The sequence below is a fragment of the Phyllostomus discolor genome, chromosome 1 (genome assembly GCF_004126475.2).
Source record: "Phyllostomus discolor isolate MPI-MPIP mPhyDis1 chromosome 1, mPhyDis1.pri.v3, whole genome shotgun sequence".
Lineage (NCBI taxonomy): Eukaryota > Metazoa > Chordata > Mammalia > Chiroptera > Phyllostomidae > Phyllostomus > Phyllostomus discolor.
Window position 1 is genome coordinate 12,244,432 of NC_040903.2, and position 232,709 is coordinate 12,477,140.

Below are 232,709 nucleotides of genomic sequence, written 5' to 3' on the forward strand. Positions count from 1 at the left end.
TTCCAGTCGCAAAGCATAGCAGCTGCAAACAGCCATGGAAAGAGAAGCAGTGAGTCATGAGTGCCTGCTTCTCGGTAAGCCAAGCCAGATGCCACGGTTTTAGGTCAGCGGCAGGTGAACTGCAAATAAGGTAAATTATCACCGGGTAGCCGAGCCTTTATTGAGGTTAGGGTTTTTCATTCTGTGGTGGAAAACATGCACCTGTTTTCCATCAGAAGTGAACAAAGACATATCAACCCTTTGTCTGGGTCGTAAAAAATCACCCAATCGTATACGATCTGTCCACTGGTCGCCCCTGTCTGAAGGACGGATTGTGATTGTTACAGACATGAGCTAACAATGGTGTGGTGCATAGCTCATGGCCTTGGGGCTCCGTTTGCCTGGACTGAAACCCTGGCTCAGCCACTTACTGGCTGTGCAGCCTTGACCTCTTAGTACCTCAGGGTAGGAGAAGAATATACTAAACATAATAATAAGATTTACTCAGAGTTGCTGGAAAGACTAAATAACATATGCAAAAGTTCCTGGCCCATGTTAAATGTCCAGTAAGTGGTAATACCAGCTTTCTAGTTGTTAAGTGACAAAATCTAACAGAATCTATTCAGAGGAAAGTGCTCTTATAAGGTTTTCTCATGTTTCACCCCTCTCTTAACCGTACCTCTAACTATTGTTCCTTTAGCACAGGGGAGCTTCCTTTGGGATCTTGGCTGGAAGGGGTATGGACTGGTGTGGTCAGTTTTACCACTGAGATCATCCTACTGGTTTTTAAAAATAATTTCACTTCCAGAGGGAGATCTCAAGTCCTTGCCTTTCTATTTCTGGAAAAGTCCTCAGCCCAAGACTCGGTGAATGCTGTCCATCTTCCTATTGGCAGGGAGCTGGTCAGGCGTGCACAGGTGTCATGCCAATACAGGGGGCACGCAATGCATGGAGGAACCCCTTTACATGTAGTGCCATCCCCCAGCCTGTGAACGGAGGAGAGCGCCCAACACTCGCCAGATGTAGCGGTCAGCAGGCGTTACCACGGCGCTTACTATAGAAACTTCATTCTGGCCTTCAGTATCTAAAGGAACAACTTCAGCTCATCAAAACAATGTAAGATATTCCACAGTAACAGGAAAAAACTATTCTGGTATTTGTTTTGATCTGGTCACTTCAAAGAAAAAAAAAGGAAGAAAGAGAGAAGGAGGAAAAAAGGAAAATGAGGAAGAGGAAAAGATTTCAATTTTTTTGTTTTATAAAATTTTATTTTATACATATTTATAGATCAATGCTAAAAATGTATTACTGATTAAAGTGCATGGACCCATGCAGTCTGAGCTGTGGATAGAGGGATGTATAGACAGAGACACAGCCACCCACTTAGAATGGGGTGAAATCAGAGGAAGCATTTCTAGTTTGGAGGGGGCCGCACTGGCAAAGCTTTGAATGGTTTTTGAACATGTGCAATCCATCCTGTTACACCGTGTTTTGTTACTTCCTGTTCTATTTTTCCCCTGAAGTCTATTTCATCGTATTCCCTAAAGAAAAAGTAGCTTATGAAGCCATGAACTAAAAGAAAATTACCAAGAGGGTGAGCAATTTTTTATTTGGAAACCAGAGATGGGGTTCAACATGTTACATAGAAAACCCCAATTAACCCTCATGGAAGAGAAAGTTGCTATTATCCTCATTTTATGGTACAAATAAAATAAGGCAGCTAAGAATAGACACTTTTCACTTCACAGAGCTGCCTCACTGTACAGCATTTTTATCTCTAAATTTCTCCATGTCGACTCACATTTCTTAGCACTTATTTTCCATTCCCTTGATGGGTTTTCCTCTGAGACCTTCTTAAAGGCTTCAGGTGTATCCAGTAATTTAATATCTGTTTGCGTGTCTGTCTGTCTCTGGAATGCATGGGTGTACACATACCCCCCATACACACACCTGTTTGAGTATAGGCCTAAAATTCCTCACTCATTCAACAAACACATATGGAGCACCTACTATTCTCCAGCCCCTAACCCAGGCACGAGGAATACATGAAGCTGGAATTTTGCAAGGTAACAGATATTAAAGAAGTATTTCAAACAAAAAATAATTGTATTACACTTGTAACAAATGCTACAATAGAACATAGAACAGAGAGTATGAAATGAGAGCTCCTAACATGGGGCCCTTGCCCTAATATCGAGCAGAAGAGAACTAAAATATCATTTTAATTAGGAGTATATCACCCTGCTCCCTCTGTGGGCAGATCCACCAGAAGAGAGCTGGTTCCCCCACCCCTGGCTTTCTGACTGCCTGAAGCCACCGGACACTCTCCCTCTACGACACCAGGTCCCCCGCACCAGACCTAAGGCCACAGCAGTCGCAATGCTCTTGAGGGTCCAGGAAGTGCCTGGATTCAGATTGTCACGATGTGCCCTCCTGTGCTAGCCCTTCAGCATCTGTGTGCTGTGGCTTCTGTTTTTAACCTGGACAGGTGATGCTGGATTCGAGATGGTCTTCGGTACCTCTTTCTTTCATTTGATTATCTACTTGTTAAATGGGTGCTGTAAAAACTGAGGCGGGAGGGTTTTATTGTTCCTTGTGATTCTGTCTCTTAGCTCTAATTGATTCGTTTTCTCAATCACAAAATATATTTTAGACACCAATTAACGTGCCAGGTTTTGTTACCTACTGGATACTTGGCTGGGAATAAAACAAGCCTGACGCATGTCTCATGGAACTTACTACACCGATTCTTTGTTGCTATACGTGTCCTCAAATATTTACCAAGATTTTTAAAAATTGCATAGCATTGTGAAAGATGCAGAGGAAAAACCCAGCATGGCAGCCCTTGCAGAGCTCATGTCCTGGTGAGCGGGACGAGACCCCGGCACTCAAACAGCACAGGGGAGTACGGTGTCCAAAAGGGACATGGGTGAGGAGTAGCATCCAGGGAAGGCTTCTTGGAGGAGATGAGGGTCCAAAGCGCCTTAAAGGAAAAGTTAAATCGGATGAGTGATTAGAAGCGATGAGGCCATCCCAGGTGAGAATGACAGAGGACCCAATGCAAGAGGACAGCAGAGAGAGAGAATCATCTAGATCACAAAGGATCTCAGTGATCAGGGAAGGTGGAGAGTTAAATTATGAAGAGTTGCCCTACCAGATAATGCAAAGCTCTTCTTTTCTTGCTAAGTGAAGAGTTGTTGGATCCCTTCCTAACCAGTTTTATGCTGCAAAGGCTATTTTTTAAAATCTACATGGATTTGAAAGGCGAAGAGATACAGAGGCAGGGAGACAGATGCGGACATTATTGACCTGATTTAGAGGCAATGATGTCTGTACAAGTGCGTCCCCAATGGGACTGAAGGGAATGGACCAGACAGGCATGTATCTATACATAAGCCTCTGCTACAATCTGAGCAGAACAGGTGAGAGAATGAAGGAAGGAAATACAGGGGAGGGACTGTGGCAGATGAGGGAGTGAAAGCCAGAAGTGGAGAGCAGAGGAGTCTTGGTTAAGTTGGGGTTTGGTGAATTCTATTCAGTGGTGGAGCTTTGGCAGGGAGTTGCCCCGGGGGTCTTTTAAAACTGTGGGCCTGGTGCTCGGATTAAGGAGTCTAGCGCGGAGGTCAAGGCATCATTGGAAGAGAAGCGATTGAAAACAGCTGAGCTCTCTGGCTGGAGCAGATGCAGAGACAAACTAAAGAATGTTAGCAATGGCTAATTACCTGCTAGAAATAAGAAAATAAAATAACTAGGCTTCAGATGATAAAACGTTTATTCCATTGACATCAGACATTTGCTAGGGTTATAAAATATCTGGGGAAATATAAATGCTAACCTGAATAAAAACCTCTGTATTCAGTCATCCATATTCTAATTTTGTGGTTCCAGAGAGGATGACACTGTCGGCTTGGAGGAGACCAGCTCCCGTAATGACCTGACAAATTCCCATGATGCCTAGGAAAGCGGAAAGCTCCCCATAAAGATAATGAGGAGATGCAAGCCCATTTATTTTCAATAGCTCCATAAATCATATGAAAATCAGAAAGATTCAATTAAGAACAGAAATAGCCCCCAGACGATTCAATAAAGATAGTTCTTTCTTTTTTTTTTCCTTTTGTAGATTTTGTCACTGTTCATTTGAGGCCCCCTAGGTTAAAAGCTTTAGTGACAGGCAATTAGATGAGCTTTTATTTCCGAGCCTCTTGCAGACGATTTGTGAACTTGTCATTGAGTATGTCCCAGACAGACCAACGTAGCATTTGCCAATGAACTCTCATTGCTCCTCTTCCCAGCCACAAAACAGCCCACAAAACTATTTAAGTTGCAAATGGAAATTATTTTTTAAAAAATACCATGCAATGGAAGTATAATTGGAAAGATGTAATCCATGTGATAGCTTCTGAATGTAGATACCAGTTCTGTCTGGAATTCAAAACGTTTGAAAAATCAAAACATGTTCTAAGTGTTAACATGCAGCCTTAGTCTGGCCGCATCGAGTGAAGCTTATTTCAATCCCTAATGCGCCTGCTTACCAGGAAGTTAGCCCCAGCGGGAATATTAGCCAGGGTGTTGCTCATCCCTTATCTTTAAAATTCTCTCTCACGAGGCAATGTGGGAACAAATAATAGCTTATTGTTATTGCTCACCACCCACTCGGTCTGACTAGCTCTTACGTAGTTCCAGTGTCATCTTCCCTCTGAGTCTTCACGTATCCAGTCAATACACATCAGTTCTGGGTGCGTGGATATGAGCAAGACAGAAGAGGTCATCCTGGATCTTACGAAGCTTTACATCTGTGAGTGTGTGAGTGTGTGTGTTGGTGCACGTGTAGGGGGCAGAGGTGAGGAGGCATTGGGAAGAAGAAAATAAACAAATGATGGGCCAAGACAATTTCAGATATTGGTTAAATGCTACTCATTCGGGACAAGAAAAAACAAGTCACTATTCAGAGATGACTTCTGAGCTAAGATCTGCAAGAAAACAAGGAGCCATTCATGGGACTATTTGTAGGAAGAGAATTTCATTCAGAAAATTGAAGGTGAGAGGAAGGCAGACACATTTCCAAACAGGAGGGTGGTGAGTGTGCACACAGTTGTAGTAACTCATAGCGACTAGGATGGTACAGTAATTGCATACGTACCAACTATTATGACGTGGGACTGATAAGGGAAGGGGAGAAGATGAGGGAAAGGCATGGGACAGAGCATGCTGGACCTTACAGGTCTTAGATGTGCAATGGGAAGCCACGGAAAGACTTTAGCCTGTAAAATGACATCGTTTGATTTATGTTTTTGAAAGATCGCTTTTACTGCTGTGTGGGGAATATATTACGGAGAGGTGAAAATGAAAGTGGGGAGACCAGGGAAAATGATTGCTGAATAGGACCAGAGGAGACTCGCTGGGAGCTTGAATTTGAGGGACAAGGACTGGGGACAGAGGAGACTTGAGGGGTTTAGACTCCAGAGGGGTTTGGCTAGACCAGGGGATGGGCTGCATGTGGGAGAGCAAGGAAAGGGCCCATTCGTGGATGACACCTAGGTTTCTGGCTTCACCCACGGAGACTACAAAGGGAGGACGAGTTGTTCGGGGGGAGCTAGAGCTGAGAACCGAGAGATCTGCCCCTCCCCAGCTCTTTCCTCTGCACCAAGAGCAGCTTCTTTCCCGTCTGAAACACACCCCCCCCCATTGCCGGATAGACCACAGTTTTTGTAACCTACACGTTTAATGGATTTTGAGTCGCAGAAAAATAAGGATCTTGCTTTATTAATATCTCAGATACTACTAAAGCGTCTGGTACATAGTTGGTGCTGAAGAGGTACTTATGCAATAATGCACGAACTGAACTAAAATGTTTCAAGTCCAATGACTTGTCTTTTTGGAAAAGTAGTTTCCAAACTACACATTTTGCAAAACTGAGTACAGCACATCCCTCCACCTTGATTTATGAACTGTTGTATTCACATTGGAAAACACACGTCACATAAGATGAAAAGAGCTATGATTGCCGTTTGGATGCGTCATAATTAAAAAAAAACCTATGTATGTAAAACAGATTATATTTTATGTAGGCCAGAGAGCAAATAAGTTGTTTATGAACTGAAAATCTTTGGAGTCCCTCCAGTGCTTAGCTTAGTCCCTCTGAATTTAGTGGAGGCTCCATAGATTTTTACTTAATAAATGGAATTGAGTGTGACAGAGCATTTTACCTACGTGCCTTCATTGGTCCATAAAATATATATGAGAAGAGTACTTTGGCATTAACTATTAAAATCTTGGGAGGACTTAAATTTAATATCTTAGGAGAGAGAGCCATTGATATTTAAAGGTCCTAGTAACAAATCAGTCACTTTTTATATAACAATTGACCACTAGGGGTTGAACCTTTAGGGACTGTACAGCCTTTGCCATTTCAGTACAACATTCCCTCCATATAACTCACTGTTTCTGTTGTTTGTTGCTTCACTGTAGCTCATGCTCACAGGGAAATAAAATGTTTGAACCACAAAAACCCAGATCGTTCAGCCCACGGGTGTAAAAAGCAATGTGATACTGAAATAAAACATCAGGTTAGGTCTTGATTAATGGGAAGAGAAGTTTTGATGTACCATGCAGTCTCGAGTGTTCTGTATGATTCCCGCCTCCACAACCACCACCAAACCCACGGAAATAATTCTCTGATCGCATTAAAGAATCCACTGGCAAACATGCTGATCTTCCTTCAGTGTCAGCATCACAGCAGCTAACATACCAGAAGCTGTAGAAACACAAGGTTTAAGAGGGGGGAACAGGGCTGATGCAAACTCTGTGGTTTCTAGCTAGAAAGGGGAGCCAAGGCAGGCTGTGAATTGCACGTTTCCTGTCTATCGGGACCTAATCGATCTGTCACAGAGCAGGGCGGGATACAGAGAAGGATAATAATACAAAGAACGACAACAGTAATAAACAACAGCACTATTCATGAGACCTTTTAGCAAAACACGATCTCTGTGGCACGCCCAGCACCAAAAGCTTTACATTTGCCCTAATTCCTGCAGTCCTCCCATAAGGTAGGCTTACTAGCCTCACTGTTAGCTGAAGAAACTACAACTCAAAAATGGTTGAGAAACTTACTCAACACTGTTCTAGTAGGAAGCAGGCCTGAACCCAAACCCAAGTACATCTGGACCCAGAGCCCCACCCTGCTGCAACGCTGGCGGCCAGGAGCCCCCAGGAAACACTGTGGAGCCCACCCAGGCAACTGCCCCTCCTGCTCCAGGCGGGTGATCCTGGCCTGGCCCATTTTGGTGACCCTGTACTTTCCCCGAGACGGCTTGCTGCAGACAACCTCACTGAACCTCGAACTTCGTCCTGCACAATATTCCCAGCATTTAGCAGCTGCCCCCACAGTACGTGGGGTGTGAATTTGGTCATGGCTGAGAGTGTAGGTTTATTAATGTTTCTTCTTTTGTAGATTACAAAGTTACAACTCGTCTAAAGCTAGAACTAGCACATGGCTTGGGAGAAAGCACTTTGCTATTTCTCAGAAATATCTGCAGTATCAAAGGTGATTAGGAACGTCTGAGAAGCCTCCTGCTAGTTAAGGTTCACCCATAATAAAAAGGAAAAAAGGTCATAAGTAATAAGGGAAAGAAATAATTGAATCCGGATTTGCTTGATGATGTTGAAATGCATATGTATTCGTTTATAATTATAAAACCATCTTCATTGTTGAAATACAGTAAATAAGCCTTGTCATTTCAAGTCTGGGGAAAAATACCCTGAACCAGCGAATGATGGGGACACAGGTGACACCTGAAGACACGGACAAGAATCAGACAGAAACACTCCCTAGCTGCACCTGGCAAAGGTGCTGCCAGTCCCTAGAGAGAAAGAATTGATTTAACCCAAGAAGTGTAGCACACTGAGAAGAAGAATGTAATAGAATACTCATTGTTTTATTAACTTATTGAGTATACACAGCTTCTTTCTAATGTACCAAGCGCACCACCATTGGGGTATCACTGAGAAACACACCTGGTGAGCTAGCCCATCTGACCATGGCAGTCAGGGCTCCACTCCCAGAGGGGCCACGGTAAGCGGGACCCCTCAAGAAGGTGTTAGCAGAACAGCATCCATTGCTACCCGAGGGTGCCGCACTTTACAACAGGTGAAATTATTCTCCCTCCCCCGCCCCCCTAAACTGTAAATACCTGAAGCATTTAGCATCTGTGTATATATGTTCATACCAACACAGTTTCTGTGGGATTGCATTCTGGGAAGGGTTCTTTTGAAAATCATGCTAGGCTCCTTACGTCAGCTAGAGATTCAGTCTCTGCCACGCACCTTGGTGAGAACTTCGACTGGTTCCTTCGAACACGTGGCTATTCTTACCTTCATGGAAGCAAGGAACAGTGTTTGAGACAGAGGGAAAATTATTTTAGGGGACGTGGGGAATTTGAGAAAAAGCGTTGAAGAAGTCCTAGATAAATCTAATAGGGCCCATAAATAGGGACCCAGACCATTGTAGACTCAGTGAGGAGGCTCTAAACGTTGGAGAGGGTGTTGAGAGAGGGGGAATTTTCAAAGGTGAATAAGCTTCATTTCTTGTCTTCTCCATTCGGGGCCTCCTGCTCTCATTCCACCCAAGTTTGCCAGCCCCTCCCCACCCCCGACATCCCTGCCCTGCCCCAGGCATGTCACCTGCCTTTGCAACAGGTCACTGCACAGCTTGCCCCTCAGCCTGTTGGGGCATTTCACACATGCCCCTTCCCTGTGGGTTTTCTCTGTACCTCCCCACCTCCAAAAACTCCCTCAGCCTTTTCTTATTTTTCTCTTTATCTGTCATCTAACATATATTTTTATACATTTTATTTTCTCATAAGCAGACTTTCATCTGCTTTGCTTGCCCCCCACGAAAGCCCCAGGGCCCGGAGAAGTGGCTGATCAGCACAGACTCCAAGTTTTTGTGGACGGAAAGCTTGAACGAATGCACAGATAACAGCCTGGCTACGGACAGAAGCTGTTTCAGGATTCGACCTATCGTCTCGCCCTTCGGACACTGCGGCTTCACTTTTTTATGTTCGCCAGAGCAAAAGTAAACACCCTGATCACTTATTACTAAAACAAAATGAGGTGTCACTTTCATGAGAATCTCAGTGCTAGAACTAGACACACCAGGCAAAGATAAGGGGGTGTCTGTGTGCAGGTATGACAGATTCAATAAACTAGCAAGGGGGTTGTGTGTGCGGGGGGGCAGGGAGAGAGAGAGAGGGACAGGGAGAGAGGGAGAGAGGGGGAGAGAGAGAGATTTTTGTTTCACTCATGTATGCATTCATTGGTTGCTTCTTGTGTGTGCCCCGACTGGGGATCAAACCCACAACCCTGGCATATAGGGACTCCAACGAACTGAGCTACACAGCCAGGACAAGGATAGGGTCTTCAAATCACGGGCAGGATGGCCTTTAGATGCCAGAAGCCACCTGGCACTGCTGCTGGCTGCTCCCGAGGCATCGGCTGACATCGCAGACAGGCACGAGAGCAGAGAATGAGGATTCCTGTTGTGCTGGTCTGCACCCGGCAGCTTCTGCACCTGGAACCTCCCCTGCCGGGATGCTGGTTTCCTCCTTCGCAGAATGTTTAGGCACAGTTTCCATGCCCAGAAAGGATTGCGATCCAGTGTTTTAGTGAAACAATGCATCCTTATTCTCTACTTTGCCCACACCACCTCACTCGGTGTCTCCTGAGCCTGAGAATCCGCAGAATGTCCCCAGGAGCTAGTGAGCAGCCATGAGTACGAAGCACAGCGAAACAGAGAAACTGCCAGGGAAAAATGTCAGACTTTTCAAACTTCTACTCTGAGTGGGCCCAGTGCCCAGGCAAGTGGGCTAAACCATTTATAACTTTCTTTTGATGTGAAAAACATTCTCATTTCCAAACAATAAGGTCACGAAATACATTTTGAAATGAAATTGGCACTTTATAATTTGGCACTTGCCTATAATACTGGAGATTTAAAATTTCCAACACAAGGCTAATCGCAGATTTGTACTGGCACAGGTGTGTTCTGACAGGTATACAAGGCAATTTATGGACAGTTTACGTTGGTTCTATTGGAACCAGGGCAGCAGACGGAGGTGACAGCCTGTGTGTGCCAGTTCCTAGTAAGAGCCCTGGCAAGAGGAGCTACCGTTTAAGGAGGCCAAAGGCCAGAGACTATGGGTGTTGTCTGAAAACCCAAGACACCATCATGGCGGATTTGGGAACTGCATTTTATAAAGATTGCATATGGTTGCCCCTTTTGGTCACTTGGGTGTATTTTTCTTCTCTATGCTTTCCATCTTTTTTGGGGGTCCTAGCTGGGGGTCTCCTATGACTGTTGTACCTCTCCTCCACATTTCTGAAGGGACTGTGTGCTAAGTGACTCTGAGGGTGCCTATGAGGTTTTCCCAGGTGTGTTGTTTGCACTAAAGAGACGAGGTTTTCTCATCAGTCCTCAAATCTCCAGCCATAAGAAACACGTCAGATACTGCCCTTGCCACCCAGTACTGGAGCTGGAGGCGCCCCACTCGGAGAACCGGTCAGAGGCAGAACAACTGAAGCAGACTCAACTTCAGAACAACTGAAGTGTAACTTCGAGCTGATCTTCCTCACTCTTCCTCACCCTTTCCTCCACATCGGATGTTTACCTCATCATAATCGTAAGGCTCCACAAGGCCCTTCTCAACTGGATTTTCCCCTCCCCTCCTCCGCCTCTGGCCCCTGCATCTGTAAATTCTGCGCACCCTTGGCTATGTATATATGCACCCTCATAACTTTATAGAGGTTGTTGTATGCAAACATATGGTCTTACTTTATTATTTCTTATGAATTGCATTGACCTATAAATCCGGTTCTATTTCTGTATTATTTTGCACTCAACGACACACTTTCAAGGTGTCCAGAGTTAGCTGCAGGTAGCACTCTGATGACTGCTTCTGAATGCTGCATAATAGGCCTTTGTGTGCATCTGCCTCACCTCGCCCATTCTTTCCCCAGTGCGAGTCCCTCCAGCTCCTCATTACCACAGACGGTGATGCCGTGAACATCCTAGGCTTGTCGAAGAGGAGGGTTATAACCCAGAGCAGGGTTATGGGGTTTTGGGGGTGCACACGTATATTACTTCATGAGGTATTGCCAGATTTCTCTCCCCAGTGTTTCTGCCCGTTTGCACTTTTTCCAGCAGCGTCTGAGGCTTCCAAGTTCATTACCATTACCAATGTCTGCTATTATCCTAATTTCTAATGCTTTCCAAGCTGAGCAGTATAAAGAATTATCTCATTACTTTTTAGACTTACATTTCTCTGATTATTATTGAGGGTAAGAAACTCTCATATGGATAAGACATTTTGGTGTCCCTGTTGGTGAATTGCAAATTCCCATCTGTTGATTATTTTCTATTGTTTTATTCTAATTGCAGATTAACACATATTTCTCTTATGTTCTAGATAATAAGCCTTTGGTTTTTAATGTTGCAAATATGGTTCCCAGTTTGCCAGTTGTTTTTTAACCTCCATGTCCTTCACTGGCAACAATCTCTAATTTTGTGTAGTCAAAATCTAACTCACTTTCTAAAGTGAGATTTCTGTTTCATTTTCTACATTTAGGAATTTACATCATGGAAAGATATCCACGACATATTATTAAGGAAAAGAAGCAAGTTATAAGACAGCATGTATACTATGCTCTTATTTAATGTAAAATGACTCAGAAGAAATGCCCTCTCTATGGGCTTGTGTATAAAATTAAGTCATGTTTCCCTTACTGTTCAAATTATAACCACCCTAATCCTATTCCACTTAGTTGAGCAGAAAATTCGGTTTTCCTTCATGGGGCTCCTGCCTTGAGATTCCTCAGTGATATTCCCCAACTTCAGTCTTACTGACCTTCTTCACACAGAACCAGCTCCTGATTTTGTTCATTTTTCCCCACTGTCTTCTATTCTTTGTTGCACCTACCTCTGCTTTATCTTTATGATTTTTTCCTTCTGCTAGCTTTGCCCAACCTACTTTTGACTTTTAGGGCATGCACTTTAAGGGTTTTGTCCAAAAATTAATATTTTTTAAAATTTAGATTTCTAATGGGTGTAGACTTTAAAATTCCAAATTTATTTTTTCCCACATAAAAAAAAAAAAAAACAATGTCTTCCACAATAAGTAAAAAGTCCTTCCTTTTCCCCATGATTTTTGGTGCAACTTGTATCATTTAATAAAAACTAGATTCTGAGTTCTCCATTATATTTCGCTGGTCCTTTTAAACTGCTTTATTCTATTATCAATTGATTTATTTAACAAATATTTATTGAGCAACTATTACAACTAGACATTGTTTCATGTGATGGAAACAGACAAATTTCCTGACTACTACAGAGCTAACTGTAGGAGTGAATAGCGTAGAACATTAAAGGCCACTATGGGGATTTTTTTCCCCTAAAATAACAATAATAGCTGACACATATTTTGTACTGTTTTTTGCTAGGCACTGTTCTAAGGGGTTTACACATATCAATTTCTGGAACCCTCTGAATAATGCTTTGAGATACTTACCACTATCAAGCCTGTCTTACAGATGAGGTAACCACGCATGACACAGCTAGCTTAAGTCCCCTGCCCAAGATCATACAGGTGGTGAGTGATGATGCTGGGATTCAAACCCAATCGGTCTGGCTCTAGGGCCTGTGCTCGCACACACTGCCCTGTACTGCCTCTGAGTGAGACAGGAAACCACTGCAGAAGTAACAAGATTTACCCAGGTATTAGGTTTACTAAGGCAGCTATACTGTAATTAGGCTGTAGGGAGGGCAAGAGTTAAAAAAGAGAGCAAGACCTTAGGGACTATTTCAATAGTCTGAACAAGAGATCATGGTGATTTGGACTAATGAGTAGCAATGGAGGAGATAAGGAGTCAGAGTCTGGATTTGTTGACAAATGGGCAGTAGAGTATGGGAGAAAGAAGGATCATTGATGACTCCAGAGTTTTTATCTTGAATGGCCTGAAGAATGGAATTGCCCATGACCAAAAAGCGAAGACTATCTAAAGAATAAATTAGGGGGAGAAAACTCCTTAAACCTTTTAGACGTCATTAGACACTTAAGGGGGATTTGAATAGACACTTACATATGTCAGTCTGGAGTGCAGGAGCAAGATTGTCCTGGAGATGTAAATTTGAGCAATATTACCATATAAACTTAAAAGACTGGAGTAAATCACCAAGAAAAAGAGAATGGGGGGAAAAGTGGTTCATGGACTGATTCTGGTATGCTGTAACATTTCTCCAGAGATGCAGAGGAAATGAATAGAAAAAGATGTGGAAGAGGAGCCGGGGAGGGTGGAGTAAAACTAGGAGGCTGCAGTTGTATAGAAGCCAAGAAAACAGAGGTTCAGAGGAGGATTTAAGCTACTTCACCAAATCAATGACAAGGTCAAGACAGAAAAGACTCTAGAACAAATTACTGGAAGTCACTAGTCACCACGGAAAGAATGGTGAAAGATTGTGGGTTGGAGAGGCAAAGAAAGAAAAGTCATTGGAAATGAGAAAAGACACTCTTTCAAGGAGCTTTGCCTTTAAGGGTGACAAGAAGCTAAAGGTGGATGTGCCATCAATAAATAGAGGATTATTCCTAAGAGCTGAGAATTTATAAAATGTCTGTGTGCTGATGAGAATGAATAAAAATGGAGAATTGCAACCTTCTTGATTGCATGAGAGAGATTAGAATTTGGTTCTGCAGTGACAAGAAGCACAACTATTTCACCCGTAATAACAAGAGAGAAGGCAATGGACACAACACAGGTGATGCTTGGTACTCCTGTTTGTTTTTGTAAACTGATTATGTATTTCCCCAACATCGCCACAAGGTCTTATTAGTTATACTAATTTGGCTGCTGCTTTTCGGGTAGTTCTTGTTCATTTATGGAAACACTCATGCATCTACAAGGGAGAACAGTTTTGTATCTTATCTTCTTTTCCAATTAATATGCCTCTGTAGTAGTCATTAGTAATGTCCACTGATATTTCCACACCTTTGCCTTTCTGGGTCCAGATTAAGGTTTAACTTCCTAGCTCCCCTGTGTTTGGGTGGGGCTATGTGACCATTTCAGCCAATGGAGTCTTGAGCCAAGTGACAGGTGTCACCTTGGAAGCTGCAGATGCCAGGCCCTCCCCGTTTGCTATTTTCCCATACATACAGTACTTGGCAATGCTGAAAATGGAGGTTGTTCCACCAGCCTGCTCTGTGAGTGATGAGCCCAGTCCCTCTGCCAAACCATGGAGAGAATTTAGCATGAGCAGGACATAAATTCTCATGGTTGAGCAACTAAAATGTTTAGTTTTTATGAACTGCAGCAAAATCCAGCCCATCCTGACTGATAGGTCTCCTATTCGTTCTTCTTATCTGGTTGCCTTGGTCAGGACATCCAGTATGATAATTAAGAACAGCAATTTCCAAAGAGTGTGCTGTAAGAATTTTTAAAACATGCCATACTATTTAGTCAGGGGCACTGACCTCTTTTTCTCTTGGATTGTCAAATTTAAAAAAAAAAATGACAACATGACAACAAGAAACACAGCAATAGTCATCCAGTGTGAAAGAAAAAAAATTATACCAACTTTTTTGTCATATCGGCAAAAACTATATTTTTTTGTGTGCTGTGGAATTTCAGTAATTAGTTCAGGTATGTCATGAGATGCAAAAGATTGAAAATCAGTGATTAAAAACTATGATAGGATTGCAGATGCTTTTATTATTAAATGGCATTAAGTAATGTTCATACTTGGTTTTTATCAAGTAATTTTCCATTTATTCCTAGTTATATATATATATATATATTTTTATCATAAACAGGAATCGGGTGCTTTCAAATGAATTTTCTGCTTCAGTTCAGATGGCGCATTAAAATTATCATGGTAGGAATTATCTGTTTTATAATAATTTGATAAAACTTAGAAAAATGTCCTATTTTGATTTATTATTTTAAAATAATTATTTTAAATTTTGGTTTGATTAATGTACTCTATTATTTTTACTCAATTTCATTGATTTCTACATTTATCTTTATTATTGTGAATCAAGTGAGTTAAGTATTAACAATGCCTAGGTCAGTAATTACATATATTTTAATTCTTTTCTTTATTTCTTGTTTGCTCTTAACTCTTTCATACATTATTCTTTTCTTAATTGAACAATCAGTTCATTTGACCTCAGTTTTATTAGAGTAAATGTCTTTAAAGCTATATATTTCACTGAATACTGACTTAGCTGTATTTCATAAATTTTATGTAATAATTTCCTATATCAGTTCTAATTATTATTTAATTTTAGCATTATTTGTGGTTTTACCCACATGGTTTTTAATAGTATGATTTTTGTTTCCAAATATGTTCTAGTTTTCTTTCCTTTTGTCCTTGATTTCTGATTTTATTGAATTAATCTATGTGAATGTTGATTCTTTTTATTTACTGAAACTTCTTTATCACAAAGTATTTGTACACTTTTGTGAATATTTTATGAGCATTCAACAATACTCAAATTTTTCTATGTATACTTAACATATCTATTCCTGCATAAATCCATTCTCCTGGGGATATTATTTAATTACGTTATTTTATTTTGTTTAATGTCTGTTTGATCAATACGTTTCTAAGAAGCATGTGCTAAAACATTACTTGCCTTCCTCTATGCAGTGTTGCTGTCACAGCTGACCCCTTTGCCTGCCTCTGATGGTCAGTGCTCCCAAACTAAGCTGAATTTTAGCCCCCCTTAAACTTGACTGCATGAACTCTGGCCAAAACTGAGCTGCATCTGTGGGTTTGGGGCTGCACAATGGTTCAGGGATAAACAACCAGACACCAAGTTAAAAGTAGAAATTAGGAAGATTCCCCAATCTCTTCCCCATGTATATCACTCTGTACTTTTCCTTGTATCTCCCAGAAGATTCTTACAGTTTCTGCATTAATTCCTCAGCTCTCAACACAACGTATGTTCTACAAGGGTTCGCATTCAGTGAGTCAGAGTCAAACTCTAATAGGCATAGAAAGCCCTAGAAGGTGATTAAACAGAGCACTGAATAAACTTCTCCAGTCCTACTCAATCCACAGCAACCTCAGAGTTGAGCCCGGGGTGGGAAGTCTGTGGCACAAGGAAATCTGCCACCTTGTCAGCTACAGCGCTCAGCAAGCCTCTGCTCCTTTTCCTCTGCTTACGGGGGGCAGGGGCCGTCACTGCAGTACCACAACCTTTCCCTGCTCTGGGGTCTCACTCCGTTAATCACCCCCCTTTTGTGTTTGCATGATAATCTCTCTGTTGGCTTCACCTCTTCAGCCCAGAAACATGTTCATATCCTTCCATCTACCTTTTTGTTTCTTTCCTAATTCTGGAACTTCATTCAATGATTTTTTAATGACACCAACACCACACCACCTTGTAGTACTTTGCACTTGGGCTAGCGCCAAGGGACGGGGTAAAGACAAAACAAGAGTGGAATCAACGGTCCCTGAACAGGTGTGGCAAGTCCAGGTAAAGTGGAAGGGAGCTGGGGCAGGCGTGGTGGCAGTGAGGATGGGGGAGAGGCCTTGGGGCGGGAGGAAGGGCCAGAGTTCAGACTGGGTTTAGTACCTCCGAAGTGAGGCACTAAAGAACGCTATTAGGATTATCTAGCAATGTTGTGTGCCCACTAGAGGTTAATGACCCTAAATGTATCAATATACCTATTGGCCCAATAGTGTGATTTTCTCAGACAATTCACAGGTGCATGGATACTGTCAATCATGAAATTAGTAAATGATATGAGAATCCACGATCAGCTAGCCATCCTTTTTAGACGAATCATCTTAAGTTGATGTTTGATTTACTTTACTTCTCTGCAGAAATATGGACAGTGGTTGTCTAGCAATTGTTTACAAAATAAAATCTAAATATCTCTTGGCTTGGCATTCAAGATCTCTCCACAATCAGGCCAAACTTAAAAATATTCCAGCTCTACCTTTTCTATACCCTTTTCTTCCTGTCACATTGAACTACCTGTCATTTTGAAAGCATATTCTGTCATTCTTTATATGGCTTTGATACTGCCTTTCCTACACTGAAGAGAACTTCCTCTACTCTGCTGTATGCTCCCCAGCCGTACCTCTCAAAACTGTCCTTAAAGTCCAGTTCTATCCCAACTGCTCAATGAAGCTCTCCTCTGCCTTCCCAAGAGGTTTGGGCACTTTTATTTTTTTAAATCCCCATTCAAGGATATGTCTATTGAACTTGGAGAGAGAGGGAGGGAGAAAGAGAGGGACATCAATCTGAGAGAAACATTGGTTGCCTCTCATATGTACCCACAACCTGGGTATGAGCCCTGACTGGAAATTGAACCCACAGTCTTTTTGTGTACAGGACGACACTCCCACCAACTGAGCCACCCAGTGAGGGCAAACTGAGGCACTTGTACACGCTGCTGCCTTTATTCTAGTTACGTGTACCTGCCTTGTCGGTTCCTCACTATATCACGGGGTAATGCAGGGACTAGGGAGCTCTTGTTCTGCTTTATTCCCCCACCCCCCAGAGTCCATCTCCCTTTCCTCTAGCATCTGCACTTAAATTTTCACTTGGAAACCACCTCTCCTGGACTTTTATTCCATGGAATTTTGGAAGAGACACCCTTCTAGTGTGAGGGATGCATATGAGCCCAGGTAAACACACAATAACTAGCCAGGGAGGCAAATCTGTCCCTAAAGGCATGGAAATTAGAATCAGTGAGCCTCAGTTCCCAAACTAGTCCTGGTGACACGGAGCAGGATAAGCTCCTTACTGGTGGTGATACGTGGGCACAACATAATTCGGAACCAAGTGAGGACAATCAGGACCCCACAAAGAGGACCATACTGAGAATTAAGCCAACAGAAGAAAAAAATGCCAGGATCAGGAAGGAAACATATTCTGGGTAACATCATTTATGTCCTTGGATACACCATTCCAGAAGGCAAACCCCTGGGTTTTTCGGTTACATCACTGATGAATTTCCTTTGCTTATACGTTTGAGATTGATTTTTCAATCCCTAAAGTCGTAGAACCTCCAAAAACAGCCCCCACTGCATACCCTCCCAGCTGCACACCTCTGAGGCCTCTAGCCTGTCTGTGTAGCACTCGTTCAATATTCAAGACAAAGTGGGTTATTCGGTCATTTATCTGGTCACGTACACTTCCTGCCTCCACACCTAAGCGCGGGTTATCTGAGAGAGGTTTACTGCAGGCCCTGAAGCCAGACTTCCTGGGGTTTGAATCTTGAGTCCATTGCCTACCTGCTGAGCGACACTGAGCCAAGCATTTCCCCTCTTTGTGCTTCAGATTTGTCCTGCATAAGATGGGCATTAGAACAGTAGCACCTGAAAAACAAAAATAATAACAAACAAGTGGTGATGCTTCCCAGACTGTAAGGCATTAGTAACGGCAAAGCCTCAGAAAAGCATCTGGCGCAAAATACATACTGTGCAAGTATGTCCTGTGTAAGTGCCAACTATTTTATGACGATTATTGTCACACTGATGGTCATTATGATTACCATTATTATTTGTAACCCTAATGCCCAATGCAGTGCCCCTCAATTAAAGAGAGTGAAGCATTCTTAAGTATCACATGGCAGGGTTTTCATACGGTGCTCGCCCAATCCGGCAGTTTAAACATGGACCACACGACCAAGGCATCACCAGGGAGCTGCAACCATCTCAGCTGAGAGCGCTGTGAAAGTCCCCAGGCTCCCCGCCTCAAGTCTGCTCCCCCTCTCCTCTCCCTCTCCCCTCCCCCCTGCCTGTGCTCAGTCTCCTGCCTTTTCATTTCATCTCTCGTGCTCAGCACCCAAGAAGCCCTAGAACTTGATGACAGAGTCCTCCTTGGTCATTTTGGGGTGTCAGTTCTCTCTTTTATCTTTCTCCCCATCTTAGGATAGTTTCTTTGCACGACCACTCCCTGGGCTTCTATACCAGGGGATCCGCTAACAATCAGTACAGTACAAGAGCATCTACTCCACAGTAAGGCTATAGAACTATTATCACCAGGATTCAAAAGGTAACCCCCAAGTCACAGGAAGTGTCTAATACCATGTATTTCAAGCGGGTTAAGAATGAAAGTATAATTTCTCTTCAACTAAGATCCCCCCTCCCTATGTCTGCTTTCCCTACAAGTTCAAGGACAATTTCCAGGTCAGGTAGCCCCATTCCATGCCAGCAGTAGTCAGTCATGTAAGTAGGGTCAGGATGCTGATGGGGTCACGTGAACCACTTACAATCTAACGAAGGTGGCCAGAGGCAGGAGGGGCCAGTCAGTTTACAAATCACAAGGCTCACTGAACTCTATTGAAAAGAATACAAGACATATTCATGACCTGGCCATTTGTCCAACGCTGTCCCTGGCGTGGATGCGGAAGAAGCAGCCGTCATTCAGAACGTTACCTGAGACAAAATGCGGGATATATTTAGCAGAAGGCACAAAACCCATAAAAATACGTATGATTTAAACATGAGACATTTCCAAGGCGCTAAATTTGGAATGATCTGCTTCTCCATGGTCCTGCTGGAGGAAATAAAATGCTGGGAAGTGAAGAAAGGAAACGTCAATGTTCTGCTCCTAGTGCCTAAGTCACGGGGGTGTCGTGTGCGGCATGGTGACTGCAGCTGATCCCGCATTGCGTGTGTGAGAGCAGCTAGGCGAGCACACCCCAACAGTCCTCATCACAAGAAAAAGTTCTGCAACAATGTGTGGTGACATGTCACCAGGATTTACTGGGGTGATCATTTCATGATATATACAAATCTCGAATTACATTGTACACCTGAAACTAATACAGTGTTATGACAGTTAGATCTCAATTAAAAAAAAAAACCAACTCAAGATACTATTAAGAGCAAAAAGGGGTAGGAAAATATACTGAAACCAAGTATATTAATGACCTAAGAAATAATAATGGCCCTGGCTAGTGTAGCTCAGTGGATTGAGCACCGGCCGGCGAACCAAAGGGTCACAGGTTTGATTCCCAGTCAGGGCACATGCCTGGGTTGCAGGCCAGGTCCCTAGTAGGGGGCATGTGAGAGGCATCAACCACACATTGATGCTTCTCTCCCTCTCTTTCTCTCTCTCTTCCCCCTCTCTAAAAAGAAATAAAATATTAAAAAAATAATAATGGCTAACTTTACAGAGGGCTTACTGTGTGCTAGACATTGGTCTCAGTGTGTGTGTGTGTGTGTGTGTATTCATCACAACAAACCCATGAGCGAGGTGCAGTTATTTTATTTTATTTTGCCATTTTACAGCTAACAAAACTGAAGCACAGGGGTGTTAAATATTCTGCCTTAGGTTACTTAGCTAAGAAGCTGAGAGCTGGAATGTTGAATCTAGACTGTCTGGTTGGTTCTAGAGTCAACGTTCTTCATCACCATGCCACACTACAGGGATACAATGGTCTTAGTTTTACTGAAATACTGCTTCTCCTAATCCCAACAATAGTTCTGGGTGATATTTCAAAAACAGGCATTATTTTAGAAATCAAGATTCTTTGGCTCCTATATTGTTCCGGCTGCACAAGCATAAAGTATAGTTGTTGATGTCTAGTGAATGCAGTCATTCTGAGAATACTGCTGTTAGGTTCTGAGTGGTGCAGCGGTAACTGGTTACACTAAGTACCCTGATTCACCAAACCGCCTATAACTGGCTGTGCAAGTGTCTGGGAGGTTGTTAGATACGTGGAGAAATGCGGAAACAGACTAAATAGATTTGTCTCCGTTGTATCATTTCAATAGAGATGTTAAATAAGTGCTTCACACAGTCCGTGAGGAATGTGAAAATCACCTGCAGACGTACAACCTGGTTATGCCGCCTGGGTTCTCAGGTGGGTGATCACAGCTACCTCCACAAGTATGCTATAACCATCTCAACATCCGTGAAGTCTTCCTGAGAGAACCTTCCATGGATAAAAATACAAGAGCTACTGAGGTAATACTAAACACTGGTAATTATTTCCTGGTTTCCCACAGAATTTCTCTACAGAATCATTCCCCTTCATGTAGGCAACGGCTGAAACAGTAATTCTCAGCCTCTAGCTTATGCATTCAAAGAAGCTCATCGTGTCTTTAGAAGACAGATTCCTGGACACCTCCAAGGAGTCTGACTCATTCAGTCTGAGCAGGGCTCGAGAGTCCGTGTTTTAAACGAGCTCCCCTGAGGATTCTGAGGCAGGTGCAGGTTGCACCCGGACAGAAGGCTGGTCACCTGGCTCTGCGGACTCTTCAGACCAGCCCCCGCCTGAATGGCCAGTACTGTATGTGTGCTCACATTAGCTACTGAATCAATACGTGGCATAGACTTTGTTCTATCTTCCAGGTTCCATCCTTCTAAACTCATCCTCGTGTTGATTATTGAAATCTCAAGTCCTAGGCCCCTTCAGCAATGATTCAGAAGGATCCTCTGCTCAGTCACTTTTGCAAGTTTCCCAGTGAGTCACATGGTTAAGCTGAAATTCAAGAGGTAGAGAAATAACTCCATATTTTGATGGGAAAAGCTTTAAAGCATCATGGCTCTTTTGCAATCTGCCACTGTTTATCCTCTAGCCCAAATCATTTCAAAGCTTCCCCAATGGGAAAGAAGGAAACCCACATCTTCAGGACCCTCAAAGTCGCAATCAGTTACGGCATTAGGTTCAAGGCCATGAATCTCAAGACCTATTTTGAGTCCAGATGCAGATGAGACCACTTGGATGCAAAGGGTCAAGAACAGGAACCTGATCAACAAAACAAGCAAGAAAAATATAACCAAAGACACTGAAATTGAGAACAGGCTGACAGTGACCAGAGGGGAGGGCATTTCAGGGGAAAAGGGCAAATGGTGTGCAGGAAAAAGTATAAAGGACACATGGACAATAATGGGGCGGGGTGGAAATGGGAGGGAGGTGGGGATGGCTGGGGGTGGGCTGGGATGGGGAGAAAGGCAGAAAACTGTACTTGAACAACAATTAAAATAAAAAATAAATAAATTAAAAAGAAGAACACATCTTCTTGATCCAGAGGCCTGATAAACTAAAAAAAGAAGTTAGGGCCTCCTGTCAATGAACAGTCATGGGTGAGAAAAGGACAGGATGACCAATGATGGGAATCAGGACATTCCCATTCAAAAGAGGGAAATGAGGAGACAGAGCAGTCACTACTGTCCATGTACCAGTGCTGGAACGCAGCCAGGCACACCTGTTCCTGGGGCAGGAAACGGGGGCCCAGCGCTTCTCCCTGGCAGTGGTTGTTCTTTCTTCCTGCCTCCGAATTCTTGTCTTCTCCCTCTGAAATGTTACTCTTGAATGAGAAATACTTTATGTTTACAGAGGATGATGGTTTTCAAGCTTCTTCCTGACTGTAGAAAATGGAAATCCCAGAGACCTTTCTTCATTTAAAAAAAAATACTTTATTGTGGTTCAATGACATGTGTCTGCATTTACCATCCCCCCACCACCACCCCAGCCATCCCCACCTCCCTCCTCTGCTTCCACCCCGCCCTTGGTTTTGTCCACGTGTCCTTTATAGTTGTTCCTGAAAACCCCTCCCCCGATTATTCCCTCCCACTTCCCGGCTGGTTACTGTCAGATTGTTCTTAATTTCAATGTCTTTGGTTATATTTTACTTGCTTGTTGGTTTTGTTGATTAGGTTCCAATTAAAGGTGAGATCATATGGTATTTTTTCCTCACTGCCTGGCTTATTTCAACTTTGTCCTTTTCAATCCTTGCTGACAGTCCTTCTCCTAGCATAATTCCCTTACAAATTAGGTGCATGTCCTATGAAAATTATTCCATACCCTAAAAGCCACATCCGCAATAATTCCAGAGAGGCTTCTGTATATTGGACCCCATGTGAACTACTTGAGCAATAACAGTGCTAAATCTGACACTTGGGTAGATTTGTTTCTGGTTCTGATTTTTGTTATTCCTGGATGACTGTGTTTACACTAGTAGCAGCAGCATAAAAACTGGGTTTTATTATTAAGGTCACTAGATTTAGAGATTTATATTAGGTTTAAGATGTCAAGAATGGTTATGACAGCAAATACAGAATGTGGTACATTTAGTAGCCTTTTTGTTTGTTTGTTTATATTTGTTTTGTATTTATAGAAAAATGGACCCCTTTAACTTGAAATTCTCCTTGCTTCATGCAGAACTGTCTAGCCTTTTATATGTTCACTTATGTGTCTAATATTTTAAAAACCTGTGAAAATGGAATTTCCAAACTAAAGATGAAAAGAAGGGAACCCAAATCTATTGCAGGCTCTCTTTGATTTCTCTAAATGAATCAATAATTCCAAATTAATGTTCCCTCAGGTCCTTTAAATAAGGCTAAAGAAAAGAAATGTATATCATTTCAAATTACACAAGTTGGTCCAGAAAAAAAAAGGGTTTCTAAAGCCATGTGCACCAAGAATTAATGGTGCCCCAAATATAATCAAGCTCAGACTTCACAAAATGATGAAAATCAATGGCATTAAGGCATAAGAGCACAGATCCTCAATAACGATGCTCCCTCAGTCCACCTAATGGTGCTTAATTATGTGACTTTGCCCTGTTAACTGAGAAGCATGTTTAATAGCAACTGACACTTCCATTTTTACCTTAAGATCAGTAGTTATCACAACCTAGCTCCTCTAATTTTCATGAGTTGATAAAATTTTTATTTTATGAATAGAAGATATATTTAGAGCAGCTTGATATACCTTGGTTATATGTGGAGCAAATTAATAAACCACACTATAAGTTATCTTAAAATATAATGGAATGGGGGACTCCGCATCCAGTATCTGGATCGGACTTGCCCACCCCACCCATCATAGAGAACTGTACAAATGGACAACATGTGTGAAACAACTGTTTGTCTGGATACTGGAGAAGATGCAGCAAAGAACTATTGTCCCTAGGAGAGGACAAACAAAGTAGCAATACAGTCACCACAGCTTTCTGCCCGGAGGCACCGTGCAGACAAAGCTGCAAGAGAGGATGCATGCAGCGCCTGGGCATGACCCGGAGTCCATGGAGGGAGGGCTGAAATTCAGGGATGCTCGTGTGGCTGGAATTCATAGGAAAGAATCAGAGATGAGAAGCCTATATAAAAAAAGAGTTTCAGGAACCTGCACGGGGATCTACTCCGGACTATACTGAATACTACCTTGTGCACGCTTAGGGTAACATTTCACAGAGTCAGGAAGGAAAATTGAGAAATTATAAGAGCTCACATAGGACTGAGAGATGTTTGAGTTTTAACCAGCCAGTGAGGACAGGCTGTGTTGCCCACTGGAGCAGAGACCTGGGAAGTATTATTGCAAAGAAGTAGGTGGAAACTGGCCTTACAACAAAGGCTACATGACACGAGCCCTTAAAAGCAAATCTATTATAACTCAAGCAAATCCACAAGCAACTTAACTGCCCTCCAGAAAAAAACAAAAAACAAAAACCCAAAGCTCCATAAGAAAGACAAACACTCAACACCATAGAATCACAATGCACAGCCTTCAATTAAAATTACTAATAAACTAAGAAGCTGAAAAATGGGATCTAGTTACTAGGTGGGGAAAAAAAATCAGTCAATAGGAAAGAACACTAAAAATAACTTATTTAATGGAATTGGCAGACAGAAACGTAGAAAGAGCTATTATAAAGATGATCAATATTTTATTTTAAAGAAAAATATACACATAATAGAATATGCAAAGAAGAGCCAAAATAGGTTCCACAGATGAAAAATACAATGATCTGAAGTGAAAAATTGACTGGACGGCCTTAGTAGAGATTAGACTCTGCAGAAGAAAGGATTAGGGAACTTCCAAATATAGCAACAGGAATTACCCAAACTAAAGCACAGAGAGAAAAACAGACAAAAAATGAATAGAACCTCAGTGATTGTTAGATAATATCAAGCTGAAAAATATTCTAAAAAGAGGAAATATTCAAAGAAATAAGGCTGCAAATTTTATAATTTGATAAAAAACAATGAATGCCAAGAAATACACACATAAAGAACACAGCAAGCCATAATGAAATTGCTAAAATCAGTAATAAAGAGAAAAATCCTAAAAGCAGAGTAAAAGGAAACATTTTATAATAAAATTATCAATTTATTAACAGACATTATAGTCCTAAGTTCTTATATACCTCATTATGGTTTCAGATACATGAAGGGAAAAAAATGACAGAACAGAAAGAATAGACAGATTCAAAATTATATTTGGGAAATCAATACCCATCTCTCAACAAGTGCTAACACAAGCAGAGAGAAATCAGTAAGAATAGCATTTTGGAAAAAAAACCCATCAATCCAATTAATGTGATTTATACTTATAGAACATTCTACTCAACAAGAGCATAATGCACATTCTTTATACATGCTCCTAAAACGTTCAGCAAGATAAATCCTATGCTGGGCACAAAGTAGGTCTCCAATTTGAAAGAACTGAAGACTTACAAAGTTTGTTCTCTGATAAAAAAAAAAAAATTAAACTAGAAACCAAGAACAAAGATATATGGGAAAAACTAACACACTTCTAAGCAATACATGGGTCAAAGAAAAATCAAGGAATGTTTTTTTTAAATGACTGAAAGTGAAAAAAATTGGGGAGATGCAGCCAAAGCAGAATTTAGAAGAAAATTTATAGCTCTAAAGGTAAGAGTCTTTTGTCCCCTACTGTTTATGCTTTATTCAATGAGAGAGAATGTACTCCCTAGAAGAAAATTCTGGATGGTTCTATGGTTCCTTTGCATCATTAAAATTTCTTAAGTAGTTAGAAAGTCCAGTTCAAGATCGTAAAGCTGTAAGCTTGCTTCACTGTCATCTTCTACTCTCTTCCAGGCTGCTGGAGCCGCTACACTTTAGCGCCTGCAACAGGAAAGGGGTGGTGGGTCAGCTCTCCGTTTCTGCATCTTGTCTCCCCCATCTGCCTGAAGGTGGCTTTAGCTTCTATCCGAATGGGCACTTTGGGAAAGAGGCAAGACATTTTGCTTGAATCGGAACTCACATGTTGGCTTTGAGCTCTCTGGGTCCTACTCTGCTCCAGTTTCCCTAACCTAGATGGATGCTTAAGGTCATTTAGGATTGATTCCATTCTTCACGGCAAGTCAATGGCATACCTCCACGCTCTTCCTGGTGAGACCGCCTTGCTCCTACAGGGGGCGCTGTTGAATCGGCCTCTCAGAAAACTTGCCAGCAGTCTCTGGTGAGGTTCATATCTGCTCCATGGAAAATACCGGTTCCTCTCTCCCCAAATCCTGTTCTGGTCCACCTACATCACTGTAGCAACACTCTGAGCTCTGTCACCAAAGCACCCGCCTTTGCACTAGTTAATTAGCATCACAACAAATTGCACACATTTAGTGTTTTACAGTCATGGAGGTCACAGGTCCAAATTATTTCCCTGGGTTCAAGTCAAGGTTCTGAAGGAAGATTCCCTGCCACACGCCACACTGCTCTGACCTCTGCCTCCATCATCACATCTCTGACTCCAACCCTCCTGCTGCCCTTCTCAGAGGACCCTGTGATTTCACTGGGCCCATACACTTTACCCAGGAAAACCTCCCCATCTCAGGGTCCTTGACTCAATCCCACTGGCAAAGTTCTGTTTGCATGTGAGGTACCATACTCCCTGGTGCCAGGGGTTAGGATGCAGACGTTTGGAGGACCATTGTTTTACCTACCACATCCTCTTTTTTTCCCTCATTTCTTGAGGGTAAGGGTGAGTTGGACCCCAATTTGTTATGGAGGAAGTGGAGGCTCACACCTTGCCCTTCCCAAAGATGGCCAACAGCTCCACCTAAACTCTCTCTCCTTCCATCTCCTTCACAAGTCTACCCGAGCTCTTCCATGATCCTTAGAGCGTGTCAGGCAGGAACAGACTGGCGGAACAGGGTCCGCTACATTCCTTTTATAAAGTTTGCACATGATGCTTTCACTGTTTGCTTTCCTAATATTCAGACTCGGCACCTTAGTTGAAATTGAGGCACTGGGGTTCCATTCTAACATCTTGTCTACAACAATTTGCTTAAAGTAGAAATATGAAATTATAAATAGATGGTGAATTGTTTACTTCTTACATGTCTTCTATTTTGTGACAGAAAAAAAATGTCTGATGAGTCAAAAATAATTTCACTATTCAAAGGTGACTATAAATGAATAGCATTCTACAGAATACAAAGATATTTTTAGGAGAGTAATTTTTGCATCTGAAAAGCTTTTTCAGTCAGTTATACTGTTGCTTCTTGAATTAATAACTATCACTCAACCAATCTTCTGTTCATATGAAAAAGAGTAATTGTGGCTGAAGAGCAAACCTCACCTGCAAAATGTTAAAAGTGGTATGTGATGTTGGCATACTCTTTATTCACTAAAGAAATGTCTTTTTTCATTCTTGTAACTCTCTCCAGTAATGGCTAACATCATTTATAAAACCCACAAAATAATGGTGCCAACAATTATACTCACATCATTACTAGACATTTTTACGCAAACGATGGGAATGAATTAAGAGTGTTTATCCAATACGGGAAGAGCAGCATTTAACTGTCAGATCTGAGTACTTCTTCCATCAAAACTGAACATGAGCAGGATAAAATGGGATGAGGTCTCCACCAGTATATTTCTTTGAATTCCTGGGATAGAAGCAACAGGAAATGGCAGCTTTCACAACCACAACAAAAAAGTAGTGGTTGGGAGAGGTTGAATGATTGAGTACACGTCACAGAATTCACAGGCAGAAAATACAGCTAGACTTCAGGAAATTTCTGAACCCAGGCACTCAGAAGCATTTGGGACTGTTGCTTGTCTCCACAACCTCTGGTTTTCTACACCCTTCTTTCTGGCTGCAGGGTTGCATGGCAGAAAATACGACAGGTTTAAGGATCCCGAGTCTTTAAATGCTCAGTTAAGTGACTAAAATAAACTTCTTCATTCAAATTCCCAGAGAAGAGTTCTCCTGCCCAGGCTTGGGCCATGTACCCATTCCTGGAAGGATTAACCATGGCCAAGAGAACACACAGCAGAGAGATGGTGTCCTTGTAGATGGGGGGGCAGATGGAGGGTGCAGAAAGACAACCAGCAAGTCACCCCACCAGTGACGGGACAGGGTAATGCTGAACACCTAAGAGGCTCTTCCCTTCTGGGCACAGAAATCCCACAGGTCATTGAGGGTGTGCATTTTCAGGGTTGCATTTTGTTTGCTTATTCTGTCCACAGAAGTGGCACCTAGTGAGGCCACACTTGAAATTATCACCTGGAGTCGGGGATCATTATAAAAGGATGCCAGCAGTAAAAAATGAAAGACCAAACCCATGTGGTTATAAACTTGCAGAGATAAACCAGAGCCCAGGCCGCGACTGATAACCTTCCTTGTTTTCTATCCCTGAATGTGTGTGTGTGGGTCGGGGGGGGGGGGGGGTTCCTGTAAATGGATCCTGTGCAAGGACAGCTTGTGTGGGGATATTGCCTGCAAATCCTTGCCTCCCTGGGCACCAAGGCATCTGTCCTGTTCTGGTACGGGTCAACAGCCAAGTCTGTGGCTGTCACAGTGTCGGCGTGCCAGTTTAACCCTGAAGTCAGCAAAATGGATGAAATCTCTTATCAAAACCACTTATCAAACATGGTTTGCATTCAAGGTTAGGATCTTTTAAGTTGTAATGAAAAAACCTATCTGACTCAAACCATTCAGTCTTTTCAAAGTTTCCTGTTGCTGTTGATTGTAATTCTAAAGCGAGAGGGTTTTCTTCAGTGTTCCATCAAGCTAAACCATTTCAGGGAAGAGTGACCAGTATGTCCGAGAGACACAGTTATTATGCAATAGTACAGCGCGATATTCTCTTAGCGTTCTGCCCACACTGAGGGGTCTGTCATGCAACATCTCAAACAAGAGCACATTCAGGCATCGTGACCACATAAAATTCACCCCAGAAACTTCTAATGGCATGCAAGGGGAAAAAAACAACTATCAAAATGAGCAGTTATGAGATTTAAGCAGGTAAGGGTTCAAAATCAAAAATCATAATGAACACACTTTAAACAATAAAGCAGTTTCTCGTTACACTCTAAGGAATTCAGTAGAAAGAATAATGAATTCCCATGTATTTGCTGAATTCTTTTCAAAATGTTGACCACCCAAAATTTAAACTGACATGAAATCTTAGTATTTTTTGTTTGGAACCCATAATGCACCAGTGCTTAAAACTAGGATTTTCACGGTGTGAAGACTAGGTGGGAATAGGCTCACTGTTGCACAAGCAGGAAGTCTGGTTATTTGCAGTCCGGCTATTTATTTGCCAAACCATCTTTCTTTCCTTTCCTGTGTACACAGCCAGACTGCACTTCCCAGCATCCTTTGCAGTGGGTATGGCCACAAATGTGCTCCGGATATGCACTGTGGGTAGAGATGATATGCACCATCTCTAGGCATCACCCATACACATCTCCCAAGGTGCTGGCTTCCACGCTCAGAGGAAGGGCACTGAGAAGGGTGGAGAGCCGGGTGAGAACCCCTGGCAAACGCTGTCAGGCTGGGAACGCAGGTCAGACCATTACTTCAGTAAGAAGCTTTGATTGTGCTAAGGCCCTGGACATTTAAAAATAGTTCATTTACGAAGACTCAACATTTTCTAGAAAAAAACAACTAAGCAATAAAAATTGTTCATCATAGTTGACCACTAAATTAGTACTTTCACTCAGCTTTACCAAGGAATGGACACTGATAACAGGACAAGCACCCTGGTGAGCGCGGGAGTTCATTCCTTTCACACGGGAAGTCTTCCCAGCCGCAGCCTGCAGCCCAAGCCGAGGCCCCTGAGGACACGTGGCTCCGCGAGCTGCCGTATCTAACATACATACTTGAACACCCCATATTTACCCATATGAGCAAACCTTCATTAAAGCATTATATACCAAGACAGAGTTGAAAACAAATCGCAAAACTGAAGACGTGATTAGCTGGCCTCCTTACACTGTTGGAATAACCCGGTGAGAAGTGCACCTGAAGAGCACTCTGAAAATATTTTGAATATTTTAGAACGTCTTAACAACATTTCACAAAAGTCTTCATCAGTACTTTCTCCAACAAAACAGCAACAGCAGATGATGGATTAAACGTCCTCCCTCCCTCTCATCTTTTACCATTTCCTAAACACGACACAATTAGGACAGTATGTTTTTCAAACACCATGAAACAAAAGTTCACAAAAATCTAGTGAGTTTTGGCCAGTTTAGTGAAGGCAGCAGTCCATCGTGGATAGACAAATGGGGGCTTCTTACTACCACACTGAATGTCCACCTGTGAGGCCAGGGCAGCCCCAGTGAAGAAGGCCCCCAAAATAGCTATGACCAAAGGCTTCCAGGGGCTTCCCTACACCTCCAGCTGGGTGCACCAAGGAGGCAGGACAGGACCGACCAGTACATACACAGTGACTAAGTGGGCGTAATCCTCGCGGTGTGAGTTGCATTCATCAATCAGTGCCTCCTGTAGCGCAATGTCTGTCGTGACTGGCCAGGGGCTTTAACGACCAATCTGAGACGTGGTTCTAGACGAGAGGCCCCAGGGTAGAGGTTGGGAAGAAGACTCAAAACAGTTAATACCGAAACTGAAAAACCAGAATCTTACTGATTGCAACCTCATTTGTCTAAAAGCCAAGCGCCACGTAATCAGAGGCTTTTAGTATTGACAGATTGTAAGCAGTTACAAATTTGTCCTTGAAGAGTTTGCTTCACTTACACAAATAAATCAGTGGGATTCATTACTACTTATACTTCAAGGAAAAAGAGCGAGTTGACCCACACGACACTATTAATATAAATGTTAGGGAAAACACGGCAAAGTTGAGAGTGCTGGAACGACTCAAATCTGGGAAACATTATCATAAGTGGTTAAGAATGATCAAATCATCTCTTAGATAAGGGGCTGGAGTGAATACTAAAATAATTAAATGATTCTGCGAATCTGAAAAGAACAAAATTAACATTTGCTTTAAATGTTGGATTGCGGTTGCATGAACCACTTTCCTTGATGTGATTAGTTTAATTCCTACATTAAATGCTTTCAGTTCATTTTTTACTTCCTCAATTTTTATGATTTTAACCAACTCTAGTTTAAGCATTCTGAACTCAATGCCTGAAACACACAGGTCTACATGTTTTAACATTATTATTTCTCAATAATGAGCACAATCTAAATATCAGCATCTATATATCAGGGGCCGTCTGTTTAGAGAATCATCTCCATTTATATAAATATGGTGAACATGGATAAAATTACACTAAATTACATGTGCTGAGATTTAGAAATTACTTGCTGCCTATTAATAACCTAAAAGAATAACACACATTGACACACGTATATAAATCTACTTATAAAAATGGTCATATACAAACCTGATTTCTAATTATCACCTAAAACAGAGGTTAGCATATAACACGCAGTTATGGATGTGATGTGTGTATATCATATACATCCTATGGTCTATAACGGCATGATTAAGAACGCTTTCATGGAATAAAAGAATAAATCACATGTGTGTCCTTAAATAGATATGCCTCGCTATGAAGTTAAAACTCAACAACGCCACTGGGATGAGAACGAAGTTTAGTAAATCACAGCAAATAAACACTGAAGAGCACCCGTGGGCGCCTCCAGAGAAACAAGGAGATGGGCTCCTGGCGGCCGCAGCCCCTGGAAACGGTCCTGGCCCCAGCTGCGGCGTGGCCTGCCGGCACATCCAGCTCATCAGACTTTGGACCTCAGTTGCCAAAGATTTTAAATGAGGAAAACGCATAAGCCAATCTGTAAGAAAACGGAAACATCTCTGAGGAGTTTATGATTCTTTGAAAAACAGAGAAACCTCAACCAGCAACAAACCCTAAATCATAAACAACAAAGACACGGGGGATGCAATGTGTTACCCACCTCCTGCAGGCGAACGCCACAGTGTGATTCAATCACACGCTAAGACCACAGTGCATAAAATCCTCACTCACCACTTTTTATGCTCTGAGTATCAAAACACTCTGAATATTTTGTGGGCTCTTCATTTCATTCCAAGTATTTGATTTTGTCCCCAGGCGGCCACCCCCCCGGCCCAAGCTTCAATTCCTTCTGTTACCTACAGGAAGTTATGTTTAAATGAGCACAGGTGCTTACTGAATGGTGAACATTTTCAGGAAGGGAAGTTCTTTACTCCCCATGGAGAGGTAGGGAAAAAAAAAAGAGAAAGACATTCTCTCCCTATGTAGTACTGACCTAAGGGTCAGAGAAACAGGTTAGACATTGGAAAAATGAATGAATTGCAAAATCACAAAGCAAACTTAAATAGCAATAAAAATAATTATTCACTCCACTTCTTATTAGTTTATCCTTGTCATTTCTAAACATCATCCTGTACACATGCATCAACTCACCAGGAGACCCTGGGCCAGGCAGTGGTTCAATGTCAAGGGCACATCTATCCATCTGGAGGCCTTGCTCCCCCCACCAAAAAGAATGTCTCTAACACCTGATGAAAGTCTTAACTAGAGCTCCCAGTTTTATCACTGCAAAGGAAAATGATCTACTGCTTCCTAATGCTGTAACCACGGAAAAGAACATTCATGCTCTATCGGGTGATCTCGTGGTGTCTGTGATAACTACTGTGTGAAAGTAAGCAGTAGACCAGATTTTGAGGCTTACCCAGGTACGCTCGACTCTGAGCATTGCTTCAATGTGAACTATTAAATCTGATCTTACTTAAACCTTCAGACTGCTGTCAAAATGGATACACACACAATGCAATGTACATGAGGTATTCCAGAGTGTATACTTGGAACCTATATAACTTTATTAACCAGTTTCACCCCAATAAGTTAAAAAAAACACACCCAGACCGAAGCTGCGCTGATCTTCTCAGACACGTCTTGCGTGTCCGAGGGACTGAATGCCGAAGGCGTCGGGGCAGGCCCCGTCTCACCCTCAGGAGCCCTAGGACCGGGCCCGGCCAGACCGGGCACTGCGGACAGAGAAGAACTGTGGCACATATATGCACATGACCAGTGTTAACTTTTGGATTAGGCCTGCCTTGACCTTTGCAACAGAATTTAAAAATCAGTACTTTAGCATGAACCCAACGAACTTCCTCTTTAATAACAAATGAATAGCCATCGTAACAGCAGTACTGAAGAATCCAGAATAAGTGAATGTGAACTTTATGTGGTAGCTCTTCATTTACATTAAAAATAATGTGCTGGGGGGGAAAAAAGATTAAATAAGAAAGTTAAACCCCAAAATAAACCATCAAAAAGCTACAAGAATGGTAAAAATAGTATTAATAGGATCTAATTGATATGGCAAAAGTAGTGAAATTTAGGAAGAGCTTTTTGGGCATTTATGTTTTCAAAAAGCATTCAGTGATGCTTTAATAAGCATCTTATTTAAAAAACTTGTAGCATTTAAAATTGTATTTATAAAATACATCAACCCAAGAACGCTTTGATTTATATGTCATAATCAGGGGACCTAATCATGTAAAAACCTGATAACTGACTTATGCATACATCTCATTAAACTGTCCCGATGTACAAACATCAGTGAAATAGAACTAGATGCTTCCACCGTAACACCTAAAAAATATAAGATTGACACAATGACAAACACCTATTTATTGTATTAAATACAAGTCTGAAATGTTAAGTCGCTATTACAGATTTCAAAACATCGCGTTTCAGATTCCCAAAATGTTCTGCTGGTGCTTTGACAACTAAAACAACGCTTTAGGGGTTTTCCTTCTTTCTTTTTTGAATTCATAAAAAACGGCAACAACGGGGAGATAGAAAATAAGTGAAACCCACAACTTTGAAGTTTACTCAAAACTCTCTTGAGTCCCTAAGGGGGCTGTAAACAGTTTGTTCTGACGTGTTCATAGCTTAAAGGAATGTGACCACGGGGGACCGTGTGGGGCTCTGCCCGGGCTGCCCGCCAACCGCTACACAGGCTACACAGTCGTTTCGTGTTTCCACAACCCAGTCCTCACGTTGCCAGTGCCGTCCGCACCCAGCAAGGCCCCGTCCTGCCCGTTGCTTTTGATTGGTCCGTTCTGAATGGCCAAGTTGAGGCCATACGACTTCTGCTGACTTTCAGGTTCCACTGCAGCGGGCTTCCGTACAGCATCCTTTTTGCTGCTGGCCGAAACTGGCTTTTCCACATTCCTGCTGCTCTTGGGGAGCGTGCTACACGCATCGCTGCTGTCCTGCTGGGGCGGGTTGTGCTGCCTCTCCCTGAAGGCCAGGTACGCCCTCCGACTCCTCGCGTGGCCTTCGCTGGTGCCCGGCCGACTTTTCGGTGCGCCGTTCTGCACGCTGCCTTCCACGCTCGTGGGCACGTCGTAGGCGTATTCCCGGAGGACCGTCAGCCGGCTCGCCCGGTGTCCTTTACTTCTGTTCTTGTGATGGCGGCTCGGGTGCACGTTGGCTCGGAACTGAACTTCCAGCGGCGCCACGTGCATCTTAATGTCGTTGTCCATCGAGTGTTCCGTCAGACTGTTATCCAGCTGAGGCGTGGCGTTCAAAGGGAGGGAATTGGTATGGCACTGGGCGGCCGCAGCCTGCAGGTTGGTCAGTTTGCAGCCCTGGGAGGAATTCTTGAAGCTCGACGCACTCTTGTTGGTGCAGGAAGACTCCGCGCTGCTGTTGGTGCACTTCGGGGCCTCGCCGTTCGTCCCGGCGGCGTTGGGAGGCTGCACGTTGACCTGCACCGAGTAGGAGCTCCGGCCTGGGCAGCACGTCATGATCCATGCAAGTCTGACGTCCTCCCGGTTGACACAGTGGTGAACCACGACGAACGCACTGAGGCTCAGGCACGTGGCTCCGAAAAAGAAGCTGAAAACCAAGTCCAGAGGGTAATACAAGGAGACGGCCAAGGCCCCAAACATCCACAAAGTGACATACAAGAGCAAAGTGAGGCTGGCCCCCAACAGCTGAGCCTGGAAAGTGTGCTCGTTCTCCAGCGCCGACGTGGAAATCAGAGACAAAGACATCGAATCCTGCTGATTGACTTCGCCGTTTTCGGTGGCCGCCAGCCTCTGTTGCTCCTCGGTGGGCTCCTTCAGCTCGTACTTGCGCTCAGGGTGTCTTTTCAGCTGAATAAATATGCTCAGGAAGTACATACAGTTTATGAAAGTGATGAAGCTGGCGGGGCCGTAGAAGGCTCCCAAGGAGGGTTCCCACGCCATCCAGCAACTACGAGAGAGAAAACAGAAAACAGTGAGCCAGCTCAGAGGCTACATAGGTCAACAGACTATTTAAGGAACTGCGGGACCCTTTACTGCCTGCAGAAAGGTTACAAGGGAAGCGACTGGGTCAGGCACACAGAGAATGCCAACTACTCACTAGGGCGCACTCGGCCGACTGCCATAATTCTTGATGTTTGCTGCCGCTGTTATGCCACAAACAATGATGGGTATACCGCCTCCGATCAGGTAAAACCTAGCAGGGGAAATAAAAAAAACAACTCACTGTCCACTTAGTTACTGTGCGAGCATCTCCTTACCGCAAAAGAGTATTCTGTAAAGATCATTATTCCTATTCCAGTAGTAGCTGGAAGGTTAGCTTTCAGAGGCTGCTGTTTTAGCAAACACGTTTTTTAAATTTTTATTACATTTTTGTTTCGATTTCTTTTTTTTTTTTTCCCCCAAAGCACAAGGTCTACCAAGTTTCCAAGCTGAGGAAAGCTGGTCCTCTTCTGCCACCCTGTGGACAAGCAAAGTAACACTCAGCTCCAGCAGGTAGGGTTTTCGCTGATACTTTTTCTTTTAAGGGGAACTTGGTTTTTTGTTTTTGCTTTTTTTTTTTTTGGATTCACTTGGTGAACTGGAAAGTTAGTTCATTACAAAATGGACTTTCAGATCCCACTGTGCCATAGTCCAAACAAAATACATAATGACACAGTAATTACTATTAATGTTCAGCTAAGCATGCATTTATTCCCAGTCAGCTGAGATACCTGGATCCCACAGCCTCCCACAGAGCTGCACCTCCCTGGCCCCTTTCCCACAGACTTGCTGAGAAAAGCAAGACAAAGGAGGGGGCGCTAAGCATGGAGGGAGACAGAGTGGCGGCTGGTCCTAGGTACAAAAACTTCTTTTTCTGGCTGGAGTTTCTTTGAGCTCTCTGCAAAAAGAAAGAGGCAACTTTGCACCCTGGCTGGGTCCGCCGGGTCTGGCTGGAATCTTAATTCTGCATTTGCTACTTCTTGGGGCACAGCCCAAATCCTGAACTGGCTGGATAAAGGCAGTATTCATAATACATTTTTCCACAGATTGTTTCTTAGTCATGCTCACAGGTACTGAAATTCTTAAATGTGGTATTAATTAGTGTTGCTGAAAAAAGACTGGGAAGTATGCTATAAAACCATAACCCTGTCTTCTATTTCACACATTGAGGGAGGTTAACGTCCTCAACCCTTCTGCTAAACTGTTTCCCGTGGGCTTCTTTCTGAGAAGAAGGCACTGTTTCCCAAATTAACCTCAGGTTCTGCATCCCTTTCTGCCCCTCTTACCCCTCCCACTGTCAGAACCTCCTGTCTGCAATTAACCCTCATTTTGCAGCTTAGAAATCTCCACTGCCTCTTAACTTTCAGCCTAGACTCTATCTGAGTTTTCTCCTCTCTTCTGAACTTTGCCTTGACCTACCACCTTCTTACTCTCTCCCTTCTGTGACAAACTCCTGGAAATAATACCATCCTCTGCTTCACCTTTATCACCTTATTGTGAGGCTGTTTTCACATAATGCTACTGAAATTGCCCTCCATGGGGATAAGGGAGACACAGGCTCCCTCTGCCCACCCTCTAGGGGCCAGGCTGCTGGGGCTTCCTCAAGTTCAAGGTCATGGGATGAAGGCCATCCTAGAGGGAGTAGCTTGTTACTGTCTTAAAGCTAAAAGGGGTACTTGTGGGTCTGTCAGGGATTGCATAGGGTTTGGGGTCAAAGCTGTGTTTTACTTAACCGTTTGTGTTTTTTTCTGAGAACCCAACAGACAGGAACATCTGCCTGAGGATAGGCTCCCAAGTCTCTTAGCCAAACACCATCTCCCAGATCTTACAGTGCAAGTCACAGAGATGCCAAGCCTCTCACACTGTATAATCTGAGTCCGGCCGGGCACCGCTGCTGCCCCTTGTTGTTCCGCTCGGATCTTAAATGTTCTCCTGCGAGTGTTATTTTTTACAATCAGAATATTTTTTTAATTTTATTTCATCTTATTTTTAATTAAATGTTTTGGGGTGACACTATGCAATAAGATATATAGGTTTCGACTGTACATTTCTATGATTCATGGTTCTCCTGTTTATTTTCCATGGCCCAACTACTAGACACACACACACAGCCCAGGAACCATTCTTCTCTTAACCACCGCTCCCTGGGGACCTTGTTCACGGGACCACACATAGATGGCTCCTGTCCCATCTACAGCATGTCCAGCTCATCTTCTCTGCTGAGCACCAGGCTTCCAAAAATGTCACCTTTCCCCAAGACGGTGGTGCTGAGCCTACTTCCCCTGTGCCTGCCCATCCCCCTGCCAGTTACTTTTCTTGTAGGATCTTCTCAGTGGATAGAAGCACCTTCGGCTGAGACCACCCAGCTCCCTGGAGCAGACAGTCTGCAGGCAGCTTTGTATTTCTCTCCCTCACTCACCTCTTAAATCCAGGTGGCCGTCAGCCCCGGAGAAGCTGTCCCAAGTCTCCCAAACATGTGCCCCTCTATTCTCTACGTCACTATTCTGGTTTCAGCCCTCAGTGGAACTCTTTACCCTCAGGTATTCCAATTTACTGTCCAGACTAAGGCATGGCTGTCCTTGTAAAAAGCCACCTAGTCGGGTTATAATCCCTTCGAGCTAAAATTCTTCAAGGGCTGCCCCCATTTTAACTCCCACGGGCCTGAAAGTCTGCACTCACCCCGAAGTCATGCTACTGTGTGCCTGTATGTCTTTCACCTCAGTTCCAGTCAAAGTGCATTTCTCAAAGTTCCTCCGCTCACCACGCAATCCTGTATCTAAAATGCCACGTCCACCCTTCGCTCTCAGCACCCGCGGAGGTTTGTGCCAGAGGTCGGATGATGAGCAACAGGCCCCCGCCTCCCATTGATGGCTGCTTTGTTTGCACTTTCAAAAAACATATCTCCCCTAGTTCTTCAAGTGTCATCGGTCAATTCTTCACACGCCTGTCTCCGTCTCCTCAAAGGCTAAACTCCTCCAGGAAGGGAGGGTTTCTTTAAGGCAACCACATATTCGGCACTCAATAAACTCAGAGACATTCACCAATTTTTACTCATCTAGCACCATAACCCCCTGACAATTTTTGAATGATAATGGGTAAAAAAGGGCCTAACTCCAAAACTATTTTATCTTTTGCAGAGAATAGTAAAACTGATGCATAACTGAGCAGATTAAAATCTAGGACTTGACCCTGGGAAACTAAAGACAGCTGACGTTTTCACAGAGCCTAGTATACAGTCGGCACCTTCTCCACTGCTCTACGGGTTAACTCGTTTTCTTCTCGCAGCCCCTCTCTCTATCAGGGAGAACAGTTCCCACTGTACAGAGAGAGAAAGGCACCCAGAGGGTCAGAACTTCAAGGAGGACTCCCGGCTGGAAGAGACGTAGCCAGCATTCAAAACCAGGAAGCCCAGCGTCCAAGTCCACTCTTTTACTTTCCAAAAGCCCCTCCGGAGTCAGCAGTTTTGTTACGACGGCGCTTCAGTAAAGGTGAGAGGTAAGGTGATGCACGACACAGAGCTACTAGGCACCTGAGCATCGGTCGGGGTGGAGGGGGCAGTTCGTCAGGATCCTGGCATCGTTTGGCTTTCTTCGTGACTTGCTTGTAGATATTTCGGGCTGTCACCCCCACCCACAGCACTGTGGCCAGGGTGGAGTAATGAAGAAGTATTCCAACCTGGAAAGAAAGATTAAAAAAAAAAACCATAAACGAAAAAAGGCAAAGTAAAATTCTCCTTTTCCATCACCAAGTATAGTAGCTGCTAGTAAGGTTTATCACCAAGATTGATGAGTAACTTTCAAATAGTGGATTCAAAACCAGGTGGAAGGTATATTCTTTTTTTTTAAGATTTCTTTTTTTTTAATTTTATTTACTTATTTTTTAGAGAGGGAAGGGGGGGGGGAGAGAGAGAGAGAGAGAGAGACAGAGAGAAAGAAACATGAATGTGTGGTTGCTGGGGGTCATGGCCTGCAACCCAGGCATGTACCCTGGCTGGGAATCGAACCTGAGACACTTTGGTTCCCAGCCCGCGCTCAATCCACTGAGCTACGTCAGCCAGGGCTGGAAGGTATATTCTAACGATAAACTCCTTTGCCTGCTAATGGGCAAAGAAAGTACTGTAGCCAACCTATAAGAGAGGACTATGTCTTCTAAAAGCAAACCAACAGTTGCATTTAGGAGGCCCACAGACTACAACTGGTACCAAGATGACTCTCAATACACCACAGAATTACCTGCTAGACAGCAATGAATGAAAGGCACGTTTCTCAGCCATGCAACATTGTACCTTAGAGTTCAGTTTCTAAACCCCATTTTAAGGAGTAACATAGAGGGTAGGGTAATGAACTAGAAGGCAAAAGTTACGGCACACAAAATGAGCTTTAGCATAAGAGACCCGAGTCCTAACTCAGAGCTTTTATGTACAATAGTGGTAAGAGGGCAGCATAACATCCTGGTGGTTAGGAGGCAGAGACCTGGAGTCAGAAAGTTCTGCCTGTCCCACCCCTCACCTGCTAGGGCACCTTAGCAAACCGACTAAAACCTCGGGCATTGTTCTCCTCGTTGGTAAACTGCAAGAAACAAGAAAGTCCTGGGAGGTTCCATTCAATGCCATAGAGCATTCGGCACACTGCCTGGTACATGAAAAGCAATTGGTAAAAAAGATACAGATTTTTATTATAATTTATTAGGAGTGTGAACAGTGGGGGGATTCTGAAAACCATCTCTAGGGTTGTTGTAGGGGTTGAATGGGCAGCACCTGGAACATAGTAAGTGTTCAATAAATAGTGAGTAACTATAACACATGTAAATGATTACACTAATGGAGCTTCTTTGAGAGAGTTGACCTGTGTTTGAAACAAACCTAGTTAAGGAGACCATTCTAGACGAAGGTGTAGGCAAGGCTAAGAGAGCTTTATAATCTATTTTTTTTAAATAAACGTATGTCTCATTGAAGCATTAAGGACATAATTCAGCTTTCTTATCTAATTACTTCCTATCTCTTTGATCATTTCTTATGTAATTATTATAGGTAAAATCCTATTAATAACAATCTCCAAGAAAAAGCTTTTCATTCTAAAAAGATGGCTCTCCAATCTCAAGAAAATCAACTCTGTTCAAACCTAGGTTAATAACAGTAGCATTTAGTCACAGCTCAAAGTCCACTTTAATTAGAACCAGTCTGCAGGTGAAACTGGGCAACAGGAAGGCTCAAAGTGCTATTTCACAGGACAAAAATCGAGGGAGGTCACTGTCCTTGCGAGGACCCCGAAGCACTGAGAGGGTGGACCCGGCGGGGCACAAGGAGGCAAGTTGAGTCACATCCTTCTCAGGGAGAGAAGCGGCTGGCTGGCTCCCGTGCGTTTCCCTGACTGCACCGTAAAAGCAGAATTTACAGACAGACGTGGAACAAAAGGCAGAAATAACACGTCGCGTTCTCTGGAGTCGCCCCGAATGCTGCACGTAAAAACAGTGCGAGTGGATTTGGCTCCCAGGCACAGAAACAGCCGAGACAAAGTGCTGACACTGACTGAAAATGCCAGGCTCCACTACTGCTGGCGTTTTTCCTTTGATGCCCAGGTCGAAAGAATGAGACAGGGCTGTAAAGTAAACAGGTTTAAAAATAGAAGTTAAAAACGTTTCCAACCCAGGGGGTGCAAGGTAGAAATTCATGTTATTGATGTGTAACTGACACACAATACTGTATTAGTGTTGGGTGTACATCATAGTGATCCAGTATTTATATACGTTACCAAGCAATCCCCACAATAAGTCTGGTGATCACCGTCTACCATCGGAAGTTATGATCGCACTGACTTTACTCCTCATGCTGTATATGACACCCCCGTGATTGATTTATTTTTATAACCGGAAGTATGTACTTCTTCATCCCCTTCGCCTACTCTGACTGCCCCTAAATCCCTCCCCTCTCTGGTAACTGCCAGTTTCCTCAAAATTCCAAAAGTCTGTATGGAACCGTAGAAGACATCTTGAGAACGAGGAGCAAAACTGGGGGTAGCCTGCGCCCTGACTTCTACTACATCCTACAGGGCTACAGTAATCACTGCCATTTGGTAAGATGGTAACTAGGATGACAACCGACACATAAATCAATGGAACCGAACAGAGCACGAGGAACAAATCCAGTCTATATGGTCAATTAATCTATGACAAAAAAAGGCAAAAATACACTATGGGGACAAGACTGTCTCTTCTACAAGGGGTGTTAGGAACACTGAACAGCTACATGCAAAAGAATGAAACGGGGTCATTATCTTAAACCACATACAAAACTTCAAAATGGACTGGAGACCTGAATGTAAGACCTGAAACCACAAACCTCCTAAGAGGAAACACAGGCTGCACGCAGTGTGGCGTCGATCTCAGCAACCAGCCTCCCCGGGCAAGAATACCGATGACACGACACCAAACTCAAAAGCCTTTGCCCAGGGAAGGACCCCAGCAGCACAGAAAGCAACCTATGGAACGGGAGACAGTATCTGCAGAGCCTGCATCCAATCTGGGGTTAATTTCCAAACTACATAAAGTGCTTACACTATGTAATAAATAAATAAATAAATAAATAAATAAATAAATAAATAAATAAATATATATATATATATAAACAACTGTAAAAATGGGCAAAGGACTTGAACGGACATTTCTCCAATGAAAATAGGCCGATGGCCCACAGGAAAAGATGCTCGACATCACTGATCATCAGGAAAATGTAAATCAAAAACACAGTGAGATGGCATTTCACAGCTGTGAAAACAGCTATTATCAAAAAGACAAAACAAACAAACAAGAAAGCAAGTGCTACTGAGGGTGTGGACAAAGGAAACCCTCATGCACTGTCGGTGGGAATGCAGACCGCTGCAGCCACCGTGGGAAACCACCACAGGACCCAACATTCCACTCCGGGGTATTTATTCAAGGAAAATGAAAACACGAATTTGAAGGGACTTAGACACCCTGTGTCCACTCTGGCGTTATTTAAAACCACCAAGATATGGAAGCAACCCAAGTGTCCATCAACCAGTAAACAGAGAAAGATGTGTGTGTGTATGTGTGTGTGTGAACAGTATTGCATTCTAGTAATTAAAATGTACACAGTGTGATACATAGAATATTACTCAGCCATAGAAAAGAGCGAAATCTTGCCATTTGCTCAGTAACATGGACAGAGTTATAGGTAAGTAAAATCAGTCACGCAGAGAAAGACAAACACTGTATGGTTTCACTTACATGTGGAAACTAAAAAATAAAACAAACAAACAAAACAGAAACAGGCTCACAGATACAGGAGAATTTTCGTGTGTTAGATCTAAGAGGGAAAACTCAACCTTAAATTTTGAAGTGTTTCCTAAGGCAATTCAAAGTTTCCAGAGAATTGTTCATACTTGGAAGATACTGAAGCCTTTCAATTAAACAATTACCAACAGTGGAATTTTAGGGGGCTGATGTCATCAGCCACATAAGCAAATCACCAAATGTCCCACAGGAACCAGAGTAAAGGAGGAAGTTAGATGGCGTACAGAGGGTATTCCTGTCTTTTGGAAGGAGATACCTCCTATTGTATTAGCGATCAGATACTTGAGCTACACTTCAAATACAACTTCCTTATCACAATCTTCGCCAAATAAGTCAGAAACACATGTGGAAAGTTTATAAATGGTTTGGCAATAGAAAATCTCATTCACAGGGCATGTAAATAATTCATCAAATGCAACAGATTATTACTTAAGTCACCTACCTCAGGACATAGGTTTCCAAAGATGAAAATGGATATAAATTAATTATCCAAAAGGACTGTATTTTACACATAGGTATGTAACCATAAACTCTCCTCTACTGGCAACCATAAATTATAACGATTGTATTTTTAACCATCAAAAACATAAGACAGTGCAGGATGCATAGCAAGTGTGCAAAAGATGATTTTTAATACTCCTATGATCACATATGAATGCATACAAAACTAAAATACTAACAGCTGACCCCACTGAATGCCTGATACATGCCCCAAAATGTATTAGATAGTTTTGTATGTGCTTCCGTTCTATCTTCCTAGCATCATCATTCAGTTGGTGTTGATAACCTCGAGTTACGGACAAGGAGACTGAGGCTGAGAGAAGTTGTCCTCTGCCAGAGGTCACATGGTTGGCGGCAGGACCACAACTCAGAACATCAACCTCCTTTACTCTGGTTCTTGAAGAGTCTTTGGTGATTTCCTTATGTGGCTGATGACATCAGACGCCTAAAATTCCGCTATCGGTAACAACTGTTTAACCAAACACCATAGGTATCTTTGGTTTCCCAAGTCCACGCCCCTTCAATTATCCACGCTGGTCCTCACTGAGGAGTGACGCCCAGCGACGGGGCGCGAGGGATGCTCCGAGCCAGAGACTGGCGTTCACATCATGCCTCTGCCGCCAACGGTCCCAGCGATTGGGGGCGGGTGAGTTCAGTCTGTTAGATGCTACTTCTGTACTTATATAATACACGAGGAACAAGTGTGTTCTGGGGTTAATATGAACGTTAAGATAACACGCTTGCAGTCGCTGGTAAGTAGAAAGCACACACTATTCCCTGATTGAGCTTTCCCCAGCGCACCTCACATGCCACTGCGGCAGCCTGAGAGATAACAGATAGAAGAGGACACACCTCGGAAGGTCAGCTGGTACTATATTTAGTTGATGAAATCATGGAGTGGTGGAGCCACAAGGTCACTAAGATGAGATCCAGCCAAATCCCTTCGCTGCACAGCTATGGAAACCAGGGACTAGAAAATTAACGACCAAGCAATTCTTCGGCAGCGCATCATGACCGGGAACCCAGATCCCTTCCAACCCAGAGTCCACAGTCCCTGCACCTCTGTCATCGCTCCCTCGGCTCCTTTGGTGAAAGAGAGCAAAAGGTTCTAGAAAACAGCCAAGGAACCACCTGGGAGGGCTGACTTAAGAACCACAGTGGGAAACACGTGGCTGGTGGCTCCTTTCATCACCTCACCCAGTCACCGTGGGGAGAACAACACTATGCCAGGCCCTGGGTGCACTGTTCATAAAATACGGGAGTTGTTCTACAACGGAGACAAGAAAGATGAGACCACACCAATTACGGCCACATAGAAAACTGTGTGTAAAACAGGTGCACTTCAGGGTTCAGTTCCAGAGACGGAAGAACCTTCCTGACCACTTCCTGAGCCCGACCCATTATTTTAGATCCGAATGCTGAGCCCCCAAGAGGTCAAGTGACTCGCTGGGGAAGCTGTTGTAAGCCATGTCTGAGTCAGAAGTAACAAGGTGAGGGCCTATCTTTTGCAGGAGGCAAGGACATGGTGAAAACTGAAGGAAAGGACGGGGCACACACGTGAAGACTCCCACTTTCCCTTTTCACATCAATCTTGAACAAACGGGCATTCGTTCCAGCCCCTGAAAACTCCCTGCGGTTCTCCTTTCCTTCCTGGAAAGGGTACAAAATACCATTCAGGACAATGCGAGGCAGCCATCTTTACAATGGTGTTTTTCTACTCAAGGCCTCGGTGAAATGCACCCGTGTGCCTCCGTGAAGAAGTCAACAAATATTTTCCGATACAACTGAGACTATTACCGCCATGGTGTGCTGAGTACTCTCCTAATCGTTTATGCTCCACATGGCTCCAGGGTTGAACGATTTCTACTGTTTGCAAACAGACGCCTTTTTGTCCATTCACCCACAAATATTTGCTAAACACCTACTCAGTCAGGTCCCGTGCTGACCCCTTAAATCAAATCAATGTAATTCCTGCCCCTGCAGAGCTGGGAGGCCAGAGACAATAAGCAAGTAAAAACACCAATCAGTTACAAAGTTTTGTAGGCACCATGGAATTTTAATAAGACCACAGGATAATGAGGGGACGTGAAGGGCAGTATCTCTGGAACAGTACCAGTGAGAGGGGGCCCATAAAAGTGGGTGTCAGCGGTGTGAAGAGGGGAGAACCAGAAAACAGAAGCTCCATCTCCTTTTGGTGCTAAATCCACCAGAGAGAGATCCGGCCCCTAACTTCTTGGAGCCTCCCAATGAGGCTGTTTTCCAATGTACAGTAATAGTCCGAGACAGGGAAATGTTCCGCACAGCTGCGAAGTAGCTTAGTCAATAAGAACAGGAGGAGTGACCCTTGCTGGCGTAGCTCAGTGGATTGAGTGCGGGTTGCGAACCAAAGTATTGCAGGTTCGATTCCCAGTCAGGGCACATGCCTGGGTTGCATGCCATGGCCCCCAGCAACTGCACATTGATGTTTCTTTCTCTCTCTCTTTCTCCCTCCCTCTCTAAAAAAATAAATAAATAAAATCTTTAAAAAAAAGAACAGGAGGAGGAAGAGCTAACATCAATTGAGCACTTACCGTAAGCCAGGTGCTGTCCAGTCATTGAACCCTCCCAAAAATTCGTATACACACTGACATTTTAAATTATATCTCAGATATATGCTATTGGATAAATCATCTGCCTTAGCTTCATGGGACGGGTTGATGACTGGGCTGAGGATGGTCTGCCTTTAATTCATTATTTACTTAGCTATTTTTTAAAGATTTTATTTATTTATTTTTAGAGAGGGAAGGGGGGGAGAAAGAGAGAGAGAGAAACATCAATGTGTGGCTGCTGGGGGTTATAGCCTGCAACCCAGGCATGTGCCCTGACTGGGAATCAAACCTGCGACACTTTGGTTCGCAGCCCATACTCAATCCACTGAGCTACACCAGCCAGGACTCTACTTAGCAATTTTTAACAATGTGTTTCAAGAATCCACCAGCAAGACAAAAGACCCTGACGAAACCCACGTCGACACACATGACCCCCTCCGCCCCAGGTAAGCATCGCCTTTTATCCTATGTTTATCATCCCCTTGCTCTCCTTTCCTGACAGTTTTATTGCACACTACATTAAAAGTGTACTGTTTCCTTTTAGTTACTTTTATTGTTATAAAAAAGGATAACGGGAAATGTAATTTATGACACTAAGACATATTCATAGTTATGCACTGTTGTAATTCATTAGTTTTGACTCTTGTATAATATCACAGTTTATTCACTCACTCTCCCAGTGATAGGCATTTGGGTCGCTTCCAGGACTTTGCTACTGTGTCTAGTGCTGCGATGAATATTCATATGCACATGCATACGCACAGGCACACCACCGTTACATCAGGGCACGCTTACTCTCCGAGCCCAGGAGCGGGAGGGCCAGGTCCCAGGGTATGCGGACGCTTAACCTGGAGAAGACCCAGCCTCCCACAGTCATCCACGGACGTTCCCACACACACGTACACAAAGAGCCTGTGGGCCTGCCTGCTCAACGCCTGGCACTGCCAGCTTACAGTTCTGCCCACAGAGGAGGCGTAGAATGGTAACTATTGGGTGGTCTTCATTTGCATTTCTGTGACCGCCGCTGATGCAGAACATCTATGTACATGGATATGGACCCTGTGTATTTCCTTGAATGTCATTTGTTTTTTCACTGCATTTTCAGTGGTCTTCTCATTTATTGCATTTCTAATATATTTGTATACTAATGTTATCAGTGGTATAGACGGAGAACATCATCTTGTGTTTTCCCTTTTGTTAAAGAATCTTAACAAACGAAAGCTATTATTTTTAATTCCATCACATTTTATCTCTTTTCTAATCAATGTGTTATGTGGTGTCACATTTAAGAAACCCTTCCTTTTCACTTTGTTGAGGAGGGTTTTCTTAAATACGACACAAATACCACGTGGTAAAATTGAAGCAACTGCAACTGAACAACAACAAAAAAAGAATTTCATATCTAATACATCATCAGTTTAATTGTATAAAAAAGAAACCTCTCCTTACCCTCAAGAACTGTAACATCATTGAACAGAAATTTTAACATTTTGTTTTGGCCCTGTCAGTTCTAATACACTAAGCACTGACATCTTTTTGTCTTCTTCTTCTTCATTTTTAAATATGGCACAAGGTGCAGGTCCACTTTCGTTTTCTCCAAATGGACTTCCCCGGCTCCCTTGAGCGTACAGCGGGCTCTCTGTACCCAGCCTCGGTCTCACACCCGGGTCCGCTCCTGACCTGTCTATTCCACTGCACCAGCCAACCTGCAATCCCGAGACCAAATGTCCCCGTTTCAATCACAGCAGCCTGATTAGTCCTGAGGACTAGAAGGACTACCTCCCCACTCTGTACTGCTTTTTCAGAAGCGTCCCGGCTACCTTGGGTCCTTTACTTTTACATGAATCTGAAAACCATCTGTGGAAGAGAAAAGACTGTGGTCGCTGCAGGACCCATGAGCCAGACTGGGGCCACGGCAGAGATTACTCCCTGTCACCCCCTCACTCAGGACAGATCTATCCACACTGGGTGCTTGCCTGCTGACATAGCCCAATCCCTTTCCCGTGTCCCACGGCACGCTGGTTCCTGGAACAGGACATTGTCCGCATCTGGTCGAGCACGCGAGGCACTTTCCTGGACCTGGGACTGGTCACATGCCAGTACCACTGTCCGACCTGCCTGCTTCTATGCAATTCTTTGGCGCCTGCCAAGCAGAGTGGAGGGTATTCAAGTCACCTTAGCAGAACTTGTCCCCTTCTGAGAGTAACTCTTCCTATCTTTGGGCCTAGTGTATCTTTTTTTTTTTAAGATTTTATTTATTTATTTTTAGGGAAGGGAGGGAGAAAGAGAGGGAGGGAGAAAGAGAGAGACAGAGAAACATCAATGTGCGGTTGCTGGGGGCCGTGGTCTGCAACCCAGGCATGCGCCCTGACTGGGAATCGAACCTGCGACACTTTGGTTTGCAGCCTGCACTCAATCCACTGAGCTACACCAGCCAGGGCTGGGCCTAGTGTATCTTTCCATGTATGTCTTATTACATATTAAAATTTAACCTATAAGTCTCTTGAACATCCTTTCTCATTTCCAAGTACTTGATATTCTTTGATGCCATATACACAGTACCTTTTCATTATTACGTTTTCTCCTAATTGCAGTCCTGCATAATAGCAGAAACTTTTTCAATAATAAACACATATTCACTCTGTGCTATACTTTCCTTTTCTTTCAAATAATTTTCCTGTGAATTACTTTAGGGTCTTTTTTATATAAATAATCGTACCACCTGACAACAACTCAATTATTATTCCCAAAGCACAGGTGAGAATACGGAGACACAGAAAAGGTAAGTATTGAAATGAAGGCTTCACTGAGATACCCGGACTCCTGTGTGCCCTGCAGCATTCTTCACAGAGCCAAGAGGTCGAAACAACCTCCACATCTACTGACAGGCCAAATGGATACAGAAATGCGGCATATGCATGCAATGGGACGTTATTCAGCTATGTAAAAAGAAGGAAACCCTGACACACACAACAACATGAATGAACTTTGAAGACATTATGCTAAGTGAAGTGAGGCAGTCACGGAAGGACAAATACTTCGTTATTCCACTTAAAGCAGGTTATCCATGTAGTGGTGGTGACAGAGAGACAGGAGGGAGGAGGGAGGCTGCCAGGAGCTGGGAGGAGAGGGCTCCAGGGAGGTGCTGGTCAATGGCGGTAAAGTTTTAATCATGCAAGATGAAAAAGTTCTAGGGATCTGCTATACTTACAGTGAATACACTACTGTACACTGAAAAATCTGTTAAGATGTTAATTTGCATCTTGTTATAGGTTTCTTACAATTAAAAAACGAATAAATAAATTGCTCATAAAAACAGTTAGTAAACAGAACTGAGATCCAAATCTAGGCAGCCTGAACTCTTAATTACCATATGGCTCACTATCATGCATATCAAGACAATATGCAAATACAGGCATAAATTTACATATTTTCTATTCATATGTTAAATAGCTTTCATTTTTTTATGCTTATTCAGCAAGAATACTAGTCACTAAGGCTACATACATAATAATACATTTACAATGAAAAGTTTACTATTTTTAATTCTTCCTATTTACCACACCTACGAAGCGTCTTTTTATTGTTTTCATCAACAAACGAAATAATTTTTAAAATCCTACTGTCAGAAAATGCTGCTTCCCCTGCAGCCAAAGTCAGGATTTGGTAAAATTTTTAAATTAAATGCTCAGCATTAGAGTAGACATAACAAGTAGCAGTGAATTCCCACAAAGAGACCAGCCCTGTAAGTTGTAAGTTCGCTTATGAATTGACAAGGCAAAACCTAGAGTATGCTGGCAAACTGTTTAAGTGACATTCAGTTCAACTGAAAGAAAAAAAAAACTTTTAAGGAAACAATTTTCCTTTTGTAGTTTATGCAACATATGAACTTACTTTCCCCTATCAGTCCTTTCTTCCATTTCGGTTTCTCGCTAGGACTTACCGCTTGGCAAACGCTGGCGTTTCTGGTTTGGGTTATGCCTCCCACAAAGACCACACAAGTCAGGAAAATGTGGAAGCACAAGTTCACAAGCATGTGCCAGCCCTTGAGACTGATCCGAATCAAACTGTTAAAAGGAAAAGGAAAATATTTACATTCAGGCTAGTAATTTGGAGCCAGACACTATCCTACTTGCCTTCAAGTCAACTATTCCAATAGCACAAAATGCCAAATTTCAAATGCTTACACATCTAAAAAAACAAATACTATCAGACAGACAGACACACGCACATTTTGAGAAAGCATTTAACTCAATACAGATTCTTGACGTTTAACTTGACGCACGGAAAAAGACAAGTCATATATGGAACTCCTGCCCCCACTAAAGGCTACAGCAATTCCCCATAATAAGAAACATGTGAGCTTTTGTTAGTTACGAAGTCTCATGACAGATGAATGACTTGTCTGCTTCCCAGAGATTTCTGCGAGGTGCCGATCTCAATTTCCCTGACCTGCTACTTCCCAGTGCCTTTCTTCGTGGCCTTTCCTAATAACACGTTGAAGTCTTTCTTTCTTTCTTATATTGTAATATCAAAATCTCTTGTTTCTTAACTAAATGTCAAGAAATGCCATACAGGTTCAGCTGCAACCCATTCTAGGAAAACACATTCTAGCAAAACCTCTTATAAAGTTTCTGCTCAGTGAATTCCCTCAGTTCACTATTTCCTACCATAAAATAGAAGTTTCTGTAGTTCTGCCTGCAATTAACAAAAACCGTATCCCGTGCTTAAATGCCACAAACTTACTTAAAAATGCCACCTATAACATAAAGAAGATCACACCGGGGGAAAAGTCATAAACCAGAAATAAGACCACAGTCCAGACCTGGAAGGCACCTTCTCCAGGTAACAAGCCTCCACGTGACCTCACCCCCTGGCTGCTCCCCGCCTGACCTCCCAGCCTCCCCGACACACGTCCCACATCCTCTCCCTGACACCCACACAGAAGGCTGACTGGGTGCTGTAAACGGTGAACTGACCGTCTCATGTATTAATTATTTATGTCTCAAACTTCATGGAATGAACAACGCTTGTCTGTATTCTAAAGTAACTGTTCTTGCTTGGGAGAGATGGCACATTGCTATACAACTCAGGAGTTATCCTATTTAAATGTGAAATAATCTCCTCTAAATCAAAGTCCCACACGCGTCAAGCTTTAGTGCTTACCTGTGGTGGTACAGGTAACTGACGATGACCGCCAAGAGGCACAAGAGAAGAATGATGGCCGTGGTGTAAACCACAGGGTGCAGGAGGCTGGCGGCCTGGGTGTAGAGTTCGGATCCCGTTAAATCCTGAGTGGGGGAAAAAAAAAGCATCATTGTAGCTGCCTGTTTCTGGACACAGAACTACTGCGATTTTCTCTAGTAACTAAAACACACGGATAAACAAAACTCCAGTCCTTACACCTCTTCCTTTTATTCAAGGACTAATGCATTGTGCTTTTTCCCTCACACCTTACTTTGCCTTCCTAACTTCCACTGTGTTAACTACTTATGGTGCACATGTATATACACACATATGTACATACACATACATACACATTTATGTATAGGGGGTGTGTGTGTGGACATATATACATTTGCATTCTACACTGTGCTACTGTTGCCCTACAGCTGCTCCATACAAATGCCGTGAGGCTGATGGAGAGAGAACAGGAGCCTGCGTGTGGGTGATTTAGAAGGGCCGACTACAGACTTCACCCTCTTGAATGTCCTTTCATCCCACTCACCACTCTAAACATTCACCAGCTGATACAGCAGAAGGCAGCAGTATCTCTAGGTCAACAGAGCCTAACCAGACCTCACTAACCACCTGCAGTCAAGTTCAACAAATATGAATGGACCAAACGCTATGAGGCACTGGGGACGTAATGGTAAGACGTGGTTCCTATCCTTGAAGAGCTGAAAGTCACAGGGGAGACAGGGACGCAATGGGATGACAACAATGTCTGAGGAAGGTAAGGGCAGCATGGTTGTGGGGGAGAAGGGTTCAAAAATCAGTTAGCGTGAACAGTAACAGCAAGTCACTTACATGGCATGTACCATAATCTGGGCGCTGTGCAAGCACTTTGCAGAGTAACCCCGGGAGCTACATCACAGGATTAGCCCCATTTCAGCCTGAAAAACTGAGGCAAGAAGAGGTTAGCTGCTCAAGGATGAGATCCGGAGGAGGGTGGCTGCCAACTCTGTGTCCCCCACATGGTGTAGACAGCACTTCCATAAAAGGAAACAACAGACATCTCAAGGCTTCCTTTCTTATAAAGGACCAGCGCAGGCCGGGGAGAAGCCAGCACCCCGGTACTGGCCGCCGTGCAGAGAACTGGGGTGGCAGGAGGGGAAGCTGTCCACTCACCACACCCCAGCACTAAATTATCTTTGCAAACATACTCTGAAAGCTTGAGCTAATACCTGAAAGGAGAAAGGCTAGATGAAAAAAGGGATGTGAGCAGATGACAGGCAGGAAAACTGAAGACGGCCTCAACGATACAGGAAAGAAGGGGCATATCATCCCCTGAAAGAACCAGAAGTTCGCAATACACGATTATAGAGCTACACGGATCACACCAGAACACCGTAACGAGCTCCGCACCGTACCAAATGATGCACGGAGACCCCCGGAGCCAGACAAACATCACGGTGAGTGGGAAACAGACGGCACATCACGGAAAACTCATGCTCCACCCTGCCACAGTGAGTCTCAAACCTGGAGCACAGCTACACCTTGGACAAGTGCTAAGTGAGTGCCCACCGTGACCGGGCGCCACGCCAAGCACCGGATCCTCAGGAAAACGCAGGATGCAGTCACCGCCCCTGAGGGCTGACAGAGGGCGGACGGAAGCCTATTACCAGGAATTTGGGAAAGCTGGCCCTTGTGAGGAGCTGCCTACACGATTAGTCTGTGGTATGTGGTCTCGATGCCTTTGCAATTCTGGTAACGGTCCAGATTGTTAGTGGGAAAATGGAAAAAAAAAATTGGGACAATGAGAACCAGTGAGAGGCTAGTTAAGAGTAGACACATTCTCCCTCAATTCCTATGAGAAGCGACTATTCCTGTGCGGAGTGAATAACAGAATAAACTTTCAATACCTAGGATTCAGCCTCCGGGCCAGGCCCACGCACTGCCTGCTTTGCACTCCTCTGGGAACTGCCCAATGACAGGCGGCCACTTCCTTGCGAGCTGTGTCATTCTGGGGAGGTTACAACTGGGGACAACACCCACCTGTCGGGTCTGGGGTGAGGGTCAGAGGAGGGCGTGTGCCTTCCACAGACCTCGGCAGAGAATAAGTAATGCAAGAGGCCCCTGGGTATCATCTAATAAGACATCAAAGCGCCCATTCAGTTCCCAAAATATATTATACAGTGCATGTGATGTCTACGTTTAAAAGAAATCAGCATTTCTCCAAAGCCAAAGGAATGTGACGTCGTGCGGGAAAGAAAGCGGGTTTTGAGACAGAGGCCAGCGACTCCTAATTCAAAGTCACGACTGGAGAAAAGCACTATACGACACGTCCGTGGTCACAGAGGGCACCGCTTCCCCAGGGCCAGTCCGGGTTGTCACAACACGCTGACCTGCCCAAGTGCAAGAGAACCCCTGCCAGAGAGTAAATGTTTCAGGCTTCGTGTGCCAAGAGGCAAACCGAGGCTATTATGTAGGTACTTATTAACCACGAACCATTAAACAATTTTCAAATCACTCTTAGCTTTCCAGCACTAAGTAAAACAAACAAACCAGCAGTGGCTAAACTGAGCCTGTGGGTCAAATGTCTGCCACCATTTACAGGCCCCCCAGTTCAGGGAGAGCAAGTAAGATACGAAAGACCTATCTTGAGGGCCACGAATTCTTGCGAATATAAGACTATTTAAGGCAGTTGAGAAAATGAGGATAGGAAAGATGTTAGAGATCCAAACAAAAGAGATAAAGCAGAAATCTGAATCAAAATCATTTTTAATTGTACTAGTAAACAGAGGTTTCGTGATCCTATAACCAAAACATTACTAGAGGCACCGTCCAAAAATGGCCACTAGGAGGCGCCCACAAGAAGAGAAAGTGAGACTCATCCACAGACACAAACAGTGTCAAGGCAGAAAGCCTCTGCCGCCAGTGTCTACACAGCCCGCCAGTGTCTACACGGCCCAGCACTAACTAAATGGCGACCCCGTCACTCTTCTACATGGTGAAGTCTGGGCAGATCACGGAGCGAGGTAGGCACTGAGAAGCCAAGCTGTCCAGAAACACTGCGCAGTATCGGAACACTTGAAAATGTGTTAAAAATCACAGGGATGATTATTATTTGAGGGCCCCAGTAAGGGAAAGACGAGCTGACAGTATGTGTTTCCTTGACAAAGGTTCCTACCTTTTCAAGTTATTTCCGGCCTGAGAATTACTACATATACAATCACTGGCAGTTTTAAAGAATTCATTGGCATCCCATCAATAACAAGGATAATTATAAATCAGTAATTCTCTCTAATCTTGCCAGGATCTGAAGAAAGTAAAAACAAAAAAATATATATATATATACTTAAATATATATAGTATATATTTATATATACTTATATGTAGTACATATATACTTAAATATATATAGTATATAAATATATACTTATTTATAGTATATAAATATATATACTTAAATATTACTTAATATATATATATATTAAGGTACTCTCCATCAGAACATAAAGAATTACAAAAAGAGCTTACCAATAAATTAAAATGTAAAAATAGATCTGAAATCAGAAATACGAAAAAGACCATGACGTCTCTGTTGCTTTTTATAGTTCCCCTAGGACACAAAGAATAAAGACGGCCACCCCCCCCCCCCACACCACACTGTACACCAAGTCACTTCCAGTCCACTCAGGGGTCTGAATATGAAAGATAAAATACTCAAACGGAACATAAAAAGCACTCACTATTAAAAAAGAAAACTTCAGGAAAATGAAGAAACTCTGTCCATGCAAAAAATTTAGAGAAAAGGGATAAAGGCATTGCTATAGGCTAAATGTTTGTACCCCTCCCATTTCATATACATTGAAATCTATTCGCCAATGTGATGTATAAGGGGGCGGGGCCTCTGGGAGGGGACTGGGTCATGAGAAGGGAGTCCTCCCAAATGGGATGTTGTTGCCCTTACAGGAGACCCCAAAGAACCCTCTAGTCCCTTCCAACATGTGAGGAGAAAAAGTGGGCCCTCATTCGGCACTGAAACCTTGATCTTGGACTTCCTGCCTCCAGGGGCTTTGAGACATAAATTTCTGGGGTTTACAAACTCCCTAGTCTGTGGAATTCTGCTACAGCAGCCCAAATGGATTAAGACAGATACGGACTTCGAGGAGATATGTGCAACACAACAATCCAACAAAAAGCTCCTGTTCACAATTCACAGCAAGAATCCCCGTAAGTCAATAAGTAAACAGTAGACAACCAAACTGAAACAGACAAAAGCCTACATGTGAAATCTTAACAGAACAAAACACCCTCATAGAAAAAGGCACCAGAGGCAGAGGGTTGGGAGGGCGGGGGAACTGGTGGTCAAAAGGCACAAACTTCCAGTTATAAAACGAGTAAATCCCGGGGATGTAGAGCACAACATGATGACATGGCTACATACAGTACGTCTGGAACTCAATGAGAGTAAATCCTAAAAACTTTCATCATAAGAAAAAGAGTTTTTTCTTCCTTTAAATCCACAAGAGATCATGGATATTCAGTAAACTTATTGTGGTTGTCATTTCACCATCTATGTAAGTTAAGTCATTATGCTATACACCTTCAACGCATAGAGAGCTATATGTCAAAAGAAAAAAAGGGTCAAAGATAATTTTAAAAAGGTTAAGACTTGAGCAAGAATGGCACACAAAAAGGATACCCAGACTGACAAATAAGAAACTAAAGAGGTGCTCAGCATCATTGGTCACCAGAGGGAGGCAAATCAAAACCACAACCATATATCATAATTCCAGCACCCAAGACTAAAATTAAAGACTTAGAACACCAAGCACTTGGAAGGATGTGAAGCAACTAAAACTCTCATTATGGGTCAGACCGTAAAACCAATATGGCCACTTTGGTCAACTGTGAGGTATTATCTACTAAAGCTAAAGATAGGGATAGCCTACAATCCAACAATTTTATTCCATAAAAAAATATGTACATGAATAACAGCAGCATTTTCTTGAGAGCCAGAACCTAGCAACAACCCAAAAGTCCACCCACAGTAGAATGCTCAAGTTTGGGTATTTTCATACAATGGATGACTAGGTAGGAACACTGCTACATGCAAAAATGATACATCTCCCAGCCCTAAGTAATGGAAAAGACCCCAGACACAAAAAACAGTTCACACTGTGTAATTCTAATGATGTACGCAAACTCACTGTTTGTGACTGGCATCGGAAGGGAGCACAACTCTTGACGTGATGATGGGAATTAACTAAAAAGAAACCCAGGGAAGCTACCAAGTGCTCAGAGTGAGAATCTCGATTCTGATGGCAGCAAAATGTGTTTTCAATGGAAAAATATCGGCAAGACATACATTTATGATCTGTGCACTTTGTTCAATATCTCAATTTAACAAACAAAAAAAAGGAAACAAAAATGATGTTTGTGGATCCCCTGTGACTACCAATTCCACTTAGGAAATTCTCTTGCCAATTTCCTATTAAATGTGCAAAATAACACAGTATAAGCAAATTACTGGAAACAAAATACAGGAATATGTCAATCAATTATGGGAGGGACATAAAGGAACATTTGTATGAAAACAAAATGAGGTGAAAGCAAATGAGGAAGCTCTTTCATACTGATGTGAGAAGATTTTAGAACAGAGATTTAGCAAAGAGATGAAGAACACAAATTTCTGAAATTTGCATTCAAATCTCAACTCCAACGCTAACTAAATCTGTAAACTAAGGCATGCTGCTTACGCTTTCTATGCCTCAGTTTTTCCACCCATAGACGAGACTGGGGGGGGGGGGGGGCGGGTGATAACAGTTACTACAGTTCACAAGGTTGTTACGATGACCAAATAATTTAATGCATATCAAGACTTCAGAAGAGTGCCTAGCACATGCACTGAGTGAAAATCCGCCCCTGCCATCTCTGCTACCATAAGGTCTCATCATCAAAAATCTATTGTTCCATGAAACCATAATTATTATAAAACGTAGTTTCATTTTTTAAAAAAGCATAGTTTGCAACAATGTTTGTAGCATGCCGCCTTCTGCAAAAATGGAAGGAAATATATTCATTTTGTTTCACTAAACCTGAAACTCTCTTCAACAGTATTCAAGAAGCTAGTATTAGTGGCTACCTACTTTGTAAAGAATGGGACGGGAGAGAGAGGTGGGAGTTCAGTCTTTACTATACATCACTGTGTGGAAATAATTATCTGAATGTAGTACCTATTTAACAGAAACATGACCAGAACTCATGTTCAATTAAAGAGCAAAGGGAACCAAAGTTTGCCTTCATTCAGCAAGTTTTATATAAACAATATTTAAAAGCAACCTTAGCGAGATGTAAAGACAAATGAGCACTCCCTAGTTTTAGATTATTTCTAAGGTGGATACAACAGCAAATGGGAATCAAAATATAGAGATTATCTTACCTTCACTACCATCACCATTAAAGTATTAAGCACTACATAAATGGTTTGACCCTAATCATGACCTTCTTGCTATTTATGTTTCTTCTTTTTCTTACTGGCCCAGCTCCTAAAATTCTTCTCGACAGAACTGGCTACCTCTGATCATCCAGTTTAAACAGACCCAGTTTCGGCGTAACTTTCAACTTGGTCTGTGGCTCCCACAGACACCTCAGCAGTCTGTCTATTGCACCAAACTACGGTATCTGTTTGAGATTTACAAACAAATATATTCTTTTTGTTTCAACTTTTTAAAAATATTTTATTTATTTATTTTTAGAGAGGGAAGGGAGGGAGAAAGAGAGAGAGAGAGAAACATCAATGTGTGGTTGCTGGGGGCCATGGGCTGCAGCCCAGGCATGTGCCCTGACTGGGAATCGAACCTGCGACACTTTGGTTCGCAGCCCGAGCTCAATCCACTGAGCTACTCCAGCCACGGCTTTTCTCAACTTTTAATAAAAAATTCTTTAAAACCAGATAGGGGAAAGATTTATGAGCTACCTGAAAAAAAAACCAAACAGAAATTTAAGACTTACTATATAAAACCATATCTTAAGATACAGGGTTTTTATCTATTACTCAAAATAGTGTCAGGTAAGGAAAAAAATTGATTTCCAAATTTTTAAAAGACGTTTCTTGTATTTTAGACATTATTTAAGAGTAGGTATGACTTCATTTAACTGCCCTTAATGTTTAATTAGCAATTCTAAAAATCCCACACACTAATTTTATTATACATTTGTCAATAATATTAGGTACATTTCACATTGTTGCCTCTAGGTGGCACAGTTATATTTAAGAAAAGCAAAAGAAAGTATATTCTTTAAAAATAAATTTTAAAAAAATCTTAGTACTATCTTTTAGCTTATTAGAATTGTATATTGCATTTTTTAAAAGATTAAAGTATGAAAGATAAAAGAATAACTTATTTCTCCTGGAAAGGGATTATACTAATTTCAATAGTTTAGAAGAACAGCCAGGAAATTCAAAAATAGATGCTTTAAACTGGTATTCGATTAAATAAAAACAAAATTTCACACGGTATAGTATCATGTCATTACCAGTGAAGCTTATAAAATGCCTTTTCTATGTGTGTTTTGTGTTTCAATTATTTCCCCAACTTTTTCTAGTCCACTATTATATAAATTTTAGACAATGCTGTATCTCTATTATTTCTCCTTCAGTACTTCACAGTTTCTGGTTATTCTGTATCAAAAACCTGAATGAGAAAATACCTTTAAACTGAAAGAGAAAATGCTTCATATTTCCATTAATGCTTCATGCTTTGATCAGAAAGGTTACTACAAATCAATAAAATGTGAACATTCAGAAACCAGACTCACATTTAACAGAAGTCAAACATCTTCTATTTGTGAGGAGATTCCTAATCTACCAACACAAACTTTAAACCCAAATTGATAAATGACTTCTATAAACACAGCTGAGTCGAAACAGTATGGCTGCGCCCACTGTCCCCTGGGATGCACAGCACACGTGAATGGATGTCGTTGAATAGACAAGCCTCTCACCTGCTAAACAACCTGCTGTTCCCCCCTTCTGCTGGTCAGGTACGCCAGGTGAGGTGTATGAAAATGAGGAGCAAAGGGAAAAGCAAAAGTTCAGGAAATCTATTCTAATTCATGCTTGTTTTAAGACCATTCCTAGTGGTGAAGGCTCTTTAATTTTTTTTCAAGAAAAGAATAAATCACAAAAAGCAAAATGTATCCCATTTCAAGACTAGTTAAGGCTTTCGTGAAATACTGTCTAGATAACAGGCTCAGAGCTGAAGGCAGAAATGAAACGTAGGCGTCCTCATTCCCAGGCTAGCCTCAAGCCATTCCTGAGCTGTCTTTCAGGCTCATTAGGAATCCCTTCCACTATACTCTAAGTGCATGTACAGATACTCTAGGATGTTAGTATCTTAGAATAACTGCAGTATAAAATAAAAATTAGCATGGCTGATTTCATAACTGTTAACTCAGGGACTGGATTCACAGAAATAATTGATTCATGAAAAGACCTGCTCCTATACATTAACAACTGGTTACTTTACCAAATATTGATAATCATAAATAACAGAAAATATTGCTTGATGAGCATTACAATGGAAAAGACATTTGTGTCTATACTGCTGCTCACAGTGAGTAAACTGAAATTACCATCAGTACTCTTAATGTGAAAGGACACTAAAGAAAAATCACTGTTCACTGTTTATCTTTAGGCAAATGAGTCACTTCCTGGGTTGAGGGCTGGACTGTGTACACCCAAGAGGTCCCCAAATCTGAAGGTCAAAGTCTCGGTGAACGGATTCACTTACAAAGTTTACTGAAAATCCCTATTCCAAATTCAATCCCAACTGTTTCGCTTGGTCAGAACCCAATTTCTCTTTACAATCAGAATGACAACAAAAATCACCTCCTACTTAAAGGAAGCAATCTATGTTAAAAGTTTGTTGCGTTGGGTTTTTTTTTTAAATCTTAGTCTGAGTTTAACGAGGCACACGTGGAAAATGAGAAGACTCTGCATCTATGAACGAAGAGAACAACGGCCATACCATTAACACCGCGTAGTTGCTGAGGGAGTAGCACTGGATGGTGGTGATGTTCTCGTCCGAGTAGAGGATGTGGCAGCCGTCGGACTTCCAGCCGCCTTGCCCGTTCAGCAGGTCGAAGTCCCACTGCGCGGCCACCGCATCGGCTCCGTGCGCGATCCGCCGCAGGGTCACATTCACGGGCACGTGGTGGCCGTCCACATTCACGCCGTCTGCACAAAAAGGGGGAACACGAGGGTGTCTGAAACCAACTTCACGAGCAACCTGAACGCCAGCCTACAGTAACGCGCAATCCCTCCCCTCTGTAGCAGTGACTCATTAAAACAAGAAAAAACAAACAAGTCAGCACTTTAAGGAACAGTGAATGCCGAAGACGCACGGCCCGGTGAGCACGGATAACAACACACGCCACATGCAAACCTATTTTGGTGAGGATCACGGGGGTGACCACCGTACGCCGCTTTCCATCATCGGCCAAGTTGGTGGAGTTCCCTGTGGCTGGAAACAGCTTTCCGTTGCGGAAGGCGATGAGCTGGAGCTTGTACAGCGAGTCGTCCGCAGGCCTGGCTTCCCTTTTCTGCTTTGGCGAGAACAGCGAGGGGGGAAGCTGAATGGACGCTTCGACTATAGTATTCTGAAAACATGTGAAAAAAAACAACAAAAATAGGTTGCCGTATTAGTCTGCGTATGTGGAAACCGGAAAGAATATTTTAGACAATTGCAAATGCTTTCTAATTATATGGTGAATACTTTTGAAAATGTGTACATAAAATTTAATAGCGAAAACAATTTATCAGCTCAGTGAGATGTCTGAACGCCACATAAAAGCAGAGAAGCAAAGTATAAAATAAAGAGAAATGCAACTCTGTTCCAAAGTTAAAGGAGTAAATAAAAAGATAACTTCGAATCAGAGTGAATTTACCCATGGTAACATATATTGCTGAAGCAGATAGCGTTAAACAGATCGGGAATCTCTGATCACTCTTTATGTCGATTTTACGAAGATAAAATTTGGTAAATAAGTACAAATGTAGCATATCACAAATGTGAGTATAATTAATTTGGGCTTATGGAACTTTAGGTTGATTTATGATGGATTCAGACTGTCAAAGAGCCAAAGAAGAAATTAGGCAAACATAATAGAAGGGTAGATTCAGCAAATTCTTCTTTTAGAAGTTTCTCTGAGACTAAGAAACACATTATGCTTAGAAAAAACACAGCAACAAATAGGAACACCAGGAGAAGCTGGCTGATTACTGAATGTTTTTCAGACTTCTTTATTAGGAATTTTAACATTATAAATTATTCAACATTCAATAAAAAATAAATCTATAAACCCAGGAGGCAAATAATTAACTATCTAAAACAAAATTCTCTGTTTTAAGAATTTATCACAGTCTTCCCTTTGGCACCAACCAACCCCTCTCTCTCCCATCCAATGTTCATGCTGCCAGGGGAGTTTCATCTTAAGAAACAAAAGGGATCATGTGATTTCATTTTAAATGACACCTTGTTTCTCGAATGGTTAGAGAATACTGCCCCCACATCCTAAAAGTACACCACGTTGTTTGAATAAAAATCTGTCCTAAATTCAGCTTTTAACACCCCCCTTACTACAACCTCTAATCCAGCCACATCGGATTTCTCCATTTTTGAGCATCCTCTCGTTTTTACGCCACTGCAGATACTGCGCACGCCAGTGTCCCTGGGTGAAATGCTCTACTACCCTTCTGTCTGGCAAACTCCAACGAGGCAGATCTGATGTTTGCCAAGACCCTTCTGTTGGCAAGGTAAAGGGCAGGTCAGGATAAGAAAGGCTGTTGGCAGACAACAGAAGGACTTTTACAAAGTCCGTTTTAAATAGGGCTTTTTATTTTTATTCATTTATTTTTTGGATGATTAATCTTATCAGTCCTCAGTATATTGCTTTAAGAATTGGTTGCTCCCTCCTCTGGACTCATACGACATTCCGCACATATCTCTAGCAAAACTAGCATCTGCAGTGTCACAGTGTGACTCACTGCCCTTCCAACCCGATAATTTCACTTCCTTTTCTAGCCCCCTCCTCATGTTACTAATTCTCCCTGGCAGTCATATTTGATAAAGGTAGACCATTGCTTATAAAAATCAGTGAGTCTGTGTGACATGTTTATTTTTTAAAAAAGAGGTTCTACTTAGGGTCCCTGGTTTGATTCCCAGTCAGGGCACATGCCTCGGTTGTGGGCCAGGTCTCCAGTCAGGGGTGTGCAAGGGGCAACACACTGATGTTTCTCTCCTTCTGCTTCTCCCTCCCTTCCTCTCTCTCTAAAAGTAAATGCATAAAATCTTTAAGAAAAAAAAGAGGTTCTACTTAAGCAAGTGAATAATTTTTAGAATTAGTCTCTGACCGCTGTGCTTAGAACAATGCTGTATCCCAGCAGGCACATGAAAACATTCTGGAAATCTGAATGCTGACAGTTTGAAGATGCTGAGAAAATATCAGAAATGTTTCACCTAAGAAAATGCATGAAGAGGTTTCTACTATTCTCACAAATACAGTCTGGTGGGGGAAAGGGGTATTATAGACTCATTTGCCAATATAGTAAATTTCTATTAAGTGCACAAATTTATTTTGTGTATAATGAGGCATTCAAAAAAGGAAAAACACCAACAAGACCAACTAAAGGGGGAAAAACTGACAAGGCATCACATACTAGGTATCTATTAAAACTTCAGTACCTTAAAATTCTTGAATATAAAATGAGTCGAAAAGTATCACTTAGGATAAACCACAGTTTCAACACATCATAGTAATATTTCCTAAAAGACAGCTGAAAAAAGAAGTGATGTCTACAATTTCTAGAAGTCCAAAAACTTTTGCTTCCCAAGTTTAAACGTGTAAAACCAACCCAAGAACAATAACAGTTTAAAAAAACCCAGGTGTGAGGACAGCACACTGAGAAATGAGAGCTCTCGTGCAGGCTGCTCCGTACCTCTGCTTCCACCCCATCCTTCCGAGTGCAATAAAGAACACGACTAAATAATGACAATAGGTTCCCGTGACAGAGGGAGGGTAGCCTAGGGGTGCCGGAGAAGCAACCTTCAGCTGCATCAATAACGTTTTGAGTTTTAGAGTAAGAATGTGATTACCTACATATTTAACTTTTTGAAAGAAGCGTTGGTCATTTATTAGGAAAAGGTTAAAATCTCATTAAAAAAAAATCCCTGAGAAAAGCTCATTTAACTTTTTTACATTTATCATGATGATGCCTTTTGCTACTTGGCCTGCAGTGAAGAACCACAGAGTTTATAATTTCATTCAAACATGTATTTGTTTTTAGAGTATGGATTACAGCAGCGGAAACAGATAGAAATGCATGAATGATAGCCAATCAATGAGGAAATGTTCTCTGAAAATCGTCTGGGAAGGACATGTTTTGGGTGTGTAATATTTACTCCCGGAAGCTCACAGGCCACCCATGAGGAAAGGAACAGGCGACTTGAAACAAGGAACCGGGACTGGGGTCCCCGTGTCACCGCTTCGTGGCTGCCTAACACCCTGCCCAGTCTGGTTTCCCTCTCGGGGCCTCACCCACCAAATACAGCTCCTGGTCCTCCCAACAAACGGGTGTGAGGACCAAGGGAATCACCACCACGGCAGGAACCAAAGGCGATGGAACCGTGGGCGGTATTTTTATTATCGTCACTGCCACCGTGTGGCGAGCGGTCATCTGGGGGCTGGGGACACAGACAAGGACGTCCCTGACTGCCCAGATGGTGATCCAGACCCTCATCACGGGTTTCTTCTACAATTCTAGTCTTAATCTCAATACCAAAACTGACAAAGGATAAACACACATGAAATCAATGTTATCACAAAGATCTTACAAATGTGTTTGCTCAATTCATGCACATGTCTCTATTTACAATGACATTGAGCTAAGAAGAAAATGTTAAGTCTTGTAGGTAATGCTAAGACAAACACCTCTACATTTTAACAACATTCCTTACAAAACAACCTGGAGTCCTACCCCCATGTAATTAATAATTAAATTTTCCTAAAATCCTAATTTGTTTAATAGAATTCTGACAATAAAATTATAGAAAGAGTCAAAGAGCCACCTGATTTAAAAGAATAAAATACCAATTTCTCCATGTTTTCTTGACCATCTACACACTCAGGTTTAAACAGACAGATATAATGACACATCCTAACCACTTTCTTGTGTACAATTAGTTTTGAACGGCAGACCACCTTCTGATTATCTCACTGCTAAAGATTAACAGGGATTATGTTTGCCTTTAGAATTAATTTTTTAACTGACTTTCTTGACTAATTAAGTATGACTGTTAATTTTTATCCAACAACATTCACTGAATGTTTCATTCCTGTGTCAGCCCTGAGCAGAAACTAAACACATGATGAAATGAGCCATGTGCCTGCCCTCAAATATTCACCATCTAACAAGAGAGAGACTGCGATGATAACAAAAAAACAGTTATAAAAAGAGCTAACACTTGTTACATGTTTACTCTGTGCCAGGCGCCGTTGTAAATGTCTATACATGTGCCTCACTTAATCCTCTTAATAACCCTCTGAGTGCCACGGGAGTGCCCTTTGAGTGCCATGATTCCTACGGAACAGAGGAGGAATGGACATCAGAGAGGTTAAGGACTTGCCCAAGTCTGCACAGCAGTCCCCTGGGGCAGCGGAATGTGAACCTAGGCTGTCTGGCTACAGAGAGGCCCCACTCTCAGTCACCCTCTCCTGTGGCCTCTCCCCCCATAACTCAGCTCATCATCACGTCAGCCTGTGACTACCCTGGAGGCTGAGCAAAGCACCGTGGGACTAACAGGCCGTGATAAACTCAGAAGACGAACTCTTACAGGGAGGGCAGCCGGAATGTCCCCAGTCAAGGGTGGTCCTGTGGGCTCAGAAAAGGGCAGAAGGCAAAAGGATGTACAGAACTGGTCTGGAAAATTAAAAGGACTTCATTTGGGCTAAAGCCCTCAATATCTGACATGAGGAAAATAGGAGATATGTAGAGAAAAGCTAATTTCTAAATCACAGTCAAGACAGGTTTAAAGAACTGGTTCTTTCTGGATACAACACAGCCAAATTCAAGACACAAAAAATGTCTAAAAGCTGCTAGGAATACATCAGAAACAGGTAACATATTGTGATGTTAACACGTCTAAATTATGGTGCCGATGATGGAAGGAAGCATTTGGTTGTGAAAAATATTTTATTTGCTTCTTCGAGAGTCAGATGACAAAAACTGGCCAGATGCCTGGGGCCAGGAGCTGGAATCATCAGTGACTTCAGCACTAGCTCTGTCCTCAGTCCAGTGTGGGAGGTGGGAAACCTGTCCGGTCCCGTGTGTATGGACAGAGAGATGAGCAGAGGGTCAGGGGCAGAGTGAGGTAGAGAAATACAGGACACAGGATGGGAGAGGTAAGGACAGACAGGATGCCATCAGCTGAGACTCCTTGAAGGTGACATTTCTGCTGGGTGTTAACACACAACCACAGAGCTGGGGAGGGAAGGAGAGGAGGAAGAAATTCTAGCAGATGAATGAACAGGAGCCTGGCCTGAGAATGGCCAGCAACTAGAAGGGAAGGCAAGGGATGCTTGCTGTCACTGGACAAAAGGAAGAGGAGGTGGGAAGAGACACGGAGCAAAGGGATAAAGGCCAAATGATGGACCCACCCGAAAGCCAGCCTGCAGAGAGACAGGAAGCACTTACAGGGGAGGTAGGAGGTCAATTCCACATTGGGTAGATCTAAGATAACGCTGACTCTATGAACACCCTGAAGTGATGGCACACTGACAATCAGAATGACCTCCGCTGGGGGGGGGGGGGGGGGGGGTGCTACGAGAGCCCTCTGCTCCCCAGGCACCCAACACGTCTGGGCGGTGTCCCCAGCAGAAGGGCCACAGCAGGGCTGCAGAGGCGCTCAGGAGACGGTGGCAGCAGCTACTTATAGAGATCAGGAAGTATATCAATAATTTACTACCTGGCCTGGTTGCATCGGTACTTGTTGGCCAAACAGCAGCCCTAGACAGACCAATCTATATGAGAAGGATGGATTTTTAAGGAACAGCCCCGGACACACAGAGACTCAAATAGGTAACAGTGGTTTGGTGAACACAGGATGGAAGTTCCTCCAAACCAGGCTGTGATGGAGAGTGAGCAGAGAAGGATGCAAGAAGCACGTAGAAAGCAATCCAAGTAAGGCTCCTGTATTGCTAAGGACTGCGTTTTTATGGGTTTAATATCCTATGCTAGCATATTCTCCCACTGAAGGGGAGTGTATCGGTTATTGCATGTTCGCGTTGTGTAGTTAGTGCTGTCTTCAAGGCATTCTCACACACACACACACACACACACACACACACACAGCATATAAATTATCCCAGTATAAAGTTTAAAATACAGAGTTTTCTGTTAACGTGCTAAAGCATTTTGAGCTGTTGACATTAAAATATTTTAACTAATTTTGTGTCACGAAACACATTCCTCTTTCGCTCGGTTTAATCACGTCCGTATACGAAGCATGAATGTTAGTGTAATGCGTCCTTGGCTTCCAGCCACAGGATAATCAAAAGGGTAGAACCGTACAAGATTGACAAATGTGAGCGCTCATTTAAAGCTTTCCACTTGAGAAAGGAGAAACTTTTCTTACCCGGAGGGGCAGCTTTGTGAGACTGATTAAACGTATAGGGTTTCCCCATTTTTTAAATTCCTTTCTACCAACTACAATCCCCTCCGATCGAAGGATTCATCAATGTTAAGTGCTCCTCCAAGACGCACACCTTTCTCCCAAGGGCTTGTGTGTGATGCTGTCTCCGTTCCCTTTGGGGTGCGTTTTCACCAGTAAAAAACGTAGTGAGGAAAGGAGCAGGTCTACGGCATCACCGCTGGGGGCTTCGAGTACTCTCACAGAGAGAAGAATATCATCAAACACATCCTGACACTTTTCCTCTGAGCATATGGAACCAAGTAAATATATGATCACGAGACATTCCGACCTGGTTAAGATGGTCGTGCATGGTGACGGGAATGGGCTCTTTCTCAATTTAGCCAATCGGCTTTTCCTTTGGAGATCACCAGGCAATGTATGACGAAATATATTAATTTTTCATTCATTTGATATTTACTGAGTCCCACAATGCATCAACACCTAACACCTAGTGGATCAATTATTATGCAGCCATCCAAGTGACCATAATCCTGTTTGTGATACACTTCAAAATCAATAGAAACAAAGACACCACTTAGTAATTAAAATCCACAGAGCACACAGTGACCCACGGCCACACCAAGCCAACGGAGAAAATGTGCTTCTATCAGGGGCTGGATTATACCTCCATTGTTTGCTTCAATGTGCTCTAATGAAACATTTCTGAACCCCGAATTTTAAAAATCAGTAACAACGCTTTTAATTTTGCTCACTGCAGTAAAACACACGTTTTCTGAAGACATATCATGTTTGACTTCCTTGCCAAAATTCTTGATATACAGGCTGCCTGATTAACTGCCCTGTCTCAAGGCCAATTTTCCATTAGGTCCAGTGGGCACAAAGCCAAGGGCACCGAATGCTTCCACGTCTTGAAAATCAGGAGCGATAAAAATGAAGTTTAAGGTCAAAGAAAATGTTGTAATGTGTAACATTAATATATTCATCTTCTTACCACTGCAACGGTAAAACAGAACTTGGATATTTTTGTGTCGAGAGCGGAGTCCAAAGGGCAAAAATGCCTCGTTCCACGGAAATCTTAATGTGATTTCGCAGAGCAACACATTTTGAGTATTCTGGTCTAACTGCAGAAGGTCTTAAATGATCACAGACCGCCACGTACCTTCAGTGCCAGGCTGGAAAACGTATTTGACACATTGCACTTAAAGCTCAGCTGCTTGTCCAGGCTTCCGTCCGGATCTCGCCTCCCGTAGTCGGAAAGGCCTGTGCGGTCAGAGGCGGCCACTTTCTGGAACACGGTGCACGTCATCCCGGAGAAGCCGGTGGCCTTGATGACATATGCTTCCAGGGCGATGTTGGGCGAATACTGCAAACATCGACCAAGCAGAAGTTACAGAAGATTTATCAAATGGAAAGAAAAGCCCTTTTAAAGAATTTTCAAACAGGAGACACAGCACACACATTCAAAGAGAACTCGGGTTCTTACTAAACGAAGAACTCAGGCTCTTACAAAACAAAGACCCTGTGGCCCATCGATGGCAGAATTTAAAAAAAAAGATGCTGGAAACTAAAGGACACCCCAAAATAGAAAGACATCAGTGAAGCAGAAAAGAACAGGTCATGAAGTGTGGAGAATCAGACAAATGCAAAGTCAATTAAGAATAATTTGAAGAGCACTTTGCGGAAAACTGGGAGCTAAACATGGCGTGGGGCTACAGGAAAACTCAGCTAGAGGTGTCAGCACACGCCCGTCACTGGTCACAGTGCAGGGAGAGCAAGAGGGGCTCGGGAGATGCCCCCGGGGGGCGCCTGGTCCAGCACCCTACGGCATGTTCACTTCTTCCGTTCACAGGATGATCTGGTTAACTCTCCGAGTTAAGCTGCACAGATAAACACTTTATGCAGACTCACTCCACAGGTGCTTCGGTCATTATGCTCTATTTAGCGAGCCTTAAAATTCCACCCCAAAACTACTAAAATTGATAAATAAATTCAGAAAAGTAGCAGTATACAAACTAAATATACAGAAGTCAGTTGCAGTTATATACACTAATAATGAACTACCAGAAAAGGAAGCTAAGAAAACAATTCCATGTACAATTGCACCAAAAAATACCTAGGAAAAACATTAAGGATGTAAAAGACCTGTACTCAGAAATTTTTAAGAGACTGAGTGGGAGAACATATTTGCAATGATATATCTGATAAGAGGTTAATATTCAAGATTTATAAAGAACTTATACAATTCAGTACCAAAAAAACTAATCAAATTTAAACATTGGCAAAGGACCTGAATAGGCACGCAGATGGCCAATAGGCAAATGAAAAGATATTCAGTGTTGCTAATCACCAGAGGCACGCACACTGAAACCACAATGAGGTGTCACCTCACGCCGGTCAGAATGGCCGTCATTAATAAATCAGCAAACAACAAGTGCTGGCGAGGATGTGGAGAAAAAGGAACCCTAGTGCACCATTGGTGGGACTGCAGACTGGTGCAGCCACTGTGGAATAAAGTACGGAGATACCTCAAAAAATTAAAAATGGAACTGCCTATGGCCCAGCGATGCCATAGGCAGTTCCATTTGTTTTGGGAACATATCCAGAGAAACCTGAACCACTATTTGGAAAGAATACAATGCACCCCTATGTTTGTGGCAGCATTGCTTAGAATAGCCAAGATCTGGAAGCAACCCCAGTGCCGATCAGAACATGAGTGGATAAAAAAGCTGCGGTACGTTTACACAATGGATACCACTCAGTCATAACAACAAAAGAAATCTTACCCTTTGCAACATCATAGATGGACCTGGAGAACATTCTGCTAAATGAAATAAGCCAGTCAGAAAAAGACAAACACCACATGATTTCACTTATATGTGAAATCCACTGAACAAAATAAACTAAGAAACAAAATATAAACAGACACTTAGATGAGACTGGCGCTGTCAGAGGTGAGGTAGGGGGGCTGCATGGAAGAGGTGAAGGGATTAAGCAAAAAAAAAAGTCCCATATACATAGTATACAGTGTACACAGTCATGAGTATGGTGATTACCAGAGAGAAAGGGGGCGGGGGGCGGGGGGGGGGGGGTGTAAAAGAGGGCCCAGGGGCAATACATGGTGATAAAAGAAGATATGACTTAGGGTGGTGAACACACAAATACAATCTACAGATGATGTAATATAGACTTGCATACTGAAACCTACATAATTATATTAGCCAATGTCACCCAATAAATTCTATTAAAAAATGGAAAGGAAAGGAAAGGAAAGGAAAGGAAAGGAAAGGAAAGGAAAGGAAAGGAAAGGAAAGGAAAGGAAAGGAAAGGAAAGGAAAGGAAAGGAAAGGAAGGAAAGGAAAGGAAAGGAAAGGAAAGGAAAGGAAAGGAAAGGAAAGGAAAGGAAAGGAAGGAAGGAAAGGAAAGGAAAGGAAAGGAAAGGAAAGGAAAGGAAAGGAAAGGAAAGGAAAGGAAAGGAAAGGAAAGGAAAGGAAAGAAAGGAAAGGAAAAGGAAGGAAAGGAAAGGAAAGGAAAGGAAAGGAAAGGAAAGGAAAGGAAAGGAAAGGAAAGGAAAGGAAAGGAAAGGAAAGGAAAGAAAGGAAAGGAAAGGAAAGGAAAGGAAAGGAAAGGAAAGGAAAGGAGGTACTAGATGAAATAGCAGTAGAGGAATAGTTGTTCAAATTAAGCTGGAAAATCATCTCAAAAAGATGGCCCCTGCCCCAGCAGTTTGAAGAAACTCAAGAAAGAGACTAAACTCAGGGGTCCACCAAATGCAGGACATGTTGCCACCGCTGCCACACCCGTCTGCAGGACGGCCGGCATCACTCCCGCCGTCTGAACCACGCCAGAGAGGACACAGGGACAGCCTTTCGAGTGCAGGAGGACGACATAACGTGCTGTAACGTCTAAGGGCCACACAGTAGCTCTTTCCGTGTTTAAGGACAGTTAAGTCCGTGCCTACTCCACAGGCAAGGCACTATTCTCAGTACCACATATGCACCAAGTCCCCTTAATTTCTTTTTTTTAAGCCTAGGACTTCTTTTCTCAGAGTTCTAGAACAGCGCCGCACTTACTGTGGAATAAACATGCGCGCCGTTGGCTAGTCGGTGGGTCGCGATCCGCTGGAGGCACCGGACCACCCGGCTGCAGGCTTTCGCCTCCCGCTGCGCCAGCCACAGCACGCGCTCGTCGGCCAGCATGATGTTGCTCGCGATGTCCACCATCACGTCCCCGAGCTGGCAGGCAGAGGGGAGAAAAGAAGCAGGTAACGCAGGCTGGTCCACACCGTGCCAATCCTCACGGGACCCCGAGACAGGCCCGCAGCCTCGATTAGTCAATGAAAACCCAACAGCCACTGTACTTGCTTCCATGAAACCCTCTGAGGACAAGAACAGCACATTCGGTTGTGGCCTTTTGGTAATTTTTAGGGCCAAACAGTGTATTTAAGTGACCCCCAAATCATTCGTGAAAAGATTGAGAGGGGGCATGCAGCACTCAAATTGAGAGGGGGGCAAAGACATCACATGATCCCTAAATAGAAAGATCTAAACTCCTTGTGCGGTAAACCACTGAGGAACACTTCTTTGTGTGTGTTAGCTTAGTGTTATTATTGAGAAATATCCACTGCCCAGTTCTTTATCAACTGGTGCTACTCAAAACTCCACACGCCTCCAACCTCCGGAAGCTCCCCATCTATGCAGGGCCACCGTGTGTCTTTGCACACGCAGCTTCCTCCACCTCGAATGCACCTGCGCTCCCCTTTAAAACCCAGGGCCATGAAGTGAATGGATCTGAAGAGGTGCTCACGTTGGCATTGCTTGTTTTATTAAGTTACAAACTGACTTAATGAAAAGAACTCACTTACTGAATCCCTTTCATCAGCTCAGCTCATCACTGACAGATGTAAGCACCTGTCAGCAGCGCCCGTGAAAAGTCCGTGGGCTGTTGTTGACGCTGCCTTGTATGCCCTGTGTCGGAGAGATGCACTGAAACACGCAGGGCTAATGAGACCGACGGGTGTCAAGGGGGGGTTGGTATTGAGCAAAATGTTCAGTGAGAGGGAGATCTACAGCAGAAAGAACAACAAAAGCATTCCAGGGGTGGGATCAGAGGATTTCGAAGCTGGCTGGTTCTCTAATCAAGACGTGCGCATCAAAGGTGTGAGGCCCCAGAGCTGAGCCGGGAAGCCCGGGCTGTTTTGGCGGAAGTCTTTTGATCATCATCACAGAAGATCCCGGGCGGGCTTCCCAACCTGTTCTGCATCCCCTCGCCTTCCCAGGATGTATAATTACGAGGGCTGAGGTGGGTCTGGAAAAAATTCAGTCTATCCCGCCACCCAGAGTCCTTCACAAAGACAGGCCTGTGGAATCCCCACCAGATACCAACCCTGGAACCATGGGGTAAAGTAACTATTGTAACAACCAGGGTGAAGAACGGGACTTCAAACCCTGATTCCCAGCTGCGCTGGCCAATTAACCTCTGGTACCTGCCTTTATTTGTATAATGTGGATGGTAACACTCCTGTCTGTTCTGAATATTGTGCAGATTAAGTTCCATTAGCACACATAAGGCTCCTGAAACCATGCCTGGCATGTGGCAAGCACTCAAAAAATGTGAGCTCGCCTTGTAATTTTATTGCTCCGGGGTTTTTTTTTTAACCACTTGAATCACAGTGTAGGCCCTCTTTGAAAATTACAGGCTCTAGAAGTGTTAGGAAGGGGGCATTTTTAAAGTCTGTGTCCGTATTTAAACTGGACCAATGCATCCAGCAAAACTGCCTCTTCCTCCTCACCCCGCCACCACTTCATCCAATTAAAAAATCAGTTTATTGCCTTTGCACTGCCCTTTACAAAGTATATCACAATTCTTTCCTTATTGTCAATGTAAACACCTTGAGGGCAGGGGCAACTCAATGTCCTACTTATAGTTATACCCTCACTCTTAGTATAACCCTGGTAGGAAAGCTGATGGTATACGACATTCACTCACTCACTGACTAAATATTTACCAAGGGCCCAGGTGAGACAGACACTGTCCTGAACAGTGGGAAAAAAACACGCAAGCTCTATTTTGGAGCTTACGATCTAGTGAGGAAAATATGAAATAAGTGCATTTTTAAAAAGTGATTTTACTTACATTATAATTGCAATGAAGGAACTAAGCAGAGGAATATATGATGAAGAGCAATGAAATCTAATGTAAACTCCTTATTTTAGTGGACTCACACCTGGCAAAGGGCATTTCCCCCAAACCCAAGAAATGAGCAGCATCAACGGACAGAGAATTGGGACGCGCCTATAATGAAGCTCTGCAGAACTTGTCTGCACAATCCATGAGACACCAGCATCCCAGTACCGATCCTAACACACAGGCATGGGGTTGAATTTCACTCCAATGGAAGCCCTTATTTCTGAAGTTACGAAGAAGGGTAGGGTCTCCAATGTCAATTACTACATCTATCAGCCAGCTGTCTACACAGCAATTAGAAACATAACCACCACCTCCCAACAGGAATTCAGAGCAGCTGAAATAATGTGGCTAAGTTTTTATTATTTTTACCCATTGTTATTTCAAACTTTTATACAAAAATGAATAGGGTAAAACAGGCTCTCTGGTTCTCAAAAAAAGAAATCCCCATTGGCTGCAAACACTTAAAAGAAAAATTGCAGGAAAATGCTGATTCTGCTCTAAGGAAGCATTTCCAGATTAGCACAATTACTAATAGACTTGAGGTTTTAAATGTACAAATTTTATGGAGACGCAACAGGAGACCCCATGGATACAGCGTCTCTACTGAAAAATGATGATTATTACACGATCAAAGAACTCCTGTGGCTCGCTCAATGATGGAACTCCCGTAATGGAATTTAAGGTGTTAAAAATTATACAGAAGAGAAATATCTCTAAGAAGGTATGCAGTTGACTAGAGAGATGATCTTAGCTGGGAAGAAGCAACGTTTCTCATTATTTCACTCTAAATGGCCAAGAACTAAGGAAAAAGATCTGATGCCAACTACCTCCCTAGAGCAGGTGACCCTAAGATGCTGCATGCTTGTGGCGCTGGGTTACGGAAACAGCTCCGAATCCGTCATAGTGACAAAAAGGACACAAAAGGAGTAACGGCGCATGAAAAATTACACTGGGCTAGAAAAGTATTCCTGAAACCTGACAAAGAGAGCACAGAAACTGCAGCCGGCATTCCAAAGCACGTGCGTCCCCTTGACCTCATTCCCCGAAGGCCACGCCGGCCACAGAAGGTCAGAAGGAATCGAGCACCTGCTCAGCCACCTGTCCCACGGAACGGTCAGGATGAAGTGAACATACGTGTGAACATGCTTGACCAAAGATAAAGGGTAAAGGATGAAAAGGCCACATTAATAACAATGGAAATGTTAAATGTCATCTGTTTTAAGAGACAGAATAGTTCTTGTTCATCTCAGGACCGGGGTGGGCACGAGTTGTTTGCGCAGAAAAAGACAGGCGGGTTATGACAACTACAATAGCTGAATAAACCGTGTTTCGCGTACTCACAACTGTAAACCTACTACTTTTGCCCACCCTTGTAGATGGGTGTGGAATTCTGATTGAAACTAGACCAAACTCATCTGTACATTTCATGAATTTGATAGGCTAGCATAGGAAATGCGTAAGATGCGGCATGAACTGAACTTGACCGTATTTTGTTTTAACGTAGTAGGAGCACAGTGTTTAACAGTGAAGGCAGAATGTCTGCGTGTCTGGGAGTTGAATATTCCCGGGTTAGGACTTCAACTCTGTCCCAGGGCAGACGTCCATGAGCAAATCATCAGCCTCTCCGAGACTCAGTCTGCTCCTCTGTAAGATGAGATCCAGAACCCTGTGAAAGGTGGTTGGAACATCTCATTCCACAGTAAATTAGGAGGGAAAAAAAAGAGAAAACAGAATACGAACATCTTCATTAAGCAATCCATGTCTTTTTTTTTTTGAGAAAAACCAAGGCATCTTGGTTTTTCTAGACCTCTTTAGACCCCTCCCCACATCCCACTTTCAAGCCTAAAGCAGCAGGGGGTAGGTGCCCGTTGATTCTAACAACCAGGAAAGCAAGAACTACAGGCACAAGTGTGTGTGCGGCAGCAAGCCAGGCAGATGCTCTGGAACCACTGAGATGGAAACGGGAACCACAGGGATTGACGCGTAGTCCCAACTTGACTAAGGAGTAACAATAGTAGCAGCTGATACTATGAGAGTTCAAGATTCCTCACTATTGTCTCCTAGTTACAAATTAGCATGTTGAGATGGCACCTATCTTATGGTACGTTATCTTGATTACTTTTAATGAAGAAACTGCTCTTTTGTGCAAGTCAAGTAGTAAAGTGTACGTATGTCACTGTGAACAAGCACCAGGGTCCCGAGGGTGTCGGGGTTCCACTACAGGCTTCTCGGCTGCTGGCTCGGGTGAGCGGCCAACAGTCAATGAGAGGCTAACCATCGGGACCTATGGCAAACGGTAAACCTCTGGCTTTGCTGAGGCACAGAGGTAAAGAGGAGGAGGAGGAAGATGATGATGAAGGTGGAACTGGAGAAACAGGAGAGAAGGCAAGAGGGGAAAGATGAGATGCTGAGAATAATGTTGCATTTTTTCTTCATTACCTTCCAGAAAGGACTCGAGGGAGCCTAGCAAAAGTTTTAAAATAATTACTTTTAATTAGGAACACATAAAATAAAGAGTGGGAAACACAGGCATGAGAGAAGAAAAAGAGCCTTGGTCAGGTGGCTCAACTGGTTGGAGCATCGTCCTGTACACCGAAGGGTTGCAGGTTTGATCCCCAGTCCCCCAGCCTATCCCTGTTTCTGTCTGTCTGTCTCTCTCTATATTCCTCCCTCTCTAAACTCAATACACGTGTCCTTAGGTAACAGTTTAAGAGAGAGAGAAGGAGACAGAGAAAAGAGACACAGATAAGTTAAAAAAACGTATCAGTGGCAGAGCCGCGGTGACTGGGAACAGTTGGCTCTTGATAAGTTCCTAGTCCAGGCAGTGGAGGTAATGTTATAATCATCAACAGAATGGGGACCATTTCCTCCAGGTAGATGAAGTTGCTTCTGTGGCGAAGTCACAAAAAATGTGAGGTACACCAGTCAGAAGAGGCAGGATGGCATGGGCGCCGCCTGGGCACTACCCTTCCCAACGCCTGGGAAAGCTTAGTGCCCAAGGTTCCTCCACTTCTCCCCTGGAAGCAGGTTCTGGGTTTTTTTTTTCTGATTACAAAAATGTACGTGCATCTCCCTTTCTGGAAGAATAGCAAACTCAGTACTCTGGACAATTCTGCTAAAAGAGAGAAATGCTGAAGAGAAAAAGTTACCTTTTTTTTTTAACTTCACGTTTTAAAGTATATTTTATTGATTATGCTATTACGGTTGTCTCATTTTTTTTGTCTCCTTTACCCACCTCCACCCACTACCCCCATTCTTTTTAAACGCACCGATGACCAGGCAGCAAATAAAGACTCCTCCAGAGGCCAGTGTGGGAACCATGTTGGGGGGGACCAGGGCTGACTAGGGACCATGCTGTGACTGTGCTGTGACTGCAGTGATGCCTGCACAGGGCCAGGGACCTGCCAACAGCCTACGGGAGAAGATCGGTGCATGGAGCCGATAACCGAACAGGATGCCTCAGGGTCAGGGCAAACCACCGTGCCATCCGCCCCGCAGAGAAAGGAGGGCAGCGAGGGAACCTGAAAAGTGCCTGTCTCGACCTCGGCCCAAGGGAGGAGGAGGCAGAAAGTGACTTCCCGACAGCTTGTAAACTCCAATGGACCTTCACACAGGCCTGCCTGAGGTCAGACTTCACCTGACTTCCATGGTCTGAAATACTTCCACCTGGGAACTCAGGTCAAAGCAACCTGTTCCCTTGGTACTGACCCTCGGCGACTGGCGAATCAAACAAGTGTCACCCCTGATAATGGCACACTAGACCATTCACATTACTATCTGTTGCCACCCATGCATAACCGGAACAAAAACAAAAGCCATTTTAGACAGGAGCAGAAAACCTGATTGTTCTTTTCTGGCGACATTAACTGTCTGTCTACAAAATCCCACATACCAAATAAGGCAATCAGAAATAAGGTCTATAATAAAAAAATTTAAAAATTAAAAAAAAACATAATCAAGGAAAACTGAACATGGACTAAATAGGTGATGATACTAAGTAAGGACACAGACCAGAGAGGCTCATTTTGGTGCCATAATAACAATATCATGGTTCTATTTTAAAGTTCCTTATACTGCAGAAAATTATGGATAAAATATGACATACAGAATTCACTATTAAATGATCCAGAGGAAGAAAGAGAAAAAAGCAGGAGGAGGGTGGAAGGATAAAGGGAGGGAAGTAGGGAGGGAAGGAGGGAATGAGGAAGGGAGAGAGAGGGGAAGGGGGGAAGAGGGGAGGGAAGGAAGATGAGGGAGGGATGGAGGATAAAGGAAATAAATGGATAAATGAAGTTAGACTGGTAAATACTGAAAATTGTTGAAGGTGAAAGGTATAACAGATATTAACAAAAACATGTTCTCTCCTATACTTTTACAATTTTCCAATAAAAAATTCTAAAAAGCTGTTAAAAAGTTAAACCCAAAGGAAAAAAACTTAAACTAGGTAACTATAGAATATGAAGATTCTACAGTGGCTCTCAAAACCTCTGCCTTTCTCACGGACACGCCGCCCCAGCGGCCCCTGGGATGTCACTAGACACACAAATTCTCAGGGCCCCCGCAAACTTTGTTCAGCCAACCCTCCAGGTGATAAAGTTGCAGGGTCAAATTTGAGAAAGAGTATTCAGGAACGGATCCACAAAGCCAGCAAGCTGGGTCGTTGAAAAGCTGAACGAAACAGAAAAGTCTGACACGATGAAGAAAAAAAAACCCAGAAACATGGAAAATAAACAAGAAATGCACCAGCCAATACAGAAGTTATTACATTTTAAAATGAATAAAAAAATACATTTTTTTAAGTCTGCACATACAAACGTGCCAAATGACCTCTGCAGCAAACTGGTGTCAGGTGCGTGCCTCGCCGCCATTTCTCACCTGGAGCACAGGGAGGGGACTCCAATACAACCTAATGGCATCCCTAATGCTTTCTCATCTACTGAAATGGAGGCATAATGTTTTCATCACCCTGCAAGATATGGAACAGATGCTGGTGCTGCCTGACAGACAACCTTCAGCTGTTTCTTCAGACCCCGCTAAGCGCACCACTTAGGCCTGGTAGTGTGGTAGCTTCTCGGTACCCACCCCCCTCCCCCGCACCCGCTGAAATACCACCTTGTGTGGGCGCGATTCGATCCCGGGTTAAAAGGCAACTGTTGACAATATTTCACCCATGACGTTATCCACGGGAGAGTCCCTTTTTGGACATAAAACAAAAACCAGTTTAATTATTTGTGCAAGTGAGCTATGTGCATTGTAGGATACCTGAGCCTAGCTTCATGCTGTGGTGATGGCCTTCCTCAGCCCTCCCCATTTCATTTCACAGTCCTAATAAACGGTGAAAGGCATGGCCTTCGTGTAACTTCCCAAAGAACCAGGCAGGATGTCCGTCACTGCGTCACGAGTAAAACTGCCTCTATACCTCAGTTCCCAATCCTGAACATTTTCCTCCGTTTCTCCTGTGTATACTTAATAATTAGTTGCCATCATCTGTTTCCAAAGATACTGTGATTCAAGCTTTACCTTCCACGTCAACCAGTGAAAGTGACAGAACTCTACAGCAAACTGTTTTAAGTTTTTAGAGCAGTAACTAGAACACTGATTTTTTAAGGACCTCATTCTTAGCTTCTGAGATCATCAGAATGTTAAATTTCCTAACCCTATAAAATTATGTCCTGGCTTTGCAACTATTGTACAAAAACAGTCTCACCTGTTATTTTCTCAGGTGTGCACTCATTTTGCAAGTGAGGCAGGGCAAGCGTCATTCCCATGTTTAAAGTAAAGGGCTCGAGGTTAATGAATGACCCACGAAACCAAATCTACTTTCAGTCACCGACAAGACACTGTCGCTGAAGCACATTCCAAAGCAGCAGACCGGGCACACCACACACTAGCAAACACAGGGCAGTGCACACCTCTCGGCACCACACACACACAGACACTGCTCTTCACAAGACCAGCCACACCACACACTAGCAAACACAGGGCAGTGCACACCTCTGGGCACCACACTGCTCTTCATGACCTGGAGGGTGAGCAAAGGCCCTCACCCCGAAACTGGCAGGCCTGGGGATAAATATATATTGCATGGTGGCAACGTCTGTTTCAGTGTGCACATTCCAAATCTCATTCCAATTACTTCAGTGACTCAGAACATCCCACTTCCACGAATGACTTGTAATCATGTGGGCAGCAGACCTGTGATTAGGCTCAACGACGGAGAGCGGAATTACCCCAGCGCCAGAATCCAGGCAGCTTCCCCCACGGCGGGGGAAAACTCACCACAGGGAGCAGGCTGGGGCCCGGAGACTGCATCAGAAAGCAGGGGAGCTCATCACAACATTGTGATCTGAAGTTCAGATAACAACACTGAAACCTTATCTCACTACCACGTGGTGCGTTTGCCTGAGTCCTCCGTGCCTACCTGTACCTAGTTTCCTTCCTGTAACAGCGACATCGTATCAAGTACAGCACCTAATGTACTAGGCCTGCACTTCCAAAACTTACCTCCAAAATGCAAGAAATTGCACCCCAAAAAATTCCTCGCTTAAATGACGAAGGAAAACAAGGCTTAGTTTTTTTATGTTTTAACACATTCACGCATCTGAGGTGTCCCTCACACAGAGTTTGTTTATCACAGTGCGTTCCCCCCAAACGCACGCGGATGCTTCCGGAACGGCACGGCAGGGCAGCGCTGCACGAGAAGGTTCATGGGAAACTGCAGGAAACCTGGCTTAGACAGCCAAGGTCCCTGGCTTCTGTTTCCAGCCCTGCCCTGCCCTGCCCCAGCAGTATGACCTTGGGAAAAAAATCATTTCCTTTTATTTAGACTTGGGTGTATGACTTGACCTAGGTTTCTTCTACCTCTAAAATGCATTTCTACAGAAATAACTACATCACAAAAGCAACAGTATATATAACGTTCTCACACAGCTGGGAACTTGAATCTTAAGAATGCGTTCATCTCCGTCTTGAAACTCGTTCAAAGCACGATTTGCTGCTCATTCACTCTGGAAACGGCTGTTGTCCATGTTGTCCCCTACAGGGTATCTATCGCGCGGGCACCAAGTCATCATCGGCTTTAAAAAGGGCCCGTTGAAATGCACGACTTCTCGCAAAGCCACTCAATTTCCATAGCTTGTATAGTCCAGTCGTTTGAAATTCCAAGAAAGTTCCCGAAACAGACTTGCATTTCTCCAGGACATTACAAAAGGAATGAAGCAACGCCACACACACAATCTGGGCGACCAAACCTGATTAGGAAGAGCGAGCGGAGGGCTCTGTGGAGAAGAGACACCGGGGAAGCCCCGCACAGGCAGCCCTAGCTGACCGACCCCCCGCCCTACGTGCAGCAAACCTGCTTTCTCCCGGCCGCCTACACTGTATCGAGGCACCTCAATTTCCAAGATCTGATAGGTCACCTTCAGGCCTCCCAACACAAGGTCACTAACAGATTATGAGTTTCTCCTCAATGACAATCGTTGAGGTGAAAAGTGTCTTGATTTAGTTCAACTATAGCAAACATACACAGGCTTTAAAAATAAAGATTCAAGACGACCACGTGACCCTTTGTTGACTTGCAATACGCAACCCAGTTAGAACCAGAAAAATACCTCTTTTGATTTTTCCTCTTTGGTAAATCTTCCAAATTTTTCTATCATTTCAGCCACAAAGATGACATCCATCTTGTCAGAAAAGTTGGCCGCTTCCACGGTGTACGCCAGCAATTGCCTGGCTGTGGCCACAGCGTTGGTGAGATTGAGAGGCATCTACAATGGAAACACAAAAAGCAGCGATTAGCAAACTGACCAGCAAAATTCTTGACGTCTTTTCTTTGCATTTCAAAACACGGCAATGAATTCAAAGTCTTACATGTATTCACCATGGCCTCCTAAATTGCTTTTTTTGAACCTGAGAAAAATAAAATTTTAATGGAAGCTAACCTGAGGGGAATGTTTTTAAAACTTGGAATGAATGATAACACATCAAACGACATCATATCAACAGGCCACACTGTCTCTTCCCCTTTGCTCATCCACATTCCACACAAACTCATTTCCAATTGCTTGGTAAAGCCTTCCCTGAGTGTTCCAGCTGGGAGGAATCGATAGCTCCCTGCGCAGGAGTGTGAACCACTTATTGAGCACTTATCTGTATCGCCAAGCTCTGCCAGCAACGTTTTACATTTGTTTCTTTATTGACTTGAACATGACTCAGCACCAAGCACTGCAAAAAGGGTCTGTTTGGTGCCAGGGATCCTAAGAAAATGTGTAACACAGAAACGTGCCTTCCATCTGGTTGTCACCTGGTGTGGTTTATAAGAGACACGTAAAAGCAAAGGGAGGGAAAGGCATCTGACGGATGCAGGTATGACAAGGGGTCGCCTGTGACAAAGGGATTATAAAAAGGAACCCAAGGAGTGGCTCCCAGGTGGAGGGGAAGGGTGGCTGGGATTTCGTCTGGTGGATACAGATAGTAAAGGCATTCGAACAAAGGCACAATGCCCGGCAGTGACAGGAAAGGGTGACACCACCGAGGGCCCAGAACACCAGTTGAGAAGACGAGACCTCGATCCGAAGACAGACCACCCACCAGGTGAAGCAAGAACACCAAACCCATACGCTGGACTAATATTTAAAACATGATCTTGCGTATCGGGTCTGAGGACCATGGTTTCCTGACCGCCTCAGTGCGTCTGAAGACGCTCCAGTTACCTGGTTGAACATGTAGAGAACGCGAGTGACATCGTTTGCGTACTGGCAGCGGGAGTAGTCGTCATCCGCCCAAAAGCCGCCGCGGTCGCACCGGCGCCAAGCCTTCCTCTCATCCTGGGGGTTTCCGGGGTAGATCCCGCTGCCGTGGGTGTTGCGCGTGCACTGCAGGTAGGCGGTGATGCCCGCCAGCGTCCTGGGCCACCTGCGCACAGGGGGGCAAAGTGGCATAAGAAACAGCAATAGGGGAGGAAAATCCAGGGTTGGAACACATTTTTTTTCAAAAGACCAAAATTTGTGTAAACAAATCAAGCCACACTCGGTGGAATTCTTATTAATGCAGTGGAAGGTAAACTGAGTAACTTAAGGCATGTCAAAAGATGAGTAATTCATTAATGAAGCCATGAGACGCCTCTTCTGTTTTGAAAAATGTGTAACACTCCAACACTATAAGTAAAAATAGAAAATGTCAGAACACACCGTATTCTGATTATATAATAAAAGATTTTGAACATAAAAAATTAACAAACATCATCTTTTTCAATTTTAGGTACACAATATAGGTGTTCCAGATTAACCATTAATCTGTATAAAAAGTTTAGCCAAGCCACACCCTGGCTGCTGTGGCTCAGTGGACTGAGCGTCGGCCTGCAAACCAAAAGGTTGCCTGTTCGATTCCCGGTCAGGTCACATGCCTAGGTTTCAGGCCAGGTCCCCAGTAGGGGGCATGTGAGAAGCAAACGATCATTGTTTCTCTCTGACATCAATGTTTTTCTTTTGCCCTCCTTTTCTGTCTCTCTAAAAAAAATAAATAAAATCTTTTTAAAAAAGATATCTACCAGCAATAATAAATGCTGACTTCCACATCCATGTGAAGGAAAACTTTAAAAAGATAATTTTTTAGAAACAGTGAAGAAGTAGCTGAGCTAAAGATGCTATCATTGCTCCTTCACCATGGACTTGAGAGACTAACACCAAAGGAGTTTCTTATCCTTAAAACCTGGCTGACAGCCACGATGTACTGGGACGGCGATGGCAGCCAGGGCATCCATGGCACACGGACGGACTGGTATTTGGCAGCCCACACACCGCTCTTCAGAGCACTGTACCCCCCTTCTTTATAAAGTCAACCACATACTCATGACTGAAATCCGGAACATAAAAGAACATTAAGTAAATAATACATTAAAAGATGTTTTAAAGAAACTTTGAAACTAAAGAGAGACGAGGTCAAAGGTGTTACCTCTCACAAATGCTAAACTTCCTACAAAAAAAAAAATCACTCGTTCTGCTATGTTAACTCGGTTCAGCACCAACGGCCCCCAAGGGTCAGGTCCCCAACAGATTCCGCTGCCCGAAGACTTACCTATTGGCAATAATGAACGTTGATCTCCATACACTCATGTGAAGGAGAATTAAAAATAAAAACAAAAGGTAAACATGTATATCCAATTTCTTACCCCCTTCAGTTCTTCTTACTCTAACTGACTAAAACCAAATGGGGAGAAAATCGGAGGTGGTTCTCCTGATTAGGGGTCTACTTACCATCAACAGTTAAAAGTGACTAGTTAGCAATACAAAGCCTTCCAAAGCCCATCCATAAAAAAACCCTTAAAAATCAATCAAACAAACAAAAGCAGGAAACCCCATTAGCCTGTCTGAGTTCTGTACTACTTTAGTAGAATTTCCAAAGTGTCCTCTTAACTTTTTGAACACTTCTCCCTGGCTGGCGTAGCTGAGTGGATTGAGCGTGGGCTGCGAACCAAAGTGTCACAGGTTCGATTCCCAGTCAGGGTACATGCCTGGGTTGCAGGCCACGGCCCCCAGCAACCGCACATTGATGTTTCTTTCTCTCTCTTTCTACCTCCCTTCCCTCTCTAAAAATAAATAAATAAATAAATAAATAAATAAATAAAATCTTTTAAAAAATTAAAAAAAAAACAAACAAACGAACACTTCTGCTCTACCTTCAAGGAGACTCTTTTGTCAACAGATCTGAGACACAGTTCAGCCACCTGGTGTGTCTTGTTTTTATTCTCCATAAGTGATTCTGAAATCACCGTTCTAAAGAATAGTCCTCAGATATACAAAGATACATGTAAGTGCAAGTACATTTCTCCAATACTTTTATGGAGGACAGGAGAACAAGCAGGTGCTTTTGCAGGTAAAAAGGGACGCGGGGGGAAATCAGATGTTTTCCAGCACCCTCCCCGCCACCGACCTGAAGTCGCCTTTATTGTTGACCACCCTCTCGGGCGGGCAGTACTGCGCCGAGCTCTCTAACACGACGATGTCCACGGTCCTCGTGTTGTTCCCGCGCTTGGTCTGCACGTGACAGCCCCAGTTTCCAGTCGATCCAGCCTGAATATTAGAAATGGTTAGGGCACTGCATGAAGAGAGATTTTAAAAAGAGAGAAGATACGGTTAGGCGCAAAGGGAAACAGCACAGGCCCCTACCACACATTTAGCAAATACATCTGAACACGCACGGCGGGCCAAGCGCTCGCTGGATGAACATGAGCTTAAATGGCCCAGCAGTTCAGTACTCCAGCAGCAAGGCAGGGCGAGCAATGCAGTAAAGACACTCATAATACTAACGTAAGAGCAATAGTAGATGTATGAATCCAGTGCAGTGGTACATAATGCCTGAGACAGCTCCTTCCCGAAAAAGGGAGGGCAGGGCACAGCAGGGAGGGGGGCAGCGAGTGCCAAGGCAGAACGCCACGGGACACTGTTCAGCAAAACCGACAGAGGAGTTTCTGAGCTACGTCTAGCTTTTTACGGATTCTAAGGGAAATAGTCAAGCACGAACACGGGAGATTAATATTATAAAGCATGTAATTAAGAAAACATTGAAGGTAAAATATTTTGTGGAAGAAGGGTTACACAAGAAACAACTCGTTAAGTCTCCAAAAGGATGTAGTAAATTACTAATTAATTAATGGTTTAACAAAAGGAGTTTCCATGTAAAGGTGTACTTCAATTTACAAAACAGCCATATTTCTCAATAGTTATCAGTAAATATAATTGGCAAGAGGAAGTCATAATTGTCTAACATAAAGCCTATTAATTAAAGAGCAAATGTCAGAACATTTCATTAACCTTTATTCCCCACCCTCACAGGACAAATTAGGCTTTGCTTTTGAGTAGATACAAATGATAAGTAATTAGACATAGAGTACCATTGTCAGGAACTAACAAAATTATGTCTTAAAATTTAACACACATTTTCCCAGTTTCCTAAGCCATCAATGACTACACAACATATATTGTAACAAAGACTTTGAGGCACCATTACGCTGAATCGAAGGAAATGTTTGTCATCTCTGTTAAGTCAGTAAGAAAACCAATACACTGTAATAAATATATTCCACGACAGCGTGATACAGGAGTCTGACATTAAATTTAAATAACCAGAAAGGTTAGGTTATCAAACTTTCTACTCATATGACTCTGCTGAAATAGGAAGAAGTCTGTGTGTACGTATATATATATATATATATATATATATATATACATACACACACACACACACACACATATATATATATGTAGTCATGGGAATCATTCTGTACTCTAATAGATTTCCAGACTTTCTTGGTTCACAGCCCCATCACTGACCAGATAACTCCTTCATGGTGCCCCTGGACCAAAAGAAATAACTATGGTGGTGCTAACTACCAAATTAAATACCCAAACTGTGTATCTATGTCCTAATAATTCAGTAGCCATTTGAATAGCACACAGAAATTTGAAATAAACATTTCCTTCTTCAGTAACTACAATTAATGGCTTGTGTGTGCCTGCTGAGCACTACAGAATTAATCACACATCAGACACAGATCAGATAATGGTATCGCTATTTCTTGTTCCACAATGATTGTTCACACGTGGTCGCTTTGTATCAAAATAATGGACGAAAACCCTGCATCCCGAAGTATGACCCCAGCGAAAGGAATCCGATGGAGCATGAGCTAATGTGACACTGTAACCTCCTGCAGCAAGCAGCCACGTGGGGTCTGCCAGAGGTTGGGTACTGCTATTCTTCATGGAAACCTAAGACACCCCGCAGCACCTCGGTAAGCTCACAGTGGTGCCCCGGGCACCTCAACACACCCAGTGGGACCTGTGGTCCTAAAATATTTTATAAACATTTTTAAAGATAACTTTTAGCAATAACTCCAGTGTCTTAACAAAAAAAATAAACTATTGGAATAAAATGTTCAGGTATCCTCAAGGCAGCACACTTGGGGATGTCAGGAAAAAGAGGCAGCTCCGATTTCATCTTTGAACAAAGCCAGAAACTCTCGGTCTTTCTAATCAGGAATCAATGACACGAGGAGACAAGGAAGAATCAACAGGTATCTCAGTAGCAATTCAATAACCGTCTTTTCTTTTCTACAATGTCTCTGGGTAAAGGACTTCTCAGTCTTCACAGGAAAGATTTTCACTTTGGGCACATGTCCCCGCCAACAAAAATACTAGGCAAGGCTGCTATCCTGAGAAGGTTTTGTATTTCTATAAAGAATTTAGATTCAAGTGCGACTTACAGATACAAATTTATCAATTCATCTAGTTACTTTACAGTCATCAGAATTAAAGGCTCGAAATTAATCAAAGCTCTTTATTCAGAAAAGGGTTCCATGTATTTTTAAAGCTCTACTCTTGCATTATGTGCCAATTTTGGTCTATTCATATAATAGCTACACGGTATGCACAACTGATGCGTGCTAACATACGTACGGACTCAGGAAATTCTCACCGTGGTAGAAACAGTGTAACGATCAGAGTCTCCTCACGGGGACCCACGAAGCCGTTGCTGACCATCTCAGAGGAGCTAAGGAAGGGACGCTGCTTCCAGCAACCGCAGAGTGACATCTCTATCACACCGCCCTCCCCACAGTTGGTATTCACAAGCTCTGGCCAAACTACCCAGGGACTGCTATCTGCACGCACTGGGAGGGTCTCAAAGCAAGAGGAAACCAGACAGACACTGACACTAGGAAGAAGGGGGTGGCCCTGGGGAGGAATCAGAAAACTGTTTTTCTTTTCTTTCTTTTTTGTTTTACTACATAGTTTTGCTTTTTTTTTAAGATTTTATTTATTCATTTTTAGAGAGGGAAGGGAAGGAGAGAGAGAGAGAAAGAGAGAGAGAGACATCAATGTGTGGTTGCTGGGGGTCATGGCCCGCAACCCAGGCACATGCCCTAACTGGGAATCGAACCCGTGATGCCTGGTTTGTAGCCTGCACTCAATCCACTGAGCTACGCCAGCCAGGGCAGAAAACTGTTTTTCATGGCTTTTGTTTGAGGACATGCCTTACTCAAACAGAAAGGCACAGTCTCACTTGCTGAGAAATCAGGGGACACAGGTAGAAAGGAGGCTGGCTGTAAGCCTGTACGTGTGCATGTAACACCTACGGAGATCTCTAACTGACCCCCGGCGCACACACAGACGGGGCGAGGGGGATTTGGGAGGCAGCCCACGTGAGAAAAGGCAGAGCTGGGAGTCTGAATTTAGTCGGGCTAACAGCACGAGGCAACAGAAACCAGCTCCTTTCAGGTGAGCAGAACAAAATCCAGAGTCAGCAGTCAGACTTTTTCTTCAGAGGCCAAGAAGCAACACTGAGGATATTATACAGGTACTTATGGAGCCCTCTGAAGTACAACTGTTTAAAATCGTTAGCAAAGGTTCTCAGATCCCAGGCCCAGCCGGCCAGATTTGGCCCATAGGCTGTGCTTGGCGGACTTCTCTATAATCAATCATCCGCAATGTCCAGGATATAATCCAACATTACTAGACATATAAATAATGTTCTTTAGAAAAAAAAACAAACAGGAAAATATAGGCCATGTTCAAAAGAAAAACAGCCAGTGGTGATGATCCCACAATGACGCAGAAGTCTGAATTAGCTGGCAAAGATTTAAAAGCGCCTACTATACACATGTTAAAAGACATAAATGAAAATATGCTTCTAATAGTCAGAGAGAAAATTACAGCAGAGAATCAAATTATAAAACAGAATATTCTACCCCCACAATCCCCAGACGTGATTTTCAACTCTGAGAACCTTCAGTTCCCCAGTAATATTCTCACGTCACTCCTGTGGGTGTGCTGTGATACCACCCTAAGGTGCCCCAGCAGAGTCTGGAATCCATAGATCTACTCTCAAAAACTCAGGCAGAATTCTGTCTTTAAGAAATTGGTAGGAAGGAGCCCTGACTGGTGTGACTCAGTGGATTGAGCGCCGGCCTGCGAACCAAAGGGTCACCAGTTCGATTCTCAATCAGGGCACATGCTTGGGTTGGGGACCCGGTCCCCAGTGGGGGGGTCGCTCAAAGGGTAACCACACACTGATGCTTCTTTCCCTGCCTTTCTCCCACCATTTACCTCTGTCTACAAATAAATAAAATCTTTTTTAAGAAAAAAAAGAATTGGTAGGAAGGAAAGAGATACATGGAGAGACAAAGAGACACAAAGACAGACAATCCAATGCCTATAGGTTAAGATTTAACCAAAATAAAATATATGGTGAGTGATAATATATATATATATATTTACTTTACTTTTTACACTTTATAAAGTTCATTTGAATTGAAGAGTTTGGTGCCCACACCAGTCATGGGATTAACAAGGCTGGTGTTACATTTTTTTGTGCCAGTGGGGTAGAGAAAGTATCTTAAAATGTACCATTAATCATAAGACTGCAAAAATTGGGTGATTCCTAAAAGTGAAAGTCTAAGCTCAGTAGCAGAAAATGATCAGAAATTAACTTTGGCACTAAAAGTTTACATTTCTCCTCCTGAAACTTTGAACAAAAACTCTCCAACTTTTTAACCATGTTCCCTTTTTATCCTGCACTTTCTCCCCTACCCCCTAAAAAATCTGGTGGAAAAGATGACTATTTAATTTTATAAGAAGAGCAGCAATCAGGAAACCAGATGTTTACATTTTTAAATGCAAGAAGATAAAACATTAATTCAAATCCCAAGGACACCTCCCCGTCCTCCGGTGACGAACATTTAAAACCCACAGAGGCACTCCTCCACCTACACACGCTTACCTGGCAATCAAGGAGCAGTTGTGAATCATGTTCTTTTCCACGAAGATGCCCTGCGACTCGTCAGTCTCCACTATGCGCCCGTCCTGGTACCACAAGACTTGCATGTCCTGATCGATATAGGAGGCCATGCACTGGAAGGGAAGGCTGTCTCCTTCAAACACAACCTGGCGATGCGACGGCGTCATGTAGAAAGATGGGAGTTCAAGGGGCGGATCTAGGGACGGCGAGACACACTCGGTAAACACATGCGACACCCATCGCACGCTCCAAATCCTCCTTAACATTCTCAACGGGGAAACACCAAGACGCCTCAGTAATGCGCATCCTAACACTGGCACAAGCAAGGCTGCCCCGGAGATAAGTGGGTCCCCAAGACAACGAAGACGGAAAAATGAAAAGGAAATCATTCCGTAAGGCGTTGTGACAGTAAGGGCTGTTCCTCGCTGTGGGGGGTCACAGGCTGCCCAACGGTCACAGAAGCGACACTAACAGCACGACTGTACAGGGATGCCTGGACCTGCAGAAGGGGAGGGGTGGTAAGGGAGTGCTGATGCACACACAGTTAAAAAGGCACTTGGAGAGTTATTACCTTTGCTTACACCACTGCTTTCTGGTTATAAAGGGAATGCACGCCCAGTGCAGACAATTTAGAACGTTTAAAGAAAAAGGGGGATAAATCTTTTAAGACCACATATAATTACTTTTTAAAAGCTGACATTTTCTTTCAGTCAGAGAAACAAAACAGAGACATTTTAAGTGTATATGCAAAAATGTATACAAATATAATGGGCTCATTAAAGACTTTAAAATACTTAGTTCATTGCCTAACACAATTCTACTTTTAGTGGTCTCCCCAAAAGAACAACAGCACAGTACACAAACAAGCATAGAAGGAAATTAATCCTTGCGCTGATTATGGAGTGAGAAATACCTCATTTCAAACTCAGAAACCTTACAAAAGCATGAGAATATAATATTTTGGTCAAAACACAGGAAAAAGGTGCAAAAGATAATACGCCCATGTGTCTCTGACGTTAGCTAACTGTGAATGGTAATTAGCAAGTACATTTATAAAGTATTTAAAGTGTACATCATGATCTGATGTACATATACACTATTTATGTACACTATTCATGAATTTTAATTTTTATCCAATGAGCATATTTTATCTGTGAAACAACAATAAAAATGTAAAGAGAAAAAGAAAAAAATGTTAGCAATGTTTCTTTCCAAGCACAAAGATTAAGCTGTCATCTCCTATCATCTTAAGGACTGCTTTTGTTTTGTTTTGTTGTGTGTGTTTTCATTTAACACATGGTAAATGTATCATTTCCCTCAAGTCTTCCACTATTCTTCAAAATCATTTTTCAATAGCTATGTAGCATGCACAGATGTGTCGCAAGTAAGTGAACCCATCCCCTATTTTTGAGAATCTCAGATATGCTTAAACATAAAGTCTGAAGATGCGCACACATAGCTGATCACTTCCTAGGATAAACCGTTACATACAGAATTACCGGATCAAATGGGATCCGCTTCTTAAGAACACTGATACCTATTAGCAAACTACTTCAAAAAGGCTGTATCAATTCACTCTCCCACAAATGGGGATTGCGTCCTGAGACTTTATTACTATCAACAAATTCATAATTTGCCAACTGATAAAAACTGAAAGGTCTCTGTTACCATTTGAATTTGGTTTTTATAAAGCCGTTCAGAACCTAGGAACCGTAAATAACAAATGAAAAAACATTTTTTTTTTCATTGAGCTGACTCACTTGTTGGCATAAACTAAATAGTATCGAGTCCATAAAGATTAATGGTCATATTCCGTTCCACCAAAGTGTAAAGAGAATGTTACAGTGTGTCGAGGAAAACACGGGGGCAGGCAGAACTCGGTAAACGCTGCCCCGTTTTCCCTTCTCCCTTACCGCACGTCAGCAGCTCCTGCTTCACCCCGGTGACCGGCTGCGCCTGCAGCGACTTCGGGTACACACACCGCGTGTCCCGCACGGTGATGTTCCTCTCCTTCACCCAGCGGTGCATCCACAGTATGTTACAGTCGCACAGGAGATACTCAGTCTGGAATTCTCTGCAGCGTGCACGACACAAATTAGAGGCCAGGGTGAATAAAATGAAACAGCACTTCCACGTTGTTTATGCTGTGGGGGGTGAGCACACCAGGGCTCTCCTTCACCACACTGGATCCGGTCTCCTTTCCACTGCTGTGACCTGCAGGGGGTCCCACTCCAGCACCGTCCCCCACTGATGCTGGACTCATGCTGCTGCTCACATCTGTCCACCACACTGGTGACTGACACCACTGACAAGTCCAGTCTCCCTTCCAGAGGGTCTGACTCCCGCTTGGTCCCTCACTGATCCCAGATTCACGCTGCTTCCAACCCAAGTTGTGTTGTGAACAAAACCTACTCATTAGCCATCATCTCTGCAACAAGCCCCTCAACCCCAGGGTTCTGGAATACTGGAGCTCCATCCTTCTGGTCTACCAAAAGCTTCCCAACCCATCTTAAAGTGTGTAGCACTACCACGGCCTCCTGAAGCTTTCTCCACTTTTCCCCGCCATCACTGCCATGTTCTTGGCTTAAATGCCCACAAACTCTTCTGTTAGTTTTGGCAACATCAAGCAATATATGACTGCTTCCCATGGTCATATTCATCTGTCAGACTGGAGTGTTAAAAGTCCCTCAAGGATGGGGACTACTTTTGACACTTTGTTATATGCCAAGTGATGCCACAGTTACTGGCAAACTTAAGAGATACAGGCTCAACCAAACAAAAATATAGTATTTCACACTTGATATGAAAGAAAATAGAGAATTATCTTAATGTGTGGCAAGAAGAGTTACAATTTGGCACATGGGTGTGAGAAACAAAGAGAAGACACACGTAGCTTCCATATAAGCAAAACAATCTCTTGCCTACTTGTTTTACGAAGCACGAACTATTCATGTGTCATGCACTTCACTAAGTCCAGCTGATAAAAATAAAGGCAGGTGCTGCCCCCTGCCAACCCAGAGGGCATTATGTAACAGGGGAACGAAATGTAAATACAACAAAAATAGCATGCAACATGGTCTATACAAATAAACCAACAAAGTGCAAAGAGCAAATATAACCACATGTGCTTCTGACACAGCCCGACCACTGGACCACTGGCACAGGCCTCATCTCAGTTCTGGCAATGCGGGGGGAGGGGACAGGTGAAACAAGATACAGCAAATAGAAAGTAACTATAGAGAAAGTACCAAAGGGATGACCAGACTGACTGCTACTGCTCCAGCACCAGCTTCTGGTCACCTTCTAGCACTACCAAGTAAAAACACTGGCGACTTCCCCTGATCTGGGGATGGGATACTCCCCACATTTCTGTTACTCAGGGTCTCAAAGCCAGATTATTCTTTGCAGTCTTTTTTCTTTCCTAAACGTCACAGCAATGACTGACTTGATCCCACTAAATACGTCAAAAGGAGATTTCCCCCTAAAAGGCAGTGTTTGAAGAAGAACAGGAGTGGCACCAAAAAGAGAGACCAGTTGGCGTTTGATCCAGTGTGACTCCAGCCAGACCTATGGCCAGCATGGGGGTCAGGAGCCAGATGGATACCTGACCTAGGAGCTCCACCCCAGTGAAACTGCTAATGAGATTTAAGTGGTAGATTTAGAAAAGGAAAGGAAAGGAGAAGGGAAGGGGAGAGGAGGGAGGGGGAAAAAAAAAGGAGGGAAAAGAGAAGAGAGAGGAGGAAAGAAGTCAGTGTACACAGAACAGAGGCATCTGGTAGGGAAGACAATTCTCCCTGGAAAAACAGACATAATCCCATGAGTTACACAAGATAAAAACTTGAAAAACATTACCTTTTACTGTAATTCCAATAAAACCCAATATAACAATGTTTGAAACATATTAACATTTATCTGGAAATACAGTTACTTTTAAAAGTAACACCTGTATAAACTCAGAGTTCACAAAACTGTTTTTGGAAGGAAAAAAAAACCCCAAGCCAATTCTAAAGCTACAGAGAACTATGTAAATATGATCTTACACTGACTTTACACGGCAGACACCCTACGTAAACATTCCTAGAAATGTAGTAAGTTGTGAATTGAGTTTGGCAAAGAGGTTCCAGGATAAAACTAAATCCCTCAAGTATGAAAAATTGTTAGGCACAAAAATTCTTCAGAGGGAGGAACATTTTTACACTTCAGGGATCTGAGTAGTCAAAGAAGAAAACACTTTCCACTTTGAAAACAAAGTCAAAGAGAAAGAATCACCAACATATTTACTTGGAATACAGATTCAACAGATACAATATTCTAAGGAGAACATGGCGCCCCCATTGGAGACGCGCTATATTGAGGGTTACAGTATGGTTTTCAATGTGAGTGCATGAAAGATTCTAATTTCTGTAAAATTACAGGATTTTCCCCATGAACTCTGTTAAACCATATAATAACTATTTTTAGTTTTCAAAACCAAAGACATATTTATAGAAACAAGAAGAAGTTCTGACTTACAAAGACCGCAATGAGCCAAGATAATCAAAAGTTCCTTGAGATAATGAAGAAAACAAATTCCCGGAAAGGTTTCTGGGGAAAGAAAAAAAAATGATTTCACTTTTAAAAAGACTAACAAAATATATCTTCTTATACTATTTCATATTTCCTAAATAGTACTATAACCATTAAATATTACAAAGAATTTATAAAAGTTGTTTTAGGTCTTTTTATAAAGAGGGAACAAGTAGTCAATATTTGTCCGAGGCTGAAAAACAAAATTATTTTTAACCTTACATAAAGCAGTAAACAAAATTATTTAAAAATTATTTCTTCCCTGGCTGGTATAGCTCAGTGGATTGAGCGCAGCCTATGAACCAAAGTGTCGCAGGTTCGATTCTCAGCCAGACACATGCCTGGGTTCCAGGCCATGACCCCCAGCAACCGCACATTGATGTTTCCCTCTCTCTCTCTTTCTCCCTCCCTTCCCTCTCTAAAAATAAATAAATAAAATCTTTTAAAAAATTATTTCTGCTAGACAAGGATTTTTCTATCAAATAGCAGATGAGCCTGGAAGTGATCTCATTGAACCAGATCTTAGTCATGTTCTCACTGCGACCAGATTTACTCTTCGGGTGTTCACTCAGTATCATTTGAGAAAGCAAAATTAAAAAAACAAAGAAAGAGAGAACAAGAGATGACCTGCATGATCAGCAGCAGCAACCCATAGGAACCGAGTAAAAGTATCAGCAGAGTAGAAAGAGTCCGGGGTTTCAAGTGAAAGGCCGGGGATATAATGCCGTGTTGTCTTTCCTCTCATTTTCTCTGTATGCGATGCCTTTAAGACATACCTGTCTAAACCCTTGCAGAGTGTTGTATGAATTGAAGCCCCAAACACCCCATGCTACAACTTGAGTAGTCTGTTCCACCCACACTGACTTCACGGAAGGATTGTTTCCACGTTTGACTATGAACTCCAGCAGGGGAGGAACCTGTGCATCATTTAGTTCGGGGTAGCTCTGGTAGCTAGTAACATGCTGAGGTATATAGCAGGTGCTCAGTGGTGATGGAGCCCAGCTTCGGGGGGCTTCTAACATGTAAGAGGACTGAGGGCTCTGGGAGAATGGCAGCATCATCCTCCTACCCCAAGATCAGGTCTGTGTCTGCTGTGGCATCAAGGGGAACGCTCGTGCCCCGTGGGTGGGAATGCAAATGGGTGCAGCCACTGTGGAAAGCAGTATGGAGGCACCTCAAAAAATTACAAATGGATCTGCCTTTTGACCCAGCAATCCTACTTCTGGGAATATATCCGAAGCAACCCAAAACACTAACTCAAAAGAACATAAGCACCCCTATGTTCATTGCAGCATCATTTACAATCGTCAAGATGGGGAAGCAGCCCAAGGGTCCATCAGTAGAAGAATGGATAAAACAACTATGGGGTATTTACACAACAGAATACTACTCAGCTATAAAAAAGATGAAAATTTTATCCTTTGCAACAGTATGGATGGACCTAGAGAACAGTATGCTAAGTGAAATCAGCCTGTCAGAGAAAGACAAGTATCACAAGATTTCATGCATATGTGGAATTTAATGGACAAACTGAACCAACAAGCAAAGCAGAGACACAGTCACAGATGGAGAGCAGGATAACAGCTAAGGGGAAGAGTGTAGAGGGTGGAGGGACTGAAGAAAAAGGAAAAAGGACTCATGGACATGGACAACAATGTGGTGACTATGGGGGTGGGGAGGTATAAAGAAGAAAAAATGCAATAATGACAAAAAGGAAGAAGTCCTCAGACCTGCCAGGAGGCCTCCGGAGTCTGGGTTGAATGCTCCACATGGACAAGAAAGTGACAGGCGGGCAGGCGGATGCCCCAGGCCCCCAGTGGGGAGAGGAAGGAGGACTGAGCTGGGGGAGATCGGCTGTCCCCACGTCACGTGCAGCCGTGAATTCCTGCCAACTCCATCTTACACAAATGCCAGTCCTTCACCGACTGATATATAATGAACTTCAATCAGAACGTCACTTTTTATGTAAGTCCTTTGTTATAAAAAGCTGGATAAAATGACTCTGCTCCTCACAGAATTGCCTTGGAACTCAAAAGCAAACAAATAAAAAAGAAAATTTGCAAATAAAAAGAACGATAAACAAGATGCCCTTTTCCTTTTTGGCCTATAGGAGTGGATACCGAATGTGAATTTTGGAAAGGGCGCTGCCAATGGCAGTGTAAATCACTGTGTAACATTTCAAAAAAGTAGCTTAGGTGCAATTAAAATGAACAAGTGTACCTTTGTGAAGGTATCCTATGTGGAATTATGACTACGGGATTCGCTTAAAATAATGTAGGTGGCGGGACACGCGATGGGAGGTAAAACGGAAACAAGGCCGGCTCCGGGAGGCTAAGTGTTGAAACTCATTCTTTCTTTAGATGTTCAAAAGATGTTACCATAATGGTAACTTGAAAATAAAATCTGTCCTACAAATACAGAGCTTAACCATAAAATGAAGTAATTACATCTTACAGGGACCCCTGGATTCTAATTATCCTTTGATTCTCATTATTAGGTATTGTTAGATATTTTCCCTTACTAATCCCAGAGGAAGGAATCACACTGGAGAGAGACGCATCCATCTTCCCAGTAAACCCCAACGCACACCGATTTTTCCCCCCGGGGTTGGAACAGACCTCTGTTTGCCTGGCGGAACACGAAATGATGTTTGGCTTGGGTTGAGGGGCCGCTGAAACTCACACAAATGTGAAAACACTCCAACTCGGAGATGTTTACACACAAAAAAGCAAAAGGCAACTTGCGATGACAAGGGGCCAGCAAAGTCACTGCTCCTGCGTCCTCAGAAACTCGCTGGAGGGAGTGGCAGGTGAACGGTCCACCCCCACCCACCCACTCCCACCCTTCGGGCTGCTTTCGTTACCCTCTTGCTTAACTTTTCTTTATTTGCTTCCTTTCTGTGAAACAGATATATCTGAATCCCTGAGAGTGAAGTGAAAATGGTGGTGTATCGGTCTGTGTGTATACCAGGGTGTTTACCGGGGCAGATTTGTTAAAGGAAGAGAAAATGCAGTTAAATCTCTTGTAACAGAGAAAGAACCGACTAAATGATGTTTATACTGGAAATATTCTGTGGCTGTTAACAAGCATAAACTAAATCAACATGTATGCTCTTGCAAACATTAATACGTTGGTCATTTTTTTTTTTAAATGCAAATCGCTGCCCCAGCTGGTATAGCTCAGTGGATTGAGTACCAGCCTGTGAACCGAAAGGTCGTCAGTTCAATTCCCAGTCAGGGCACACGCCTGGGTTGCGGGCCAGGTCCCCAGTTGGGAGTGTGTGAGAGGCCACTGATCGATGTATCTCTCACACATCAATGTTTCTCTCCCTCTCATTCTCCCTCCCTTCCCCTCTCTTTAAAATTAAGTAAATAAAACCTTTTTTTAAAATGTAAATTGTGCCCTGGCTGGTGTAGCTCAGTGGATTGTGCGCGGGCTGTGAACCAGGCATCACAGGTTCGATTCCCAGTCAGGGCACATGCCTGGGTTGCAGGCCACAGCCCCCAGCAACCGCACATTGATGTTTCTCTCTCTCTTTCTCCTTCCCCTTCCCTTCCCTCTCTAAAAATAAATAAATAAAATCTTAAAAAAAAAGAAGGCCAAAAACAACGAAAAAAGCAATCTAATTTAAAAAAGTGTAAATTGTCAAATACAGCAGATCTTTAAAGCCTCACATGCCTGCCTATATATTTGTGGGGGCAACAAAACCTGAAAGTACATACGCCACACCGTTAGTGCAGGCTCTCTCGGGGTGGGGTCTGGGACGTGACGGGGAAAATTTAACTTCTCCCTCACATCACTGTATGGTTTTGCTGCTTAATGACACCAGTGATTTTTTTTTTATTGTATAAAGGAAGTTCTTATAAATATCATTCACCAACTATTTCTAAAAGAAAAATATTAAAGTTATAATTCTTAGGAAAAAAAGATAGGTTTTTAATCCATTAAAAAGCAAAAACCAGGAGAGTTTCTGGTTGGGTAATCCCCTGAGAATGTCTTTGTAAGTGAACTTCCTACGTGAAGGACAGGTGACCCGGCTGGTTCCCAGGCTGGTTCCCAGGCCTGTGGTCTGCCAGGTGCTTCCAGTGGGAAAGGGATGGGCGGGAACCTCTCAGGCACGGCTGCACTTCTCCGGGCCTCGTCTTCCCCCAGTGTCTCCCCATCAGCCAAGGCAGAGGTCAATGCATAGAATTCATCTACCCCCCACCCCTTCCCCAAAACTCACACCCACATCCACTGAAGCCTCGGACACATTTATTTTTCAATATTTAACCCAAACTTCCAAAGCCAACACTTGTTTCAAAAGGAGGAGGAGTCTGGGTGAGAACACGACAGGCCCCCATGCCAGCCTCCTGGGGAAGGGGCCTGGGCAGTCTGAGAGCCCGCGCCCCTGGGCAACCCGGAACGGCCGGCTGACGAGGCCGCCTAGGAGACCGCAGAGCAGGGGTCCACGCTAGCCTGTGTTCCTCTGTGTACTTCTTGTGTGGGAGGCGGAAAAAGGGAACTCTCCGATTCCCAATCTAAGAAATGTGCCAAAGGCTGTTGTTACTCATCAGATTCTGTTTTCCACCCGTTAGGCTGAGAAAAGGGTATATTCTCCAAGTCCAAAACACACGAGTATCACCAGCCGTCACAACAGGCACACTGCTGGGCTTGGAGCGCCCAGAAATCTGGTGATCTTGGCAGCCCGCACACAACAGGCATCCACACCTTCTTGGTCCCTAACTCTGGGCCACGTCAACCCAAAGTAGTATAGGCAACTCCACCGCAATAAAGTCCTGAACGTTTTCTTTTGGAGCAGGGTTGTGGTGGTAGTTTTGCTTATCTTTTCTTTTCCTGTTAAAGAATTAGTTCTTTTTAATGGGAGTAAAGGGAAGAAAACTCTACTTGAACAATGATTAAAATAAAATTTAAAAAAAAAGAATTAGTTCTTTTTAATTTTTTTAAAAACTAAGATATAATGGACATATAACACTGTACTAGTTTTAGGTATACAACATACATCCATACCTAGGGCAAAATGAGTACCACAATAATTTTGGTTAACATCCATCACCACACACAGTTATGATTTTTTTCTTGCGTGGGACCTTTAAGATGGACTGACTTAGCAACTTTCAAATGCACAACACGTCTTGTTAACTGGAGCCACCACGCTGTGCGTTACGTCCCCAAGGAGCTCTTTACCTTGTCACGGGAAGCGTGTCCCTTTGGGCCACCTTCGCCCATTCTGCCCATCCCTGCCCCCACTGCTGAAGGTTCAGAAGCTGCCTCAATTGACAACTTGTTTTAGGACCGCATTTAAAGGATGTGAATCAGGTACATTTCTGTAGATGCCACAGACTGTTCAGTGTGTCCGGTAAGGTGATGCCACGTTCTGACGACACCGTAAGTATCTCCAAGACGAAATAAATTCCAAGCTCCCTCTCACTGTACTACTTCAGTTGCTACTATATATCGCTGTTACATGAATATTAAACATGTCATAGGTATTTATCGATATAAGGGGACTGATTCAAATGTTTCCTTATCTCTTAATAGGAAAGAAAGATATACTTACAATCTAACCAGATTGGTGAGTCCTCGAAATATATCTGCATTCAGACATCCTATTCGGTTATTTGTCAGATCCCTAAGGGTAAAGAAAGGGGGGGGGGGGGAATGTCTTCAATTAGTTCTCTTGGTTAATGAAGGTTGCACACGTTCAATATTCAAAGAGAGCAGCAGCCAGGTACCACACACAGCCTTTCTTTTCAGCATCTCTGAGGTACCACGGCGAGGGCACTAAGGAGGTGCAAACCCTTGCTCTCACCTGCTTCTGACGCATGCAGACCAAACACTGATGAATGATGTAGAGTGAGTGCCCTTTGTGTTTCAGGCACTGACCCCTGTAAAATGACTCAAGACACAGCGGAGGAGGACACGTGAGACCGCATCTCTTTCCTGTCCGTGACACAGTCCGCAGATGACCTACACAGGGGTCCCCAGGGAAACGTGGGGGAGCAGAGCCCCACTCAGCCAACACCTAGCACGGCGGACTAGTAGACAAGTGATCACAGTAAACGCTCCACCTTTCATCTCCTTAAACTCAGAAGTTTTCAATGGAAATAAAACACACCCGAGTGAGCTTTTACTTCTCTAAGATCCACTGCTTAGTCCCCACACAAAGTAACGGGGCCAGTGCCTAGCCCTCCTTGAGCAATACCTAGGTAACGGCCCACTGCTTCCCCCAACACTCCTAAACCCTTACAGTTTCCATCAAATGCTACTTTCTCAATATTCTTTCTTCTCAATCCATGAAACCTTTCCATTTTCATCTATGTAAAGTTATTTGGTAAAGACAGGGGTGGGCAAAAGTAGGTGCACAATCATAATACAGTAACTAATAACACAAGAGCAAACTCTGTGTTTCGAGTGCTCATGACTGTAAGCCTGCTTTTGCCCACCCCTGCATTTTATTGTTTCTTCGCTGTATTTTTTCACACCAAGGGCAGCGAATGCAATTTACATTTTTATCTGGCCATTACATCTTAAATGGGAGGAAATAACTGATAATTTCTAGAGCCTTCATATAAGATGGCATGGCTGTCATCATTTATCGGCGGATTTAGCAAACAAATTTCACAAGAAAACCCTAAACCAATGAATCTTAATTTTTGTCAGTTGTTAGACTTGGAATTATTTATCATTTTAAATTTTGATAAAAAGAATGAGAACAAACTTTCTAAACCAAACTTTCGGAAGTATTTTTATCACATTTGCTTTAATGTCCATATTATTCCTTTTCATGGAGAATGGACACCTCCTTTGAGGTACATTCTGAGTCACCCACCCTCTTTAGAAAAGTGATTTGCACCACCCACTTCTAAAGTTGTTGGAGTTTAAACGGTATGCCTGGTAATGGAAAGAAATGCTTTCGTCTAATGAGAAATTCTGAGGGCGTGGCATTTGGACTCACTACAAACTTTTCACTCAGCTACTCTGCAGCTTGAGTAATCCTGGTGTTCTGTCATCTCACGGTTCTGCCTTTCCTTTCTTGTGTCAACTTTTGATAAAAGAATCTTAAGCAATTAAGTCTTTATCTGCACTTGCTATTTTCCAGCTCCTCGGACGATTAAAGCCAAGCATTTAATCGTGTGGGCCTTTTTTTTTTTTTTTAATTCCAGCCGATTTTCCTCTTATTTCTAGGTTTTACTGTTTAAGAAAATGAGGCATCATCTTGTGCGTTGTTGCTTAAACAAGCATTTCTGGGCTCTATTCACTCTCTTGTCTCAATTCTGAGCTTTAAATGGTGTAATTACCATTGATTCTTCGGGAAACAATTTCATTATGGCTATATCTATTTAAAATGGTATTTAGGTATTGATAATGAGTGTTCATTTAGATTGAAGATCGGCATGAATTTGTTGATAAAGCAAAATGAGATGCTGAGTGGATCTAGGTTTTACCTACTTCTGGTAGTTTATTCTGCAGAAACCGCTTAATCTTCCTGATTCAAATTATCTACAAAATAAAGGCAAAGGCATGGTACACTTACAAAAACACTCATCAAGCGGCTGTCGAGTGAGATGTGCAACTGAAATGAATGATTTAAGGCCCCAGAAGAAGCAGTGCCCATATCTAGAAGCAACTGTGAATCATTACTACTGCAGAACATCTTTATATCTCATTGAGTTTACATCTCAGACTCTCTCAGCTTGCGAGCTGTATACTGTACATTCTATTACAAGTCAGTGGTCTGAAATTAAGACTGTATTTTCTAGTGGGAAGAACATTATAAATGGCAATTATCTTCAGGCAAGAACACAAGAGACTATTTACCGTGTAATGCAATGCAAAACGCTAAGGCAATGCCTGGCACAATATTAGTAATTAAATTAAATGCTAGTGAACAGGAAATCTATATATTTATTTTGGATGGCAGTAATTGAGAAATTATTTACTGAAGGATAGAGAACTAGATGGAGAACTGAAGATATTTTACAGTGTCCTTAAACATCCTCCTGAAAGTGCTTTTTACTAATAGTCCAGTTTCCTTCCATTTCTATCTTGACATGGACAGACGGTTAGCATTAATCTTCAAAAAAATAAAGAGAGAGAGAGTGAAATGCTTCCCTCCAAAAAAGCTGTGACTACAGTGGCATGAATCTGTGGATCACGTGGATTACGTGGATCACAGGAGACAAACATAAGTGATCTTCTCAGGCAGTAGGATGTCACACCGCTTCCCCCGGGGAAAAAATGTTGGTGGGAAAAATCTTCCAATACTCCAGGAGTTTGGCTACGTTAGCATCAGAATGACTGGGAGGGACGGTTAAACCAGAGATGATTTGACCTGGGCTGCAGAGTTTCTGGGAGGGCAGATCCAGCACCTCCAGGCCCGCTTCCCCCTGAAGGCACAGGTCTGAACTGGCCCACCGACACGTGGTGCCAGTCTGCCCCTGGTGAGAAGCACCAGGGACGTGAGCTGCTGAGACACATCCGGCTCACTGAGCCCCTCCGCTCCGCTCCCTAGTGACTGCGTCTAGAGAGGTGTGCTGCCTGTTGACAGCTGCGCCCCGCACCCCTTCCTGCGTCAATCTGGCTGAATCCTAGCAGCTGTCAAGGCTCTTAGCAGCTACACTGGAGCCAGGGCTCTACCCCCTCTGTGAGTAGATTCCAAGTTCATATCTAGGCTCTTGGTCAGTGTGTATGGTTCCACTACCCTGCAAACCCTCAAGGAGTCCCCGAGTTGCCGTGGTATCCCTGGAGCCCAGCTCACTGTTGGGCACAGAACAGACCCAGTGAACGGGTGTGCAGCCGCACTGATGCTGAGCTCTGTCTCACACTTCATGTTGCTGAACCTGGTCGATACACCGCTACTGAACTCGACCTTGACCCACTGCAACTCGGATGCCTCCCTCATGCCTACCAACCTCCAACTCTTATCTTCCTTTTCTAGAATTCTGGTTTCCGTGCCCCACTGACCTGCCCCAGATGGGCCAGTGTTTCACACTTGTCTCATTAGAAAGCCTTCCCTGGAAACCAGAGAAGAGCAGAGTGAGTGCGGAGGAAGAAAACGGATCCTCCCCGCACATCACTGAGCCTCTTCCTCGGAGGGCGCACAAAGCCAGCAAACACCACGAGCCGCCCCCACCAAGGACACGGTCAGAAACTCCCCTCTACAGAGCCTGACTGCAATTTTAAATTCCACAAGACTAACAAAGAGTCTTTTAATTCCTGTCATTCTGAATCTTAAAACTGCCCAAGATAAGGAACTGAGAGACCTGGAGAGAGTCAGTTTTAGATGAAAGACAATTTTACTAGCATAAGTGATTTAAAAAAAAACACCTGAAAAATTAGCATGGCCAAGTCTTACAACTGGAGGTAACTACAAAAATGAGCCGGTTTTGAATGACAGAAAAAAGAGCTACGAGATAGCCAGAGTATTAGGATGGAAGGTCAGGGTCAATGTTTAAGTAGGACATAGTACAGACCGTACTATGGAAAGCAAATAAGACATAAATACTACTCAGGCACCTTGGGTTCTTTTTAGAAAATTAAATAAATAATACGAAAGGGTGATAGAACCAAAAGAAAGACACAGACAGAGACAGACAGGGGCTTCAAGGGTGACCCCCATAAAGAACAAAAGCACGGAGCTGGCCACTCTCTCCCGGGTGCCTTTTGTCCCCAATTCTCTGCACGTAAGCGGTTTCTCCTCACTGTCGTCAGGAATACGCTGAAACACACACCTGACCGTGTCTCTTCCACATCACTGATAAAGTTCTGCCTGCCCCCCACGCCCGTCTAAACAACAGATGTGGAATTCTTACAGCACGGAGAGAGATCATCAAAGCCCACAAAAGCCCACTCCTGCCCGGAACAGCCCAGCATTCTTCTCCCTCTTTCCACTTTAGGCTGTGGCCAAGGAACCAAGGCACTGTCCCAAAAGACATGCTGTCACGCCTGTGTCCCCCAAGCTTCTGTTCTTCTTCACACAAGGAGTGAGGTCAAGTCTAAATGTTCACTGCTCCCGCGGCTGGCCACCCACCCCTCTCAGGTCATCCCTCCTTTCCCTGGCGGATGGTTATTATTTGATCTGTTCTAGCACATATGCGTGATGTATTCTCATCATCCACCTATCCCCCCCACCCCCCAAGACTGTGAGCTGTTCCAGAGAAGTCAGAGATGGCGAGCGGCCAGCACGCACGAAATGCCTTTAGAAGGAATAAAGGATGGTGGGGCCGACAGGACACATGGCTCAGGGGTAGGGTTACTTCTCGACAACTGGGGCACAGCCTAAGAGGAGGGTGGGGAGGGGAGTTTTCATCTTCAGAATAAAGACTGGTCTTTAGGATTTGAAATAATAGTAATAATGATAATATTATAAAATAAGATACAGAATACATGACAATGGCAAGACTTCATATCATTAATAGAAAGGGACCCCAACTGATATGGAATTTACAACAGGTAGGATCTGAACACGTTCACAGCCTGACTGATGACAGCTGGCAAAGCCAACACAGCAACGATTTGATTGGCATAAGAGGGACACCACCACCAGGCAAATCAAAGTGCCTTCTAAGCTACTTACATGAAATATTCTGTTTTCTATCCCGGACCTGGCCGGGTGAACGTCTCAAACTTATCAGCAACCAATTTTTTGTTATCATGTAAAAGCTTAAAGTCGATGAACAATTACTTATAAAAGAAACGGTTTAAACTCAGATGAAGCACTTCAAACACTTACAATCTTTTTAGCGACGACAGTCCCCAAAAGGCACCTGGGTCTATACTACTAATAAGGTTATTTCGGAGGTCCCTGTTAAAAATAAAATAAAACAGATTATTTACAGGTGAGCACTGTTAACAAATGTTTTGGCACATTGCACTTAACTCCCATACAGAGAACAACAGTAACAAAAATAACGCGAGGAAACTGAAGCCCAAAAGACTAAACCAAGACCACCCCAGCAGTAAATGCTAGAGCCAGAGTCCAAATTCGAGGAATCGGACTCTATAGCCATTTTTTTTTTGGCCAACAGAAAAATAGAGGTATATGTCAAAAAAGATATATGTATCCTAGTAGTATTCAAATCTGTGGTTAGCAGTAAACTACAGTTGTATAAAATATTGTAACTATAAAAGGTTCTAGAATTTAGCAATGATAACTGCTAGGACAATTATTTAATGTTCAGTCGCTGTGCTAAGCACCATTTTTGTTTTTGCAGCCTTCTCCCTCATTTTCCCTACCTTCCCAGGGCATATGGTACACACCAGACGGTGCCTAGAATTCTCAACACCACCCCTCCAGGCGTGGCACTTGGACAACTCCTGTCCTGGTTTTTCATATGCTCTGGCCCTAGTAATTGGCATGATTACAAGACCGTGATCTAACGAAACCTAGGACCTTGAGGGAGGCAGAGAGTAACCATTTCCACTGACTTGATAAGAAGTCGAGATGTAAGCCTGGAACTGTAAGTGACTTCCTTGCTACCACAACAGAAGAGCCTGCCTGACGAAGCCAATAGATGAGAAAAGGAAATAAATGCTGAGTCCCTGGGTCCAGCCAAGCCTGAATGAAGTCCAGCTCTCACTCTGGGCTCCTTAGTTACACTCAAATCAGTGAGTTAGTATCTGTCACTTATCATCCCACTGAGATCTCACAATCAATCCTAGGAGATATTACTGTTGCTTCAGACAAGGACAATCATGTGCAGAAAGATGATGAAATCCGGCCAAGGTCTTGGTGTCAATAAGTAGCCAAGCCAGACATCAGGATGCAAACACATCTTTCTTACTGACATGGTGAACATTTACTAAAGGAACTGGGCAAATGTATACCTAGAGCAAGAGGGAGACAGATAAACATACCAAAAAGCTGGCCATAATTAAATCAAGGTACTAGAGATATTTTCTTTCAACATCTTTGTATGTTTGAAAAATGTTCTAACATGTTGAACAAACTATACCATGTGGTATCATGCACCTGCCAACTGCCATATTTTGCTGTGTATAATGTGCACTTTTTTGCCCAAGTTTTTGAGGGAAAAATAAGGATGCACATTATACATGGGTATAATGATCACCTACTATGGGTATAATAATGGGTATAATCCTGTGTATAATGCACACAAAATGTGGGTGCACATCACACACGGGAGCACATTAGACACAGCAAAGCACAGCACGTGTGGAAGCCACCCACTCCCCTTCCCTCCCCACAGGCATCACCCCAGCCCAGGTAACACACCACACAGCTCCGACTGGCGTGCGTCCTCACTTCTCTCCACTCTTCCCCGTTTACATCTTCATAAGCACAAATCTGGCGACGTCTCTATCTGGCTAAACCCTCCAGAGACATCAGGGTCCCCTCAGAGGAGAGTTCAGACTCTTTGAGGTAACTTATGGGTTACCCATGGTCCTGACCTTGCCCTTGCCCATCTTCCAACTCTGACTCTCACGTCCCATGCTGCCCAACACCTTTCTTTAACACTCGCTTGCTCGGTCTGTCTTTCTTCATATATACCAGTCACACCGGGAGAAAGAGTCCTGTTTCTCTCACCTCTAGACCTCTGCATGTGGTGTCCCTGTCCTTGACACACACCCCTGTCTTTGCCACCCCAGAGCCTCACCCCTGTCCTGCTTCTCTCTTCTGACTCCTACTCATCCTTAGGTCTTAGGAGTCCACACCATTCCCTCCTCCGGAAAAATGCATGTGAACAGCAGCGCCCTGTGCTTCCCCTGTCCTGGCCTCATCCCACTGAAGTGTGAGCGCTTCAACCATCTCCCCACGAGACCAGAAGTTCCACAAGGGTAGAGTTCATGACTGTTCAGTGAGAGTGGGAGAGCTCTATATGCAGAGAGGGGCGGACGGACCGCAGTATGGGGGTGTCCAACCCATGGCCCACAGGCCTCATGTGGCCCGGGATGTCTAAGAATGCAACCCAACACAAAGTCGTAAATTTACTTAAAACCTTCTTTTTGCTCATCAGTTTTTGTTAGTGTTTGTGTATTTAACGTGTGGCCCAAGACAACTCTTCTTCTTCCAGTGTGGCCCAGAGACACCAAAAGGTTGGACCCCTCTGTCAATGTTTGCCCCTCTCACCCAAATTCATACATTGAAAACCTAACTCCCACGGTGATGGAACTACGGGGTGGAGCCTTTGGGAGGTGAGTAGGTCATGAGCACAGAGACCTAGTGAATGAAATTAATGTCCTCCCAAAGGGAACATGAGACAGGTCCCTCTCCCCCTTCCACCACGTGAGGTCTCGGCGAAAAGATGGCCCAGCAGGAAGCGGTCCCTCACTGGACACGAATCTGCTGGTGCCTTCATCCTGGACATTCCAGCCTCCAGAACCATGAGAAATAAATGTTGTTACAAACTACCCTGTTTCTGGCAGTTTGTTAGAGAAGCCAGAACAGACTGAGACAGACTATAAATGCATGAGAAAGGAAACCATGGCTGAGAGACAGAATTACATTTACCTAAGCTTTACTACAAAGTTGTTTTAGTGAATTATGGTTACCCCCGAAATCATTAGAATATTCATTAAGTCAGACAACGCGGAGATTACTGCGTATCACTCACAACACTCACACCTGGTAAAGGTAGAGGGTCATGTCTGAAACTGACCTTCAAACAATGTAGCAAACGTGTGTATGTGCAGGCATATTCCAATATTTAAAAAAGGGACTGCGAATTGTGAATAGTTATTGAGTCTGGGTAAGTAAACTGGGGGTATGGGAGATTACTACATTAGTATTTCAATTTTTCTGTATGGCTAAAGTGTTTCATAATAAACAGTTTTTGTCCCCAACTTTTTAAGTCCCAGGAAGTACAATTATTTCATCATCAGGCCCAATGTACTACTTCCTGTCTCCCCCTCCCCAACTGACCCCAACCCTACACCTCAAAGGGAAGGTTTCTAGAGAAAATTCAATCAGCATGTGTTTGACCGGTATTGCATAAGCTAAAAATCTCTGCAAATAGAAATACACATAATGTCAGTTCTGTTTTTTCAAAACCGCATTTCCCCTTTCAGAGTTCGAAAAACATCTACAACAGGAAATAATTCAGCTAAAGCACACCATAAATCTGTGGTCAGTGATGTACTGCGTGTGTCTTTAGAAAAGACCTCTCATGAATAAGTAAGTAGTGCAATATGATTTAAAGAGACACTTTTTAATAATGAAAAAATGCTCGACATATTGTATAATATTTAATAATAGTTGTATTAATCAGCCTTTGCCAAAAGATATTCATGGTCAGGTTCTCTCATTCGACATTTCCCTCACCCACCCAGAGCGTCCCTAGCCAACAGAAGTCTAACGTGGGATGTGCGGAGGAATCTGAGTACGTTGGGTCATTAAAACATAAATGAAAAAAAGGTGAACACAAACTGCGTCAACAAAATTGAAGAAATGTTTAAACGGTTCTTGGAAAAAAGAGCTGGCTCTTAATCTAGGCAAGAATGCTAAGTATATCAGAAAAGACACTTTTTAGCTGCATGTATCAGAAAGCTCTACTTGAAACAGCTTCCTCGAGAAAGAAAATAATTCCCTGACATTACAGGAAATCAAGAGGCAGGGCCGCCTTCATGGGTGGTCCCCCCCTCTCTCAGATCCCTAGTCTCACAAAGTCAAGTTGGCCTTCAGGTTGTCCTGACATCGTATCTTGGGTCCAAAAATCACCTCCAAGCACAAAGTCATGAAAAAGAACAGAGGCTTGCTTCTTCTATCTGTCCAAGAGCTGGGAAATCTTTCTCGGAAGCCTCAAAGCTAACCACCCTTCATCTCTTATTGGCTAGGACCGGTTCTGTCATTCTTGAGAAAGAGATGCTTTGGTGACCTAGACCCATCACCTGGCCGGGGGGGGGGGTGGGGGTGGGGATGAACACTGAAGAGTCGGACACACTGACCACTATGCAATTCTGGAGTCAGCAATGAGAGTGTAGGCGAGTGACACTAATTTCTGACAAATACGTAACACAGCACGAGAATGACGAGACTGTACAATGAAGAGGGAAGACAGAGGGGAGGGAGGAGGGATGAATGAGTGTGTGGAAGAATGGATAAATAACAGCAGTTCTCAATGATAAACAGTCTAAAAAGCCTAAAAAATGTCAAAAAAAACCCCACCATTTACCAAAAAAGTTGAGAGAAAAATGTATAGGCAGTGTTAAGTTTTAGACAATTCTTTTCAAAAGAATATACAGTTCACCCTTGAATAACACGGTTTGAAATTCTAGGCTGAACTGTGTCCCTACCAAATTCCTGTGTTGCAGTCCTAACCCGTAATACCTCAAACTGCGGCTGCGTTTGGAGACAGGGTCAAATGCTATCAATGGTATATGCTTAAATCACAGCAGTGACAGAAGCAATGAAGTCCCGTGGGTGCCCAGTTGTGGGAGAAGCCAGCAGGTGATGTGGCCAAGGAAGGGCCACCTGGGAGTACAGAAAGTGAAACAGGACAAGGAAAGCTAAGAAAATGAGGAACGTCCGATATTCAGCGGAAAAGATGGCCACGGTGTGGCTCCCTGGTGTACTCTGAAATGTTGCCTGAAATGTATGGGTAACGTGGGAATTTGAAACGTGATCCTAGAACAGCGTTCAGAAAACAAGCAAACTAAACATCCACCGTGTACAACTCCCCAAGGCCAAAAATGCATACTACCTGTAACACATCTGGTCAGAAGCAAAACTGGAACTAACTGCTAAGCAAAATGATCACATCCAGAGACATTGGGATAAAATATCAGAGTTTATCCAAAAGGCCCCCTGCCTTTAAATCCTGTGTGGCTATGTGATAAGGCATACACGTGTCGTGACAGAACTTCTTCAGAAGCACACCTCCACTTCCCAGGCCAGTGGTCCGCCGGCCAAGGTCCACGGCCTGTTTGGTGAACAGTCACCTCCACAGCCATTCACTCACCTATCGTCTGCTGCTGCTCTCCCACCACGACGGCAGCGTCGCCTCGCTGTGACAAGCTCACATGGCCCGCAGAACCTAAAATACTGACCAGCTGGCCCTGTACAGAAAGTCTGCCGGCTTCTGCTTTAACTAGTTTTTCTTTTTTTTAATTGCCTTTTCAGTTACAGTTCACATATTACATTGCACAACTAATGTATGCACCTTATATACCTTGCAAAGTTACATTTACACATCTTACAGCGTCACCACTCCAGTAAGCCCGGTACCCATCTGACACCATACATAGTCTGACATGTACATAGTTATCACAATATTACTGACCATATTCGTTTCTTATGCTGTACTTTTCATCTCTGTGACGGTGTCCACAACTGGCAGTTCGTACTTTCTGAATCCCTCTCACCCCCTCAACCCCTGCTCCCACCGCCTGTCTGGTGACCACCCATGTGTTCTCTGTATCTCTGTGTCTCTTTCTGTTTAGTTTGTTCCTTCCTTTTGTTTTTCGGATTCCTCGTGTAAGTGAAATCACAATTCGTTGTTTTCTAGAATTCAATTCTTGAAATTTCTCCTAATAAAAACGTGGGAAAAACTCAATTTTTTTATTTTGAAAAGTTGGGAGTTTAGTCCTAATTTATAATAAAAATGCATAAAGTAAAATAACAATAAGAAATGACAATAAAAAAATACTCACAATCTTTCAAGGAGACTTAGCCCAGAAAATGAACCATTCTTCAGCTCAGATATTTTATTGTTACTCAGAATCCTAAAAATGACAGAAAAATAAAATGTAAGTTGCCTAGTATGTGTACACCATCAATATCAAGATAATTTAGCTCATTATATTTAAACCTATGAGGAATTCCAAGTCATTTATTCCCACCCAGATTTTTGAAATGCCTGACCCCCCCAAAAAAGGAGCTTATGTTTTTAACAAAACCACCTACAAAAGCTGACACATCTGTCAGCTCTCAGATTGTTCCTATAGCACCGAAGCAAACACTTAGAATAGGGAAGTCAACACAAAACAGCTCTCAGTTCAACAGGAGAATAAAGAATGCCACATACATTTACACCATCAGCCAACTTCTGTAAGTTGAACACTTATTTAAAATTTGGAAACTTAACAGAAGAATGTTGTGCATGGTGCTCTGTAAAATACTGACCTGACAAAGAAATAGAGTACCCTCTAGATAGCACTGCAATAATGCTATCATTTGTAATTTAACAGCATGCAAATCCATGTTTCTGTGCGAAAACATCCTTTCCACAGGCACTCACATACGGACATAGAGAGTGGCTGTATCACAATGTTATACCTCCTGTGTCAAGACAATGTTCTTCAAACAATAAACTGAAAACAAAAGTGTCCCAGGAGTCATGATCGAGCCACCTCCACGCCAGGACTTGCTAGGAGGAGACTATGCACCCATAACCTGGCTCTTCTCTAGGCTTTATGGTGGACTGGGCATCTTCGGCAGATCGAATACTAGTGAAGAGATTCCATAAATGAAGTGAGATGCGAAAGCCACCTGACTTGAGGGAGTGGGACACCGAGACTAGAGAAGAACACCAAGGCCCAGAGGGCTTACATCCATGGCACAGGGTTACACAAGCAAACGACAGAGCCAGAGGGTGAAGCCAGGACACTCCTACTCCAACCCCGCCTTCTCCAGCCACGCCCACATCGGTCAGGAGACACTGCTGGCGTCCTGGGCAGAAACCGCTCTGTCGCACTCCGTGTGGCACAACGTCAGGGGCACCAGGGGCTCCCCGCCTCCCTCCGAGACAGCACAACACACGATTCTCTGCATACACAAATGTTAACACGATCCCTCTGTGTCTTAAACTTTCAGGTACATTTTCACTTTGTCTACGTTCATCATCCTAAAACTATATTAAAACAAAAATACCCATTTGACATCTAATTTTCTTTTCATATAAGAGGAATTAAAAAAAATCCCTACTCATGCAGATTGACATTGCAGTCTCTTACGTGGGCTGATTACTAGGAGCTTCTGGAGGAATCAAGTGTATCTATGTTTGAAACCCAGCTCTCAAATCATTTCAAGTGACACTGATTTGGGGCCAGTCACTCTATCTCGCCATAACAGAGTCCCCTCGTTCATAAAACGGAAAGGATAATACCTACCTCATGAACACTAGAAGGAACTAAGAACACGTACAACAGGCTAAGTGAGTACTTGTTAGAAGTCAGATTCAGTTTCCCTGGTTCTAAGGCTCACATCCTCCCTCATTGCAATGTTTCTTGCAATCAAAGTGTATTACTATGTCGTGTGCAGCCCCCCCACCCCCAAAGCTGTGACTAAAGCAGTGACAAGGGGACCAAGAGAATGCGGTGATCAAAAGTATTCCAATTAAAATACAGTACCGTGTTCCCGAACCAAAATGGCAAAGGTTTTTTCAAAATGAGGTGGGAGGCACGGGGCCACCGCAAACTCCGACTGGCACGGGGCCAGCCTCGCTGAGCAGCCGGGCGGTGCACACCCAGGAGCCTCCAGCCTGCCGTCCGCTTAGGCATCCACCCGGAGCTGACAAGCCAGCGAGCCTGACAAGAGGTATACTCAGCGACCTATTTTAGCGTGATTTATGACAGACAAAACGAGAGAAACTACTGGAGAGGTCAGCTGATGTAGGAGGAAGAGAGAAACTTATGGTGATATATCCGAACGCTAAAAGGTTACACATCATTAAAAGTGATTCTTTTAAATGCAACTTGATGAAAACAAAAACGCTCACTATCAGTTACAAAGCAAACAACAAAACTAACACCACTGACTGCGAAGAATCCAGGCGGAGCCAAAAAAAAAAAAAAAAAGATTTAGAAGAAACACATCAAAACGATCACTATCTTCTGTTAGTTTCTTTTACTCTTTATAATCTTGCAGTATCTTTTAAAATATCTAGACTATGATTCTTATTTTTGAACTATTTTCTCTAGATGGTAAGATATTTTCTCCTTAATAACTAAGCATAGCTTAAATTGAGTTAATTTTGAATACAATTATATCCAAGCAACAGAAAATAATGTTTTATTTATACTTGGAGATTAAAGATTCACATTGATTTATATTTGAAAAATGTTTATGTGGCGACTGTTTGCAACTTACTCAGCACTAAAAGAACAGTGGTGCGGATACGCCACCAGAAATAAATGGGTTAGTTTGTGACACTCACTCACTCCTCTAGGTAGAGTTCATTTTGAAGAGGGAAAATATTAGGCCAGGACGATCATCAAGATCTCTTCCAGCTTCTTGTAATGTTTCACAATTATTCATGTCTTGATGAGCAAAGCTGATGAAGTTTACAGTGACCAAGAATTTATAACCAAGAAACCAAAAATAAGGAAAACTACACAATATACTTCCTAAGCTCCATGACATGAGTGTCCTGGTGCCACATGAAGAATGAAACCCAAATATGCGAGCAGCTTGCAAGCAAGTGCCAGGGTGGTGACTACATCACAGGCACCACGCGCGGCAGTGCTTCAGCGAAAGGACCGTCATCCGCTCAGCCATAAAGGCTTGACTACAATAAATGATACATTTTATTGAGGAGTAAAAAGACATTTCATCACACTTAAAAAGTTGTAACTGTAACCTTAAAAATATAGTTTACAACCTCGTGTTAATATATTCACACTACATATTACTTGACGTGTTTAAGGAGTCTGTGCAAGGAAACAGGATCGGTAGGAATAAATCTACTCTGCGGACAGCTTTTATACTCAACTTTGAGACGAGGGACTGTGAAACTAAAAATGCATGATAGCCTGTATCATTAGAAGCCTAAAAACCCATTCATAATCAATATTTTTACTGACATCTCTGAAATTTCAAACTCTCTAGGAGATAACTAAATAAAAAAATATAAAACTTGACCAAAGTTATAAGGCTTATATATACCCATTTGTGTTCTAGACTAATGGTGTTAACACACATGATCTATGGACCATGCTTAGGGAACGCTATTTCGGACTCACGTCTCCTGAATTTTAACACCGGAAGACAAGTCTCATGTCCGCCGTTATAACTCGGTATGTCATTTACGCTGAAAATGGAGAAAGGGGTAAGACAATGTAAATTACATGTTTGTTTGTTTTTTTATAAAACCAGTTTATGGGACAGAAAGAAATGAAAATTAAGTATTATGTGTTCTCAGTTGCTTGCTATTGCAAGTCCCAGAATGGAATGGAGTTAACAGAACCCACACTCTGTGTGGCAGAAGGTGGAGAATAATTCTCCTTTTGAGAAGACATGAAAATATATTTCAAGGGCATTAAATATTCAGATCAAATGTCAGGACTATAATTCTTAAAGTCAAGCACTGGAGGGAAAAGTCAGTTAATGGATCACACGGGGTGACTGTAGTTGGCCGGAATGTGGCCCTCCAAAAGATATGCCCACCCAGAACCTGTTTAATAGAAAAAGGGTATTTGCGATGGAATTAAGGGTTTCAAGATGAGACCGCCCTGGATTAGGGTGGGCCCTAAGTTCAAGGATAAGAGTCCTTAGAAGAAGAAAGGGGCAGGAGACTCAGAGAAGGTCAGATGAAGAGCAAGGCAGACTCGGAGAGAGAAAAAAGAAAAAATGAAAGCCAAGCAGGTTTAGAAGCCATAATAAGTAAAGATTTTCAAGACCCAAGGAAAGGAGCAAACAGGACTATACTTTAAACCATAGGGCATTTTTAAAACTTGGTTTTGAAAGTTTTAAAGTCATTAGCAATGTTAAAAGATAAATAACAAGCCCTGGCTGGCGTAGCTCAGTGGATTGAGCGCAGGCTGCGAACCAAAGCATCGCAGGTTCGATTCCCAGTCAGGGCATATGCCTGGTTGCAGGCCACGGCCCCCAGCAACTGTACATTGATGTTTCTCTCTCTCTCTCTCTCTCTCTCTCTCTCTCTCTCTCTCTCTTTCTCCCTCCCTTCCCTCTCTAAAAATAAATAAGTAAAAATCTTAAAAAAAAAAGATAAACAAACATTTATAACTACTATCAAAAACAAAGGAACTGCCCTGGGCAGGTAGCTCAGTTAGTTGGAGCATTGTTCTGGTTCCATTCCCTGTCAGGGCACATACCTACACACGTCGGTTGTGGGTTCAATACCCAGTTGGGGCGTGTATGGGAGGCAACTGTTCTGCTTCTCTTCCTCTTTCTCCCCCCTCCCCCTTTAAAATCAGTATGCATATCCTCGGGTGAGGATTCAAAAAAACCTAAACAAGAAACAAAGCACTATTTTTTCAAATATACAAAGAACTCTTAAAAAACATCCCCAACAGAAAACCTCACAAAGGCCACGAACAGAGAGTTCAGTAAAAGTAAACACTGATGGATCATAATCACATGAGGGGATATACAATTCCAATCATGAGAGAAATGGAAATTAAAGCTAAAACAAGACACCATAAATCAAGTGGGGTGGGTAAAAAAGTACGCTCCATTTTTTGTTCAGAGTCAAACAGCTGCTCACATTTCGCTATAAATCAGTACAATCACTACGGACGGTAAAACTACAAATGCATGTATGAGTACAATATTTGCTCCACTAATTTCCCCTTTTGGAAATACATCCAAAAATTATACTTCACTCATGTGGTATGTGTTAAATGTTGCATGATTGATTATATATTTACATAACAAAATCATTCACAATACAATCGCTTGTTAAAGCTGATGAGTGGGTATTGAGGTTGGTTCCAGGAACACGGACTTGGTGAACATCATCAGCACCGTGGGGAGCCATGCAGATGGGGGGCGGGGGGGGCTGCAGACCTGGGGAGCAGAGGCTCCCAGGTATTCATTCACACAGGAAGATCAGTGACAGACTGAGGGTGGAAAGCCCTTAAATAGTAAAACAGTAAAAGTTTCCACCCCTTGACATTTATAATTTGCTCCAGTAATGCAAACTGTAGTGCTACGGTTTGATTCCGTGTATTATATTGATCACGCAGACTAACAGTTGTTATTGCTACATCTTTATCAAGTAAAAGAAAAATGGACAACAGGGCTAGGTTATGCTTTTGAGTCACTAACCTCAACAGGCAGAGGGCCTAAACCTTTAGAACGCCCTGAGATAAGCGAAAATCAGGAATGCTAACTCCTCAAAAGCAAAGTTTTTAGCACTTGGCTTCATTTATCCACTAATGAAAACTGGGTCCTCCACAAATCTTCTGAGTTCTATAATCCAGGGGCAGCCAAACCCAATACTCACCTCTTCTCCTGACACACCCTGGGCTCTAAGCATGGTTTTCATGTTTTTATATGGTTAAAAGAAAATTTAAAAAATAATATTTTATGATGCGTGAAAAGTGTTATCAAATTCAAATCTGAACGTTCTGGAAGTTTCCCTAGAACACATACGGAGTGTGGCGGCTCTCACGTTATGACTGCGTTGAGAAGCGCTGACAGACTGGCTGGCCAGCAAAGCCCAAAATATTTACTATCTGGCCCTTCATAGGAAAACAATCTGTCACCTCCTGTTTTAGCACACCCTGTCCCAGTTTATTCTCTGTTTTCAGGCAAATGAAAATCAAGTGTTGATTTCTAAATTAATTCTTCCTGGCTGGAAAGAATAAGAGAGTATCTCCAGGATTCCAGAACTCCCCATCAATCTGAGTAATCTTTATGTCAAAACCACATTCAACTCCACCTGCCATTGGCAATGACACACATTTTGTCCTCATTACTGTTAGTTTGGTCACCAGTATGTCTTCCACTTAATGGCATTCATTCATTCATTCATTCATACATTCATTCCTTCTGGCAGAAAACATTGTGGGTGGTATGTTTTAGTTCTTGATGTTAAAAAGTGTTTTGTCACCCTGGCTGGCATAGCTCAGTGGGTTGAGCGCGGGCTGGGAACCAAAGTGTCTCAGGTTCGATTCCCAGCCAGGGTACATGCCTGGGTTGCAGGCCATGACCCCCAGCAACTGCGCATTGATGTTTCTCTCTCTCTCTCTCTCTTTCTCTCTCCATTCCCTCTCTAACGATAAACAAATAAAATCTTTAAAAAAAGAGTGCTTTGCCCTCACTCTGTCACATCATCTTGTTTTAACAGCACTACTTATCATCGGAAATAACTCTTATCAGGTATTTGTGTATCTACCATGTTTCCCACGTCAAGGTCAAACCGGTAAAGCGTAGACACCTTGACCATCACCGCATCCCCAGAAAGAAGGACATAATGGTGAACGTCTGAGGGACGCCACGGTGCAGCCACCCTTCTTTATGAGGATACACTATTCCATCACGCCTCACAAGAACCCAGTGGTATCAGTATGTTGTTTTAACAAAACAACAGCAACAAAAATTTGCAAGTTAGAGTAACTTGCTCAGGTTCACACACAGACCAAGTGGCAGACTTTAAGTAACCGTTGTGGCTGTGGAGTGTGCCCTGCTCAGATCCCCCTGCAGCTGTCCAGAAGGTCTGCCTCAGTCTGCAGGCAGACGCCACTCACTTTGCAGGCGATGCCAGCCAAGGACGGAGCACGGCAGTGGTAAGAGGCTCTCCATGCGTGGCCAGTAAAGACTCCCGGATGGGCCATCTGCACCACAGCTTCCTGTTGGGCTGGCCAAGACCCTCTTGCAGCTGCACTGCACCATCTTAGCCAGCGGTCTTTCTTCCTTCTTTCCTTTCAGACGTGCCAGACCTGCACCCCAGTTCAAAGGCTCCCCATGCCCACTTCTGCCTCATCTCCTCTTGTTTTTCAGTTCTCTCTCCAGTAAAAATGTTCTCCTTCAAACCTCACCCTGGCACATGCTTCCCAGACGATCCACTGACAAGATGCTGACAATATATCTCTTCAGTAAATGCATGAAATAAAAATATGGCTGGGTGTAAAGTTCCACGCACGGTCAAAGATCCCCCCCAAGGAATTAATGATACAAAATCTACAATGTCCTGGCACCCAGAGGGGAAGACGTGAAGCACAAACATCAGCCCCTTCTCGTTCTTTCTTCTAAGGCATAGGAAAATTGGGGGAGGTGGGAGGAATCAAAAATTGTACCAGAGTTTGTCTAGCTTTCTTTTTTTAATATTGCAATGAGAGCATTCTAAGATACTTCCTCTACATTTAACCCTCCTAAAATTAGGACCCTCTCAGCATTGACATCAAAAGAAATTTCCAGCTGCTAGGAGAAAGAAAGTTATGAATTTAGCCGTGGTTGTCAATGTTGGCACAGACACAAGCTGTGGTTCAATTTTAAGTCAGGATCCCTAATTATGGGTTAATGTTTATACATTAAGGTTTCATATGACACAGCACAGACATAAAAAGTTGTGTAACAGAAGACTGCGCATTATATGGCAGCGGCATAATGAAAGGTAGCAGGAACGTTAAATCCCTCAGAATTTAACATTTAGGAGAGGCTGGCGGGATTCATTCACGTGCCGTGGAGAATTATCATTCAAGCAGCTCCCTTCTCTCAGGTGCCAGTTAATTTATAAGGGAAGCCATTAAACCTCCAGGGATGCATGGTTAGCTTGAATTTGGAAAAAAAATACAATAAAATAAAAGCTTGTTAAGTTAACCGAGTAAACAGTACAAACAAAACCATGTCTTCACAGATACCCAAATTATATTATCAAGACTAAAGTCCTAGCCAGGAAGCTCAATCGGTTACAACATCCTCCTGATACACCAAGGTTGAGGGTTCAATCCCCCGTCAGGCACACACAAGAGTCAACGGTGAAAGCATAATTAAATGGAACAAAAACTGATGTTTCTCTCCCAAATTGATACATTTAAAAAATTTAAAAGATATTATCAAGACTAAAGATGGAAAAAATATAAAGTCAAAGTCACTTATAAAACGCTCAGCAGGTTATGACGTATGCATCATACTGCCAAATGATTTAGAACATTTTCATCATACATTCACAAGCAGAAAAGCAACCGATAAAGCAAAGGCATAAAATGATAGTAACAGCAAAATCTATACAGACCTTCTAACTCATTATCCTGATTCTTGTAACCTTCACGTAAGTTTAATATTATTTTCCAATAAACAATGGGAACGCCCTTGTGTTACAATGATACCATGTGTTAACAAGAATGGTCAAGGGACTCAGAAGAACTCTAAATGAGAAGGCTGGGTGTCCGCTTAAGTACTGAAGAACCAGTATGCCATGGTGTAGGGGGAAAAATAAACATGTTTAGGAAAGCCAGCTCATGAATGTTCTGTCTCTCAGCTCCCTAGATGATAAGCTAGTTGCAAATAGGCATCTGATCTTCAATGGCATCTTAGAATCGAAGAAATAATGGGCCTCCCTCCTTTTCCTTCTCCATCTGCTTCTTAGTTGGGTACTTGTCTCCTAGACCCATCCCGCACATCTTTTCATTCTTAATTCTCAGCTTAAACCTGTTGCTTTGCATTTTGGAAGACATCTCAGCTCAATTTTCCAGACCACCTTTTCCGAGACCTAAGCAGGTCCCATTTCACTCTTGATTCCACCTCCTGCACCAGCCAGAGCTTCCCAACCTCGCCACCTCCGGGGACCTTCTCAGGCCTCCTTCTCTCGCTTTCCTGGCTGCTCCCTTGGATCTGAGACTGGGAATTGCAACTTCCCTCTCTTAACTTTTCCCTGCGCATTCTGCTGACTTCATCCCAAATGTCTGGGGACCCTTGGCTGCTTGCTCACTCTTACAAATGGGGTCTGGATTGGTGAGGATCCCCAAAACAAGCAGAGATTTGTTTTTGTTTTAGTTTTTTTAAAAAATTCCCTCTACAGGGACAGAGGAAGGAGGAGGGAGGGAGGAAACGAAGGAGGGAAAGAAAGAACTGATTTTGTTGCTCCACCCAGCCGAGCATTCATTGGGTTGCTGCTTGTATGTGACCTAACTGGCGGGGGGTGAAGACAGGAACACCTTCAGTGTTTCAGGGCAACACTCTAACCAACTGAGCTACCCGACCAGGGCACAGCAGAGGGTTTCTTTAGCACACCGGAGAATAACAGTAAATACGCAGGAAAAGGAGGTGGAACAAAAGTATGTTTATTTCAAGGTTCAGAAGTCACCTATCCTTGGAAGGCAGGGACACAAAGGAAACCTGGGGTCCCCTACGACTTCTCCTTCCAGCTGCAAGCCCCCACCAGTGCTCTGCCTTGGCGAATCTCCCAGTTTACTGAAAACTAAGCTGAACGGCTTTCTCGCACAGGCAAACCCCGCCACCCAGCCAAACTCACTGAAAGCAGAGTAAGAGCAGCTGCTTCGGGCTTATTAATTCGGGGCTGAGCGCTCGCCTTACCCAACTTTTGTTGCCACTCCCTATAGATTCATTCCTGGAAATCTTCCAGGGTCCCGTTAGGAAAATCCATCTTTCTCACTATTCCCGCTTTCGTCTCTACTGGGCTGTAAGTTCCTTGGCTGTGTAATGTCACCATCAATCTGACCCCATATGTTTTATTTATTCCACAACGGCCTCGATGCGTCGGGACCCCTGGAGCACCTTTCTCATTTTCCAGCCCCGTTAGTTATGGGTCTGCTCATATTTTTATGGGGTTTTCTTCTTCTGTCATTTTCAGCAGAATGTTGGAAGGAAAGGAGAAAAAGTAAACAAACACGGTTCAATGTATATCCACTTAGGGAGGCTGTAAAGGGGTCTTGTCCTAAAAAAAAAAAAAAAAAAAAAAAAGAGGACTATTTCCTCTTCGACTGCCTCTCTGGATGCTAAATGCTTTGGAGGCAGGCTTGGTTTCTAGCCCAGCCTTTCCCTTTCGTGCAGGTTGGCTGAAGTTTTCCTGCATGAATTTTGCCAAAACCTCAACTCCCTTTCACGTGACAGAATGATGACTATTAATCACAAGGTGCCTGTTAAAACAGAACACTTCGTATGTCAACCAAAGGTGGAGCCCCAGGTTCCCTGCGCACATCAGGTGACCCCCATTCTTGAGAGCCGCCGTCATCCTGGTCCAACATCCAACTGCCAAGTGCAGAGCAAGGGTGGCAGACGCCGGGCCTGCAGGAGGAAGGTGAGGTTCTGTGCCCCGACCTGGCAACTTGAGCCCATTTTCTGTGTGGTGTCACTTCCCAGCCTCTGCTCCGTTCCAATAACCACTGAGCGTGGGGGACAGAGGCAGAGGGTGGGTTCCGGATTACAAAGGACCTGAACGTGAATCTTGGCTCCAGGATCTGGCCTCATGACTTCGGACAAGTTCCTGAACCTCTCGATCACTTCGTGACTCATCTGTAAGACACCCTGGGCGTTGCTGAGAGGAAATACCGGCCTTTTGTGAAGAGTGTATGCGGCACAGCACCTCAGGCACAAGCTGGAGCATCCAAGCCCCTGGACAACATCACACCTAGAACACGGTGCAGCCGAGACCTCTACGGATCCACTGAGCTGCATCTGCTGGTGACCAACCACCCCGGCCACTCACAAGAGCTACCTTCTCACAAGATCAACAGCGTCTGCTCCACCAACCCAACCGCTAGCTCACTGTGGGGAGGTTCATGAACACTTTTCCTAGACTTTTTTCCCTATTTTTAACACACTGACACAATAAATAAAACTACCTCAAACCTGTAACTTCACAGATACTGTTTAAAATATGCATTTTAAAACTGAGACCACGTAAGTAACAGTACCAGTGGTCTCCATGACACACTAGGACAGTGGCGCACACGTCTAACGTTGGGAAGCACTACTATTTTCAGAAACAAAGGAGTCACAGGGCAGGAGAGTTCAGGCACAGGGCCTGTCACTGACTGCCGGGACCAACGGCACTCACAAAACACTACCTGCCAGCTCCAACCCCCTTCTCAGAAATCCAGTGTGGACGCTACCACCCTGCATCGAAGACACTTACTCAAATTTATCTGAGCAATTCTCAAACTGATGTGACCCACAAACTCTTTAATGCGATAATAACGCTACAGCCTGCCACGCCCACTTTGCGGAGAGCTGTGCTGCATGTGTGCGCGAAGCTGCGGCTGTGGGTCGGGACGCCTGGCTGGGGATCCAGCGCTGCCACTCACAAGTAAGCTGCTCTCCCACCTTCGTGTTGCGATCCGTAAATGGGAGGACTGTGCTGATTTGTTTAGAGCCCGACCCGGCACACTCTGACTGCAAACTGTTGTTATCAATAAAGTTGTATTGGCACACAGCCACGTTTACTCATTCATAAACTGGGTTATGGCTGAGTTAAGCAGCTGCACACCCAAAAGACTTACTATGGAGGCCTTTACAGAAACAGTATGCCCACGCCTGGTGGAGAACACGGGTTCTCAACTCCGGTTGCAAACCCAAATCATTTTAGGAGCTTTAAAAAACAACAACAATAACAAAAAACAACCAAAGCCTGCCCCTCACCCATTGCTGTAACTCAAAATTACAGGGCACAGGGATCCGACATCACTGAAGTTCCCAGGTGGGCTCTGCCGTGCCTGTGCCACCGGCCTGCGGGGGCAGAGAGCAGCACAGCGCCCCCCGCCGGTCACTCACAAGTTCACTCGGCTCCCAGCGCGCGGAGGCCGCTGCCCTGTGAAGAGGCCGCGGGAGGCAAAGCGACCCGTGACCACCTCCAGGGACAGAGAAATGAGGGAGCGACCCAAAGCCGGCCTGTGATGACACGGAGCTGTCAAGAGGGGGCATAGATAATAGCAACACTGCACAAAAACAGAGAGAGAGAATTAACACAGCCTAAGGGGACGCGATAATGGCATTAAAAATTTACAACTTTTTGGAAAGCAGGTCTTGACTTTTAAAATTCAGAAGATAAAATGAAGACAGTGATTGCCGAGAAGCAAATCATGAAGAAACCAGGAGTACACATAAATAACAGGACTTCCAAGGGGGCAAAAATGGCTACAATAAAAGAAGTCAAAGGAAATGCCATTGCAGAAAGCAGAACAGAGGTTCCGAAGAGCTGCGGCGGGTGAGGGGGTGGGGATACACATTTCGAGGGTGCGGGGTTCACGTTGGGGACGACGATGGAGTCTTTGGGTGTAGGGAGTGATGAGGGGCACGCGCACTGCGAGTGTCTTCAATGCCACTGAACTGTACACTGAGTCACAATAGTAAATGTACATGCCTTTTTACCACAATAAAAAAACTAATGTCTAATAACAAAATGTACACAAGCCAAAAAAAAAGGAAAGGAATGTCTCCAGTTTAAAAGCAGACTTGTAAAAAGTAACCATGTGCCAGGCACCCAGGAATATTCTAGTAAAATTTCTAAACTCCAAGCCCTAGCTGGCGTAGCTCAGTGGATTGAGCGTGGGCTGCGAACCAAAAGGTCGCAGGTTCGATTCCCAGTCAGAGTACATGCCTGGGTTGCAGGCCATGGCCCCCAGCAACCGCACATTGATGTTTCTCTCTCTTTCTCCCTCCCTTCCCTCTCTAACAATAAATAAATAAGATCTTTTAAAAAATTTTCTAAACTCCATGATAAAGAAAAAGATCCTCTACGTTTCCTAACAGACATGAGAACATGGGTGCTTTTATCATTCGATTTTAATATACAGGGTGGGGCAAAACTAGGTTCACAGTTGTCGGTATGGAAAATATGATACATGATAATACAAGAATAAACTCAGTGTTTCCCGGACTCATGACTGTAAACCTGCTTTTCCTCACCCTGCATTTTCTGCAGATTTGGTGAATCAGGGAAGATTTCAGTACACTCCACCTGCTTTCTTGAAGCTGTCTGCAACAGTACTTCTAACCTCTATCTCCAGAAAGTGAACAATTATTTAAAATGAGACAGCAAGTCAAAGATATCAACAACTAACATACTACTGGAGGGTCACAACATAATTCATCATCAGAAAGACACCTGAGAATAAAAGGAGAGGCCATTAATATGCAGAGTAAGACCACAGGTGCCAGCCTGGGCCTGCGGCCACCCTTAACTCCTGAAATGGTTCACTAAGCAACCTCTCAGGTTTGCAGGCTTTTCTATTAAACACCTGGCATTTTTTTAAGGTCCGTTATTCTTATAATTATTTCAGATTCTTTATTCAGCAGTTTCATAAGTAAAAAGGAAAAAATCTATTTTTCCACTTTAGCTCTAAACTGCACATGTACATGTAATTAAACAGCATTTGGGTGGTTAAGAAAAACTAAAGGGTTTTTATGCCATACTAGATATCTTTCAAAACTGCCTAAAAATGAAAAGCTGTTTATTAAATAATACTTCATCTACTCTTATGAACAAAGCACCTCCCAGAGAACAGGGAGCCCATTTTTCAATGTGTGCACACATCATAAATAACACGAGATGCTTGATATTTATGGATGCAATAAAAGCAAATTTATTCAGCATTTAAGTGAATGGAGAATTTTCTACTGAGACCATACTGAGGTTCTTCTAGGATCTTTGATTTTGAAACCGAAATGCATGATGGATCAACTACTCGTTCCCTGAGAAATTACCTGAGCACCTACTGTGTGCTGGGAGTGACACTAAGGATACAAAAACAGACCTGAAGGACTAACAGCACACGGGCTTCCAAGTGCCAGGTGCTACCAGAGGGACACAGAACTGATCCAGAGTGAACAGTTTCGATGTTGCTGAAAAGCGCAAGGATTAGGGAAAATGTTTCTGAACTTTGTTTAAAAACAAAAAGTTGAAATGCAAAAGGCAGACAGGAAGGGAAAAATTCTTTTCAACAGAGATAACCCCACAAAAGTCCCTATGAGTCTCCTGTTGCCATTAACAAACTGCCATAAACTGAGTGCTTCACATGGACACTACTTAAGGGCCCCCATTCCCCCAGGCCAGAGGTGCAGGCACGGAGTGGGCGGGTCCTCGGCCTGTGGAGCGGCTGCAGAGAACTGGCTGCAGAGAACCGGTCACTGCCGGTGGGGGCATGCTCCTCCGGGAGCGGAGGGGAGATGGAAGTGAGTGCATCACTTATGAAGAATTCTTGTCAGAGTCTCACTCGAATTGGAACTGTGAAAAGTGGGTCCTCATAATTTTAATTTATTTGCATTTCCCATTGTGAATTTGTGTTACTTTCCTGGGCTGGTCTGGAATGTCTGTGGACTCTGGAGTCCAACTGCCCGGGGCAGGGAGGGGTCAAAAATCCTGACTCCAACACTTACTGCCTGGGTGGCCTCAGGGGACTGATGAGCTTCTATCCCCTACTCCCTCAGGCACAAAAGAGGGACGTGACTAATAATGACCTCATTAGGGAACTATGAGAATTAACTAATGCAAGACTTGAAACACTTCAGATAGGACCTCGCACACTCTGCAAACACTACCTGTTACTACTGGCCCATATTTCTAATGGGCCGAGTTTTTCTACTAATTTGTAGGAGTTCCTAGTACATGGGGACCAGCATTTTTCTCCAATGCAATCTCCCAGAGGTCTGTAAGCAGCCGGTCAAATGCCGGGAGCCACCCTCTACTACAAGACATTCGGGGAGCACATTTTGGAAACTATCGCTGAGGAATGAAATCAATTATTTTTACAACGACAGAACTTACTACTAAGTTCTAACTAAGATGGAACTTACTACTATACTTGCTACTAAGTATAGAATCTAAATAATTCTACTGGTAAGAGATCTCTTGAAACCGTAAATTTAGGTGGCTGAGCCACTGCTTTAAAGTGGCTGGTGTGGCTCAGTGGACTGAGCGCAGGCCTGCAGCCCTAGAAGTCGCCGGTTCAACTCCAGGTCAGGGCACATGGCTGCACTGCAGGCCAGTTAGGGGTGTGTAAGAGGCAAAAGATTGATGTTTCTCATATTGATGTTTCTCTTCCTCTCTTTCTCTCTCCCTTCCCTTCTCTCTGAAAATAATTAAATACAATCAGCTGGTGAAACTCTCAGCACAGAATCCTGGTACATACAAAAGGTCATTAACAGAGTTTGGGGCTCCCAGGGCCACTGGCAAACAATGACAGGTGCACCACCTTCTTGTCCCAGGCCCCATCACTCATTATTCAGTCCCAACACTTTCCTGGCTGATGAGCTCACACAACATGCCTGGTGGCCACTCCCACCTCTCACCCGTACAGGCCTTCGGGAAATCTATTTGCCATGCTGGTTCTACTACAGGAGTGATGTCGCAGCCAACTAGGACCCCACTCAGACCCTGACCAGGACCTGGCCTGTTCACCACAGGGAGGGAGTCAGGGGTAGAGAGCCTACAGGGAACCGCTGTGAGACAGAATCAGCCAGAACACTGCTGCTGAAGGGTGCACACGAAATAGGCAATGATACTGGCAATGGAGTGTGGGGTGGGGGCGCGGGGGGGGGGGGGGTCAGGGATGCAGGCAAGAAAAATCCCGGTGGGACACAGAATCTGCAAGATGTCCACAAAGTCTGGAAATAAAAGGAAAAAGAATTATGTGTGTGGAAAGTCACGAAGGGTGTCTTCACTAAGCCAAAAAAAAAAAAAATGTCTATTTCCAAACACCATGGACACACTGTACATTCTTTTCGTACTCAGAAATTCCAACAAGCAGGCTGGTCAACTCTGTGAGCTGGGGGTTAAAAATCCATATTCCTATGAATATATGTTCCAAAAATCTGTTCCAGAGGAAGGAAGAGGGATATGCAAAGAGACAACCAGAGTTCAGAGGCTAAAATACCTCTTCAAGTGTTCAGATCTGAAAGACAAGAATGCAGGAACCAAAAAAAAAAAAAAAAAGTCCGGTTACCAGGAGCAGAGCACAGGGCCCCAAGCAGGGAGGGACTAGCCCGAGGCACGGAGGGCAGGTGGCTGCAGGAGAATGCGGGCCATTAGGATAAGCCTGGTGAGAATGGTGGGCGGGGCTCAGGGCCCACCCAGGCCACAGGCCCCAGGCCCGCCTCTGCCCTCCCGAGAAGGCAGCCCCTGCGCTGACTCGCCACCACAGTGCAGCGGCCGGTGTCCAGTAACACAATCTGTGCTTCATTCAAGGAGTCTGTGAAGCCTGTGGATTCTGTAAAAATACCGCAGTTATCTTATCAGGTCTAGTTTGGTTTTGTGGGATATGTAAAATCCTAGAATATCAGCAAAGAGATCTTAAGATTATCTCATTTAAGCCCTGGCTGGCATAGCTCAGTGGATTGAGCGTGGGCTGTGAACCAAAGTGTTGCAGGTTCAATTCCCAGTCAGGGCACATGCCTGGGTTGCAGGCCACGACCCCCAGCAACCGCACATTGACATTTCTCTCTCTCTATCTCCCCCCTTCCCTCTCTAAAAATAAATAAATAAAATCTTTAAAAAAGAGATTATCTCATTTAAAACCTCACTTTCACTATTCAATAGGAAGTGAGGGCTGGATCAAGTGTGATTCCCTGCAGGTCACAGTTCTGCTCCGGGCAAAGCCAACCTGAGGCCCCGCCCCCATCTAGTCTCACAGCTGTATTCTCCCTTCCTATCACCTTATCACGTGAGGGGCGGGAAGGCCAGCTCTCAGCTCACCCAGCACCACTGTGACAGGTGGACCTGAACCCTCCCTAAGACCAGAGAGAGGCAGGGCTTCTTTTCACCCCAGATGAAGATCTAACCAAAATGCAACTACCCTCCCAATGATGTTTTACTTCTTTCGTCTTCACTTGGCATCCAGGTTTGAGATCGGGTCATTTATTACTTGAGGAAAAGATTTTCCTTCTCAAGGATACAAAGAAGAAGAGGACTGATTATTTAATAATCAATAATACTACACTGCAGACAGATCTAAGTGTGACTGTCCCTGGTCATTCCCAGGGCCACTTGACGATGGGAAAATGGGACGTTAAAATTCTTGCCTTCAGCCCTGGCTGGCGTAGCTCAGTGGATTGAGCGCGGGCTGGGAACCAAAGTGTCCCAGGTTCGATTCCCAGCCAGGGTACATTCCTGGGTTGCAGGCCATAACCCCCAGCAACGGCACATTGATGTTTCTCTCTCTCTCTCTCTACCTCCCTCCCTTCCCTCTCTAAAAATAAATAAATAAAATATTTTAAAAAAAATTCTTGCCTTCAACAAACAGTGAGTTACCAGGACAGCAAATGCACTGGGTGAAAATCCTCAGTGACTCTGTCTTCCCACCAGGCAGCCACCTTGAAAGAAATGGTTCAGTGTAGACAAGTCCCCTTTATTTTTTCTTCTACAAAGACTCAGCCCCAACTCGACTGCCACAGTGAGCATTCAGGTTGTCTGTGACCTTATAGCTATAACGACAGTAAGAGTTACAGGCCAAGAGGTCACCATCCTGAGTCAGAAGCCTTCAAAGCATACAATCTGGGAGGATCGATTTACCTGTTCACACTCAGGCGGCACACCTGTAAAATCGGGGCAGTTCCGACCTCATGAAGTTGTTTCAACAACTGTGATGCTGCATCTGGCACAGTACTCAGACAAATGTCTTAATGCTGACTGTTGTTAGAACATTTAAATCAATTAAGGGTGCTTGTATATAAAGTTCTGAAGGCTAAAAAGTTCTATGGACACCTTAGGTTTCCTTCCTCATAGTAGTTCAAGATACTTATGAGATTCATTTTAGGAGAAAGTCAAACTAACATGAGAAAGATACATGTTTATAAATATGTGTGTATGTATGTGTGTTGTGTGTACATATGCACAAGATATATATATGCACATATATGTACACATGACATATATGTGTATATATATCTCCTCACCCAAGGACATTTTTTTTAATTGCTTGTTTGAGACACAGAGGAAGGGACAAAAACGTCAATGCAAGAAAGACACATCACGATTGGTTGTCTCCCATACACACCCAGAGTGGGGATTGAAGCCACTAGAATGCGCCCTGACTGGGAATCGAACCCACAACACTTCATTTACGGGGCAACACTCCAACCATAAGCCACTCGGGCTAGGACAGAAAGATACACTTTTTAACTGTGTAACTCAATCACGGTCCCATTAAGGTCCCATCAAAACTAGAAACAGCAGGTCTATCAAGTTAATCTCATCAGAAAGCTAAGAAGTCTTTTCTGAAATATTCTCTTAAAAAAAAAAAACCATGAGAAAAAGACTTGGATCTTTAGATTTTCTTTACTATCCTGCAGCATCCAATAGAAAAATAAATGCATCACTGGAAAGTAAACTTGGAGTAAAATACAAGTAGAAGGCTTACATACTTGCATAAACTAGCTGTACATCAAAGAAATTTACAAAGAACAAGAGAGACGCTGAGTAAAGCATGTTATGCTCACCTCCCAGAAATACTTCTCCAGGACAACGGGAGCCTGCCAGCCCCGAGTGAACACCCACAGGGCTCCCTACACTTCCCTTTACTTTTAGAAGCGGCCACCACCCACTCCCCCTTGGGACACATTAAGACAGTGTAGAAGGTCTCCATAACCCCCAATCCTGTCTTTGCTGCATGCAGTGACACACAGTCACAGCACACCTGAAATTTAAAAGGTTTTATTAATTGCTAAGCTGGGAAAAGATGGACACACTAACACAAAGCCCGGAGAACACCCAAGTGGAATCTAAAGAACAAAGTAAGCGAACAAGCAAAACAGAAACAGACGCAGAGACACACAGAACAAACTCGCGGCTGCCTGCAGGGAGCGGGGTGAGGGGACCGAGTGAACAAGGTGAGGGGACTGAAAGGTACAGTTCGGCAGCCACAAAACAGTCACAGGGATATAATGTGCAGCACAGGGAATATAGTCAATAATACTGTAATAGCTACATATGGTGCCAGGTGGGTGCCAGACTTACTGGGGAGATCACTACGTAAAATAAATATGTAACTATTACGCTGTACACCTGACACCGGTACAAAATAGTACTGAATGTCAACTGTAATTGAAAAATAAAGAAGAAAAATAAACTAAAAATAAAACTGCAAATAGTCATTAAAGGAAAAAGGAAAGAGCCCTGGCTGGTGTCGCTCAGTGGATTGAGCACCAGACTGCGAATCAAAGGGTCGCTGGTTCGATTCCCAGTCAGGGCACATGCCTGGGTTGCGGTCCAGGTCCCTGGTGGGGGATGTGTAAGAGGAAACCACACATTGATGTTTCTCTCCCTCTCCTTCTCTCTCGCTTCCCCTCTCTAAAAACTAAATAAATAAAATTTTAAAAGAAAAAGGAGAGAAAGTCTGACCAAGTTTTCACAGTCACAGACAGTCCCCATCTGTGGTTGCTTCTAGCTCAGCTGATGGACACGTCTTCCGACTTTATCCCTGAGAGAAGGACGGCAAAGAACCCTGAAAAGCCAGGTCCTAGTAGAACAGTGAACCCGAGGTCCTTAAGAAGGCAATCCACACGACTGGGTGACACCCATTCTCAAGAGCCTCCCCTCAAAGGGCAGGGCCGCATGTCCAGGGTCTGTCCTGGCAGAGAAGTCATGCAGTCAAGCCAGCCCTCTCCTGGTAAGAGCTGCTGAGCCCAAACTACATAAACGGCCGAAGTGCAATAATTGGGTGCGTGTGACTGCAGATATGGTGACTATCAGCTACAGGGCCGGAAGAGGACACAGGCAGTGGTGAATGAGAGGTGTCTGAATCCAGGCTGACAGTGGGCAGCATTGCATCAAAGCTAACAGGTAAGGATGTGAACCTGGACTCAAGCTACTTTTCAAGAAGTTTAACTATAAAGTCTGGAGAGTAACCACTCCAATAAGGTGCTACAATACAAGGGAGTATTCCGGGGAGGAGAGGTTTTTTAACAGGGAAAACAGGGTACGACTATGTATGCCAAGGAGAAACATCACAAACAAGGGGGAAAGTTTAAAGTGTAGGAAAGATAAGAGATACTTTTTTCAAAAAGTAGAAGAGAATTGGATCAAGAAAACAGGAAAAAAATAAATGTATCTGGGTAAGAAACAGACACTTTTCACTATCAAATGAAGAGTGGGAGTTTAAGCCTTGACCTTGTAGGTTGAGTCTTCTGCTTTGAAGAGACTCAGGCTTATCCAGGACAGATAGAGTCGTCCTCTGTTAAAAATTATGGAAAATTCTCCTCCTAGTCTTATTTGAAGCGGGGTGCGTGAGGGGTAAAGCGGAAAAGGGGACTTCTTTAAACAAAGACTTCCTGAGTGCGTCTGTGCTATAGGCAGGGGACACAGAGATAAATTATCGAGCGTTCACAATCTGGTGAGTGAGTGAGCACTGTAAATAAACGACTTCCAACAGGGTGACAGCTGCAGTAATGCAAGCAGACACCAGGGAGGAAGGGTCACAAGGAATGAAGAGTTGGCCTGGCACTGGAGTCCTGGCCAAGCAGGGCAAGTTGTAAACGCTTGGTCTGGTTTAGAGCAAACAAACACCAGGCAGGTTAAAAAGAGGATCAATCTAATAGGAAGCGCATCTGTCACAAACACAGCCCTGGAGAGGGACACTCCACCACTGGAGGGGCAAGTCAGTTTCTCCTTGCCTCTTTCATGAGAAAAGAGCTGGGAAAAATTGCACCATAAAAACAAAGAATGCTTTTAAGTCTTATCTTGATGGGAAGCGAATCAATTTAATTAGACTAAGATTCAAACAGGCTTAAAGAAAGAAACGTTTAACAATCGCATTTTAAAAAATCTGTATTACTGTTACACCTCTCAGTCCACTCGAAGTGGCTTTCTGTTGAATCGAAGGTGGGTGTAGACCCAACTGGCATCCAGTGCAATTTACAAGCGGCTTTCCAGCTGGCCACAAGGTGAGGCCCCCACAGAAGTGCCTGTTGAATGCCTGTCACCATTCTGGGTGCTATAGTTGCAGGTGCGTGCAAAATAAAGGCTCTGACCTCACAGAACTGACAGCCTGGATGAAGCCACGTCACATGTTTGGAAGCTTGTTTTCCATTTCAGACATGTCTTCATAAAGGAGTGAATTCAATTCAGAATCACCTACTGTTCGATATGCCCTGTGGTGGAGGGACAAGGGGTGAGGGGGCATTGGGGAGCTTAGATGACCCCAGGGAGCCTCTTCTCCCCAGCTTCTGTAGGGAGCCACGTTAGCCTGTAAGAACAATTCTTAAGTAGGTGGGAGCAGCACTTACAAAGCAGAGCTACCAGTGTGCTCATATGATGTAATAACAATGCTAAAGCAAAGATTGTGCAGGTGATGGACAATTCATCATTCTTTGTAGGGGTCATACAATTAAATTCCACAGACCTGCCACCCCCCCCCCCCACCCATTATTCAGAAACTACAGATTTCAAATACACATTACTATTCACAAACACTATATTATTCAAATTTGAGAAGGCAAAATATGGGAAGAAGACAGCAAAAGATGTCGGCTTTTAGTTTTATTTAAATTAAGAACTAAGAATGTAAATCATCTGAACTGATAATGAGCTAAAAACAACTAGCAAACGCCTCACCCACCAGCTGATGCAGGCTCATGGCCTGGCAAGCAAGTCATGTGCCCCATAGAGGGAACCTCTTGTGTGGTCTGCCCAGAGTGCCTGTCGATCTTCAAGTCAAGAATACAGCCCTGGCTGGCGTAGCTCAGTGGATTGAGCGCGGGCTGCGAGCCAAAGTGTCACAGGTTCGATTCCCAGTCAGGGTACATGCCCGGGTTGCAGGACATGACCCCCAGCAACTACACATTGATGTTTCTCTCTCTCTCTCTTTCTCCCTCCCTTCCCTCTCTAAAAATAAATAAATTAAAAATCTTAAAAAAAAAAAGTCAAGAACACGACAAGGACGCCCACAGGGTCGCCTTCTTAGTTCTTACCAAAGCAGCAAGGAAACAATGAAAAAAAAATACACTTTAGGATGATGAGTTGTCTCTAAAAATCTCAAGAGTGTCAAGTGAGGGGGGGGGGAAAAGATTTTAGAAACTCAGTTTACAGAAAAGGCTGCCAAATACAAATGACCCTTTTGTAAATACATCAAACTATATGAATCACTTAGAGTTGGAATGCAAATTAAAATATGCTCTTTCTATTTATCAGACTCGGAAAGCCTGAAAAAAAAAATTTTCCCGGGGAAAGTACATCCTTGGAACACTGGGCCTCTCATTGTCTCTCTATACTATTTTATGATTTTGTATTAATAATGCATTTTTACCAGGTAATGAGTCTCTTATTGTAAATCTAAAATGAAAGATGGAAGCCACACGAAGGCTGGATTTTACGTGGTCTGCAGCCGGCTCCCCAAGGATTGGGCCCCCCATGCTGGTTTGGCCAAATGCTGGCTGCTGGTAGGCCCTTCCAGTTAATTCACTCAGCACCACACCACGCTTAACCCCGGGAGCTGATAGTAAATCCGGCTCCAGCATGTCACTCCCCACTTCACAAAGAGCCGCTTTTCCTGTCTCCTACAAACAAGACCCAAAGCTGAAGCGCTCAGCTCTGTCCTAAAAATGCCTCTTGACTGTGATCCTCCTTTGTTCCACTTGGAGCCGCCTGTCCCTCCCTCCCAGGTGAGGCAGCTGCCCCCAAAGTGTTGTTCCTCTGCTGTTCCTACTACCTTCTTCGGCTGCGTCTGATGAGCCCTGGTGATTACGGTGAACCCTTCGGTCGCTGAGCTGCTAAACAACAGCTTCTCCACCCAAGGGGCATCAGAACCACCTGTAGCGCTCTGAAAAAAGGACCAACTTCCAGGCCCCGTCCTTAAACAATGAAATGAGAGCATGACGTTGGGGGTCCAGGCATCTGAACTCCTAACACTAGACTGAAAACCCCCACAGCAAATTCACCAACCAGCTTACGGGTTACAGGTAATCCCTATACTGTTATCTGTGTCTATGAGGGCTTTTTTGTTTGTTTGCTGCTTACTCCCTTCACCTTCTTTGCTCAGCCAGCTCTGTGCCTGGCCCATGGACGGCGGGGGGGGGGGGGGGGGGGGGGGGGGAGCAATGACGGTCACTGAATAAAAAGGTCTATCAGCCCCTTCAGCAAGGTTGTTCCTGAACCAGTCTTCACGAATTTCCCTTTAGAAATCCAGTGCCTTTAATCATTTCTAAACACCCACCAGTTACTCGCCTATCTCTTGCTGCCTTAGCAGAGGACTTCCTCCTTATGGAGGAAGATGCGAGTTAAATCTCATCAGAAACAGCCAGGTGGCCCTGGCTGGTGTGGCTCGGTGGACTGAGCACTGGTCTGCAAACCAAAAGGTTGCCTGTTAGATTCTCAGTCAGGGCACAAGCTCGAGGTCCCCCGTTGGGGGTGTGGGCAAGGCAACTGATCGTGTTTCTCTCCCTTTCTTTCTCCCGCACTTCCCCTCTCTTAAAAATAAGTAAGTAAAATCTTAAAGGAAAAAAAAGAGCCGGATGGTCAAGTCTAACCTGAGAGATGCCCGACAGATATTACATAGCCGGGAGGCAAGAGGCAGAGTTCCCGAAAGTGATACTAGCACCCAAGACGAGGATAAAACTGGTTTAATAACCACCTGCCGCCACAAGAAGTCACGCCCAGAGACGAGAAGTCACACAAGCTCACCCGAGTCTACAACAGGCAGAGCAGGCAGTAGTAGTGATTTGCAGGATGAATGCAAATGCAAGCAGTTTCAAAACCTAGGGTATGAATTAGGAAGCACACCCCTGGAGAAAAGTCAATGTCAAAAGTGCATTCTGGTCTGTGGACAGCCCCTCCCACGTGAGGAGGGCAGATGCCAACCTGGGCTTGTGGCTGCAGACAGAGGAAAAGCAGACCAGGGTGTTGCATGAGGGAGGGAGTTGTTCTGGACTCTTCTTATACTGATCTCCCTTAAACCTCCCATTGTTCCCTGGACAGAAAGGCTCGGGAGCACAAGCACACTTCCCTGGGTGAAAAGCTCCTTCCGTGCAAAGGGTCCACCGTGGCCCTGAAAGTGGCCGAGACACACCTGTGCCTCCTGTGAGGTGCCTGCTCCGTCTCCGTCCCGCCCCACGCCAACAACAGGCAGGAGAGTCCCTTACCAGACATGCAACATTTCCAAAACATTTCATTACAGAAGCAGCAGCAAGCTTGGGAGATACACCACTTGCGTTATTAACACTCCCTCTTCAGACTAAAATTGCCTGCATTGGAACCATACATAAACCACTAAAATGATGCAAAGTTTCAAAATACATGGAGTCGGGCCACAAAAACTCACGGAGCACGTCTGCACCTCCAGCTTCCTGGTCTTCGCAAAAACCAAGCGAATGAGGTGCCACAGGGTAAAGAACTCTGTATCCTAATTTTTATGTGTTTGAGAAAAGTGTTCACACATTAATAAACTAGGGGTGTTCTCTGGCCTTTTAAGATTCCTCCTCCACAGGAACAAGCCAACAGAGAAAACAAGCACCTCCGGAGGAGCAGCTGAGTGGGGGAAAGGGTCGCTGAATACTCTTAGAGAAAAACGTCACTGTGTCCTTTTCTGAGTTCCTGTGTTTTGCCACAGATAAGGCACATATTTTTGCCCAAATTTTTGAGCGAAAAATAAGGGTGCGCGTCATACATGGGTACGGCCTGAAATACCGTGTATCTGTTCTTGGGTTTTATAATAATTTGTCACATAGAGTTTCTTGTACCACAATGCGTTCAAAAATAAATGCTAACATGCCTTTATAATGCAACAGACAAGTATCTAAATATAAACAAATAATTGAATTAAAAAATTAAAAGTTTTCCCCCCTGAAAGTCTGGGCCAAAAACACAGGTTGCGCATTATATACGGGAGCACATTATACACGGGAAAATGTGGGTCCTTTGAAGAGTGTTTACTTCTGTTTCTTTGCGTTTTGTTTGCTTTATCTTTAACCATCTTTACAGACTCCTCCTGGAAACAGAAGCTGTACCCAGACTGGGGCAACACTTTCCAAACGTTCCCGCGTCCATTTGCCTCTGGAGTTTGGATTGCTGGGCCGCTGCCAAACCCACCGACTTCTCCCAGACGTTCCCGGTGCCGGAGGGCTGCAGGCAGGCAAGAAGCAACAGGATCCCGAGGCGGAGTCATGCAAACGTTCTCATCCCATCAGAAAAACTTCACGCCTGCATTCATCACCCAAGTGCCCGAGTGTGCCCAAAATTCCGCGCCGTTTCTGAGCAACTGGCTGACGTCCTGTCTCCTGGGTGTGCTCACCACACACATAAGATCACGTGGGTCCCACGTTAACGGTGAGTAGAGTTAATGTACCCATTTTAGAATCGGGGACCCCACGGCTACCAAATGCTGACCTAAACTCAATAAACCAAGTTCTCCTTTGCCATGGTGGGGCAGAAACTGGAATCTGTATCCCTCTTCCAGCCCTCCACCTGTCCTGCTCTCCCACCACACGGCCGGCCGTATCTTCGTTAGCATTACGCCTGTCAATCAAGATCGAGTTCATTGCCACACGTACTGCAGGCAGCTGCTAAGACAGGCCTCACAGTCCTTCCCTCCCAGGGGATGGGTGTTACGGATGGAACGTCAGCATCGCACAAGGAACACAAGGGCACAGGCCAAAAGCCCTGCCCGGGTTCAGAGAAGCGAAGGATCAAAACTCCGGAAGAGCGACAGAAGCGTTCACAGCAGTTGAGCTGGATGGTGAAGGACCCAGAATTTTCTGGAGCAGGGACTCGAGGCAAGAGTGGCCAATGCAGCCAAGGTGCATAGGATGCAAAGGACACACTCTGCTCAGGGACAACGAGGCACACTCTGGTTAAGCAGAGAATCTGTGGATAAGCCTGATCCTTCAGTGAGAGAAGCACCCCCAAGCCCCTAGCACTCGGCACTACAATGTAATAGGACCTCAGTCGATGGGCAGGGGAGAAATAATATTTTTGTGCTGACTGTTGGAAATAAGGGAAATAAGGCTACAGAGGTATGTAAGACCTTCAGACTTTGAGTTCACATATAGAAACCTTGCCCTTGACCATGGGAAGGAATTCAGGCCACAGCATCTTGCTGGGCTATTCATGAAAATCACCTAGCTCCTTTCTCCCTCTGTTGCATTCACTGACTGGCAAAGCCGCAGCCTGGCTGATCCCAACTATTTGTCCGTCTAGCCTGAAGGTAGCTGGAGGGAAAAACCTGGGTGACTGCCTCTCTTGAAGCCAAAAGTGGTCATGCCACCACCCTGCTGACATTTCTGCAATCCCAAGATGCTCATTTTCCCACTTTCCAAAAGGACCACTCCACTGCTCTTTTGCCACCTACCGGCCCCCTCCCTGCCTCGCCCAGCCTCCATGGCTCTGAGAAAGTAACAGCCACAGTACATAAACTCCCTCTTCCCCACGCCTGCACCCCCTTGCTCTCCTGCCCGCCTGCCCGCCTGCCTTTCCACTCCTGCTCACCACCCGCCCTCCTATCACTGGGGATGAAATGTCCCTGCTGCCCCCCAAAACCCAACCCTCCAAGTACACCAGCTCCCAGCCCACCTCACCTCCCACCCTCTACTCCTTCCTCTCCTGCAGTACTGCCAACTGTACTCAGAATTCATACATGCTCCAACACTCGCTCCTTCCGAAGAAACCTGTTTCTTCCATCACAGCAAACTCCGTCCTCCCCCAGGTGCTAGGACCACCATCCTCATCCCCTTCTCCCTTCAAGCCACCCCAACCTGCCTTCTCTGGCCTCCGGTTCATGGCTACTGCTCATGGCGGGCACCAGGGCTCCAGGCTGTCAACCCTGGTGCTCAGCTCCTTGGCCTAACTGTTCTTGATCTCTCCGCATCTCTTACATGGGGCACCCACTCCTGTCTTCACACTTGAACTTCTCTTAGCTTTTATGACCAGATATACTCAGGTGGTTCCCCACCTCGCCAGCGGCTCCTTCTTAGGGCCCTGCCCTGCCCCACTGTGCTTCTGCTGGCGCCACCTCCTCCTCCCTGCCACACACTTGCCCCGAAGGGATCTTACCCAGAGGCGGGTTTTAAATACCACATATGACCAGTGGCTCCGGAAGCCATCTGCCCACTTCAGTGGGGCCAGTCTGTCACCAGCCCTCACTGTAACCCGGGACTGTCCTCCCCGCAACCCAATCCCAGGGCCCCCGCCCTCCAGCCCAGCTCCAGGCCTCCCTCCAGGAAAACAAACCACCTTTCAGGGCCTTCCGAACCCCACTGGTCTCTCCCCTTGCCAGGCCTCCTAAAACATTTAAACAGGCAGCAGCGGTACGGGCTTTATTGCTTCGTGACAGGCATTCCGTAGTTGTTCCCTCAATGCCTTCTGCTTTGGTGGAAATCCACACCCCCCCCAACTCAGTTGCTTCTGAACAATGCAAGCATTCCTCTTCATGTGCCTGGCATGCAGCCGGACACACTGGTGATGTCCAGTTATCAGGGTCAATAGCAAACACGCATTAACATTTTATAAAGCAAAAACCAAAACTCATGCAGTGTTTCTAGTCTGTCAAACAGTCTGAGAAAAATCCGGACTTTGTCCCTGAGTTACCTGACAAATCATAAATAACAACAACAACAAAAAGTTTGTCTAGAACCACCATGTAGCATGGCGAGGAAAACACCCACATTTGGAAAAGCAAGGGCTAAATTTGTAAAATTTTCTGCCACGGAAGTCCTCACAAAGTTTAAAACTTGAGATACTGAGCAGCGTTTCACATAAAACATGGACATTTAAATCGTTTACTATATTCCTAATAAAAGCATTCCATGTGGTTAGGTTTTTCCTCAATGTGTGTGCAAAGCTCATCAATGCGATTTAATCCTGTAACCCAAAAGGCTGCAGCAGATGCAGCGACAAGTGTGGTCACGCCAAGAATTTCTGCTAGACCGTCTCCTTCAACGTGGCTCTGGAAGGGAGTGCCGCTCGGGAAGACGGTTGAACAGCCTGAGCTTCAGGCTATGTTTCAGTCCAGTTCATCCACCATGGAGAATTAGCCTTTCTTCATTGTTAAAAATAAGAATAACAAATCCTATCCTATCCTTTGCCATCCTTTCAATCCCCAGCTGGCCACACCTAAGAGATTAAAACTCAAACTGGAGTGCCTGCCTGTTCTCCAGCTGGTCCTGGTCCCTACAGCCGGCCCTCTCACCACTCTGGCCAGCGGTCACTTGCCATCGACATTGCAGCAACATCCACTGCACAGCCTTGCGAGCCACACTGCCCTCCTCCACGCAGGCGGGCATACTGGGGTCCCCACCTTCCACCCCCCTCATTTCTTCCCCTCACCATTTCCTTCACAATTACCTTTCTCAACCTTCTTAAGTTGGATCAGGATCCTCCAGTCCTCGATCCCACCAACTGCGCCCCAAGGAGGTCTGGGATGCCTTGCTCTAGGTTCCCTTGTGCTACATGTGCACCCCAATACTAGAGCATTGACCATGTTCTGAGACTTATCCATGAATCCTTCTCCCCAAGTTCCTGGTGAAGAAAGACCATGTTTATATTTACATTCAGCACTGGCTTGAATAGTATATACCAAAAAGTATGTCCAAGTCCTAACCTCTGGTATTTTTGAAAGTGACCTTATTTTATTTGGAAAGAGTCATTGCAGATGTAATTAGGTTACGACTCACGAGATGGGATCCTCTGGGACTTAGGGTGGACCCGAAATTCAATAACTGGTTGTCCTTGTAAGAGAAAGGAGGGCATTTCAGACAGAGAGAGGGAAGAAGGCCACGTGAACACAGAGCCCGCTGATCTGCGACCATCCGAGGAAGGTCAGAAGCTGACAGAAGCAAGGGTCCCCCTAGGGCTTTGGGGCAAGGATTGTGGCCCCGCTGACACCTCGATTTCAGACTCCAGGCCTCCAGAACTGGAACAGAAAAAAAGTATTTTCAGCTACTGGTTTGTGCGAATTTGCCACAGCTCGAAGAAACTAACACCTCGTCCAAACCTCAACGTGCTTGCCGCCTGCTACCTACGGAACCACTCAACAAAAACTGTGTTGAGCTCAGAAGAAAAAGGAGGGCAATGGGGAGAAAGGTGGGGAGCCCTGGAGCTGCAGGACAAGAATCTGGGGCGTGACCCTCCCACTGTTCACTCACTGGGACAACTTGGGGACATCCGTTACCAACAGGGACCCTCCGATTCATTCCCTTGTGAGAAGGAAGGAACTGGCCCAGAAGACCCTCTGCTAGCTCTGAGACACCTTGGACCAACCTCATCCAGAACATCAGCTCTATCTGATCCTGAAATAAATGACAAGTTCCTGCCATTAATTAAATACATTTTATTAATTTCGATTTCATCTAAAGAACTTCAAGGTGCAAAAAAAATTGGTACCAATGACATTTTAAAGGCACTTACTTTTAGTGAGGACATGAGAAATTCAGTAAAATAGCCTAACTGATAATATGCTGAAAAGCGATTTTCTACATTATCTTTTTTTTTTCTTTCTACAAGGCAAAATCAACAATTTACAAGCAGTTGATCAATCCAGCTGGAACTGCTGATGTTTCAGAAAAACTGGACGTAAACTTGAATCAACTTAAGCGCCACTGACCCAGAACCCAAAAGGCAAATGGCTAATTTCTACAGAGTAGCAAGGGGGGTGGGGGGCAGCATCTCCAACACAGGGGTTTCTTCCAGTTGGCTCAAGACTGACATGAAGGTCCATACCCTGAATCTCCACTTCAAAGAATCTGGCCAAGAATAAATAAATACAACTGCTGCCACTCCAAATGGTCAAGTGTTGGTTGGTAAAGGAGTCAAACAAAACAAAAACTATTTTACCCATTTTTATCCCTCCATAAACAGAAACACACACACACTTTCCAGTGTGAAATCTCCAAATTCAAACCAATGGAAATGAAGAGCAAAGGTGTTAGTAATGAGATTTACACTTATCACACCCAATATCCTGCTTAATTTGGGTTAGATTAAAAACCATAATTTCAGTCTTTAATGGTTTCATTATTTCAGTTTTTCATAATTTCAGTAATTTCATACTGCTCCCCTGGCCTTCATGTTTTTATAGTATAGTGGCAGCCTTGGTGTTTTCTGTTTTGTTTTGTTTTGTTTTAAGAAAACCAACCAAAACAACATAGGGGGATGGGGAGCTGAGGGACTCACATTTCATTTCAATAAAAGACCCATTAGGAACCCTTGAGAGCTTTTCCAAACTAATTCCCAGTTCAGAAAATAAAATCAAGAGTCACAGGGGCCGGCTGTCCAGCTGGAATGCGCGGAACCACCCTTGCAAAACTGGACTGTGGATCTCAGCACACACTGAGTTATGAGACCAAAAACTTTTTCCTTCCAGGTGGCAACTCCATCCGAAAACCAACCCCTCGACTGGAAGGCTCACAAACCCACAGTGTTCAATTCCAAAGTTCTCGGCTTTTAAATCTGAGCGCTCGCACACGAAAACGGAGCTGGCAAGTGCTAGGCTTCATCTCAAATATGTTTCCAGCCCTTCGTAACAACTCAATGTTAAAAGGTGCTCCTTAACTGTAATAACATGAAGATAGCAAAAGGCAAATCAATAATCTAGGGGCTGGGGGAATCACACAAAGGGGCATTCTGAGTCCGGTGTTGTTTTGTTACTGTTTTGATAGGCTGCTAACGAGCATCTGAGTGTAACTTAACGTGCACAGAGTTAAGAGCAGGCACTTGGAATGAAGTGCAGTTTTGTGGAAGCCCGAGCGCTGGATGAATGAGCTGTAATTCTGCCAACTGTGCATGTTTACTCGCATCCTCACGTGGCACCGAGCCTCGACAGAAGCGCTACTCCCAGACCGCGCGGGGCTCACTGGGGAACCGAAAACTTTTCCTTTGCAAACGAGCAGAGCCAGAAGGCAGCTTGGAGGCTGATTCACTTGCCTTCCTCCAAATGCGCCCAAGCCAAGCCCTCCACCCAGCAGCACCCTTGCCTGAAGCTTCATTCACACAAAGGCGCACGGTGCCGGCAGGACCCTCTCCAAAGTTTGCTTAGGGAGCGATGGCGCGACCAGAAAGCACCGGAGGGAGAATCCCGGGAGCGAGGGCTACTCACAGGGTGACCGTGCGGTTGGGCAGCGTGTCGGGGGGCAGGACCTGCGCGAGCTCCAGACTGCTGCACACCACCTTGCCCTCGGTGGCAACCACCGCCCTGCCCGCGGCTCGGGGCCGCCCGTCCTGCTTGCAACCAGGGGGCAGTGCCAGTGCGCCCCGGCCACCTCCCAGCAGCACCAGCAGCGCAAGCGGCAGGAGCATTGGCGGCGGAGGCTGCGGCGGGCGGCCCCTCCGGCGCCGGGGTGGCTCCATGCTGCGGGCCGGGGCCTGCGGGCCGAGCGGCGGCATGCTGGCCTAGCGGGCCGGCCCGGCGCCCGGGTTGGCGGGGACTAGGCGCGGGCCCGGCGGTGCCCGGAGCCTCATGGCGGCGGGAGGACGCGCCCTCCTCGGCGCCGGCATGTTCCTTTGTCCGCTGCTGCCGCGCTCGGCCACTGGGGAGCCGCAGGGTCACGGAAGCGTGGGTCCCAGCGCCGCTGTACAGCCCGGCGGTATCGCTGCTTCCTCCAACGTAGCCGCCTCCAACCCCGGCTGCAGCCCGCGGCGGCCCCTCCCCACCCACCTCCTCCTTCGCCACCGCCTCCGCCCGGTCTCCTCCCCTCCCAGCGCAACCCGCCGCCTGCGGCGCCAGGAAGGAGGTGCGCGCTCCCAGACCTGCCCTCCCCTCCTGCCCTGGGGCCCGACCCCCGGCCTCGGCCTCGGGCCTCCGCCTCCGGGCCGGAGTTGTGGGGGCCACGAGGGATTACGGTAACTCCTGTAGAGGACTGGAGAAAGTTCTAGTCCAAACTGCAGCCGGAGTGGCCCTCACACACACACCCCCTCCTTCGCTGCAGCCTTCCAGACAAAGCCGCCCTGTGCGGCCCTGGGGGCCGCCTGGAAATCTGCGGGAGGAGCCAGGACCTGGCCTGAGTGAGGGAGCAGGATAGGACTGAATTTCCTGGGAGAAAGGAGAAACAAGGCAAGTGTCCCAAACCAACTGTCTTGAAAGTGATCGCCTTCCCATCTCACACCCCAGGAAAGGATTTCAAGCTTTTTCAGGCCACACCTAAGTAGTCTCATTTGTCCAGAAGACCCCACAGCTAGGAGCAGTTTTCTCACCAGGAAAGGGGACTCTGACCTTCAGCAGCTCTGGCTTTGGTCCCTGCAAAGGATGCATTGGGGTTTCCCTGAACCAACAGTCTTTTGAAAGAAGAAATTTCCGTGTGACATCCAATGTATAACTAGTTAGAGCAATAGTGAGCAAACTGTTGCTCACCAAGAAAAGCCAGGTGAATTGGTTACATACTCCTCTGTGTAAGGCTGCCTGTCCCTGCCTTAAGGTTTGCAAGACCAGGGCTCGCATACCCTATGTTTAAATATTTACAAGGAGTATATTAAGCTAACAAGTAAACAAGATATTTTAATCTCCTGCCTTAAGAAACATACATTAGTAACAACCTGTAAGACCAGGCCTGTGAACAGAGCTCTCAGATACCTTGATGTTCTACTCTGTAACATGGGAGGAGACAGCCACCCCCATACCGCCAGTCCTTGGCTTACACACTTCCAACTCCTTTGCTTCCTGTACCAGTCCCATTCGTGAACAAGAGAGGCTTTCTTCATGCGTGGACACCCAGCCCACTCAACCAAGCCCTGTCTACACCTCTCGGCCACCCCTTGGGTCTAGGAGTGCACAGAGCAGTCGTTTGGACCTCCAGTTGGGAGGGCAATTCCCAGAAGAGGCTTGCTCAGGGCTTGGAAGTCGCCTTGGGAATTTTCCATCAGTGAATTCCAGGGGCCTGGGTACCTTGGACAAGGTCTAGAAGTAGGAAGGAGATTCAGGCTCTTGGCCAACATACCCATTGGCCCCGAAGATTTTCCACCCCTTGGAAAGGAAAAACAGGATGCTGCCCTCTAAAATGCAGAGCCCAGGACACGGTTTTTCTTGCCTGGGTCTAAGGGTTCGAGGCCAGTACTGCCTAAGGCTCCTACTGAATTTATCTTAGGGACCAATTCCCAGGAATCCATTTCTATAACTGGAACTTTCTCAACAGTGGGTAAATGGCCTTCACAATGTACACTATTGCACTAAATTAATGTACACTATTGCATTAAATTTAAATAGCACTTCCTTTGACTGACATTTTTTAGATTCATCTGTGTAAAGCTAACCATGTCCTCCCTCACTGATAGTATGTCCTGTGATAAAAATTGTTCTAGGTTTGTGCTGTCCAGTATGGCAACTACAGGTAGCTGTCTAACACTTGTTAGACAAGTTAGAATGAGGTAGGAATATTATTTCTCATTTTATTTTATTCTCATTAATTGAAATAGCCCAAGGTGCCTAGTGGCTACCATGTTGAACACTGAGGGTCTCAATATTGATGGACAGAAAAAGTGGGAGGCTGTCACAACAAGGAAGGAGCTTTAAATCTATTCTGTAACCACAGATAACAAAGGGGTACTTCTGTGTTAAATGGATGAAATTGACCACATTCCTCTTGCATTTATTTAAAGAATTACTGTTCCCTAACAAGATCTTTAACATCATTATCTGTTTTCCTTATCAAGATAAAAACTTCTCACTTTAGCAATAGGGCAGATTTTAAGAGCCGTATCACTATTGACGTAGCCACAAATTCTCATGTGAACTTAGAATCGGTGAGTATTTCCACACGGTCTATTTCAGCCTATAGTTGAAATAAACACACGTCTCTTTTGAACTTTGTTTACCACAAATACTGACATCAGTTTGGCACCTAGCCTCATTCTACTTCAGTATAGATGAGAAAGTTATATATAGAATTATCAGAAAAAAAAGAGATATCTTGATGTTGCCATGACTCCAAGGAAAAACATGGAGGAAAAGTTTTATTATATGGATAACTTCAGTCTCTCTTGTATAGAAATCACTCATACCATCTTTGAAATGAAAATCATTATAAATCACAAAATAGTCGTATGTTAAATCTGGAAAAGGCTTTAGAAAGTGTATCTTTCAACACTGTAATCCCAAACGCACACAACCCACAGTTACTATCATTCTGTGCAGCATAGTTCCCAAGACATGGCAAGCAGTCCTTTCCACACATGCAGAGATCTCAGAGGATGATACTGTCTGAAACTTACTGTCACTCACGCTAGGTCACACCAACCTCTTCACTTTAATTAAGCTACCCAGCCCCGAGAGCCTCTCGGAAGACAGGTCTATCTACTGCTGATCCTCCCCTCAAGCATCAAGAACATCACACCATTGGAAACTGTAGGACTAACCAGGTCCTTTCAAAGTTGTGCTGTGTGTGTGACCGTCCCACTTGCAAACACCCCATTTGAGAAAAAACTGTTTGAGAAGTTGCTCGTTCACCAGGAAAAATGCAGTCCAGTAAAAATGCAGTTGCACCAGCTGTTGCTGCAGGGGTGGTAGGTGGACAACATTCCAGAGCTTCGAGGCTGCAGATCCTGTCTTGCTATGTCACGTGAGGCTTGCAGGAGACACCAGGGAAGCCCTCAAAGATGTTTTGATTCTCCTCCTAACATAGACACTGTATTCATTTTGCGTGTGAGTGCGCATGTAATAGGGATGTGTGTGTGCATATACACATACACCACCCTAGTAATTAACATTTTTTACATGCTAGTCTTCTTTCTTCTCCAGTAGGCTGTGAGCTCCTAGAGGCTTTGCCCGACCCCCTTCTTTAATTGCTCCCTCCCACCTTCAGCCATTCCCTCTTACATTACTCTAGAATCTAGACCAATTATCTAGACTGAGTTTAGATAACGTGGCTTGTTGGGACCTGAAGATAGCTACCTTTTGTAATATATCTGTTTACATTTATATGTTGTTGGCCTCCCCACCACAATACCAGCTCTATAACACTCTGTCTTACCGTATTTTGCCATGTATAATGCACACCCACATCTTTGGCCAAAACTTTCAGGGAAAAAAAATCTTTTGTTTTAATTTTTTAATTCAATTTTTTATGTATTTATATTTAGAAACAAAACGAATGATCTTATGCCAGGGTATTGTTTTGCATACAGATATCACTATTGCTTTCTAGAGTTACGCTTTCAATTCATAAGCATAAATAAAAGAATGACAAACATTTATATAGAGCCGGAATTAGTACGACCCATATATAATGCACATCGTTATTTTTCCCTAAAAAATGTGGGCCAAAAAAAGTGTGCATAATACATGACAAAATACGGTATTTACTTTCCATGGCAGACAACGCTGGGTGTTACTGAAGGGCGGTTCCTAAACTTCCCCCTCAGAGACTGAAAAAGCTGGTCATCTCCCAGCCGCCCTTCCAGCTACTGGTGGCTATAACCTAGTTCCAGCCAAAAAGAATCCAAGGCTGTATTGCTCAATATGGTAGACACTAGATACATGTGAGTATTTCACTTTCAATTTAAATTAAACAAAACCAAAAATTCAGTTCCATAGACACATGAACCACCATTCAGGGGCTCACTGACTCTATGTGGCTGGCAGATGCTGTTTGGGACAGCGCAGGTTACAGAACGATTTCGACATCCCGGGGAGTCCTGTCCCCAACACGGATCTGAGGGGAGGTCTGCTGGGAAGCCTTGGGACAGAAATGGTTTGTGTGACAGAAGGATGTGCAAGAGAATTCTCCACCAGCCTCGTTCGTCTTGCCTTGAGGTGGTATTCTGAGGACATGGATGCCTGAAGCTGAAACAGGTGTTTTGTGATCACAGAACAAAAAGCTCAAAGGAAAATTCCAAAATATTAAGAGGGAAACGGGAAGACAAAAGCCATTTGGATCACTGAGGTCCCGGCTGAGCTACCAGCGGAGCCTCTGGGCTTATTTTTATTGACAGCGAATATCCTCTGTGCTCAGCCTGGGTTACTGCAGTTTCCTGGGGCCTAGAACAGTGCCTGGAACACGGAAGGAAGGTGATTCACGTGACTTAAATCTTACTCATTCTTATGTTCCTAACACCCAACATGCTGCTTCATATACATTGGCTGGTGAGTGAAAGCTTTTTTGAATTAAATATTTTGAATACCTGGGCATAAACTACCAGTTAAAATCAACTAACTGGAGAGGATTGACTAAAGTTTATTCTTCTAGAAGCAAAAAAAAAATATATGACTGACTAAAGTTTAGTCTTCTAGAAGCTAATTTCATCTGTATGGTGAAATCGACAGGACAAAGAGCAGCAATTTTTAGCACTTGAAATGTCTCGGTGACACTTGCATAAACCCTGTTAATAAAGAGACATTCTCTGTTTATTTTTGCATCGTTTAATGTTAATCTGTTAATTGCGACAGCTGTAGTTTATATTTTTAGTTGTTACATAGCATGCGCTAGAATGTGTGCTTGGTCGTTATCCAGGGCCCAGGCGGGAGCAGCCAGAGTATCTCAAATGACCTCCGAGCCTCTTCAGACAGCTCAGCTCCTGTTCTGGCCGACGAGTGAGTAGAAAGAGTGGCCTTTGACATGTCTCTAAATCTCACCTTTCAGAAGGAGAGCTGGAATTGGAACCGGTTTTCAAGCGCTCTGATTTTATCCTGCTGAACCATGAATTCTTCTCTTGTTTGTGCGCTGCAGCCAGACAATTACTGAAATGTAGCCCTGTGACAGTTAAATGCTTGTCTTAGATGACCGAATATCTCTCTGAAATGGCATATTCTTTACCCACTGCAATGCAATGATCATCGGTTGTAAAATAAAGAAGAGAAATGAGGCAGAAACTGGCCAGCACTGCCACATGGGGAATTACGCTGGTGTAACTGTTGTCTCCCAGTCCACCACCCAGCATTTCAGCACAGAAGTCTCGGAACGGGAAGGCTCACAATCCAAATTAAGGTACTCTAGTCACACAGCTTTTTATAGCCATTTAAAACACACAGCGAGAATACGAAAAAGTGATAAAGTAGGTTAACCCATAAAGAGTGAGAGGCAAACGGATGAGAGATCACATCGCCTGAATACTGGGTCATGCAGTGTCCATATGACCTATCAGAGCTGATCCATCTGTCTGTCTCTTTTCCGACTCAGACATGGCAAACTTCCCCACTGCTCATGTGGTTATAAAGACGAGACTTAAAGTTTGAACAAGTTGACCCAACAGATTTAGGATCTCTGGGGCCAACAACACCTCACAGGCTCTGTTAGAGAGACACTGGGGCAGTTGGGCCTGGCCACGGTCATAATGCCTGATAAGCACCTTTGGGTGTTATTTGTGCTTCTTGGACAGAGGATGTGCCGAGCCAGATTGTATGTCACCTGTGGATAGCTGACGCTCAGCTCCATAATTACCGAGTGCCTCAGATGCCTGGCACATGCTTGGTGGATTATAAATGTTGTGTATACAGCGTCCTTTCATCCTTTTCTACCGGTAGGTAATTTTCACCTTTGTTCCATCATTTTTGCCTGTTCACCACACATGTGTTCTTTCTTTGTCTATGTCTACCATGTCTCACAAGCTGTTTGCTTCTCTACTTAATGTCATCTATTCTGCCTTTTTTTATATTGGTTTATTGCAGAATTAAATATTTTAAAAGAATACAGGAAAAAAAAAAACATTACAGGACAGATGAAACAACAGACTTTTGGGAAATTTAGAAATATAATCCTTACCAGAGATGTAGATAGCTCCCCAAATAGCAGTATTTCCTGAGTATCTATTTCCCAAATATAATTAATGCATAGAAGCTATCTTGTTATATCAGCTATCTGTGTTATTATGTTTTAGTTCTATGTACCTACCTACTGTAATAGTTAAAATCTATCAACCAACTAATAGCTTTTAATGATAAGCATATCAGCAAATATGTCAATCATGAAATTTCTATCCAAATTTTTTTAAAAAGGTAGCTTTTCTTCCTTAGTGTCAGGTAACATCAAAATCCATTTGTGGAGGGACTTCCGGCCAAGATGGAGGTGCAAGCAGATATACTGTGCGTCCTCCCACAACTGAAACAAGGACAGCAACAAATTTAAAAACAAAAAACAACCAGAACTGACAGAAAACCAAATTGTACAGAAGCCTGACAACCAAGGAGTTAAAGAAGAAACATTCATCCAGACCAGGAGGAGCAGAGATGGGTAGCCAGGGGGCGGCCAGGACAGAGAGGACTCGAGGCAAAGTGGCGGTGGAAAACTGGGCGGTCCCACATCTGTGTGAGGATAAACTGGGAGGAACAACTGGAGAGCAGGACAGACCACACAACCCAGGGTTCTAGCTCGGGGGAAATAAAGCCTCAAACCTGTGACTGAAAACACCTGTGTGGGTTGAGTTTGCGAGAGAAATTCCCAGCCTCACAGGTGAGTTCATTGGAGAGATCCACAGGGTCCTAGAAAGTACACAAGCCCACCCACATAGGAGTCAGCACCAGAAGGGCCCACCGTGCTTGTGGGAAGTGGGGAAATGACTAAAAAACCAGCAGAGAGGAGAGCAAGCACCATTGTTCCCTCTCGGACCCCTGCTCCACATACAGCATCACAATGCAGCAATGCTGTTGTCCTGCCCTGGTGAACACCTAAGGCTCCACCCCTTACTACATAACAGGCAAGCTGAGACCAAAAACAAAAACAAAAACAAAAAAATGGCCCAAATGAAAGAACAGATCAAAGCTCCAGGACAAATACAACTAAGTGACAAAGAGATAGCCAACCTCTCAGATGCAGAATTCAAAACACCAGTTACCAGGATGCTCCAGGAACTCACTGGGTACTGCAACAGCATAAAAAAGACCCAGGCAGCTATGAAGATTGCATTATATGAAATAAAGAAAAATCTACAGGGAACCAACAGTGACAGGAAGGAAACCACACTCAAATCAACAGTTTGGAGCAGAAGGAAGAAAGAAACATTTAACCAGAACAAAATGAAGAAACAAGAATTCAAAAAAGTGAGGAGAGGCTTAGGAACCTCCAGGACATCTTTAAAGATACAAGAATCCAAATCATAGGGGTGCCAAAAGGAGAAGAGGAAGAGCAAGAAATTGAAAACTTATTTGAACAAATAATGAAGGAGAACTTCCCCAATCTGACAAAGAAAATAGACTTTCAGGAAGTCCAGGAAGCTCAGAGAGTCCCAAAGAAGTTGGACCCAAGGAGGAATACACCAAAGCACGTCATAATTACATTAACCAAGATTAAAGATAAGGAGAGAGTCTTAAAAGCAGCAAGAGAAAAGGAGATAGTTATCTACAAAGGAGTTCCCATAAGACTATCAGCTGATTTCTCAAAAGAAACCTTACAGGCAAGAAGGGGCTGGAAAGAAGTATTCAAAGTCATGAAAGGCAAGGACCTGCATCCAAGATTACTCTATCCAGCAAAGCTCCCATTTAGAATGGAAGGGCAGATAAAGTGCTTCTCAGATAAGGTCAAGTTAAAGGGGTTCATCATCACCAAGCCCTTATTTTATGAAATGTTAAAGGGACTTATCTAAGAAAAAGAAGATCAAATATATGAACATGAAAATGACAATAAACTCACAGCTATTAACAACCAAACCTAAAAGAAAAAAAAACCAGAAACAAACTAAGCTAACAACTGAAACAGGAACAGAATCACAGAAATGGAGATCATGTGGAGGGTTATCAGTGGGGGAGGAGAAGGGGGAAAATGGGACAACTGTAATAGCATAATCAATAAAATATATTTTAAAATCCATTTATTGAGCTGAACAGAATGGGAGATATATTTGAAATTATACATTTCTCAACAAAGTAATTAGCACTTTGAATCAATCTCTCAATCAGTATGTTAATAAAACATTGAGTATCTTGTTGGATTTCTATAATATACTTTTAATACCCTCATATCACTTAGGAGCCTCAAATATCATTAAATCAAACAATTTGGCTATATAAACTTAATCAATCTTTAAAATTTTAATTTAGATATATTAATAATTTACTCAGATTACATGTACTTTGGATAATAGGATTGTTTTGTTTGCATGTCAACAAATCAAAATGCATGCATAGTTTTCTGTAACCTTATAGAATGGTAAAATATGGAGAAAAGTAATAGAGTAAAGCATTGACTTTTGAAGTCATAATATCTGGATTAATATTTTGACTCTAGCTGGGTTACCTTAGGCAAGTTACTTAAGTTCTTGGTGCCTAGGTTTCTTCATTTGTTATAAGTTTTAATTTAAACTTAATTCAGTTTACTATGATGACCCTCAAAAGCATCTTACACATGATTTACCCATAACAGGCATCTACTGAAAGTTAGCTGAACCTGAGTCTAACTCATTGCCTCCTATTTCAGATGAAGCAGCTGAAACCTGAGGTCACCGTATTTTTTGAACTATAAGACACTCCCCACCCAAAATTTGAGAGGAAAATGCAGCGGTGACCCTGCTCCTGCCTCTTGTGACCCTGCTCCACCGCCACACACCCCCATCACAGCGAGTCAGGTAAACTGCATTCGGACTATAAGATACACCCCCTTTTTCCTCCCAAATTTGGGGGTGTGTCTTATAGTCTAAAAAATACGGTAAATGAATGTGTGTAAGGGCATACCCTTGGTTCCTGCAGAAACCTGAGCCAGAGAGCTGGGAAAATGTTGCAGGTGTAATTGGTTTCCCTAGTAAACCAGTAATCTGACCCTCTGACAAACCTGGTCATGAGTGTGATTCGAACAAGTCACTCACTGAATATCTGTTTCCCTACCTGCAGTACTGAGGGATCGATAATGGCCCCCAACAACCTGGTAACATTGGAAAGGTACAGAAGTAATGCACGAAATCAATCACTGGGAAAACACCCTGTGTGATCCTAACATATTATTATAAACACTATAGACTACACTTTCATCTTTAGTGACACTGCATTACAATTTTATACCAGCTCTTGTCATCGGTAGATTTCTAAATTCCTCCACAGTAAGTGCCGTGAACATCCTTAGCCAATTCTCAGCTCTACCATCAAGGCAAAATGGAGAGTGGGAGGCAATTGTGCAGAAAATTCACGAGGAAGCAAGCCCATTGTCTCCACGGGGCCTGACTCTTACAGTTCTGTTTGTCCGGGTAATTACTCAGCCGTTCTCATCCCCTTTCAAGTGAACACTCATCGCTACCCAGATGAATGTCTGGGCGTTCTAAGTTCAGTTCAATATACATGAGATGCTTCTGAGGTGCGGTCCCCGAAGGGAACGCTTTTGTCTGGTTCGTTACTGTATCCCCAGCACCTGAATAGTGCCTGGCAGTAGCACTCCGTAAGTGTTTGTCAAATGAATAGATGAACGAAGGAATAAATGAAGGAAGGAGCTAGAGAATGGATAATATTTCTTTATTTATGTTTTCGGTGTGTGACTACCAAATAACTATAATCTAATTGTTATACGGTAACTTAGGCAAAATTTGTCTTCATGAAGTCAGCTCTCAGCTCGGTTGACTGTGCACTTACCTCTTAAAACTGTTTGAACATTTGATGCTCTCACTGCTACATTATAAAAGGTAAAATCCCAGCCATCGGACTCTAAAGCCTGCTCCTATCAGGCGGAGTTACTCATCTAATTGAAGCTTGTTTGGCTGTTAAAGCTCCATATATTACCTTCTAAATACACTTAATTAGCTTCTCTAATATTCATTATATAAAACTCAGTCTCTTCTCATGGCACTATATAATCAAAACAACCCGTCTGGCAACTAATATGGCGATATAAAAGATGGGGCAAAAGTAGGCTTACGGTTGTTCATACGGAGTATAATACAATAGTTTATAAATAATAATCAAAGAGTAAACTCTGTGTTTTGTGTAGTCACAATGGTAAACCTACTCTTGTCCCACCCCGTGCAGAGTCTTAGGGGAGAGGGAGATTCTGTTCACGGCGTGTTCCAGGGCTGTGCCGACCCTTCCCTGGAGAATCTCAGGGGTTATTGGTTACTCAGTCAGCTGAGACTGTTTTCTGCTTTTGCTCTCCTTTGCTTTGTGTATCCAGCCCTTTCCTCTCTTCCCCACAGTAAGTCCCTGAAAACAGGATAGTCCAGAGTCACGCATTTCTTAGGTCCCTTGCCATAACACCAGGAAACTCTATCACACACTCCGTGTTTGTCAAACAATTCCAGGTAACAGTGACAGAAACACAACTCCAACTGGTTTAATCACAAAAAAGAATGTAGTATTGGTTCATGTGAAGAGGAAGTGATGGATCTAGAAACTGAAGAAACGTTCCTAGGTCTCTCTCTCCATCTCTTCCAAGCTTCGTTGGCTTTGTTCTCTGGCCAGAAGGACTCACCCAGTAATTAAAGAGCCACTGGCAGCTCCACCCTTATGTCACCTTTGAGTTGTCAAGTCCCAGCAGAACAGCAGCCCTTTCCCGGGGTGTTCCCAGTGAGGGCTGGGACTGGCCTCTCTGGGGTCACATCCCTGCAGGAGGGGTGGGGTCAGTGGAGTCCTCTGCTGACCTGATCTGGGTTGAAAATACTCCTCTTGGAATGAGTGTAGGAGAGGGTGAGTTCCCCAAATACATGCTTGATGGCAGAAAAACAAACAAAAAAACTGTCCGCTGTGCTTTCTTTACTTCTAATAGTGCCATATGTCACAAAGAAGCAAAAAAAGGAAGTCACAAAATGTTAATCACAGTTATTTCTGAGTGAGAGGCTTAGCAGTAAATTTTAATGGTTTTTAAAAGTATTTTTTATGTTGTTTGTTACTTTTTAGAATGTACACACGTTACTAATGTAATGTTAAAGATATGGATTATTTTCAGAATTTATTCCCTTTAATTATTGAATAAATGAATGGATCGCGTTACTGCGTTCAGTGTGTGTAAAGTGCTCTTCTCAGTGCCGAGAGCAGATGCAGAGAGTAAAAAAGGCTCGTCACTCCCTTCAAGCTGGGGAGGCTGAGCGTCCACTCACTCAATGACCACCATGAACAATGGTGGACAGGACAGGACAATGGCCATTATTACTCACTGCTTATCAACAGTTTCCTCTTTCATAGCAGAGATCAAAGATTTAAATGTAAAAGAAATCATAATGTATGTTTAAAAAAGCATGCTTATTTGCATATATGGTTGCATATACACACAACCATATGGGTATACATGTCTGTGTACATGTGCGTACCACAACAAGGTGCAGAACGCAAATAGATCAATTTTATCTCATAAAATTCTATATTCTGCCTTAACAAATAATGTAAAAAAATCAAGTCAAGTTGCTAAAAAAAAAAAAAACAACTTTGCAGTGTATAGGGTAAAGGAATAAGAGGAATAATTTCTTTATTATATATAAAAAACCCTTATGAATCAGTAAAAAAAATGCAACACATGAGATGTATGAATAGCTAGCTCACAGAAAAATAAAAATAAAAGGTATGAAATATGAAAAGGTGTTCAGCCTCCCTAGTAATTGAAGAAATGAAGCTAGCAAACTCACCAACAAAAATTGAGATACTAATTTTCACTCATCAAAATGGAAAAAAAGATGAAAGAGTTACATTATATTTGGTGATTTCCAGGGGTAAAGAAGCCATCCTTCTACTTGCAGGCAATACAAATGGTTGCATTTTTTTTCTTTGCTTTTCCTCCCAGCTTGATTGAGATATAATTAACATATAACATTGTGTAACTTCAAAGTGAACAGAGATTTGATTTGATACATATATAAAATGCAAAAGGATTACCACTAATTGTTAGTTACCACTTCCATCCTATCCCATAGTTCCCATTTCTCTTTCGTGGTGAGAACAGTTAAAACTTCGTCTCTCAGCAATATTAAAGAGCATGGTATATTATTATTAGCTATAATCACCATGCTGTAAATTAAGGGTACAACTTTTTGGCAGGACAATTTGGAATCATCTTTCAAAAAGATTAACAGCAAATACCCTTTGATACAGCAATTTCATGGAACATCAGTGCATGGGTTTTGTGATGACAAAGGGCTGGAAATTACATATATGTCTATTAACAAGCTGGGTAAAGAGAATGGATTCAATAAATTATGTTAAACCACAAAGGGATGACACTTCACCTCAAGTGAAGAGTTGAGAGAAAGAGGATCTCTGTGTGCTGTGATCTCTGAGTCAAATGAAAAGAGAGACATAGTGATCCTCATTTCTATAAATCAGTGGGTGTGTTTGTGCTGTGTGTGCATGGAGTACTTTTGGAGGGGTGCAAAGAAACCTGGTGATTGATAGCTTATCTTTGAGAGAGACACAAGCTGTGAGACTTCCATTTCATTGTGCGCCTTTTTTATATTTGATTTTTTAAAAATTCTATACATACATGTATTTACTTTTTAAGAAGACCAAATGGTTTAAAAATAGACTGAGAGCAAAAATTGTACATATGTTTTTCAATATTTGCCACGAGTAGACAAGTCATCAGAGTATATCCTATTGTTCTAAGAGCAGAATCTCTTGAAGGAAACCTCTTAATTTTATAAGTTTAAAAAATATGATTATGTAAGTGCAAAAACTATAAAGCAAAAGAAGTATCTATTGCCCTAAGGAAGTCCATTGGGAGGAAAAAAAACCCTTTGTTTGTTTGTTTGTTTGTGTTTTTAATATCCTTTCAAATGCAGAGCAGGTCCCTGGGGGAAAGGTGGATAAATCAGCAGAGGGACGGAGGAGATTCCTGGGAATTAGGGATGGAGACTGAAGACCAGGGCCCCGCTGAGGTTCAGTGGCTTTCTCTCTCTGATACACTTAAATGGTCCTGAGGGAGTTGTGCTGTAAGTAACGTTTTAGCTGAGCTCAGAGAGAACTGCCCACAGAAGACTCCTGCAGCTGGAAAGAAAATGGAACATTTGGGAAAGCGAGAAAAGACCAATTTGTCAGGGACTCCAAGGGAAGGAAATTGCGCCACCCATTGAGACTGGTGAAGGAGACAAAGGTAAGATCTGGCAGGGGTTGTGTCTTTGTTCCTTAAGAATGTTGTTTTTCACCTTAATAACAGTTGGAGGCTACTGAAGGGTTTAAAGCAGAGGGAAGACACACTAGAAGTTGCAGTTTTATGTGCTTTGGGCTCTTACGTGGAAGTTGGAGGGCACTGTGCAAGAGGAGAGTCTATGAAATATGAAACAATTAGGTGCCTCTAGCCAGAGGTGAGAGATTATCCTGGTAACGTAAGCTAAAATAATGGGAATAGGAATGAGGAGAAGTGGATGTGTATGAATGATACAACATTTAAGAAACTGCAAGACTCCTTTTTCTGGTTGTTCGGAGAGAGGGAGCATGTCAAAGATGCCCCCTAGTTTTTTTACTTGCCTGGGTACATGAACATATCACCTTTCAACTTGGGAAGTTCCCCTGGAGGGAGAGCAGCCTGCCTAGATCGGGAGTCTGCGGGGGCATGTTCAGACCTGGGGCCACTGGCAGCATTCAAGTGGTACGCTGAAGAGGCGCTGTTGCAGTCCTGGGTTTGCAGCAGGGCTCAGGATAACGTTGGATTTTTTTTTCTTTTTTCTGTCAGAGCACATAGATTGTGTTTGAAGCATAAGTGAGGATGAGATTTCCTAAGTAAAAATCATATATAATAACCAACTAAAGTAAGAAAGGAAAAGGGATTGGCTAGCATCAGTCCCAAAGAGATGGAAGTTTTCCACTTTGAGAGAGGAGACGGCAGCAGACGGAGTACAAGAGGGAGTTGGCAGCAGAGGAGCAAGAGGAACAAGGGAAAGCGGAATGAAGCCTGAGCGTGGCATTCCAAAAATCGAATGTTGTAACAATACGTGACTGGTGATGAAGCTCTGTGAGCATTTCATTTCCCCTTGTTTTACGGTTAATGAGACTCCTCAGTGACAAGTAAGATTTGAACAAATCTTTCTTTATCAAGAACAATATCTATTTTAAAGCTACCCTTCTTAAATTGCCTCTGGAACACCAAAGGAAGTGAACACCAGTTTAAACACCAAAGGAACAAAAAACACTAGCAGTAAAAGCACGAAATCACCCGTCCTGCATGGGACACTCAGCGACACTCCACCCTCCGGCCCCATCCTCACCACCGAGCTAACGGAATCCCTGCTATTGGTGACGAAGCTTTTTAGGAGATCACTTCTGAGTTTTACTAATAAGCACGGACATTCCAGCTGACTTCTCTTCAGCAGCTGCAGGGCTCCAGGGAGAGCGGTTGTTTTCTTTTCTTTGTGTCTCTACTCAATTTTTAGGAGACGGCTTAAAGTTCCATGCCAGATGGCACCCGGAGAGGCATTTATACGGATTTTGTTGTCACCAAGTCATAATGAAAGGATACCTATTCAATTAGTCATTGAACTTGGCCCATCTTTTGCCCATTTATGTCTTTTAAAGATACATTCCTCATCTAGTCCTGTCCAAAGTCTCCAGCAAAATGTTGTCTTTTGGCAAAATAGGTAAAAATATGGGGCTGACTTCCAGAGGAAGTGTTTTATTTTGTTTTGCTTTCTTTCATTTGTGTCTAGAATGCTAAGCAGAAGTCAGCAAACTGTTTCAACAGAGGGCCAAGTGGGCAAACACTTCCACCTTGGCCGGCTATACAGTCGCTGGTACAACTCCTACGGAGAAAGTAGTGATAGACGATACATTAATTAATCAGCATCACGATGATAAAACTAAACTTTAGGAACACTGAAATGGGAATTTCACATAATTTTTATGTGTCCCAATATGCCATTCTACCCACCCCCACCATCCATTTAAAAATACAAAAACTGTCGTAGCTGTGGACTCGATGAACATAAATGGTGCACTGACTGCTATTCGAGAGGAGACCCGCCGAGCAGGTTTTGACTTGAATTGCCACTTCCCTTCTCCCCTACACCCACGAGTTCAGAAAATTCAATTCTGGCTATTGCAAATGAAAATGTTAAAGCCTGGGGGACAAAATAATCTGGCAAATACTGGAGTCCTGTTCTCCCAACATTCTTATTTAGGGCAATCGGCATAGTCGGCGCCGTCCAGGGACGGCCGTTTGCCCGCAGTTGATAAGACTTAATGGTGACAGCTCAGATAAGGCTTCCAACGACAAATTCTCACCACTCAAGCTGTGGCTGAATCAGAACTATTGTCAGTAAGAATGGTGTCTGTCAATCCCTGTATTGCAAAAACCAGCACGGAGCTGATTGTTGAAGCAGATGTTTGCAATGTAATTATAAGCACTTAGAGCCATTTGGGCAGGGAGCCTAACCCAAGAAGTTCTCCGGGTATCAGCCTGCAAAAATCAAAACAAATTCTTGAAATAAATGTTAAATGTTTCCTGAGCCCTCAGCCTAAGTGACCTTGGACCTACAATGTCAAGTAGGCTGGGATGGGGCACCTCTCTTTTTACAAGTGGTACAAGTCTTATTATCTGCATTCAATCCAGGCCACCTGACATGATTTTCAGCAATGAGGCCATGCAGATTTCTCTGGAAGGTTTTATAAGATAATCCGATGACCCCCCCCCCCCCCCACCTTTTGGAAAATCAATATTATTTCTCTATAAAATGCATGCTTTCCATAAAACCAACTCATGGTGATGGCTTGAGATCAAGCCTTTAATTCAAATTCCTACTGCTTACCTGATTTGAGACATAGGAAAAAAACAGGATATTCTACAAAGGTAATTCTGTAATAAGATCATCTGAAAGACATGAACAGCTAGAGGCCCTCAGACTTTGATAATGAGAACACACCAAAAATCTGTCATTCCTTGGCTTTCCAAGAAAACTTCTCAAAACTGAACCTCAGACTTGCAGCCAGACTCTGGAAGCTAAAAAAACTCCCTGGGGACAAATATACGAGGACAGCCTTTTCCCAAGAAACCGTCCTCAACCACTGCTTGCTCCCCTTTGCTGAACCTCCCTTAGTGACAGAAACTCTATTTAAGGAATTTAAGGTATAATCACCACTAGCACCTGAAGCTGAAAAGGCTAATTGGAAACAGGATGGATTTGTATCCGCTCAGATGAGCTTTGCAGACATCCAGCCCGGTCTCTCCTTGTCCTTTGACTGAAATTCAGCCTGCAGCTCTGTAAGATTACATGCCATGGCAAAGGAAACCTTAAAGCTCTCCTCTGCAGATGCTGTCCTTCTTTGTACCCTTTGTCCTTTTCTGCCCCACCCTACCAACAAAACGAGGACAAAAGTCTCCTTATCAGGTCGTCTTTCCGAGTTTCCAGTTTGGGATGAGCTGAGTTTTGATTTTCTTAAAGTTAAGAGTGGTTTTCTTAGACAAGACAAGAACAGAGCTGCTGGTTGCTTGTACGGAACATGCTTTTTTAGGAAAGTCAAGAGCAGGCGTTCAATGAACAGGGGAAAATCAGCGATTTGGAAGCACGCTCTGACTATTGGGGAGACAGAGAGGTTGTGCAAGATAAATACAGAACAGATGGTCAGATAATTGGGAAGTTATGGTCTATTAACAGAGGAAGATTGTCGAGGCTAAAAGCTGGGTTCTTCAGGTGAGGCGACTGAAAGAGGCGGCTGTGAGCGATGTTCACAGTAGGGTGTTCCCTCACTGGAGCCTCTAGGCTGAGTGGGTCCAGGAATCCCTAAGGGTCTCCTCTCAGGAGTTAGTTCTCCCATGATTCCAGAGACCTGATACTCCAGATGGCTTAGACTCTGAGCTGAAATGCCAGTCCCCTAAGGAAAAAGTTTGGAATTTTCTATCTACTTCAAGGGTAGGCAGAGCTATATTTCAAGAGTCTTATCATGAGTGAGGGTGAGCACTAGCCGTATTGACATGACCACTTAGAGTAGTGACACTGGAGCCCTGGCTGGTGTGGCTCAGTGGATTGAGTGCCGGCCTGAAAACCAAAGTGTCACTGTTCCAGTCCCAGTCAGAGCACATGCCTGGGTTATGGGCCAGGTCCCCAGTAGGGGTCGCATGAAAGGCAACCACACATTGATATTTCTCTCCCTCTCTTTCTCTGTCCCTTCCCCTCTTTCTAAAAATAAATAAAATCTTTAAAAAAAAACAAAAGGAAGTGACACTGGAAATTTAACCTTTTGGATTTCCCTGCTCATATAACTGATACAGGAACATGATTTAGGGCCTCCCAAATGTCTCTGTAATTCATCATCTGTTGATACCAGAAATACGGTGCAGAACAATGAATGGGCTTCAAGCTGAGACGTAGAAGCACTAAACTCCAAGCCTTGTACTGGGGGGATGTTTAGTAGTGCTAATATCCATGACACATCTCAGAAATGCTGCATAACACAAAAGGGAAAAAAATCTGGTTTCTAACTAACTAGGAGCAACCATTAGGTTGAAAGAATTAGATGAAACACCTAACATTTTACTACAGTTGGTGTATATATCTGAACTTTTAAAAAATTTTTATTTTAATTGTTGTTGCAGTACAATTTTCTGTCTTTTACTCCCATCCCTGCCCACCCACCCAGCCCTCCCCTCCTCCCTCCCATTTCCACCCACCCCTAGTTTTTTATCCAAGGACACTTTTTAAAATGTCCTTTATACTTGTTCCTGTAAACCCTTCCCCTTTTCCCCTGAAATTCCCTCCCCTCTCCCTTCTGAACACTGTCAGTATGTTCTTTATTTCAGTGTCTTTGGTTATATTTTGCTTGCTTCTTTGTTTTGTTGTTTAGGAGGTTCCTATTAAAAGTGAGATCCTATGGTATTTTTCTTTCACCACCTGGCTTATTTTGCTTAGCATAATGCTCTCCAGTTGTATCCATGCTGTTGCAAAGGATAGGAGCTCCTTCTTTCTTTCTGCTGCATAGAATTCCATTGTGTAAAAGTACCATGGCTTTTTGATCCACTCATTTACTGATGGGCACCTAGGTTGCTTCCAGTACTTGGCTATTATAAATTGTGCCTCTGTGAACATTGGGGTGCATAGGTTCTTTTGGATTGGTGTTTTAGGGTTCTTAGGATATAATCCCAGCAGTGGAATTGCTGGGTCAAAAGGCAGATCCATTTTTAGTTTTCGAAGGAAGTTCCATACTGTTTTCCATAGTGGTTGTACCAGTCTGCAGTCCCACCAACAGTGCACTAGGGTCCCCTTTTCTCCACAACCTCTCCAACACTTGTTGTTTGTTGCTTTGTTTATGACGGCCATTCTGACTGGTGTGAAGTGGTATCTCACTGTGCTTTTAATTTGCATCTCTCTGATAGCTGGCAGAATTGAGCATCTTTTCATGTGTCTCTGGATCCTCTGTATGTCCTCCTTGGAGAAGTGTATGTTCAAGTCCTTTGCCCATTTTTTAATTGGATTGCTTGTCTTCTTAGAGTGGAGTCATGTAAGATCTTTATATATTTTGGAGATCAAACCCTTGTCTGAGGTATCATTGGCAAATATGATTTCCCATACAGTTGGTTCTCTTTTTACTTTAATACTGTTTTCTTTAGCTGTGGAGAAGCTTTTTATTTTGATGAGATCCCATTTATTTATTCTTTCCTTTATGTCCCTTGCTCTGGGGGACATATCAGTAAAAATGTTGCTGCATGACATATCTGAGATTTTCCTGCCTATGTTCTCCTCTAGGACTTTAACAGTGACATGGCTTATATTTAAGTCTTTTATCCACCTTGAATTTATTTTTGTGTATGGCGTAAGTTGGTGCTCGAGTTTCATTTTTTTGCATGTAGCTGTCCAGTTCTCCCAACACCATTCGTTGAAGAGACTGTTTTTACTCCATTTTATGTTGCTGCCCCCTTTGTCAAATATCAATTGACCATAGAGACTTGGGTTTATTTCTGGGCTCTCTGTTCTGTTCCATTGGCCCATGTGCTGGTTTTTATGCCAGTACCAGGCTGTTTTGATTACAGTGGCCTTGTAATAGAGTTTGGTATCAGGTATTGTGATCCCTCCTACTTTGCTTTTCTTTCTCAAAATTGCAGCAGCTATTCGGGGTTGTTTATGGTTCCATATAAATTTTTGAAGTGTTTGTTCTATGTGAAATACACCATTGGTACTTTAATAGGTATTGCACTGAATCTGTAAATTGCTTTGGGTAGTATGGATATATCTGAACTTTTTAACCATCTGAACTTTGAACAATTACAGATGCAGAGACTGGAAGTTCTCTGCAGTTGGTAGAAAGCCTCTGACTAAGGATATTGTGCGTTAAACAGAGCCACCCCTCAGGAGACACAAGAGAAAAAGATTGGCAAAACACTGAAGTGAAGAAGAGGAAAGATACCAATGAATCATACGCAGAGTCTCTTTTCTGTCATCTAAACCCCATCTGGTAGACTAATTAAACACTATGTGGACTTGAGGAGAAGAAGACATTTTCTCTACCCTTCTAGGTTCTTCCAGCTTGTCAACATGAGACAGGTTAGCAAGAGAAAAATAACCAAATTTAATGACATACATACACATGGCATCCCCACATACATGAGACAGTGAGTGAGAGACCACCCCCGCCCACATGAGAGGTTTAAAGATAGAAAGGGAGAGTGAGCTGTATATGACACTATGAACGAAGGATGAGGTAAGGTGCCTGGGGCTTCAGAGGGTCAAGGTCATTCACAGGACAACAAGAAGAGCAGCTATTCCATGATTCTATGTTTGTGCTGCCCTATAGGTAGGTCACAAAAATATTATTTCTGGTAATGACTCTTATTATGAGCAAGGGCTCCAATTTATATTTCTTAAGGATGGGTAAAAACTTCTCTTGAGGCCACAGGGTCTCAGTTGCCTTTAGCTCAAAACAATCCACATTTCAACGTAGCATATCTTGGGGAGGCCGGCTTTGAACCCCTTCAGGGCACGTTCTGTTAAAACATGAATGTGGTAGGGAGTCTATCTGTCCATCTGTTGTTACGTCACTTAACTGCCTACCTATAGCTTATTTGAAGAGAACTTTTCTACTTTGAAGCTTAAGGCTGAGAACTGAAACCCTAACACTCATCCACAGCTTGGTCATTCAGCAATTAAAATCCCTACTCCCTTCACTCCCCGCAATGGTTTATCGTAAGAAGACTTGACTTGTCCATTATCCTCATCAGTGTGGCTTCCATAAGACCCATCCAGACTTCCATGGAAAGCATCAACACACAGTTTGAATCCTAAGATTCTTTGACTGTCTTGCCTCAAAAATCCTTGCCTTACTATTTTCAACAACCCTGGACAGATGGTATCTTAATCTTCGTACAGTTCTCTTCAAGCCCTCTTTGCACTGAAAAACCCACCTTGAACTAAACCTTGACTTCCCAATGAATTCTGCCTTTGTTTCCCTATTGAGACATGACCAAAGCTTTGTGAAATGTGTTCTGCATGAATATGGGAAGCGATACACTTAGCTTTGTCTTATCCACAGGTTGTGTCTGGGAATATTTGAGAAGCCAGCTTTCAACAAGGTTCATGTTAGTTGCTTTGCCTACAGGAAAAGTATGCTTCTAGCTTACAAGGACATTTACGGAAGACCAATGTGTGCTGGCATCTTTAAAAGATAGATTACTATAACTTCTACTTGCACACTTAAGAGACAGCTTCATTGTAGTCTTGAGATACATATATATAGTAGTTTCAGGAAGTTTGGTGGAGGAACTGTCAATAATTTGTCACATATGGTATATTTATTATTTTTGTTGGCACGGCATGATCAGGATGATCTTCTTTTTTGCCCCCATGTTCTTTCATTATAAGAACTTTCATGTCTAACCATCTGGCGATTCACTGTTGGGTGAGTGATTGAGGTCACTTGATAACGCATGACATGCGCTGTTTTGCACTCTTTCCATGATGGATTTTAGATAGCACGTTCTCTTCAAGTGGCCCTGCTTTGGACGTGAAATGTAGTGTACATTGTCCCAGCTTTTATCTTGTCACCCAGTGTTAAGGGAAGGACCAAATTTGAGTCTTTTTCTTTTTTTTGGTATGGATTGAGAGCCCTCCAGCAATAATGGTTTTCACTGAGCAGAGGTCTGCAAACTTTTCCTGTTTAGGTACAAATAGTAAATATTGTATGCTTTGCAAGCCATATGGTTTCTGTCATAACTGCTCAACTCTGCCATTATAGTGCAAAAGCAACCATAGGCAATATGTGAGCAGATGGGCATGGCTGTTGCAATAAAACTTTATTCACAAAAAGAGGCAACAGGACGAATTTGTCCTGTAGTTTGCCAACCCCTGGATCAGAATATGAGCTCCGGAACTAGACAGAGCTGAGTCTGTTACCTTATTTTTCTACTTGTTAACGGTGTGACCTTGGGCAAATCACTTAACCTTTGACTCTACGTATATGCATGATCCATGGACATGAACTAAGAGGGGGATGCTGCAGGGTGGAGGGGGATGAAGGGGAGGAAAAATGGGACAATTGTAATAATGTAATCAATAAAATATCCTTAAAAATAAAATAAAATGGAGAATTATACTATCTGCCTGATATGACTATTGAGAAGAATACGATGATACATGTGAAGCACTTAGCTAAGTGTCTAGGGTTTTTTAAATGCCAAGAAACTATTAAGTATTATTAATCGATATTCTTGATATTGTATTATTTATTAGTTATCTAGTTTACATGCATTTAACCATTTTCTTCATCAGTGTGCAGTGGGTTTTGTCAATTAAGGAGTTGAGTTCTAAGTGTAAAGTATCTGAGCACATACCTGATTTGCTAGTTGTACCTTTATTGTTGTCATATAATTGGGGTTCTATTTGGCTAATAAATAACACTTTTGTCTCCACACTCAGCCCCCAGTTTTACCCCCAATGACTGAGATACAAGGGTCAGACTTAGACTGCAGATCAGAATATCAGCTTTATTGTTGTGAAAACTGAAGAGTGTGCTTTAATCTGTGGCCCCCAGGGCTTCCAAATATCCTCCTGCATTTGCACATTGTACACATCCAGTCACATGTAATGTTGGACAACTTTTTATGCCTCCCTTTGCACGGAACAAAGCTAACCTGCCCACATACTCTTTCTGCTTGGCAGAAAACACAACCCAAGTAAATACATGTGTCCTTCCATGAGCCTCGTTCCAAAGAGAAAAGAAAAGGGTCTGATCTGGACAAGACCACTGCCTTCTCCCACATACACAAATAAGGCAAATTAGAGCAGGGAAAGAACTCGGGTGTGTGGCTGTTGCTGAAGCCTCTCTCTGAGGGAATGTAGAACTCCAGGAATGGAGGATTTCCACTAACACGCAGTACTGAGTCAACCGTGTGCCAGGAAGTACATGAGTGCTTCACTTTGATTAGCCTACGAGATCTTTACAACAGTTCTTAGAGACAGTATTGTGAGTAAATGAGAGAGTGAGAAAGGAGAAGGGAGGGAGGGAGAGAGAGAGAGAGAGACTTGTATGCTCCCCAGGAACTCTCAGGAAAAAAGTGTTAGGGCCAGGATTCAAATCTGTGTTCAGATCCTGCCTCCCAAGCTCAGGGAGTCTTTCTAGCAAACCTGGACTATCCGATCTGTAAAGAAAACAGACTAACAACAACCCAAGAGCAGAACAACAATAATGCAAGTTAGTTCAGCTTGGGTAAGCTGTTACTGCTGCATAGCCATCACTACATTATTTTCTCGATGATTCAAATGCTTGCGGTTAGTAAATCCACTCTTATATTTTCCTGCCACTTAAAAAAATAAAGACAATATATTTCCCATTTTAAAAAAGGAAACAGAGCAACATAGAGCTTCCTTCAATTTCCGGACTTCCACCTCTTTCTTCATACCGAATAGTGGTGCTGAGATTCCATCTACAAATTCCTTTAGCTTCTGAGGATGTAATTTGCTTGGTCTTAGAGACTTAAAGTCACTTAAAGTGGCTATGTGCCTTTCTCACTATCTTCTCCACTATCTTGGGCTATAATTCCTTTTTTTAAATTGGACCTTTCCAACTTGAAGAAGACCAAATAGAAATATTTTAGTGTTGTATCACCTGTTAACATGATAGTATTTAAAGAGTAGGTCTACCCCGTCATTTTCTCTTGCTACCAACAGTTGAAAGATCCCTTCCTGTCAGCTTTCATGTCTTTAGATAGCCTAATTCACTTAGCTTTTTACCTTCCTGACTATTCTTGCAGGTTCTTTTTATGCCTTTACATTCATCTGCCAGTCTTAAAACATTACATCCTCGAATTGATGCAGGTGCAATTCCATGCAGATCCATGAGATACTTTTTGACCCGTTTTCAGTATATGGTGTTTGCAGTGAAGGGCAATTGGAATCAAATTGTTAGTTTCCATAAAAAATGGGTCAGATATTCTGACATCTTGATGAAATGCTGTTTTTTTTTTTAACTAGCCATACATTTGGGTGCTCTGTCAAAACAACCAACAAGGTGGCCCTTCAGGATCTGTTTTTATACTTTTAATTCAGGTGCTTTCCAAACCGCTCCGAGTTCTTTTAGTGCTGTTTTTGCTGGATAATGTTAGTGGTACCAGAGGGTAGTTATGAAAATTTTGGCAGATTTTAGGCAATTTGGTTTGTGTTGCCCTTTGAACACAAATTGATGCTGCTGACCCGCCATTAGTGGGACGCGAAATTTGAGTCATTTCCCCCGTGGAGGTGATGGATTGTGCTGTCGCAGCTGCTGACACTCTCTTCCGCATTACCCGTTGTGACTAATCGTGTGCATTTGCAAGATGATTAGCCAAGGTTAGGGGTACAGTCTGTGATTATGAAACCGATTTTTTTTCTTCATGTGAAAAATTACTAGCGTACGATAGCATTCAATTACAATTTTGCTCCATATCCTAACGATTTTTAATAGCGGTTCATATGTCTATGACTATTTATGTGTTGTTTGCAATGGTAGTTCTTGACTAGAGCCCTCTCCCACCCTCATTTTTCTCCCATTCAATGTTTACAGCTTTAAATATGCCAATTTTACCGTTAAAGTACCAGAAGTTCATTCATTTGTTCAACAAATTGAGTGCTTACTATGTATAAAGCTAGTTGTTGTGCTGGGGAGAGAGCTGTGAATACATCAGTCCTTCCTGGAGCTTTTGTTGTAGCCGGGGAGGAGGAGAGCATGTAAGTACACAAGTAAAGCTGTGGGTAAGATGCTAGAAGTAAGGGGCGGGAAAATCAAGTATGGACAGAAGCTAGAAAGTGCCAGGGAGGGAAATGGTTGATGCTTTCGAAGCCTTTGCTAATAAGGGGACAAGTGAGCAGAGACTAAAAGGAGTGAAGGATCCACATGGCTCTGTGGAGAAAGGTCTTCCAGGCAGATGACCCAGTGAGCGGGAGTACTGTGAAAAAGGAAGCACGCTTGCAGGTACAAAAACAGCCCGGAGGCCACTGTGGAACAAAGGCGTGAGAGAGAGACTCACAGGAGATGAAGTCAGAGGATTAAGAAGGAGCCTGATTGACTAGGACCACACTGGCTGTTGTAGGATTTGGGGTTTTGCTCCATGTGACACTGGAAGCATATTGGGTGACTTTATAAGTGGAGGAATGCCTTGATCTGATTTCTTCAGCAGTCACTTTGGCTGCTATTTCAAAGCAGATTTAAGTGAGATGCATTAGTTATCTATTGCTTTGTTGCAAATTGCCTCAAAGTAGCAACTCCAAGCAACATATACTTTTTTTCTATCACATAGTTTCCATGGGCCAGGAATTTGGCCATAACTTAGCTGGGGCCTCTGCCTGAAGGCCTCATAATGCTGCAGTCAAGGTGTTGGCTGGGGCCTCGGTAATCTCAAGGTCAACTGCAGCAGGATCTGCCTCCACACTCGCTCTGTGGTTGTCGGCAGAGCTCAGTTTGTCTGAGCTGTTGGACTGAGGGCCTTGGTTCTTTGTGAGCTGATAACCGGAGGTCATCCTCACTTTCTCACCTGGGAGTCCTCTCCATCAGAGCAAGCGAGCATGAGAAGCCAGAGAGAGAGAGTTTAGCAAAATAAAAGTCACAATCTTTTGTAACTTTCTCGTGGAAGGAACATCCCATCACTAACACTGTGTTTGGTTCATTAAGTCATTAAGGCTGGCCACATTCAAGGAGAGGGGAGTACTGTGGGGGCATGGCTACCAGGAAGTGGGATCACTGGGACCCATGTCAGAAGCAGCCAACCATGAGAGACAAGGACAGACCCCAGAGATCAGTTAGGACGTCACTGGTATGTTGTTAATGGCTATTGATATCCCTGTGCTTATTTGCTTATTTATGGAGTGAGGTGCTAAATAATTCCCAAATCCCTGCTTCTTATGCAGATTCTGGATATATTTTTGAAGTTCAAACTAATATTTATTGAGGCACTGGATATGGAGTATGAGAGAAACATTAGAGTCTAGGATTCCTCTGAGATTTGGGGGATGAGCCACTGGAAAGACGCAATTGCCGTTTTCTGAACTAGCAAGACTCTGGGCGGAGAGGATTTTCCCAGGGCGAGGACGGAACCAGGAGCTAGGTTTGGGACGCGCTGACTTTGAGGTGCCTCAGTGACATCCGGGGGGTGGGTGGGTGTTGATTTGACAGTGGTGTGTACGGTTCCGGAGCTCAAGGTAAAGGTGTGCGCTGTAAATACAAATTTGAAAGACATCACTATTTATATTGGGAATAAAGTCATAATACTGGCTGAGGTCACTAAGTGAGAGTGTGTGCTGGAAGTTGTAGAGACTGTGCTAAACTGAGAGAGAAAGTGTTTGTGAGAGACTCCTGGATGAAGACCAGTTAACACTGTATTGATCCTGGCGGTCATCGAGTTGTCCCCAACAACAACAACAACAATATTTTACACTATGCAAATCCGTCAGCTCCTCATTGTCCCAAACTTCCACTGTAGAACTTTGATTGCACTTTGCATTTTTTTTTACCCATCATATATATACTCCAATTGAGAGTCTGGGTTCTTCAAAGATAAAATCAAGCCTACACTAATGCAAAATGGAAGTTTGGAAATCACAGATCTTTCGCAAAAGAACTTGAGAGATAATTTTGGGGGGGAAGGCAGGGCTTAAGGTCATTTAACATGAGTTCAGGTCTTAAAATGCTCTTTTCTAGCTCTTTTTTCTCTCTTTGGACAATTTCATCCACTACTTTTACTTCAAAAGTCATTTACATGCTGACAAGTTCTAAAGTCTATATGCTAAACCTCAGACTCTCACAAGTTTCTGGTTCATATTTTCTATTGTCACCCGGGCATCTCAACCTGCAATCCCATGGAGACTGGAAATGAATTCATGCTTATTTCTAAGAGCTAATTCTGTCTTTTTTTTTTTTCAGTTCAAGGCTTCATCACCCATCCAGTCTCCCATGTCGAAACACTGGGAGGCATCCAGGATTTCCCCTCATACTCTGAATAATAATTATAATAAAACTAATGATGTGGAGGGGATTTATAAATATTATATCTAGTCATCATGATAACCCATTGGGTAGGTAGGGTTATATTTAATCTTATTAATAATAGGGATAAAATAACTTATGAGCTCAAGGAGCAAATAAATGGCAGAACCTGGGGTCAATCCCGCTCTTTCAGGATGCAAAGCCAGTCTTCTCTGTGCTGTTTAACGTTGCCTATTCATTCATTCATTCATTCATTCACCAAGTCTTCCTGCGTTCTGATCTCTCCTTCTGGACCTCTTTGCCATGGACTTCATCCAGAGCGCAAGCATCTCTCACCTGGTCTTTGAGGCCTCATCCCACTGCTTTCCATCCTTAGTTCAGTTTACAGCCATACTCTATCAGGGTCATCCTTCATAAGAACAAAACCAATGGTACTGTTTCCTGCCTAAATACTTCATTGCCCAGTGCATATAAAATCAAGCCTTAACGTTTCGATACTCTGTCTTTTTCAGACTCCAGTCTAATATCAGTTGCAGAAATTTCAAACTTTTTTTTTACTTCGCCTGTGTTTGACTTTCTTCTTAGAATGCTCTGCCTTCTTCCTTCTAACTATAGAAGTCTCACCCATACTTTAAGATCTAGTTCAAATGTTCCTTCCTCTGTGTAGCTTTTATAAATTTAGGTAGAGCCAGTCTCTCTCTAGCTCTTGGGTTCTTGGGGCTAACTTCCGCTTCCGTTTGTGTCTCCAACAGTGGACTGGGAGCTCCTTGAACACAGGGACTCTCTCATTTACCTTCGTAACCCCAGTGCTACTACACTGAGGCATTCTGTAAATATCTGTTTTTACAAATGATAAAACCACCCACGTATGAGGTTCAGATTTTTAAAAATGTGCAGGAGAGCTGTTTCTACATGAAAAGGGATTATCTCTTGGGTCCATTTTGTAGATTTCGTTAAGGTGACATTAGCCTGTCTTGTTTATGTACACGAGATATATTTTGAAACTTTTCGTAAGGTGGGAATACTGTTTGCTCTTTTCAGTAGGAATGAATTAGACTGGAGAAAAGTGATGATTGTATTGCATATTTTACACCAATGACAATTTAAAATTGGTTGGATGTAATACCATCGGCAGTAAGTGTAAGAAGTAGCTGATACATTCATTTGGCAGAGCCTACGTCTGTAGGAAGTACTCAGTGTTGAGGGCAGGCCGATGAAGACATTCTTTCTGTTGGTCTTGAGGTCCTCCTTTTCATTGTTATTACCTTTGACTTACTACACATATATCACTTTCTACTCATTTTGTTCAAATTTGTGCAGAAACTAATCCACATTGGACTGGAGAATGTTTCAAGTCACCTTTTCACCAACTTATTTTTAGAAATGGAAACAACTGAGATGCTTTTAAAGTTGTTATAATACTTATTAAGATATTTATCCAGTAGTATTTTAAATATTTAATTTTTTTTCCCAGAAAGTGATTACAATAATGATGTGTTTTACAATTTATAATGGCAAAAAAAAAATGCCTCCTTAAAAAGAGTTTTGATGGACATTACTTTAAATATGGCCTTGAAATTATGGTTGTGCAAATTGCGTTTGTGTTCGTTAAGCAAGCTAGGAGTAGTAAGAAAACTTGTGGTTTGTATGTTAATTTTGGACCAAATACAAGGTATAGTCAATTTTTTATTGCACAACTTATTTGACATTTGTATTGCCTCCCCAGTATCCAATTAGCTCTTCTCTGTAGACCCTGATTTCTATTTGGGATTTTATGTGGTTTTAGGGCAGATAACAACTACATCTGTTAGCTCTAGGAATAGAGCATGTGACCTAAGCCTAGCCAATTGGAACAGTGCTCTCCTCCAGCTGCCGTGATTGGTTCAGGAATTGGCATGTGACCACAGCTAGTATAATCCCAGAGAGGGAACCCTGAGAAAGCCAAGTCCTAATTTTGCTCCAGATTAGGATGACCCACTGATGGGAAGTTCAGAACTCTGGAAGTTATTTTATTTTGTTAGTAAAGCCTGCTCATGGATAAGAGGTGATGTAGAGAAAGAAAGGGATGAGAGAATCACAGCAAGACTGAGGTAAAGACGTTACATTTGAATCAAGCCATGCCTAAGTCCTTCCTGCCTTCCCTCCTGGCCTGTCATGGAGAGCAACCAGTACATTTTTTTTATTAATGTAGTTGCTTTGTGTTGAGTTTTATTTTACTTGAAAAACATTCTTATATATTCATATTGATGTGTGACAGAGTGGGTAGGATTCTTTGACTACAAGAAATATGCTTTGGCCCTGGCTGGCGTAGCTCAGTGGACTGAACACGGGCTGCGAACCAAAGTGTTGCAGGTTCGAATCCCAGTAAGGCTACACACCTGGGCTGCAGGCCACGGCCCCCAGCAACTGCACATTGATGTTTCTCTCTCTCTCTTTCTCCCTCCCTTCCCTCTCAAAAAATAAATAAATAAAATCTTTAAAAAAAGGAATATGCTTTGATATTTATATTTGAATACAAATATGTTTGATCCATAGTATTGAAAAGTAAGTAATGAGATCACATTAGAAAAAAAAGAAGGAGTTCTTCCTTTTGTGACAGCATGGATGGAACTGGAGAGCATTATGCTAAGTGAAATAAGCCAGGCGGTGAGGGGCAAATACCATATGACCTCACCTTTAACTGAAGCATAATCAACAAAAGAAAAAGCAAGCAAAATATAACCAGAGACATTGAAATTGTGGGAGGGGACAGTTTTCAGGACACAGGGACAAAACCAAGGGGGAGGGTGGAAGCAAGGGAGGGAGGTGGGTTTGGCTGGGGTTGGGGGGAATTGTGGGGGGAAAATGTAGACAACTGTAACTGAAAAACAATAAAATAGTTTAATAATAAAAAAAGAAAGAAAGAAAGAAAGAAAGAAAGAAAGAAAGAAAGAAAGAAAGAAAGAAAAAGAAAGAAAGAGAAAGTCTCAGTTGTATAGACTACACAGTCAGATTTGCTCATCAGACTCTCTGGCTCAGTGTCCATTCTGGCTTCCTCGTTGGAAAGAATCCCCCAGCTCAAGAGGAGGGGATTTCCAAGTTGGCCTAATTATATTGCTTAGGATATATGATAACCTGGATGCATCAACAGACCTATCAGGAGCTCGAGTGAGCTGGGAACGAGAGAGCTGAGCTAGCTGCCAGATGTCAGTGAAGCTGATTAAAGTAGCAAGCCAAAAATAAAAGAGGGAAGCCTTTGATCATTCACTGAGATGGTGTCAGCAAGAGGCTAAAACCGGAGAAAACGTTATCTTCTCCTGTCCCATTTTTCTCCATGAGTTGGAGCACTGGTGCCGGGTCCTGTGGATCAGTGCAGACATTGGGGACATCCCCCAACAAAAGGCTCTTGCATCTTTATGGGCCCCGAGTGGTAGAAGGGCTAGGAATGGAAAAGTACTGGATGCTGAGAGTAGGGGAAGCTGTCTTCAAGGTTTTCCCCTTGGCTACATAAGAAAGCCTTGGCAGAAGCACCTGAAGAGGACCTCGGCGGAAGGCCTCAGATAAAGGATCCCAGGCTAGAGGAGCTTGGCCTAGGAGTGCAGAGAAGCATACGAGCATCATGACCAGTGAAGGGCCTGTGTCCCTGAATGCATTTCCCTTCAGAGACTGCAGTGCCCTGGCTGTGCCCCAAGTCTGGGGTGGGGGGTACCTTTCCCTGGGAGGCCTGCTGGGGGCAGCCTTTGTAATTGGCTATGGTCAGGCCTGAAAAAGCACACATGTGTTTTTAACTAGGAGCCAGACCCCTCAAAAGGAGAGCAAAATTATTTTTAAATATTAAGACGCTGAGAGTTTTCCTGAACACGGCTCAGTCTAGTGCACCTGATGTATCACTTGCATTGGGGTTAAGTTATGTGTTGTTTGAATACTCCTGCATGTGTGGGTTTTATGCTTCCATGCTGGAAGCCTCTGGGTTCAAAGACTTTTAAGTGGATACAATTCAGGTGGCAAAGTCAAGCTCAAGAGGAAAACGGGATGCTCTATGACCCGCAACACTTAGAGTCTACCCAGCTCTTCCAGCCTGCAAATTACAGTGTTCGTTCTACTATTGTTCATTGTTGCTTCCTCATTTGCTCACCAAGTCTTTTCAGTTGTGAATTCAGCAGCATCTCTGCTTTCTAATCTCCCCTTTCTGAGCTCTTTGCTGTGACTTGTGACTTCATCTAAAACCTGAGTATCTCTCACCTGGACTTTAAAATTTTGTCCCAGCTTGTCCCTGTTCTAGATCACCAATATTTTATTTGGGGAACAGGTACTATAGCTTCTTTATAGATCCTAAATATTTTGCCTAATAAAATAAAGTCTTCTTAAAAATGACATCAATGCTCCTTTCAAAGGACCTTTTGCAGTTTGCCAACCCACAACAGCAAGCGCTGCCCTCCAGCGCCTCATGGAGTGCCCAGCATCTCAGCCTTCCCGAGCGCCAGGGGACCTCCGGAGCTGGTCATTAAGCTGAGGCTTCCAGGGAGTAGGCATCCCTGGGTGCGCTGGGTATAAAACGTAAACCTCAGAATCAAACAAGCAAAACCCTTTTAACTTTTATGTGTTAAAAACTACGTGTGGATTAAACTCTAGGGCAGAAAACGAGTAAACCTGTGGGAGGAGGGCGAGTGCCGGGGCCGGGGTTTCCACACGCACATTCTGGCAGAGCACAGTCCAGTCCGACGGGGGGATTTATTTGTGTGAAATCTCACGTGATGCTCAGCTTTTGAATATTTAATTGGATTTCATTTTGAGAAACTCTGGTTGGTATTTTATAACATTCCTAATTGGCAAGTATGAATTCGTATGACATTAAAACAATACCTATTTGTTTATATATAATGGCTTCAGAGTTCTACACTGGGTTTATTTTTAATTAAAATAAGAATAGAAAATTATGTATATGCAATATACACACACACAAGGGTGGGCACAAGTAGGCTTACAGTTGTGAGTGTGCGAAAGGGTTTATTCTCATATTAATTTATTGTTGTGTTATTTATTTGTGTTATTAACTGCAAACCTACTTTATTCCATATATATGCACATACACACAAACACATAATAAAGAGAGAGGCAAATTATGTTACAGCCACTGCCAAAACAAGGTGCAAATAAAAAATGACCTTTAAGCCCTGGCTGGTGTGGCTTAGTGGATGGAGCACTGGTCTGCAAACCTAAAGGTCACAAGTTCGATTCCCACTCAGGGCACATTCCTGTATTGTGGGCTGGGTCCAAGGTTGGGGGCGTGCAAGAGGCAACTAGTCTATCACACATCAATGTTTCTCTCCCTCACTTTCTCTCTCCCTTCCTCTCCTCTGTAAATAAATAAATAAAATCTTTAAGAAAAAAAAAAGAAATCTTTAAAAAATGACCTTTAAGGCCTAAGATTAGAAGGGAATAGTCTTGCCCCTGTCATTTGGGGGCCCTTAAGCAAAAGCTCGAACACAGGCCTTTCGCCACATGTAAAACTTATAAATTAAGCTCACAAATTATTATGTAAAACATGTACTAACTGCCTACCTGGACAAATACACTGCTACGATAAGAAACTCAAAAATAACTTAAACTATGTTTTTTATATGCTTGGAAGCAAAATAGTGAAGACAACTCAATTTGATGATTAATTGGATATATCTACATGTTATCTTGATGGAAGTATGACTGATAAATAAAATTACATAAATTATTATATATTTATGCCATGAAATTTATTTTTCTTACCTTCATTTCAGCAGTACCAATCATTTTTTCCTTGAGTTGTACTCTATTAGCAGCCATTATATAAAAGATTAAACAATTCTATTGTATTCAAAATGAATACATTTCAATATATTTTTACATAAAACCAATATAAAATATCAAAACTTTAAAATAGCTTTTGCAAGTTTTCAGTTATTTTTATTCTAGTTATTCAAAACTAAACTACAAATACAAATAATAAACACTTTAACTAAAATTATTAAAGTTGCTATTTATTCATTTTTGAAATATAATTGTCATATTAAACCCATTTACAAAAATAAAACTATCCATATTCCTTGAATTTGCTGTCCATTAAATTGCTAATGTAAGGATTGCTGTCAAGCTTCACATATATTACATCTTGAATTACATAATGCATATTTGAGAACAATATTAATTACTATTACAAAATGTCCATCAGCTGCCACGTGAAATGTTGCAGATACTATGCTAATTAATTCCTAAACGCCTCTTGCAGCACATACTGGAACACTGACCAGAAATGATACTTTCCCCTGCAAGTGCCTGTGGCTTCACGCTTGGAAGAAGAATCTGATAGAGGAATTTGTTGACTCTCTTAGAGCAGATCCTCGCCGCACTCTGACGCTTCCAACATCATCAGCTTTACAGTAGCAGATGTTCTTCCCTACCCCTACTAGCAAAGACACAAAGGAAGAGCTGTAGGATGCGATTTCCTGGGCCCTGAACTGTGTTACCAGCAGGAGCACCTACGGCAGGGAGGCTGTGGTCCTAAGTGAGGCGGGAGCCCCAGGGCTCTCCGGTGCTTTGGAGATTAGAGTTTTGTGATTTACAGTTATCTTCCAAACCACGGGACCTAGGGTGAGAGTCTGCACTGCCTAGGCCTCAGGGCAGTACTGGAAGGCAGTTTAAATTTTGAGGAATGCCAAACTTCACCAGTTTGCATTCTCACCAGCAAGGTACGAGTGCTCTGATTTCTTTATATCCTCTCCAACTCTTGTTATTGTCTTCGATGGGGGGCTCCACCCTCAGAGCACTGCTCCCCCCCCCATCTGCTGCAGCTGAGAATAAGTCTACCAAGACATGATCTGCTTGGGGAGGAAAGGCGGCAGATCTCTCCAAGGAAAAGGACCAGGAGCCTTTTCCTCAATGAGCTTCTATTGGGTTCAATTTGCACAGGAATACAGGTAAAGCTCATCAGTCAGATTGATGAAAGGATCAAACAATAGATAGCATACAAAGAACTATAAGGGCTTATTCTGAGTCAGGGCCAGTTAGCTAAAGGGCTATAAAACTTTGGGGAACAAACTCATTTCCTGCTTGCACCCTTATCAGAAAACTGAGGACATTCTTAGCAAAGCAGGTTTCACAGGATTTTATGCATTCTTCCTTAACCTGAACAGCCCAGGGAACCTGCCCTTTCCAGCACAGGGCTGCACCGCCCTCTGTCATTATTTCAGGCTTAAGTCAGGCAGGGGGAGTGAGGCAGCCAAGAGATTAGGAGACTTCTCGCAGAAAGAATGAGGACTCAGGCTATGTCACAGCTGATGGGTGAGGGTCCATCAGCCCCTTTTTCTATAGCCCCCCAAGTCCTTCCCTGAGGACCCCTTCATGACCATGCCTGTCTTAGGTCGTCCCTCCCCTGAGGAATCTTACCCGTCATTGGCTAACTGGTCATCTGCTTGGGGCCAAACATGGTGAAGTAAAAGGGGGCAGAGGTGGTGCCCCTGCCAGGGAGATAAGCTTTGTCTCCTTAGTGGCTTATGGTCCCAAGGCCTCTCACTCAGCCTTAGTCATGGGGGGTTACAGCCTCTGGAACCAGGCAGGGCGGTTCCCAACAGTCTTTCTTTTTTACTGTGGCCACCCTAGTGGGTGTGAGACAGTATCTCCTGGTGGCTTTGATTTGCATTTCCCTAGTGGCTAATGATGTTGACCATCTTTTCATGTGCTTGTTGGCCACTGACATGCCTTTTGGAAAAATGCCTGTTCATATCCTTTGCTCATTTTAGTTTAGGTTACTTATCTTTTTATTCTTGAATTATAAGAGCTCTTTACCAGATATAAATTCTTGATCAGATATGCGGTTTGCAAATATTTTCCCTCATTTTGTGCGTTGTCTTTCACTTTCTTGATATGTGTATAACAGGAAAGTTTTAAACTTTGATAAAGTCTATGTGACAGTTAATGTTATATCAACTTAATGGGACCATGGGGAAGGCCCAGATATTTGGTCAAACGTTATGGTGGTGTGTTTGTGTGGGTGCTCTCGCATGGCCTTAACAGTTGTTTCAGTGGACTGGACAAAGCAGATTGCTCTCCCTAATGTGGGCACCCCTTAGCTAATCAGTTGAAGACATGGATAGAACATAAAGGCTGACCCTCCCTTCAGTTAGAGGAACTCCTTCTGCCTGATTGCTTGAGCTGGCACATTGGTCTTTTTCTGCCTTTGAACTTGAAATGAAGCATCAACTCTTCTGGGTACTCAAGCCTGCTGGCTATGGGACTGGAACTTACATCACAGGCCCTCCTGGCTGTCCAGTTCAGTCTTCATAATTATAGGAGTCCCCTTTATATGGGATGAGTTCTATATGAGTCCCCTTTCTATATGTATGAGTTCCTTTCTATATACATATAGAAATTGCCTTCTGTATATGTATACATGCTATTGGTTTTGTTTCTCTAGAGCACCCTGACTAATGCACTGTAATTTATTTATTTATTGCATATAATTCTGTTTTCATATCTAGAAAGGCTTTTCCTAACCCAAGGTCATGAAGAGGTACTCCTATATTGTCTTCTAAGAAGTATCAGCTCTTCTGTTTAGGACTGTGGACCGTTTTGAGTTAATTTTTGTACATGCTGTGAGGAACAGTTCCAACTTCATTCTTCTACATGTTATCACAAATGGTCCCATTATCCCAGATTTGTACGTAAGACTTCTATTTACCACCCCTCAAATCGTCTTGGCACCTGGTTAAAAATTAATTCGTGATAGATATATGTGCTTATTTGTGGACTCTCTAGTGTATCCCCAGAACCTATATGTCTGTCATTACAGTAGCACATCGTTTTGATCACTGTACTTTTGTAATGATTTCTGAAAGTGAGAAGTGTGAGTGTGGCCATGCAGTCTTCCATCACTGACTATGGCGTTATCTGTGGTTTTACTGGAGGTGTCCTTTATTGAATTGAGGAAGTCCTCTGCCCCAATCTTAGTTTGTTGATTGTATTCATCATGAGAAATTATTGATTTTTGTCAAATGACTTTTCTATGTCCATGGAGATGATCATGCAGTTTTGTCCTTTTTTTTCCGTGATGTCATGTCTTATATTAACTGATTTTATATCAACCTTGCAGCCTAGAAAAGTCTTATTTTAGAATGCTGAGCTTTTTGACAGGAAAATGCTGAAACACAGGGTCTAACAGAAGTAAGGCCTGCCTGAGTGTGGTTGGTAAGGTAATAATATGGGTGTCATAATTTATAGTTTTAATTTGAACATTTCACCTAAAATGTCATGTGGTATGCTTGAGTGTGATAGTGCTATGTTACAGAATTACATGCTTAAGCTTTTGTAATAAAAAGGGGCATTATTTGTGCCAGACCCTGTATATCAGTAATACCAATGACTATTACAATGTAGCAGTCCTACTCCTGCTAATTGTTGTTGTTTTTTTATCCTTGGTAGCAAAGTGCCTTCAACCCAAATGAGAACATGATCCAAATTAGAAACCCCAAAATTAACAATGGAAATAACATGAAAGTTAGCTATTGTGTTAGTTTGGTTTGCTTCTGTGACAATGGTACCACAAACTGAGTGGCTTACACAACAAAAATGTGTTGTCTCACAGTTCCAGAGGCTGGAATTCCCAAGTCAAGACAAGATGTTGGCAGGGTTTGCTCTATCTGTGGACTTGGGAGGAAGAATCTGTTCTGTATTTGTACTGCACCTTTTGGTGTTTTGCTGGAAATCTCTGAGGTTCTTTAGCTTATACACGCATCACCCTGATGTTCACATGGGGTTCTTACCGTATGCCTAGTGTCTGTCTCCAATTTCTCCTTTTCATAAGGAGCCCAGCTCCCTGGGATTAGGGCCCGCTCAAATGACTTCATTTAACCAGATTACCTCTGCAAAGACCCTCTCTTCAGGTAAGATCACTGTCTAAGGAACTGCAAGCTCGGACTTCAAGGCAGAAATGGGGCGGGGTATAATTGAACCCACAGTAGCTACCTGTTCTCTAAAGCCTTCATGTAGAGCCTTAAAATAGACCTTAAAATAATACACTTAAAATGACATCTCCATAATTTCAGTATTCTTATTCATGAAATAAGGTTGAAATATGACTAATTCTTGCTTATTTGGCTTTTCTTGCTTGATGCTAGGAAAATTCTAGGTTAAACCTAATGATCATATATTCCAAAACCCATTATTTTCTGCCGTGGCTGTGACAGAAATTTCTATGAAAGCAAAGCCTTTAATTATGAAATTCTAGGATGCCAGGTGTAGTATTTGTGGTTTAATTAAGTAAGCTTTTTTGACATTAGGAAAGGAGAGGGAAAAGGGGACAAAAGGAAAGTAGAACAGTAAGGGGAGATATGGAGAAAGAATAATTGCAGCAGACGGAGGAGAGAAAGAATTGGGAGAGAGAGACCCTGATTCTGATAGATTAATTCTTCCCTGGTGATGTGGCTGTCAGAGACAGATGATAAGGATTACCATAGATTTTAAAGTCAGATTCAAACAAAACTGTAATATATCTGTGTTCCGCTTGGATAAGGCTTTTGAGGTTTTATATACATATATATGAATGTATTTCATTTGGGGGTTTTAGGTCGCTCTCAGCAAAGGAGTCAAACCTTCTGCATCTGTTTTCAAGATTAACATATTCAACTACTCTGACATTAACCTAAATGTCTTATCTTCTTCCCTCATTAAACAAGTTATATTTGAGCTCATCAAGGAGATGTCTACGTTTAGCAATAAAAACATAAGAAAACGCCAAATAATTATTTAGAAAATTTTGATTGGAAATTGAAAAACCAAGGCAGTAACTTAATATTCTAATTATGAACAATTACATAACTGAGAGAATTTTATTGTTCCAATAGTGTGTATGTAAACTAATTATGTAAACTAATCTGCTAAATGAGATTAATGATCATTTATGGAACATTAATTTAAATGATTGTCCAAAGCATGACATTCTACAAAGAGTCAATTTCTTTATATAACTCTTTTAAGAGATGAAAATGTGTTAGACTATGTAAATTTACTTAATTTTAGAAATGTACTTACTAGCTACTTGAAATAATTTTGAAATAATATATTCTCATACTTTGCTTTTAATATATGCATTGAATTTTTTTCTTGTCATTTTTGGGCAGTTGACATTATTTGTTCATTATAGGGAAGCATACATTTATTTAAAAGAATGTCTCTATTGAAAATGACTGTTCAGAGGTTCACAAAGTCCAGGTGCTAAGCTCAGCCCGGAAGGTATGCACATTTTGGGAATGTGTAAATGACTAATTTGCAAAACAATAGGTAAAGCTAAGATATGTATAATACATACATTTAAAAATATGTAAACAAAGTAAGGTTGTTTCTGAAAATATTCTTATACCTAACAGATTTTTAGAAAATAAAATTTGAAACTTGAGGGCAATAACTCAGGGTAGTCATAGGATTATGATCTTTGTTATAATTTTTTAAACTTACAAGTTACTCAATTTTCATGCAATAAATCTTGTAGACCATTACATTAATTTTCTCCCTTTTTGTAGGCATGCAAGAGTGTCCAGTTAGCAACTGCTTCTTACTGGAGGGTAAAGTATGAAGGAGGGCATGTAGTGTTAGGTAGGTATTAGCTAGTTATTTTTCATCTTCAAAAAGCAGAGATGTTAATAGAGCAACGATGTTTGTCTAGTTTATAGGTTCTCAAAGATCCCCAATCCACTCTAAGTTATTCGTGCATATGTGCATATATAGTATGCTTATGTAGAGAGCAGGGCCAATAAAATGGCATTGGTCTGGTCAACGGAGCATAAAGTATATAAAAAAAAAGTGGAGTCACTCATGTCAACCAAGATGGCTGCCAGTCAGCCATGACACTTTGGTTCAAGAGGGAAACTACCTAAGTCACACTAGACACATCTGACCAGGAGACACACCTAAGATATCTGCACACGTGATCAGAACAGCCGTGTCTGCTGAGCGGGACCACCCACAGATAGGCTCCTGAGGAAATTCCCCACTTGCTATTGGGGGTGTCAAGACATTTATCAAAATGATCCAGGAGGGTGGAGTGCACCTCTCTCAAGGGTATAACAGAGGCAGCTTCCAGACCACTGTGAGCTCCACACACCAGAGTGCTGCTCCACACTGTGCTGATCTCACTCAGCATCGGCCGCTGGAGGCTCCGCCCTCATGGACTCAGGACCTGGTCTGCCCTGCTGCCCACCTGGCTCCAGAGACCCTCCCTTGTAAGACCCTTATGGCTGCCCTGCCCACCGTGCTGCCTCCCGGACCCGCAGACTGAGACTCTGGGACTTGGCTCGTTATCCCCCAGTTCTCTTGTGAGGTGTTGGCACGAATTGTTTCTGAGTGATTAGTATTATTAGGTTAGTGTGGATTGTCTAAGGGTTAAATCTGATTAATAAAAACTGAGTGAACCTATGTTAATAAAAGCCAAATGAGTAGCGTAGTCACTTCTGTTGTTTACCTGGTGTTTCTCGGTGCCAGTGTCACCTGTAGGTCTGGTGGTCACACGGGCAACTAGGCATTTTCGGTTCTTAAGAGCCAAATCAGATGATCTAAGCAGGACTGAAGGCTGGCTTAGAGAAAAGACTATATTGTGAACATACACTCATTGCAGCTTATACTCTTACCTTTTATGTAACTAAAATGAGCTACTCTAACATTTACATTTTGTGTGTTTGCTTTTCACTCATTTCTGCATTTGTTTTACCTAAGTGATTTACTCTGGTGTCATGAACCCAGTTTTCTGAGGTGAGATTTCCATCTGAAGATTTAGGGATTTGTTATGGACTGAATTGTGTTCTTAATTTCATAATCCCTGTTGTGACTGTACAAGGGGGGACCCAAAGAAATCCTGGGATTATCTTCTGAAGGGCGCGCCCCTTGTTGTATAGGCTTCCCCCGCTAGGTGGGTGTTCTAGGAACACATCTGTATCCGTGGACCAGCTGGTGTTGTTGTGAGAGGCTGTGTTTGGCTTCAGCAATTTTTTTTAAAGAGCCTTTCAACACATTTGCCCATTTCGGGATGAGTGCTTTACAAGTGCAGCTGCCCCCATTGCACTAAGTGTTCAGCAGTTTTTGACCAAAAAATGACATAATCCCTATGCCCCACCCTCCCTATTCACCTGATCTTGCCCTGAGCCACTGTTTTTTTTTTTTTTTTTTGTTCCCCAGTTGCAAGTAATCCTTAAAGGGAAATGTTCTGTCTGCCCATGTGGAAGAGGTGAAACAAAAAACAGCAGAAGTACTAATAAAAGGCAACAAAATCAACAAGCTGAAAAAATGTTTCGAGCGGTAGAAAAAATGTCTTGATAGGCTTATTGCATCAAATGAAGAGTACTTTGAAGGGCACTGAAGTAAACACATAAGAATAAATACACAATTTATTTACAAAAAATTGTGTATTTTTTGTGTATCCAGGGTTTTTGGGGGGGGTCCCCTCCCATATGGAAATAGTGCCTATAAAGAGGGGATGAAGGTAAAATGAGGTTGGAAGAGTGGGGCCTTCACCCAGTACAGCTGTTCTCCTCAGAAGACGCCACCAAGTGTCCAGGTGCCCGGAGTCCACGCTCCGTGAGCACGTGGCTAGGTGATCATTCTCGATCCAACGGAGGCCTCGGCAGAAACCAAATCTGCAGACACTTTGTTCTAGCCTTTTCAAGAAATTGTGAGAAATGCATTTCTGTTGTTTGAGGCACCTCTGGTATTTCCTTATGGCAGTCTTAGCAAACTAATACAGGGGTATTTTCAGAAAGCGACCATAATGTTGTGACTAGAAATGTGAATCCTAGATGACTTACTGCCTGAGTTAGTGTCCCCACCTCACTGCTTACTAGTCATGCGAACTTGGCGTGTGCTGAGCCTGTGCGTGCTTCTCCTTTGTGTTCCAGAAGGTGAATGCGGTGGTAATAGTGTATCACAGGTGGAGTGGTTGAAGGATGTAAGTAAACTCTGTGTGTGTGTGTGTGTGTGTGTGTGTGTGTGTGTCTGTTTAGGTAGGTAGAACACAAAAATCATGTAGTATAGAAGAAAAACTACCTGATAAATTGAACTTCATAAAAATTTAAACTTTTTGCTTTTGGAAAGACACTGTTAAGAAGATAAAAAGGCAAGCCATAGAGTGGGAGAGAAAATATTCTCTGTGTTTTACCATATCTATATGTATCGACTATATTCCATATATATATGTGTGTGTGTGTGTTTATATATATATATATATATATGTCTCCAGAATATATAAAGAGCTGTTATAATTCAATAAGAAGTTGAATAGTAAAAGATGTCTGGTATACAGTGGGCCAAAAATGTGAACAAACACTCTGCAAAAGAGGATAGAGAAAAGTCACTAAGTCCATGGAAAGGTTTTCAACATTGTTAGTTATCAGGGAAATGCTAATTAAAACCACAACGAGAGACCACTCACTATATTCATCAGAGTGGTTAAAATTAAATGGGCTAACAAGAGCAAGTGTGAGTGAGAATGTGAAATACCTATTACTTTCGTACATTGCTACAGAGGATGTAAAATAATACAGTGTGAGAAACTACCAATTCTCCTAAAAGGCATGTATATGTTTATTGTAGGACCCAGTAACTTCATTCCTGGGCTGTGGGGCTGAATGTTCCGAGCTCTGGACCAAGGTTTGTTCTTTCTGGCCACTAGCCTCTCCTGCTGAAGCTACTGACGGCCCACCAAGAGTAGTCTCATGATTACGAATGACATGTCACTCTTGTCACTCATGAATTCCAAAGGTTTTTAAGAGCTCTGGGCCAAGAATGGGCAATGAAACCCAAATATGGATTGCTTACTCTATCACACTATCATACCTGGGTGTTCATTGTATTAATGTCTATAATACAAGGGGGGACGTAATTGGTTTCCAGTTGTGAGTATGCCAAACAGAGTTTCTCCCTGTGTGATTTATTAATTATTGTATTATTTTTCATATGAACAACTGTTAAACCCGCTTTTGCTCACCCGTCTATTTGTGAGGAGGATGCATTTCATCATGAGCTATAGAAATACCAATAAAGCAGGAACTGGTTTAATTCATCAGCTATGGCAATGATTCCTTGTGAGCTACGCGTAAAAAGAGTGGATTCAGAAGCCTATTTCCTACAGGGCCAGCGGCGGCAGCACAGTTGCAGCTGGGGGTCGTACTGGAGAGTATATTGTTTTTAGATGTATTCTGCCACTGGTAGCACAGAATCTCACCAGATCGCTGAATAATTAAAGATGACGATGTCCCAAGTCCCTTGATCTTACTGTTCCACAATCTCACATTCTTTATCAGATCTATTAATCACTTTTAATAATCTGTCGCCCTTGGCCCGTGTTTCTGACTCTTCTTTTTTCTATAAGCACGTGAAAGATTCTCCCTTTATGTTCTCTATCGTATCATGCAATTTCGTGGAGCTATTAGGGGTTCAGTGGTGCTGTGTTCTATTTATGCTCGCTTGTGGTTTGCTGTGGAGTTTCACATAGTGAGCTTGTGTATGCAGGCTTTATCTGGTGCTGTGCTCACGAGCTGCCTCTTTTAAAAAATGAAGCCCCAGTTTGTGGTGTCTCCTGATTTCTGTGGTGCAAATACTCCCACCATAGCCTATTTAAACTACCAGATCAAGTGTGGCAGGTTCGATTCCCAGTCAGGGCACATGCCTGGGTTGCAGGCCATGGCCCCCAGCACCCGCACATTGATGTTTCTCTCTTTCTCTCTTTCTCCCTCCCTTCCCTCTCTAAAAATAAATAAATGAAATCTTTAAAAAAATAAAATAAACTACCAGATCAGTGTTGCTGGATGTGGAGTTGGGAAGATAACAATATAATTGTCTCTCGAAAGTTGGCCCTTGTGGGCTCACGTCTGTGCTCCGTAGACATTCTCCTAAACAACTCTCAAGGGCCCAATCCTTACAGGGGTTTGTCTTTGCTTGTGGTAGGGACCCAGCACTGTTCTCCATTTCAGGCCATTTTAAATTAATTTCTTAGCCTTTTTTTTTTTGAACATGCAGGTAGTTTTGAATTGGAGCTGCAATTCCATTTGAAGGCTGCTTCTCTTAACTGCTTCATTCAGGGCCAAACATCGGTTCCCAGTTAGATCCCTCTTCGGGGCTAATATTTTTCTATTCGGTCTCTCCTTCGCAAGACCGTCCCGAGGCTCTGGGCCTTACCCCGCATCTTCATTCCGATGCCCTGTTCCGCGAAGGCCCAGCACTTCCGCTCAGCCGTGAAACCCCAGGCTCTTGCACGTCCCAGCGGGGGTCCTCGGGCAGCTGCCGGGCTAGCCCTGCCAGCTAGTGCAGCTTTGTGCAGGGTGCCTTCACTTCGGAGTACTTTTTATCCTCTGGGGAGCTTAGCTCGTCATTTGAAGTAATTTTTTAAGTGTTTTATCGAGTATTTTATTATTCTGCTATGAGAGGTATTTCAGAATATTTGCATTGCTGCATCCGGGTTCCCGTTTTAAATGCCTGAAATTCTGTCTACTTTGTCTGGTTATCTATGTCTGTGGAACAAATATAGCAGACTTTGTGGTTTGTAAAAGCAGTTTATTATGTTGGTGATCCGTGAGTCGGGAGTTTCCACGGGGCTCTGCTGAGTGCTTCTTCCACTCTGTGTGGTACTGGGTCCACGTAGTGGTTTTTCGCTGGAGGCTAGCCTAGTCTGCAGAGTCCACAGAGGGTTTTGTGCTCCTGTCTGGTGCCCTGTTGGGGACAGCTGGCCGTCTGGGCCCAGTTGGGTTTTCTCTCTACCTCATCTTAGGGGTTATTTTCATAATCTTCCTAGCTGAGTCATCAGGCTGCCTACATGCTAGCTCAGGGTTTCAAGAACCAGTAGTGTTCCTGGAGGCCAGGAAGTGGAAAGCGCTGATCTCTGGTTCTGAAAACCAGCACACTGCCCCTTCCAGCGTGCGCTGTTGGCCAAAGAGCCCTCTCCCCAACCTGGATTCCAGAGGGGGGCCCTCCTGGCTGTGGGAGGGCTGCCGGAGGATCACCGACCCGATTTTATCTACCACGTTACTGGACTCAATCTTGAAGCCTTTTTTGGTTTGCTACACTAATTCTACTTATTTTTGTTGCTGCAGAAACAGAAATTAGATTAAACTGGCACATTCAGGGCTCTCAGGGAACTGGTGTTCTCAGCCACCAGTCTGCATTGTCATGTCATGGCACCATTGCTCCTCTCCTGGGGACAACAGTTTCATTTTGTGAAACAGTTCACTAAAATTAACATGGGTAGGCCATAGAGGTTTTCCAAACAATTCACAGTATATCACCCACATACAGCCAATTAGAAGACATGATTGCTTTTATCAGCATGAAGTTTTAAAATATTTTTTTTTTAGTTTTGTTGGCTTTGATAGTTATGAAAGGAGACCATTTTGTGACAAGTGTCTGCAATTGATTTTTAATTTTCGCTCATGTTCAACAAACACTTCAAGGAGATATATTTTACTTTAATAAGAGAAATATAAATGAAGGCATTTCAGAAATTTTTAACTTATCTTTATTGTCATATTATCAGAACAGTATTTGGATACAGTGTTTCCCACTTAACGAATCATTTATTGAAAAGTTAGGAAAAGTTAGCCCTGGCCGGTAGCTCAGCTTGTTAGAGAGCGCCAGGGCACATACAAGAAGCAACCAATGAATGCATAAATAAGTGGGACAACAAATCAGTGTCTCTATTTCTCTCTCTCTCAATACATAAAAGTTAAAACATGTTAAAAGTTACGGAGCAGTTACGATTTCACCCATAATTGTTCAGATGTGGTGGGCTGTGTCTGAGATCGTTAGAGGTCCACAAAGACCTGTCCTTCTCTTCATGCGTCGTGGAATGGCGTGTATTTGTGTGAATCTTTCCGGTGGTATAGCATTTCTATTTATACTGTGTATTCCATTTTTGTATACACTCATCCATCCAGGGACATTAAGGTTGTTTTTGTAGCTTGGCTATTATGAAGAATGTGGCAATGAACATGTGAGTGTAGATATTAATGTCTTTCTACCACTCTATCTATTATCCATCCATCCATCCATCTACAATGGGATATTTTTCAGGCTTAAAAAAGAAGGAAATCCTGCCCATTGAATTAACATGGATGCACGTGGAGGGCATTATTCTAAATGACATCAGTGAAGCACAGAAGGACGGATACTGCACAATCTCACTGATATGTGGCATCTAACACAGCTCACTTTGTAGGAGCAGAGAGTAAAATGGTGGTGACCGGGGGTGTGGTGGAGGGGAAAAGGGGAGGCGTTGGTCAAAGGTTAAGTTATGTAAGATGGATAACTCTGGAGATCTGATGTCCAGCCCAGTGGCTGTGGATAACAGTGCTGTATTTACTGTATCCTTGACATTTGCTAAGAGGGTGGATCTGAAGCATACTCAACACACACACACACACACACACACAGGAAAGAAAATGGTAACCGTGAGGTGATGGGTTTGTTAATCAGCTTGATTTTAGTGGTGATTTTACAATGTACACGTAAATCAAAACATTGAGATGAACCTTGTAATCACACGTAATTTTTACTTGTCAATTTTATCTCTATGAAGCTGAAAAAAAATGAATTCAGGCCATTCTGTGGGGGAAAATATATCACTTTTAGCCCCGTTTGGTGACAGGACCCAGGAGCAAGGCTGTTCTGGGCCTCGCTCTCATGCCCAGGAGCCCGGGGCCTTTCGGAGATATCAGCGATTCCATGTCCGGGTCGGAAGGCTCGGCGTGAGACTGGAGCATCCAGTTGTGCCAGGAAGCTGGGAAGCTTTCGAAGATTAATGGTGTTATGTCAAGAGACTGCAGGAAGCAATTTAAAGTGTACTTGAGACAATTTGGGCACCAAAAGGAGGATAATGGCTCTGGTCAATCGGCCCCGTGTAAATCTGAAAAATAGCTACTAGATCATTTTGTACAAAAGAGGAAAGCTCACTCAAAGTGTTGAGTCTTATTCAATCATGGTGGTGGTGTTGACTAATTTATTGTATTGTTAAAGGGTATAGAAACAAAAAAAATGCAAATGCTTCAGGTAAATGTATTTTCTTTTTTTTAAATTTTTTATTTTTTAAAGATTTTATTTATTTATTTTTAGAGAGGGAAGGGAGGGAGATAGAGAGAGAGAGAGAGAAACATCAATGTGTGGTTGCTAGGGGTTATGACCTGCAACCCAGGCGTGTACCCTGGCTGGGAATCGAACCTGGGACACTTTGGTTCCCAGCCCGCGCTCAATCCACTGAGCTACACCAGCCAGGGCGTAAATGTATTTTCTGACTCAAAGGAAATATGAGTAAAACGATACCGCTAAGTTCTGATCTTCAATCGAACACGAAGTACTCAAATTAAATTGTGTATGCATATATGTAGATTAGTAATGTATAGTACTTTTGTTAGTATTTTTATGTTAGAAGCTGTGCCTATCTGATATTGTATACACTATAGTAATAAAAGGGAGAATTTGGTCTCATGGAGTACAGTCTTGAACTTGAAATGACTATTTAAATAGTCATTTATAGATATTACATATCTATAATGTATGATTTTTAAGAAATAATCATATACAGTTATATCTCATCTAATATATTTGTAAGCTCTGTTTATTTAATTTATGAGAATCATTAGATACCCAGCAAAGTGCTATTCCTTGAATTAGCCAATTGAAGTATTTAAAAGGGAAACATTTATGGTGATTCAGCTGCAAATGTTCTTCCACCACAGACTCTCATCCCTTCCCATCGTCACCATATTCTGTTCCCTGACACTTAATTGCTTAGCCTCATAAGCCACAGATTGGAACCCTGCATGCTAAAAGGCTACTTGCATACAGATTACGTACTCTTCCCTGTTCATGGGCCTTAGCTGTACCCACGGAAGCATCCCTTGGCCTGGCCCCTGGCTCCTTGTCCTAGGAGTACAGGTATCCACTGAGCAGCACACTTGGGATGATAGAACAGCAGCAGCAATAACAGTCACAACTGCTTCCTTTCCCAGTGACTGGTACCTCACTGCGCTCTCTGTCCCATCTTTGCCACTTACGTTGCTCCTAAAGCAGGGAAACCAGTACAGATGCAACAAAATGTTCCATTGGGTGGGTGGGGGCCCCGAGCCTGCTTAGGAAATGACTGAATTTTCTATCCGGGGGGCCAAGTCCATGTCCTGCTGTTCTCTGCCTGCTCTTTAGATAAGCCCAAACCTCCCGTGAGTATCAGAAATAACTCCCTCTAGGAATGGGGTTATTGCTGGGGCTCGCACACCTACCTTTAGATCAAATCATGGAACACAGTTTCCACATGTATGTGAAATCCTAAGTATCAAAATCAAACTTTGTTTTTCCTCCAAAGGAGTGGAGGAAACATGTGATGTTAAGGGAAGACTAAGGAACTTCTCGGTGAATGCGGGTGTAAGTGGCCGGTGACCCTCTAGTGGCCAAACGGACGTGGGAGCTGCAATCTGCAATCTGCCTTCCGGGGACTCGGGCCACTGAAACGGTCATGAATCGTGCACAAAGGCTCCAGCTCACATTATGAAAGCAGAGAACATGGGTGTGTCATTTACAAAGACTTATCCTGCGAATACGTGTGCTACCAGGTCAGTAACACTCCACACCAACACATTCTTTCCAACCTGAAACTGGATCTGTGTAAAGAAATTCTGTACTAACAACCACCTTGCGCCTGGATGGACTGTGCCCCGTGAGATTCTCCTGACCGCCTCTGTGGCGGAACTGTGCTTGGGGTCACCCTTGTGTATCCACACATCCTCCTCGTGAATCTCCTTGTGCTGTGCCAGAGACCTGTGGCCTCTAGGTCTTAACTATGTCAAAACGACCACAGAAAAAGAGTAGATTTCTTTAAATCACAGATACTCCAGAAGATTCGGAAATCCCAAAAGGAACTCCTAATTTTCACCATGTTGTGGCCGCCTCGGACTTAAAATAGGAAAAGGCAATCATCTTGGGGCGTTCCTCACTGGCTGAGGGCAGACCACAACAAAAACAAACAGTGGAAGGTCTGGGAAACAGCAGAGCAGTAACCTCAGGACCACTGCTACGAACTGGAAAACCCCTGGGCTGGCTCTCCCTTCCCCGACTCTCACTGCATTCACCACCCTCCGGGGACGTTTAAAGAAATAACGAGCAACTTTGGACAAATAGTGAACACATAATTACAACACTGAGAAGGCAGGTTTATAGCCTGATAAATGTCCAAGGGAAAAGTGGTCAATTTGTTCATCCAGAAAGGGGCATGTGGGTGTGGAACTCACCCCACCCCAGGCAACAGGAATTCTTTTTTTTTTTTAAAGATTTTATTTATTTATTTTTAGAGAGGGAAGGGAGGGAGAAAGAGAGAGAGAGAGAGAGAAACATCAATGTACGGTTGCTGGGGGCCGTGGCCTGCAACCCAGGCATGTGCCCTGACTGGGAATTGAACCTGTGACACTTTGGTCCACAGGCCGGTGCTCAATCCACTGAGCTATGCCAGCCAGGGCTAGGAATTCTTGCCACACATTCTAAAGGTGGAAATAAAACCTCAATAATAAAGAAAATCCTTGGTTTTATACATCTGCACAAATATCATAATCCTTTGGAGAGTCTACATATTTTACTTGATAAATATCGTGTATATTATTCGTAACACATTCCAGTGGCTTTTTACATGACTTTTCCAAGTGCATCTTTCTCTCCGCTGCCGAACATCAAAGTGCCTCATCTGCCGTCTGATTGGCCAGAGGCCCTTCCTTCCCTGCTGACCACCAGCAACCTTGGAGGGGCTCGTCCACGAGCATAAATGAAAGCCTTCTTTTGTACGTGTTGAAACATCGGCATGTGGCAGACTGCAGCCACAGTGTGGTGAGGCCTCTTCTTCACCCTTCCATCAGTGTGATGCTTGTGAGGAGCCAATGCCTCGAAATAAAATCCTGAGCCTTTTTTACAGCATTTGCCCCCACCCATAAATAATATCCTCTTTTTTTTCCAGCTTTTGTCATCACGCACCCTTTCTACTTATGGGCTTCACCTCTCACATTCGCCCCTGTCCAACTTCATCTGGTTCGTGTGACTTTTTCTCCTCCTTCCACATCTCCCTCCTCACCCCTGGTTATAGAAATCCCCAGTGAGTCCTTTTTCTCTATGTAAGACCATTTCATCCCTCTCTGCCCATTCCCAGGTTGGGTTTAAGTAAGATTCTCTACTTGGGGTTGTTTGGACCACCCAGTGTCAACCCGCTCAGGCTGCAGACCAATGTGAGAACTGCTTATGGTTAACATTTCTTAGGAGGGGTTTTTCCCCTTTGCGGGTGGGACAGACTTCAGACGGGCATTTTTCTGGTGGACCTCTGCGGGTATGGAGTAAAAGTTTTATTTCTAGTTCATCCCTATTTTGAAAAAATGAGACCCCTTTGGGGTTCCAGCCTTGGAAGAGGGTGTTTCCCTAGGTGCTGGGCCTGGTTTTTTATACATTTACAACTGTGGCGAAGCAAGGATGCATTTTCCAGGACTCGGTGAATGCTCTCACCTGGAAAGGTAGCTTCCATGTCCCGTTGCTCTCGGGGTGCTCACCTCCCTTCCGTCTCTGGTCAGAGCACAATTTACTTGCCATCGAGTCCCTTGATGCTCGGAAGGTAATTTTTAACAATCTCGAATATTTAGTTGGTTTCAGTAGCATGGTCAGCGTGCAAATCCAACCTGCCTGTTGCCAGAAACAATTCATTCCAAGATATTTCCAAAGTTGCATCAAAGGTCTGTCTATAAGAAACCCACCTTGGTCTTCACGAATGTTTAAATTGGTTCCTGTGTTGGATTGGCCATTGTTTTATTTGGGGGTTTTATATGTGGGTTCACATGTGAGACAGTTCATGTTTCTTACAGTGTCCTTGTCTAGCATTCGGGCTGAGGTTCTATCAGCCTCACGAAATGACTTGGAAATTCCCTGCTGTTTCTGCTCTTTCATACTATCTGTGTGAGGCTGAAACGGAAAGTTGGCAGACCACGACTGTAAAACTGACACAGTGTTTCTCTGTGGAGAGATTTAAAATGAGTGATTGTATTTATTGGCTTTAGAGTCATTTAGATTTCTATTTCTTTTTAAGTCAGCTCTGATGATTTAGTACTTTCTAAGAGATTTTTTTCTCTCACTTCTTAAGTTTTGAAAATTACTTTTCAGGGGTTTCTAAAACCTTGTGTTGTTTTTATCTGCAATGCGCCTATAGCTGGGTTCCCTTTTAAGTTCCTGGTGTTGCTTATTTTTCTTTTTCCTGCTCAGTCTTTCCATACCTCACACGAGTGCCATCCTATAGTGTTCACCCCCTTGTGACCAGCTTATTGTCCTCAAGCTTCATCTATGGCATAGCAGGTAGCAGGGTTTCCTTTGTCACGGCCACATAATATTCCACCGTGTGCACAGAGCACATTTGCTTTCTCCACTCATCCCTCAATGGACACTGGGTTTCTCCCACCTCCTGGCTACAGGAACATGCATGTGCCAGTATCTCTCTGAGGCCCTGTCTTGATTTTTAAAAAATATATACCAGAGGAGATTGTTGGATCATATGGCAATTCTAGTTTTAAATTTTTAAGGCTCTTCCAGACTGTTTCCATAGCATTGCCAGCATCTTACATTTCTAACAGGGCACAAGGATTTCAAGTTCTCTGTGTCATCATCAAACTTGTTGTAGTCTGCCTTTTTTTTTTTTTTGAGATACCAGCCTTTTATTTTTTTATTTTATTTTAAAATATATTTTATTGATTATGCTATTACAGTTGTCCCATTCCCCCCCTTTATTCTTCTCTGCCCTGCACCCTCTCCCCCAACTTAGTTCATGTTCCTGGGTTGTACATATAAGTTCTTTGGCTTCTCCATTTCCCATACTATTCTTAACTTCCTCCTGTCTATTTTCTACCTACCATTTATGCTTGTATTTCCCATACCTTTTCCCCTATTCTCCCCCTGCCCTCTCCCCGCTGGAAACCCTCCACATGATCTCCTTTTCTGTGATTCTCCTTTTTGACAGAGGCATTTTCAATGGGTTTGAAGTGATACCTCACTGTGGTTTTGACTTGCCCACAGGAGATGTTTTGTGTGTAATTTCAAAGGTAAGAGAAAAATAGTGATCATAACCTGTATATACTCTGAGGGCCAGTGCAAGAAGAGTTGCTGATAAGACACGTGAGGCCCAATTAAGTTAGAATTTCACACAAACAAAAACGTGTTTTAATATAAGTATGCCCAATGCCGCATGGGACATATTTATGTTAAAAAGTGTTTGCGTGCAATATTTGGCACAGATTTATATGTAAAAATTATTAGTTACCTAAAATTCAAATTTCGCTGGGTGTGCTGTGTTTTTATCTGCCGAAGCCCGCAACTCTAAGGGCCGGGCCCCCGCCCTGCTGAGGCTCCCGCCCACCGCAGAGGATGTGTGGGCTCACCCTCCGGCCTGGGCTGCTGGCCGCCAGGTCTGCAGCCCCTGCAGCAACTGCACATCTCCCCCCACCCCCCAGTTTTGCTGCCTGTAGATGCATATTTCATTCAGGTGTCCATCAGTAATGAATAAATAAAGAAAATGCGGTATCTGCATGCCACAGAAGAGTGTGTAGCCTTAAAAAAATGATGAAAGGGTCAGTTGGTCGAGCAGCAGACCCTCATCTCTGATGCTGGAAGCTTGGAAACAGTAAGAGACCCATGTGGGTTTCCGAACATTCTCATAGAATCCTTCAGCCTCACAGGTTCCTATTTGTCCTTATTTCCCTGCTTCATGTTCTGCCAGCCCTGCAGATGTGGGGCTATGGCAGCAGACAGAAAAGCAGCAGCCTCCCCTGGCTGGTCTCATCAGTTCCCTCAACTGTATAAGATCAAATCTCTGGAATGAATCATACGGTCAAACCTCGGTTCTCAAACGTCTTCCATCCCCAACAGTTAGGTTCTCGACCAGGTAGTTCTTGGAAAAAAATGTCTTGGCTGCCGAACAAAACGTCAGCTCTCAACCCAACAACCATTTCATGCTGATACCTGGGGGAAAAATGATTCAGTTTGTGAACAAATCACTTCCTAAACAGCCTTCTGGGACAAATTAAGTTTGAGAACCGAGGTTCCACTGTATACTAAATCGATGTCAATCTATACTTACATCTGTGTATCTGGATCTAGATCTATAGCATCTGTATATCTATATTACCTTCCTCCATTAATCCTGCTTCTTTGAACAAATAGGAATGATAACAGTCTGGAACATGTTCATATGTATTTGTATATTAGGACACTGGATTTCAAAGATGTTAAGTACTTTATCCAAGGTTATATAAATATCAAGTGGCAGAAATAAGCAATATATGATTTTAGGCTATTACCTCCCAAAGCCAAGGTCATACTAATCTGCCTTAGGGAATACAATAAAGCAATCACACATATGTGGAATATTAATTGATTGATGAGTGTCACATTCCAAACAAGCAAGGTAATTAATCTAATTCAGCAGTACTGATTAGGTCTCATTAATACTATATTTAGTAAGGGAGCATCTAATTTCTTTTAAGAGACATAGATAAATTGGAGGAATTTTTAGGAGACCAGCCAGCCAGAGAGGGATTTAGGAAGAGGAAATGTTAATGGAATAATTCAGGAATGAAGTATACAGCAAGGAATAGGGGTCCTGGTTAGAGCAGAAGGCATATAGCTCACTTCACAGAACGGGAAGGAGAAAAAATGTAAATCCCAGAGCACTACCAAAGGATTCTTAACAGAAGCAGGTCCCTTACCCATCACCTGCCATTACAGAGAACTGGGAGTACTCATACAGTCCCCAAACTACCAGTTAAACACTCAGCTGCCTTACATTATTTCAATAACTCAAAGTGCCCAGTCCAAAGTCCCGGTGCCACCACTTACTGCCTCGTTTCATCAGTTCTAAGTTGCAGTTCTTCTTGTTTAGGTTTTTAAAAAATGGGCTTTATTATTTAGAGCAGCTTCAGGTTCACAGCAACATTGAGAGGAAGGGGCAGGGATTTCACTCACACACTCTGTTCCCACGCATGCACAGCCTCCCCTGTATCAACATCCCTCCCAGAATGGGATGTTTGTTACAATGGACAGACCTACACTGACACATCACTGTCACCCAGAGGCCATCATTTACACTCGGGCTTATTCGTGGTGGTGTGCATTTCATGGAGTAGTGTCGCTGCCCTAGCAGTCCTCCGTGCTCCCCCGTTCATCCCTCACTACACTTAACCCCCGGCACCGACTGAAACAAAATTCTTTTTCCTGTTTGGCATCTCTGAAATGAGGATACTTCTTATTTTAAGTAGTAGTCTTTCTTCATCGGTGGTAAATACAATAATGGTGCATCTTACCGCTGATGGTGTTTTGTAATATGTAACATGTCATAGTTTTGTGATCTTGACCAAATTAATTTCTCTGTGCCTCAGTCTTTTTATCCTTTGAGTGGGATAATAGTAATCCCTCTCATCTAAGGCTGTTGTGAGGAGTAAATGAGGAAAACCATATGACGTGTTTAGAGTGGAGTAACAGTTATCCCTTGCCACAGTGACGCTGGGTAGCAGGCCACACCAGCTCTTGGTGGCTCACTTAAAGCAATAACCCTGTATTATTTCAGCTTGGTGGTTTGCTGAGCTGGGCTCTGGAGGGCTCACTGTGTCTGCGGCCAGCTGTGAGTCAGCTAAGAAATATTGCTTACCTTGGCTTGGTTCTCTGCTGGGCCAGGAGTCATGACTAGGAGAATTGTCTTCTTCCTGTGTTCTTCCATCTTCTGGCGGACTGACCTGAGCTTGCTCTGCTGGTGGTGGCAGAGTTCCATTAGCATGCGTGGAAGTCTAGGCTCAAAGCAGGCACATCATTACGCTCATCTCATTCTATTGGTCAAAGCAGGTCACAAGCCAGCCCAGGCTCAGAGGACAAGGAAATATACTCCATCTCGTGACAGGTGGAGCTGCAGAGTCGCATTGCAAGAGGCATGGACATGAGGTTGGCTGGAAGAACCGAGGCTGTCTTTACAGTCCGTTTCCCATAGTCAGTGCTGGGCACACAGTGAGCTCTCGGTAAATCTCATCTGTCATTATCACCGTCACTGAAGGCCCCCAGTAATTATACATTGAGTTGAACTGGTTTAGTTTAACTTGGTAGAAGGAAGGAGCATGGGCTCACCACATCGTGAGTGCTAGGCGCAGCCTACACTTCTGATGTGCCCATCAACATCTCAGGAGCATGAGGTCTTGGAATATAAACATGGAACAATATTCAAGTCCAAATATTCTCACTCTCTTACTTTACTGGGGAGAAAGGCGAGCTCAAGGGAGGTGAAATTACTTGTTTAAGGTAGCACAGCAGCAGAGCTTGGATGCCCAATTCCCCTGCCAAGTGTCTCCTACCGTAAGTTCTGTGACCCTTGCAAGTCTGACCGTGAAAGAAAACAACAACACTTTCTTTTCAATCCACATCAGGATGAAACTTGAGATGCATGCAGAATGTAATGAAATAAGCTTTTAAGCATACAATGTATGTTTGCTCTTTTTCCCACTTTAAATATAATCTTTAGTCTGTTGGAACCTAGGAGTTCTTTTTTATAACATCTAAACATTGTATAATGTGAAAATAATTCTCAATTTTAATGATAGCCATCTATTTCTTATTTCACCTACATACTATAATTTTTTTCTGAATTCAATAAGAACAAGCAGGACATAAAATTCAGATACACTTTTAAAGGAGTGGACGTGGATAAATTTTTGTTGGTTTTCAATTAGAGACAATGAAAATGAACCATTTAGTATTTAAGTAATTAGTAAACCTGATTTACTGTTTCAAAGAACAAAGTCTCTAAGTAGATTTAGCAGAATTTGGGGGCATCAAAGACTTTCTAAAATAGTCTGTGTTTCCAGATAAATTGGTCTGAAGTTCACAAATCAAAGGTAACATTAAAATGCTCAGCAAAATGCGTTTATTTTTTTGTTTCCTAATAGGAACCACACACAATTGTACTCGTATTCGTATGGTTGTGTGTATGCTGTTACTCAAATATACTCAAATGTACATCTATTAGAGCTAATGTAGGGAGTACTAGATTTGGACCCAGGAGACTTCAGTGTGAAACTGGCAGTGTTACAGTGCTGTGTAGTCACCACATTTCCTGTAGAGAGGAGTGCTAATATTGCAAAGATTTCCAGGGAGGAGCTGTGTGCATACAATCAGAAGCTCCTCATTTGTGCACAAAACGTTTTGTTTTTACCTTAATCTTAAACAGTTTTTAATTGTGCTAACATACCCATCATGTAAAACTTAACATCTGAACTACTTTTAAGTGTACTACTGTGTGGGGACCCCACCCCAAGAAGCTCTCCCGGCTGCTGTGGATGAGAATAAGTCATCCTGGAAATAATCTGTTGTTCCAGCAGGAAAGCGGGCAGTGATTCCCTCTCCTAGAGAATTTGCTGAGCCCTTCTCCAAAATCGCTTTTACTGGGATCGGTATGTGCAGAGGTATCTAGTATGCATGCCAAACTCGCCAATGTCCAAAGGCTATAGTTAACAGAAAACAGATATTATCTATAGATAACAATTGAGGAAACAGAGAGATCTGCCTCAGGTCAGCGTCTGTTAGATTTGCTGGCGCCAGAGGGTCATTAAGGCATGTTTCATGAGATAAGGAGTTCACTCCCTTATGCTTTGAACATAAATACCTGGTTTATGTGACAGGGCTAAACAAAGCAAAGCAAGCCTCGAGGGGTATAATGCATTCTTTAGGCCCGATCTCTCACGGGAACCCTTGGGCGAGTATCCGGTCAGGCCTGCCTCCAGCATTCCTGGCGTTTCAGTAGAGACTTCCAAGCAAGGCTTTGCTTGCGGGGAGGGCAGTTTCCGATAACACAACGTGGTCCCCAGTCCTACCGTTCAATGACATTAAGCACATTGTTGGGCTACCATCACCATCATCCACTCACAGAATTCCTTTTATCTTGAAAAACTGAAGCTCTGCATTCATTAAACAATAACTCCTCATTCCCCCTTTTCCCAGCCCTGGTAACCACTCTTCAGTTGTTTTGTGGGGGTTTTTTTGTCTCTAAAATCTGATGTTTCTAGACATCTCATGTAAATGAAATCATATAGTATATGTCCTTTTATGACTGATTTATTTTAGCATGACATCCTCAAGGTTTATCTCTGTATCATGTGTCAGAAATCCCTTCCTTTTTAAGGCCGAATAGTATTCCACTGCATATATATAACACAATTTGTTTATTCATTCATGGAGTTGGGTTGTTTTCACCTTTTGCTATGAGAATAATGCTGTCATGAACACAGGTGTACCCTATAAAGTATTTTTTTTTAATCTGTGGCAAATTAAAAGCATGCCAACTGGCATTACTCTTAATCAACATACCCACTTTTCAAAACTGCCAGTACATGTTGATGCATCTGGAGAGGCTGCTTAGACATTGCTTGAAATAAACGCCTTCCATTCTGGGGGCATCATAGTATTGGAGCACAAACTATACATTTTTAAAGGAAGAAACAACTATGTGTGAAGGCTGTCCTTAGCCATCATCACCCATGAAGTTCCCATTTGGTTGCTAGTAAGAGGTTAATGAACTCACTCAAGATCTGCCCTGTCCTAATGAAAGTTCCCTCTGGTTTGACATCCCCCCTCGTGACATCTCTTATCCTGTCAAGATCAGGAGACACTTCTGGATGCTTCTTCATGCTCTCTGGAACTGAAGAAAGCTCAGTGGAGGGACACAGGCCCTCTCTTCCTGGACACACATGGCCGCCATTTCTGGCCCCGTCACCACCAGGTGTTCTGCTGGTGTCCTGGTGAAATCTCTGTAACACTTTGCACCAAGGTCACTTCAATGGCTGAGCTCCCTCCATGCTGAGATCTGCCCCCTGCTAAACTGACATGTGGTTTCTGCCACGTCTCCCTTCTACCTTACCTGCCCACCTTCTTAGAAACCCCGACCAGCTGGTGTTGCCATTTTCTTCTCTCAGAAGAAAATGTTCATCTACTTATCCAGATTGTATTCTGGTCCTCAACTACCTATTTTTTAATCTAGTGTTACACATATAATTTGTGACTTAATTCCTTCTTTGTTGCTTGACTTTCCACATATAAAACCAAACTTCTGTGTTTTTGAGAGGCAGAGAGAGAGAGAGGGAGAGAGAGAAGAAAAAAATCCTTACACTCATCAATTAAAATAATTTCAAGGTTATTGTTTAAGCTGTGAGGTTCCGGAGCAAATTTTGGAACTCTAAAACCAGGACACCTCTTTGTTCTCTATACTCCGTGTAACCCCTGCCCTCAGATAATGCATATGTCCAGGTCAAAGGGGAAAAGGAAAGTGGATCCTAGGTTTGCTCTCAGGCCAGGAAGCCCCACAGACAGCTATGGGGAGAGGAGCGGAGATGGGGCGAGAGTGTGCAGTTGGGAGGATTTGGCTTGGGTGACTGGAACTCGAAGCTGGAAAAAAATGACTAATTCAACACTTGGGTACAGCAACTGTCTCCTCAATGCAATGAGGAAGCGACAGGGAAGGAGGTGTGTGTATGTGTGCTTATGTGTGTCGAAAGAGAGAGAAGAAGGTTGAATAACATGCATTGAACACTAACTAACTATGTCCAGGTACATTGATAAATACTCAGGTTAATCTTCACAACCACATGAGACAGAATAAAACTGATGTCCAATATCAAAATAAAGAAAAAGAAGACCTTGCATTGGAATCTTAACACCCTAATAAAGGGCCCTTGTCTTTTATACACAACAAGCAGCTGCAACCCAAGGTGTTCGGGAGTGCAGCAAGAGGAAAGGTGGCCATACCAGTTCTTTAACCAAGCACTGCATTGCTCCAGTGGATGGGCATCTCCACTTACCCAGAAGATAAACAAAGAGGCAGGAAGGGATGTGGGGCGGGGAGGTGTGGGGAGGGGGGTTGCTCAACCTTTCTTTAGGTCCTCAGATCATTTGGTGGCAACCAGTGAGGCTGCCGCTCCCCATGGTGGGTGACTATGAAGTTAGAGACCAAAGCCTGAGACTCTGGGTCCCAGGTCCCACCCCTCTACTCCCGACGGACTTTCCTCTGCTTTTTCCCTCCAGTTTCTTGGTCCTCCGCATCCCTCCCTTGACAGATGGTTCTTAAGCGTGAAATTATTTTCTGGCCATTAGTTTAGTAGCTAACATATGCTTTAGCTAACCTGGTTTTATGATCATCATGTGAGGCAATTTACAGAAATGAACTTAGACTATTTATATGCATAAACCCATACATTCTTACCCATGCACGTATCTTTCTATTTTAGCATGTTACACGCATTTGTGTTTGTTAAACATATTTTCACAGTATCCCCCCAAAAGAAGTGAAGTCAGAGGGCTGTATTAAAATTGGGAAGCGAGGAGAAAGAGAATCAGTAAGGACTTTGAATAGAACCCCTCAGGAAAAAATCTAAGGACCCCAGTTACTTTGTTGTAGATGCTTGTCTTTTCTGTCCGCACTTGTGCACAGAGACCTGGTAGGTATTCTGATATTACTCCTCTAAGATCCTAAGACACTATGTATTGGCCCATAGCCCTTGGGAAAGTTACTTGATCAAAATTTCATAGTTGGTAAAATATAGGTAAGTTAGTACCAAGCAGATAGGGTTGTTGTGAGCTTAAACAAGAAAACCTGTGTGAAGTACTGAACTAGTGCCTGCTTTGATCAAGGAGCATGGGAAGATGTGGATGTGAACTCTTCAAGATTGTCCATTGTCTGTATTCAGATTCTTGAAATAGCATTTACCCTGTGGAAAGACAACTTCTCATAGGAATTAATGAGGATTAAGGGAGTTAATCTATGTAAAATGCTTAGAAAAGTGGCTGACCCGCAGTAAATGTTCAATAACTGCTATCCACTACTATTCACACCGTGAACATTATAATCCACCCTCAGGGTGCATTTGGATTTTTTTAACATTTACAATCTCTTAGACCATTTACATACTATTCATAAAGCTCCATTACCTGCCGAGGACACTGAAAGCATAGAGTTAAGGGGGTAAAAAAATCATTAGAGGAATTCTTAGCATCCTTGTATGTTTACTTCTTTTTATATACCCATTATCTGCAATTAAAAGTACTGTAATTACACGTCTCTGAGTCCCTAAATTGTCCTTTTACATTTGGCAAATGTCTGTTATCTCTGGTAGACATTTGCATGATTTTATTATTTCCCCCTATTTCATTTATTAATATTCTTTATGAAATGGCTTCATTTCATAAAATGCTCCCCAGAGTTCTATTAGTTGATAATTTCTTTGTTTTTGATCGTTGCTTTCTTCATCCCAGGAGAGAATTTCCTACACTATTAGTGGGAGTCTAAATTGATCTTCTAACCTTCCAAGATGCCTAGAAATGAGCTTTTTGTAGAAGGATAGTGATTATGGAACCTTTCTCAATTTTGCCAGCCAGACACCTTGAAGAAATCAATTAGTAGGCAAGTTATTAACTAATTGAGCATTTAGAGTGTTCTTATTTTTGAAAAATCAATTAGGCCTTTGCCCTTAGTTTGCCAGCATTATTTCATTATTAATTGTTTTAAACAGCAGTTCATCAGCAGCGGACCCGGATCAGCTGACAGTTGTTTTTTGTATATATTCTGTGCTTAATTGATTAATACAATGAACTGAAAGCCTTTAACATCATTGATCATGTCACGGAACGCTGAATAATTGACTGGAGAAAAGCAATTTTTTTGAAATTGATGATTCAATGGTTCAAAGGTTCAATTCAGCAGCAGATTGCAGTCAGCAAAAAGCAGGTTTTCAGTATTTCTGCAACACGGATGATCTGAATGATAGTGCCACCTCGTTCCTGGAGCCAATTCCATTTTTCCGTCTTCGTTAGTGATCATTTCTTATTCTATATAAAGCACAGGAGGTCACATTTATTATCTCAATGCCACTATTCCATTACCACTGGGTAAACATGGCTTTCAATTCAAATTTTAAGGAGATTGCCACTGTTGTCAGAGCTACAAAAAGAAGATAATTTTATAGCATGTAATTTCATGCTTTATAAGATCTTCAAGTGGAAGCAGCATTATGGAATGGGGAAATGCAGGGCTGGGTCTTAGCTCAGTAACCTGACTTTCTGGAAAGCCTCCTTGAAGCAAATGTGCTCCCTCTGTCCCTTTTCTCTGCTCCTGCGGCTGTCTAGAGGTCCCACTGTCCCTAAGGTGTCCATAGTTTTGGGTTTATTTGCATGGCTGCCTCATCAGCAGAACTACAAACTCAGAGGTGCTGAACTCAGACCCAAGTGCTTTCGGATCTTCCGCACTCTACCTGCTTTTGGAGCTGAATTGGCACTGAATTGGTTGACCCAGTGAAAGGAAAATAACATGCACACATACACATACACCCTTTCATTCAGTTAGAGAAATACAGTTTGTATATATATAATTTATTATCACCAGTATGTCAATATCATCTTTTTTTCCTTGACATAAAAACTAAGTCCCTTGATTTCCAAGCTGTTCCTGACAATCGTTAGGCAAGCCTCTCAGAGCTCAGAGAGGGACTTAAATGAGCTGCTGAAAACCATTTTAATCCTACCCTTCTTGGGTCTTCAAACATTTCCTGGGCTACACTTTTAAGCCAGTGTTCTCCAAAGTACATTTGGTAGAAAAAAGCCCTTCAGGATATCACTCACCAAAAGGTGATCTATGGCCAAGCAAATTTGGTGAAACACGACAAATCCATCTCTTTTATTTTTATATATTTTAAATTTTATTTTAATCATTGTTCAAGTACAGTTTTCTGTCCTTTACTCCCATCCCTCTCCATCTCCCTCCCATTTCCACCCCCCCCCCCCCCCCCCCCCCCGCCCCCCCCCCCCCCCCCGTTTTTTGCCCATGTGTCCTTTATACTTGTTCCTGTATACCCTTCCCATTCTCCCCTGAAATTCCCTCTGCCTTCCCCTCTGGTCGCTGTCATCCTGTTCTCTGTTTCAGTGTCTTTGGCTATATTTTGCTTGTTTCTTTGTTTTGTTTAGGTTCCTGTTAAAGGTGAGATCCCATGATATTTGTTTTTCACCACCTGGCTTATTTCGCTTAGCATAATGCTTTACAGTTCCATCCATGCTGTTGCAAAGGGTAGGAGCTCCTTTCTTTCTGCTGCATAGAATTCCATTGTGTAAAAGTACCATGGCTTTTTGATCCACTCATTTACTGAGGGGCACCTAGGTTGCTTCCAGTACTTGGCTATTATGAATTGTGCCTCTGTGAACATTGGGGTGCATAGGTTCTTTCGTACTGGTGTTTCAAGGTTCTTAAGATATAATCCTAACAGTGGAATTGCTGGGTCAAAAGGCAGATCCATTTTTAGTTTTCTGAGGGAGTTCCATACTTTTTTTTTGGAATGCACGATGTACATTAGACGAATAAAGTTTCTGAGAAGTCCAAACACAACTTTGTTGATCTCAAGATTTTGACCTTGAAACTCTTTTTTTGTGAAGCATTCATTAACATCCCTGGAACTAATGGTCTGTAGGACATGAGAAATGCTGCTCTAAACAGTAAACTGGGTCAGCGAGTGTGATTTCAGCTGTGCTTTACAGGTGGGGGAAAGGTGGTGCGGAGAGTGAGAATTCCACACCCCCTCCCAGCAATCCTCCTTTCTTTGTGTGGCCGCTTTGTTTCGTTTTCTACCCGTCTGCTGCCTTCTCTTCTAGTCTTAGTTGTTCATTGCCGAAAACTCAGAAAACAGGGAAAGGTAGAAAAGGGGAAGTCTTATGGCTGTTTAAAGGGTGCCATGCTCAGACAAATTTGGGGAGATCTTAGTTAATTAAGACTTTTAAATGCCTTTTGAGAGCTTCACGATGATCAGCAAGGTAGAAGTCAGCTCTCCATGGGTTTACAGTGCACCGCTTTTCCCGATTTTTGACCACTAATTTCTTGGTGGCTGGGGGACTAGTGTTTCTTGGGATTCACTACGGATAACGAGGAGACATTTGGAACGTCTTCAGTGATTGCTGCTCGGGGTCTCTCACCGGGTGGAAGAGAGAGTCTCAGGATGGTCCAGGTCTCCGAGAGTGACACAGTCTGAGACCCTCAGGGACCCATTTCTCAGTTTCCCAGAACTTGTCACAGCCGTTTTTATCCAAGGACTCAGGGCACACAGACCTAGTTATATCAGAGCTAAAAATAACAAAAATACAATTAATAAGCATTTGGGAAACAATTCCTGAGGCAAACCAGCAAACACGAATAATGGATTCTGTGCGAAGCTTCATTCTGTGAAAGGAAGAACAATAATATGCGTATTAACCCAGATGACTGCCTAAACAGGGTCTTGGCGGCCTCTGACCGGATGACGGAGCCATGCATCCCGAATGCAATTTATGCAGTTAAAATTAAGCCCCATCAGAAAGGGACACTTTTAAGTTAAACTATAACAAGTTGTTTCTCTCGTGGTGTATTATTTTTTGTTCTTTCACTTTTAATCTATATGTATCTTTCAATTTAAAGTGGGTTTCTTGTAGACAACATATGGTTGGGTAGTATACAATTTTTACTTTCAATTTTTCCTTCTCACTGTCTTAATTCCAACTAACTGTAAAACTTAAACACAATTTCATTTTCTTTCCAAAATATTTAAGTCTGAGTTTTAGCTTAATTGTTAAGAGCTCAGGAGGCTAGAGGAGTGGCACTGTTTATTTCTTATCAACAAAATCAAAGAATCTGTGAAGAAAATTAAGAAACTTCTTATGTTCTCTGTCATTAATACACAAAGGAGAAGAACTTGGTTTCAAAACATATTTAGTGAATAAAAATATAAACATACAAATTTGGAATTGAAAGAAAAGTGTGATTTTTTACAATTGCAAATTTAACAGGAAATAAATAGTAAGATAAAAGGAATTATAACAAAGTGATGGTAAATATTTTGTTAAGATAACACTGTTGTACATTATAAGCATAGGAGTAAGGTAAGAAGTTTAAAGAGAAAAGACACCTGCTGTTAAAGGTAAACCTCTGTGATCCGGTTTTGAAATGGGACCTATCACTTGCTAAGTGCCCCCTTTACACTGGGCATTAACTACTTCATCTGAGTTATTTTACTGAGGTCTGTCATCAACACAGATAGCAGTATATTTTCTTCATTTTACATTAAACCTGAAACCTGAGGTTAAAAAAATGCACAGCAAGGGGAAGAATTAGGATGTAACATGACTAATGACTGGCTAGTATGTACTGTGAAATCAAACAATCATAAGACATCGCATTTTGCCCTTGGCCGTCAAAGTGTGAGTCAGGACGCTGCATTTCTGTCCCTCCAAGGAAAAGTTTCCCAGACACCAGTGTCCCTCAAGAGCTTTAATTTTTATTTTTTTAACTTACTGATTTTTAGAGAAAAAGAGGAAGGGAGAGATAGAAAAAATCATTGATTTGTTATTCCACTTATTTATGCATTCACTGGTTTCTTCTTTTATGTGCCTTGACCAGGTATCGAACCCGCACCCTTGGTGTATTGGGATGACACTCCAACTGACTGAGCTACCCAGCCAGGGCTAATTTTTCATTTCTTAAAAGACATACTTCTTCACTTAGAATTCTTTTCTTTTGTCATCATGAAAGAGCTAGATAAATTAATACTGTTTTATCATGTGAAATTATAATAATTAAAATCATAATAATTCTTTCCATTTTTTGCTTACTGCAGCCTGTGTAAATGAAGTTACAAAACATTTTGTGTATAAAATCACTGTCAAGAATGCCACTTTCCTGGGACATAAATTCATACTTGGAGCATGAAATGAGCCTGGTATGACAGCTTCCAGCTGTGATGACAGTGGGCAAATGGGGAAGGGTAAATATATATATTTTTCTAATTCTTAAGTAAGAAAACAAAAAATAAAATAAAAAAACAAACTAAACCAAATATAACAAGCAAGAACTCTTGATGTTATCATGCATAATACATTATGTCTTGATAGCAATGTAATTTTAGGTGGATTTTTTTCATAGAACAGAAACCAAAAATGCATGTACATGTGTGTGCACACACATGCAAATGCAGGAAACGAACACATACAATACCTAGAATATAAGTACAGATGGTTTTCCCTTTAAAACTCACATCTTATTTTCATGTTTATGCAGGTGAGGTTTAAAAACACAAACCACATTCAATTCAGAATTGTAGTTTTCACAGAAATTGCTGCATAATTCTCTCACATTTCTTCCTGTTTTTATAAACCTTGTGATGATTTCTAAAACCTCTGGGTATCATAACATATTTAAAAATACCAGCAAAATTTCCAGACTGAACAACAGCACCAACTAGACATTTTCCCCACAGAAAACTATTTCACAGACTACTCAGAATTATATACTAAGTCAAGAATTTAATATTGTAAATATATAATGAGTTATCATTTCCTTGGAAGCCATAATTTTGGATTTTAGGCTTCTAATCAATTAATATTTCAAACATGCCACTGCATTTATATAATTTGGGGGAGGGTAGTGAATATGGATATACAAGTTTTGATGATAAACTGGCTGAAGTTCATTTTCTTGAAACCAGCACTGAGGTGTGTCCCTGTTTTAATGTGTTGGACTGCTGGCATGCAAATGAAGCATTACTAAACAATTCCAACTGTGTTCAGAAAGTCAGCACAGTTGAATTTTTACTAATTCTCTGAGTCTGGGGAACACAAATAATCATTTTAATTCTCTGGGAGACACTGAATCACAAAGTAAATTATATCAAGACTGCATAAGTTCCATCTTTTAAAACTTACAATTTCTTTTTAAATGAAGAATCTGAAATATGAATTAACTCAAAATGATATTTCAAGTTTTGACTAAAATTAACTGTAGCTCTTTAAATAATTCTTACTATTTTAAGAAAAAAGCTCCTGAGGCCATGAGGAAAAAAAAGGATTATAATGAAGAAGAGAAAGGCAGAGAGAAAGAGAGATAATTAATAGGATATACTAGCATTGAATAACTAAATGAAAACATACAGATCTGCCAGAGCCCAAAGCAGTCAGAATAATATTAATCAAATCCTACTGACTCTTAATTGGAATAATGAGAAAACATTCTTAGCCTGCTTGATCATGTTGGCATTTTAATTAAACTTTCTTGGATCCCAGAGAAAACAATAGTTTTTTTTGTTGGAACTCTTTTTTTTTTTTGAAACCTGTTACCAAAAATATTTTTGAAGGCAGTAACCAAGTAGTATAATTGGGGTCTTTATGTAGAATAACAAGGCAGAACACGTTGCCATAAATTCAAAACCTTGGCTTTTTAAAAGGTTGGCTATGACTCTGCAACTACAAGAAACCTGAACAGTGAACTGTGGATTTAATGAAAATAAACTTCCCACATTTTCAGAGATAGTGATGATTATTCTTCTTATAGCATGCCCCTAATGGAACAGTTGTGGTCCAGTGGAATAAAGATTTTCAGTAAATAAATAGCTGACCACTTAATATATGCTTATATAGCACATCTTGTGCCAAAGTCACCATTCTAAGTGCTTTAGAAACACTAATCATTTAATCTTCATAATCACCTTATAATAACAATACCACTTTTATTCCCAATTTAATGATGAGGACACAGAGGCACAGCAAGGTAAAACAATTTGTCTTGGATTATTTGTGCTCAAACTCTCCAGAATGCCTCTAACATTGTTTTTAATCCTTACCCAAGGACATTTGTTTCATTGCTTTTAGAGAGAGAAAGAGAGAGTGAGGATGTGAGAAGTACTGATGTGTTGCCTCCCATACATGCCCAGACCAGGGATTGTATGTCCTGGACCAGGGGTTGTGCGTGGCTGGACTGGGGATCTAACCCACCACCCAGGCTGGTGCCCTGACCAGGAATTGAACCCACAACCTTTTGGTTATGGGAGGATGATCTGAACAACTGAGCCACACTGGCCAAGGAACCTCCAACATTTTTAAAGTGACTTTTACATGGTTAGCAGTCTGACTTGATGCTATACGTATTTCATGTCTTCTCATTCTTGGAATAATTCTCCAAATAGTATTACTGTCCTCATTTTGCAGGTAGGTGAAATGAGGAGCAAGGAAAAGAACTTGATCAAGTTTCTCGATCAATTGCAAGGATGAAGGACATAAACTCATTTCTGTACGACTCTAAAGTACATGATTTTTTCAGTCGTTTCCCAAAGTACTGAAGTATTTAAAGATTCAGGCATTTAATTTACTGCTTTTAATTATAAAATACAAATAAGATGCTATATAAGATAAATTTCAATTTATCTGATCGTGGAGGATCGTTCACCCCTGCACCAAACATTTTACAGAACCTCCATTAGGGACATACCTGGGTTTCACGGGACCAGAACCTTATATGTTTTGGAGATCTTCTTTAAAATAAAGCACACAAATTCCTACATGTCAATTTATAAATGTAAGCAACTACTCATTATAAGTGAGAAAAAAATCATAACGAATCAAGACGATCATAGGCGAGGCGGTCTCCAGCCCTGACCTTCAGCGTGTCGTGCTGGTTGCGTGTGCACGGTGAGCGAAAGGAGGGTTTGTTCACTGGAAAGGCAACAACGGCTTACTTGTAGATGGCAGCGATTCCAAAGCATGTAACTCTATCACACTCAACACAGACGAAGAGGATCCCACGTCGGCTTTCTCCTCCCTGGAGCTGACAAGGAGATGCCCCTCGCCGTTTCAGCATCACCTAAACCTAGTTGTTCGTGCAGAGAAGAGGTCACCGTGAGGGGAGCCAGGGGCCTCCCTTTTGCAAATTTCACAAAAATCCGTGAGCATAAGGACACATCACGAGGGCCTCTTCTAGAGCTTTGAACGGACCCAGGCAAGCAAGGGGTCCTGAAGTGAGCCTCTCCAGGTTCGCAGCAAATCCGGCATGTTCGACGCCCACACTCTCCTTGGCGATGTCTCCAGGAGTGGAGCAGCTGCCCGTCTCAACAGTGTTCGGCCCGCAGCAGGACTCTGTGGGCACAGAGCGGTAGGGGTGCAGATAGCAAGAGAGAGAAAACTGTTCTTCGTTCTTGATCAGGTTATAGCATTCTGCAAAACTGGAGAAAATTCATAATGACTTACTCTAAAGATTGAGAAAAAAATCTTTGTACTATTTTTTTTCCCTCTGGTTACAAAGAATATTGGTAGATGGAAGCCATGACTAGGAATTGGATCTAGACCGAGACAGAAGAAAAAACAGATTTCCAAGCTTCTGTTGAGGCTTCACCGAATGCAGAACGATGAGGAAGGGTAGGGTGGGAATTATTGGAAAGGTTCCGATTTCTTACGCAGAGGACAAACTCTGTGAGTAGGTTGGAGAAGGAGGCAGCGATGAGAACTGAAATTCTCTGTAGGCTGGGAAGCCTTGGAGGTTTACTTGCTCCATAAGTAATTCTCTGTATACATAACAATTTGTTTACTTGCTTTATGGAGAAGAGAAAACCCATAAAGTGAAAAGAAAAAGTCCCTTTCTCAGAAGCCCCATGTCCGCCCCCTCTGAGGATGTATTTCTCAGCAGGATGTCAGAAGACCACAGGAAGAACGAAGAGGCTACCTCACCCCATCTGGGTAGAGAGGCATCAGAGAGCCCAAGACCTTTCCCGTCAAAGCAATCACCACCTAAGTGGTCCTTTCAGCAGAGAGGCAGGGTTTGGGGCGCAGGCCTGGGAGGGTGCTTGTCTTCACTCCCTTGCCGTTCACGCAGCCCTGGGCATCGGTAAAAATGGAGATTTCGAAACTATTGCCTAGGCATCCCAATGGTACAAATCCAATAACAGATCATTAAATAACATATGAAATGTTTTCTACCTCGGAAAAAATGTGCCTTCCTGATGACAGAATGGGAAAATATGTGGAAACGTACGTGTGCATTAAGGATGACCGACCTTGTTATTTTTAGGCATGGCTGGATGTTCTGTTGATGGAGCAGAGATTGATGAACAAATAATAAAGATGTGATTTATAGACTATAAAACTTCTTTTTCTCGTCTGCATTTCAGTGAAATCACTCATGTTGTAATCAAAATTACACATAATTTGTGTGCTCTTGGCAGTAATGAGGCAAATGAACTTTCTCTCCCTGAGTTAGGTGTATTGTATATAAGCCTCTAACTTCAGCCGTTCAATGAGAGAGCTGCTTCTTTCGGTGGCTTCTGCATGTACACAAATAAACTTTTTCCTCCTGTTAGTCTTTCATCGGTTCCATTTGCAGGCCTCAGCCGCCAAACCTAAGAGGGGAGAGGAGAAGTTTTGCTTCCCTACAGGAGTGATATACTCACCTTGTCAGAGCTGAGAGTCAGTTCCTGAGTGATGGACACACTCATTGTTTTAGGACACAGGTGGGTTTTTTAAAAGATTTTATTCATTTATTTTTAGAGAGGGAAGGGAGGGAGACAGAGAGAGAGAGAGAAACATCAATGTGCAGTTGCTGGGGGTCATGGTCTGCAACCCAGGCATGTACCCTGACTGGGAATTGAACCTGTGACACTTTGGCTCGCAGCCCGCGCTCAATCCACTGAGCTATGCCAGCCAGGGCTAGGAGACAAGTGTTTTTAATAAAGTAAATTTGAATTCGGATAATTATTTTTCTTCCTAGAAAATACTTTTTTTTCCAAACTCATTTTTTATTGTAGCATACTTTACTACATAATACAATGATAGATTCTAGGTGTAAACTTAGAGGATGGCAAGTGTATACACTCGTTCAACTGCCCCCTCATTCAAGACATGAAACAGCCTGTCACTGCGGAGTGTCTTCTCTGCCCTCCCCGGGGAATCCTCGCGCAAACCAGAGGCAGCCGGGACTCCAGTTTCTGTTGCCATAGGCCCTTTTTGCCCGTTGGAGTGCTTCGTATAAATGAGATTGTATGCTGCATACTCTTTTGGGTCTGACTTCTTTCCCTCGAGGTAATATTTTTGAGATTAATCCACCTTACCTGGGGTAGTTTGTAGATATTTTTATTGCTGAATTTGTATTTAAAATACATTTACTATTTACAGTATAATGAAATTATATTTATATAAATACATATATATTTACATGTATATATACAACATAAGGATGGATGGATGGATGGATGGATACATATAGACTTGTTTATCTGTTCTCTTGTCGATGAACTTTGTTTCCATTTCGGGGCTGTTATGAATAAAGCCGCTACAGACATCTTTATCAAGTCTTTGTGTGGATGTAGGTTTTCATTTCCCCTCAGTAAATATCTAGGAGTAGAATTTTGGGGTGTCATACAGTAGGAATATATTTAACGTTTTAGGAAACTTCTAGTTTCTCAAAGAAGTTTTATCACTTTGTATGAGAGTTGCAATTGTTCCTCACCTTTGTCAACACTTGGAATTTCAAGCCCTTTAATTTTTTTGCAATTTTCCTGGGTGTGACATAGTATTTTATTTTGGTTTTAATAGTCATTTCCTTGATGATGAATGACATTAAGGACCTTATCATATGCTTATCAGTAATCTGTGTATCTTCTTTTGTATTCACTTGTATCTTTTCCCCATTTAAAAACAACTGAACTATTTGTCTTTTATTACTGATCTGTAGGAATTCTCTATATATTTTTGGATACAAGTCCTTTGTTTGATGTATTGAGTTGGCCAAAAAGTCTATTCAGTCTTTTCTATTAAATAAAAGACACAGTTTTCATTTTTGCCAATAACTTTATTGATTTGGGTATTTTGAGTATGTCAGCTATGTCCTACATGGTATCACGTCGATTGTTCTCAATTAATGTTTCCATTTGATTGCTATCAACTTCAGCTGGTCTACCTGACCATGGCGCATCATCCAGTGAGGAATCTCCAGCACGAAATTTCTCAGACTGCTTTTGACACGTTCAATCAGTCACAGCACTTTCTCCACACACTGCACAAACCCCTTTTTTTTTGCATTTCAGTTGCATTGTTACCCTTCTTGAAATAATAAAGCATAATTTTCCAAAAATGTTGCTTATTTTCTTTTTCAATATTAAAATGGCTACACAAAAATTCACCAATTGCAGTAAGTTTTCTTAAATGCACACTGATAGGACAGCTGTCACCATACAATCTAACCAAATTGTTTCCAATGAAGTTAAAGGCAACTAACTTCGGTTAGTTAGTTCAGGTGGTGCTGCTGAAGCCATCCGACTGAGCAAACCATACTTTTGGGCCAAGCTGATGTCTCTTGTGCACATTCTCTCCCAGTCTGACATTTTTCATTTTTTTTCTTTTTTTTTTTAGATTTTATGTATTTATTTTTTAGATAAGGAAAGGAGGGAGACAGAGAGAGAGAAACATCAATGTGTGGTTGCTGGGGGTCATGGCCTGCAACCCAGGCATGTACCCTGACTGGGAATCGAACCTGTGACACTTTGGTTTGCAGCCCGAGCTCAATCCACTGAGCTACGCCAGCCAGGGCTCTCATTTTCTTAATGACATCTTATAACTCAGAGAACCTTTTCTTTTAATGAGCCATGTATTGTCAGGCATTGTTGTGAGGGTGAATTTAGGCTCTGAGGGGCCCTTTGAACGCATGAAACCCAGGATAGAGATCCCTTTTACTCCAGTCTAAGCCTGCACCATCTTCCCTATTTATTGACAATTTTCAAAGGAGACTCATGCTCTTGGAACTCCTCCAAACCCTTGTTCCCATCCATATGTACTTTCCACATGAGGAGGAGGCCATATATTATTGGATTTGCCAGAATATGAGTGGGGAAAAAGAAAGCAATCTTTCTTTCCGTGATGTCTGCTCATGGATATCCCATCGATGGGGGAGCCAAGTTACTTTAGCTCTGATACCTGGAGTCATTTCTGTACAAAGATCTGCGTGTGTTTGGGGCGCCCATACTTGAGTCCTTTTAATAAATAGTTTCTTAGCTTCCGCTGGAGCTGTTCTCTCCAGGCGTGAATCCTGGGGACAGGCCCAAGTTAGATCCGGCAACGTCCTTTTCTCCTCCTTCCATTCTGAGCACATGAGCCAGATCCTCTAGCGAGTTCTTTTTTCGTCAAAAATGTTTCAGTAAATCCTCTCTCCGAGACACTGGTCACGAGTTCTTTAAAGCAGCCCAGATGTATGTGAGATCCAAGGCTGGGGCCACATTTATAACTAAGCTCAAGTAAGTATCACTTGTGAAAATAAAGAGATACAGACTCAAACACCTAAAACACCGAAACCCTTGAACCATGTTACCACTTGGGTTTTTTTCTTGTTTCTAGACATGTCATCTTTTCTCTCACCTGAAGACATTTGAACCTATTTTTCCCTCCTAATCTAAAACCTCCCTCTTCCCTTTACTTGGCTACTCCTTACAATTTCCTTTGGTCTTTATGTTAATTCATATAAAATTGACATCAGTGCTGAGACAGCAAAAGGTCAGGAGAAGTGGTATTTTTTTGGCCTTCATCATTGTGACTCAGTAATGGCCTCTTCACTTGTCTAACAACCCTGAGCATTCGCGGGAGTCCAGACACTCTCTCGTTCATTCATAAACCCCAGTGTCCAGTACCTGGTCATGATTAGATAAAGGCCCTGAATTAGGCTTCCACCCTGACAACGGCACTCCTCCCTAACCCATAAGTAGCTCCACATCCTTTGGCATCGCCCGCCCGGCTGTAGTGTGCACCCTCCATTGGAATCTGTAACCCATGAGGCTCTGAAGGAGGTCTCCTTTCATCTCCCAGGATGCCTGAGAGTCTCAGTGTCCTTTTTGTTCCTCAGCGATTTAGGCATTGATATTTGGGGATGAACAGTTAAAGTGGAAAAAGGTGTCCGGCTGGCTCATATTATAATTTACTATTGAAAAGAGGGAAGGGATATGAATATAGCCCCTAGGATAGCCAACCACTGTCTAGGAACTTGACATAGCTTTAGTTTCATTCACGACGATGCTGATTGGTCATTACATTTTGATGAGGAGAAAAAGGGATGGGAAAAGTGGTACTACAAGCAGTGATTAAAAGTGCAGGCTCCAGAGTCAGAAGAGCAAGGTTCAGATCTTCGCCCCATCCCATATAAGCTCTATTATCATAAGTGTGCTACTTGAAATCTCTCAGCCTCAGTTTTCTCATCTATGAAATGGGGGTGGTGATAGTATGTGCACCCCAGGCTTGAGTGACCTGAAAGGGTAAAGGACAGTAAGAATAGTGCCTGACATGTAATATGTGCTCAACAAACATTAACTGTCAATAGGATTGTTGACATTGAGGCTAATACCTTTGGGCCATGAAAGCTCTAGAACTGATTACAGGTGAGCGTGGTGCTGGAAAGCAGAAAGATGAAGAGGCAAAGATAAGTTCTCATGATTGGTTTTTATATCTCCCAACCCCGATAACTGTGTGTATGTCATGTGGGGCGTTGAAGAGGGCAGGAGGAAAGGGTGATCTGAAGTTTGGGGTACAGCAAAGAAAGTCACTTATCTCCCTCACTCCCATATGTCTGGTTCTGTGACCCCTAATCCCTGTCTGGGGTTTTATTAGGCAAAGAAATTAATAAGCAAGAAGGGTCGCTGACACTCATCTTCTGCTCCATGTTCCTGAGAACCCTGAAGGCCATTGCCTTGCTGTTTTCACACACTCCCTCCCAAACCCACTCTTACTTGGGTGCCTCTGTGCTGAGATTGCAATGTGTTGGACTGGAGTCACGGGCCCCCTGCTGAAACACTGCAGGTTCTGAGTCACCTACATATTCTGTCCGGATACAAAGGGGCCTCCTTGCATCATGCTTCTTGTTAGTGCGTCTTAGCTCAGATCTCAAGTGGGGGTGTGGTTCCTCTGTATCCCCGGCTTCAGTTGCCAGGGACTCAGCAGCAGTCTAGGCGGTTCTACAACACAGAGCAGAATTGTGACACTGTGTCGGGAGGGTAAGGGGGAGAAAGTCTCCCGTCACAGACCGGAAGCAAAGTTAAAGCTCGCCTGGCAAAGCTAATGACATGCCGTTGCTCATCTCAACAGTTTATGTTTGGGGAAAAAATGAACACAGGCACGCAAGCTCCCACACGCACAAAAGGAAATTCCATTCTTCGTTAGTGACATTTTCCAGCTTTCATCTCTCATTTCAACCCAGATTCTTTAATTTTCGTAGCTCTGCTTTCCAGCATCCAATTAATATTTTCTCTGATAAATATTCCTTTTTGAGAGCAATACATCTTTGATGTTAAGCCCAACATTCTTCTTCTAACTTCTAGAAGAACAAGGGTACATAAAAGTAAAGAGATGGGGAAAAAACACAAGGTATTTCTCCTCTGGATCCTGAAACATCAGCTCCAACTAGTTGGATGTAAACACTTCTAATTTCTTTTTCCTATCTCATTCAGGACAGTACCTCGTGAAGTTAGTCAGAATTAATGTATGTCCACATAGGGCAAACTGAAGGGACAGACTTTGGAATCCATATTCATGCCTTGTTTGTGCCTAGAGAGTGATGAGTGTTTAGGTATGCTCAGGGTTCTCCGTGGAAATTTAAATAGCAAATACAAAGAGAGGCCTGAGAGGACACGGAATACATTTTTGTTGTGCTGATTAAAATTAGAGCAGGTTGCAGGGTAGCTGGGATCTAACATCCCTAGAATTTAAAAGAACCTGTAGTTTTGTTCATTTTGGGACACAGAGCTCAGCACCACCATATTCCAGCTTCTGGTGCAGAAAGAACTGTTCAAATAATTCCCCAATTAGTGGTGGGACTTTCTGTTCCTTTCGTTTTGAAAGTGTATGCAATGTTTTGTTTGGTCTCTCCACAAAGTACATACCGGGCCGTGTGTGGAAGACACTGGCTAAGATGTATGATTTAGTTCTGCTCTCACTGTGAGAATTTTATTAAGTGTCATCATTGGAGATAATAATGCTCAGACTTAATCCACTATGTTATAGATGTTACAGCAGGGTGGTGTTCATTATTTCATTTAATGATATGCTACCGGAGTTACAACTACTGTGTAGAGGCCTGTGCTCTCACTCGTTTTTCAGCAATGTGCTTCTGAAACTATTTTTTCCCATTTAGACGCACAGTCTGGACTTAGGATGCTGTGGAGTTAGACATGTCTGCCAGGTTGTGGGACGATTGAGACATGTCCCAGTGACCTTCGTACAGGTGTGCTGAGTTTTTGCAGAACATTTTGGATTATTTGCATTTCATCAAAGACTACAGACACTGACTTACAGGTGATCTCAAAGGGTTCCAGGATAAAACCATTACAATATGACTTGAATAAGGTGGGTTCCCCCTTATGATGTAGAAGTTTTGAGAGTATTAACACACCTTTAAAATTTGATGCACGTGTGTATATATTTCAGAGCTAAAAAGGGAAACAAAGCCTCAGGCTGTCTTATCTTCTCTTTCATTCCTTTGGCTTCCCATTCTGTGGGCCCAAATTAAATTCTGTTTTTACGCTTTTAATGATGCAAGCATGAATGGCACAAGGAAAAATAAAGGCGGTATTACCGCGTAACGTGTTTGGAGTTGCGCGTAATTACGTTTAGTTGGTTAGCTGGTGATCGTGATTGCAGGACCATGGGGTGACTGAAGTTAGAAGTGGAGAAGGCCTGCTGGGGGTCCTTGTCCTCTGTCCCATCAAGGGAAGCTTGTTTTGTGACGTGCAGTGTGTGCGTGTGCGTGTGTGTGCATGTGTGTGAATTCTCTCCTAGCTACATAAATACACAATTTGACACACTCGTTTAGATAAATTTGACAGGAACTAAGCATTCGACCAAATCAGACAGAACCAGTAGAGCGCTGAGGGAAAGGGTGTACAGTAACCTCAATAGTAGCAGCAGCAGCAGCAGAAAATATTGACAGAACAGCCGCTCTATGCCAGGCACCATGACATAACCAGCTCCGCTGTAAACATTGATCGCTCCAATCAGATAGTATCCCTATTTTATATGAGAGGAAATGGTATAAATAAGGATAAATGCCTTAGATGAGGACAATTTGCAAAAGATCCTACAGCTCTAAGTAGCGAAGCCCTGATTCAAACCCTGGTCTCCCCGCCTCCAAGCCCTGTGCTTGGCCCCACGCTCTGCAGGTTGCATTTTGCTGGCCTTCCATCCATCCCCCAGGCTGGCTCTGCTCAGTGCCAAGAAGGAACTGCCCCCCGGAGAGACCGTCTCTCGCCAGGGTGGACTCCCAGCTTCCCCAGCCTTCAGGCTCTGCAGAAGGGGCCCTGTTTGCTGCCACCCGGCCCAGAGACTGGTACAGCTGAGACATACAGAGATAGGAGCAAGGAAGAAAGTCCGGGGCTACCAGTGTCAGTTGCAAGGTGGGAGTGACTGCAGGTCCCAGTGGCTGCTCTGCAGAGGGCCCTGGTGTTCTTTGCTGCTGAGGACTTCAGCAGCCCTGGCAGACACAGTGGACCATTTGCAGGTGTTATCACTGTACACTCCATCAAGCAGGACCCAGGGGACTGCTCCGCAGAGGACTGCAGCAGCTTTCCCCACGGATGACACCAATGCCAGCAACACCACCCGGACCCGGGCGGATTTCTCCTCTGAGGGCTCCATGGTGTTTGGCATTTGTTGCCTGAGTCCCTCTCCACCTCCACCCTCTGCCAGATCTCCCTTATCCCGTGTGGCCAGGGTGCCACCAGCTCCGCGCCCCAGGACTCAGGCTCTCGCCGCTAGCCAGCCCCAGACTCTGCAGCCAGGTGTGTGCACAAGGCCTGCCCAGGCCACCACAGCACAGCCCATCGCCGCGTGCGTGTCTGTGGCTCATTCAAACAGCCCTACTGTGCACACCCACAGCCCAGCTCTGACAGCCCAGGCTCCTGCAGCTGGACACATGTCCAGACCTGGCCTTGAGTCTTGTTACTGGCCAGCACTGCCTGTAAAACTGTCTCCAAAGTTGGAAGCAGGAACAAAATTAAGGGAAGCTGTCCTGGCCCCTAAAGGCCAATCGTCACAGCCGTTTTGATTTAGCTTCCTGGAGTGTCACTAGAGACAGCCGTGTGGCTTGCTGCAAGTGTGACTTAGGGCATGCTGGCTCCTTGGGTTACTGCAGACACGGGGCTTGGTTTCCTGGGCAGTTTGCCGCAGGTTGTTTATTTGTATATCTGTTCTGGAGGTTGTCTGTTTGTATGGCCAGTCTCTCAGTGCTGAGGTCTGAGGGGAAGGCCCGGGGTGGCTGTTCACGGGGTGCAGAGGGAGCTTGAATGTGTGGGCGGTGGGGTCTGCACACATGAGCACGAGGAGGCCCTTTCCATGGGGGATGGAGCCAGCTGGGAGCTGGGGCCCCGGCCTGCAGCCCCTCCATCTTCCCATCCTGCAGCGGAAGGATACAGCATCTTACACTTGTGAGTTTGCATTGCCCTTTCCTGATGTTACAAAGAAATATTCTTGTCCAGGTGAGAGGGCAGACTATATTTAATTTAATTTAAGAGTTTATTAACTGTTTATTTTTTAAACTTTTAATATTTAGCCATGCCATCGGTGGCCCTCCACGTTTGCTCTTGCCTTGCGTTCTGCAAATGCAGGGAGCAGACCTGTGAGTAAGTCCCAGGCTCCTAGGGAAAAAAAGGCAAGATATCCGGGCGGCCTCCCCAGCCAGCTATCCGTGCTTGGTCTCACCGGTTTGGAGAGTCTTCACAGAGTCAGCAGCCGTTCGTTAGCTGCGGAGAAAGAGGGGTCATTTCCCTACTGCCTGACGGGGTCAAACCAAATTTAAAGGCCTGTTTAGCTTTAAAATGTTCTCTTCGATTCTCTGTGCACGTGAAAATACGAACAGATGCTACATTCCATCCATCTGCCCCCTCAGATCTCCTCTGTCGATACTAAAAGCAGGTTTAAGGACAGTCATCTCTTGTTTTACTGAAGAGCACTGTGGAGAGAGATATGTAAGGAAATGGGTTTCCTATATTTAAAATAACAAAGTGTAACACATCCTGGCTGACAGGATGTATTTGCTCTACGATGTTACATCTTAGCTACCTCTTTGGGAGCGGGATTTCTCTTTTCTTATTTTTGCTTTGCTGTTCTTTCTAATGGATCTGCAATCATTCTTTTTATTTTTTATTTTTTTTGGAAATAAGACAGTAAAAGTTATTTTAAGTTGATACATCCAAAAGAAATAAAAAAATATTAACCTAGAATGATGTGGGGGTTCCGTGAGAGACAGCTGTAACGCTAGAATATGAGCTGATTCTCATGCCTGATTTCACGGCCAGTTGTGTGTCTCTGGCTGCCCCCTCATTCTCAGACAGGCTCACTCTTTGGGTTTCTGAGAGCAGGGTTTCATCACAGGGCCGTGGTGGCAGTGGAAATGTGCACACTCTCATTAGGTGCAGTCTCACATTTCTCCGGACAAACTGGGGAAGACCTTAAACTGCTGCGCCCCACCAGCGGAGCTACCTACCCCTTGAAAGTCGATTAACTCATGTGCATTTGTTACTACAAACTTAGGGGGTGGCAATACCACCAGTCCCTTTCTCTATGGAAATGTGTGATTTCAAAACTCAGGGACTGGCTGCTTACGCTAAAGAAAAAGTAGGACAAGAAAATTTAAAAAGACCCTCTAGTTTCCTGATAAGTCCAGTGTCCTAGCCCTGGCCCCTCCTGGGTGTTTTAATGGCAACAGAGTTCCCAGCCGTTCGCCGCTGGCTGCAGTTCCCACAGTGGCCAACCGGACAGGTATCCCCTCACTCGTTTGTGTGAAGAGCAGTTAATTAGAGTGCATTTGGCCTGGCCAGAGCATGAGTGGCCAGAGTCCATGTTGAGTGACAGCCTTCAAATGCTGCTAAAAATACAAAACCCAGACATGGAAACAGGGACGATTCACAGAGGTCCAGGAGTATGGATCTCCATGTCAGCTGTCCCGGGAGGTCCTGTCTCTGAGATCCCCTAGCGACTTGTCATCCATGTCCTTCCTTGGCTACACCCATGGGGCCCAGTGCCACAACATCAACTGTGAGGCAGCCCTGGCCGGGAGGGAAGGGCGTAGAGAGGAATCCAGTCGGTGTGCCAAGGACTCCACAAGCTAGGTGCTTGACAAATGGTAATGCCCTTGTGCAAAAATAATATATCACTTGCTTAAATGGGAGGTGATTGGCATGGTTACTTTGCTTTCAGCTAATCTTTAAGAAGAGAAGAGAGAAATAGTCACAGAATCTAAGCAGTAGGGTTAAGTTAAAGGCCATGTGCTACCGCTAGGGTCTAAGCTCTGATCTGCTCAGCAAGAGGAAGAAGCCCGGCAGGCTTAGACCCACAGCTGCCACAGGCCTGGGTGGTCTCCGGCAGCTGACCCTGCGCGCTGGGGCTGGGATCGCTGTTGTGAGGGGCGGGGCCCGTGTAAAGGCTCTGCTGCGCCAATGAGCAGCTGTCTTCTGTCATCCCGATATCTGAAGGCTCCCTTGAACGCCTCCTAATCTAAATCTTCTCTTTCTCCTTTGAGCTGTTAATATTTTCTCAAAAGTCCATTTTAATCGATCTTCTTAATCAGGCTAGCTTCTCCTCTTTGAAATTACTTCCCTTTGACAATATCTTAATAGTAACTAAGGCATCCATGCAGAAAATTAGAAATGCATTGCCTGCCTACCTCCTATCCTCACCCACACACTCGGAGTGGGCATGGTTGGCTGGGGCCCAAGGTGTTGTGGGAAGCCTTGGGGACACCTTTAAGAAAGAAGAAACCTGGTGCAGTTGCTACACCATTCCTGGAATTTATTGCCTCCTCTCCTCCACCCCTTCTCCCCTCCCCTCCCCCTCTCTCCTTCTCCTCCTCTTCCTCTTTCTTCTTCTTTACACATATTTATTAAGAAGCTACTAGGGAAAAGGCTCTGTGCTAGGACTTGGGAAGAGATATAGAGATCAGACAAATACCTTCTTTCTGGTCTAAAGAAAAGTTCTGCATGGTCTGGGGGCTGCTAAGACATGGTGATTAAAGATGCAGGATTTGGAGTCAGAAAAACTGCTCCGTTCTTGCTATTCTGCTTCCTGGCTGTAGGCTCTTGGGCAAATTATATGCTCTTAATAAGCCTATTTCTCAACTATAAGATGGGCTAATAATAACAATACCCTTCTTCTATGGTGGTTGTAGGGACTAAATTTCATAGAATAGTGTCTGATGCCTATTAAGTACTTAAAAATAATGGCTTTTCTCCAGGAAAGATAGGAAAAAGATACAAATAGTTAAATTGTTAGCATAAAATTAAAATTATGCTAAAATTTATGCTAAAATGTAGTAAAAATAATAAATATGAAATGGCTGCAAAGAATCAATCGGTTATTTAAGATAGTTTCAAGGAAGGTGCACAGTAACATAAATCATACAACATAGGTAACTCTTACAGTTCAAAACTTAAAACTAAATGAAGTGTCTTCAAAGTTTTCCAATGAAGTCAAAAATAATAATATGGTGCTTCATTTACCTATTGTTCATACCAAAACTCACTGTCACCTGTAATGTGACCATAATTGAAGTGAAGAGACAAGTAGCCAAGACACTGTGGATGCTGCGAAAGACCTCAGAGTCCACAGAAAGCGAACCACGTCAGAAGGGCAGCACCCTGCTCGGCCGTCAGGAACACGTGGGAGATGAACAGGGAGCAGTCAGGACACGGCCGTGGCAAATGCCTGCCCTGTGAAACTCGGTGTTAACAAGGTACAGGTGATACTGCAATGCGTGGAACGCTGGGAGTCTGGAGTGAAACAGGCCACGTTGTTCATCTTGAACTGAGAACCAGTGGGGTCTGCTTCCAGTCAGTTGCTTACATTTACTTTATTTAAAAATATTAACACTGAAAACTAGGTGCTCTTTGAAGGAAGGCAACGTGCCTCCTATTTTGTCATCTCTCCATGGATCCCAGTGAAGTTCTAAGTACCTTCACGTTGCAGAAAGAACCTTAAAGGCTAGTGGTACGATCACACAACGGAATAATACTCGGCCATTAAAAAGAAGGAAATCGTACCTTTTGCGACAGCATGGATGGACCTGGAGAGTGTCATGTTAAGTGAAATAAGCCAGGCAGAGGGAGGCAAGTATTCATACCACGTGTGGACTCTAATGAGCAAAGTAAACTAACAGACAAAATAGGAACAGACTCACGGACGCAGAGAACAGACTGTCAGCTGTCAGAGGGGAGGGGCTTGAGGGGTGAAAAGGGGAAGGGATTAGGCAAAGAAAAAACTTATAGACAGACAACAGTATGGTGATTACCAGAGAGAAGAGGTGGGGGAAGAGAAAAGGGTAAAGGGGGATAAATTGTGGTGGAAGAAGACTCGACTTGCAGTGGTGAACACACAGCACAAGATACAGATGATGTGTTATAGAATTGTACACCTGAAACCCACATAATTTTATTAACCAATGGCATCCCAATAAATTCAGTAAGGTAAAAAAGCTAGTTACTGACGTGATCACTGGCCGGCAGTGACCACGGAATGCTGTGGACGGTTTGTCCACACGCGGGAAAAATATACACAGAGACAGCCAGGTCCTGTGGAGAAGTAGGAATGAAATGGCCACTCTCTCTGGTGGGGAGAGTGCCCCATTCTCCCTCCAGAGAGGCTTTTTATTGGTTTCGTTTGCATAAGAATTCAGGTAAAGCTCATTACTCATTGCTAGGAAGTAAGGATCAAACAATAGATAACAAGAAAGTCTGAGGGCCTATTTTGAGTCAGGATCAAAGAGCTGTAAAATTTTAAGGAACAAACTTACTTCTTGCTTAGACCCTTATCATTTAATTGAGAGGATTCTAAACAAATCAGGTTTCACAGGATTTTACATATTCTTTCTTAGGCCTGATCACCCGGGGAACCCACCCTTTTCAGTACAGAGCTGCACCACTCTGTCATTGTTTCAGGCTTAGGTGGAGCAAGGGAAGTAAGGCAGCCAAGGGATAAGGAGATTTTTCTCCCAGACGATGAGGACTCAGGCTATATGAAAGCCAAGGAGTGAGGGTCCGTCACCCCCTTTTGCTGTAGCCCCCAAAATCCTTTCTTGGGGGCCTCCCACGTGATCGTGCCTGTCTTAGATCGTTCCCTCCTTGGGGAATCTTACCCATCATTGGCTAACCAACCAAGCATTGAGGTTTAGTTATGAATGAAGCAGCAGAAGCAGCGCTCCTGCCAGGGAAATAAGCTTTTGTCTCCTTGCTGGCTTACGGTCCAAGGCCACTCCCTCAGCCTTAGCCTTGGCGGGGGTTACACCTTCTGATACCAGGCAGGGCAGTCCCCAACAAGTTACTCCAAAGCTTTTACATTATGCATACCAAACTTGAGGCCCTCAACAAATATCATGGCTTATTGTAAGGATTTAGAAGATTCTTACCAAAAAAAAATATCCAGACAAAAGTAAGATGCGACATTCTTTGTTTTGACCCATAGGGAGCCTGCTCATAGATACTTAGATAAATTATATCATTGCATACAAATAAATGTTGACTATTGGTCTAGGTATATTTCTAGTACACTTAAAAAAAAAGATTGAATCTCCTTTATCTGCCTCCTGGAGCTCAATTCACTGGGACTGGAGTAAATGATGAAATCAAATTTCCTGCCCAACAAAGCTGAGAACTGAATTTAGAGCTGAAATAATTTACTAACTCAATAGTCATAATATTGATATCAATACAATATTTTATAGTCTTCTCATTTCTTTATGCAAGACATTTATTTAGTATTGACTATGCTCTATATTTAGCTACTGGTGTTACAAATAAATGCCATGTGTTGAGAAATGACTATGTCCTGTATTTTCTTCTGAACTTCTTATTTATATTCCCCAGATCCTCACAACAGCCCTCCCTCATAGTGAACGTTACCTGCATGCTCCCCCATAGCAAGTGCCACCTGCATGCTCCAGGTGGTGAGGCTGAAGTGTGAAGAGATGAATGATCTTGCTACAATGACCGCAGCTCTTAAGTAACAGAGCTGACATTCAAACCCAGGTGTTTGTCAGCCTCTAAGACTCTAATGCTCCATGATAGCTGCTTTCCCGAGCCTCCCAGGGGAACATCAATTTAAAAATTGTGATATATTGTAGTGAGAACTAACATGGAGTTATCTGAAAATATTTGACTTGTACTAAATGTGCCATGCACTTTATTCCCAATACTGCAGATTCTCAAGACATTATAAGCTATTGTAGCAGTTCCTCCTCAACATTAATATTCTCTCTCTCTCTTTCCCTCTCTCAATCATTTTCTCAATTTTTGGTGGAGAAAACTGGGGTTTAGTGTAAGTTTAACTTACTTCATCAAAATCACCAGAGTGACAAGTGACTGAGCTAGGATTCAGACACAGGGTTGCCAAGTTTCAGAAATGATGCCTCCTACTGCTCCCAAGGTGCTCAGAATCTGTTAGGTGCTGTGAGATGGTGGGAAGGGTCGACTCAGCTCTGTCTGGGGGAGCCCTGGCTGACAGGATCGCACTTGGACTGAGGTTTGCAGGGTTGGATGTCCACACAGTGCATGAGAGGAGGGAGGGCATCTCGGATTGTAGAGCCCGGAGGTCTAAGGATTCCCAGGAGGGAGGGGCAGAGTTGATATGGGGAGGAGCGAGTCCTTTGCCATGGCTGTTGACACGCAGCGGCATGCTGGATGAGCTCTGATTTCCCATGACATTATACATAAAGCGACGACGGAGTACAGAGAAGGAAAAAAATCATGTTGACTCTGGGGAAATTAGGTGAGCTCTCACAGGAGTGACACTGGGACCTGGAAGGATGACCAAAGATTGGACAGATGGAGATGGAGAGAGGGAAGCATTGCACATGGCAGGGATGGCATTAGGAAAGAGACAGGAAAATAATCAGTCTGTGAGCAAATGTTATTTCACTGGTAGGAACCACCGATGGGGAGACATGATCAAAACTGTGCTCTGAGAAGCTGGAAGTAGGCACGGAATCAACGTACAGCAGGCTTTAGTACAAATCAGTGTCAGAATAATTTCGGTAAAAACCAACAGTAACACAAAAAACTAAACTGATGTTTGCATCACGTTTCTCAGGTTGTAACAGGTTCTGGCTCAGGGTTCATTTGATCCTTAATCTTGGATGCAGGTGGATGAAAACCTTGAGAAAAGGGTTTTTAGGTGACCTTCCCCAGCCCACCCTGCGCGTACAGGTGCCGCTGAATCTTCTCACTCCAGGCTCACAATTTTCTGAGTATCCTCATGGTAGGCCCTGGCATTCTACACTCTTTGCTTTCTTCTTGAAACCATCCACCTTGTTTTTCTTCTCACAAAGAAATTGATAAAAGTCTGAGGTGTCTCATTAGCATAAATGGTAATAGCTAACATTAATGATTGCTATACATTTGGCACAGTCCTAAATGGTCCCTGTGAAAAAGATAAATTATTCATAGCAACCATCCAAAATAGGTACCATTTCCATTTTATACATAAGGAAGTTGGAGCATAGTTTGCCCCACGTACTTGCAGCCGTTAAGTGATAGAGCCTGGATTTCAGCCCTTAGATCAGGGCACATGCATGTAGCCTTGTGGTAGCCACACCTTACTACATTTTTTTAAGAGCAAGAGTTTTGAGAGGGATTTGGTTGATACAAATGCAAAGTAAGAAGCATTTTCAAGACAACAGAATTATTCCTGGGCTTGTCCACATATCCATAACAATGCCTTGTCATGGCAATCATAGTATATAAATCTATGCCATGACTTATTTGAAAGTAACAATTCACATGTATAGGTTTCCCAGTGGCTGTTCAGATGACCTCTGAGGCGTTCTGAACCTTTGATGGGCACCCGTCGCTTCCCTAGAGCCGCAAGCAGTGACCACATGTGGAAGGTGACAAGTTATGGGATTGACTCCCATCAGGCTTAGTGGCTCCTGCAAGTGTCTGAAGTTCCTCACCTGTAAAACAGGGCAGCAGAGATAATTTCTAAGAAACTTTCTCTTGATTGGGAATAGATTCAAAATTTTAATAATAAATGTGTCAAGGTCATGTTTAAAAAACCTGATGTTAAATTTAGTTATTAAAATAAAATGAATTTATGTAAAAAAAAAGAAACTTTCTCATCACGTGTAAGAACAACCAGTATTCTCCCTTTCTTTGCTTTCTCGTCACACCATTGCACTGGGAGGACATCCGCCCACGGATGTGGTATTTGCCGTGGGCATCACATCCAGCTGGTGGAGCTGCTCTCCTGGTGTGACTTACACACCTCGTGAACAGGTCACACACCCTGAGGCTTTAGGGTCTAGGCCTGTCAACCAATAGAGAACAAAATCTTGCCAATGAAATACATGTGAGTTTTGTGTGAGTGATTATCTATTTCATAGTTTGTAAAAGATAAAGGGAAGCCTCAAGATGAGAAAGAGAATGACCAAAGTGATTCATGGGAATGGATTTGAAAAAATGTGGCAGAGCTCGGAAAGCTGGGAAAAGTGGCAAGTTTTATTATTATTTTGTTTTGCATTAGCAAAACCTTATCACTTTCCCTCTAATCCTCTTCCCCTTCCTTGCTGCCCTGTTCAAAAACACTACTGAGTGCAAGTTCAGGTTCTTTGCAGATGTCAGAATACTTGAGCCAGGGCCGGTATACTCAAGGAGTCTAACATCTACCTCTGGAAAGAGAGGGCCAGACCTCTGTTATACAAAGGAAGCAGTCTCTGGGAGACAGAGCTTTTTCAATTAAGGTGTTAACCATTCAGGAAGTCAGGATTCAGAGCTCCAAACACAGATGCTCTGTACTGCGGTGGATTTCCAATAAAAGGGGAGAGGGCCGGCCTTCCGGGGCTCCTGTCTCCCGTGACCCTGGCCTGTAAGTTAGGCAGAGTCCCCACCCCAGGTGGCTCCCTGCCCCATGTGGTTCCCCACCCCATCCCCCACATGTCAACATAAACACATAATCCTATTCCAGAGTCTAAGCCTCCTTCCCAGCTACCATTTGTTTAGAAGAGTCTAGCTTTTGTCCAAATGGAAAACAGCGACATTTTAGGATTCAGATTCACAGAAAGGCAGAACCCGAGTGGCTGCAAGGCTCATCTTCTCACTTAGGAGTGAAGAGTTCAGGTGTTTGTATGCTCTTCATACACGGGCGATCAGCTTTGAGTGTCATGATTTGGGGCAAAGCTATTGAGCATTATTGTTAAATCCCAATACCACTCTTCTCTGTAGGTTTGAATTAAGCAAAGCAGCTTAACCTTGATAACCCTCCATTTCTAAATCTTTAAAAAGGAAATAAGACTTCTTGACCTTCAGCACTAATGTGAACTGAGTCTGTGGGGCTAAGTGGACAGGGTGACCCCTGGTCTACACTCATTGATTTCCTTCACCCTCCCCAAATGCACCCAGTTTCCCTATGGAGAATGGGGAGAGCTTAAGCTGGAGTGGTTCAAGATGTCGGCAATGTGAACGATTCCCATACATATTACTAACAGTCATTGAAGGAATAATGTCTATTATTCCAATCTCTCTTCCTTCCCCCAACATCTGCAGTGCCTTCACCAACCATTTGCCGTTGCATTAGGTATTTACGAAGGGAGAAAGGAAAAAAAAAGGTAAGTGTTCAAGCCTGGGAGCAAGACATTGTGGTTTACTCTTCACAGTTGTTTGGCTGGTCTAATTGTTAAATCTACATGAAACAGATTAACAAGAGAAAACAAACACATGTAATTCATACATGTATGTGTGGGAACCCCGCATCGATGAGAGAGTCAAAGACCACACACACATGAGAGATTCAGAGACAGAAAACTAAAATCCGGTGTATATCACATTATGAGCTAAGGCTGGGGGGAGGTACCTGGGGCTTCAGAGGGGAGGAAGGTCATTTGCAAGACAATAAAAAGAGCAGATGTGCGGTAATTAGATGTTTGCCCTGACATATAGATAGGCCATGAGAAGTTATTTCTGATAACAACTTTTAGTATGGGAAAGGCCTCCCAGTTGAGATTCTCCTGGGTAGTTAGGGAAGGAGCAGACGCTTCTCCCGAACCTACGGGGTCTCAGTTGCCTACAGCCCCAGATAATCCACATTCCAAAGCAGCACACATTAAGGAGGCCTGTTCTGAAACTCTTCAGTCACCTCTTGGCTTGGCAAACCCCCTTATTCAAACCTGATCTTGTAGTGCGGTTTTCCAGAATCAGGCTGCGCTTTGGAGAATGAGGTCCACGCTGAAGTGGGAAATTGAAGGGATAGGGTTGATCTCAACCGATTCCAGGAAACTTGACATTTTCCATCCTGTCCAAGGCAACTATTATTCTAATTTACATAAATTAACCCAAGTAGGTTCGTTGTCTTTTTTTTTTTTGTAGGATGTTGGTAATCTGGGGAAATTTTTTTTAAAAAAACATTTTTTTTAAAGTATAGTGCCAATCCAACAAAAAATGGAGTGCCAGCATTCTGGTTGTGTGTTGATCCTGGCAAGAGCTGTCTGTCCGAAATATGCTGACTCCTTGAAATATTTCTCTTGGTTTGGAGACCTGGTTTGCTGGTTTCTACTCCATGTGCTACGGATTCATTTTGTGTTCTATGAATTCATCAGTTTCCTCTGTTCTCGTGCTGTGAAAGGGGCCCCATGCCAAGCATATATCAACACACGTTTCCAGGTTTGTTTCTACCTTTGCCATTTTTACCTTCCTGCAAGGCAGAGAGAGGGAAAGGGGAAGGGAGAAGGTGATTTTTTTAAAAAATGAGAGAGAAAAAGGCACGGAGCGAAGGAACTTTGGCCTGGAGTGGAGTATTCACGATCCTTTTGGGCATTGTGAGCTACAGGCCTTTGAAAAGTGGAACCGCCACGTAAAGATAAGTGCCTGTGAAAAGGAATGTATAATTCTCTGATGTCCTAGCAAGCTAAAAAGAAATCAAAGAAAATTTGGGTAACACTTTTCCATGGGCACGAGGGAAGAAATGTGGCCAGCCTTCTAGCATAATAACAGCCTGTGTCTTCGAATGGAATAAAAATGCTGGAAAGAGAGACAGGTCTTGGAATGGAAATACTTGGACTCGAGTTCTGGCTTTTCTGACTTGTAACAGTGCTTTTCCAGGCAATTCTCTGGCCCTTTTCCTTTTCACAAATGATTGCACCTTACTGAGTGACCTTGACCTCATTTCTAGCTCACAAGACTCTATGATATTCACTGAAGTTTCCTCTCCAGACTCCACGAATAGGGTCCTTTAGTTCTATGTTTTACAATTCTTGGAAGGAGGTCTCGCCTCCACTTGACCACGGTAGAAAGGGAGAAGAGAGGTCTGGAGAGAGGGGCTGTGGGCAGTTAACTCCTTTGGTGCGTGCCACAAAGAACAGCAGGGCTACAAGCATTTCTCCTCCTCAAAATGATGTGCTGAAGTGGACAAAGAAAGACCAAGCAGTGGAAGGTCAGGAGCCTCTGGAATGCTGGCTTTATTTATCCCTAAATGATCGGCAGCCAGCTGTGACATTATTACGCAACGCATCCATGTTGCCATTCAAAAATAGTTGTTGGAAGTGTTCGAGAGAGAACAGTAGGCCTGTGTAGCTCTATTTTTCCTCTCTTCCAGCGTGGTGGAGTGGAATTCACACACCTTCTGCATTGAAGAATGTTAGTGGCGAGAGTCAGGGCCTGGCAATGCTCGCTAGAATTTATCTATTCCTTGTGTGCTCTCATTTTAAGGAAAACGCTTTCTTCCTTCTGATAGATAATGTAACTATTGTCACACATTTGTAAAAAAGATGCAGAAGAAAGTGAAGATAAATATCAGAACCTCAGCACTAAAACATGACCACATTTTACAAATGAAACATTTAAGAAACATATTAACAAGAAGCCAAAGGGACCTGGGCGGCAGGCAATGTGCCTGTGGAAACCGACCTGGAGGAGTCAAGGAACCTTTGCAACATGCCCGAGTTCTGTGCCCCGTGCCCCACATCCGCAGGGGCTCGGCGGAACCTGTGAGCAGTGTGAAAGCATTGCTGACATTCAAAAGCTAAAGCGGACTTTGGAGAAGGCAATTTTGTCTTCTGTGTCTGAGAGAAGAAAAGAAGCACAGGGCATGCCAGGAAAATAATTTTGGAAACTCAGTTAATTGTGAAGGTAAGGCTGAGCCAGCTTGTGGTAGATACAAAGGAAATATTGTTCACTTCCCATAAATGATTTCCCATATGTAAAGTGGGGCTGACCCTAGCAGGTGACTTCAGAGATGTGGAAACATTGAACCACATATGAATAAATCTTGCAAACGTTTTTTTTTTTTTTGAATGCTAAGAATAACCTTTAGAAGAAAACCGTGGCTGTCACATCTTGAGACGGAAAGCTCTGAAAACAGAGCTTGTTTTTACCAACCACAAAGGCCGGGGACCTGTGGTTTTAGAGGATTTCTTATCCCAAGAAAATATTTGCACTTGGAGGACATGATGCATTTTTAACTGTAAGAGCCATATTTGTGGAAATTATTGCAAGTAAAAATGTTTTCTTCCAGAGCCTGCAAAATGGACAGTTGTGCTTAAGGCATGAAAAAAAAAACATAGGTAAAATAAATAACTGCACTTCCTTTAAATGGGTGTTTATTTTTTTTCTTAGTGGGGATATATATGGAAAAAAGCTCTTGGGTAAGAATCCTCCTTTGGATTGCCACAAAATTCCAGTCACCAAAGTTTTCGGAAGCTTAGATCTACACACATGAGAGGAAGAGAAAAGGGCACCACAAGAGGGAATGAGAAAAAAAAAATTAGGACAGGCATAGCTCAATAGACCAGAGGCAAAATGGAATAGATTAACGTTATAGGGAAATAAAGGCAATTTGAGGGAATTTAACAATGGTTGCCATTTAATCATTGGCAATCCAATTTAAAAATAAAACAATTATTGATGAAGAGGTCAATTAGTTTGAGGGAAAAAACCCAATCTAAACTAAACATTTGCCTTGTGCATTAACTGTTATGCTATAAAATAAAGTCCTCATGTTTAGCCGAAGTCTCCAGGCTTCTAGAGAACAGACACAGGGGGAACACGCAAGCTGCAGGACGGGGAGCGAGCTCCAGAAATGGAGGGGGCAATGCACGCTGGCATCTGTCCTAACCGAGGTAATGTCCAAGCGCACTGAGAAAGGAGGGACCGGACCTCTTCCTGAATATCCCCCTTTTCTTCTCTTATTTTTATAGCTTTTGATTGCCACGCCAAAGAATTTCAGGTCAACCCCATGGCCACATAAAGAACTTCTCAAACTATATTACTGCACCAAAATGTAATTGTAGCATGTGTAGCAGATCTTGCTTGAAATATGGAAATGAATGAGCCCAAAGATTCAGTGTCTTTTTTTTTAAAGTGTATGTATGTATGCATGCATGCATGCATGTATGTGTGTGTGTATTATCTCCCCAGCTCCTAACACAATGTTTCTAAGACCCTTATCATTTCCTGGGCGGCAGAAACAACTTTTGTTCCAGTGAGGTGACTTTTGGTGGGCATGTGGGTGAGGGCTGGTCACCAGAAAGACCAAGACATGATTAGAAGCTTGGACTGTTAGCCCCATCCCCAGCTCTCAGGAGGGGAGGGGAGGGGAAGGGAGGGGAGGGGAGGGGAGGGGGACTGAAAGTGAAGTTAATAATTGATCATGCCTACACGATGAAGCCTCCCTAAAAATCCCAAGAGCACAGGGCTCAGAGAGCTTCCAGGTCCGTGAACGTGTCCCAGCCGGGACAGAGGCGGCCCCGGCTCCACGGGAACGGAAGATCTGCCAGACCTCACTCTGTGTACTGCTTCATCTGGCTCTCCGTCTGCATCCTGTATCATGTCTTTTATGATATGGAATGGTTGTAAACGTAACAAAGTGTTTCTTGGAGTTCTGTTAGCTGTTCAAACACATTATCAAATAAGGAGGGTGTATAGGAAATCCTGATTTATACGGTTAGTTGGTCAGAAGTACAGGTGACCACCTGGGACTTGAGACTGGCCTCTACAGTGGAGGGCAGCCTTGTGGGACCGAGGCTTAACTTGTGGGACCTGGGACTGACTCCAGGCAGTATGAGAATGGAATCCGACTAACTGTAGGGCATCCAGCTGGCGTCAGAGAGCAGGTCGGTGCAGGAAACACCCCGCACACCTGGCGCCAGAAGAGTTGTGAGGGAGGGAGTCAGGGAACACGCGGTGTGCTTTTTCTAGACAACAGAGGTACTTATTTTCATCCTGTTTGCTGGATAGCACTGGGACTTGGTTGGATTGACAAGTGGCAGGAGGCTCCAAGTCCAGGAAAAGGGGGTGCTCCTGATGACCCACCGTGCCCTTGGGAGACAACTGGCAGTGAACTGCTGACACACACACAGGACTTCTGGCCCGTCTCCTTGGTCGGACTGTGCCAACAGGAGCAGGTGCTGGAGAAGTGGGAGAATCCCCTTTGGGGAAATGGTGTCTAATGAGGGCGGTGTGAGCCACGGGAAAATGTTGTTCCAATACAGGTCATCACGGTGAGCTTGAACACTCTTAAGACTGAAGAGGTGCCCAATCACCTCCCTCCCGCTACCATATTAAATTGACTCAGGGAACTAGTTTCTTTTGGATGTTTGTTGTATTTCACAGAAGAGGATCCCTGCCACGCCAGTGTATCACTGTCTTTACAGCGCTCTGAAAGTCGAATGGCTTTGTGGAGACGGCAGTGTCTGACCTGTGACTCATGACATGTCAGCTGTGGGCCTGGCATTTGTCCCTGTTCTTCACACATACCGTCTTGTTTAACCCTGACAGCAACACCCAGAACTAGGCATCATGCCTGCTAGTTTGCAGATGGGAAAACTCTCAGAGATGTCAAGAAGTGTGTCCATGCTTTTGTATGCAGGAAACAGCCCAGGTATGCCTCACCTGGGACCTGCCCACCAACAGCAGCCACACGCCTCTGCCACTCTGTGTTCCAGAAGAGAGGTGTCACCTGCAGTTTGAAAACAGCCGATGTTTCAGCTGCCTCCCCAATCGAAGTGACCAGTGAAACTAGACGTCACCCTCACTGTTGGAGGTGGCCCGAGGTCCCAGGGGGCCATCGACTGGGGCCTGGGCGTCACACAGGTGAAAGCAACAGCCTGAGGTGGAGCTTCTTAAGTCTCAGACACCTGAGTACCACCTGTTAATTTTGCCAGAGCTTCCTGACACCTGCATTACTACTTACTTTCTCTGACTCATCTTTTTTAATAAAAAAATGCACTCATAAAGGAAAATTTATTTCATGCGGGTATGTGGGAACTAGTATTACGTGTTTTAAGTAAAAGATGACCCAAAAATATATATATAGTGAAAACATGGCAATCTTACTCAGTTTTGGCTCCTCCTTTTTTGGATTTCGGCCCTCAGTGGCCAGCCCCATCTCCTCCTTCAAACCCTGCGTGCTCCCTCCCCTCAGAGGCCTCCTGCTGGAGCTCCAGGAGGAGTGGCCCCAGGCGCCACCCCTGCACGAGCGGACTGCACCCTAGTTCGCTGCCCTCTTCACGGCTTCGTTCTTCCCCAGGGTGCACCCACTTCTGCATCACCATCAGTTCCTTCGTAGAGTTGTCTTCGATGTTATGCTTAAAGTTTGCCATCGAACCTGGCAAGAGGATAACTCTGACTCAGACTGCTCTGCCATGATCAGAGGCCAGCACTTCTGTTTCTACCACTGCTATAAGTAGATTTTTGTGGGGGGTCTATTTGTTTGTGTATAGAATGTCAGCCTGTGTAATGCAACTCCAAGCACATGAAATGTATGTTATCAACAGAAGTTTCCAGGGAAAATTCTCATTTGGCACAGGCTCCTTCCCACTGACTTGAACTGTCTTGGCATATTTGAATGGGCTCACTTTGACTTCATGAATCATATTAATATATTGCTCATTCTTTATGCCTTTTGATTGTCGTATATAAAAATTACAGTGCAAGACATCATTAGTCATAATGCAACTACATAAAGCTCACACATGAAATGAGAATGTACTCATCTTTTATGGTCACTAAAATGGGCAGCGTATATGTTAGCCCTAAATAGTATGAACAGAAGCATAAGTTGAGGGCTTGTGCTGCGCTAACATGTCATTGTTCGATGCAGGGG

The 232,709-nt window shown here is 43.2% G+C and overlaps 1 protein-coding gene and 2 long non-coding RNA genes across 3 annotated transcripts; 2 read left to right on the forward strand and 1 right to left on the reverse strand.

Moving 5' to 3' along the window:
- Positions 1–33,614: 33,614 nt before the first annotated feature.
- On the reverse strand, positions 33,615–141,211 carry ADGRA3 (adhesion G protein-coupled receptor A3). The gene is made up of 19 exons (XM_028506146.2): positions 140,682–141,211; positions 109,680–109,751; positions 103,804–103,875; positions 98,629–98,700; positions 93,015–93,086; positions 90,416–90,576; positions 88,485–88,698; positions 83,643–83,807; positions 81,425–81,626; positions 80,324–80,479; positions 70,598–70,759; positions 67,687–67,890; positions 60,264–60,477; positions 59,847–60,055; positions 50,812–50,936; positions 49,589–49,712; positions 38,775–38,920; positions 35,364–35,459; positions 33,615–35,213 (listed from the first exon to the last, which is right to left on the reverse strand). Exons 1-19 carry the CDS (start codon positions 140,966–140,968, stop codon positions 33,971–33,973), a joined length of 3,996 nt encoding a protein of 1,331 aa, XP_028361947.2. The 5' UTR covers positions 140,969–141,211; the 3' UTR covers positions 33,615–33,970.
- On the forward strand, positions 38,915–39,347 carry LOC118499146. Its single transcript, XR_004901665.1, has 2 exons — positions 38,915–39,071; positions 39,312–39,347. It is a non-coding gene; the product is annotated as an uncharacterized LOC118499146 (long non-coding RNA).
- Positions 46,002–50,275, forward strand: LOC118499148. The gene is made up of 2 exons (XR_004901666.1): positions 46,002–46,091; positions 48,403–50,275. It is a non-coding gene; the product is annotated as an uncharacterized LOC118499148 (long non-coding RNA).
- Positions 141,212–232,709: the final 91,498 nt, after the last annotated feature.

Bases quoted from the DNA above. Each gene is read 5' to 3' on its own strand.
- ADGRA3 (XM_028506146.2), bottom strand. From the start codon at position 140,968: ATGCCGCCGCTCGGCCCGCAGGCCCCGGCCCGCAGCATGGAGCCACCC. The intron at 81,627-83,642 runs GTCGGTGGCGGG...CCCTGTGCGCAG, and splicing joins AACAATAAAGGCGACTTCAG to GTGGCCCAGGACGCTGGCGG. The intron at 35,214-35,363 runs GTGAGTAGTTGG...TCTCTCTCGTAG, and splicing joins AGTCGGCCGAGTGCGCCCTA to TTGCTGGATGGCGTGGGAAC.